The sequence below is a fragment of the Meleagris gallopavo genome, chromosome 1 (assembly GCF_905368555.1).
Source record: "Meleagris gallopavo chromosome 1, MGAL_WU_HG_1.1, whole genome shotgun sequence".
In the NCBI taxonomy this organism is placed as follows: domain Eukaryota; kingdom Metazoa; phylum Chordata; class Aves; order Galliformes; family Phasianidae; genus Meleagris; species Meleagris gallopavo.
Genome location: NC_139404.1, coordinates 73,832,486 through 74,118,758, shown reverse-complemented (window position 1 = coordinate 74,118,758; position 286,273 = coordinate 73,832,486). Strand labels below are relative to the sequence as shown.

At 39.5% G+C, this 286,273-nt stretch overlaps 4 protein-coding genes and 1 long non-coding RNA gene across 11 annotated transcripts; 3 read left to right on the top strand and 2 right to left on the bottom strand.

Annotated features, from left to right (window-relative positions):
• Window positions 1-6,629: 6,629 nt before the first annotated feature.
• On the bottom strand, window positions 6,630-18,217 carry LOC146545422 (uncharacterized). The gene is made up of 2 exons (XR_014885957.1): window positions 17,933-18,217; window positions 6,630-17,855 (listed from the first exon to the last, which is right to left on the bottom strand). It is a non-coding gene; the product is annotated as an uncharacterized LOC146545422 (long non-coding RNA).
• On the top strand, window positions 16,998-54,239 carry ARHGEF5 (Rho guanine nucleotide exchange factor 5). Of its 7 annotated transcripts, none has more exons than XM_085234167.1 (15): window positions 17,015-17,525; window positions 34,533-38,030; window positions 41,191-41,272; window positions 41,628-41,692; window positions 41,945-42,207; window positions 43,014-43,174; window positions 44,801-44,953; window positions 46,323-46,452; window positions 47,238-47,312; window positions 49,727-49,816; window positions 50,141-50,295; window positions 51,247-51,408; window positions 51,818-51,888; window positions 52,209-52,313; window positions 52,582-54,239. In XM_085234167.1, exons 2-15 carry the CDS (start codon window positions 34,640-34,642, stop codon window positions 52,734-52,736), a joined length of 5,058 nt encoding a protein of 1,685 aa, XP_085090293.1. In that variant the 5' UTR covers window positions 17,015-17,525; window positions 34,533-34,639; the 3' UTR covers window positions 52,737-54,239. The 7 variants fall into 7 exon arrangements, with proteins under 7 accessions (XP_085090327.1, XP_085090317.1, XP_085090322.1 ...); XM_031555502.2 differs by having other exon boundaries at window positions 34,530-38,030; window positions 41,212-41,272; XM_010716935.4 differs by having other exon boundaries at window positions 34,530-38,030.
• Window positions 54,240-65,632: 11,393 nt separating this feature from the next.
• On the top strand, window positions 65,633-82,048 carry NOBOX (NOBOX oogenesis homeobox). The gene is made up of 8 exons (XM_085217779.1): window positions 65,633-65,822; window positions 68,480-69,229; window positions 69,622-69,728; window positions 69,952-70,070; window positions 70,946-71,067; window positions 76,449-76,719; window positions 77,240-77,574; window positions 79,347-82,048. Exons 1-8 carry the CDS (start codon window positions 65,633-65,635, stop codon window positions 79,709-79,711), a joined length of 2,259 nt encoding a protein of 752 aa, XP_085073905.1. The 3' UTR covers window positions 79,712-82,048.
• Window positions 82,049-93,525: 11,477 nt separating this feature from the next.
• Window positions 93,526-115,409, bottom strand: CD9 (CD9 molecule). The gene is made up of 8 exons (XM_031555512.2): window positions 115,241-115,409; window positions 103,425-103,527; window positions 100,382-100,479; window positions 98,924-98,998; window positions 96,843-96,935; window positions 96,223-96,312; window positions 94,523-94,606; window positions 93,526-93,865 (listed from the first exon to the last, which is right to left on the bottom strand). Exons 1-8 carry the CDS (start codon window positions 115,304-115,306, stop codon window positions 93,800-93,802), a joined length of 675 nt encoding a protein of 224 aa, XP_031411372.2. The 5' UTR covers window positions 115,307-115,409; the 3' UTR covers window positions 93,526-93,799.
• Window positions 115,410-154,107: 38,698 nt separating this feature from the next.
• Window positions 154,108-285,723, top strand: VWF (von Willebrand factor). Its single transcript, XM_010716971.3, has 52 exons — window positions 154,108-154,260; window positions 155,792-155,843; window positions 157,075-157,233; window positions 158,834-158,936; window positions 159,026-159,234; window positions 164,975-165,099; window positions 168,283-168,499; window positions 170,231-170,353; window positions 172,603-172,714; window positions 174,779-174,825; window positions 176,102-176,238; window positions 177,598-177,736; window positions 178,281-178,381; window positions 179,886-180,081; window positions 181,025-181,240; window positions 190,587-190,827; window positions 191,989-192,083; window positions 193,577-193,737; window positions 199,773-199,876; window positions 205,301-205,439; window positions 207,134-207,268; window positions 213,934-214,080; window positions 214,730-214,870; window positions 217,297-217,416; window positions 218,014-218,170; window positions 218,706-218,864; window positions 221,050-221,185; window positions 223,902-225,226; window positions 225,805-225,924; window positions 226,076-226,219; window positions 233,005-233,148; window positions 234,056-234,220; window positions 237,380-237,423; window positions 241,278-241,455; window positions 247,665-247,885; window positions 248,856-249,048; window positions 249,681-250,025; window positions 254,478-254,683; window positions 258,548-258,650; window positions 258,755-258,829; window positions 259,325-259,429; window positions 259,917-260,122; window positions 261,531-261,680; window positions 266,216-266,326; window positions 267,673-267,856; window positions 268,775-268,815; window positions 273,668-273,784; window positions 276,846-276,944; window positions 277,734-277,862; window positions 279,210-279,249; window positions 283,398-283,495; window positions 285,380-285,723. The coding sequence occupies exons 2-52, from the start codon at window positions 155,792-155,794 to the stop codon at window positions 285,566-285,568; spliced, it is 8,403 nt and encodes a 2,800-aa protein (XP_010715273.2). The 5' UTR covers window positions 154,108-154,260; the 3' UTR covers window positions 285,569-285,723.
• Window positions 285,724-286,273: the final 550 nt, after the last annotated feature.

Here is a 286,273-nt window from a genome sequence, read left to right as displayed (position 1 = left end):
TTGGAATTTCTGACACTTTCTCCAAGAAATACTTGTTTTCTCCCAAAAACATGACATTTCCTTCCTTAAATAACAGTTTACTCACCCAAAGTGTGACATTTCCTCTCCGATATGACAGTTTTGTCAGCCCAAGTTTGATATTTTTTCCCAGAAACACGAGTTTTTTTCCAGAAAATTATGCTATTTCCTGCCAGGAATACCAGTTTTCTCACTCAAACTGGGATATTTTCTCATAGAATTTCTAATTTTGTGACTCAAAAGATGTCGTTTTCTGCCTGAAAGAACAGCTTCCTCACAAATAATATGATATTTTCTCCCAGAAATGACTGTTTTCTCCAAAAAATATGACATTTTCTCCCAGAATTACCAGTTTCTCACCCAAAGTACGGCATTTTCTTACAGAAATACCAGTTTCCTCACTCAAAAATAAGACATTTCCAGCAAGAAATATCAGTTTTCTCCAAAAAAATATGATATTTTCTCCCAAAAATATCAGGGTTTTCCTAAAAATGTGGAATTTTCTTGCAGGAATACCAGTTTTCTCCCCCCAAATATGACATTTCCTCTCAGATACGACAGTTTTGTTGACAGAAAATTTGAAAATTTCCCCCAGAAACACTAGCTTTCTCCCAGAATTAGGACATTTCCTGCCAGGAATAACACTTGTCTCACCCAAAGTATGACATTTTCTCCCAGAATTCCCAGTTTTCTCACAAAAAATATGCCGTTTCCTGTCTGAAATAACATTTTTCCCTCCCACATGACATTATCTCCTAGAAATACCTGTTTTTTCCAGAAAGTGATGACATTTTCTCCCAGGACTACCTGCTTTCTCCAAAAAATTACGACATTTTCTGGAAGAAATACCAGTTCTGTTTCAAATCATATGACATTTTCTCCCAGAAATGCATGCTTTCTCTCCCGAAAATTTGACATTTTCTCTCAGAAATACCATATTTCTCCTAAAAATATGACATTTCCTGCCTGAAATAACAGTTTCTCACCCAAAATATAACATTTTCCCCCAGAAATACCAGTTTCCTCTCCCAAAAATATGACGTTTTCTCCCATGAATAACAGTTTCCTATTAAAAAAAAAGACATTTTCTCCTAGAAATACCAGCTCTCTCCCAAATGTATGCAATTTTCTTGCAGGAATACCACTTTTCTACCCCAAAATATGACATTTTCTCCCCCCTAAAACATTTCTCCTGACAGAGTATTTGAAAATTTCTCCGTGTAATACCAGGCTTATCCCAAAAATATTACGTTTTCTCACACAAATATCATTTTTCTAGCCAAAAATACAATATTTTCTCCCACAAATACCAGTTTTCTCACCCAAAATACGATCTTTACTGCCAGAAATAGTAGTTTTCTCAAGAAAATACGACATTTTCTCCCCAAAATACCAGTTTTCTCCACAAAATGATGACATTTCCTGTGAGAAATACCAGATTTCTCCAAGAAAATATGACATTTTCTCCCAAAAATACCACTTTTCTCACACAGCATATGACATTTTCTCCCAGAAATTCCAGCTTTCTCTACCAAAAAAAGACATTTAGTGCCAGAAATACCTGTTTTCTCCAACAAATGTGACATTTTCTCCTAAAAATACCATTTTCTCCAGAAAAATCTGCCATTTTCCTCCAGAAATATCAGTTTTCCCACCCCAAAATATGACATTTTCTCCCAGGACTACCTGCTTTCTCACAAAAAATGTGACATTTCCCCCCCAAAATACTACTTTTTTCCAATAAATATCGATTTTTCTCCCAGAAATATCAGTTTTCTTTCAAAAAATATTATATTTCCTGCCAGAAATGCCAGATTTCCTCCCCGAAAATATGACATTTTCTCCCAGAAATACCAGCATTCTCCAAAAAATATGACATTTCCAGCCAGAAATACCAATTTTCTAGCCCAAAATATGTTGTTTTATCCAAAAATTACTAGTTTTCTCACAGAAAATACGATCTTTCCTGCCAGAAATATCAGATTTCTTCCCCAAAATATGACTTTTCCTGCCAGAAGTACCAGTTTTCTCAAGAAAAAGATGACATTTCCTGCCAGAAATGCAAGTTTTCTCCAAGAAAATATGACATTTCCTGCCTGAAATCACAGTTTTCCCACCAAAAATATGTCATTTTCTTTCAGAAATACCAGCTTTCTCCAAAAAGATAGGACAGTTTGTGCCAGCAATATCAGTTTTCTCCAAAAAATGGGACATTTTATTCCAGAAATACCAGTTTCTTCCCAAAAATATGACATTTTCTCCCAGAAATACCAGTTTTCTCACCACAAAATATGTCATTTCCTGCCTGAAATAACAGTTGACTCACCCAAAATATGACATTTTCTCCCACAAATCCCAGGGTTGTCCAAAAAATATGTCATTTTCTGCCTGAAATACCAGTTTTCTACCCCCAAAGTACGACATTCTAGTTTTCTCCAAATAGCATTACATTCTCTAGAGGAAACACAATTTTTTTCCAAATTATATTATATTTTCTCCCAGAAATACCAGTTTTCCCCCCAAAAATATGACAGAAGGGAGCGACATTCTCTGTGTAAAAAAGCAGATGGAATGAAGCATAGTGTGCTGAAACTGAGAAGGAAGGAAGGCATTCTGGGTTGAAAGCCAAAAGGAAGTAGCAATGCCGAGCCAAAAAGCAGGAGGAAAGGGTCTTGCTGCGGTAAAATACAGAGGAATGGAGGGTTGCTATACCGAAATCCAGAAGGAATGTTCTTGCTGAACCAAACATTGCCAGACCAGGTTTTGAGGTACCTCAACCCTGAAGGAAAGGGGCCCTTAGTAAGATAGGTGATGAACACACTGAGGAGCGCTAGGAGTTGGGCTGCCAGAGAGAACACAAGGTGAAGACCAAATTACTCCTTAGCTGGCTGTGGAGAGAAACCCCTCTCATGGGAGGAAAGCATCCGGCTGAAGTCGCATTTTCTCTGCTGCAAGCGGCCGGTCTGAACAGTGGTTCTCTGCGAATGCCGCTTTCTGTCAAGAAGGGTGGACTTGGGCAATTCCGTAGCCAAAAGAGTGTGACTTCAACTGGCTGCTTTCCTCCAAGGATGGGATTTCTCTCTGCAGCCAGGACAGGAGAAATTTTGTCTTCAGCTTGTTTGCTCGCTGAAAGCATGACACCTAGCGGTACTTCAATGCGCCTTCCCCTTTATTTAGAGTTCGTTTCTTTTCTTTCTCCATTGCAACACTCTTAGTTTCTCTGACGACAGAAAAAAGGAAAGAAAACTTGCTGTAAGACAGGTGACGAGTGCGTTGAGGAGTGCTAGGAGTTGCGCTGTCAGAAAGAAAACAAGGTGAAGTCCAAATCGCTCCTTTGGAGTTAGTCGGAGCGCACTGGGGCAGTTCCGTAGCCGAAAAAGAGCAAGGAGTGCTGGGCAGCAAATCAGAAAGAAGCTGCCTTGCTGGACTGAAACTCAGAAGAAAGGGGTCCTGCTGGTCCATACCCACAAAAAAAGCAGGTGTGCTGTGCCACAAAGCAAAAGAATGCTGCTTGCTGGATCCAAAACTAGAAGTAAGGGGGTGTGCTGGGCCACAAACCTAACAGAACGGGTCTTGCTGGGCTGAAACGCAGGAGTAGGGCTTGCTGTGTCAAAACCCAAAAGAAAGAGGGCAATGCTGGGCCACAAACAGGAAGGAAGGAGGTTTGCTGGGCCAAAATTCTGAGGAAAGGGGCTTGCTGTCCAGAAAACCATATTGGGCTGTGGAGAGAAATCCCCTCCTGAGAAGAAAGCAACCAGTTCAAGTCCTGTGGCAACATGGCACTCCAAAAAGAATTGAATCAAATAACAGGGCTCATTTCAAAAATTATCTTATAAATACTTGGGCTAAAGATCATGGCATTGAATGGATTTATCACATCCTCTATTATTCACTAGCTTCTGGTTAAATTGAACGATACAATGTGTTGTTAAAAACTATGTTGAAAGCAATGCGTGGCAGAACATTTAAGCACTGGAGGAAGCATTTGGCAGAAGCCACCTGGTTGGTCAATACCGGAGAATCTATGAATCGTGATGGTCCTACCTAATCCAGCTCCCTAATAGGGAGATAAGGTCCCTGTGGCACACGTAAAGAGCATGTTGGGAAAAGCAACTTGGGTCCTTCCAGCAAACCTCTCAGTGGTATTATTTTTGCACAGGGACCTAGGTTCTCTTGGTGGAGACAAATGTGTACCACAAGGGAATGTGATGTTGGGGGAGTGCAGTCAGTAATTATATGTATATAGACATGTGTGTGTAATGCATTTTAATTATTGTTTTTGTACCTATGTATATATATTAAGCATGACGTAGTGATGTAGGATGAGGGGTGGAATGTCATGGTTTTATAATTTTGTTATTGGTATTCCACATCATAACATCATGTAAAGCATGGATAGAGAGTTAATACTCCAGTTCTGTGGATTGACAACTTTTCGGATATCTGGTTCTCAGAAGAGAAGAACTACATATCTCAGGGAACTTCATGTTCAGAGAGGAAGATAAGCCACAGGAGTAAGTCATGAGATCTCGCTCTCTGTCTCGCTCTCTCGCTTGCTGCCTGGCAGTGTGTGTGGGTGCTCCCCAGCGATGCGCCTTCAGTTCAAAATGGGCCTTCCAGGTTCGGACACTTTCTCTCTTATTTGATTTATTAGCCCCAATTTCAATTATATTGTTTTATATTGTGTTATCTTGCATTCTGATATCATATTTAGTAAAATGAAGTTTTCCTCCTTAGATCATTGCCGCTGCTCTGTTTTTGGGCCCAGTTCTCATTTCCCTACCTTTCCCTTTTTCCCTTCTCATTTTGGGTCCGGGGACCTATGGGCCTGCTGCCCCCTGTCACGGGAACAGATTAATCTAGATAATTCCCTGATAGTTTTAGAAAACAGGAACAACCTTCTGAAGGCCTTACTGAGCAGATAAGGTGAGTTCTGTCAAGTCTTTGTATTAGGTAGATAAAGGAAGTTTTGCTCTGAAACATCTAATTTTGTACAAGCAAGTATTGTGCAGTCAAGGTATTCTGCTCACAAAAAGAAGCAAAATTGCTTTTGACAGGTTCTTGGCAGTAACAAGAAATCTCAAGTATGCCAATAGTCATAAATAAAAAGAAGAGTTGAATTCACCCAACCATTGAGGGACTGTACAGCACTCCTTCTCAGGAAACATCCTAGATATAAGAGGTGGTCTCCTTTCAGTGGCTGGCCTTTGTACGAGCCTAGGGTGGCCTCACCCTGGATCTGTACCTTCTGGTCACATGGGAAGCAAAGGTGCAAATAACTTGCCTGTGCTCCTGCCAATGGTTTCCGGGCCAGTTAGGCCCAGTTCCATGAAAAATGGGGTAGGGGGACACATGGCCCAGGAGATGGGGGAGGGGAGAAAACGGAAAAAGTAGGGAGATAGGCCTAAAAATAAAACAGCGGCAACAAGCTAATGGAGAAAAACTAATTTACTAAAATGATATTGGAATGCAAGAAAACACAATATAATACAATATAAGAATTGAAGATAATAGATCAAGTAAAATAAGGGAGAAAGTGTCCAAAACCAAAGGCCTTACTTTAATACTGACGGCAAAATGGCTAGGGAGCACACCCCACAGAAATGAGCAGTAAAAGAGAGTCTTGTTACTTGGAAGCAGTTTTATCTTTCCATCTGAATGGAAAATGGATACAGAACAGTGAAAGTCTTCTGGGATATGTATTCTTCTCTTCTGAGAGCTAGGTACTCAGAAAAATCATCAATTCATGAAACTGGAGGATTAACTCTTTAACTCCTAGTTCTCTGCATGATGTTATGGTGTAGAACACTAAGAACAAAAACCATAAAACCATGACATTCCATCACTTATTCCACATCACTACATAATATTTAATACATATGCAAACAAACAATAATTAGCATGCATTAAACACACACACAAAATATATATACATACATGGAATTACTGATTGCACTTCCCCAACATCAAATTCCCTTGTGGTACACATTGAACATCCCCATTTTTCTGCATCACCCACCAAGTGGACCCAGGTCCCTGAGTAAATACAGTTCCATGGAGAGTTTTGCCCTTTCCAGAAGCTGGAAGGACCTGAGTCGCTTTTCCTGACATGCTCTTTACGCATAATATAGTGTTTCAGAGGGTAGCATGGAGTACTGCACATGTTTGAAACCCCCCAGTGTTTGCCTCCACCATGATAAGTACATAACACTTACCTTAATGAGTTCATGGCAAGGTGATATAGTCAACCTGCTACGCCTCTCCATATTTATACTTTTGCCATGGCTGCCACAGCCCTTCCCCCAAAGAGCTTTCATGCTTTCATCCTCTTGGCTTGTTCAATTGCTGCACAAGTTTCACAGTCATGAATAGCCTGTGCAATAGCATCTAAAGTTAAGTCTAATCTTTGTTCTCTAGCCCACTTATACGCTACATCTCTTCCTTGATGGCCTGAGGTCTCATGGGCCCAGCAAGCTAGAAATGATTCACACTTGTACTGCCTGTCCAAGTCTATCTGAGCCACCTCAATTTTGGCAGCTTGATCTATGTGATGGTTATTCTGTTGCTTTTCAGCAGCCTCCCTCTTGGGTACATGAGCATCTACCTGGCGCACCTTTATGACCGTATTCTTTATTTGAGCAGCAATGTCTTTCCACACTTCAGCAGCCTAAATAGGTTTACTCCTCTATTGCCAGCTGTTCTGTTCCCACTGCTGTAACCGCCTCCATAAGGCACTTGCCACCATCCATGAGTCACAGTATAAAGTTATTAGTATTAAAGCATTGGCCACCTCACCCGTTCAGCAACATCTAAGGCCAGCTGGACAGCCTTTACCTCTGTGAACTGACCTGATTCTCCTTTTCCTTCAGTGGCCTCTGCAACTTGTCATGTCGGGCTCCACACAGCAAATTTCCATGTGTGATGCTTCCCCACAATATGACACGATCCACCTGTGAACAGGGCGAATTTCTCATTTTCTGGTAGTTCACTGTATGGTGGGGCCTCTTTAGCATGCAATACCTCTTCTCTTGGTGATGTTTCAAACTTTTTGCCTTCAGTCCAGTCCATGATCACCTCTAAGATTCCTGGACAGCTGAGGTTCCCCATCCAAGCTCATTGTGTAATCATCACAATCCACTTACTCCAAGTGACATCAGTAGCATGATGGGTGGAGGGAACCTTTCCCTTGAACATCCAGTTCCGCATTGGCAGTCGAGGTGCTAGAAGGAGCTGCACTTCAGTATCGACTACTTCAGAAGCAGCCATACGCAGCTAATATCTCCTTTTCAGATGGAGTGTAGCACTCTTCTGTCCCCCTCTATGCTCAACTCCAAAATCCCGGTGGTCAGCCTCGGCTACCTCCTGAGGCTCTTTGCTACAGACTCGAAGTGGGATCTTTCTCACCAGAAGCAGTGTGGAGGATGTTCCTTACAACCTGCCCCGTCCGTAGTGGACCCAGGGCCATGGCATGGGCTATCTCTTGTTTAATTCGCTCAAAAGCCTGCTGCTGCTCAGGACCCCATGAAAAATTATTCTTCTTCTGCATCACCTGATGAAGGGGGCTTACAATGAGGCTATAGTTTGGAACATGCATTCTCCAAAAGCCCACTACATCCAGAAAAGATTATCTCTCTCTTGCTAGTGGGTGGAGAGATAGCTGTAATTTTGTCAATCACATCTGCAGGGATGTGATGATGCCCATCTTCCCACTTTATAAGTAGGAACTGAATTTTCTGGGCAGGTCCTTTCACTCTGCTTTGCTTAATAGCAAAACCAGCTTGCAGAAGAATTTGGATTACTCACTTTCCTTTCATGAAAACTTCTGCTGTATTGCCCCACACAACAATATCATCAATGTGTTACATGTGCTCAGGAGCACCGCCCTGTTCTAATTTTCTCTTACTACCTCCCACCCAGCGACCTTCAGTGTCCTGCAGAGAAGCACAGGCCCTCTCTGGGTTCTCTGAGGCACTCCTATCCCCTATGAAATTTCATAGCAAGATTACACAGTCATCTCTCTGCTATCTGAGATTATGGTAGCATAGGAGACCTCAAGTACTGGAAAAAAGCAAACAAACAGATCATATGGTTCTTTTGAGCCACACTGTAGAGCAGAATATTCTCAACATATAGGGTGTACTGAGGCATGCAGACCTTCCCAATACATCCAAGTGTATTAAGTCCATTACTGTATTTCGATTCCAATACCAAAAGAGACAGAGAGGTGCAAGGGAGGTGTTCTTGAGCTGCTACATCAGTAAGTAATGTTAAGCATCTAACTGGGAGCTGAATACAGTCTGGCTTCTCACCATCAAATGTTCCCACAATCAGTAACTCCAATAAACTTGGCTAGCCCACTAGCTACTGCTAGTGGTACATTTGATTAGGGCAATATCCTCCCTGGGCAGCTTGCTGGCAGTCCCTTGCCAATAATAGATGTTCCTCTCTCCATCCCATGCAGGGAAATGCAAACTACCATAACATTACCAAACCTGTGCTAGGTGCTTATTGGCATGTATATGGAAACTTGAGTCGTGGCCTGAACTGCTGATTGATCACCTGGAGAAAGAACCAGGTCAGCCCTGGGAGCACAGGTGAAAGCAATTCACCTGTGTTGGAAATATCTCTGATAAAGCAGATTTTATTTGCATTGCAATGGCGGGCATCCCACAAGCAGGAGTACACCAAGAAAGCAGCGTTACATCTTTTATCCCCTACTGCCCGACGCTGATCTCTTTCTGCCTGGTTCCTCACTGGCTGAGTACTGCCGGCTCACACTCTTCCACAGCGCTTCACTAATCATACAGATACCAAGTAAGCACAAATCTTTACTGCTCAGACACAAATAATTGATTAATTGCCTTCTAACCATTGCTTTCTTGACAAACGTTTGGTCCTAACTTTCGGATGTCTGTTTTACAACATGACCATAGCCTCTTAATTGTTTAATTACCCCCCTTGACACTTGTGTCCCTTTACACTGGGTCTTTGTTCTGGTCATTTATCTGTCCTTGCATAGAGATAAGCTTGAAAGGAGGATAGAGGGGATTATCTTGGAGCCTGCACATGGCATCCTCACATTCCCACAGAGCGGGACAGCTCTGCTTTGTGTAAAGGCCCTGACTCCTTGAAAAGTCTGTTAAATATATTTCACTCTTGCCGGTCGAATGAACAACTTTACAGTATGTTTCCTAGTTCAGAACACTATACCCACATTGTTTAGAACATTTAAAATTTATTGCAGCTTTGTGAGAAAGTATTTGTTAGGTAATCCGGTAACTATGTTTCTAAAATATGCTACTAATATGTATATGCTATTCTTACATTCCACATCAGCTAATTCTAAGGATATGTTACAGCTTAATTCTTTAGATCAATTGCCCTTTTCAATGATCAATGCAGAAACAACACTTTTCACTTTTCATACCTGTGTGCCTGGCTCCACCTCTCCTAGACACCCCATTTAAGGGCTAACTGCCACCATTCCTGGTGGAATTTTTCCCTGCGAACCTGGAATCTTCTGATTTAGGTAAGCAATCTTTTTCCCTTCCAGCACCTTTCTATCGTGCTGAACCTCTCATCATATTGAACTGCCCAATTGCTACAGCCTGGGTCATAATGATCTGGGTGATTTGATGTGTCTCACTAGTGCTCTGAGATCCATGCTGCTGGGAAGCCCAAGAATATAATGTTGATTGTAAACGGTAGTAGATGAAAGAAGAGAACCTATTTCTACTTCTGTCTTTGATCCCTAAACTCATCTAAGAACCAGTTCATGACTTTCACTCTCACAAATGTTCTTCATGTGGTGTTTATCTGTTTAGGGGAGGAATAAAATCTAATGATTTTTTTTTTTCCTCTGTTATAGCTGGTGATGAGGTTTTCCCTCAGTGAAAATATGGAGAGGCATCATCTAAGAACTCACACAAAAATGAATAGGTTTTTACCTTTACATTCACCAACAGAGAGCCCAAATGGGACAGAAACCATTCAGAAGTTGTGCTTGTGGCATGGGTTTGGATGGGCATTGTGACCTGACTCAGTATCAGCTGGTTCAAGCTGGAGAAAAGCCTTATCACTGTGTGGGAAGAGTTGGAGCCACTTCAGCAAGAAATTAGCAGCTGAACAGAGCAATGTTTATAGCAACTCCTGCAGGGCATTCTTCACTCTTGCATTAGAGACGGGATAAAGGAAAGAATAATCCAAGCAGGTCTGAGAAATCCTGTAGGGAACTTGAGGCACAGCCACAGACACTACAGACAACAATGTGATATTGCTCCAGTGCATGGAGTAACAATGCCCTATTTTTATTTCTGAGAATCACTAATGACGGAGGAGGAGATATGACTCATACAGTGAAATGAAGTTATAAAAAACAGCAGGGTGTATGGAGACAGTAGGGCAGCAAAAGTGGGGCATCAGCCACATTAAGATCTTTGGAGAGTTAAAAGAAAGTATCTGGGTGCTGGGCTGGGTGTCTAGCTTGAGCATCTGGAGCAGATGCCCAAAACAGAAAGGCAATTTTACCCTTCTTCAGTTATGAGGAAGCATAGTGTTACATATTCTAAAACTGTTATAATCATTATTTGCCCTTTACTAGGCCTTGTAAGCTGTAGCTTCTAATCACTTAAGATCCAAAACCTTACACAGTTGGTTGCCTTCATCTTCTGTCCCTTGATCCCTAGATTGTCCCTTCTAGTCCCTAGATGAAATATCTAGACCTCCTATTCACCAACTTAAAATCATGACAAGCTAACATTTTAAACATTTTATCTTCATTTCTTTCTCTCTGTGATGGTCTGGGGACTGTAATTCATCCATCCTACGCAATGTGATAATTTCAGGAGAGATTCTCACTGAGAGAAATGCATGACGAGCACAGGACAGAGATGTGGTTCCTGCCTCAATCAGTTTACAACATAAGCCTCTAATGTAATGTACCATGTTTTTGTTTTCTTAAGGTAGAAAAAGCACTCTTCTATAAGGTCATTCTGCTTTTATATTTTACTTGCACTATTATTCTTGTGCTTCTATCAATTAGATGCAAAGAAAAATAAAAATATCACTGTATGAATCATAAAAAGGCTCTTTTTATGAGTTAAGGACAAAAGTTTGCTTCATGAGAACTGTGGTTTTGCTTATATGAAACAATCCCTCCTAAGTCTGCCCTTCCAACAACAGCATCATGGCTTACACACCACTGTTATGGATGGTAGCATGTTGTACAATGGAAGGTCACATGTGAGAGCTCTGCTCTGGGAAAGGATTCATTTTTGCATGACTGGGTTATGGGAGTGAGAGGCATTAAGAATCCTCTGCTGGTATACAGTGTTGGACTACAGAAAGAAGAAATAATACAGAGGAGTTAGTATACTGTTTCTATATCACAGGAATACCTTTGGTAGTTCTACTGCTGGATCTGCAATGGCCCAGGACAATGTATTTACCTACAGGGACTAAAGGACTTCCCACCTTTCCATTAAGACTAATTGTCAAAACACTGGTCCTTCGGAGATTTGGTAATACTATGGAGCTGCACATCTTACTCCCTACAAGGGACTGACTGTCAGCTGAAGTTTGAATTGGATATCTATGGCCTGTGCCAGGAATAGATCCTACAGGAGATGATGTGTGACTGAGCTTGCTTCTACCCATTGTTCATGGTAATTTTAAGGACAACAGGCCACTCTTGTGGTGGTGATTTCAGGAACATGTGATCACTTTTCTACTACTAAATGTGGGGCCTATTAAAAGATTAATATACGTATATATATTTTTTTAATTAAGGCCTTTCACAGTATGAACAGCATAGCTGTATTTTGGTCTTGTGCCACCATGGGTCAGAAAAGAATCTGTATTTTTAAGGACTAAAAAGGTCACTAATATTAAGGATCAAAACTGGATAAGAGGTGGGCTAGAGCAATTCCTGCTGAAGTCTGCAATCAGCACTGTGCTCTCAAGGTAGGTCCTACCAAGTTGTGTTACGCTGGCCAATACTGCACAGGTTCTTAGGATAAGAATAACATATACTTTGGCCTGATTTGCTAGGGAAGGGGTGGAAGAGGCAAAGCCCAAAGGAGAATTGTTTCTCTTCTTGTTGTGAAGAACAGCAGTAGGATTTGCTTCCTGTCCCCAGCAACCCCTGTTAAGGACAGCTTCTTTAGGCTAAAGCTGATTCCCTATCCACAGACAGAGCAAGCAGCTAGTTGCAGCCCCCCACACCTTGTTGTTTGTGAGAGGTAGATTGAGTTTTTGCATTAGAAAACTTCTAGCACTAAGGTATAGGCCTTTACTAAACTTAGAAAAAACTGGCTGCAGGGGTTGTTGTTCACAATGAGATGTTGAGGCAGAGCCTAATATAAGCTAGAGTGAGTCTGCCAGGTATTCTGTTTTTCAGAACATTCTGACCAGGTGGGTAAACACTGATACTACCTATGGTGGATAGGCAGGATAGCAAAAGCCTAGTATACACTGTCCTCCTGTCCCCCTTGAAAAAAGGGGAACTGCTGGTGACCCTAGTATACGTTGTCCTTCTGTCCTCTTGATGAATGGGGAACAATCTGTGGGCCTAGCATATGTCCTCCTGTCCCCTTTGAAAATGAAAAATGATAGGTGAGTGATAAACCTTATATGGAAACATACCTTAGCAACTGTGTCTAGTACGCTGTGTGCCTGAGATGCTCAGCCAATGAGTAACAGGAGAGATATACTTAGTAGGAAGGGTATAAAATAGTATAGATTTCACTAATTAAGCGCACAATTTCTTCCTCGCCACAAGGTGGCGTGCGCCCGCTATTGCAATAACGAATAAACTTCGTCACTTAACAAAGATCTGTGTCTGATCGGAAATTGATTTTGAGTATTTCTCACACTGTTGGCATGAGGCAACATGACTGTTGTACGCCAGAATGAACAAGCAGCTCTTGCCCTTTTCTGAGGCTAGAATCTCAGAGGTTTTGTTTTTAAAAAGCTGAAATATAAGAAAATAGTAGGTGTTGGCACTGTTATAGAAAGCCTTAACAATAATCCAGTGTATCTGCAGGGGTCATGCAGGACAAATTTCTAAAGCCACTTCACCAACATACAGGAACATGTGTAGAAGTATATCTGTATTAATGTTACTTCTCCTGGCTGCAGGGAGGAGGTAACACCTTCCCAATACAGGACAGCATGTTGTTATACATAGAAGCTGAGAGAGCACCTCAAGGATACCTCTCATGCAACGACAATGGGGAGGACTCAAAAAGACTTCTTGCTTATTAAAGTCCATATTTTATTAATCTTGAATAAAAAGACATTTAATTGAATTAGAATAAGCTTTAAGCTATTGCTTTCTGTCTTGTAAAACAATATATAAGAAAATAAAAGTTTGGGTTTCATTTTGCTCATTTCTGCGGGGAGTCAGTGAACAAAACCCCCTGGGAATCTGTCCTCAAGGACAAGAGAGTGGAGCAGAGCTGGCAGATCTTTAAGAAAGCTTTCCTTAGAGCACAAGAGCTCTTTATCCCTAGGCATAGGAAATCAGAAAAGGAATGCAAGACTGACATGGCTAAACTGAAACCTGCTAGTCAAACTGAAGATCAAAAAGAAAATGCACAGGCAGTGGAAGCAGGGACAAGTAACCTGGAAGAAGTACAGGGATGCTGTTAGGCTGTGCAGAGAGAGAGTCAGGAAGGCCAAAGTCCAGCTGGAACTAGACTTGGCAATGGGTGCAACGAAGAATAAGAAAGGCTTCTACAGGTACATCAGCTAGAAAGGAAAGTCAAAGAGGGCATATCCTCACTAGTAAGCAATACAGGCAAGCTAGTAACAATAAACAAGGAAAAGGGTGAAGCATTCAGGTTCAGAACTGCCTGTGGAACCTGAACAAGAATAAGTCCATGGGTCACAATAAGACGTATCCCAGAGTTCTTGAGGGAATGTGCTGACATAGCCACTCTTGTTATTTGAAAAGTCATGGAGGTCAGGTGAAATCCATGGTGACTAGAAAAAGGCAACATCACATCCATTTTTAAGAAGGGAAGAAAGGATGACTCAGGGAACTACCAACTAGTTAGCCTCACCTCTGTGCCAGGGAAGACCACAGAGCAGATCCTCCTGGAAGCTATGTGTATGGGAACTTTTGAATCACAGCCTGAACCTCTGATAGATCACCTGAGGCAAGCACTGACTCAGCCAAGGGAGAATGGGTGAAGGCAATTCACCTGTGTGACTGGAAAGGGTGGAGACTGGCTCCACCTCTCCTAGACCCCATTTAAGAGCTGACTGCCACTGAGGAAGGATCTCTTTCTGGAGACTGCTCCCTTCAGAGTTTTTTTGTGAGGCTAGGACATGGGTGAGTATTTTCATTTATTTTTTATTATCCCTTTTTACTGTGATAATCCTTCTAGTTATACAACCTGTAAAATACCAGCCTAACTACACTGCTCTGCTAATGGTGTATTTGTTGATTGTACACTATGCTAAGGCACATGGAAGAGAGGGAGGTGATATAGGATAACAAACATAATTTCACTAAGGGCAGATCCTGCCTGACTAACCTAATGGCCATTTATTATGGTGTCGCTCTGTCAGTGGACAATGGAAAAGCCACTGATATCATCTGTCTGGACTTCAGTAAGGCCTTTGACGTGGTCCCATATCATTTTCTCCAAATTTGAAAGATATGGATTTGACGAATGGACCTTTTGATGGATGAGTAACTGGTTGCAAGATCGCGCTCAAAGAGTGGTGGTCAATGGCTTGATGTTCAGATGAAGGTTGGTGTCTCTCAGGGATCTGTACAGGAATAGGTGCTGTTTAATGTCTTCATCAATGACATTAACAGTGGGATTGAGTGCTTCCTCAGTAAGATTGCGGACGATGTCAAATTGTGTAATGAGGTCAACATGCCTGAGGGATGAGATGTCATCCAGAAAGATCCAGACAGCCTTGAGCAGTGGGTCCAGGTGAACCTCATGAGGTAATCCCCACTATCAATACAAGCTGGGGTATAAACCAATAGAGCACAGCCCCGCTGAAAAGGACTTGGAGGCACTGGGGGATGGTAGGCTGGACTTGAGCCAGCAATGTGCCCTAGCAGCCTGGTTAAAGCCGAACATATTCTGGATTGCATCAAAAGAAGTGTGGTCAGCAAGTCAAGGGAGGTGATCCTGCCCTTCTCCTCTGTGCTAGTGAGACTTCATTTGGAGAACTGTATCCTGATGTGGAGTCCTCAGTACAGGAGAAATATTGACCTGCTGGAGTGCATCCAGAGGAGACCCACAAAAACCATTCAAGGGATGGAACACCTCCCCTACAAGGACAGGATGAAAGAACTGGGGCTGTTCAGCATGGAGAAGAGAACTCTCTGGGGAGACTTCAGAGCAGCCTTTCAATACCTGAATGGGGCTATAAGGAAGAAGGGTCTACTGTAATATATGACAAGGGAAATTGTCCCTAACTAAAAAGAAGGAAGATTTTGATTGGATGTAAGAAAGAAGCTTTTGAAAACAAGGTGAGGCACTGGAACAGGTTGCCCAGAGGTGTGGATGCCCAGTCCTTGAAGATATTTGAGGTCAGGCCAGACCATACTTTAAGTAACCTAATCTATCTGTCTAGATGTCCCTGTTCATTGCAGGGAAATGTGACTAGGTGATCTAAAAGGGTCCCTTTTGACTCTAACAATTCTATAATTCTATATGAAATCAAAGGTAGGAGATATGTTGTTGGTTCTTTCTTCTTTCCCTATTTTTTTTTTTTTACCTGCTGCTATGAACAGGCTTGCATGTCTGCTCAGCTGACAATATTTGCATTCTCAGCAAAGTAACCGATGGTCCATTTTGCCTGCTTTTGCTTCTAGTGGCTGGCCATTCCTTGCTTCAATGCAAGAAAAGTCAGAATAGGTCAAGGAAGCCACAAATTGCACATGTAAATCAAAAACCCTTCTGATGCCCTGGTATGAACAGTGACATCCATCTGGATTGCATTGCAAAAGCTGCAGCTGTGACTGCACCTGAAAAAATCACGGGGCCCCAGTCCATTTGCATAAAGCCAGAACCATGTTTGTGCCTTTTAAAGCAGGCAGTAGCTTATAAGTAGCTTATAACAAAGTGAACTATTGGGCAATGACAGGGCTAAATGGATGCATGCAAACAAAAATACACTTTTGCCTCCTTATGTAGCTGACATGCAGAGAGACTCTAGCTGAGCTTGGAGACTCCAGCTGAGCCCTTTCTCTTGTATTTCTAACAGTAGACTGTCTCTGGCAGAGAGTCTGAAGTCTTGTCATTTTTCTCTAAAGTTTCTCATAAGTACCTATAAGAAAGTAGTGTGTAGCAAGTAAGCCATTTAGGACAATGGCCCTGTTTGTACATCAGTCAAGACCACTGCCATTATTTTGGAAGAAATGTCTGCAACACAGTAAACAAGCCACTGGTTCTTAATATATCTTCTTAGGATATGCATGCTCTCTGACAATATAGGTTACTGTCTCAGGACTACTGTTATAAATACGTATCATTTCAGTAATCTGGTTTTATAACAAGTTTTACATAGGAAAACATATCTAGCCTTATTTCACTGGGAACTGACACACTGTCCCCTTCCGGTGCACATTTGAACATGACAACCACAGCAACCATAGAAAGCTTTTATGCAGCTAGGTTTCCTAGGGATATTTATCTGTGTACCTAGAAGGACAGGATGCCTGAGAATGGTTGCTGTGGATTCAGACTTTTGGTAGAAATTAGTTTTTCTACTCAAATTCTGCTCAATTTCAGCTTCAGTAAGCTGTTTAATTCACTTACCCCTATTTGACAATCGAGGACATAATATTAGGATCTCTGAGATCTACTGCACGGGCTGAGCTGTGTTCTATGCTGGGAGGGCAACTCTTCTAGCACCTGGTGCTTTCCCTTAAAATCCTGGCTATTCGTTGCGGGGGGAGGAAACACGGAAGAAGGGTTCACGCATGCAAAAATAACGACCTTAAGCAGCCGGAAGAGAGACTTGGGTAATGAAGGTTGTAAAAACAAATAAATGTAATAGTTCATCTTTCTAGAACCACAGACGACAAGGGGCAGGTATACTGGCTCTGCTGTCGCCTTCAAGATTGAAAAAAAAAAAAAAAAACTAAACCCAAAAAAACAGCGTTAAGTGCGTTTTCCACAGCGAGTTACGCAGAGGAACATTCCTCGTCGTGCTCCGGCCCACTGCACAGCCAGCTCCAATACCGAGATGACTCCACTGTGAGAGCTCACCAGGAAAAGGACGAAGACAACTCTCCTCGCGCCCACCCCCGCACGCACCAGCGGGGGTGCGAGCCCCGCTGTCAGTCCCGCACGCCAATCAGGCGGCCTGCCTGCCTTCCTGTAGGTGTGCCCAGCTCACCTGGGAGCCGCGGTGCTGATGACATACCTGCAGCCCTGGGGGAACCACAGAGATCTCAGTCTGTTGTCGCTCAGGGGAGGGGGGCCCCAGCCTGAGCGGTGCTAGGAGCAGCATTGGCCCAGGCCTGGCCGCCGCAGGTAAGGGCACTGTGATAGTGGCGTTGCTGTTTGCCTGGAGATGCGAGGGCCTGGCGCCCGATCCCGCACAGGCCGGGCTGGAGGGGTGCTCTTCCCGGGGCCGGTGCAGTAGGGAGAGGGCGGCCTGCCGTTTCAGGATTCGACGGAGAGGAGGCGTAGGAAGGATCTCGGGGGAAGGAACTCGGCCTCATCCCGCGGTGGGATGACGGGCCTGCTTCCCTCTGGGGACGCGGGTTTCGGCCCGATGCGCGTAGGTGTGGATGAATGTGTGGGGAATCGCCGTTCGGGGAAGCCCCGCGGAGCCAGGTGTGGGGACGTCCGCTCTGGTGCCTACAGGGAGAAGGAGAAATGAGCTTATACCCTCGGGGGGCCCTTCGCAGCCTTTTCTTGATGCTCCTGCCCCTCACAGGTAGAAACAGAAATGTGGGCCCGGCCCCGGGCCCGGCAGCCGGAGCGCTTTTCTGCACTGCTGCTGTGCCTCCCACATGAGAGTCAGGTCTTGCGCTGGTCACTGGACTGTGGACTTCAGAAACCCTGACGTCTCAGGGCTGCATTTGAACTCTGGACACCTTGCTTTTCCTCTCTGCTTTGCTCATTTGTGTCTTGTGACTTTTATGGCCTGTCATGGAGGAACGGAAGATGAGACACGCGCTTGCTGCACATTTCCCTTCTCACCACTTGGAGCTTACCCCAGAGCTGTGGTTACACCCTTCGTGCCCCAGGCAACTTGCCTAGCCTTTCAAGCTCCTGCAGCTCTTCCCTGGCCCGCCCAGTACTCTTGTTATCCTTATGCTTTGTGCATTAACTTATTTTCAGAAGTTGGATGGATCAAATCTGGCAGACAATACAGGGCAGGGGAGCACCTTTGCCAAGGGATTACAGGGTATGGATGCTGTTGCCTTGTCCTTCCCCCTCACTTGCTCACCAAACCACATCCATAACATGCTACTGAAGTTTTGTGACAGCATTTCACTGATGTTTTAGAATTTCTTGGAATCTAAAAGGCTTATTGGAGGTAACTTATATAAGGACAAAGTCCTCTTTAAAAGATCGCATGGGAGGGAGGTGGCTTGTTTTGGAATGATAACGTATGAATGACCTGGATTTCTGAAGTGCAACTGAACTGGGTGAGGAGAAGGCATTGAAAATATGATTTGAGGTTGTTCTCAATCTGAATTATTCTTAAGTCTCAGTTGTTAATATTTGGTTTCCATGCACAATCTCATTTTGCCAGCTCGTGGCTGATGAAGTATTTGTAGTGCTATCCATGCAGTAGCTGGGTGGTAGAACTAAGCCAGGTGCTCCTGGTGAAGCCCTGTCTTCTTAATGTTTGAAACTGTGAGGCCTGGGTACTTCCTTTGAGGAGCTCTTCTGAGAGCCTTTGCTGTTTATAGCTTCATTTCTGGGCCTTGTTTTATTTCATCATGTTAAACTTGGATGTTCTTGCTCTTGTCCCTTGAGCTTTCTTATTTCCTGCAGATCACTTTTTTTTTTTTCCAAGTCCCTTCTAGATGTAAAAAACAAAATTTTGCCGAGGCTTTTATTTTTTATTTACTTATTTTATATCACTGCTCCAACTAAAAATTAGCCCACATTCTTGGAAAAAAAAAATTGTTTCTACAGTCAGACAATGCTGGTGTAGAAGGGTAACTTGAAGCCAGGCATGAGTAGCCCTTGTGCTAAATTGAATAAAAGAAGGAATCATATGTTTAATTTCTATATTTCTGGGCTGAGGCAGTAGGTTGTGGTTGCACAGATCCTCTCATCTAGCACTGCCACTGGAAGATGCTGTTATGCTACCATTTGTCATCTGTGCCGGTTCCACAGCCTGGCTTGTTGCGAAGCCTTATGTGCATATGTGCCAGAAGAGAAAGAGCAATGTAGGATGCGAGTAAGGAGGATGGGACAGCTTCTGGCATTTGTGTCAGTTTTTGACAAGTTAGGGAACTTTTGAAACTAAGGCTTGAGGTACAGGAATTTTCACAAGCACACTCTACCTTAAATATTTATGGAAGATATATATATATATATATATATATAATTTTTTTTTTCTTTCAATATTTCCTTTAAAGCAAGTGTGTGAGATTAGCTGCCCTGATTCATTCATTAGCCCAAGTTTACTCAGTTGCAGGACTTGGTTGGTCAGCTGAGTTTAGGCGTGGATGTCCAATCTTTTGGTTTGCCTGAGTTGAACTGAGTAAAGAAGAATTGTCTTGGGCCACGTATAAAATACATAATATCGTTAATGTGGATAAGTAACGCAACTTATTTTTTAATGTATTTTTTATTAAAACAAAAAAGAATAACATAAACATAAAATAGTGGGAAATTTTTCCTTGCTTTTGTGAAACTAATGCACCAATGTCTGGTTCAGTGGAAGTGTTTTCAATTCTTTGTGAGTTCTCAAAGTGCTCGTCAGAGATTTTTGATGAAATATTTCTCTTCCTGCACTTCATCCTTGAAAACAGTTGTTCACAAACATATAAGCCACTGAAAGGCAATGACATGAATAAGATGTGATTGTGAAATGAGGGTTATTTTTCTCTGGTAAAATATGTCTTGCAAAAGTGTAGTAAAAAGACATAATCAAACTTTTGTTTGCAACTTCATACATTACATGTGAGAATTCACAGGTAATGTATTTTTGTCTGCTGAGAAATGAATCAAAAATATATTTAAAAATTGATATATATATTTTTTTGAATCTTCAAACCTATCTCAAATTCCTTTATCAAAATAGAAAGCATGGCTGCATATTTTGTACTGTTCACAAGAATGTGTTTAGCCAATGCATCAAAATGCTCATTTGCCATAACTTGAACTTGCTGTAATTTTGGACACTGTTATGATTTGAAATATAGCACAGATAATTTGATTTTCATCTTGAAGACACATGTTTAATTCATTTAAATGAGCAGTCAAATCCACCAAAACTGCTAGACCTTAGAGCCATTTTTCATCTTTAAGTTCTGGTGCAGAATTTCTTTTTGATTCCATAAATGACTTGGTTTCATTTTTCAAATCATGAAATATTTTTAGCATTTTACCCCAGCTTAGCCACCTCCCTTCAGAAAACTAAATGATATTCCCATAATCAGCATCCAAACTTTTAAGAAACTCCTGGAGCTGGCAATTATTGGACTTCATGAAATTCTCAGATTTGATGATCATTTGCATTACATTATCCATTTTTAAAGCTTGCACATGTAAATTTTCTTGATGTCTGATGCAGTGATGTTTCATCAAACATGAACTGCTGGTGGTAATTGCATTGTCTTCTATTAATCGTGTAGGTCCCTCTTTTTTTACCAGTCATCTCTGGGGAACCATCAGTAGCTATACTAGTTATATTGACAAAAATTGAAGAAAATTGCTTTAATGTATTTTTTACTGCTTCATACAGATCAAGAGATTTATTATGTCATTTAATGGCATCAAAGGAGTTATTTCTTCAGTGATACTATATTCACTATCAGTATCTCTAATGAAGATGACAAGTTGAGCAGTATCTGTAGCATCAGTACTTTCATCTATCACAAAAGCATAAAATTTGAAATTAGCGGCTTTACTCTCCAAGTTTCTTGTGAAAGACTTTCTGATTTTATTTTATTTTTTCCAGTTTGCCTGGCTACAGTATGGTGAGACAAACTGGTTTTAGAAAAGTCCATTTTTTAAAAATCAGGACAAATTAAATCTGTCACACTTTCCAAACATTGCTTAATAAACTCGTCACCAATAAATGATATTGTTTTTATTTTTTCCAGTTAGATTTGCTACCGCTGCACTAGCTTTTTATAATAGAGTTCTTTTGAGTTGTAGCTTTTTTAAAAAAGATTTTGTTGAGATGACAGATTTTTTTCAGTTCTGTTATTTTGTTTTTACAAAGCGTTCTGTGATCTCCATTAAATTTGTCATCATGTTTCTCCATATAATACTTTTCAAATTATAATCTTTGAAAATTGACACAGTTTCCTTGCAAATTAAGTATAGTGCCATATTATTTATCTTGACAAGAAAGAACTCATCAATCTATTTTTTGTTGAACACTCTTCCTTCATCCATAATTTTCCTTTTTTGGGGTTCTCGTTTTCTTTTGAGACACCATTAGGTATGTTGAAATATCAGTATTAGCAGTCACTGTGTTTTGTTCAACAAGTGACACAAGCACATGCTACGTATAATACATATGGGTTTTGATGTGACTGAGTGTGTGTGATGGGTGTGAGAGGAAAAGTCTGTTCTGCACTATGCCCCCCCTGTTTTGGATAGTATATGAAAAGTGAACAGGAGTAGTTGGCTGTAAATTAACTTCCTGAGACTGTATCCTGTTCACAGAAGGTCACATAGAAGTATGTGGTTACTAGAACCACAAAAATATTCAGACATCGAACTACTTTTGTAGCCTCTAATTGAATGTTTAAATTCTTATTGTGTGAGAGCTTTGTTGGAGCTCAGTTTCCACCACTGGAGTTCTTGCCACTTAATACACACAAAAATTCCTAAATCCAATTCTACTATACCAAATGGGTACAGTGGAAATACTAGGTTACACCCTGAAACAGTGGTTGAGTAACTGGTGGGAAGGCAGGACCAACCCAGGTGCATGCAATGCACCTGAGCAACCAGAAGGAGCAGAGTGAGGATCCGCTCCTTCCCAGACCTCATTTAAGGATTGGTGGTGGAGGGCATCTCTTGCTGGAGATCTCTGCCTACCTGAGGCCTTCTGAATGTAAGCAGCTCTTTTCCTTCACTTCTGCATCCGTGGCTGCTGCATTAGAGCTCATTGTCATTTGCTGTAGCCAGAGACTTTGCCACTCTGCTATTATCATCCTATTATAGCACTACACTGGGTCATGCTGCGGTGTCTGGGGGGGATTCACAATCTTAGTGGTCCCTTGCATGTGTGGGCAGGGCATAGTCTTGCTGATGAGATTAAGCCTTGCACAGTGTGTCTGAAGAGGGGAGGATGAATGCTACTTCATTGATTTATCCAGTGGTAGTTTGAGGTTTCAAAATATTCCCACATAAACCAGTGTTGAACTAATGCACACAAAGCAATGGGAGCAGGAGTGACAAGATTCTTTGCCTGCAGATGTTGCTGAGCAGCTACAAAAAAATCACAGAATGCAAGCTTATGTATGTACCCTTTATATTCACAAAAATTACAGGTCTGGTAATCAAAAGTGTCTGGAAATACTCTTTGAATAGCCTAAGTCTTAACTAGAACCTTTGTTACAAATTCCTTTCCTGCAAGGAGGTGCTAGTGGAAAATTAAGTGTATGCAAGAGTATGTCTTTGCTGGCATACTTTATTTCATAGCTGAAGGAAAGGTACAGAAGCCTTACTGATGCCTAGCAAAGCACTGATGAAGCTGCGTCTTTAGAGGATCTGGGCTATAAGCAAGATTATTTTGATATGGATTAAGCCTGTGCTGCTGTTAAGACATACAAATTGTACTGTAGGTATTCCATAGTACAAGTGTATAAGGTTAACTAGCCCTGTGAAATATAATCTAGCTGCAACATTTGAGTCAGCAGTCTTTCTAAAGTGCTCAGAGATTTCTATTCAGGTTTACAAGGTAAGAGTTGTCAGGTTGCATGACAGCAAAGATGAAAAGATGTGCTTTCCGTTATAGATTTATACAAGAACAGATGTTCCAGGCATACTGCCAGCCTTATAGGATGGGGTCAGTGTCTCACTATTAGGGGCATTTATATTTATGTAAATAATATTTACAATTTATTTATATTATACTTATAAAATATTTATTTTATTTACATTTATGTAAATAATATTTACAATATTTTGGACAGCAAGGATCACAGAATCATAGAATATAAATCATCAGGACCTACGATTCTATGTGTGGCTTGTATAAATCTTGCCACTGTCTGTTGCCTTTCTGTGTCTGTTTCTGTAACTTACTTTGCCCTGTCACTCTTCCTCATCTGTGGGCACTGCTGGGAAGAGGGGACGTTCTCTTAGTACATCTGGATGAGGGATTGAAAAGGAAAGTAAGATATTTTCATAGACACAGAGTCAGTGCTGCCCTCTGCTGCCTTGCTATAGAGCTCATTTCAGCTAGTGTTCTGTGCCATCAGGGAAGGCAGCTGCCTCTGGTGTTCATGTGGTCCACCGTATCGCTTTGTACAGTGTGTAAAACAAGCTGTTTCCTTCCAAAGAGGTGCAGAGGAAGGTGCATGAGCAGCTTGGACTGCACTAGAGCAACAGTCATGCTGTGACCAGTCACATGGTAGGGCAGTGAGAACCCACCCATACATGTCTCCATGTATAGAATAATAATAGCAACTGTATTGTCAGGCATATTGGAGCTCTTTACCTCAATTCTAAATGTTGCTTCATGCTTACCTATTTGGCTGCTGAGTGTGTAGTAACAGAGATATTAAAAGAGTAAAAGTAGGCATTGGAGTGGAAAATGTAATAACTCTAGCTCTTTGATAGTCACAGCAAAATAGCTTTAAAGAAAAAAGTATAATAAGAAAATATGGGGTTTGATGGACCCCACATGCAATGAAAAAAAATCCTGAAAATCAGGAATTTCAACTTCAGCAGAGCAGTATGAAGTCAAATCTGCCCTGAAATACATTATCTTTTACTAACGTGTTCCCTTTGATAAGTTAATTTAAAATTCAGTACTGTACAAATTTTGATCGTGACTATGGGAAACAGTGTAGTGCATTTGAATTTTTTTTCATTTTTATTCACAGAATTGCAGTATTGCAGGGGTTGGGAAGGACCTCAGGAGATCATCGAGTCCATCCCCCCTTCTAAAGCAAGTTCCTTACAATAGGTAGCACATCCAGACAGGTCTTGAATCTTCATAGATGAGACTTCACAACCATTCTGGGCAACCTGTTCTCATAAGCTCTGTCATGCTTAGCATAAAGAAGTTCTGCATGTTTGTATGGAACTTGCGATGTTCAAGCTTTAGATCATTGCTCCTTGACCTATCGCTACATACCAATGAGATGAGCCTGGCCTCATTCATTTGCCTCCAACCTCCCTTGAGATTTTTATAAACATTTATCATGTCCCTCCTCAGTCATCTTTTTCCCAGGCTGAACAGACCCAGGTTACTCAGCCTTTCCTGGTAAGGGAAATGCTCCAGGCCTTTTGGTGCTGAAAATAATGCTGAATTTCTCCAATTTGGAAGAACGGTATTATGATACATAACTCTCCAATGTGTATTATTACTTCAGTAATATATTGTCTTTCAGTAGTTGTCTGGGGACATGGTAGAACTGCAGTTTTGTGCTGAAGTGATGCAGTAATCCTGAACCAAGAGTTTAAGACCAGACTCCTGAAATTAAATACCTGGATCCATTCAAAGCAATTAGACATACTCAGTCTGCCCGAATAATTCCAATGTAACCAAAATATTCTTGATTTGTGTCTGTGGGCTTCTTAAAGCCATAGGTTCAGAATTACAGATTATAATAGTGAGAATATAATAGTGGAGGGGGGAGCGTTGGATTTTGGTGGTTTTGTTTTGTTTTGTTTTCGACAAAAGATGCCCTTTAACTGTCTTGATTGTGGGAAAGGTTTGAAGTGGGACAGAAGTGTGACATGGCTCCTGCAGCACAAGACATTTAAAAAGTAATCCAAAACTTCCTTTGTCTCTGAAACAAAAGATTTAAAAAGAAATTGCATAGGAGAGACCTGACTTGTACACCTAAGTTCAAGTTTATTTGTGAAGAGTTAGTTTTCAAGAATGGTTTGGTGGAGATACTTGTTTTATGATTAAAGATGCCAAGAAATATTTGATGCTGTATGTCTTGAGCTCATAAAATTGCTGGAATTGCAAAAGGTGGCTTATCTGAATATGGACAGAGTGAAAAATAAGCTGCTGTGAATACCTGACATTTGTGAAGTTATGGGGCAGGTACTTTCATCAAGTGGATCACTAGAATGTAAGCATGATACAAGAGTAAAACTGGTCCAGAATGAGTTGAAACAATTAATTATGAACACATATTTGTATGTATCTGTTGTTTGTGTAAAGCATCTACAGTAGAAAAGTAAAATACCTTAGGAACACCTTTCATATCTTGAAGAATTTGGAGGCAATAGACAAAGTGAGTGATCTGAATGAACAATTAATACTTTTTCTGTTGGTGAAGGGATGGTTTAAATAAGATTTTACCTATAGTTGCAATCTGTTACAGAATTTAAAACAGGGCTTTGCGTGTTGATCGCACTGAGTGGGCACTGTCTTACTAATCCTGAGAGCACATCTGTGAGGTAGGAGGGGTTGTGGTTCCCTCAGCTGCTCAGGTGGGAATTCTGTTGGGGAGAGTTGGGTGAAGTTGCAGTTTTCAATTGCCTTGAAAAATCATCCAAGCCATTTGTAGATCCTTTTTTTTTTTTTTTTTCAAAAATCAAATTTTAACTGTGGGTAATTGAAATAATGAGAGCTCCTACTATCCTAATGTGCACAGTTCCATTTTCCGTTATGTCACCCTTTGTGGACCCATAACTTGAAAGTTGTGGGTGTCCACAGCTGTTTAACTGTTCACAGGCTGTAGCTGTATATAGAAGCACTGCTTCATACAAGTTATATTAGTGCATCTTTATCACCTTTTATTAGGATAAATGCTAGCAGAGCAGGAGTACATGAACATTTGCAATGCGGGGTATTTTTCTTTTTGAAACAAAAGCATATATTAAGCATATAAAGCATATAAAAGCATTTTATAATACTGCTAATTCCTGGTGTGAGTACAGCTGTGATCATTCTTCCTCAGCTTTCTCTCTGTTTCTTGAGAGCAGGTCTAAAATCACCCTAATTGTAACTCCTGCGTAAGCCAAGATACAAAAGTGGTTTGTTATCTCATGATGTGTCACTGTGATTGTTCTCACTAGCATACTGAAATAATGAGCTTGTATTGTCCTTCAGTCCTGCAGCAGGCAATCATAGCCAGATAGAATGCGAACCTGATACTGAGGAAAGACAAAAACCCGTGAAACAGTGGCTGGATGTGGGTTGTTAAACCCTCCTGTCCTGTGGCTGTGTGGGTGAGACCTCACTTGCTGCAATGTTAGCTGTCAGCATCATGTGTGCTGTGGAGAGCAGGCGATTGCAGAAGTTGCTTGCTTCTTGCTGCTGCTTGACCACCGATATGTTATGACACAGAGGTACGGGGTTCATTAATTGTCAGCAATGATTTGTTCTTTGAGCTAGGTTCGCTAAGACTTGACTTCCCTCCCTTTCTGTCATGGTCTGTGGACTACACCAACCCTTTCTTTTGTGCCATCCTGATCCTTCCCCCTTCAGATACCTCCTGTAGTTCTTGCCTTTCCCAAGACAGAACTGCTGTACCTGACTGCATGCTGTGCTGTTGCCTGCAGTGACTGCTAAGTGCAACAAAGCGGTTTGCCATATGTCAAGTCTGATAATCTGGTGTTGGTGAGTCTGATGAGCAGTGTCAGGAGTTAGGACATCAGAGCTATCTGAAGCTTAACTCTGCTGAATTCCACTGAATCTAGGAGATTCAGAGATGTTTGTGTGTTGTTTATTTATGCCCCACTGATTGAAGTTTTTGCAGATAATGGGAAAGACAGTGAGCTGAGTCTTGGATTTCATTAGCTACTGCCTGTAACTTCCCAGGGGAAGTTACTTATGCTAAGGTATGCACAGTCCCAATTAGCATATAGTATGCGTGCTCGCATAGGTTGGTGGATCCGAATATGTCAAAGACTTTGCATTCCTTGGCTTGACATTACTGTGTGATAGTGTTGTGAAAGAGCTAAAGGAAATGATATAAACTCCCTGTTACACAATTAGTCATGATGACTGTTAAGAGGCAAATTGTCTCATGTTCCAACTTCACACTAGCATACTGAAATCGTAAGCTTGGGGGTGAATTTAAGACGCAAAGGACTGACTTCTCTGTATTTCTTTTTGGAGAGGTGTGGCCTAGGAGGAGAAGAAGAAGCAGTTCTGTGTGCTATAGGGCTGAGGACAGAGAGGCTATAGGTCAGTCCTTGGAGCTGTTTTCTTCAAAGACTGCCAAATGGCAGTCTCAGGGTTTAAATTGTTTAGTTGAAGAGCTATGGAGCTGTAAAACTGTTTTAAGAGATCTTGGTGGGTGAAGATGTGAAGCAGACTCTGCCTCCTCATTCATATGCAAAAGCATGAAAATAGGTGGAGGAAGGATTAAAATGTCTGTAATTGTTCCTTATACATTTAAACTTATTTAATTATTATTGCAGGAAAAATACTGTAATTAGTTAATGATAGAAAAGCTAGCAATATTTCTAAGCTGGTATACGTTCTGTGCATTGAAATAATACAGTCTAACTCTATCATTTTTTTCCTATTTTTTCACTTTCCTTCCCCCCGTTCTTTGCTTCCTTCCTTCCCCTGCCCTTCCTTTTCTGCTTTTTTTTTTTTTTTTTTTTGCCTTTTAATGTTCTACATTCTACATACAGTGTGTCATGTTGAGTCCTAATCTAAATTCAGTTGGACCTGTGTATCCTCTGTTCTAATTACTCAGGAATGAAGCCTTAACATTTTTTGGCTTAAAAGGCTAAGATAAACCCAGACAGTAAGATTTTGTCTTTGAGCCATATATATATAATTTTTTTTTAATATATATATATATATATATTTTTTTTTTTTTTTCCCAGACCTTTTCCAAACCGGAAGAGGCCAGGCATACATTTTTCTTGATTGTAAGCCAGAATTCTTGCATATCCACATGATTCTAGGAAGTAGGACTATATGTAAAACAAAATACTGTGATGCACACAATTAGCCTATGCTGGTTGTTACTCACAGCGCAATGCCTGTGCATCCAAGATTTCCATGTCTTTGCATTAATACCTTCCTATTCAGCACCCACACAATTCCTGTGGCTTTGGGTGTGTGATACTGTTTTTTCCATGGGGAGAGCATTGGGGTCCTCACTGGTGCTTTCCCACATTTACATTGTTTGAAACATTTCATTTATGTCTAATACTTTTTGCTTCCAAAAGCAAACTTCTCACTGTGCTTCTTTGATCTAAGTTCACCAGTTAACTGTCTAAGAAAAATCAGTTAATTCTCTGAAAAGTAACTTTAGAGAAGGATTTTATCAAAACCTGTTTTCCTCACGCATGTCACTATATCCCTTTTGGATGGACTTTTTTTTTTGGCTTCAGGTTTTGGTACAAAACAGTACCAGTGTTGCAATATTGCCAAGTATTGTTGGCTATGATATATATCTCAAAACTTTTTTCACATTTTTCACTAAGTCTAATTACTAGAGTAATAAAACAATAAAAATGCTGTGGGGAGCAAAGACTGAAAACACGTATTCTGAAAGCATGAAATGAGGACAAATGAGTTCAAGATTTAAGAAAAAATAGTTGTTATGTCAGATGTAAAAAATCAATATTTTATCTGTATTTCCATTTGATGATACTTAAAATATTGAAGCCAAATATGTGGCATGAGTTTTTTTGCTGTGGATATGATAGTTATAGCTGATGAAGTTGTGCTGGCTGAAATTGTTAGCACAGTGTGATGAAGTTTTGTTGCTATTACTAGGAATTTCTTCAGTTGTGTATATATATATGCTTCACTTATTCATATAAAAACACTGTTTTACCAGTACCTTGATGGTTGGGTGTATTTTGCTGTATAGCTTACCAGTTGTCCTTTGCTGATAAAATGTTCCAGCTTTGTATCTTCCATTCTGTTAAGGCTCTGGCAGCTATCACTACTGGAAGCAAGAAATCTAACTGTTCTCATACGGAACTTGATCCAGTTGTGAGAACTTACATTATATTTTTTCCAAGAACATCAGACAGGATAACTTAAGATGCCCTTCCTGCAAGGGAGGACAGTTTGTTCAGGTTGTTGGATATTGTTCATCCTTATCTGCCTGTAGCTTGACTGTATTCAAGACTGGTACAGGTAATGTGGCAGTAACTGTGTTTAGCAATGATTCCACTGAGCAGTTGGGGCAAGGCCATGCTTTCAAGTCTGTTTCTAAGCTCTTTGATGTTTTAATGGCATTTCTATATGTCAGAGTGGTTTAGTATAAACGTAAGCATTCTTTAATCTGAGACTCCAAAAACAGCAGCATGGGCTCATGTTTCTGTAACGTAGTAAGAGACTGTGAAATTTCGGCAGCTAGCTGGAGATCTTCTCAGATCTAGGTCCTGAAATGCTTTGTTTAAAGAGAAACTGGAACTCCTGTGATTTATAGCAAAACTTCTGTCTAGGAATGTGTGTAGCATGTAGCATTCATCATAGTATACATTTCAGAAGTCCTTGCTTCCTTCTGGGCACTAGATGTTTCTGTTGGTGGTTTTGTTGTTTGTAGAGACACCTGTATGGTGCAACTGGAAGTGACTGTACTCTGCTTTCACTGAAGGGAATGCTTCCTCTCTGAGTCCAATAGTATAAACAATCTTACTGCTAAGCTATGTCAGTGAGCACTGCTTACTGTTTCTGCTTATTCTAAAGACTGTATTAAAGATTACAAAGTGTCAAGACTTATCCAGAGCTTTTATGAATATAAAACTGAAGCTCTGCTTAAAATGAACCAATTCTCCTGATGTACAGGTGGCCTGATGGTTGTCATAAGACTGAATCATTTCACTTCGGAAGTGCAATGTGCTGTCCAAGCTGCAGGCATCACTTGCTGTTTGGATTAACATTCTGTAGCAATTTCTGAGGTGAAATTCTGTACTACTAATTTTGTTTCTTTGATATTTTTTAGAATTTATTACTTAGTCTTATAATCCAGTTAAGAGAAAACAAATATAGACTAAGTATCCTTTTTCTCCCAATTAGTGAATAATTTGATAATTAATATGCTCAGTACATCTTCAGTATGCCTGCTATGTGAAAAACAGTGAGATACAGAATGTTAAAACTCATCAAACTACACCCATATGAGAGAGGTCTTATATTTTCCTGAGGTTCAGTAGCAACTTGGATGTCTTTTCCCTTTTTTTTTTTTTTTTTTTCTGCACAAAACATTAGAGGAGGCAACTTTTTCCCAGCATGCCAATAGCACATAGGCTTTTTAGCATAGCGGAAGATGCTACATTATTTTGACTCATGCTTTTTATATGACAACTTTTTATTCTTTATGTTATTTCCTTTGGCAAGCTCCAAATGTGCTTTCCTTCACTCTAGTGCTCTGTGAAATCTCTTCCTGAGCTCAGGAGTTTTGACCCTGCTACTTCACCTTTCTCAGTGTACAGTGCAGTAGCCTGATGGTTTGCGAAGATCACAAACTGGCCCCAGCCTGGTACCCATTTTCTGGTGTTTTTTTGGTGGTGGTGGTGTGTTGGTGTGGCTTTTTTTTTTTTAAACAGTTATTTATTTATTTATTGCAGATACACATATGCAGTAGGCCTCACAGAAGAGGCATTGAGATGTGGAAATGGATTTAAGCAAGATGTTCAGTTATAGGAGTGCCCTTCTGGGGAACAGCCCACTGAAAATTAAGTTTTGTGGTGGGGTAGGTTTTGTGCTAGTACAGCCCTGGCCATTGTACTGAGTTTTTTCTTGAGTGCCTGTCCAAACCAAAGGATATGCAGCCTCCAGGTAGAAGTGGAGGTTTTCCTACATGGATCTGGATTTTGTATGGAGGAGGGTAGAGTGAGCCAGCTTCTGCCATCCTGACTCCTTTGAAGTATGCTTGAGCTGTGTGGCAGCCCACCTGGGGCCAGACATTCATTCACCACCCATCAGAGGGCTTGGCTGCCCCGTAGGAAAGGCAGCAAGGTTCCTGCAGACCTTGTTGCCTGCAGAAGGCCAGTAGGCCAGGTAGACAATCCAACTAGTAGTGCGTGTTAGTGCAGCTCCAGTTGTCAGACCTGTAATTGCAGGGCAGGGCTTTCTCAGGTGCGAGGCTGTTTACATGGGTGTATGCACCTTGTGCTTCCACCTCTCTGCCCTGGCACAGGCTAGGGAGCTGGCTGGAAGCACCTCCAGCTTCTCTGAAGAAGGAAGGCAAAGTGAGGGCACAGGAGGCGGGGTCCATCCGCAGGTTGGCAGGAGAAGGATCTCAGCACTCATCTAACTCTTGGTTTTCTTAGGATTAGTGTTCTATTTAATTCCCTGGAGTTATTGCACCTTGTTTCTTAGCTAACTGTAGAACTTGTCTGTGCTAGATAGCACTTGTTATTTCTTCTTTTTTTTGTTTGAGGGAGGAGGTGGGTGGGGGAAGAGTGAGTATTTTCTGTCTAAAAATTGAAGAGTTTGTCATCTCCATCCAGGTAATTGACACATGCTGGAAAGAGGACTGATACATTGTTTTTTGTAATCTGGGAAAACTGTGCATAAACATGTACCATCACAGAATTGCCTTGTCTGCTAGTGCTTTCTCTGCTATCTAGTTTTGAGTAGCTGGCCAACTTGCTCATCCTTCCACCCTAAAATTTATTGCCCCCTATTGCAGTAAAACCAAGTACTACCCCTTTTTTTCCATGCTGCTGTGCAGCTCACTACACCCTCTCATTTCCAGCTTGCAGCTGTTTTGCTAGCATCAGTTAGCATCACTGTGCAGTGTTGTGTGCATACAAGCTCTGAAGTCCTAGATTTTTAGGTCTTCTTGGCAAAAAAAAGTATGTTTCTGTGCTGGAGTGTCTTCCTGATGCTTGTGGAAAGGTAAAAGATGATTTATAATCACTGGCAGCAGTAAGATACAACAGAAGCCCTCTGGGAAGGTTTTGAATGGACCTATCAATTTATAATTTCAAAAAACAGTATGTTTTAAATATTTACAACTATTCTCAATTTCAAAAATCCAAATGCTGAGTTTTTATCTGATTTTTTTTTTTTTAAATTTTTATCTGATTTTGGAAAAAATAAGTTTTCAAAAAAGAAAACCCACAAAAACAAACATGGGAAAAAGGAACAAAGTTAACTGATGATTTTTTTTTTTTTGGTACATTCTTCTAAGCCTTAAAATGCTGAAAATCCCCATGAAGCTGCATCAGGAAGGGTGAGGTTGGACATTAGGAAAAGGTTCTCAACTAGGAGGGTGGTTGGCCACTGGAACAGGCTCCACAGGGCAGTGGTGATGGTACTAAGCTGATGGAGTTCAAGAAGAATTTGTACAATGCTCTCAGAAGTATGGTTTAATTTCGGAGTGGTTTTGTGTAGAGCCAGGAGTTGGACTTAGTGATCTTTAAGGGCCCCTTCCACTTCAGAATACTCTGTAACTGTATGATTAAGATAAATACATGTGTATAAATATATATGTGTATATATATAATGCGTCAGTTCTGGAATCATTATTTCAGAGCAGGTATACTGTTTCACTTGACATAAGGAAAAATATTAGTGAAACCAACTTAAAGGTCAGGTCTATCCTGGCCATGGAGCTGGATGGGGCAATTAGTCCAGATATAATCGTGCTCATAGTGCTTTTACTTACCTTCTGTGTGGAATAAGCACAATTAAATTGTCACTGATCTCAAAGACTCTTCTTTCCATGCAGAGACTTATCTTTCTCTGTGAGTCTCCCTAGTTGAAATTGTCCCCCTCCATTGCACAACAACAGTTGAAATTCTGAAGAAAAAAAAACCAAACCAACAGTGGTCTTCAAATTGGGAAAAGGGAAGGTAGAGAGCCAGAGAGAGAAAAAGTATGCTTAATAAACTCTGCAAACTCTTTGGACTCAGGCCTTAGCTATTCTGCTGCTAAACAGTTAGTAGGTTTTTATGTGAAGAAGTGTGGAATGGTTTGTTTGATCAAAAAGATGCAGGACTATGCATCTAGAAACCTTGACTGGATGAAGGAGGAGAACACTGAAGCTTTGTTCAGGGAGAAATCTTCACTGTGGTTACATGTTGCAGCAGTTTTTGGAAGCTAATTTACAAACTAGTGTGACTGTAGGTGTACCTAGTGCACGTGAAGCAGTGTCAATGGTTTACCAACTGGTTCAGCCTGGTTCTGTGACTATCCATTTCTGATAAGCAGGGAATTGAAAATAGGGAAGAAAGCATGGAACATGAGGAAGTGTATCCCTGAAGCAAAAGAAAAGAGGGGGAGCCACTCAAGTTTGTCTGTTTCTTACGTCTTTTAAATCTGAGATTTTTGATCATGCAATAGGCAGAAAAAGTGAAACAATGAATCAGATTCAACCATTATTTTCATAGACATTTCTCAGATGTGATGTCTGAACTTCAAATGCAGTAATGGATAGGAAATTCTACTATGTCCTTAGAGAAACTGTCCAGCAATCCTGTGATTTTTTTTTTTAACTAAAACTGATAATCTGAATTTTCATTTTGTTTCTCTTTGTAATCTGTAGTTATGTGTGTGTGCATCAGGAGTACTCCTCTCCACCTGTGTAGCTTATACAGCCTTCAACTATCTTATGTCATGTGCTTGTTATGTATTAATCACATTCTTACATTTCTACTTCTTAATCAATTCCTGTGATGAGATGCAGTAAGTTCTTCTATTGCACATACATACAAAGAGATCTGTGAAGAGATCCATCAGCTCCACAGTACAGGTGCTGCACTGTTGAAACCAGAGGTTTTAAGTCTGAGCTAGCCACTACAAAAGATGGTGAACATTAATCCACTCTGCCACAAAAGATTAATTGAAATTTTTATTATATTCTTATCCTGCTTTCTGGTTTTCCCTTTTGTGTTTGAAAGGAGTCACCATAGCCAATACTTTTCATAAATTGCACTTTGCCCATGTACAGAATGATCAGCATCTCTATTCCTGACCAAAGTCACTTTCTGGATTTGCATTTAAAACTTAAAAGGCACTAGTAGTTTTATTTTGGAGTTATAATCCTATACTGCAAGCTTATCTCAAGTGTTTGCCTTGAGTTTTTGCCTCAGTCATGGTGTTTTTCTCAACACGTAAATATGTATTTTGTTTTCTTTCCCCTCGTCAGCATTAGTATCTGTTTTTTAAGTCTCTTAAGCCAATTAGTTCTACTAATTCATTCTGCAGTACTAACAGAAAAATGTTTTTTCTTTTTTATCTTAATGCATCATGGATGGTCTCGTAAGAAGTCAGCAAGGGAAGTACCACTCCCTTGGAAGCTTGCAGCACTACTGGGGAAGCCTGGAATTCTGCAGTAGCTGAAAGAGAGCATCATGCCCCTCATGCATCAGTTGAAATGAGCATCAGCCTGCTGGATTCTGCAGAGGGAGCAGAGCTCAGCTCACCTGAGGACTGCCTTTCTGCTCCAGGAGAAGCAGCAGAAATGCCAGGCAGACCCTCTAACCCTGTACAAAAAGTGCCAGTAGTACTGGAAGAAGAGCATGGTGATGCAGATCCTCAGCAGAGCCTCTCAGAATGGGAGGGAGAAATCATTTTAGAGGGTGGACTGCATTGTTCATTAAAACTTAAGCAAGGGGAACTGGCTGACCTGGAAAGCAACCAGGACTTTTCATACCTCAGCCCAATCCAGGATGGACCAGTTACTGGCAACGTCATCCCACAGTCTGTGGACCTCAGTACTGAATGTTCTCAGTCCCAGACAGAACTGGCTTTTCAAGTCTCAGATCCTCAGTCCCAGTATCAAAAATCTCCTTTGGCTGATGACATTTCCTTTCAGAGAGAGGCACCTAAGTGCTTCTTGGTTTTTAAAACCATTTCAGAGGGGCACTATAAGGCTGAGCCATCTCTGTGTAAGGTAGAACCTTTGCAGGAGATTGATGCTGGTGCGGAGCAGAAGCACAGCAGCAAAAAGGTGGCACTGGCAACTAATGAACGGCCTACCTTGGAGATAACAGCAGAGGGCATGGCTAATCTTTACACTTCTGACAATGGTAAGGAAAGCAGAAGAGTGCTGCAGAGTTGGGAAGAAAATACAGAGTCTTGCTATCAATTGACTTCCACCTTAACAGATGAGAGCCAAATAAGCTCAGTACAAACAGGAGGAAATATCTCAGCTTGTGAAATAAGGAGTAGCAAGTTGTTAAAAGACCAGGGATCAGTAATGATTCATAAGGAAAACCCATCCACTTCTAAATGCATTCATATTGAAGATGATAGCAGAAAAACAGACAGCAGACCTACCTCTTCAGCATCATGTGTTTTCTACAAAAAGGATACTGCTAAAAAAGTTAAGCGAGTGAATACTTCACAACATAAGGAAACAGCACAGGAGGAAGCAGTGTCTGGACTTCAGCAGGAACAAGAGAAGAAAGAGTGCAAAGACCAGAACATGCAAGAAGAAGGAAAATTTTTGAAGCCCAAAAAACAAGAAAAAAAGGAACAAAATGAACAGGAACAGCAATTACAGAGGGAAGAGCTCAGACTGAAGTCAATGTCATCAGCTCTCCTTTCAGAGACACTTTATATGCCGAGGTATAAAGTGGACTTCTGTGGTTTGGAAAATGTTTTTTTGGCTGAGCAAACTGGAACAGCAATTCCTGGGGAATGTGATTTCATGAGAGAGCATCTTGGTGAGAGTGTGCTCCTCAAAGCTCATGTCACAGCAGTGGGTTCTAGATGTCAGATACCTTTTGCCAGCCCTTTCCCATCAGAGAGCCTGAACCTAGTGGGTGAAGTTCCAATGGCGCCTCTACATGTGTGCCGTATCTCAGACCTGGAAAACACTGTCCGCTTTTCCATCAGCAGTCAGGATAGTGTAGAAGTTGACAGGGATGACAACATAAGGCTGGGTGAGGAGGATGAGCACAGTGGTGAACCTGGAAAGGCTGCCCAGATATTTGTCGAAGGAGAAGCACCACACTGTGGAGGAGTGGCAGCACCTTCTAGCATAGAGAACCAAGAGGCTTCTGTTCCAGTATGTTCTACTGAGAAGATAGACCCAGCTGATCCTGTGGATCCTCATCCCACTGCAGAAAACTTACGAAAAGCTGAGTTTTGTGACTTTGTTTCAGATTTACCCTTAGAACTCACCTTTGTGGCTTCGATGTCTGGCTCACAGCAAGAGAACACCGGTGGAGGGGCCCTGATGAACCCTGAGGACTGTCCTAGTTCCAGCTTGAACAAATTGCCATACTCTATAAAGAAGCATGCCAACCAAGCTGTTTCTGTGTGCATGCAGGATTTGGCATCAGTGGAAACTATTGTTTTAACTGCTGATCCAGAGGAGGGCAGTGGTTCCTACAAACTGCTTGCTCCTGAGGAAGACTTTCATGAAGACCTTAGTGTCTCATCTTCTTTCTCTGTAGTATATACAAGCTCTCTTCCTGCAGAGAAGAGCCTTCCTGGGGACAGAGAAACTCTGTTTTTTGTTGCAGAGCCTCTGGAATCAACTCAGACATGGGGCAGGACTTCCACTCCCTTGAACCAACCAGAAACAATTCTACAGTACCAACATCCACCAGAAGAAAGTGCCATTATGCAAGAAAATGAAACTGGAACAAACGTGTTTCACGAAGCACAACAAGTACCTTTATTTGATCAGTCTGACTGGAATCCTAGATCTAGAATCTCAAGCATCCTGAGCACCCTAACTTGGCCCCCTGAAGGAGATATGGTCCTTGCTGTGAACCAGGGAGGACGATCTCTATCTCCTAAGCCTAACACAACCCTAACTCTGGTGTCTGAGCCTGATGCCAAACAACTTCCTTCCCATGTCCCAAGACCTGTACAAGCTCAGGCCCCTGCACCTAATGCCAATCACTGTGTCCAGCCTCTAGCCCATGAGAGTCACGAGACACTGATTCCTGTACCCGACTCCAGGCCACATCTGAACTGTAATATGGATGATCATGACTTACTAGCTCTTACTATAAGCCGTCCTTTATGGACTGCCGCTACTGTATCTTATGCTAACACTGCCAACTTTTCTCCTGATAGAAGTCTTACAGACAAAGTTGTCTTTGTTCCAGCAGCTAAAGAGCTCAATTTCTGTGACTTGGGTACCCAGGATACAGAGGCTTCTAATGATTCAGGGGTCAATTTGTTGGCCAAGGGCTTTTCCACTGTTGGAAATGAGGCATTGGCCAGTTGTTCTGACACCAGCACTGAAACAGTGATTCAGCATGTGGGTGTACAGCGTGAAAAATCCTCACCTGACCACCTTTCTTGGTCCTCATTGGAAGGTTTGGGAACATTCACAGACTCCAAGAGCAGAGACTCTTTACAGTCCCTTCCAATGCTAGCATTCACCAATCCAATTCACTTTCTCCAGCTAAGCCCTCCATCACCACCAACCACTCAAACAACCTGCCGAGAAGGTGAGGTATCAGGAGAGCTGCAGTGGGTGCAGCGGACAGACTTCTTTGGTGTGGACACACCAAACATCCAAGCTCCATCAGCAATTACAGAGAAAGCAGAAAGTGAGGGAAGAGTAAAACAAAGGCTAGAAGAACAACAAGAAAAATACCATTTGGTATCTCAATCAAAAGAAATACCCAAACATTTACCTTTGGAAAAATCATCAAGCTGGCCAGACAAAAAAACAATTGGGGTAGTTGCAAAAGAGCCAAGAGCCAGTCAAGAAAGTCTGAGTAAGTGCAGAGTGAAAAGCAAGGACTGGCACCGGCAGGGCCTAAAGAGGATATCTGTACCACCAGACGTCTTGCAGGGTGAGTCCATGCTCCATCTCCAGCTACTCTTCTTCCCTCTGCAAAACTTAATGCAGATACCAAAAGCCTGAAGTTAAATAGGCAATGTGATAGAAAGTCATGAGAGTTGAAAGTGTGGCAATGCTTTTGTTCATTTCTGGCAGTACTTGGAACTGCAGCCCCTTGTGCATCTCCAGGCTGCTATCACACAGCTCTCTCCTAAGCTCCTGTCTGCTACCCCATGATAAATTCTTCCTGCTGCAGGGGAACTAAGTCCCCGTGTGCTTGCACTAATACATGCAGCAGAGACCTTATTTCACTTTCTATTCCTTCTCTGTGTTTATTGATCTGCTGTCCTTACACAGTAACATGAGCAATTTTAGCCTACTTGATAGAGCTGGGTTTTTTGTGGGGCTGTTTGCAGCTGTTAATCACCTCTGCTGCCATCATATAGCCATTGTGTTTTGTTGCACTTAAATAACAGCCCTTTTCTAAGTAGTAAAGAAACTACTGCACACAGTAGTTGCACACTACTCATGCACACATCCTCAGCAGCCTGTACATATGATGGCATGTATTAGCTCTGTGTTTATTTCCTACCTCCTTTCATTTTGCACCTTTTGGTATCCAATCTGACCTTCTGAAAGAGATTTCTTCCTAAGAATGTAGGCTTTGAGATTATAGATAATAAAGCAAATTTGTCAACTCTAAAATCCAAACTTGAACAGAAGCCAAATCACTGGTGTTATGGATGGAAAACGTGTGTTTTCTGTGGTGGAGCTCATTCAGACAGTACTTGCTCTCAGGATGCCTGTCCGTTCCTTATACACATGTACAATATAATAAGTTACAGAATCACAGAATCACCGGGGTTGGAAAAGACCTTCAAAATCGGCCAGTCCAACCATCCACCTATCACCAATAGTGCTCACTAAACCATGTCCCTCAACACAAAAACCAAACGTTCAAGGGTCAGTGACTCCACCACCTCCTTGGGCAGCCCATTCCAATGCCTGACCACTCTTTCAGAAAAGTAGCATTTCCTAACATCCAGCCTAAATCTCCCCTGGCGCAGCTTGAAGCCATTCCCTCTAGTTCTACCACTAGTTACACGAGAGAAGAGGCTGACCCCCAGCTCACTACAACCTTCCTTCAGGTAGTTATAGGGAGCAATAAGGTCTCCCCTGAGCCTCCTCTTCTCCAAACTGAACAATCCCAGCTCCTTCAGCTGCTCCTCATAAGGCCTGTGTTCCAGACCCCTTACCAGCTTTGTCGCCTTTTTTTGAACCTGCTCCAGGGACTTTTTTTGAACCCGCTCTCACTCTTAAAGTGAGGGGCCCAAAACTGGATACAGTGCTCGAGTTGCAGCCTCACCAGAGCTGAGTACACGGGGACAATCATTTCCCTGTTCCTGCTGGCAACACTGTTCCTGATGCAAGCCAAGATGCCATTGGCCTTCTTGGTCACCTGGGCACACTGCTGGCTCTTGTTCAGCCGAGCATAATCAATACCCCCAGGTCCATTTCCTCTATGCAGTCTTCCAGCCACTCCGCCCCAAGCCTGTAGCTTTGCATGGTGTTGCTGCAGCCAAAGTGCAATAGTGAATGGAGCTAAATCCAGCTGGCGACCTGTCACAAGTGGTGTTCCCCAGGGGTCGGTGCTGGGGGCTGTCCTCTTCAATATCTTTATTGATAACCTGGATGAGGGCATTGAGAGCACCCTCAGTAAGTTTGCAGATGACACCAAGTTGCTCTGAAAGTAATGCCTCCTATTTGTTTCCATGTAAACTACAACAAAGAGCACAATTATGCTATTTGATAGAGCCAATTCTTAGCTACAAAACACTGTTTTTCAATATAGCCACCACCAATAGCTATGCATTTTTGCCAGCAATGAACAAGAGCCTGCATGATGCACTTGTAAAGACATTACTAGCAGAGGTGACCCTGTTGCCCCTGCTTCAACACGCCACCCACTGCCTCACTTTGCTAACATCCACTGTTTGATCTCCATAAGCATGAGCAAACGTCAGTGAATATCAGTGGGTGCAATTTTTTCTGTATGGAAGAATTCAGTTCCACACCTTGGCATCTGACCTGGAGGATGTGAAGCCATTTTGTCAGACTGCCCTCTGCTGCCATCTGTTACATGGCAACAAAATGTAACAGAATATTGGTGGAAAGGTTGAATCTCTATTGCCATACCATACCATCATGATTTGCCTTGGATGTCGTGGGCCAGCATAATAAAATAGAAGGCAGTACTTTTGGAGTAGCCCTCATATAATATTTTTAAACATACTTGCTTTTTTTCTTAGAAATTAATAAGTTTATTTTCCAACCTCCACAATGTGCTGGAGTTCTGTTACGGAATGGCTGAGGGGTGCAAAGAGTTTGGTGGCACACTCAAATCAAAATTTCTTCATGTATTGGACGTACATTTTTTGTTCAATATTTTAAAACATTCAAGGTAGCAGTTCTTTTCCCTGACTTATATTTACTGCTCAGTTTCTAATCTCACTTCCTTTTTCTGCTTCTGATGAATTTATATGTAATTTCTCCACTCCTTATTTAATTAAACCTCTCATGGAATGAAAGAGAAGCCCACATTTTCTTCATTTTATATAAACAGACGCTGTCTCAAACAGCAGTTTGTAAGTAATCAGGGCATGTAAATGCAAGTTTTGGATAACACCTATCATTCTCATGCAGGTGTCATCCTTTATAAGACATTAGGAATGTGTAATTTTGTTAGGTGTTTGGTATTTCTGTTCTGGATGTCACTGGGAATTTTTGGAGCTCAACATCTGCAAAAGCAAGTCTAGATCCTCAGATACTTGGCCCAAGTTGCTGAAAAGGAAAAGGAAGCTTGCAAATATACGGCCTGCAGGCAGAATCTTTGCTTAGGCAACTGAAAATCCGTGCTCTTAGAGATACTGTCACTTCTGAAAGTATCAGCCTTTCTATTGGTATGAAAAGCAAATGTGACTAATAATAGTTCTAAAGTGTAAGTAATGCCAAAGATTACAAAAACCAGAAATAAAGTTCAGGAGGGCATTTGTGCTGTAGATTTAAGACTGTTGCATAGATAGGGTATGATAAGTGGTATCTGTGTCTTTTGTGATTCTAGCTCGGCTCTACATTTGTATTTGTGTTTACCTTCTAATTATCTTATGTAACAGAAGTCTGTCCTGTTCATTCAGAGGAAGAAGTACACAAGGTGCACAGGGAACCACCAGTCAGTTCAGAAACAGTTATATTGCGGTAAGTCTCTTAGAGGCTCCATTGATTCTGGCCTCATGCCTGTGTAGCACAGATACCATTGTTTCTGAGGAGTCCAAATGAAGATAATAAGTAGAAAACTATGATAGAGTGACTTACAGCTGTGTTCCTCTCCATGTCCTGTAGGAGAGGACTCCATTGCAGCAGAAGTATTTCTGTCCAGTGGACAGTATTTCATCAAGCCAAACTTTGTTCTTTGTAATGTAAAGTATGTGGAGCTTGAGCTTGTTGGAAACAGAGGGCCTTATGCCAGATCCATTACTAAGATTTGGGTTATCCATCACTGGCACTGTGCTCTTCATTTTCTCTGTGTTTGTAAATCCTTACTCCCTGACAGAGAAAAGAAACCTGCAGATACAATGGGGACCTTCAAACGTCGGCACTCCAAACTCATCAACTCCTGTAAGTACCTTCTGCTTGAAGTGCTATGGCAGATGGCTATCTTCTGTCATCTCCCATCCTTGCTGTTGGTTTTGTCACTTGGGAGCATTACAAAGGAGCATTTAGTGGAGGCAGTGAAGCCATAGTCATGGTCACCGCTTGGCTGATAGTAGATACATATGGTTTATTGTTATCCTAACGGTTTTCTCCAGACTGAAGTAGAGGACAGATAGTTGCCATAGAAAGTATAAAAATATATGCCTCTCTTCACAGCAAAGTTGCTGTATCAGGAGTACAGTGATGTGGTTCTGAACAAGGCCATTCAAAGCCAGAAGAGAGTGGATTCTTTTGCAGAGGATACAGAATCGTGTTTGCCAAGCTCCCCAAGGCTACGAAGGAAAGTATTGTCTCCCCAGGACTCATATTTGCAACGTCTGTCAGTGTCATCAAACCCATCCCTCTGGCAGGATATCCCCATGATCCGGGGCAGCAGAATGCTACTCAGTATGTCCCGTGATGAGCAGAAGCTGCAAGAGGTAATGGATAGATGTAATAAGGTAGATCGGTGGCTTGTAGTCAAGGAGGATGGAGGACGGTGGTTAAAGTGGAAAGCAAAAATGCCTGATGTGGGAGTGCAGTGGTTGAATGCAGAGGTCACCGTCTCATGTAAGCAGTTTGGGAATGTGGTGTCAGTGCTTATGAAGTAGCACAGTGCTGAAGTTCTGCATTGTTGATAGAAGGAGCACAGAAATAAGATGAAAATTCTATCAGTAACTTCATGAAAACAGATGCTAGGAAACTGTAACAAGAGAAAACAAGGAATTTTGAACAAGTTTGAACAACAGAATTTTAAAGAGAAGACTGAGCTTTCTCCCACACTTAAGCTTATGAGAGAATTGACCCATGTGTGCTGCAGGGCTGAGGGGGAATGAGAAGATGTATGTATGTATTCAGCAATTTGGTACACGGAGGAACAGGTAAAGAAAGATGGGAGGAACCAAAAAGTGGATGGGAGAACCCTGAGAGAGAGGAAAAAAACAGCATGTGAAACACGAAGGAGAAACAGAACATAGGCAGTGGGGATGCTGGATAATTTATGGGAGCACATAAAATAGGGGACCTAGTGAAAATGGAGTCAAGGAATGAAAAGTAAAATTAGAACAGGTAACTGTTGTTTTAAGTCATACTGCAAGCTGTCTTTCACTCTGTTTCTCTTCTTTTGTAATTAATTGCACACATCGCATACTAAAAAGTTTTCTTGCTTTGTCCCATCTCCACTAATGAGATTACTTGCAGGCTTGCCTGGTCTGATGATGTTCTGCTCCTTTTTTCTTCTCTCAAGGCCAAATTTGAGTTGATAATGTCTGAGGCTTCCTATCTGCGCAGTTTAAATGTGGCAGTGGATCACTTCCAGCGATCAACAGAACTCCACGCAATTCTCAGTAATCAGGAGCGTCAGTGGCTTTTCTCACGTCTTCAGGATGTACGTGATGTCAGTGCCAGGTAAGATTATGCCCCCTTATTTCCACATCTAACACTCTCCATGAAGTGCAAATTACAGCCTTGAAACACTAGTTTCTATCAGTAACATCTCTCACTCCTGTTCTGTATGTTCACTGACTTTTGAGTTGGATGTACACGCACATATCACTTTGTGATTGCATATCAGTGTTGCCCTCAAAGGAGCCATCACCTTTTTAGGTGACAGGACAATGCAAATCTTGGTGTTAAGTCCTGGAAATGATACAACTGTGCACAGAGATCATTACAGAGCCAGAATGTTCAAAATGCTGCCATGTCTTATTGGCACTAACTACAAACAAGTAACTAGACCTCAGTCCAAACCAAATGCAGCTTTTACATAATACATGTGGAGAAGATGCAGCTGCACAATCCTGAATCAAATATAAGTAAATAAGATTACAGCCATAATATGACAGTACCTAATTTGAAATCAATTAAATGTAAGTCATAAAACATAGATCTGACCCTATGTGCAAGGAATCTTCTTCGAATTTGTTCTGTTTTTCCCTGCAAGGCTACTATGGTTTGCTCTGTGTTTTCAGTTTCTACCAATTCTTTTTGGTGATGTCCTGATTTGCTATTGTTTCCTGATTGTAATTTTAGAAGTAGCAAATATAGCTTCTCAGTAGCAAATTAGAGGGCTGAGCAGTTGCCAAATGCATGAAAGTTGCAAGATTCAGATTGTATACCTGGGACAGGGCAACCCTGGCTGTATGTACAGGCTAGGAGACAAGAAGCTGGAGAGCAACTCTGCAGAAAGTGATCTGGATGATAATTAGTTCAGTCTGAGTCAGCACTGTATCCTGGCGGCCAAAAAGGCCAACTGTACTCAGGGGTACATTACACAGCTGATCAAAGGAAGGCATTGTCCTGTTCTTCTCTGTGCTGGTGTAGCCTCACCTTGAGCACCAGGAGCAGTTTTGGGTGCCATGACTGTATGAAAATGTTATCCTCCATAACCATGAGAATAGTAGAGGGTCTAGAGGGCAAAAAGTAGGAGAAGCAGCTGGGGTTCACTGTTCAGCCTGGAGAGGAGGAGACTGAGAGTAGACCTCATGATGGCCTACAGCTCCTTCTGAGAGGGAGCAGGAGCTGAGAGCTCTGCTCTATGATGACAGCAACAGGACCAAAGAGAGTGGCTTGGAGCTGCATCAGCAGAGGGTAAGGTTCGGTATTTAGCACTTTGCTGAGGGTGGTTGGGCACTGCAACAAATTGCCCAGAAAAAAGAGAGGTCATGGCACCAAGCTTGCCTGAGTTCCAGGAGCATTTGGACAGCAACATTCTCAGACATAGGGGCTGAATTTTAGGTGGGACTGTGTGGAGCCAGGAGTTGGACTCTGTTATCCTTATTGGGTTCCTTCCAACCAGGATGTTCTATGATTCAATGAGGAGCAGTAACCCATTTTGCTTCTGCCTCTTCCTTGATGTCTAGCCCCACACTGTCATTGTACAGGCACTATGATCTCTAGAAGTAGAGCTATTTTGTGCTTATATATGAACTACCCAGATTTTAAAGAAATGAATATGTTCCTGCTAGCACTGACACTGATCACTCTGCTTTATATCTCTCTCTCCTTCTATGGCACCACAACTGCGTGCTGCAGTTTCCTTTTTGACTTGGAAGAGAAGTTTGAAGAGGACATGTTCACCTTCCATGTATGTGATGTGGCTCTGAAACATGCTCCTGAGTTCCGCAGGGTCTATCTACCATATGTAACAAACCAGACATACCAGGAGCAAACCTTCCAGCGGTTACTGTAAGTTTTTCATTTGTTGAAACCTTCTACAGCCTCCTACTTGCTTGCTGCACTTCTGATGTGCACTGTTTCAAGTGACAGGGCACACAGCAAGTATGATCTGTTTGTTGGAACATCTGTTTGCAGTACATCTCCGGAAGAAAAGGTGGAAGCCTTCTTCAATTCAGTAGCATTTGGAACAGAAGGTCTGAGATGCTGTAAGGCTCCTCTTTTGAGAGGAGAAAAAGAATAACCGAGGATAATGTAAGAGAATAACATTCAGTAGAAGTATTCTACTGAAGGCAATTGCCACAGCCTTAGGGCAAAAATGTCTGTCCTAGACAGTTGTTTTCAGTCTGTGGTTTTCAGACTATTAAGAACCTGAAAGTGATAGCTAAGAAAAGTATGGTTGCTCTCATTAAATCTAAACTAGTTATCCAAGAATCTTTGAAATGGATTGAAAATCCTAAGACCAGCGCATCATCAGTTTCCCTTGCTGTTGTCTTCGGCACTCAGTGGCATAATCAAGCACTGCTCAGGCTCAGTCATGAGCAAGGTTTCCTTAGCACTTCTGCACTAATTCCATCAGTAAAAATCCAATCCTAGTTGACAATTCTGAGAGAAGTCACTGTTCGAAACAAATCATTCAGGCACTGGGTCCTCTGGGTGTTGCTGACTGGGAGACATTTAGTCTTACAATTGGTTTCCTTCAGTGAAGGCTCAGTTCTGCACAGAAAGAACCTTCAGGATATCATCTAGGGCATTGTGGGGCCAATAGCTGTTTGTGAGATACTTCTACTGGGCATAAAAGATTCTTTTCCATCTCTTCAGGGATATAGAATTTGGCTGTTCTGGCAGTAGATGCCACTTGCATACCATTGTTCATTGTATCTGCTGCTGCCCAAGACAGAAAACTGTTCTAAAAGGTTAAGCGACACATTAGAGAGGAAGGCAGGAGTAATACTCCTCCCAGCAGTAGCAAGATTGTGGAGGCAGCTTTTCCACTCTCTGGGTAAAGCCCCTGGAGCTGGGTCATTTAGTATTAAGAAAGGATACAAACCACCACTATCTTGTGAAAGGTACCCTTTTTATAGGTGAGACTTAAACATAGATGCTACTTCTGGTTATCCCAGAGTACTATACCACAAAGAGGAAAGATTAAACAAGACCTTCGTTGTACTGCTACCCTCCTATAGCTGTTAGAAACCTATACTTATTCTGACTATGCAGAGTGGTCCAGTTTCTTGACATCTCTTGCTTCAGGGCCAAAACATGACTGCAGTGACTGGCATACCCCAGCATTCACTGAAATCTGGTACTCTTTCTCTGCTACAAAGACTATTTATTTGCTCTGATGCCTAGATATCCTTTCTCATTTACACTAACACAGGAGTGGAAATGCAGGATTTCAACAAGTCCTGGAAAGATTGGAAAGTGATCCAGTATGCCAGCGCCTCTCACTTAAATCCTTCCTCATCCTCCCTTTCCAGCGCATCACTCGACTTAAACTCCTCCTACAGGTAACTGTGCTCATTATCAGTTTTTCTACACTTTCTTTTAAGCTGATTCTTCTTCAAGTCTGAAAGTCACATGAATATGAACAAGCATCAAGCACTAGCAGGAGGGGCTGTGTTAGACCAACAGCATTAATTGGATACAGTCTCTCTGTGAGGCAATATAGTTTTGTATACTTTTTAGGACTTAGTTGTAACACTACAACAATTACATACCAATACCAATGAGTAATTCATGGAGTATCTCTGAACATGTTTTAAATTTTATTGATTTTTTTTTTCTTTTTTTTTTTTTTTTTCTTTGTCCTTCCTTCTAGAAGGCACATGTTATCTGGCTGCCCTATGGAAAGCAGTCTATCTTACTCTTTGCCTGCAACATTGTCTCTCTGGAATTCCTATTAAGTCAACATGCAAGTCCCCAGTGAATCAACCTTGAGCTCTTCCATGGAGCTTCTTTTTTATTATTTGAGCCTCTTCTGAAAAGGAGAAAAGGGATATCAGGCAAAGAATTATTCTACATTTAAGACTGTGCTCAGATTAGTGGCTGTCTCCTATATCATGTAACTTACAGAGAATACTTAACTCCATTTAAATTTTCAGGGATGCCCTGTTCAGTACAGCTTGTCAACTGCATCCTGCATCTCAAATTTCTGGCCTTGTTATCTCCACATCTCCTACCACTATTTCGGTCTCTCTTGAGGCTAGTATCTTAATGTTTCCTTGTTTCTTGAGCCCTTCTCAGAGGTCTGCTCTTCCTATCTACATTATGAAAAATGCTTTTTCTCATGCAGAATATCCTAAAGAGAACTCGGCCTGGGTCTGAGGAGGAAGTGCAAGCAACACAGGCCTACGATGCACTTGAAAAGGTAAGGGTGTCAGCCTGTTCTCCACACCCATACACAGTTGCAGAGCACCAAAGTGTCAGTATATGCTTTTTCTGTTGACCCTCACACTTGTCACCCTTGTCAATGGCCCATATTACTGATGATCACCTATGTACAATTAATGAATGTACACATGTTATGGTATAGCAGAGAGCTTGGCTACATACTTGTTACACCAAAGCAGGAAACAGAAATGATAGGTACACTCACTCATATCCTGGGCTCATATGGAAAACACCAGTGGAGTGGGTCCTTCCCCACTGGTAGTCAGCTCTTAAATGGGTCTAGGAGAGGTGGAGCCAGGTGAGCAGCACAGGTGAATTGTCTTCACCTGTGCTCCTGTGGCTGACTCATTGCTTGCCTCAGGTGATTAATCAGAGGTTCAGGCTCTGATTCAGCAGTTCCCATACACACCTATAACAAATTACTTTGTTCCTGTGAATCTTCTGCATTGAGCACTAAGACAGGACCTAGCTGGGATGCAACTGAATCTTTGCCAATAATACTTAACTCAGGATTCATCTTTCCAGTTGTCCAGTCAGTAGGTTGCAAGGGAGGTGAATCTTTGGAGACCCAAAATAGGGCACTCCCTTCTCTGCATGAGTCACCAAAGCAATGGAGTCAGATATTTACTCACAGGAGCTATGTAAGACAATTCATTGAGTTTTCCAATTACAGTCCAGGGGCAAAATTAAGCAAGTTTCTAACAAGGATAAATCAACTACTTCAAGTCAAGATTAGGCAACTTTCTAACAACAGTTAATCAATGTTATGCATAAAGGATACTTTGGCACTTACGAAGTGTTTCAAGGTAAATTTAGGCAATGGCTACTAAAGAAAGTAAGTAAAAGAAGATCAAGAAGAAAAAGAAGGGGAGAGAGAGAAGTAGAGAAAGAATGAGAGACAGACAGAAAAGACATCACTGGTCCATTTCAAGGAGTTCCAGTGCTTGCCCAGCAGTGCTGGAAAATAGATGAGGGGGAGGGGTGAACAGCAAGCTCATCCAAAGGTTGAATTCTCTAACTAGCAAATAGCGGAAAGTTAAAAGCCCCCTGTAGTTTCTCTCAGGCATCCTTTTATGCCTGCTGGGCTTGCAGATACACCATCCCAAGGTTGTAAACAAGCAAGTTTGCAACAGTAAGTTTGTAGCAAAAACTTTATTGTGGGGAAAGTAGGTCTCTTTTTTGGACAGAGACTACCCTGTTATTTTACAGGATCCCATACTTCGCTGTTATCAGTCTTTGGTTTGTAGTCATGGCCATGGCCTTGTCCTGAGGTGTTGGAAACCTACCAAGCATACTACAGGAAGCCTGAAAGCATTTTTCATTAGTTCATTATACCATCTCCTAAATGTTATCTCTCCTTTGTGTTCCTTATATTTGTCTCTCACTTTCAATTTATCCCTCACTTCTCCAAGAAAATTTTGCTCTAAAATCTGGCTCTAAAAAAAAAAAACACAAAAAAACAAAAACAAAACTCAAGGTGTTTACTCTAATACATTCATCTTTACTCTCTGTTTATTAGAGAGGCAAGACTTAAAATCTTCTGAGAGTATTTGTTACCTGCAAATTGTACTGCAAAATTGACTTGTTCCTTGGTAGCCCTTATGCCCTTGTTTTGTCTAGTCTTCATTTGACCTTCTTGGAGTGTCACTCCCTTTCTTGTAATCACTCTGCAACTCTATAACCACAAAACTAAACACCAGTTCTACATGATGCATACATCCTTAAAATCTGAAGAACTGCACTTGCCTTCTGCACAGATCCCAAAACACTACAGTCTGAGACAGGTGAGTAAAATATCATACATGGAATCCTGTAATTGTGTTTAAGCCTTCTCTGCAACACTGTCAGGTAGCTGCCTTATATCACCTCAGACAGCTATGTAGGCAGCTTTAAGACTGAAATCCTTCTGTTGTGTCAAGTCCTCACAGTTACTGCAAAAAGCTCTGGGTTGTGAAAAATCTAGGCCTGATGTTTATCTAATCATCCTCCTGTCTTTACAGTGGAGCATCAAATAAAAGCTCCATCCAAATGACTGGTAATTAAACTTCTGTCACCTGAAAGGAGAAGGAAGTCTCTACTATCCCTCCCAGTATCCCCAAGTTAAAACAATACGTGTAGAATATCCTCAGTTGGAAGGAACCCAGAAGGATCATTGAGATCACAGAGACTTCTTAAGAAATTCAGATGAAAACTTCAGTGAAAAAAAAAAACAAAACAGTCATTGTAGGTATGGATAAGTTTTAGTATGCTTGCCTGAAATTTTCTTTTTTTTTTTCCCCCTCAGGAGGATGCCCAAGAATTGTAATTTACTGATTCTTCATGGGTTCCTGGGAATAATACTGATTCCAGTAGGCAGTGCTGCACCTCACTATCACCTGTTTTCCTCTGCAGCTCATCAAGGACTGCAATGAAAATGTTCAACGCATGAAAAGTACTGAAGAGTTGATTTACCTCAGCCAGAAGATTGAATTTGAGTGCAAGGTGAGCTTGTCCATGCCCTTGGCCTTGTTCTAGCCTAATATCTTTCATCTCGTTCCTTACAAAGTCACTTGTGCTTTCTTTTGTTTTCCTCCCCTGTATACATCGATATGTTGGTTCAGCAGCTTACACAGCTCAATTCTTTATCAATGCTTCCCTTACCCAAACACTTGTGTCAGAGTTCAGTTGAAGGTCTCTAACACAAATTGTCCCGGTCCAGCTGAAGAAATGAAAGTATGCTTCCTCTGGAGAAAGATCAAAATCCAAAAGTCATGGATACTTTTTTCCTTGCATACACTTCACATAAATATTACTTCTGTCTTGTAGATATTCCCACTCGTTTCACAGTCAAGGCGACTTGTGAAGTGTGGTGAATTAACAGCACTGGACTTCAATACTCCAAGTCCAAAATGGAAAGTCACCACCCGTCCTATCTACCTACATCTCTTCAATGACTGTCTGCTCCTGTCTCGGCCAAAGGAGTGAGTGCTTCAGCCACAGTTCTTGCTGTCCCTTCTAAAATGCATCTTTCTGGGTTTGTGCTTTAGTGAGAGTCTGTTTCTTCTGGCTGTCAGCAAGTGGCAGCATTTGTCAAGTCATTTCCTAACTTTGCATTACATGAGTATCACTTAAGTGACATTCCTGATGTTTTATTAAAATATACAATAATATAACTAGGCACTTCGTTGTACAATATTTCCATTCTGCCTATCTCCACAGTATGAAATGCTTTAATAGCAATTTATTGTAGTTGTACTCTGTATGTAACTATTGAGTCATGGCCTGAACCACTGATTGAGCACCTGGGGAAAGGACTTGGTCAGCTCTGGGAGCACAGGCACAAAAGACCTAAAAGCTTGGCTCCACCTCTCTTAGACCTCATTTAAGGGCTAACTGCCACTGTGGAAGGATCTCTTTTAGAAGGTCCCTCCTTTGTGGAGTTTTCCCTTGTGAGCCTAGATCTTTGAGACAGATAAGCAGTCCTTTTTCATTGCCTTATAACATCTTTCTATTGCGTTAGTCCCTCTGTCATTATACCTCTTGTATCACCTTTCCATCATGTTAATCTTTCTGATTGTTACATACTCAAAGAATAATTTCCTCCTAAATGGTAGTATGAAGTCTCATGAACGTACAAATTAATGAAACAGAAAAAGTAGTTTGAAAAGGTGGGTGGGTGTTTTTATTATGCTGTAATCTATTACATAAAACCATGACTGGACAGAGTTTGCAAAGGTTGTATTTCTGCCCTTTTAGTTAAATCTTCTCTGGCCCTCTCAGATTTCCAGCAAAAAAAAGGTTATAGTGCCTAAAGCAGATCAATAATCATTAAAAGCTTCTTGCTTTCCTAACATCAGGGAATTACATGTACTTACTTGTTAACCTTCATCAACTTAATACTCACAGTTTTTGTTCCTCCTCTTTACCTGCAGGGGTGGACGTTTTGTTGTGTTTGATCATGCTGCTTTCTCAGATGTGCGTGGGGAAAAGTGTGAGATGAAACTGCATGGAACAAACAAAAATGTTTTCCGTCTCTTTCTACTTCAGAATTGCCAGGGAAAGAGAGTGGAGTTTCTATTTCGCACAGAGACACAGTGAGTTTGCTCAAGGTTACCTTAATATATCCCGATGCCATAACCAGTCACCTCCTATGAGTGTAGTGGTTGTCCCACTACCAATATGCTGAAATATAAAGCACAGCTGCTGAATGGAAACTCAAAAATAATCTTTTTGCCTTAACGAGCACGTAATGAATCATGTTGCTCCTCTCTCATCACAGCTGCTTGTAGAATACTACAGTGTCATTTCATACCATCAGCCTGCAAAAAAGGGAGTTTTTTCCTTTTTTCCCATCCTTTTTTCCACTCTTCACCTACTTCTGTAAGGACCCACTTCCTGACCTCTCCTGTGAGGATGGACATGTGCACACATGCACATACACACTGTTATCATACTGCTGTCCCTCATGCTGAAATCTGACACATACCTGGTGATGTTTTTCAGCAATGAGAAGCTGAGGTGGATCTCTGCTTTGGTTCCTCCACATGGGGAATTGGACCTCCTGGAATGCCCTGGTAAGACTGCTCTGCTATTATTACCAAGGAGGGTGGGCAACTTGGAATCACTGCAAGGTGGAGTATCCCAGAATGACTCCATGGCAGAATATTTGCCTTTATGTAATTAAAATATATTCATGGTTTTTTTCCCCTCAGTGCCAGGTTCTGTCAGTCATTCTACTTATTTTTTATTCCTCATTTGGTAGAAGATGTGTAATCTGCCTTCCAATTCTCTGCTCTTCAGTGATTGGGCAGTCTTTTATCCCTCATCTGGGCTGATACACAGAGGTTTACTGTTACTTTCTTGTATACCATTACGATCTTTCCTCTCCTATTAGATGCACCACAGGTTCAATGCATAAGGATGTACAAAGCTCGGGAAAATGATGAGCTAGCTTTGGAGAAAGCAGATATCATCATGGTTATGCAATACAGCAATGATGGTGAGCAGAATGAACAATATCTAAAATTATGGTTAGCAAGTTACGTAAGTAGTATAAAGCTTTTAACAGCACAATCCAGCTTCAGAAGGAGCTTCTTATTTGTGGTTGCTCATCTGAAAGAATGAAGAGACTTTTTATCTTCATTAAGGAACCTTATGTGGAAGCTGAAAGGGGCTTTAGGGCTTTGTTGGAATGAGGTTTGAGAAAAGAGTAATGGAAAAATCCTCACCTATTTTGCCTCATGTTGTGTTTGTTCCCACTCCTACAGGATGGATGGAAGGAGTGAGACTTTCAGACAGGGAGAGGGGATGGTTTCCCTCAGAATATGTGGAGCTCATCTCCAGCAAACATGCACGGCAGAAGAACCTGAAAGAAGAACAACGTGTGAAGAATGCCAAGCAGCAAGTCTTCTGCAGGAAATAATTCTACTTTGCTTGGACCTGTGTGGTCTCTGCTGCAGAAAAACCATCTTTTTTCTATTGTTCTCAGAATAAGCACCTCTGCAAAGAGTGTAATACAGATGTGTCTTTTGCCAAAGAAACTGGGAATTCAACCAGGAAAAAATATTCACTTCCTTTCTCCAGAATCACAGCAGCAGAAGGGAAAAATGTTGCATGTATTGCTTGCTTTGTGTTAGTAGGGAGTGACTTTAATCGTACAGAGCACTGGAATCTGGACTCCTGGAAATGTATTCTGGTTTTACCACTGGCAAGTTACTTCAGAATTCTGCCTTAGTTTTCCCATCTGTGAAATGGGGTTATACTTACCTACCTCACTGGATGTTGTGAGGCTAAATTGATTATTATTAGCCTACTGAGAGCTTTGAGTTCCTGAGAAGGAAGGCACTAAGCACAAAGCACAATGTAAGATGAGGAGAATTTTCCATCTGAATATCCTCTCCATGTCTTGAGAGTATTGATCTCCGTAGTATAATTTCTACTTGGAACAACTGATCTATTTGATCATACACATCTACTGTTTGTTGTCTTCTTTTCTTTTTTAAAAGGTACAGGTACAATGAAATGCTAAGTTGAACTCAGCATGCTATTAAGAATCCTCAGTAGCATTAGAATATACACACTTGAGTTTTAGATAGTTTTTGGAAGTCACTGTTATGATTTCCTGCACTTTAAGAAGTATAAAGTTGAATCACAGAATTGTAGAGGCTGGAAGGAACCTCCAGAGATTGAGTACAGTTCCCCTGCAAAGCAGGTCCCCTACTGCTGGCTACGCAGGTAGGTGTCCAGGCAGGTCTTGAATCATCTCCAGAGAAGGAGAATCCACAACCTCCCTGGACAGCTTGTTCCAGTGCTCCATCACCCTTACCATGAAGAAGGTCCTTTGCATACTGGTGCAGAACTTCCTATGCTCAAGTTTATGGCCATTTCCCCTTGTCCTGACCCCACTGACTGCTGAAGAACCTGCTTCACAGAAGTCCCCCTCTCTCGTGAACCCACTAAGCCATCTGAAATGACTCTGTTTCCCACTCTACCTCCCTCTCAAAGTAGAACAGTTACTTTTTACAAAGATCTGACGTGTAGGTACATGCCCTGCACAAAACAACCACGTCTAGGCATTTGGAATGAAGGGGCATTTTCCTGCTGCTCCTAGTCTTACAGCTGATATGATACTGCATGCACCATTTTGCACACTTATGGTAAACACTGAGATATTTTGCCACTGTAGATGAAGTCAAAATATGTGCCAGGGACTCTGTTGTATTTGTAGAACTCTCCAGTTGGAAGTCCAGTTTACATATAGTCCTGCTTTTGTGCAGACCTGTCTATTTGAGGACATACCTTAAACTATAAAATATTGTTGCTGCTGCATTTAGTTACGTCAATACAACATCAAGTATATGAATCAATACACCAAAGAAAACTCTGTATCTTTCTTGCATTTAATATATTTAAAGAATTATCTTTATATTTCCAGCTTTCCTTTTCTATAACATTCTACCTTTACAGAATCACAGAATGGCCAGGATTGGAAGGGACCTCAAGGATCATAAATCTCCACCCCCATCCCCCGCCACAAGTAGGGCCACCAACCTCCCCATTTAATACTAGACCAGGCTGCCCAGGACCCCATCCAACCTGGCCTTGAACACATCTAAGGATGGGACACCCACAACCTCTCTGGGTTTCCAGCACCTCACCACTCTCATAGTAAAGAACTTCCCCCTGACATCCAACCTAAATCTTTCCTCCTTCAACTTAAAACCATTTCCCCTAGTCCTGCTGTTATCTACTCTTTCAAAGAGTTGACTCCCCTCCTATTTGTAGACTAGTTACTGAAAGGCTGCAATGAGGTCACCTCTCAGCCTTCTTTTCTCCAGGCTGAACAAGCCCAGCTCCCTCAGCCTGTCTTCATAGGGGAGGTGCTCCAGTCCCCTGATCCTCTGGATCCTCTCCAACAGCTCTGTCTTGTACTGGGGGCTCCAGACCTGGACACAGTACTCCAGATGGGGCCTCACAAGAGCAAAGTAGAGGGGGATAATCACTTCCCTTTCACTGCTGGCTCTTTTGATGGAGCCCAGGATACCATTTGCTTTCTGAGCTGCAGAATATGCAAGAGCATACTGCTGGCTCATGTTAAGCTTTTCATTGATCAGGACCCCCAGTTCCTTTTCTGCAGGGCTGCTCTCAAGGACTACTCCTTCCAGTCTCTACAGATGACTGGAATTCCTCAGTCCCAAATGCAAAACCTTGCACTTTGCTGTGTTGAACCTCATTAGGTTTACCTGGGCCCACCTTTTGTCTGTTGAGGTCCCTCTGAATGGCATCCCTTCCTTCCACCGTGTCAACCACACCACTCAGCACTTGCTGAGAATGTACTCAATTACGTCATCGTCATTGATAAAGATGTCAAAGAGCACCAGTCCCAAGACAGCCCCTGGGGATGCCACTCATTACCAGCCTCCATCTGGACATAGAACCACTAATCACCACCCTCTGTCTATGGCCTTTCAACCAATTTCTTATCCGTCAAATAGTCCACCCATCAAATCCACATCCCTCCAATTTGGAGATGAGGATGTGGTGGGTGATCATGTCAAAGTCCAGCTAAATGACATAGGTCACATTTCCCTTGTCCACCAATGCCATCACTCCATCATAGAAGGCCACCAGATTGGTTAAGCATGACCTTCCCCTGGTGAAGCTGTGCTGGCTGTGTCGGATCACATGCTCATTCCTCATGATCAAGCATGTCGTCCAGGAGGATCTGTTCCATGATCTTCCCAAGTACAGAGGTGAGACTCACCAGCCTGTAGTTCCCCGAGTCCTCCTTGCTCCCTTTCTTGTAAATGGGAGTGATGTGACCAGTCATCCATTTTCAAATATGATAGAGAGTGGCTCGGCAACCACCTCAGCCAGCTCCTTCAGAACCCTGGGATGCATGTCATTCGGCTCCATAGACTTGTATGCATTCAGTCTCATGAAGTGGTCTCAGACTTGCTCTGCCCTTACAGTGCCCCCTCATGGAGGTTTACCACCCTGATCCCCACCTATATGTTTAGGGATGCAGGGCTCAGGGTCGTGAGAAATAATAGAATCCTGGCCACCAGTGAAGGCTGAGGCAAAGAACTCATTCAGTACCTCAGCCTTCTCTTCGTCTGTTGAAGCCAGTCCTCCTTTTACATTTACCAAAAGAGGTACACTTGCTTAGGCCTCTCTCTTCTGGTCAATGTACTTGTAGAATGTCTTCCTATTGTTTTTCACATCCCTAGCCAAGTTCAGTTCTGCCTGTGCCTTGGCTTTCCTGATCCCACATCTGCAAGTCTGGATGGCATCCCTGTATTCTTCTCAGGTGACACTCCCTTGTTTCCAGAGCTTGTACACACCTTTCTTTGCCCTCAGCATGCCCAGCAGGTCCTTGCCGAGCCATGCTGGTTTCCTACCTCCTCTGCGCACTTTCTTATTCAGAGGGACGGAGAGCTCTTGTGCTCTCAGGAAGGGATCCTTGATTCTTTATTCTTCAATTCCCATATACATTGTGGTATAGCTTATTTCAGCCTATTGATGTCAGTAATTGTAGCTGGATTAAAAAAAAAAAAAAGAGTTTTAGTCCTAGTAAATTCATGCACTTCTCCCATTAAAATAAAATTAAAAGAAAAATCTGCTTTCCTAATTTTAGATTTTCATATTAAATGAGGGTAGCTGACTATTTTCTGAGTATTTTCAGAAATATATTCAGTATTTTAGTTTATTTTTTCCATAAACACTCCTTTCTATGTTAAGTACAAATAGCTATACTTAGCAAAGGCAGTTAAGAAAACTTGCTTTACTAGCCATGGTAATGATCTCAAGAGGCTTATGGTGTAAGTTTGTGAATGCCCTGGAATAGTTGCTGCTGCAGGTTTCCTAGTGGTATTAGTCATCAGTATATAAGGGTAAGCTAAAAGAATGACCTAGATGGGATTTGGATCTACTAGTAACGCGGAATTTTTGAGCCCCTCACTACAAGAAAGATACTGAGTTACTAGAATGCTTGCAAAGAAGGGCAACAGAGCTGGTAAAGGGACTAGCAAACTAGACATACAAGGTTAGAGAACAGGGCTGTTTAGTCTGGAGAAAAGGAGACTAGGGGAAGACCTCTTAGATCTCTACAACTACCTGAAAGGAGGTTGCAGCAAGGTGGATGCTGTTTTTTTCTCAGGTGACAAATGATAGGGTGCAAGGAAATGGCCTCAAGTTGTGCCAGAAGAAAGTTAGACTTGATATCAGGAAGTTTCTTCACAGAAAGAATAGCGAAGCAGAACAAGCTGTCTGATGGAAGTGGTGGAGTCACCGTTCCTGGAGGTATCTAAGAGATGTGTGGATGAGACACTTAGGGACATGGTTTAGAGGTGGATTTGTAGTGTTAAACTGATGGTTGGACTTCAAGATCTTAAGGTTTTTTCCAACCTGGAAGATTCAAGGGTTGTCTTTTTAATTTATGTCCAGACTACAGTACACATACACTTTTCTTGCCTAGAAGAACTGAAGCTGGTACATAGCTTAGAGCAGAAGTAAAGCCCTATCTCAAACTACACAGTGACATAAGAAAAGTTATAAGCCTCATCAAGATCCACAGACGTTTAAAGATCCAAAATATATGCTCATTCAAGTCTTATGAAATATGTGAAGCGATCACAATCACTGATGTTTCAATCGTGTCTAAGGTCATCTTGTGCAAGCAGTCCCAGGTGTATCATATTTGTATCAGCTTCATCTTTGTTACCTGTATCTTGAAGAGGAATGCTATAGATATATTATATATATGTAGGCAATATATATATATTGCCAATTTCAGTTAGAAGTCATCTTGTTAACGGTGTATAAACCAAGAATTCTTTACTCTTTCAACTTCCACTCTCAAGAACAAGTGGGCATATTGTTAGTCTTCCAAGGTGGTATTTAAGTTAAACTGTGGAGACAGTATTGTTGTGAGGGATAGAATGCTTATGTTTAACTGTTTAACTATTTGTATCAAAGGTTAACTTCTCCCTTTTAAAATACATACATCCTGTTATCATGATTTTGTTTAGGAATATTTAATAATCTACTTATGCTTTTAAGTGATTGTATCTTGTTTTAATTTGACTCCTTACATTTCAGATAGTTCTCAGCTTCTCACTGTCTGTAATTAACTAATTGTTTAGCTGCAGCACCATCCTACCTCCAAAATCCATAAAAAAATCTCCACTGACTTGCTTCATGCTTTTTGAGACTAACTTTGTAAAAGCCAAGGAATTGTTAATTAAGCTACTGCAATAGCCATGTACCTGTACCTGTAAATAGGCCATGTACCTATTACTGGAAGGACTACTGAGCCTCCCACCTCCAACAATCTCCCCCAAGGTGCAAGTAAGCCACACCACTTGGGTCCTACCTGCACCTTCCAAGGCCATTTTATTCTACGGGTGCCAGGATCTAAATTCTCAGGGGCAGGGAGCAGAAGATTATTTTCATTACCAATCAGGGGTCTTACCTGATGATCAGTGCCCGTAATTTGGATCCTAAGTGGGGTGGCCCATGTTGTCTGCAACATTCTCAGGGCACTGGGTCTGCCATCTCGGGGTCTTTCATTCAGGTCCTGCAAGGTTTCATATAGTCTTTTTGTCCACCCCTGCAGGGATTGGGAATCTGTCTTCAGGGCAGCCTTAAGAATACCGTTATAACGTTCGATGAGGCCTGCCTGCGTTGGATTATATGGCAGGTGGAATCGCCATTCGATGTTACTTTCTTCTGCCCAGCGTTGTATCATTGCACCAGTTAAATGAGTTCCTTGGTTGCTCTCGATGACTTGAGGTGTCCCGTAGGCAGACATCAGTTTAGTGAGTCCCTTGATGGTATATGCCTGTTTTGCTTTTGGCACTAGATAGGCCTGCAGTAGCCCACTTGCAGTGTCGACACAGGTCAGGGCATATCTCGCCCCCTCAGACCAAGGAAGGGGCCCGATGTAATCGACCTGCCATCACTAGAGAGGACTGTGTCCGCTAGCAAGATGGGCTGTTGTTGCAGGCAACAGCCTCGGTCTCGTCTTGGAGCAAGCATCCTGTACACAGCCCAACTATCTGTACAGATATTCAAGATACCATCACTGGGTTTCTTAGTTATAACCATCCACACGGCTCGCAGTTCTGCCCACTGGCTGCTCTGACCATCCCCTTCATCAAACCAGATTGTCTCAGTGGAAGGATGGTATGCTATTGCTTTCCACTTGCTCGGGTTGCCCTTGATGGACCCATCTGTGTACCAGGCATCTTCAGGGATAGGGTATTTTCCCTCCTGAATGGGACTCTTCTCTGGTGGAGCAACCAGTGTTTCTTTCGGTGCATCACTGTGATACGTCACTGGGCCTAGGATCTTCTAAAGTTTTTTCTTTCAAGGGTGATGAAGACAGACTGCTCCTTTGGCTGAAATAGGCGACCCATCGTGCCACTGTTTGTGCTTGGGCCACCCCTGTTTTAGGAAGGTGAGTCAGATCTTTTACCCACCCCTGAATTGGCAGGGTGGTCTTGACTATAACTTCAGCTGTTTGAATTATTGGTTCTACTGCCTGCAATGCAGAATAGGCAGCCAACAACTGTTTTTCTATCATTCTGTATCTTTCTTCTGCTCCATGCCGAACCTAAGACCAGAAACCAATGGGGTTCCAAACAGAACTCTGGCGTTGCCACAGGCCCCAACCGAAGCCGTCTTGAGTGATGTGAACATCCAACTCAGCTGAGAGGATAGGATCAAATATACCCAATGCCTGGGCTTGTTTAACTGCTAGTTTCGCCTGTTGAAAAGCATCCTGTTCTGTTTTCCCCCAATCCCATAGCTGCCCCTTTTTTGTAAATCTATACAGTGGCCTTAGCAGCTGTGCTAGGTAAGGTATAAAAGAACGCCAATAACCCAATATACCTAGAAACTCTTGCAGCTGCTTCGATGTTGTAGGGACTGGGAACGCCTGAACCTTATCTATGACAGCACTGGGTAGTACTTAGGTCTTTCCTGACCAAACCACCCCCAGGAATTTTACGGATGGGCCCAGACCTTGCACCTCTTGGGGATTTATAGCCCATCCCCTCTGAAGTAAATAGGCAGGGAATGAATCTGGCGCCTGTCCTACTGCCTCCAGTGAGTCACATGTCAGCAGGAGATCATCAATATAATGATACAGGTTAACATCATCAGATTTTTTCCAATCAGTCAGGTCACACACCACTAGATTGTGACAATAAGTTAGTGAATGCACGTACCCTTGTGGCAGGACCTGAAAGGTCCACTGCCTGCCTCCCCACGTAAATGCAAACTGATCTTGCGATTCTTCAGTAATTGGGATACTGAAGAACGCATTCGCTAAATCTAGGACACAATGATAGGTTTTTATCTCCCTACTCAGTGTGTCCATTAGGGAGGCAAAATTGGGTACGGCTGCATGAATAGGCGGCGTGACCTTATTTAATTCTCTGTATCTACCATCATTCTCCATGTGCCATTCAACTTTCACGCTGGCCACATGGGGGAATTATATGGGCTGTGGGCAGGTCTTATAACGCCCATTTTTTCTAATTGCTGCACCGTTTTTGATATTTCATCCTGCCTACCTGGGAGTCTATATTGTCTTACGTTACTAATCCGGTGCGGTTTCGGCAGGCAAATAGGCCCATGTTTCGCATGGCCTCTTAATATTGCTTGCACCCCCCGGATACTAATACATCTCTGTCGAAGTCTGAACTCTCCCATGGTTGTCTGGAGAGCCAGACCGCATAGAATATCTATACCTAAGATGTATTCCTGGACTGGGGCAATAGATACTATATACTCCTGGGGTGGGAGACGCCCAACCCCCAGTCTTAACCATGTTTGGGTGACAGGAATAGTTTGTCCCCCAAAACCACCAATCATCACTCTGTCTCCATGAAGTTTGTTCGGATCTCCGTAAATAATTGATTCTGCTCCAGTATCAACTAGTGCCATAACTCTCTGGACATTTTTCGAGGACCAGTATATTGTTAACTCTACATAGGGCTTCTGGTCCCGTCTGGAGGCCCTAGGGGGACTAACATCCCTCTTCACACCATGAACTGGCCCAAGGTCAAGTCTTTTCCTTCAGTCCACAGCTGAAGGAGGATATGATTGAGCTGGCATTCGATCTTAGCAAATTGGACCCCAGCCCAAATAAGGTCATTAAACATTTGTTTTCGTGAGACCCTTATGGGCCCCGACTGAGAGTTTCGCATAAGTGGCCTCTTGGTTTTAACTACTGGGAGCACCTCTGCTTCTTCTACCACTCAGATATTGCACCTAGTGTGCACATGCTCCGTCTCCCCCAGATCAGCTACTATCTGGGCAGCCTGTTGAACGACCACTTCCGAGATCACCAGAGGGTTTAATATAGAAACTAAGGTCCCATATAGGTGGGAAGGGGCCTGTTGTAAGATTAAATCTCACATACCTGCCGAGAACTTGATCATATCTGGGCTATCAAATGGGTCTTCATATATCGCTTCTCTCATGCCTAATTCACGAATGTAATTTGTCCTCCATGGAAGAACATAGTCCTGTGTTTAATGGAATATCTGTTTTGTTTGGCCAGACCATACGGCATGCTGCCATTAACCAGTCTATTATTGAATGGTTTCCATTGCTATACTGGACAGCAGCGTATAGCCTCTGCCTGACAGCAGGGTGTACCGTTATGGTGGCCAGCTTTGCTACTTCTGTCCCATTAACCATGACACTTTCCGCCCCTGAATCCCATAACCTGAGCAACCATGTAGGTACAATCTCTCTTGGCCTCTGCCGAAATCGCTGCACCATATTCATTAATTCAGTTGGAGTATATGGCCAAGCCATTACATGTAAATGCATTTCGGCAGGGGGCCATTGGTCAGGGGTCACCCCTGCCGTCTATCTTGTACTTTCTTCATTTTTTGAGTTATAATAGGACAGAGTTCCAGGGAGTCTGCCATAAGTGGAACCTCTAGATCTGACTTAGAGTTTCTGCTGTCATGGTCAACCAGGTCCGCTACTTCAGAACTATGGTTATTACCTATTGAAATATCGTGGACCTGACCTAGAGACTGTAAAAGTGTTTTTTTTTTTTTTTTTTTTTTTTTTTTCCTGTTAATACATTAAGCTCCTGTTCCAGTTTGTCAATACGAGCTTTTCATAACTGATTTTCACTTTCTAAAGTGTCTGATCTTATCTCAGCTTGATTTAAGGTGTTTAACAGTGGCCATGCTACTGTGGATGCAGCTAACTGCCTTTCTTTTGTGGTTAGAATGTCTCTGTCTAGTCCTTGAAAATATTCTGTTATGCCTACTGGAGAAATATTCCCCATAGTATGCAGGGGACCCCATTTCTCAGTTATGGTCGCTAATTGATAATAAGGAGATCCCAGAAACCCTGGGATCTGTCCAGGGATCATTTTATCTAGGGGAATGGTGTTCTCCCCCTTGACCCATTTATATAAATTCCACAGAAAAGCCATCATATAAAGTATATTTAGCCTGCCTGGCTCACCAATTGTACAATCAATGAATATATAGATGATATAGTATATCCAGGAGTTTGGCTGATGTAATTATTATACTGGAGCAGGAAAAAAGGACACTCACCCTATCCTGGGCTTGCGTAATAGACTCCAGTGGAGCAGATCTCCAGAAGAGATCCTTTCCCACCGGTCAGCTCTTAAATGGGTCTAGGAGAGGTGGAGCCAGGCTCCACCCCTTCCAGCAGCACAGGTGAATTGCCTTCACCTGTGCTCCCATGACTAACTCATTGATCACCTCAGGTGATTAATCAGAGGTTCAGGCCATGATTCAGCAGCCCCATACAGTCAGCAAGATCTGGGACTCAAACACCAGCGCTGTCTATATCTGGTCTCCTGTGTAATTAACTTGAGGTATCTATTTGACATCACGAAGGCTACAAAAAGGAGTAGTCACGTGCATAAACAAGAACTTTATAGCCACATGTAGAGCCCATCTGAAGAGCCATAAAATACGTAGTTTTAAACACATCCCCTCCACAGAATCACAACACACATTCTAGTAAAATCTATTATTTGAACAAAAATCTATAAATGCTGCTAATGTTTTACATTATAAACCTGTATGTTGATTGCTGAAGTCTGAGAAAGAAAAATTTTTTCTATTTCTAAATGTGAATAATCTTAAGAGAATAATCTTCTTGCCTCCTTGTCATGGCTCCAAGTGCACCAACAGGCTTCTATTACCCTAAATGGTTTCCTACACCAATTAATCTATTTCTTATTGTCTCTGGAAGTATATTTGAGCTTAAGCATAAGGACAAAGGAACCACATTCCTATGTAGGCCTGTAGGCCTGTGCCTAACAGAGACAGGAATACCTGCCTCTCGCTGCAGTTCCTTCTGCTTATGACTGCAGCCTCCAGACAGACCAGGGCCATGATTCATCACCTCACCCTGCCTGAGGCTGTCAATGGGCCCTGCTATCATCACCCTGCTCTGATGCTCTAACTGCGCATTCTGGTCAGCGAAGACACCACCTCTGCCTATACTGGGGTCAACCCTGGCTCCAGATTGATCTTCACTTACAAAGCCACTCCAATCTTGCTGTTCCTGGCTTTCCCAATGTGCTCTATCAGTTGGAAAGATTCAGACAAATTCTCTCATAATCTATCCAATTAAGTATTCCTGTCAATGTAAGACATGCATTCTAAATGTCATATAAGCTAAATTTCTCCAATGAGTTTCACATTATATATATATATATATATATTTATATATATATTATAGATAGACATATATAGATTTTCATTGTCATATGGTACTCCAGCGCTTAGAAAATTTAAGGATAATCATTTAAGATCTGGACAGTAACCACATGAAAAGAAGAAAAATTTGAGACTGTAAGATTCAATTCTTAATTCCAACTGCACAGAGCCAGTGTTCACTCACTGGGAACCTAAAACCCATTTATTTGGAATAAGATGCACCTGACAACAGCAAACTAAAAGTAGTAAGGTTTACAGTAGGTAAAAGAACTTTAAACCAAACATAATGGAAGAACACTTAGAAGTATGAAAAACAAACACATTAGCATCACCTCACTAATAAAAAAAAAAAATCAAAACCTTAGGTTTTGCACATAAGCATAGTCAGTAAAGGAATAAATTTACCTCTAGAGAGGGATTCAAGACAAAAACCTAAATTCAGATTCTGACAAATTAGATTAGGATCAATTGTAATGATTCTCTCTTGCAGACATTCCCACTACTGCTACAGGAACAGCTACAGGAACACCTAGTGATGGCCATTAAAGATTGTGGCTTGAGTGAAGAAAGAAATCAAACTCAGTGCTAACTTACTTTAAAAGGTGGGCTGTAAAAAGAAGCATGAATCTTTCACAGGAACCTTTTGAGACATAAAGAGTATCTGGACAAAAAATATAAATAAGTAAACTACCATTTCCATGCTGCTATGAAGAAAAAAGAACCTTAAAGACAACCCACAGTTGAGGGCAATTGTGCTTGTTTCTTTTTGTGGTAAGAACAGCAATGAAATACAGGCATGAGCTATATTTGAAAAGTTTTGTTGAGAACCTGAGAAAATCTTGGTTTATGTCTAAAAATAAAACATTTTAAGCACTGTTTTTTGTTTTTGTTTTTGTTTTCATTTAAAAGATGTTTGAAATACATAAATATATACGTTGCTCTAAAAACTAGAGCATCACAGCCCTGGAGACCTTGTATTTGTTCCTTCTAAAGAAAGAAAGCATTCTCCATAGTTCTTTGTCTTCTTCAGAATACTAGAAAAAGCTAATATTTGAGCCAGAGTCAGCCAAACTTCATGCAGTAAGTAAACACAAACAGTAAGTGTTGATTAGAGACAAGAACCTCTAAAGCACTCTTTATTTTTTATTTTTTTTTCTTTGTTTTAATATTTAAGAGGCTCTATCCACTCTAAGATCAGATTTGTGCCTGGTCAGCTGAATGCCTCTGAGAAATTAAGCATCATTTTAGCTTCATTAACACTCCAGCCAGAATGCTTTACATTTGCTACCTGAATCAGCTGTACTATCATACCAACTGTACTTCATTTACACAATGCTGCTACACATACTTCATTTTGTACTCATTTAACACTGTAAAATTACTCTTGGATCAAAGCATCTCACCAGTACAGAGGAGAGGAGCAGGATCACTTCTTTTGACCTGCTAGCCATGCTTTTGATACAACCCAAGATATGGTTTGCTTTAACTGGGCTACAAGAGTACATTACTGCCTCTTGTCCAGCTTGTCATCTGTTAGTACTCCCAAGTCCATTTCAGCAGGGCTGCACTCTATTCTTTTATACCTCAGTTGTATTGATAGCGGGGATTACCACAACACAGGTGCAAGACTATGCACTTGGCTTTGTTGAACCTTGTAAGATTCATCTGGGTCCACTGTTTGAGTCTGAATAACATCCTATTCCTTGGGTGTGTAGATCACACCATACAGTTTGCTGTCATCCACAAATTTGCTGAGCATGGACTTGATCCCACTGTAGTTGATGATGAAGATATGAAATAGCACCAGTCAGACCAATGAGCGGCATCAGCCTTCACTCCATCCAGGTATTGAGCCACTGACCAACTCTCTCCAAACATGATTTTGCAACCAGTAGGAGCTGTGCCTCACCACTAGCTCGATATCAGGACCTTTAGTGTTGCCACCCCATTACATATGGTTCTATCGGGAGTGTTTGCTTCTGCTCAGGCGTTGCCCGCCTACTGCCACCCCCTCCTTGGCCACCCCCTCCTTGGCTGAGTGGCTGAGATAGGTCTCTGAGATAGCCACCACGGCTTCTGGGCCATGCTTTCCCCGTCACTGGCGCCGCAGCTGGCTTTGATTAGCTGGCTGGCCCCGCTGCCCGCGCAAGGCTTGCTGCTAGGCGGAGCACTAACAAGGCCGCGCCTGGCTGTGGTGGGCTGGATGCGCGGCAGCTGTCCAGCCGGCAGGGACGCGGTGGGCATGGAGGAGGAACGAATGCTGAAAGGGCCAGGTAAGGGTAGAACTTCAGGAATACAGCGCTAGCTCATGTTAATCACCGGAGAGAATGCACCCGACAATGAACCTAACGAGCAGCCCCAGGAGAAAATAACAACCCCATCATCTCCTCCTCCAGGCTGTTATCTGGGCAGTAATCCCACCAAACCTGGACCGGTACTTGCAAGATGGGTGATAAGAGCCCTTGCCCCAGGGATAGTTGCTATCTTATCCGGTGTGCTGTCTCGAGGCTATGGGCTGCTGTCAGCTCAGTGTCTGTTGTAGCCTTGGAGTCACAGGGCTTGTAAAAGCAAAGAGCAAACTGGTGAGGAGGCTGAGGCTACTGATCTTCCCTTTATAGCTCTCCAGTGTGATCCTGCTACCTCAGAGTTTACAGGCTGGTGGTGCTTATGTCCCCAGTTCTCTTCCTCTTTGTCTGAGTTGCATGGATGTTTCTGTAAAGTTTACGGTTTTCCCTGCATGTCTGGGTTGCTTTGCACCAAATGCTCAAAGCATCCTTAAAAATCTTGCTGTCACTGTGCAAATGCTTACCTTGTTCTAGGAGCTCTGAGGAGGTGATTGCAAGAAAAGGACAATTTTTCTTCTTGTTCATGCAACTTCAGACTTTCAGGACTCCACTAGTACTTAAGATCTCTTATTTCAGATTATTTATCCAAAAAATGTGATGTTCAATCAGGTCTCTTGCAGTAGTAATGATGAAAGGAGAGGGCTGGCAACTCTCTGGTTCTTATTGTGAAGATCTATCTTTTTTTTTTTTTTTTTTTTTTTCCGAAGTTTTACTTTTCATTTCAGGTATCTTCTTGTTGATACCAAGTTTTGGGTTATTAGGTCTTTGCTTTGTGTCTAAGAAATAGAGGTGGCAGACTTCCTTTTTTGATGAAAGGATTATTCCTGCAGGTGGTGCAAAAATCCCTGCTTTTGATCTGTCTCTACTAAGGATACAAGGAATTGGCATATGACTTCAAAACAGGTTTTGTGATTTAAATGCATACTAGTGCATAAATAAAAGTAAAAACTAGTTGGAAGTGTCTTTAAATCATGAAGCTGAAAGTATTATTTCTAATTTGAGGCACAGTATGACAGGATGAATGATGTGAAAATACTAGTTTTATCGTGTAATAAGCAAGAACAGGACTGAAACAAGATAAAGCAGGAAGGACAGTGGAAAAGGGAATTACATAGGATACGTATACATAGCTTTTTCCTCCCTTAGCTCTTGGCCCCTCCTGTCTGTGTATTTAATCTCATGTAACAGCAAAGGAAACTTGCTGCTTAACAAGATCATATTATAATGGGTACATAGTTTTTTGCTACTGTCTTTTTCCTGTAATACTGATTCAGTTCTCTTAATCCTGTAAAAAGGCAAATTGAGAGGTCTTGGAAGCAGTCTGTTGTCCATTTGTACTTCCATGAATGCTGACCCAATTGACTGATGCTGTGAGTTTCCTACTCAATTAACAATTGTTTAAGAAAGAGGCTTTGGATCAGAAAGCAAGTTCTTTATTTTGACATTGTGCCACTATAAGTAAAAAGTAGGATAGAGTGAAATGATTTTTTTTTTTTAAATGCTTTGCTCCCCAATTAAATTGACTTATATTCTCTGTAGACACTTACAACTGCCAGCAATCTGCTCAAATCTTCCTCTTTCCAGAAAGAAGCAGAAATACAGTTCTAATTTTTTTATTCTACTTTCTGCTCTTAAGTAATAGCCACCCCTTAAAAACAAACAAAACAGAACACCCACCTGTAAGTCACACTGAATTCTACATGCATTCTGAGACACTCAATGAGATTTTTTGGTTTGAAAATGTACATTCCAGCTGGAAAAGAACACATTTTATTTTTTGTTCTATTAAACTAATGGTTGACCATTTTATTTCTCTTGCTGTGTTGTTTCTTAACTATCTTCTACTATTTGATATCTGTTAGCATAATGCAGTCACTGCTTTTTATTAAAGTTAGTTGGACTTCATCTATCTTTGTCTTCAGGTACCTTCTTCATTGCCCATCCTTAGGTCTGTTATTCATTACTGTTGTGTCTGAAGCTGAAGAAAGTTAAGTCAGTTAATAAATGTTCATAAAATTTACAATTTGTTGTTTTGTTTTGTTTTAATTTTGATCAACTTCAGTATGATAGAAACAGAAACCTCTATAATGAAATGTGGTGCTGTTTGACAGATAATCACTGCTGACAGAATAGATCAGAGTCTGGCTTTCATTTGTCTTTAGCTTGTTTTTGCAAGGAGTCATTTGGTATCTTTATATATCATAGATTTTTTTTTATTATTTCAAAGGCTTCTGTTATTCACAGTGCTGTTTTCTTTAAAAGTACTACTGTTAGTGATATGCAGCTTTCTCTCGATTTGTGTGTGTATATATGCTTAGTATTAATTACTTCTACAGTTTGCATTTGACTGTTTTTGCAGGCATTTTTTCTCTCAAGATGAGGCTTTTCTGAGATTAGATGTTTAAATATCTCTATGTTGACCATATTGTATTCTTTTTTCTTTTTCTATCCTGGTCACAGTCTTATTTTGAACTCTCGAAGTATGTTTGTCTTTTTTTCCACTGTTAATTTTTAGTACAATGCTTCCCCTTTTCCATGACTAAAACTTATCTTGGCGCACCTGGGTAAGAAAGCATACATATGAGTCAGTCTGGGAAACACCTTTCTTTTTCTTTTTTTTTTTTTTTTTTTCTTCTTCCTTGTAGAGTGTAAGGACAGCAAGGAGGGCTTATCACTGAACACTGAGCACTTTGTGATTGATGCTGATCCTCTCGGTGGACACAGTATGGGGAGTAATGCGCTAGTTACATTCCAACTTGCAACTATAAAAGAACTTGGGGATACCCTGGGAACAGAAGATAAGACCAGCCTTGTGAAGGAGGAAGATGGCAGTTACTGCATGCTGCAGGCCACTGGGTCAACTTCTCAAGACTCAACAGCCCTTCCACTCAACCTTGCCTCAGTGTGTGGGCAGTTGTCAGATTTCCTCAGCAACATAAATTCTGTGCCTCCTCTTCCTGTGGTTATGTTTACACAGGCATCCACAGATAATTCAGGGTCACTCAAACAGCATGAAGGTTATTACTCTGATGTGACTGAAAATGTGGGGGGAAAAAAAAAAAAATGCATAAGTGGAACGTGTGCTAAGAAGGTACCTGGTGCAATCTCTGGAGATTTCTGCAAGCTAGCACTGTTAGAGGATGTATATGGCCCAACTACTTGCAGGTCAGTGATCTGTACTTCAGCCAGTATTGTAGGTCAGCAATCCTACACAGCATCTTCATTCCTGAAATCTGGAAGTAGTCATGGTGAGAACAAGCAGAAAAAAGATTTATGTGAGGATCCAGGAATTCTACTGCCAGTCAAGAAGAAGACACGCACCTTCTATAGCGCAGGTAGATAATGGGGAACCCAGTGGCAGGCAGTGATACTTGTAGCGATAATGGCACTAATGTTTCCTACATCATCCTGAAGGCACAGCATGGAGGTGCTGAACTGCTCTAAATAGTATTTGCAATGCATTTTGCAGTACTAGAGGTGTGAGAACTTCTTCAGTTAAAAGTTGCCAAGTCTTTGTGCTTGAAATGTTGCTAGCAATACTACTTGTTTTACCGTGGAAGGAGACATTTGCTTACTTCTCTGATTTGCTTTTAAGAAAACACCACCTATGTTGTTCATGTATTGCTAACTATGTAAAAAAAATTGGTTTTTTAACTGTTTTTTTTTTTTTTTATTGTTGTTTGTCTTCTCCTCACATGCTTTCCATCTCTCTGTGTGTTGTTTCTAGAGCAGCTAGAAGAGTTGGAGAAGATGTTCCAGGAAGACCATTACCCTGACAATGAAAAGAGGAGGGCAATTGCAGCTGTAGTTGGGGTGACACCACAGCGTATCATGGTAATGCCTGTGTGGGTAACACTTATGGGATCTGTGCCAGAAAAGTGTCAGGAGGAGGAACTGAAGCAGGGAGAAGTTAATCTCGCAGATGCTCTGTGGAAGAAAGGTTCTTCAAGAGTTCTGGATTCATCTGGGGAAGCATGGAGGCAGTCATTGCTATTTCTTTGCCTGTGTTCCTGTGTGTAGATCATTTTCCATCTGAATGTTTCTTTCTATTGATCAGGTGTGGTTTCAGAATCGCAGGGCAAAGTGGCGAAAAACGGAGAAGTCAAATGTCAAAGGCAGCAAAAAATACTCAACATCAGCAGCTCTGGCAGTCCACGCTGGGTCAGACATTTGTGGGTGAGGGATTTGGTCTGTTTACTCATTTCTCCACAATAGATACCTAATGAATTAAATCTTCACCTATTACTTTTGACCTTTATTTTTAAGCCATGAAGAACAGATCATTGAGATGAAGGTTTATTGCACTTTTGTTTTCTCCAGCTGGACAGGTTTCTGGCAAATTGTAGTGCGTCCTCTTAAGAGAGCTTTTGGACACAGTGTAGCACTGTTTTACTGCAGCCATGCAGAGAGCAAAGTTGAATAGAAAGGACAAACAAAATCACTCCTTCGTTTTTATTTTCTTATGTGCTGTTTAGGCCTTTATGTGCACACAGGAAGCTTTTTATCCCAGACCTCCTTCCGCCATCACTTAAAATTTTCATAAATTTGTCACTTGGTGATGGAAAAGCTGCTTGCATGTAACAATATCATGGAGATATGGGCTTCTCTGAAGAAATGAAAAACAGCATGTTTCAGAGATGAGAGGGGAACAGAGAGAAAAAGGAATAAGTGAGAAGATATGTAGTCTGTCAAGAGAATGTGGGGGTGGAAGAAATTAAGTATCCAGAGGGAGGTGTTTATGGCAATTTGGAGTGAGAATCTTGTTCTTAAGAAGACTGAATAAGAAGAGAATCGTTAAGTGACAGATAGGAGACCATCTGATGGACTTCACTGCACTGTCCTGGCTACTTGTCTTTTCCATGCAAGTAGTCTGAGACTGCTTCCCCAAATATTGGTCGATAGTGTCCCTTGCATTCATAAGTAAGACAGTGTTTACTGATCTAATGATCTAGGATCTACCTGTTGTAGGATAGTTAAAGAAGTGTGTATTTTGTGGTTATGTCTTGCATTGTGTTCCAGTTCAAGTTCATACCTTTTATGTACAACTCCAGGGTACCTCTTCTGCCAATGCCTCCATTGCCTGATCAGTCTGCCATATTAAGTGTAGATGCTACAGCTGGAAACTGCTCCAGCAGGCTCAGTGAGTGTTCTGCATTGCTTGCTTCCTCCTCAGGTGAGACCCATATCAGTGCAAACCTTATTTTTGTTATTTTTGGTGATGTTGGCAGGCTTTCAGACACTTCAGGGAGGTCATGTTAGAGTTCACAGCATCAGTACAAAAAGTAACATCAAATTTAGCAGTTCCCTTCTAATCATGTTAATGGCTATATTGTATGTTGCATCTGTACTAGCACTAGAGATAGATTTACTGTTCTTATTCATTCATCTTATATCATAGCCCATCAAGGAATTCTGAACATGAGTTCATAAGGATATGTGGTTGAGAAATTCTGCTGTTACAGCTGAATGATAACTGTTGCAACTGGAGGTTCTTCTTCACATGATGACAAAACTATTATTCTGGCTATTATGTGCTGTTTGGGGCAAAAGTACAAATCTGCCTGTGTTGAGCCATTTCTTTCCGGAGAATCTGCACACTGGAATCCAGTTCTTGATATGGAAAAAAAAATCAAGATAAAGATTTATGGATTTTTACTCCCCGATCCTTTGAACTTGATGCTGTATGTAAGTCTAGCTTTTATGCAATATGTAGTTCCTTTACTTGCCTGAAACTCCAGTATCTTTAGTATTAAGGACATGTGAAGGTGAATTCTGTTTGTTCTCTTTAAATCAAGCTAAGCAAAAAGTATTAAAGTCTGTTTGTAATCTAAAGCTGGTAAATATTTTCCAAATAAATATCTGTATGACTAAAATATTACCATTTCTAAGTTACTTTGCAGGAAAGAGGTGTATTTTGCTAGTGAGCATAAATTGTGAAGCTAAGTAATTTATTTATTTATTATTATTTTACTATTATTTATCCTGGTTTCCTGAGGAGAGGGAGGAGTGTAGTAGGTGTAATGATACGGGTTGAACTCACTGCTTATGAAACCCACCCTTCCTTCCAGTCTTAAAGTTACATTCCTACAAGTCATGGAAAAATTGTCGCCCAGGAAAAGTAGAGATCTGAGTTACTGCTCCTTCTGAGTGAAAAGATTGCTATTAAGAGAGTTCTCATAGGAGATAAATCTGCATATCCCAACTACAGGAAAGCCTTCAGTCACAGTTGTAACTTAGATGTAGGACAGTACAACCATGAAAAATGAGACTTCCTTTTTTTCCCCCTCATCTAGTTGTTGTATAGGCAGACCCATTCATCCTCATTCAGAAATAAGTTTGCTCATAAACAAAGCCATCTAGGGCTCACCATTTTTCTTAGAAGACTTCAGAAAATGAAGAAGATAAAACATGGATAGGATTACATGCCAAGTAAAAGGAGCAAAATAAGAGTGAACTCTTATTTTAAATGAATAAAAAAGGTCATAAATCCACAAGGCAAAGGCCAGGAAAAAATGGTCTTGGTGGAAACAGCTCATGGCAGATTTCAGCAGAATAATCTGTGACCTATGCAATGGTGTAGTTATGCTCAGAGACTGGCCTAATGGAGTGATTGTACAGGTATTATCCTTGGTAGCAGTGTTTCTCCACTTTCAGCTGGACAAGCAAATTATTTATGTGCATGAGAACACTACAACCTGTTAACTTCTATGAAGTGCTCAGTGCCTTTTTTTCCTTTGCTTCTTCCTTGTTCTGTAGACACTGGTTATTGTTTATCTTTTTTTTTCTTTTCTTTTTCTCCTCTCTCACAGTTTGATACAGTTATCCAAAGAAGCTGCTGTTGAGATATTTTTCCATTCTGGCAGTGATGGATAGCACAGCTAATACCAAAATCAAAAGACTCGATTGTGCTTCAGAAATTTTTATTTGAGCTTGCCTTGGTCTTAGAATGATATTATGATTTTGCTAGATAGGTAACTTGCTTTAAACAAAGTAATGTGTATGTATGTATTTGACATTTCTAATTGTTTGCAGTTTATTTGACTGAGACTTCTGACAATTATATTACTTTGATTTAGTGATTTAAAACATAAATGACCTCTTAGAGACCTGAATGTCTCTGAGTAGGACTGAACTTCCTTACTGTTATGGAAAGTTTGGATGCATGTATAATTAAATGTCTTTCACATGAAAAACAAGAACATGTTTATGCAGGTAAGCACTGGCCATGTATGTACATAAACTTCCAGTTATAGAAGTTCCTCAAGCAAAATTAGGCAGTTGTGTGTATTTTTGGATAATTTTGTGTATTTCATTAGATTTCTGGTGTTTTAGCTGTTGATGCCTACTTTTCAGAAGCTGTTTGTGAGCGTATATACAGATAAGCATTTACTCCCATAGATATAAAAGTTACTTTCTATGCTTCTGATAGTTGAAGATTTTTTTTCCCTTGGTGATTTTGCAGGAAGAGCTTGTAGCTCTTAGGGAAATAATGTGATTGATTAGCCAGAAGCAGAAATTTGAATGGGATGGAGGAGCAATTGCATGAAGTTCAACATGATCTGTCAAAGAACAGTAAATAAATCTCTTAAGTCCTAATGATTTCACTATTCTTTATTCTGGCCTTTAAACAAATTATTTAAAACTGATGATGTATATCTTAGATAGCAAAAAAGATTCACAACTTTTAAACAAGTAGTAGTTTCTGTTCTACTGAAAATCCATAAGATCAGACCAACGCACTTCTCCTAGCATTATAGTTACAAGCTGAAATTAGTTTACTCATCTTTAATTAATTAATTGAAGAATGTTTGTGCTCCTAACTTTATGATTTTTCTCTTCTTTAAAAATGCCATTTGCAAGAAAGATGTATTTTTTTTTACAGAACATATAGTAATTTTAGGAAGAGACTGTATATGAGACAAGCTTTATGATGGCCCTTAATGTTCCAGTAAGTGCTGTGATTGCTATTACACAGGCATGTTTTATTTACAAGAAACTGGATTGTTCAGTGTGTGACTGAGACTCATAACAGAGACTTTTGCTGAAATCTTGATGCTTGAGAAGGCAGTTCTAGTATAAGTACATTGAGTTTAGATTTGTTGCTCAGCATCAGCTGCGTTGTACCCAACACTGTGCTTTTTGAGCAGTTGGTCATGTTCCCCAGGCCTACTGAGCAGTCTGCAACCAATTGCTTGATTATCTGCCGGAACTGTGACAGTTGTCTTATGCCAAGGCCTTCTGGAGTCAGTATGATGAGAAAGTAATGTATAGCAGATACTGGGAGAAAGGGCTCCAAAGCAGATAGGTGTCACCCTAATACCGAAGATTTTGGAGGTGATCTGATCTATAACAACAGTGAAAGCAACTCCCTAAAACTCAGTCTCATAGTTAAAACCATGCCCAGTTTTAAATTCATGGACAGATCTGTAACATAGGAATCCTATGTTATCCCCTAAAGTTTAGTGAAAGACTGAAAACAGTCATCTTGAGAGTAGCATACACATCCTTCGCATCTTTTTCTTTTCTTTTAACTTAAGACTCTATTTCAGTCATTGGACAGTCTTGCCCTTAATGAATGGGTTTCTTAATTCTGCCAGGATGTTGAGAAAGAAGCTATACTACAGCAAAGACATTACTAATGTCACAATCCAAAAGGGCTATTTTGTATTAAATGTTTATAATTTTTTTTTAAAGAAACAGATCATATTTCTCATTACGTGTGAAAGTAGGTTTAAAATTGTTTTTCTGGGATATGTTATTAACACTGCTCACATTTGTCCTAAGCAAGGCTAAGGCCAACTTCAAAATAGCTAAGTGCACTATTATTATTTAACTGAAATTTATCTGGATGTAAACAATTTTTCAGATAAGTTATACCCAGTATGGCTATGGTTTCATAAAGTTTGTGCAAAATATTATATTCTGGGGCATTGCAAACAAAGGCTTTTGTAAATGACAGAGCTTCAGCTCTGTTTTTGGCCAAGTTACTTTGGCTTGTTATGAAACTAAAAGTTGTTTTGACTTGTTTTACAAACCTTGGACTTGTATTACAAACCTTTGCTATGTCAAAATAATTATGAACGTAACATGTACATGCAACATAAATGCTGCCTGAAACAGAGAAAGATCATATTCAAATAGCAAACTAAACCACTGGAAATTGCCTGGGAGTGTGAATGGCTTAGAGATGCCATGTCTTGATCTAGTTTTTGAAACTGTGCCAAACTTGGGGCTATTCAAGTTTTCACTGAAAGATCATGTCTCTTTCCACAGTTGCAGTTAGTTGAAAAAAAAATCATACAGGAAGATATCATAAGATAAATGCAATTGCACAGTTCACTGGGGAATCTTAGAAATGGAACTGCAAATGATTGATCTGGAATCTTATTAGCTCTCTGGACACGCATTCCAAAATTTTGTAAAGATTGCTCATTCTAGCTGCAGCGGTATTATGTTTAGGTTTTATGCCAAAGGCATACACCTGGTGGAGTGCATCTGATGTTCCTCTATGCCTGTGAGAGTGAACTACAGCTGTAAACTATTCACACTGCTACAGCATTCCCTGAGTGCTTTGCTATGTGTGGAAGTAGACCAATTGTACTTGAATGATAATATCTGAGGTATATTCTCATATCTGCTCATCCTTATTCTGGTTCGGCCTAACTAGTCTTGAAAAATCATTTCCATTGCCCTATATACCTGAAGATAGTTACATTTCTCTAAAAAGAAATAATTTGATGTTTGGCTTAATGGAAGAGCATTTTGTTCATGTACAAAGTTCTTGAAGACCACATACAAAATTCTTGAACATCTGTGCATACTTGTTCTGGATCACCAGCATATACGCTTATAAACTTTTCCTATCATATCTTCTTTCCACAGAGGTGGCTTGGTTAAGAAACTGCTCCACTCTCCTTTTCCAGCAGTGCCTGAAGAGACAGACCACCAAACAAGACTAGCTACTGAAATATGTTGTTGTGCTTTCTCATCTCCCAGCTTCCTTTTCCCAAGGCTGACATCTATGTTATCTATCCTTTTGCTTTGTTTGTTTTAGTGTTTGGCATGATTCATCAAAAGCATATCAGGAGTGAAAGTTGTGGTTTTAAAACACGGTTGAGATTGTATGTCTCCAAAGGCATGCTTTTTGTTTCTTTCAAACTAGTTGAATTTTTCAAAAGGATAATCTGTGCAGCAAATTCTTCCCAGAGGACAATAGACATGGAAGAAGGCTGGGGGATCCTGTCTTTCTTTCCATGAAGTACTTATTTTCATTTGGCTGCCTTCTTGAGAGCTGAATTAATCTACTATGTGGAGACTAAAATTCTGAAGGTAATCTTGGCTAATTAATAAACATAACTATATGTTCCAGAGAGCTTGCTACTACTTGTTTTTCTTCCCAGAAGAAATGCTGCTACTTGTTCACTTTTATTCACATCAGGTTAACCTACACTCTTTCACTGGCATCTTGTCTTTCTGTTTTGATACTTTCATTAGACCGATCCTGTGCTTACTCCTTTTAATTTTTAGTATGACAGTCTCTCTTTTTATTCACAGTCTCTCCAGTGACAGGGATGATAGCATCTTGTGAAGCAGTTCAGACAAAGGCGTTGCTGCAGCTTGACTTCAGTTCCAGCAGGGTGGAGTGCTTCCCCAGCCTTCCTAGTCCTCCACCCATTCGTAGGGCCAGCCTGCCTCTCAGTCTTTCCTTCAGCCCTTACAGTCACATTGTTCCATTGATGCTGGATGCTCCCAACAGTGAATGCAGCTTGTCCAGTCAGGAAAACAGCTCCAAGGAGGCCTTCACTTATAGCATCCAGAATCAAGGGTAGGAGTAGATGAGATTCTCATTGAGGAAGACAAAGAAAGTGAATTTTGGGAGGGCAAAGCTGGGACATAGGACAAAGAAATAGATGGGAGTGTAACTGAGAATTCAAAAGAAAACAAACCCTTTAAATGGAGTATGGAAAAGTGTATAATGGTGTTGTAGGACTATGCATTTGCCTTCAGAAAACTGATAGCCATAATAATTGCATGTACATCAAGTGGAAGTGAAGTTCAGAAGCACAGAAAGCACATCCTTGAGAGGAGATGCATTGTGTTGGTGTGTGTCACTTAAAGAGTGGGAAAAACTAAAAGGTAGTCCCCATCGATGTGCTATATTAGAGAATCCTGTTGTTAATGCTTTGTCTCTTTTTTTCCTGTGCCTGGGATTTGAAAGAAAGTGTTGGATTCAGATAAGGATTTGAATGGCTGTCAAGAGTGAATAAAACAATAATTGTATATGTTAGAAAGTGCTGTTTGGGGTTGACCCGACTTTGAATTGCTTCTCTTCTTGCTCTCCACAGATTGTGTTCAACAGTTTCTCCTGAGCAGCTGGATTTTACAGGCAGTCTAGGGACCCCAAACTGTCAGTATGGGAGTCAGGATGGAACTTACCAGCTGTTCCAACATCCCCAGCAGCATCAGTGTTCCCAGTTCCACCGTCTGCCATTTCACCGACCCAGCAATGTCTCCAGCATTCAGCTCACTTCTACAACACCAACTGAATCCAGTGCAGTTTTCCTTGCCTCACCTGGCAGCAGTGGAATGGCAACCTATGGGCCAGCAGGAGACACACAGGGCTATGTACAAAACCATGTGGGGGAACAACCTGGGTTACAGTGGCATAATGAAAATGCAGGTAAATTTCTGAAATCTTAACATCTCACTCCTCAGGAGTGTCACCTGAAAGCCTCAGGGTGATCAGTGGTTTTTACTGGTGACTGAGAGAAAGAAGGAATGTGCATATACATGCATAATATATATAAACTGTTTTTTCTCCTTTCCCCATAATCTTTTGCTCTCTTAAGTGGTTTGTGACCTATTAATTTGAATCCAAAGTTACTTTTTAGGTTATATGTTATAGAGAATGTTACTGTGTGTGTATATTAGGTACTACAGTGGTTTCATCTAGATTGGAGAGCAATTTACCTTCTTCTGAAGAATACCGAACAAACTAATGTGCATATGGTGTATATAAGGTAGTGGTCAAGAATGAAAAATGAAGAGGTGTCACAGGAAATTGAGCAGTTGGAGGGAACAAGAAAAAGAGGGTTTCAAATCTGCTGGGCTTCTGCAGAGATCATTTTGAAAGAACTTTATGTATCTTAGGGTAGTATAGTGGAAGACAGTCAGAAATAGAGGCCAAAAGAATATTGTTATGGCTTCTTTTTTTTTTTTTTTTTTTTTTTTTTAATTTTCTGGTGGGAATTTGTGATATCACTTAGAAAATTATTATGAATTACTTTATTCTAAGTAAAAAAGTAGAAATTGCAATATTGGTATCCTTTTGTATCTGTGATCTGTATTCTGAATTTGTTCAAGTCCTGGTACAATCAAAAGATAATACTACTACCATTTATTTAGTTTGTCTGTCAGGTTTGTTAAAATAAAATCACAGTCTAAAAAACAACTCTCATCAAATAAGAGAACAAAATGCTTTCAGACTACAGATGCTGCCATTTTTGTGGACTTTGTTAAGGAAAAAGTCTGACTCACAGGGTGACTGGTGCAAGCTGGCTCATTTTTCATGGCAAACATTTTCTAGAACAGGTTGGCAGCAACTCTTTCTAGCACTTGGCCTGATTCTCCTCTCTGGTTGTAAGGCAAAATTATTATTTTCTGTGGTTTTTCAGTTTAAAGTTTCAGAAGTAAGGACTGTATTCTAGCATACAAAGATAATATTTTTATAATATGATGACAGAAGAGTGTGTTGCATACCTTAGAGCACGTCATGCAAGCATAAAGATGTATGTAATGGTATAGGATTTCCTAGGACTGACGAAGGGGTATTGCTGAAGAAACAGTCTCAGAGTCTTCTGTCTGGAGCACAACAGGTAGTGAATTAAAAGTGGTGTGGCTCTTCCCTGATAAGTGGAGCCAGAGATACAGAAATGCAGTGGGGAGAGAACCAAATCAGTGTAGATACACTACAAATTCTTACTTCAGCATGTAACCAGGTGAATAATTTTGTTGTATTAATATATACGAATAAAACATTCAAGGTTCTTGAATTGCAGCTTTCAAAGTGATCAAAGTGATGATTAAGTGTCCAGCTCATGCTTGGAAAACTGGAGTGGAGGAATGAAAAACAATACTGTGGAGTCTAATATCATTACATACACCCTGTATCTGTGCCAAAATGACATCTTGTTATTTAGATTGTAGTAATGATATAGCTTGAGTTTTTTCTCTGAATATAAATGTTCTGAATAGATAGATTGCAATGTAAACAAAACTAATCTTCATATGTATGTGATGTCTACTCTACTGTAGTAAATGTTAATGAATAATCATAACATTGTTTTGCACTGCGTACACTGTCAGAAGCAAAACATGCATTTTTACATACACGTGATTTTAATCCTACTTTCCTTATTGTCATGATTTTTTCTGTTCTTGCTTTTTACTCAGTGGGCATCACTGCCAATCAGATTGTCCCCTGGAATGATTGCTACATGCAGGGAGCTCTGTTCTTGCATCAGCTGCGCTCTCAAATACTATTTTCTAGCGCAGCAGGACAGTCTTTCACAGAGCAGATTTTGTACACTCAGCTGCCTTGCCTGCCCTCTTCTCCATATTGCCTTCAAGTACTCCATGGAACAACATCAGGATCCATGACAGATACTGGAAAACAAAAGGGAGAGATAACATCAGGCCAAAGTTCATACCAGAACCACCAAAAAGAACTGGAGTTGACATCACTTGCTGAAAGAGAGGAAATAGGGAGCAGCATCAAGAAGGAAGAGAGTATTGTTGATAATGGAAATGGAGAATGAATGGTATGAATAAAATAGATAGCAAAATTCTGTGTTTTATCAGACTTACTGGGTTATAAGTTGAGCAGCTACATAGGATTGATTATTTCTACATGTCTCTTCAAGTCAGAACTTCTCGAGAAAGAAAAGAGGAAGGGATAGCTTTTTTGATTTCCCAAATGACTTTTCAGAAAAAAGACATTTCTTTTAGATATAAAATTATATTGCTCTAGATTTGCTGTAAAGAGTTGAGGGAGGATGTTTGTCTAATTTTGCAATGTGAATTATTTGGAAAAAATCCAGGCAATTCTAGGCCATGTGAGAATTGAATTTTCATAATAATCTGATTGATGATTGATTGATTGATGCTGTGTTCTGAGAAAAAACAAGAGGAAACATTACTATTCAAACTGCAAAATAAGAATAGAGAAGAGAATATCATATCATTTACTTTTTTTAAATGATAAATGATTTTTATTATTGCCATTATTGTTTTCCTGCTCAGGAAAGAAGCTGGAAAATTTAAATCAATCTAACTTCTAGTCTATATTGTGTTTTTTTTTTTTTTTTTATTTCAAAATCTGATTTTATTCTTAATAATTAATGAGCGTGCGGGGGAAAAAAGCTGATACAGGCAACAGAGTCCCTGGATAGGTGGAAATTCTCAAGAGTTTGAAAGTATGGCTAGTATCCTGGGAAGAGAGCCCATGGAGATTAAGCTGCGTACAAAACGAGGAGGAACTCCAGCAAATACAGCTAATTTTAGGAACTACAGACATTACAAGAAGTGTTGTGGGAAGCCCAATCCATCATTTGTTTCATGTTTGCCAGCTTTAAAATACAAATACTATAAAAATTCATATATTCAAACTGTAAATGTCAGTTTTAACCAAAGTTTTAACCAAAACCAAAACCATAACCAAATCTCCATTAGTTGATTTGCATCCGGTTTGAATTGCTGAGAATTATGTTGTTCAAACTTTCTTAGGAATTGGTAACTTAAATATTTGGTGGGTACCACTTTCATGAGATACTAAGATCTGACACAACACTTGAAGTGGCTCAGTTATTGCAAGATGGGTTAAGCTTTTAACTGTCTTCAGTTAACAGAAACTGTGGACTGTTCATGTGTTATGCCTTGCATTGGCACCTGCATCCTTTTAGGATGTGTTGCAATTTAATCTGATGGGATGTTTCATAGCTGTGGCTTTTCTCTCACATTCTTGCAAATCTTAATGCGGGAACACTACCTGCAGTGTTATTATGAGTAATTTAGTACAGTAAAGTGATCTTGATCCAGTAGTCTTGGCTGCTGCTTTACCTGGGGCTGTCCTCCTAGGAAACAGATAAAAACACATCTCTGAAATTAGTCATCAGTTGTAGTAGCAGAGGACTTGACTGAAGAGGCTTTGTACCCTGGTTCATAAGCAAATGATCACAATTCCTAGGAACTGTGGCTTCCTAATATGCGTTCATCTGGTTAAAGCCTAGGATGTATGAGGAGTGTCTAAAATGTCAGGATCTTGCCATGCCCTTCTGAGGACAAACCATTGTCTTACAAGAAGTTGACAGTGCATTTCCTCTGATGATTTCTGTGTTGAACTGTGAGCCTTTTCATTGTCTTTTGGACACAGGCATGGCTTAAGTAATTTTTACATTACCATGTTCTATATGCTTCTATTATACTCTATGAAATTAAGCACTGTCAGGTCTTCTGCTTCATTTTTTTTTTTTTTTCTGTACCATGAAGGATGTTGGTAGGAGTTGAATGCTGCTGGTCCACTTTTTTTTTTTTCTTCACCATTTCAATGTATTGTACAACTCCATCAGTGGCTAAAGACTAAGCAGTATAGGCAGAAACATTTATATCATGAATCTACAAAATTGCAAAGGAATTTTCTTTTTCTAGAGCAAACATTTATTATTGACTGTAGTAGGCTAGGAATGTGGCAGAGAATGAGCGTCAGTTAAGTTCATGCTTGTTTCACTCATTCACAGCTGAACAGTCTAAACCAGTATTTCTAAGAAGCATGAAAAGGAATTTTCACTGCAATTACAAGTGTGACCTGAAAACTGTTAGTGATGACTGCAGTATTCTCTTTAGCTTGTTTTGTTTATAAATATTATCTGGGTTCAAAACCAACCCTTCCAGGAGATAAAAAGTACAAGAATAACAACAGGATATTGGCTTGTTTGCTCCTACTTGCCTCTTTTCTTACCCTGAATTGTTTTTCTCTTTACTGCATATTCTTGAAAAATTTTTAGTTTCAGAAATAGGCTTTTGGCTGTCGTTTGATGTGTTGCACAGTGAACTCGCATATTCTGCCTGTGATATATCCCATAAAAATTATATGGGCGTTCAGGATCACAATGTGAAGCAATTTCAGGAATTACTGGGATTGAGTTGAGCGTAGTAAAATTTTTAAATAGAAAATCTTTTGTTTTCAAGCTTTTGAATAAAATGTAGCCATCTCCAAGTATTTTGAGTGGAAAGTGAGATTCATTTCCATGCTTGCACCTTAGATTTGCCAAGTTAATTTGGCTTGAAGTTTTGAATGTAGATTTCTTTTGCACCTGTAGAAAACAGAGTAGGTACTTGACAGTATGCAGAAGGCCAAATTCATCCCTTTTGCGGTTCCACTGACTTAGCTGGAGCTAAACCAAGCTTAATCTACTCCATAGATGCAAAGGCAATTTTTTGCCACTTGTGAAAACAATGACAGTTTGCATGAGCTGTGCTCACATAACACCAAGAGTTGGTCTGTTACATCTGCAATAGCAGGTACACTAGTAGCTTGAACTCATAATTTCTTAGGCTCCTCTTCCTATTCTCTCTGCTGCAGCTTCTCTTAGTAGAATTAGATATAAAATCATAGAATTGCTCAGGTCAGAAAAGACCTTAAAGATCATCAAGTCCAACCACAACCTAATCATACTACCCAACTCTAATAACCCTCCACTAAATCATGTCCCTGAGCACCAGATCCAAATGGTCTTTAAACACATTCAGAGATGATGACTCAACCACCTCCTTGGGGAGCCTATGTATACCAGTGCTTAACCACTGGAATTTGTTTTACAAATGCACTGTTTGTTTTCTGTTTACAAGATTCTTTGCACGCCATTTGATGAAGGCTCAAGAGAAAGCCTAATGAAATAACACCTGTTTTAATAAAAAGGAATATTCTTAGTTTCTTTGAAGAAGGGTGAATTACAAAGTATCAACATTTATTCAGCCGATCAGTTGAAATTCCAATTTTTATCACTTATAAAGACTATTTAAAAAAATATAATCTATTGTTGCATGATAAATATTAATTTTCCTCTTCCTATGTTTGTGTCTGCATGAGAATAATATATGAAAATATAGTCCATTATCTGACAGTATCATGCATCTTCACAGATAAATGCTGACAAGCATGGAAACACCTGTGATAACTCATTTAGCTTAGTGATAATCAGATCTTCAGAACTGATAATAAATCTACCAGAACAGTATGCAGAGCATAAGATGCATGGCATAAGTCGTGCATGCACTGTGGCACTTTCAGATGTGTTTCTCAGTTGTCTTGTGGGTCCTGTGTGCTCACATCTGCATGACCTGTTCAGACAAGAGCTGGTAAATTTATACCTTCTGGTTAGATGAAACATGTGGGCCATCACCTTGGGATGCTGCTTGTCTTTACTGTGCTTAAAATTTACAATGTATTGTTAGAGCACCTGGGGGGAGTTGGGGGAGCTAAGGTCCACTTGGTTTCTTCTCAAAAATGATAAGCAAAATGCGAACAAGATTCAAAACAAAGCGAAGTGTACCTGCAAAGTATACCTTTGGGGTCCATTCTGTTTTCAAGCACTTGATGGCAAGGAGGAAACGTGGCCTCTCCAAAGCTCCCTGCTGCAACGGAAGACCCCTGGCAACAGTCTCGCTTTTGTTTTTCCGTGGGAAGATCATTTCCCTACCTTTCTTCCTTCTTTTAACACTGTCACTTCTCCTCAGCCCTTTCACTTGAGGTAGCTGGTTAGGTTTTTTTTTTTTTTTTTAATTTTCTACTTCTCCCCCTTCTCCTCTGTATGCCAAAGCAAGAGACACACATAAGAAGTTGTGCTAGACTGTGCCCTGACATCCACATGGACACCAGACAACCATGTGCATTCAAGTGTTGAGTCACATCTGCCCACTCAGCAACCCAGGAAAAAGGTCTTGCTCCCAAATATTTACGACCAAACTCTTTCTTGCACTGTGCATGGCTTCAGGCACTGTCCTGAAATTAAAATGCCGTGATGTGTGGTGAGAGGTAGTAAGATTCTCTTTGAACTACTGTAGTTGTGGCTCCTAGAGGAAAGTGGAAACACTGGTGGGAGAAGGCTAGAGGGAAAAAGAGTGCCAAGAAGAGAGGATACCAGAAAGAGGGTGAGGAGAAACATATATGAAAAGATATTTTGTGACTCCCTTCACATAGTGCTGAGGATCCCTAGTTTCTAAACTGCTCCAGGGTTGGTTACAAATGTTTCTGTACAAATGGGACAACTCTGCTGCCCTGGGGCTGCTGCTCTGCATTCTGTCCCAGTAGCTCTCCTGACAGTCGAACTGTGGGTTTGAGCCACAGGGCGAGGGATGCTGGAATGGACATACTGAGGCACTGCACACACTTCCTCTCAGCTTGTCTTCTTGGAGAACTTTTTGGTACGTCTAAAGCCTTAGCAGTGTCCTGAGTTGGGTTCAGCATGAATTTTGAGCTGACATGAGCTGTGTACTACTGACACCCGTAATCCACAAACAGAAGCAAGCTGTTTGGCTGCTAGGTTGTTTTCCTTGCTCTGCTTGTGACAAGGACTGAAAATACCAGCTGTTATTTCTGTTAGCTGCTGTCCATGGAGCAGGCATGGTTTATTTTGGTATCAATCTGCCATTCTGGAAAGCCTCTTTCTGCTAATGCAGTGCCCCTCCAGTGCTGAGCCGTGAGTGCCATGTGAGCCCTGGAGTAGAGGTGAGATGTCAAGTTATCTGGAGGGTGAAGCAGTGTGTGTGTGTGTGTGTGTGTGTGTGTGTGTGTAACTCTGTAGGGCATTTTCACTGGCAAATGTGGATGAAATGGGGACAATACAACAATGTTAGGGGCAGAAAAACAGCGCTTAGCTTAGCAACTACACATAGAGTATACCTGGTGTGCAACCACTGGAAATACCAGTAATGAGTGCATGTGTGAGTGAGTAGAACAGTACTTTGAAGAGCATCAATGTTGCTTATTAAAATACAGATGAAAATTATTTGAGATAACAGAGCTGAGCACTGAAAAATTAGGAAACGTTGCTGTACAAGTGCAGCTTCTTTTGTGCCCATCTATTATAATAGTAGGTGATCGTGGAATTAATTAGTATTTTAGCTCACAGCCTCTGTCTCAGCCAGTGGATATGTAGGCAGCAATTTGGATTTTAGGGGGCTTTTCAGACAGTGTATAACTGAGATCATATTTACTTTGTGTAACAGCATAGTAAGTAACTTTATTAACAACATAGTAAGTAGTTATTCCTACACGGCATTTTGATGATGCTCACAGCATTGTTGGTAAGTGGTACAGAGACATGAACCCCATATGAATAGAAGCCACTACTACAGTTCTTTCCTGTATCTTTCCTTTACAGCTTATGAATGCAGGCACAAAAATGATAAAGATCAGAAATAGGCACTGGCATTAAACTAAGTCAATAAAGCCACAATTGCATTCACAGATGCAATCTTTTGTTGTGCATGGCTCTTACAGACTTCAGTTGCTGTCATTTGTGCCCAACACTGTAGCAAAGCTAAAGATACTTCTCCTACACACAGAAAATGAGGGATCAGCTGTGTGTCTTGTCCCGCACCACTCTCAGTCAGAAGCAGGCATTCTGTCCAGTTCTGATAACATAATTTGTCTTAATCACAAGGCCATTCTTTTCCTCATTTCCTCTCATTTCCTCTGTATTAGAATTTCCAATCTGCTGCCAAAGGGAAAAAGAGATCTTGCAGATCTACGTCAAAATGTATGAATACATGAATTAGAGTTTTCCATCATGTTTTTTTATGGTAGCATCACTTAAGATTGCAACCTTAATGTCATTTATTCTCTGTTCTCGAGTGTTGATTTTTGTTGTTGTTAAATAAGTGGTAAAAATATATGTTTCATGAGGTGGGGTCACTAGCGCACATAATGATCATCAGAAGATTGGATTCTTCAACTTCATCATTTGAGCTAATGAGCTTGCTAATAGCCCTTTTTATAGTGCCAGCATTTCAAGGCAGAAGAGGCCTTTGTATTTTTTTTGGATCTTCTGCATACCAATTTTTTTTTTTCCCAAGTATTATATGTTCCTGTCATTCCCCATACCTGTCTCTGCCTTGACACCTTACTGGTCTGTCTAGGTTTTATTCTAGACTTGTGCTCTGTATTTGTGCTCCCTGCTTTGTTTAAAGCTTGGACCTTTCTTCAATCCCTGTTTTTTCTCCCTTCCCTTGCTTTGATGCCAGAAAGGGCTGTGAGGTGCAAGAACTGCCATGGTAGATTTGAGGTACAAGGAAAATTCACTGGCTACTCTGAGGTTCTTCATTTTTCTGACACAAAACAGTGATAATAAAAGCTGTCCCAAAGCAATGATCTTAACACTTGCACTCACTTTACCATCCTGGTAATATATAGACATGTATGTTCTAAATATTTCCTTGTAAAAGAGATCAGTGTATGAAATCTGTGAATGTTCTTAGACTGGAATCTTCCTTCCCCCAGATCCAGGAAGCTAGTGAGCCGCAAAGTCATGCGTTTCTGAAAAGTCAGATTGTTCTGTGGATTGCAACACGGGATCAGCAACAAAGTCATGGGCATGAGAGGACCTGCTCTCAGTGTTACAGCCTGGCATATCATACTTGCATCTGACATGTTGCACTGTTTCGCAGTTTCTGTAGGAATTTGGCAACACAGCCCACAGCAGCAGGTTACAACCTGATTGTGCATAGTTAAGTTGTTGCGAGACTTTAAAAAATATGTTATATTATTTTTTTTTTAAGCATGGCAGAGAAACAAGTTGTGTTTCTCTAAGTTCATTGTTGAAAACATCTGAGCTCTACTTGCTGAAACTTAGGTTCATATAACAAAATTCAACTTGAGGCAGGCAGAAAATTCCTGCATAGACGTTTGAACTCTGATATGATAAGAAGCTGACAATAAGATCTGTTCATAAAAAGCATGGAGGAATCATGTGAAAAGTTACTATTAGAAGCAAGAAAAACTTTACAAATAAATATGCTGTAAAGCAAACATTTACAGAAGGAAAATTTTCCAAACATTTAACAGAATTTTTCCAAATATAAGTAAGTGAATCACTGCAGAAGCCCAGATAGAGGGCAAGTTTGCTCACAGCGTAACAAAACACTCAAAGTGGATGGATCCCTGTTATGAAAAGGACAATGGTTGCTTCCCTTTGCACAACTGAGAAAGCTTGGGAAGCAGCTTGTGAGATTCCTGACAAAATGAGGAAGGTGAACAGATGGCAGAAAAGCCTGCTTTTTATACCTGAATCAAGGATGGAGCTAAACTGGCCCTCGCAAAAAGGAGAAACTTATTCTTTCTAGTGTATCTTGACATATAGGACTAGCAATCCTGCCAAAGGGAAGCAGTTCTTGACAGGAAGAGTTTGCTAAGTGGTGCCTTCACTGTTGGTCCAGCTTTCTGTCTCATTTCTAACTCAGTGTTATTTCTTTTTCCATGATAACATTCTTGATCATGGACGCTCTATCCTTCAAAAACCCATAAGGCAGCAAAAACCTGTGTATTATTTTTCATTACCTACAGTTCTTCTCACTTTGGCTACTAACTGGATGGAGCATCACAAGGGAGAATCCAAGAGCAAAAGTCTGCAGCTCCTCAGAGAGCAGCTGAACAAGAGCTGTGTCTGTGATAACTTTTCCAGACAACTACCCAGTGTCAAAGACTTCTTAAATATCTTCCCAGAAGAGCAAAGTATTTTCCCTATTTGCTTCTGTTGGAAACAGATCCCCAGCCCAGAAGTAGTGCAAGTTTCCAAGTGCATAAAAAATCTTTTTAAAGGAGGTCAGTAACCAGTGTGCTGCATCTAAAACAAAGTGCCCAGTTTTGGGACTCAATATCCATCACTGAAAAAACAGAGTGAGCTCAGTGGAGGGCAACAAAGATGGCTAGCTTTCTGAAGCATGTTCACTGTGAGAAGATGCTGAAGTTATGAGGCTTGACCAATCTGCAGAAGAGAAGAATGGTGGGGGCTAATGACAGCTTCCTTTTTCCTGTGAGAAGGTTACCAAAAAGACAGAACCAGCAGCCTCACTGTGGTACACAATGGTAGGATAGCAGATAATTAGCATAAGTTGAACCAAGAGAAGTTCAAACTCTTGTAAGGAAAGCTTTTCCTCCAGGAAGACAGCCAAGCAGTGGATCAGGTTTCTGTAAGACATTGTGCAGTTCTCATCCTTGGAGCTTTTCAGGACTGTGTTGGATAAAGCCCTGTTTAACCTGTCCTGACCTCATGGCCAGCCCTGCTTTGAATAGATGGTTGGACATCCTGAGGTCAACACAAAATTGCCCTGAGATCCTATGGATCTCTTTAAGCTTAACAGTTCTCATACTCTAGAGAAAGTAAAGGTCTGCCCAGCCTCTGCAGTAAAACTGAAGTGACTTTCCACTGTTTAATTACTATTTGCTTCCTTGCACTACCAGTGGGCTGGCAGCTGATAGGTTGAATGGCAGAATCCCAGACATTTTCCCCTCATAATTTGCAAAAAAAAAAAAAAAAAAACCCAAGCCGTTGTTGCCCTGTTGGAGGACAGCAGGCACACAGTATGTCATCCTTTCTGCTTCTGAGAATAGACCTCAGCAATTCACCTCATCTATTACCCATTAAAGCATGATTTACACTAATGGAGAATGGTTTGGATTTGACTGTCTGCTGTCTTCTATCCATTTACACCATATTTGCCATGTTGCTTTCTTTTCAAGAGCATTCTTTGATGTGCATAGAATGCAAAAACCTTCAGCTATGGTGCAGGATGTAGGCTGAAGATGTGGACTGTGCAAAAGAGATTGGAGAAGGAGCAAAATCCCCTTCTGTCCCACAAGTACAGTCTGCATGCTTACATAGCCCCCGACAAAAATTTAAAAAGAAAAAAACAAAAGCACAATCATTTTCCTTAGAGGAGACTGAAAGGAGTCCTCATTGCAGTGTACAGCTTCTTCAGAAGGGGTACAGATGGGTAGGTGCTGATTTCTTCTCTCTTTTGACAGTGACAGGATCTGAGGAAATGGCACAGATTTATGTCTTGGGAAGGTTGGACTGGGTGTAAGGAAAAGGTTTTTCAGCAGAAGGTGGTCAGGCACTGGAACAGGCTCCCCCTGGCAGTGGTCACAGGCCCAGGTAACTGGAGCTCAAGAAGCGGTTGAACATATCTCTCAGACACTGGGTTTGAATTTTGAATGGTCCTACGTAGAACCAGGAGTTGGACTCACTGGCCTTTGTAAGTCCCTTCCAATTTGAGATATGCTATGTTAGTGTTTGAGGGTCTACCATCTTACTCAGAGTCTTACTCAGAGTAAAGTCACAGAGATTTTCGAAGAATTAATGAGTGCCAGAAAAGCAGAAACCAGTAAATTCTATTGAACATTCACAGCCACTTTTAACATCTGCCTGACTGAACAGTCTCCCAGGAACATGAATCATGACCTGCTGACAAGGAACCACATCTCTCCTCCTATTTTGTGTCTAAGGATGGGATGTAACCTGTAATTTGGAGGTGTTAGCTGCCCTACTCAGAATCTCTGATGCAAGAGGAACCATGCCAGAATGTACAGCAAAGCACTTAAGCACAGCAGCAGAGGAGTGTAAAGGATAACAATTAAGAAGGATTCTTCTAATTACCATCCTCAAATGATTGCAGCACTGAGGTGAGGTGTGGCTTTAGAAAAGGCTGCTGAGCACTGTCCCAGCTCTCCAGGAGCAGCAGTGTATGCATAAGCTGATGGTGCAGTTTGCATGCTGTTTCACTCCTACAAAGCCAAAAAAACCTCTCTCTCCTCTACCCCCGTTCTTTTCTCACACCAACCCCCAGAGCAGAAGCTCAAACCTAAAATTCTTGTCATAAGAAGGGCATGCCATGCTAAGGTTGATGCTTCATGTTGACACTGCGTGAGCCATTTCTTCAGTGGGACAAAGCAGAAGTGCAAGCACTCAGCACATAGTAAGTTAGCAATTAAATGTCAACATGGAGGACAAAGCAAAAAATAGTTTTCAGCCTGAATAGCTATTGAATGTCAAATAGGCAGCTAGAGAACAGAAGCATTCAAACAGCCATGAAAGGCTGCCTTGTAGATTCATTTTTGTAGGAGACGCATGTGTGAAAGCCTGTATCCAGCAGTGGAAAATCTCACTGATTATTATTGGCAGTGAAGTCTGGAAGCTGTCTACATGTTCTAGGCTCATTTGAAAGTGACTTTTGGTAGGAATCAAGGTTCTCAATGCTGACAGTTTGAATTAGGTCAGTTCAAATTAGGTCATTTCCTCAAATTTGGTCATTTCTGCCAAGAAGCAGAAACTGAAGAGGTTACTATTTTATAATCATCCTAATTATATAGTGGCTGTAGGCAAAAGCCACTCTCTTAACATAGTAACACAGAAGAGTCCAGGCTGGGTTTTACTTAGCTAGTGCTTGTGCTCTGTTGGACCAGCAGCTTTCCCCTGAGGGACAGAAATCTGCTCACCAGGCCCTCTTGGGGTCCCAACTAGACATTCCCCACAAACAGGAATTTGACTCACATTTAGCACTATGATTTCAGTCTCTATCACTCTTTTCTTTTTTATCTACCTCCCCTCCCAGTTACTCCTAGCCAGATCCTGTGACTTGAACTGCAGATCCAACAGGAAAAGTGGAATAGGGCAGATGTACAACCAGTTCATAAGAACTGTCTGCAAATGCTCTACACAGTACTTGGGCTGATAGGTGAAAGGGATACAGAATCATCCTGATCCAGACAGCCCAGACATGAACGTAAGTTCATGGTGTTGCTGCTGAAGCATTTCTTTTTTCAGATCACACTGTAGCTAACAACAGTATCCCACTGTCAGACATTTTCTACCCCCTTTAGAAATAAACCTATTAATTGCTGAACTATTCTTCAGCAAATTGTCAGAATACAATCTGACAATTCTTCCCATACTGAGTCTGTTAGGCTCACACCTTTCTTTTACTGACAGCTTCTTCCAACATCTCTCACTGTTTCCACAGTTCAGGGATCTGCTGTTTTTTCCTTGCACTTGACTCAATTGCTAATATGCTAGGACTCCCTTACAATGACAATATGCTGTACCACAGTTGTCCTTCCTAGCTCCACTATAAAAAGGAACCTCTTCTGTAGTGACAAGTGTTGCTCCTGTGCAAAACCAAAGTTCTCCCATGTTAGTGCACTTTCTGCCAACATTGCCAATCATGTGGCTAGCTTGATACCTCCCTTAATTTCTGAGGCAGGCTGGGTCTGACTTTTTGAAAGTGGTCTAAAATATTTTTTTTCTAGCATAAATACCTCATGAAAAGCCTCAATAGTTCAAGAACTTTGTAAGGTTTGGCCAAGTGGCAAGGACGTATTTTGAGTTCACAGCAGCAGATATGTTGTTTGTTTCTTGGAGCAAATGTCCATATTTTATGTACTCCTTTTCCCAGTTGTCCTTGGCTAGCTTACAACAAATAAATAGCCGTATCCTCTAGTGCCTTGACTTCATTTTCCTTTGATTTTCCTCATAGCAGTGGATAGCAGGCACAACTTGCAGCAGCTTCAGAGCAATGCAGTGCAAAGCTTATCAATGTTTTCTCATGAACACAGCAAAAACTAGCAGCAAGCTATGCTCTGCCACATGCATTTCAACAGCTCATGCTATCTTTGCCCATCATTCATCTGCCAGTTCAACAGTCAGTGTTATGTTAGTGCCTTACCCAGGATTTACCCCCATTATCAGTTATCATCTCTTCTGATATGCCATTCCAAGCAAGTATCCTTCAGATACATCTGATCTGATTTCAAGATGGGAAACTCACCCTCTGCTCAGAGGGACAGTACAAGAAAGCCTTTTTTTAATTAAAAAAGTGGTATTGCTTTTAATTAGAAGCAAATTCTTCAGGAAATCTGTCCCAGTTGCTGCCTGAAAAGCCAGCTGCCTCAGAAGCAGTTGTTTGAGATGTACTGATTTGACATCAACTTTAAGATCTTAGGAGGACTGCAACCAGATATTACACCTATAATTCAGGTTTTTGGTAAAAGGAAAATAATATTCAAGTAACCATCAGTAACTATAATCAGCTCTCCTTGAAAAGATTTACAGAAAACTCCAACCAACACATATAGAATGTTCAAGAAGGGGTGAAGGTTGGGTTGTAGTACTTCCAGAAAGAGTTTGATGGCAGACAATCATGAAATGTTACCATAAACACTGTAAGAAGGCAGTGTTGTAACAAAGACTAGTGTGTACAGAAAATGCTCATTTAGCTTCTTTAGAAAACAGATGCAAACTTATCCTTCCAGCTATTCAGTTGAATTCTACATCAGTTTGAGAGCTACCACCACAGATGATGCTATTCACCTGCACTCCTGCTATCAACAACATTCTTTCATGAGCTTACAACTGAGTTAATTTAAGTCTAAACTAAATGCATGCTTCCCACTTCCTTCAGATTGATCTTTTTTAAGAAGGCACTATGAAATAGAGAATAGATTACAGAGGAAAGCTTAGTATTTGCATAAAGCTCTGAATTTATCAACAAGACAAGACATCCAAGTATTAATCTATTGCTACAGTTAGAGCCCCAACCCTCCACTTCTCATGTCAAAAGAGAACCTCCTTACAAGAGAAAAGTGGGAAGTGCTGAAAAATTTAAAATACACAGATGACAAACACCAGAAAGTCTAAGAACATATATGATGTGCTACAGCAGAACATAGTATGCAGGTATAGCATAGCAACTGGCAAAGCTCTGAGGTTTGTATCCCACCAAGAGGTATTTTAAACACTATTAAAGGTCATTTAGATTGTAAGGATAGGAAAACTAGTAACTTTTTAGCTAGGGTTTCCACAGTAACACAGCTGCTCTCTCCCATTTTTTTACTTCTAGTCTGAAACACAATAGCCACAGTACTAGTTGCTGCTATGAGGAGCGACTGCAGAGCAGTACATTAACTTCTAGCAGAACTTGTGTTTCCTCCCCAGAATTTGAGATTTGGCCCTTAAAACTGTGTACATCACTAGTTTTGGATGACAAAGCACAAAGTCAGCTACTGAGAAAAATTGTGTGAGTGCATGCTACAGGAATTTGCCTTATCAAGACACTGAGGCCATGTCAGATGCCAGGGAACAGAGTTATGCCAGGACAAAAGCTAAGAAAGCCCACCTGGCATCAGAGTAGAGCCTAGCATAGCAGGGTACCACTGCCTGTGTATTATCAGTATGACAGTTACCCTTTAACATCCTATATGAAGATGATGTTGCTGCAGCAGTAAGAAAAATATAATTAATAACTGGTTTTGTTCATGCACTGAAAAAGGGAGAAATTACGAGACCTTCCACAATATGTACTAATAAAGCAAATCATGAAAGATCTTTGCATTCTTTGGAATTGTCTTTACATTACATCAACATAAACATAAAATCACTAAATGGTTTGGGTTGGAAAAGACCTTTAAAGAACATATACTTCCACCAACCCCCTGCCATGGTCAGGGACATCTCCCACTAGACCAGATTGCTGAGAGCCCCATACAATCAGGCTCTGCCCCACCAATGATTTTCCCCAAATATAAAATACATCTTACTCTTTATTAAGTATCAAATTGCCTTAACATAAATATATCCAAATTATTTAAGTTTCAAGAAAAACAGATGCTTTGTGTACAGTATTCATCTCGAGTCAAATATAACTTTATCATTTTAACCTATAACATAAAAAGCAAACCTACATCAGTACCAAATAAAGCATTAAAAAGGTAACATACAATTTTCTTTTAGAAATGCTTTGAGAACACTAGAGTTAATGACAGATTTTATACTGCAGACACCTTGGATTTACAGCTCTTAGACCATTTCTCTGTTTCTGCGGATAGCACAGCAAAGAACCATACTGAATATCATGCCAAAAATCTGTAAAGAAAACAAACTCATTAGAAATCAGAATGGGGAAAAAAAACATTCTTATCAAGATGCAAAAAAGCATAGATACTTCCTGGCTCAAAATGCATGCTAACAATTTATTTTGCAGTTTATGTCCCCAAGGCTCCTTTCCCTCTGATCCCCAAATTCCAGCTAATTCTCACCAATCCCCCTTACCCTCAGTACTTCAAAACAGATCAACTGCAAATTCAAGTCAATTCCTTAAATATCGAATCTTCCCAACATACATTATTGCATTTGCATCATATTTGCCTCTCAAGAAAGGAAACAAGTGCAAGTTTTCTTATTAGCGCTGTTATTTCAGTCTCCTAGTCAATTCCAGAGGAAATAAACTGTTCATGTTGCCAAGCCCATGTTTTCAACCTGCACACCCTACACTCACTCAATACAACTTAGCCAATGCTAAAGCTACAAGGAGGCAGATTCAAATCCAAAGTAGAAGCATAAAGTCCCCAGGCACCCCACCCACCAAGTTGTTTCAAGGACCCACAGCATACAACTTTATCTTACAAGTACTCATGATTAGTGGAACAGGCTCACAGACTGTAGTTAATGTCTGCACTATTCAATAAACTTGTACTCTAAGCAGCCTTGACCAGGCAGCAATCCCATAATCTGCAAACTCACCATTATCGCAGCAATACCAAGGCCAACTGCTCCAATGACATTCAGTTTTGATTTAAAGACATCATCAATGGCATTATGGCATGGCTGAAAGGAAACCATATTTGTTAGTGTTTCATGCATACTGAAACACTGATTTGTTTGCTTGATGAGCTTATCTGCTCAACCTGTCACGAGTAGTGCTCCCCAGGGGTCGGTGCTGGGGCCTGTCCTTTTCAGTATCATAATGGATGAGGGCATTGAGCGCACCCTCGGTAAGTTTGCAGATGACGGCCAAATCGGCTGGAAGTGTCGATCTGCCTGGGAGTAGTGAGGCCCCACAGAAGGATCCAAACAGGCTGGATAGCTGGGCTGAAGCCAGTGGGATGAGTTTCAACAAGGCCAAATGCCAGGTCCTGCACTTTGGCCACAACCCCAGGCAATGCTACAGGCTTAGGGCAGAATGGCTGGAAGACTGCATAGAGGAAATGGACCTGGGGGTATTGATTGATGCTCGGCTGAACATGAGCCAGCAGTGTGCCCAGGTGGCCAAGAAGGCCAATGGCATCTTGGCTTGCATCAGGAACAGTGTTGCCAGCAGGAACAGGGAAATGATTGTCCACGTGTACTCAGCTCTGGTGAGGGCGCATTTCAAGTACTGTGCCCAGTTTTGGGCCCTCACTTTAAGAAAGACACTGAGGCCCTGCAGTGGGTTCAAAGAAAGGCAACAAAGCTGGTGAGGGGTCTGGAACACAGGCCTTATGAGGAGCAGCTGAAGGAGCTGGGATTGTTCAGTTTGGAGAAGAGGAGGCTCAGGGGAGACCTTATTGCTCCCTATAACTACCTGAAGGGAGGTTGTAGTGAGCTGGGGGTCAGCCTCTTCTCTCGTGTAACTAGTGGTAGAACTAGAGGGAATGGCTTCAAGCTGCGCCAGGGGAGATTTAGGCTGGACGTTAGGAAATGCTACTTTTCTGAAAGAGTGGTCAGGCATTGGAATGGGCTGCCCAAGGAGGTGGTGGAGTCACTGACCCTGGAGGCATTCAAGGAACATTTGGTTTTTGTGTCTAGGGACATCGTTTAGCGAGTACTATTGGTGATAGGTGGATGGTTGGACTGGATGATCTTGTAGGTCTTTTCCAACCTTGGTGATCCTGTGAATTATAAAAGTGCCTCTCCTGTCTGTGGCATAGAAGCATCACTGCAGCACTATTTCAACACTGGAATCTGATTCAGAGAATTTGGTTATGATATAACCACCCAAACAAGACACCAGTGCACTATCTACCTTATCTCATATTTTCAAAACTGGCAAATTTCTCACTAAAATTTCAGACTTGCTCCCTTCTCATGTTCTCCTCCCAAAGGAAGAGAGGCAACAGCTTTAGTGCATATCAGGAAGGCACTTTATGGTAGCAGCAGTCCAGACAGAACTCTGGAGTGTGTTATGTGAAGTTTTTGCATTAATTTGTTCATCGTGCCCCTGAATTTAATGACATAGGCTACAGCACCATGCATCTGCATGTATCTACAGAGTACTGATTTCCCACTGATCTCACTTGTTCCTTCTACAGGGAAACTGTAGATTTTCTACAAGTGGATTGACTGTGTGGATAGGCTGCCTATTGAGAATGACAGGCATTTTTCATGGACTGGAAGGTTTTATTCAAAGAACTGTTTCTCATTGTCATTCGGTAGAATAACTGAAGAGTTAGGTCATGAATTACCATTGTAGTAAATGACTCAGGCGAGGTCTTCTTTGGACAGGTGTCCATCAACTGCTGCTCAAGACCTTCAATAATACCACAGCAGTTCAGCTACAACAGAAGACAGGAAAAGAAAACCAAGTTATATTTTTTTCCCCTCTCTGTACTTGCTTAAAGAAAGAGCTAGATTACATTAGCTATTTTTTACAGATCTTTTGCAGTTTGCTTAGAAATAATTTTAAAACAAGGTTTGTAGTAAAATATAAGATTCCAAAAGTAAGAGCTTAGTGTCATTAAATATACACATGCACACACTTTGGAGGCAGCTTGGTACTTCTTATAGGTGAAATATGAACAACTTAAACACATGCAACTACACATACTGTGGTACCTTCAGATCAATGCTAGAGCTCTAGAGTTTCTCAGCTTGCTTTTAAATTTATTTAGGAAAAGAACTAGTCCTACTAGGGAAAAAAGTATACTGAATTCACTAATGGAATACAAGAGCTGGAGTTTGTTACCAATTCTCCTTTGGTTTCTTCTAGTTAGTAAGGTACTAGATGTGTACAGGATTCTGGATGTGTTAGAGAACAGTGTCAAACAGTAATAACTACCTAGTTTAATACTAACTATGTACTTACAGCAAAATGGAATACTTTCAAAGTTTCTCTGGCAGCTGGTTGAGATCTCTTTTCATAGGTTTCTCTGTAGAAATCCTTTAGCTCTTCAACAACCTACAAGATAGATAGTTGTATTCTATTTATGTTTTACCTTGATTAATAACTTGTTTTGGATAGAGTAATCATTAAAATTTCTACAATCTACAATACATGGCCTTTTAACATACAGAAATATGGAGTGGAAACAGGGTGGACAGCACTACTCACCTGGAACTAGTAAGCCTAAAATGGTGTACTCACATTAAAACCTTGACCCAAACAGATAAACTTTACAGATTCCCTTCAGAACTATGAGCTCCTAAGAGGATTGAGAAAACTAAGTTTTCCCCATTAGTTACACAGAATTATTTCCAACTCATTGCTAACTTCAGAAGTTACTACATTTCCCCAGCTGCACAATATAAGCAGCAAAACAATCCTGAACCAAGTACTCAGTTTGGAAACAAAAAAAATCTGACCGTTAAAAAGCAAAACTGAATTCTATTCTACAAAGTATATCCAAAGAGTTTCAATTATTTTTGCTATTTTCAAATGTTTGCCAAAAAGTCTAAATCCAAACCTACATTACAGTTTCTCTGGGATAGGAGGCCAATACATCTACCAACATTTCTATTCTTGAGGCCTGCAGCACCTTCACATTGACTAGTTTTGCTCACATGACTCTGGTGATTAAGCATAAAGCCCTCCTATTCCTGAACTGTTAGAGCAGCAATAATCTGTGGTACTCCCAGCCTGACTGGTATGGAAGGCCTCACCACAGGATCTGCATCAAAAGCGCAACCAGCTTGGTGCCTTATTTTTACGTAAACTCATACACAGTGACAAGGCAATATTCAGAGCATGTGAACATCCACAGTGGTAAAGGAGATATCTGAGGAGTATATCAACTTGAGGCAAGAATACAGAACAGTCATGGCTTAGATATGATATTCAGCCTTTAACAGCAAATTCCTTCCTAGAAATTGTAAGACCTTACTGAAGGCTTGGTTCACTTCACAGTGCAGACACTCAGAAGGCACCTGTAAGGGACAACAGCACCTTGGATTCTGGCCTCTCTGCTAGTCTTTTTAATTCAGTAATTAGTTTCTCATATTTGGCTGCAACAAAGCCTTCTCCCTCCTCCTCCAAATTAAACAGATAAACAATATTTGATTATTACTGGTACATTTTTCACTAGTCATATACATTCGCACAGGCACACAGTCCTCAAATTTAAAAGGAAGCCCAAAGCCAGTAGGAACAGCACTTGATACGCTTAAACCAGATGGATAGGGGCTTGCTAGGCTCCATGCCAGATGGAAATGGAATAGCTGGGGCGAAACGTAGAAGGAAGTGTGCTTGTTGGGCTAAAACCCAGAAGAAAGAGAGCTTGATGGGCCAGAAGTAAAAAGGAATTGGGCTCTCTGGTCCAAAATGCAGAAGGAAGGAGACTTTCTGGACAAAGACACAGGATGTAGGGGGCTTGATGCTCTGATACGCAGAAGGTAGGGAGCTTGCTGTCCACATACTCAAATGGAAGGGGGCTTACTTGGTCCTTACCCAGAAGAAAGGGGGCTTACTAGGCCTCAAGCAAGAAGGAAGCAGATTTGCTGTGTAGAAAACCAGAAAGAATGAAGCACAGCGTGCTGAAACCCAGAAAGAAGGCATTCTGGGTTAAAAGCCAATAGGAAGTTGTCTTGCTGAGCCAAAAAGCAGAATGGAGGCTAGCTATACTGAAAGCTAGAAGGAACAGGCTTGCTGAGTCCAAACGCTGTAGGACTGGAATTTACTGTGCCCAAATGCTGAAGGAAGTTGCTTGCTGGGCAAAAATCTACAGGGGAGAGATTTTCTGCACAGAAACCCCAGAAGGACAGTATTAAAGGTTAAGAAACTACAATATAGTTTAAGACTTGCAACTTTGGGAAAAATCTTTGCATTTAGAAGCTGTGACATTGAAAGAATAAGAAACTAACATACATGGTCTTTCAAGTGAAGAACACTCACTCTGAGGTCTCAGATAGGGTTTTGTTGATCTCTTTGGTTGTTACTTAACAGCAACCTACCTTTTCTTTATTTGCAAATCCCCAGCTGGCAGTAGCAATTTCAAGGGCAAAAATCACAAAGAGGAAGACGAAGAACTAGAAGAGCAAGATCACATCATTAACCAACCAAACAACAACCAAACAACAACCAAACAACAACCAAACAACAACCAAACAACAACCAAACAACAACCAAACAACAACCAAACAACAACCAAACAACAACCAAACAACAACCAAACAACAACCAAACAACAACCAAACAACAACCAAACAACAACCAAACAACAACCAAACAACAACCAAACAACAACCAAACAACAACCAAACAACAACCAAACAACAACCAAACAACAACCAAACAACAGTAGCTGACATCCTTGAAAGCTTGTTTGGTCCGCAGTGTTAAGCCTTGTGGGAATTATCACTCAACCTGTTTTTAGCTGAAGGTCTGAAACTCTGGTTGAAAATAGGGAATAGGACATACATTCAACACTTCCTTCTGACAGCATCAGTAAGCTTGGCAATGTTTTCCAAGCAGGAGTCCTGCTTTTTTGATCAGTGTTATTTAAAGCCAGTTATTTGTTAATTCAGACTTGAAGTTACACAGGTCACACAGACATCGTATAGTTAACATGCTTTCTCTGGTTTGTCACCCTTATTGCTCTACGAGTCATAACTTAATACATGCCACCTGAGAGCGTTCCTTCAGAGCTGATAGTAACTTGTTTCTAACACAAATAGAAGTAACACCATATTCAATTGACTATCAGTTCCAGAACACTGACCACTTAAAGGCACTTTAAAAAGAGGTGTTCAGAATTACAATAATGGATTAGAGGCATAATTTTGCAAGGAAGGTAAAGCTTTATAAAGCATTATACAGGAAGTGAATTATTTTTCCTCCAGCTATAGTAGTCTTATTAACCATATCTGGTTATTTGAATTAATAGTTCAATAGGTACAGACATGCTTGAACTCAGTAAGTCCCAGCAGTCTGAAAACAATGGGGTTACTCTCCGACAACTGACTTGAAGCACACTTGTCAACTAGACTAGTTCACACAGTGATTATGAAGTTTGCTACTTTGAGGATCTTACAATACTCCAGTACTGGTCTCAAATATCTCAACAAAGCATTCAGAGTTTAGGACAAATTGTTTAATAAACAGCATTAATCTTACAAAAATTTTAGTTCCGCATTCACACATTCTCCCATTCTCTTGATACACCTCAGTGTCTGAATGTTATTAACTTGGCCATTTTGCATTCAAATGTAACATACATTTTGATTTAGTGCCAGAAATGGAAGCAAAATATAATTATTTAAACATTTTATCATTATGTAAATGACTATAAATTAAAACATTGTGAGACCCATCCAATTAGCATCTGTTCCCTTTTACTCCACAGCCAATATTATCCTTCCTTTCTGATCAGATTGCTAAGTTTAAACATTACTTTAAGCACTCATGCTTACCAGCCCAAGCATACACTGTGATTCCTGCAATGCACCACAGCATCCCAAGAAGCCAACCAGCATCATGAGTGCACCAGCTCCAATTAGGATGTAAACTCCTAGGAAGGAGACGAAACAAAGATTCATACAGACTAGTTGAATCTTCAGCAGCAAGTTAGTTGCTCTATAAATAGCTTTTAAAAAATTTGTTGTTTTCAGCAAAAAGGGAGATGAGCTTAATTTTCAAAGTAAACTTCCCCACAAGCTTTGAGATGCTATTAATACAAGAACTTCAACTTACAACAGGTGATGTGCATCACTGCTGCAGTTTCACAAAATTTAGAAGAAGTACAAGATAAAGCCATCAAAATAAAAATATAAACACACTTAAAAATTCTTAAAAATTGGCTCAGAGACCAAATAATATACTTATTTTTGGATAAAAGTAGTTGCAGTTAGTTGGAACTAGTGATTTATCAAGAACTCAAAATTCTTTCAGTATCTGTTCTCCTGATGGAAGCAGACAATACAATCATCTGTCAAAGCTTTAAATGCTTTTGTACCCTACTTGTCCATCAAGAATTACCAAATTATTTTACCAGCCACAGTGTCATATTCATGCCTAACTAGACAGCCTTTCTAACTAAAAGAAATTCAAAATCTTCTGCCTTTTTGAAAGCAGATACTTCATTAAGTCAAGTGGTTAAATCTATAGACCATTTTGCCCAGAATTTAAGTAGCAAGTGATAAAGAGGAGAGAGCAAACAGTTCTGGACTAAGTACTCCTATGCCCAAATATCTCCTAATCTTGGGAACTATCAAGTTAAGAATTACAGCTCTTCAGCTGCTAGCCATTAAAAGCAATAAAAGATAGCTAGGAAAACAGGAGTCCCATAGGACGGCTGGCAAGTATCACTTAGGTGGTGAAAAATGGTAGAAACATTCACACAACACATGTAAAATTACTTCAACATTCCATAGAATCATAGAATGGCCTAGGTTGAAAAGGACTGCAATGATCATCTAGTTTCAACCCCCCTGCTATGTGCAAAGTCACCAACCACTAGACAAGGCTGTCTACACCCTGTCCATAGCCTGCCTGGCCTTGAATGGGCTCCAGGGATGAGGCACCCACAACCTCCTTGGGCAACACAAGTGTGTCACCAGCCTCTGTGTGAAAAGCCTCCTAATATTAACCTAAATCTCCCCTGTCTTAGTTTAAAACCATTCCCCCTTGTCCTATCACTATCCACCCTTGTAAGCAGACGTAACCCTTCCTGTTTATATGCTCCCTTCAAATATTGGAAGGCCACAATGAGATCTCCCTGGAGCCTTCTTTTCTCCAAGCTAAACAAGCCCATTCCTTCAATCCTTCTTCATAGGAGACGTGCTCCAGCCCTCTGATCATCTTAGTGGCCCTCCTCTGGACCTGTTCCAAGTGCTCCACTTCCTTCTTGCGCTGGGGGCTCCAGACCTGGACACAGTACTCCAGATAGGACCTCACAAGAGCTTAGTAGAGGGGGACAATCACCTCCCTCTCCCTGCTAACCACTCCTCTTTTAATGTAGTCCAAAACATAGTCGGCCTTCCAGGCTGCAAGTGTACACTGCTGGCTCACGTCCAGCTTCTCTTTCTATCAATACAGACAAGAAGTACAGTTCTTGTATTCAGAGACTCAATCAAACACTAGTTTAAGAAAGGCTTTCTTTAACAAACCAGTAAGTATTACCTGCCAAAATAAACATCAAACTTGATTAAGCCTATGTAAATGATTATTCTTATCAACAATTACAGCACTTTCTAAACTCAGTTGAAATTTTTCCCATTGTGGGGGGAAAGAAGTTCATAAGAACCTCTTATTTTAAATTTGACTTATAGTAGAATAGAAGGCCTTTGAGGTAACTTCATAGAAACATAGAATGCCTTGGGTTGGAAGGGATCTTGGAGTTCCTATCCTCCTGCTATGGACATGAGTCATCTTCAATACCTGTAGGAATGAGCTACCCACAACTTCTTTGGCCAGCCTGTTCCAGTGCCTCACCACTCTGACAGTTTCCTTCTAACATCTAACATAGATCTTCCTTATTTTAGTTTAAAAAACTAAAATTATTAAATTTATTATTAAATTAAAAAATTCTATCACTCAGATGGTGAAAACCAGATCCCTTTGCTTTCTTATTACCTGCAAGCTGGCATATAAACTCCTACTGAAAACTACCACCAGACATTAGCCCTGTTAAAAAGTCAAACCATTAATTCGTATTAACCTCTTTCTAAACTCAGTTTAACCTACAGACTTTAAATAGGTTTGTTTCACTGTATTCAGCCATAGGCTCAAATACAACGTTACAAAACTGCCATAAATTTTAGGAGGTGAAAGGGTTGTTTCAGACTACTCAAAATTCAGCTCAGCTATGTTTAGCTCTCTTCTCCTCCTGAAGTCCAGTTAAAAGCATCTGGAAATCTGGGCAGTTGCAGGAAGAAACCACTCTATACCACATCAGTGGAATACAGGTTTTCTTGCCAGTTTGCATGCTTGTGAACTGCAGCTGATTCATGGTGATGCACAAGTATAGATTGTTTATCCTAGCTACTGTCTCTAAAAAACTCAACTCAGTATTAACAGTATTCTCTGCAAGACTACCTGATACCCAAAAGCTACAGTGCGAAGAGCACATACCAGGATGGCTTATACTGTCTTCACTGACCCCACAGATATCTGTTTGGATGCTGAAAACAGTTCAAGTAGCTAAATCACAAGAAAAAGTACTTATTAATGTCACTAATAACTTATTTTAGAGTGAAATCTGGCTGACTTATCTGAGAGAAGCATCAGCAGGACACATTTCCTATGCTTATCAGGAGTTCCCAAGTGCTTACCGACAGCATGCAGAGTCAACCACTGCTGCTCTTAGCACAACGGCTCAGAGCACCAACAAAAGCAAGCTACTCTCAGCCCAACAGATGTTGATTAGGACTGCTTTGTCTTTAGCCTTGAAGAAAGTAGCCAGGGACTCTATGAGCAAAACAGTGATCTATCCCATTGAGTTACTGCACAGCTTACCTGTATAGAATGTCGTGTTGTTGGATTCCAGTTCAAAGATGCTTTTGGTCTGCACATCAAACCGAAGCCATAATCCAATTGCAAGAACTGCTGTTCCTGCGAGCTGTAGGAACAAGTAAATAAAACCAACTAATACATTCACTCTACCAACACCAGAATGAATCACAGAATTTGGTGCTGTTATTTAACAAGGTGTGACAGAACCAGCATGAAGACAAGGATATAAAAATAAGACTAAAGTCAATTCCTGATGTAAGGCATCTTGTTGACAGTTCTGTTTGCATATTAAAGCACAACAAGAGAACAATGCCTTTTTTTTTTTTAATTTTTTTTTTAATACTGAAAATAAGTTTACAGAAGTGTCAAATATCAGATTTTCCACTGACTACTCCACCCATGTTTTATCCCAGCTAACTAATGATACTGCATGGCTAACAGATTTTGCATACTCATTATGAAGGACATGCATAATGTAAAGAAAAGCACTTTACTATGTATTATAGTACCAGCAAAAATTGTTAGCACATTAAACACTGATGATAGTTCAGTGTACCGCAGTGCTGAGTATAGAAAGAATGATCTCATTTGCAAAGCAGGAGCAAAGATACAACAACTTATCACTCCAACAGAAAGTAGAAAATAAAGGCTGCTAAAACAGCAACATTGCTGTGTGCTGATGTGCTGTGAGAAGAACACAGTTAAGCTTTAGGCAATATTTAGCTTTGTGACATATCATTTTTTTGCCTGTGTGCCTGCAGGCTCCTTTTAACACAGGGCTTGTGTTTGTGGTAAGCATGCACTTTTCAGGTTTTCTTTTATCTGAATAGCATTTAACTATCAGAAGAAAAGCTCAAAAGAAGGAATATGATACATATAACAATACACAATACAAAAAAGTTTTATGAAGACCAATAAGCTTAAAGCTTAGCAAGTACAGAACTCCATTTAGGCTGAGCATGCATGAAAATAAAAAAAAAAAAGCCTTATCTTTGAGAAGTCCCTTCTAGAAGGCAACACATTCCTGAATTGCTTCCAAAAAATGCGGAGGTGTTTACTTTAAACAAGAATATGGAAAGAATTCCCACAGAAGGCATTTGAACACACTCAGACACCAAGCCTAACCCTTGGCCCTATGTTGTCTCTAAAGAATGAGAACTTGTTCTCTTACAGGAATATTCATATTTAATGAAGGTGGGCATACCTTGGTTGCCTATAGCTATCTATTCTAACCTCTTAATCTTTATCAAGAGGAAAAAAAAGCTTTCAAGACTGATATGGGATAAAGGATCAAGCTAAGAAAGGGTTCAATGGGAAGGTATCATCCTTGTAAATTCTCACAAGAAAACATCCTAACTGAAGTCTTCAAGGGCTCAGGTACCAGTGAGGAAAAGTGAGACAGGCAGCTCTCAGAGAAGCCAAATTTGTTGGAAAAAGAAAACCAGCACCATCTGTACAGCAGACACACACTTGCCAAGCCTGCCTCTGAGAGAAGCTACAGGGTTGAGGCTGGGAAAAAGATGAATTGATACATAATGCACAGAACTAAACCCACACAAAGGTTTCCAAACCTATGCAAATGATATTTAGTGCCATGCGCATAGGTACAGGCTTAGTCATAATATGTAATAATACATAATATAGCAAGAACAAAGCCTGCATGGAGCCAGAGCCTCCCTTGTTAGAAGTATGCTGACACAAAAACTAAATAGTACCATTGATGCAACAACTAAATGTAATAAGACTGTGTCACGTCTACATACTGTACAGTTGCACCATCCCAAGGGAAAAGAAGCTGCCAAGGGAACTGCAGGGAGAGAAGTTCCTGCTCTACATGGCACTCCCTGCAACAGTATTGCTTGGGAAAATCCTTGGCAATCTCAAACACCAGAAAGGCTTGGTGATAAAAAAAACCTATACTTACATCTTACTTTCCAGTCACCCAACACTTAATTCCCTGATAGAGCCCTGCTTTCTGGGGTCATTCAGTCTTCAGCTTTTATAGGTATCCAGTTCTGAAGTATTAGGAGAAAAACCTGCTGCCTCTTCATGGCTTCCTGAGAACTCATGAACTGCAGAGTTCAAGAGTGCCTGGCTGTGTGCATCTATATATTTCTGCTGTTTGACAAGCTCCAGTGTCCAAGCAGAGAGTTCAAGGACTATGCTGCAAACAGAACAGGACATAGTGAAGGTTTGCACAACTTAAACAGCTTTTATAATCCAGCAGATCTTTATTTGTGAAGGAAGAACATTGCATCAAGTAGATAATCTTGCAACTCTAAGCTAAGTGGAATGTTCTGCTAATACTTCAGAGAAAGAAACTGCTTGATTAATATTAGGAAGTCTTGACATATTTGATATGGATCATTTTGAAGAAGCTTAATACACACCTGAAGCACTATAAACAAATGGGCACTGTGGTGTTTTTTCCTTTGGAATGTAACTATCTTGAAAGAAAAAAAATAACAGGATAATCACAGGGCATCAGTGAACAGCTCAGTATCACTGAGAACTGCAGGATTAAAAGTGATCTCCCTCATCATGATATACATGCAAAAGTGACTTCTTCCTCCATTTCTTAAGGGAAGTGAATTTGTTTTTCCAGTTTGTGATCTTCCTATCCACAATGACCAAACTAAAAACGGAAATTTTAAAGTCAAAGGTTAAAAGAAAAAAAAAAAAAAAAGAAGAGTTAAATCTGGAATTACTTTCATTGAAACAAGTTTAATAAGATAGGGCACTAACTTGTGTCTCAGAGGAAAAAGCAGTTATTCTTCCACCGCACCGCAGGCAGCAGCAACTGCTCAGACTCCAGCTTACCACTTGGCACTTAAGAAGCTTTTCTGCTCCCTGGCACTACTTCAAGTAGCTGTCAAGTGGCTTTGTAGTTAGTTCTATTTCTCCTCCCTGACAAAGGTATTCAAGCTCCCCCGCCCAGGATACCAGGAAGCTGAACTCTCCAATGGTAGATCATCTGCTAAAAGGTTTTTTTTTTTTTTAATGTTTTCTGAGTTTAACAGGTGAATTTTTGCATTGTTATGCGAGTTCAGTAATTCCAGATATTTCTAAGTACAAATAACCTGTACTGAAACAGGAAATTTAACAGAGAGAATAGAACTCTCTCTTCCTGAAGCTAGCATTCTGTGTTCACAAAATCTACAAAAGTGAACTTGTTTGTGCTTATGAAAGATACTGTAGTAAAATATATTGGCAAGAGTATCTGGGAGACAATTTTGCCAGCCTGAACAAAGTCTGTCATTAAAAGAGAAATTATTTACTTACTGTATTAGAAATAAGTTTGAGACAGCAAAACTCCAGTAGTAAGTTCAGGTGTACTAATAAACACAAGCATACTACCGACGTTCCTGCAAGCTCCTCTTGTTTTCTATAACCACTATTAAGCATCTTAAAGTTCCCAGCTTATTTCTTCTCAACTCATCTCTATAGCGACAAAGGACAAGGATAAAAATCTCTGATCATTCCACCTCTACTTTAATGGAGGCTTCTTGCTTGCATGTAATATCAAAAGTGGCATCTCCATTGCTCTAAACATTCTGCTCCTACATGCATCCTTCTGCCTGCTGCAAGAGGAGAAAAAAAAAAGCAGCCTTTCCAGCCTTTTCCTACCCCCTTCCCTTTGCAGTTCTGTGGCTCCCATAGCACAGTCTCCCACTAAAACTTCTCTCAAGCCAGCCTATTACTAAGGGCTTATCTATCTATGGGTGTGACACAGCCTTGCATCTCCAAAACAATGCTTTTAGCCTTCAGTGTCACAAGACATAGCTGACAAAGTATCTATGTCATGATAGAGATTCGCTCTGTAGTTAAGATGAGTAACAGCTGATCTATTCTGGAGGCAGAAGCGGCAATACTTCTCCCCACCGTAGTTGGGTTGGCATCAGTATTGCCTTAGAGTTTAGCCACTGAATGAAATTATCAAGCCACTTCCACTATGATTTCCCTCTCCCTCACAAAGCCATCTGAGGTTTCACAGTGTGCTAGTAGAAAGTTTTCAAAGGGAGACATTAGAGTTAATGACACTGATGGGAAAACATCAGAAGTTACTATTTGAGCTACTCGGGTTCGAAATTTTATTAATAGTAGTGTCAGAACACCATGACCCTATTTCAGGAAGCTGGAAAGCTTATTTTAGACTTAACTACTCTTTCTCAAAGATCATTTTGTTCAGTCCCTTCTGACCTCGTTATCCTGACCCACCTTGGAAAAGCACAACCCTGCAGCCACAGAGCTGTATGTGCTGTAGACATCTTCCAATAAACTGCTTTTTTATGCACAAAGCCTGCTTGAGGTCCAAAAGGTTAGCAAGTCCTTATAGTTGGCTGATGCAGCTTAGATGGCAGACCCCTTCAAAGCACCTTTATACAGAAAAAGCCTCTGTTATGCAATTTTAGTGCATTTAGGCCAAAGCTATAGACAACTTCTATCAAGTACATGGCACTACCTTGAGCAGAAGGTAAATTAGTATGTGGAAATACTCAGTCCAAAAAAAAAAAAAATAAATAAAATCAAAGCTGCTTTCAGTGCTGTCTGCTTGGCATTTCATCTAACAGAAGACTTTTAGTAAAAAAGTATGCCAGGATCTATATGGCAGTTATGCTGGTTTTACATAGGGCATGCCAACAGTACACTGCCAGTAATCTCTAAACAAACACTCACAAGCAGTAAGTACAGGTGAGACTCAACATAACTAAACCCTTAATTGCAATATTAGTGTTATCCACAACAGAACTTCTACTTCAAGATCTGAGGAAAAAAAACAGAACACCCAAACCTTCCTAAAAGATGTGAAGTGATTGCTAGCAGTTATATATGAAGCTACAGATATTTCCAGCCTCTGAGAAGGGAAAGAAAATAGACTGGAAAGGAAGTACTTCCATTCTGCTTAAGAAAGTTCTCAAGAAGGCCGTGGGCTAAATTAAAGTCACAACATTTACTGCAATAAAATGGTACTCCAGTATAGTAGCAACAGCACTATAGAATTCCTGAGCCACAGCCAAGATCAGTGCCCATTTCACAGAAGCTCCAATTCAGAAGAAACCCTACTGTACTCGTAACTTAAACTGTAAAGGCAACATCCTCTAGTTCCATTCTTGACTTACCAGCATCTGCTTGAGTTAAAAGCTGTTAAGCTGAACCAAAGCAGCATTTGACTTATACACTCAGCAACTAGATTACTTGATTAGAGCAGACAAAACCTACTTCTGTTGCTCTTGTATGTACACATGCATACATGTCTGCATATATGTATATTCCCTGTTCATCAATTCTGCTTCTTGCCTTGAACAACAAAATCAGAGCACTGCTCTGGCTGTCTCAAGTGCAATATAAACAGCAAGATCATGGCCCAGAATAAAGTCACAGATAAACTCCAAATTAATCAAAGAAGAGCTCTCCAAGCCTGATCCAACTAATCTTGCTTTAGCAGGAGCTCTCCTAGACTAAAGGAATTGTTTATAAACGAAAGATTAAAAAAAAAAAAGGAAAAAAAGGACAGGACAATTGCCTTATTGTATAAAGGAGCAAAAAAGTAAATCCTTGCAAAGACTCTGCATGAACTCTGAGCATATGCTGTAAAACTTCCTTGGTTATAAACACATTAAGTTGTAAACATTAGCAGAAGACATCTTTATATGTCAGGCAATTCACCAGGGAAAAAAGTGCATTTAAGCTTAATGATGCAAGGAAGGGAAAGCCAGTGGGATAGCATGCAGGTGCAAGACCATACACACAGTCACACTAGGAGCTGTCACATTTATTTGCCACCTAGCTCAAGTCAGCCCAGCAAGCTATGGGAGCTCAGTGAGAATCAATAATTCATAACAGATTGAGGCCATCAGGCATATGCTCAGACTAAGGTTGTTCAGAGCAAAGTGAACACCACTCAGGTTTAAGGCACATTATGGGAAGTTTTCACCATTTTCTTGCCAGACTCAAGCTGTCATGTCAAAATCTATTAGTTGTAGAGGTTCATAAACATCTCCCTTCCTCACACCATCTCAAACTTAAATAAAAAAAAAAGTAACCAGTATGGTTTTTACTAATGAGTATAATACAGCCAGTGTTGATAGCATTTTGACAGAATAGCAGTGAGCAAGTCCAGGTAGGAGTACATTGACCAAAACAGCAAGAAAAAAGAAAAGAATAAATAAAAGTTATCAGATTGGCTATGCTCAGAATCTAGCCGAGTATCCCCATGGGTGTGCTTTCTGGGAAGGGCATCAGAACAAAGCAGGGCAGGCAGTGGTATTTCCCCGGAATGATCTCCCAATTCACATGTTGAACAGTAGAGGCTATGCAAAGATGGAGATAGTACAATTGGAAAAGAATAACAGAATCATTAAGGTTGGAAAGACCTCCAAGATGATGTAGTACAACAGTCAGCCCATCACCACCACGTCCACTAAATCATGTCCTTAAGTGCCACATCTATCCTTTTCTTGAAAACCTCCAGGGATGGTTACTCTACCACTTACTTGGGCAGCCTGTTCCAACACCTCACCACACTTTAAGAAATTTTTCCAAATACTGAACTTGAATCTTCACTGGTGTATTACCACTTACCCTATCACTAGTAACCTGGGAAGTGGCCCACTCCCATGTTATTACAACTTTCTTTCAGGTAGTTGTAGAAAGCAAAAATACCTTCCCTGATCCTCTTCTTCTCCAGAAGAAACAATCTCTTGTGCTCCACACCCTTTATCAACTTTGTTGACCTTCTTTGGGCAAGCTCCTGGGTCTCAATGTCTTTCTTGTAGTGAGCGGCCCAAAACTGAATGCAGTACTAGAGGCACAGCCTCACCGGTGCTTGAGTATAGACAGACATCACCTCCCTGGTTTTACTAATTGTGCTGTGTTTAACACAAGCCACGATGCCACTGACCTTGTTGACAACCTGGGCCCACTGCTGACTCACGTTCAGCCACCTGTTGAGTAGCACTCTCAGGTACTTTTTCTCCGTGCAGCTTCCCAGGCACTCCGCAGCATTGTGTTGTTGTGATTGAAGTGCAGGACCCAGAACTTGGTCTAGTTGAAGCAACTGATCTCAGACCATCAATATTCAGGCACCTCCACAGGACCTTCCTATGCCAGATAAACACTTCCTCCCACCTTGGTGCCATCTGCAATCTTACTGAAGGTGCACTCAATCTCCTTATCCAGATCATCAATAAAGATATTAAACAGGACTAGCCCCAGTACTGATTCTTTGGGGAACACTACTAGTGATCAGACACCAACTGATTTAACTCCACCCCATTCTGGGCTCAGCTGGTATTCTTTTTTTTTTTTTTAAAAAAAAAAAAAAACAGCAAAGAATACCCCTATCTAATCCACAGGCAGACAGCTTCTCCAAGGGAATGCTGCCGGAGACAGTCAAAAGCTGTACTAAAGTCTAGGTAGACTAAATCTACAACCTTTCCCTCATCTGCTAGGTGGATCACAGAAGGAGATCCGGTTGGTCAAGCAGGATCTGTCTTTCACAAATTTGTGACCAAACTCCCCAGTTGTCTGCACTTGCCATGAGAACACACATGACAATCTGCTCCATGACCTTACCCAATACTAAAATCATACTGACAGGCTTGCAAGTTCCCCAGATCCTCCTTCTGACAGTTCTTGTCAATAGGCATCATACTGGTAAGTCACTCCAGGACTGCTTAGCAAAGAGCCCTTAAACTTCTAGGGGATATACAAAAAGTAAACTAGTAGTAATAATCATTCACTCCTCCTCCAGCATTCAGGCTTTTGAAGGCTTCAAAACGAGCCATTCTTTCTTGCATAATGTCACATCTCCACGTGTACACCAACTTTATAAAGAGAATCTTCTCAGCCTATTCCAGAGGCACCATATATGCCACTATTCTATTTTTATAGGAGCTGTAAATAATGTCTACTGCACTCCAGTTCCCTGGCCCTAAGGTGAGCAGTAAGCCAGAGGTTTTACCTAAGCACAGCACATTTATTTATAGTCCTGAAGTAACTGTTGTGACTCTGGCAAGTTTTTAGTCAGCATTTTTTATTGTTATTTCACTACTTTTCCATCAAGAAATTAATTCCAAGATGGATATGGTGTCATGGACCAGTTATTCCATAGGACATCCAAGGTGTTCCTCAAACATGCCAAGCAAAGTCAAGTTTTGCTTTTCCTACTAACACGCTTACACCTGGATTGACTACTGCATTTAGGGACTCTGGAAGGCCTCTGGCCCTAGTGTCTCTAAAGAGGGAGTATATTATTTGGATTTTTTTTTTTTTTTTTTTTGCAAGTTACTGTAAAGCTCAACTCCAGCTTGCCTTACTACATTTTTTATTTGGCTTGCCAGCATCTATGGACATTCATCTTCTTGGAACACAGCTTCAACTCTGTTTCCCACTTCTGGTCTTAGTAACCCCTGACACCCTTCCTGTCTCCTCTTGCTCTCTCTCAAGTCTCTTATGAAGAGAGATAATATGTCACCTAATACACCATCTGTACGTCTGTTGCAGGCCATTTAAATTCCTCACTTGTCCTTTTGAGGACAACTGTTTTAAAAATAAATATGAACTTCATCACACTTCATGCAATCTGCACTTTCTGCTGATTCAGGAGGCACACTGGCTCTAACTACAGCAATGGAGACAATGTTAAGTAGCTCTTGGACAATAGAATGCCAGAACTTTGGGCTATGTAGAATAAAGCAAAGGTTTTTTTTACTCCTCTTGGGGATCACAGAATGGTTCGGCTTGGAAGGGACCTCAAGGATCATGAATCTCCAACCCCCCTGCCACAACAAGGCCACCAATACTAGACCAGGCTGCCCTGGGCCCCATCCAATCTGGCCTTGAACACCTCCAGAGGCTGGGCATCCACAACCTCTCTGGGCAGCCTGTTCCAGCACCTCACCACTCTCATAGTAAAGTATTTCCCCCTGACATCCAACCTCAATCTTCCCTCCTTCAACTTAAAACCATTTCCCCTTGTCCTGCTGTTATCTACTCTTTCAAAAAGTTGACTCCCCTCCTGTTTATAGGCTCCCTTTAGGTACTGAAAGGCTGCAACTAGATCACCCCGCTGCCGCCTTCTCTTCAGGCTGAACAAGCCCAGCTCCCTCAGCCTGTCTTTGAAGGCGAGGTGCTCCAGCCCCAATCATCTTGTGGCTCTCCTCTGGACCCCCTCCAACAGCCGTCTTTCTGGTACTGGAGGCTCTGGACCTGGACATAGTACTCCAGATGGGGCCTCACAAGGGCAGAATAGGGAGGGACAGTCACTTCCCTGTCCCTGCTGGCCACCCCTCTTCTGATGGAACCAAGGATACCATTTGCTTTCTGAGCTGCAAGAGCACACTGTTGGCTCATGTTAAGTTTTTCATTGATCAGGACCCCCGGGTCCTTTTCTGCAGGGCTGCTCTCAAGGACTGCTCCTTCCAGTCTGTATATATGCCAGGCATTCCTCAGTCCCAAGTGCAAAACCTTGCACTTTGCTGTGTTGAACCTCATCAGATTCATCTGGGCCCATCTTTTGTGTCTGTTGAGGTCCCAATAAATGGCATCCCTTCCTCCCTCGGTGTCTCACAGCCAAACAGTTGTTGATCAGACTTTCAGGTTTGGTATTAGAATTGCACTTAATTTATGCACAGTCAGACTTTTCACCTCCAGAAAGATAAGATGACTATGGAAAGACATCAAAACTTTCTTAAATGTTGCCCAGAAAATGAATGCCCCATTCCAGGAGGTACTCAAGGCCGAGTTGGATGGAGCCCCAGGATGCCTAATCTTGTGGGTGGCAGAGTTGCCTACAGTAGGGAGTATTGGAACTAGATGATCTTTAAGGTCCCTTCCAACTCATGACATTCTAAGATCTCCCTCAAATTCTTCTCTTACAGGACCTTTACCCATCCTTTTCCCATATTTGGGTCATTGTTACCCTTGGAAAGACCATTCTCCCTTTTGGGGTTGCAGATGCTTCATTGCAAGAGTTCCCTAAGAATATGCAGTATTAGCACATGACTCTACAGGCCAGAAGCATTTCCTTCACCCACCACTCCTGTACTGCGAACTCCACATCTGGATGCAGTATTCCAGGTGAGACTTCACCAGCACAGAGTAGAGGGGCAGGATCATCTCCACTGACCTACTGGCCCAGGGTACAGTTAGTTTCCTGGGCTGCAAGGGCACATTGCTAGTGCATACTAAGCTTTCCATCCACCAATACTCCCAGATATTTTTCAGCAGGGCTGCACTAGACAAAGAAGGCATAAAAAAAAAAATTCCTGTTGAGACCTGAAAAAAAAGTTTTTTTTCCCCATATCTCAACAGAAAGTTTAGCAGCTCATTGATTCAGAGGCTTCAGTTAATATGCAGTTCAGCTCCTTTCTTAGCAATTATATGCTTCCAAACTAAACTCCCTCCTCATGGCCCTAAACAGTCTAGGATTTTCTTTATCTTGCAACTGTAACCTTCTTCTGCATAAATTCCCTTGATTTTCCCTTAATTGCAGCCTCTGAACGCTGTTTTAAGCTTTACTGAAACCTGTTTTTAAGAGATCAGAACTGTTACGGTATTAACATTGGATTTATAGTTATTCTATGTCTACTACTTAAGTTGATCATAGAATTGCTTTCTTTATAAAATTCTAATTTATTTTCTCTTCATCAGAGGATGATAAGCATAAAAATGTCACATATGCAATTCTCTGCAGCAGCAGATAGCAGAGAAAATTTGTTTTTTATTTGAAATAAGGAAGAATTGTTCCTCAAACAAATTCCCTTTACCCTCACACTTATACATCCAGCACACAGGAAGCCACACTGTGTTCCCTCTATACTTTTCCAGAAGGCAAACAACACTAAATTCAGATGTCCTTTCAGCAGCCTGAACATAAGTTACATCATACTTCTCAATAGTGCTGTACACATGAGGTATTTGTAACCAAAGCCATGCTAAAGATACAACTACCACTTGTTCTGTGCTACTACATATTGAATCATTTTAGGCTTCTCTTTAGGAGGCACTGCCTAAAAGATCTGATGCAGAAGCTTTGGCTTTAGTTGAGGGTCCCTCCAAGAAAAGTTAATGCAGAAGACTTCAAATGCTACCTTGCAAGGATTTAATTCAGTACCCCCTAATAGTCTGCACATCAAAACAGCCTCCATACTGCCAAGAAGGGCAACTTTGTGGTACACAGTGTTGGGAAAGCTGCCTTCCCATCCAGCTGAATCACATGTTAACAAGTAGGATATGTAGCCTGTCTTTTCCAACTGAAGCTCTAAAAAAAAAAAAATTAAATTAAAAAAACATTTTCTAAAAAGAAAACATGAGCTGGCTATGAATTCTACTCAGGCTCCTCCTGACAGCACAAGAAATTTCTGAAAGCCGCACCCGACTCTGCTCCGCTGCCGAGCACGGACGGCCCTAGCCCTTCCTCAGCACCTCGTTGCGGGGCTCTCATGAACGCTGCCGGCCGTTTCCAGACCGGCTAATCAGGTCCGGCTGCAGGGAGAGCAGCGCGGCTGCGGGCCCTACTTCGGGAGCCCTGTAATACCGGCTCGACGAGGGCGGGGCAGACGCGCCCGACCCTTGGAGGCTTCGACGGGACAGGATTGCCGGCAGCTTGAGGGAGAGGAGAGAGCACAGCGTGTCTCCTCCTATGGGCAGGGGGAAAAGAACTAGGAAGAAACAAATCCCAAAACAGGTAAACTGCAACAACAGCTGCCGCTCCCACTCCGAGCAGTCAGAGCAGATCTCAGCTCTCTCCCGGGGGAGGCCCCGTCGGGGAAGCGCTAGAGAAGGTCCCCTCCCGGATCCAGGCACGGGTCTCTTACCCAGAATATGAAGTTGAAGCCAAAGAGCAAGTATTTGATGCACTTAGTGCCTCCTTTGACAGGCATTCTGCTAACGGATAGCAACGAGTAGAAGCAATAAGGATAAGTACACAAAGGACAGCTTTGGTACGCGCCACTCCTTAAGTACTGCCCCGCCAAATCCCTACCCGCCTACCGTCTCCAGCCCAGCCCTCTCTCCTCCCTTGTCCACGCCCAGGCTCAACGTCTCCTGCTGCCCGCACCTGCCGCAGCTCCGGACCTCCCTCCTCCCCTGAATCCTCTGGATCCCCGGGGATGCACGGGCGCGGCTTTCCCGGGACGGGCAGAGGGGAGGGAGTGCTACTGCCTGGCTGCCTTTGTGAAGGGAATTTCACACTACCTCGATGTGTCGAGAACCTTGTTTTGCAAGCAGGTGTCCCACTTGGGCTCTGTATCATGCGTTGGCCATGTGAGTACACTGTGCAAGTGGAAAAAGCCTTACAGATCCTGGGGAGAATAAAAACAGGAGAGAGGCTGCGGTGGGAGAGAGTAAAAAAGCGCTTTGAAGCAGTGGACGCCCTGCTGGCACTACCTATAGGATCCACGGCCAGCATGTTCCTTCTTTCTGCTTTTTGGGAGTTTGCCATCTCAAGGGTCCATAAGTTACAGTGCACTTGCTTAGGGAGTTTCTGCTTCTCGCTTATCTAAAATGGATGCCCATGTGTTTGTATGTATGTTAAATAAAATTCATACGAGCCTGTGCTACTCTGAATGCATAGTTTGCTTGCCTCTGCTCCTGAGACATCCTGTCTCTCAGATAGAAATGTATCTTGAAACACTGTTTGATAAAACTGTACCTAGCAGCAAGTGGAGAGGCTCTCAGTGAACAGAACAACACACTGTCTGCTTAGCATAGTACGGGTTTAGTTGTATTTATGTGTCAGCCTAGCTGAGGTGGATGTCACTTCTGCCTTACTTTTACAATTATGTCTATATAAAGTTATAAGCACACAATTAAAAAAAAATCAGGTAGGATAAGTGCATGCCTATCAACTGATCCATACTGACTTGTATACATGCTCTTATTTCACCCTAGTTGCTATACAAATCTTACTGAATTTCAGGGATGTTCCAATTGATTTTAATGGGAAGTTCAACACTCAGCTTCTGAATCTGATAAGAAAGAAAACTGAGGTCTTCCAATATTAATTTCTTTCTAATAGAACACAATTAGAAGTTCAGCAGTTATCAAGATTCAAAATCAAAGTAGAACAGAAAGCACAGAAAAGACTTAGTGGTGAACCAAGTTAAATCCAGCTGGTTACCAGTCATGAGTGGTGTTCCCCAGGAGTGCGTATTGGTTGACTCTTGGCTGAACATGAGCCAGCAGTGTGCTCAGCTGGCCAAGAAATTTTGCTGCTAGCAGGAGCAGGGAAGTGATCATTCCTCTATACTCAGCACTGGTGAGGCTGCACTGTGAGTACTGTGTCCAGTTTTGGACCCCTCAGTGTAAGAAAGACATTGAGGCCCTGGAATGTGTTCAGAGAAGGGCAACAAAACTGGTGAGGGGTCTGGAGCACAAGTCTTATGAAGAGTGGCTGAGGAAGCTGGGATTGTACAGTCTGGAAAAGGAGAGGCTCAGCGGAGACTTTATTGCTCTCTATAACTACCTGAAGAAGGTTATAGCAAGCTGGGTATCAGCCTCTTCTCTCGTGTAACTGGTAATAGAACTAGAGGGAACAGCCTCAAGTTGCACCAGGAGTGATTCAGACTGAACTTTAGGAAATACTTTTCTGAAAGACTGGTCAAATGCTGGAGTAGGCTGCCCAGGGAGGTGGTGGAATCACCAACCCTGGTAGTGTTCAAGGGACATTTTAGACACTGTGTTGTATGTGGTTTAGTGAGAACTATTGGTGATAGGTGGATGGTTGGACTGGATGATCTTGTAGATCTTCTCCAACCTTGTTGATTTTATGATTCAGCTTGGAGAAGAGAAAGCTCTGAGGTGACCTGATAGCAGCCTTCCAGTGTCTAAAAGGGAGTTACCTAAGGAAGGAGCAGACTCTTCAGCAGAGTCTGGGTGATAGAACAAGCAGAAATGGCTTCAAGCTTAAAGAGAGTAGATTTAGATTAGATGTAAGAAAAAAAAAATCTATTACAGTGAGGGTGGTGAGGGGAACTGGTTGCCCAGAGACGTGGTTGATGTCCTGTCCCTGGATACTTTCAAAAGGTGAGTCTGGATATAAGGCCCTGGGAAACCTAATCTAGCAGTGGATGTCCCTGTTCATTGAAGGGGAGCTTGACTTGACCTTTGAAGGTCCCTTTCAACTCTAAGGATTCTATAATTCTACAGCACATGGAGCTTCGCTTATACCTTGGGATTTCTTTCCCCCAGCAGATTTGCTATTTCCTCCAGCAGATCAGTTCCCTTGACAGCATTATTTTCCTCAGATTCTGCTGACTATGCCAATTGTAACAAAAAGCACTAGCACTTCTGCGTAAGGTTTATGATACTGAAGAAAGGATGCAGAGGCAAGTTAGTATTCATCAGTTTAACAGAAAGGTTCTCATGTTACTGGGAGTGGCTGACCAGTGGTACATCCACACTGAGGTTTCTCCCTGCCAGTGGTGTTTGACCAACAAGATGCCTACACTATTCCCTTAGAACTGTGGCCACGTATAACAGCAGAAGACAATAATATATCAGGATAAGGAAGGTCATTCACAGAAAGCAAAGGTACTTAGCTACAGCTTGTCATAGTTTGGCCTAGTTTGGCTTAATTCCAGGGCAGGAGATGATGGGACCCACGGGCCCATGCCTCAGGAAAAGGGGGGAAAGGGAAAAAGGCAAGGAAATGGGCCTAATGAGAAAAAAGAAAAGTGTCAACAGTCTAAGGGAAACAGCTAATTTACTAAATATGATAGCAGTATGAGATATAATACAATATAATTGGAACTGAAGCTAATAAATCAAATAAAATGAGAGAATGTCTGAAACCAAAGGCTTTACTCTAATGATGTATGTGAGACAGGCAGGGCACATACAAAGCAAAGGTGGGCAAAAAATAAGACAGTCTTGTGACTCCCAGTCAGTTTTATATTTCCCTCAGAACAGAGAATGGAAATTAAATAATTAAGTCTTCTGGGAACTGTAGTTCATTCTTCTCTTCTGAATGCAGGATACCAGAGCTATTGATAGTCCACAGAACTGCAGCATTAACTCTTTAACTTCCAGTAGATTACATGAAGATATGATGTGGAATGCCAATCACAAGTCATAAAATCACAACACAGCCTCAGAGCAGTTTATCACCAACAAATTTTTTCTAGCTACATGCAGAAGCTAGAGCCAACGTATTCATGCTTCCAAGCTAACAATGATACTGTAAATCAGTCTGTCAGGAAACTCTCTGAGACTCAAGTTAGATTGTTAGAAAGCAGGCGTTCTTTGTTATGGCTTGAAGTTGTGCCAAGGGGAGATTCAGGAAACGTTAGGAAATACTTCTCCAAAAGAATGGTTAGGTGCTAGTACAGGCTGCCCAGGATAGCAATGGAGTCGCTATCCTTATGTACAATTAATGAATATACCAGTGTTATGGTATAGAGTGTACAATTAAAAAACATACAGATGTTAAGATATAACTGAGAGCTTGGCTATAATGCTATTACACCAAAGCAGGAAACAGAAATGATAGGCACACTCACCTGTAACCTAGGCTCACATGGGAAACTCCAGGGGAGTGGATCTCCAGAAGAGATCCTTCCCCACTGGTGGTCAGCTCTTAAATGGGTCTAGGAGAGGTGGAGCCAGGCTCCACCCCTTCTGACAGCACAGGCGAATTGCCTTCATCTGTGCTCACATGGCTGACTCACTGTTCACCTCAGGTGATTAATCAGAGGTTCAGGCCATGATTCAGCAGTTCCCATACACCCTAGAGGTGTTAAAGAAACATTTAGATGTTGTACTGGAGGACATGGTTTAGTGGTAAAATATTGATGATAGGAGGACAGTTGGACTGGATGATCTCGGAGGTCTTTTCCTACCTTGCTGATTTGATGATTATCAGGTCTTGATGCATGGGGGTTGGGCTCCTCCTCTCATGTATACTTTGCACATAATATCTTCAGCTTATATATATGACTTGTGTGACATATACAGAAGTTTTACCAGCCGTATGTTGCATCTTTGCTTCTGCTTGGAAACAGATTTCTCCTTATTTTCTTGGTACAAAAACTCAGTAGAACTTCCTTCTACTTCTGTCTTCTAAGTAGATAATTTGGTCCAGAGACAAATTTATTCAACCAAATTGCAGGCTATCAACTAACACTAGCAAACTTAATAATAACATTATAGCTTGTATCAACATGAGTCCTTTCTCATAGACTGGTCTCCTGTTCAGGCCATAATCTGTATTTTTCCACACAGAGGTCCATTCTGCCTTCTGGGATGGCAGATGCTTCACTGCAAGAGCTGCTACTCCAAGGCTCCCTAGGCATATGCAGTATCAGCACATGATAAAGCTTGTCCTGCAGGCCAGAAGCATCTCCTTCACACACCTCTCCTCCTTCCTATCCTGCTAGCAGAGCAGGCTTCATGCTTACTGGGCACTGAGTTAAACTCCTGGACTTGATCACTAGGAAATTCCCAAGAAGCAGGTTAAATGAAGAGATACTTGCTATTTTAAGTCCTAGCTCCCATCTAGGCATATAGTGATGCTCATTCTAGGGTTGTCTTTGAGGCAGTGCCTTTTCCAGCACAACTGTGTCACTATAATGGCCTCTAGAAACATTGTATCATGAAAAAGAATAAAAGACATCAATATTTTTTTCCAGTTTCAACAGGAAATTTAGCAGCTCACTGATACAAAGGCTTTGGTCAGTATGCAGTTCAGTTTCTTTTTAGCAAGTACGTGCCTCCAAACATAAACTCCTTCCTCACAATCCTAAATCCAGTCAAATTCTTTGATTCTGTGATATAGAAAACATTGAAAGGCTCAAGGTCTATGCTTCACAGACAAGAAAACAGAGGTCATATGCTTTCTCATTATTGCGTTGCACAGTGCAAATATCCCCGAAAGGCAATTGATTGTAAATCTGACCCCTTGACAGGAAGCCTGGCAAGGTATGCTTAGTTTTAATTAAGCTCTGAAGAGTGATGATTCTCCTGGTGCTAGTGGCTGTTATAAGCTAGTGACTTACACTTTCATTTAGCGCTACATGCTAAGCTGACATTGAATTTCATCTGTGTGCTCAGTGGAATAAATAAGTCACTCACATACAGCTTTCAAAATACTCAAGACCTGGGGCTTGTTTCTAGCACTTTAACCGCTGGTAGTTCTCCCAGGCTCTGACTGTGTGTACCATGTGAGAATGCCACTAGCATGCTGTGATGTCAACAGACAGCCAGGAATAGATTTCCAGGAGTTTTCCCCCAGATTCCCCATGCTGTCCCAGCATCCCTCTGTCATACATCCCAGCTAATGAAGAGCCATACAACACAGGTTAGGAGACACTTACGATTTTCCTTTTCTGCTAGAAAGTGGATGAAAAATTTTCATGAAATTATTTAATTATTTTTTGTTCGAGATTATTGCTTTACAAAATTCCTTTTTTTTTTTTTTTTTTCCCCTATAAGTGGATTAGGAACACTGTAGTTACAGGACTGAGCTTTAAAATGCTTATTTTTTATTTTTTATTTTTAAATTCAATTTAAGAAAGCTGGAGAAGTAATGTTTTACAATGAAGAATGTAGAATGCTTTTCCCTGATTTTTCAGCTAAGCAGAACTGATCCAGAAGATTGTTACCTGAGAAAGAAAATAAATACAATAACAATATAAACATAATAAATATGTATAAATATGAAGATAGTAAATAATATAAATTAACCTTACTTATTTCAGTGCCAAGAACAAAAAAGTGATAGCCAACACTATCAACACAGAACAACAACAACAAAAAGAGTACATGAAAAGAATAAAAAATATCAAAAGATATTTTGGTGATAGAAATGTGCTGTTGGGAACCGCTACTGTGAACAAAATGCTCCATAAGCTCTATCCTCACTGAAAATTATCATGACTTAATTTTCATGTGACTGTTCAAGACTGGCTGCTGGAGAGTAACTTCCTATTTAAGCACTTTATTTAGAAGGAAGAAGGTTTCATTTCTGGATAACCACGTAGCACTTCCTGGAGAAGTTAGGCCTTTGATGTTAGTGGTGAAATAGCACTCTTCTGAGGGAGATGATCTAATGAGCTGTTCTGGTATATGTTTAACTCATGAAGGACCAAATAAACATAACCTTGTTTTCCAGTACTGTTCTCTTTAAAATCTTGGAAATCTTTATTTTTCAGATATATGGTTCTGAGTTTAAGCTTAAAAACAGCTCTTAGGAAATTAAAGCAACTACTCACATCTTGAATAATGCTGATAAAAAATGCTGTTTATAGTACTGAAATTTATGTCTTATTTCATTAATTGCCTTTCTCTCAGTTCTCATCCCCTCTCCAACTCAATTGTCAGTTTCTTACTGTATTTTTCTTTGGAACGAGTCTTATGTCATGTAGAGGTGATGAAGGAGTAGATGACTTCAGTTTGAAATCACTATGAGTGAGCCTAGTTCTTAGAGTAAACAAGTGTTTCAAAAGCAGCTGTCATGTATTTATGATTTTTTGTTATCAATATTCTACATCAGGTAGTGCACCGCAAGTTAAAGAGTTAAGGCTCCAGTTCCATGGACTGCCAGTGTTTCCGGGTACCTGGTTCAGAGAAGAACTATATACCCCAGAGAACTTTGCATTTCCATCTACTTTTCAGAGGGAAAGATAAAACCTTTGCAGATCATGATATTCTTCTTTTCCACTTTCTGCTTATCCTGGCAGTGTGTGTGCTCGCTGGTCATCTCCCCTTCAGCATTAGAGTAAGGCCTATAGTTTTTGGACACTCTCTTTCTCATTTTATTTGATTTATTAGCATTAATTCCAATTATATTGTATTATATTGTGTTATCTTGCATTCCTGTATCTTATTTAGTAAATTAACTTTCCTCCTCAGATCATTGCCGCTGTTTTGTTTTTCGACCCATCTCCCATCTCCCTTCCCCCTTTCTCAGGGCATGGGTCAGTGGGTCTCCCTCCCCCATTAGTCACAGAACCAGGCCAAACCAGCTCATAAGCCATTGACAGCAGCTCTAATTTTTCTAAGGTGCTTCAAGGTGAGTGTTGCAAAGCTAAGCTTTCTGTGTAAGAAACACATAACTCTGGAGGAGTCTCTTAAGGCCATTGATTTTGATTCCAAACAAAGAGAAAAACTACTAATAAACAGCATAGTTAAATTAGAAGAAAAACATTTGCTCCTCACAGATTTTTTGGGATACCTGAAGGCATTACCTCAGAACAGATTAAGCATTATTTACATAGAATCATAGTCTTGGAATCATAGAATGGCTTAGGTTTAAAAGAACCTTAAATGTTATCAAAGTCCAAATCCCCTGCTGTGAGCAGGGTTGCCAACTACTACATCAGGCTGCCCAAGGCTCCATCCAACCAAGCCTTGAATACTTCCAGGTATGGGGCATATACAGCCTCTCTGGGCAATCTGTGTCGGGGGGGTATGGAGTGGGGGGAAGATGCAATAGAAATTTTAGAGCATACTGGAAGATTAGTAGATTTTTTAACAACCAGTCTTTGAATGTCAGGAGGCAAGGGTATGTCTTAAAATTGAGACAGGAGTCTAGTCTACTGATGATGTTGAAACTTCAAGAAATCAATATCCTAATAGGGAACCACAGTCTTGCTTACATATATGCTTTATATGAATTTTTGATAGTTGCATTTACATTAAAATTTTATTTTACTAAGTCAATTGTTACTAAAAATTGTTCATCCATTATATATCCAAATCTGAAATCATCTAAGTATGATGAGTTCTGTCTATCCAAATATTTTCTTAATATGAAATAAAATTAACAAATTTGCTGATTTTAAATTGAGATACTAAAGGTGGATACAAATCTTACTTACAAAATACTACAGCTTTACTTTTTCATTTTTTACTGTTCTTTTTTTTTAAAACAAAACAAAACAAAACAAACCTTCCATTACGCACATGCAAAATTATTTCTGTGAAGCCAAGCAATGTTAGGTATGACTCGTCAAAGACATCTGAGGAAATGTTTACCTGAAATTTCTAACTGGTCAGCTATATGTAGAACAAGAAAAGTGGTTTTGGTCTATCTAGTCTGGTATTGAATCAAGGTGTAATTCTCAGATGTTTTGAGTATTCTTAAATGCAAGGGCCTTATTCTCATAGACAATAAGTCTATGTTTATTGTTTAAATGCTCATTGAATCAGGCATCTGAATACCTTTATTTATAAAGTCTCTAAACTTGGTATTAAATATTTAATTTAAATTACTAAGATTGAAGATACTGATTGGTATCTTAATTCTGAAGTGTCATAGAAAATAGAAGGATGTACTTGATTTCCTGTAAAATTACGTCAGTGTCTTCAATAGGCTGCTAGGTAGATAGAAGTGGCAACTGATTTGCTCATGGGTGAAGTGCAATGTGAGCAGTAATCATGGAATTACCATAATTCAGCCTTGAGCTAAGGGAGTACCTAAAAGTGTTTGCCTTACAGAAAGGCACTCTTTGTCCTTACACAAGCAGATGCAGCCCCATCTGCTCCAGCAGAGTTGCTCTTGACTTAACTTGAAGGATGTGATGAGTGATTTTCTTTGGTGTTAACATGAATGCCTGAGAAGAATTGTACTAGCAGATAGCTACCAGGTATTTTTTGAGATTCTGTTGATCCCAAACTGTTAATGTTTTGAGATTGAATTTTGAATTTAGCAAGTATCTCCTCAGCTCAGAGGCAGCACTGTGGTAAACGTCTATCTGATTGATGATCCATTTGATTAGCCTGGTTGTGAACATATGCTCACCTCGAGTTCTTTTGGTTACTCCAAGACTTGTTCTCTTCTTGTGCATCTTGTGTCTTTGTAAATTTCTGCTCTCCCTGCTTTGTACTCAGCTTAGCTAAAACACAAACTTGGATGTGCCACAGAGGGGCTTAAGTCACCTCTTTAATTTTCTAAGCAGAGGAAATAAGCTTTTTGAAAATAATACAGGAACACAATGTGCAAAGGGCTCGGTTCATAATTTACCATTAACCTGGAGCACGCACAAGGGTAATCAGCAAGTATGCAGTACTTTGCCAGATATTTGCCAGGTACCATAACTGGGTGCTGTGAGAGCCGAGTACACAGCTTTTATTGCTGACTGGAGAGGTAACAATTGCGTGAAAGGCTGTGATGTTTTTATTTTTTCCCTTCTTCCTGTTTTCATTGCCACTTGGCAGTCCCTCATCTGATTTGAGTACGTAGGTTACAAATGCATATTTAATCATGCTTCAGTTTGAGGTTGTTCATTTTGGTAACTAAGGAGAAGCTGACATCTGCAAATATCTGTTGTTTGGGGGCTGAATTCTATCTAGACTGTGCAGAAAGTGGTTTCAAGACAAAAAAAAAAGAAAAAGATATTTGTGATGGGAACTATTGCTCTTTTGTTTGCTATTTAACATATTCTAATTAAATATATTTGTTTAAGGAGTGAGGACTTCAGTAGAGGTAGAGGAAGAGTGGCCCTAAGTGTCCCTGAGGACATGGCAGCATCAGCTACAGGATGCCCAGAGATGGGATGAATGCAAACCTGTGAAACAGCACTGGCATTGTTCTTTGTCCTTCAGTGTCAAGGGGAGATAAACTCCTCTTATTTATCCTCTGTCACAACTCTGGCTCTTTTGATAGTTTCACTGTCAGGCAGTTGGAACAAACAACTGCATTTAGGAGACAAGTTTTATACCCTTCTACACCCTTATACTCTTATTTCCACAGCACTTGATATTCTTACATCTCCTTTCTTTTTTATTCATTAAAACAAACAAAAAACAATACTTGCTGATTAGTTTTAGTATGTTTCAAGTGTCCAGACAGAGACATACAATAACTTCCTGAAACAGTGGGCAAAGGAGCCAACAAGGGGAAGCAAACTCCTGGACCTGCTGTTTGTTAACAGAGAAGGTGGGGGATGTAAAGGTTGGAGGCCGTCTGGGGCAAACTGATTATGAAACGATAGATTTTTTGATCCTTGCTGAAGTACAAAGGGGAGTCAACAGAACTGCCACCTTCGACTTCTGGAGGGCAGACTTTGGTCTCTTTTGGACCATGTTTGAGAGATTCCCTGGAAGTTCTGGAGAGCATGGGAGCCTAGGAAGGCTGGGAATACTTTAAAGCAGTTATTTTAGAGGTGCAGGAGCTGACCATCACAATGTCACAAAAGATGAGCTGACCGGTCTGACTGAAAAGAGACTTTTGGCTGGTACTCAGGAATAAAAGGAAAGTTTATGGTCTTTGGAAGAAGAGGCAAGCAACTTATGAGGATTACAAATATGTAGTGAAGCTGTGCAGGGAGAAAATTGGAAAGGCCAAAGCACAGCTAGAACTGAACTTGGCCACTAAGGTGAAAGACAGCAATAAATATTTCTATAAATTCATCAACAGTAAGAGGAGGGCTAGGGAGAATATCCATCCCTTGTTGGATGCAGAGGGGAACATGGTGACCAAGGATCAGGATAAGGCTGTGGTACTTAATGCCTTTTTAACTTCAGTCTTTAATAGTTAGACTAGTTGCTCCCTGGGCATGCAACCCCTTGCACTGGAAGACAGGGATGGAGAACAGAATAGGCCCTGCATAATCTATGATAAGATTTGGACCTGCTCCAAAAGTTGGACACTCACAAGCCCATGGGCCAGATAGACTGCACCCTAGATTGCTGAAGGAGTTGGCGGATGTGGTTGCTAAGCCACACTCCATCATCCTGTGACAGTCCTGGCTAACCAAGGATGTCCCGGTGGACTGGAGACTGGCAAATATGACACCCATCTTCAAAAAGGGCCAGAAAGATGATCCTACAGATCTATCAGTCTTACCTTGGTACCTGGGAAGGTTATGGAACAGATAATCTCAGGAGCCATCATGGATCAATTGAAGGTCAACCAGGGGATCAGGCCCAGTCAGCATGGGTTCATGAATGGTCCTGCTTAGCAAACTTGATTTCATTCTATAACAAGGTGACCTGTTCAGTGGATGAAGGGAAGGCTGTCAATGTGGTCATGATTTAGCAGAGGGTTGTTAGAGATAGGATAGGGGATAGGGTTGGGTTGCTGTTGGACTTGATGACCTAAAAGGTCTTCTCCAACCTGAGCAATTCTATGATTTTATGATTCTATTTTTATGCCAGGTCAGGAAATTGAGAATATTTCAGTCCTGAAACCTTAAGTGTATATTTAATCTCTCAAAATAGTTACTATATAGAAAACAAATTAAAGGTTTCTTCAAAGAACCTGTGGAAACTTAAGGCAGAACTGATATTCCTGGTACTGCTGAGATTACATTTAAATTTTGTACATAATTTTTTAATATGTTTAATAGATATATATAACCTCATATGCACTAGTTTCTGTATACTCATTTCTATTGGTATGATATTTGGTTTAGGATGAAGAGAATACATATGTAACAGTTTGATAACTTTCTGTGTTTGGAAATAAAGTCAGTATTTATTTTCCCCTAATATATTTCATTCTTGTGGTTGAACAGAAAGTGACAACCCTTCTACTACAGAGAGTTGTGGCTTATTTGCTTTCACTTCAAGGGATCCATAACACAGATAGCAGCAGCCAAACAGGTGCTTAACTGCTGGATGCAAATCCTGGCACTGTACCATCTTACTTTTGTAAAGAGAAAAAAAAAGTATTTACTTTCTCTTGTAAAGCTGTTCTTCAAGAGATTGCATTTTTCCTTTTTTAATAGTCAGAATGTACTGGCTCTTTATTAAGTCCACCACTCTGCTCTATGGAGATATATGTATATATGATAAATCAAAAACACTGATGGAAATACCTATTCGGTGTTTGCATACAGTGTGTCATGAATTGGACATTGAAAATTACATCCCAGAAGGACTTGCTAATTTTATAGAACATGTGATTTTTAAACAGGCTTCCAGTCTCTCACTTTAGTCCCTTATGCATTTTTTGAATGCTCACCTGATGCTCATGTTGTCAGTCTCTGTGACTGTACTCATCATCATTTCATTCAGTATCTGTATTTATAATATTTTGAGGAAGTCTTCCACAAAGCCAGAGAATAGTGAGTGGCTGGGAGTGTGGAAGGACTTGGGAGGGACTTCAGAGAGTCTCATGATGCCAAAATTGAGGTGTCTCAAATACACTTGGACTGGCAACACAAAGGTGAATTATTTCTAGCTTGGTGGGCCCATGAGACCTCGGGCCATCAAGAAAGAGGTACAACAAAGAAGTGGGCCAGAAATCAAGAGGTGGACTTAACTATGGAGGCTATTGCACAGGTTATTCATGACTGTGAAAAGGCATAGCAATTAAACAAGCCAAGAGGATGAAAGCACTCTGGGGGAAAGGCCATAGCAAAAGTATAAATATGGGGAGGCGTGGCAGGCTGATTATATCATCTTGCCACAAACCCGTGATGGTAAATGCTTACCATGGTGGAGGCAACCACTGGGTGGCTTGAAACATATGCAGTTTCCCATACTACCACCTGGAACAGCTTACTAGGTCTTGAGAAACAAGTCTTGTGGTGACATAGCACTCCGGAAAGATCTGAGTCAGATAATGGGATTCATTTCAAAAATTCACTTGTAAATACTTAGGCCAAAGATCATGACATTGAATGGATTTATCATATCCTCTGTCATGCACCAGCTTCAGGTAAAATTGAATGGTACAATGTGTTGTTTAAAAACTGTGTTGCAAGCAATGCATGGCGGAACACTAAAGCAGTGCTGGAGGCATTTGGGAGAAGACACCTGGTTGGTCAACACTCAGGGATCTATCAATCACAATGTTCCTACCCAATCCAGCTCCCTTCATACTGAAGAGGGAGATAATCTCCATGTAGTACATGTAAAGAGCACGTTGGGAAAAGTGGTTTGGGTCTTTCCAGCTTCTGGAAAGGCCAAATCTCTCCGTGGAACTGTGTTTGCTCAGGAACCTGGGTCTACTTTGTGGGCGATGCAGAAAAAGGGGGATGTTCAATGTGTACCACAAGGGAATTTGATGTTGGAGGAGTGCAATCAGTAATTCCATGTATGTATATATATGTGTGTGTTTAATGCATGTTAATTATTGTTTGTTTGCATAAGTAATAAGTATTATGTAGTGATGTGGAATAAAGGGTGGAATGTCATGTTTTTATTTTTTTTGTTATTGGTATTCTATATCATAACATCACGCAGAGCACTGAGCGTTAAAGAGTTAATCCTCCAGTTTCATTCATTGACGATTTTTCTGGGTACCTGGCTCTCAGAAGAGAAGAACTGCATATCCCAGAAGACTTTCACTGTTCTGTGTTTGTTTTCCATTTAGATGGAAAGATAAGACTACTCCCAAGTCACGAGACTCTCCCTTCTTTTACTGGTCATCTCTGTGATGTTTGCTCCCTAGCTGTCTCATCTTCAACATTAGAGTAAGGCCTTTAGTTTTGGACACCCTCTCTCTCATTTGGTTTATTAGCCTCAATTCCAATTATATTGTATTATGTTGTGTTATCTTGCATTCCGATATCATGTTTAGAATATTATTTTTTCTCACTTAGCTCATTACCACTGTTTTGTTTTTAGGCCCATTTCCCTACCTTTATCCCTTTTTCCCCCTTCACCCTCTCCTGAGACTTGGGTCCATCGGTCCCTCCACCCCATTAGTCATGGAACCAGGCTGAACCAGCCCATAAACAGTTGACATATATATATTTGCTTAACAGAGAAGGTTTTGGTATTTTTGACACTGTCTTACAAAAAGTATTTGATTGTTCTTTATCTTAAAAGAATCAATTAATTTATTTAGCTTGCAATGTTAATTAAGATAGTGAATGTTTACCCATTACAAATGAGAATGAGCTCCTTGGAGTCGGTTTTGGCACTATTATCAGCTTCTGCCATCATTGTAATTGCTATAAAGTTGTCTCTAAGCAATTATTAATGATATCTGTTATAATGATACCTACTTATTTTTGTCTTGGAAGACTCCCTGTCTTCCAAGAATCTGAAAGTGATGATATGTCCTGTTACATATGTAGTGCATCAGGGGTAGTAGGAAAGGAAAAATAAAATAGAGTAGTGAATGAGGGTGAACACAGACCCCAGACTGGACAGATGAGTTGGGGACTGTTGCAAAAGGGTAGGAGTATGTGATCATCTGGCAGCTCTCTAGCACATTCCAGGCAGTGATGAAGTAGGATGATAAGAAGTGAGCCAGGTTTGCTATTTAAATATGTCTGTGTATGGATGCATTAACCAAGGTTGTTTTTGGTATACTGAATTTGGCTGCAGTAATGGTGAAGTGTTTTGCTATTCTAGAAGATGAAGTACGTCATGGCATGTTAATGAAACAGTTTATATTAAAGTAAAATGGCTGATGGTAACCTTTGGCTTTTATTTTTCTATTAATGTTGAGGGAAGCTGTTTTCATTCTGTGCTGAAAGGTGAAACAGAAAAGAGTATGAAAAATGTTGTCAATTAACCTGAGCACCAGGACAGAAAGATATTATATTCTGCCAGTCTAATTTGCTGTGTTATATATTTTGCTCATTTCCCATAAACTGGTAAATCTGCTTGAATATTCCAAAGATCTCTATAATTGAAAATCCATGCTTGATTTTCATCTTCCAGAAAACATAAAGGACTGCTGGGAGTCTAATATGAGATTGAAAGATCAGTTTTGCGTGTGTGTATGTACATGAGTATTTTCAGAACTGTTTCTACAAACTTGAAAACCTTCAAGAGCAGCAAAGAGGACGTGTCATGTAGCTCAATATAGGAAGAAAAAATAGGAGGTAGAGACAACATTTTTTTGCCTCCCTCTCCTCTGTTTATAGTAGACGGCTGCAGAATAGAAAGAGGGGCAGAGTGTGTCTAAGACACAGATTTGTTGATCACATAATGGTGCCAGTTGTTCTGTGTTAGCCTTGAATGTTTCTTCGACTTAATTGTCCCCTACAGTGAGTAACATTCTCTGTCTTGTACTGGAGTAAATCAGCATTTCAGAACAAGAAACATGTGACTTAGTCTAACGATAAAAAGATTGTTAAGATAATGTTGATTCTCAGAAAAAAAAGAAAAGAAAAAAAAAGTGAATTAACTATGAAGGGTATGAATGGGTGAAGCTTCTTTCTAAAAAGTGATTTAAAAAATTGAATAAACATTTCAAGTGAAATCCTAGCTTCCCTTGATCAGATGTAAGAGATCTCCATGGGCTGGGACTTCAGTCTTTGGGATTTCTCTTTCTGTGGGAGATCTTCAGAAACTCAGTCTGAAGAAAAAGGGAACTGGCATGGGTATGTACTCTGCTCTAAACATTCTTAATTTTATACAGCTCTTGTTTTTGTGCAGAATTTTTGTGACTCTATAAATCTTTCTAGAGCCAGAAATATAATAGCATTTTAGAAAAAAAATCCTTTTTGTAACCCTAGCCCATATTTTGTAAGACAATCAAGTCATTGAGTCTGGGAGCACTTATAAATATTTTGTTAGAAGACCAGAGTGAAAACTGTGATTAAATTTCCAATAGAGATATGAGAATTGAAGTTCCAGCAAAGTTGAAGTTGTCAGACAGTTCTACAGGGATCAGCAGCTCCTACTGCCTCTGGCCGCTTTCTCTGTTGGGCAGTGGGGATGCATTTTACAGCTACAGCTCTGGATGTAAAAATGTTCCTGCAGAAGCACTTCAGTGTGGGAAATGACATATTGTTTTTGCACAAGTAATAGAACGTTGTACTAAAGGGGCATACCTCAAGACCCTTGATAAAAGATAAGTTTTTGTCTGTGGTTAAAGAATACATTATATGCATTCTTGAGAGATAAAAAGAGACTCTGGCTGGCATGTTAGTTTGTGTACTCTCCTCTCTTGGGGATATTGCTGGACGAAGAGTGGGCTACTGAAGGTAAAGGCTAGAAGACATATCTCTGCACCCAGAGCTGCATCAGAATAAACAAACATAATCAAAAGACATACAGTGGAGATACTGGCTTTGCGACTGCTTGTGGATTCTGCTTACTTGGAGAAACAAAGAGAAACTGACTTTGTCAACTACTTAGCGGATGTACATGTGTGTGCAAAGAATGCGAACCTGGCAGCAGGAAGGGAGTCAGCATTGGGAACTAGGAGTTATAAGAACTTGTTTCACAAGCAGGCACCTCTGCTTGTGAAAGGCCTGCCGCTGCAATAGTGAAATAAAGAACTGTTCACTGAGATCCTTGGCTTGACCTAAGTTATTGGCTTATGCGTGTTTCTTACATCAGGAAGTCTGTAATAATTAACTCTATTGTCGATAATACTGAAATCTCAGAAGAAAACTCTCTAACTCCAATGTGGTGTTAGAAAGTGGCATTCCTTTATTCCTGACGATACATGCTGGATGATTTGACAAGAAAGCGCACCTTCTCAGAGTTCAGGTTCTACATTTGAACAGTTAAGTTCACTGGCATACATCTTCATTGTTTTTCAGTGACTCATAGATAAGTGTTAATGTTTTTTGTGCTTTGGGCATGCTCAGTTGTATCTAGAGTGGTCAAGTGCCCACCAACTTCTTCCCCTTTTTTCACCATCAGCTTAATCACTGAAGCCTTTGACCCACTTCCATCCACTTTTCCCCAGTTTGGAAGTGAATCAAGGAGACAAAGTATAGCCTTATTTAAACTAGGCCTCATACCTTGCACAAAAGGAAGGAATACAGAAACCATGGGAATGCAGTGTCCCATGGAGACAAGCAGAGTTGCTGTTTACAACACAATGGGAGGTCTGGTGTAGATAAGGAGGCAGTTGCTATTGCAACACAATACCAGCAGAAACCGGTCTGGCTATGACTTCCCAGAAAGGTTAAAAGTTCACAGTGAGGAAGACTTAGAGCCTTCACGAGGATGACTGCTGGTCTTCATTCAACAACCATGAGATGGAGCCCAGAGATCCCTCCCATCATTTTAATGCCCATGTGTATGAGGGCAGAAGAGTATGTTAATGAGTTTCCAATAGTTTGATGCACACTTAACCCATTTTGGGGAAACCTGATGAATATGTATGTACTTGCCTTTGTATGGATGGATGTGTGCCACCTTGGTGGGCATGATCATGTTCGCTGGAGTGATCCCCTGTGCACCCAGCGCTGTGTTAAAGGTATACCTGCTTGACATAACTCACTGGTGTGTCAAGTTACTCTATCAGATTTCTCATTTTCAGAAGACTTCAGTTGCTTATTAGGACATAGTGAGCACTTTAAAAAAACAAAACAAAAACAAAAGCAGCAATGTATGTGGAACCCAAGGAAAATGTCCTTGCATGTTTTGAAGCAAAAGATAAAAGTATTTTATTGTGACTACTTCAAAATCATTGAAGCAGAAGATAAATGTATTCTATTATGTCCCCAGTGCAAAATTATTGAGGAAAAACAAGGCTGTTCACCCACTAAAGCTGAAATGGAAATTTTACAGATATCACTTATGGATTCCTTTTGCCAAACTAATATACTGGTTCTTAAACTAATCTTCTAATCCCTACTGCTAAACAAACTAACCAATATCGCTAAAGAAGGGAATGTAATTGCTTCTCAAACTGAGACCAGCAGCTTAGTGTCTGTCATTGCTCCCTCCTGTGAAGGAAATGCCTAGTTCTGCAAAATAACAACCTGTGGTATTGAAATATTATTGTACAATCTGTGTTACGTGGGCTGCTATTTCTATTATCACAGTCACTGAAATAAGTGGGTTTATACTGGCAGATTTTTTGTTTTAGGAGCAAAAGCACGAGTAGGTGATTCATAATCGAGACATCAGTTGCAAGAATCTTCTGTAAGTATTCAAGTACTTTAAAACTTCTGATTTTTCATGTGGGAACGTAAGAAAAAAAGAACTGTTCAGAGCAGAAGCTGTGGAGCAAGATAAGCTGCATGAGAACCAAGGATACCTTTAGAAGAAGAAAGAACATCTCATGGCTCTGATTGGCTAAGTGCCAATGGTTGAAGAGTGTTTTGCAGAATGCTCTTTTAACATGTATAAATAGAGTAGTGCTTAACAATAAAGCAGACTAATAGCTTTTAACCACATTGGTGTGCTGTTATGTCTCTAGCGCATCCTGAGAGTTCAGAGACTTCCCCACATTGGTGTCCGAACAGGGACACTTCGTGGGACGATTCGGGGAAGTGGACAATGGCAGGACGGTCGCGACAGAGGTTGGCACCATCTTGCAATAGCTGGATTAGGCGCCGATGTAAGTGTTGAGGTTAGCTGGAAGCAGGGTCGCGACCCACCTTCTATATCTACGATGGAGTGGGAAGCTGCGGAGAAACTGCTGTTAAATATTCTCTCTAAGAGAGGGGAGCAGTCATCTCCTAGAGGCACGACTGAGACCCTGGTGCACTGCACTCGGAAGAAGGGACATTTGTCAGAAGTGGTGCTGATATTCAGCGTCGAGAAATGGCGTGATATTGGGGACTGCATGTGGAACTCAGTCATTAATGGTGGAAAGGAAGAAAAACTATTGCGGACCCTTGACCCCTTGTGGAGGTCTATTATTAACTCTTTGAAAGCTATGCAAGCTGAGCGACAGGTAGCTGCTGCAGCTATACCGGCACTGGCCGGTACAACAACTAGTTCAGCTTCGGAGTTTGATGTGCTTGTTCGGGGTATCACACACCCTGTGCGTTCCTTGGCAGGTCAGGTAAAAGCACTGGTAGAGGCAGCAGCTCCTGATCTTTCAAATGACACTGCTAATGAGTCATCTGCAGTACTGCAGTATGTAAAAGAGGCTATACCTGACATTGCCCCTGATGGACACTGCCAGGAGCAGTCTCCTGCAGAATCAGAGAGCAACGATCAGGATGAGGGGTTGGAAACACTGGATTGTGAGGTTAAAATATTAACAGAGTGGTTACGTAATCTGGAAACCTGTATGCGGCAAAAAAGGGATACGGGCCTGACCGAGGCTCTCAACCAGTGCCTTCTACGGGTCCTGTCCTACCGATAGCGCCTGTTGCTCCACCGACTCATCCAGCAGCGCCGCCCGACTGAACTACGGAAAGACTGTTTCACGCGCCCGCACCATTCTGCGGGACGGGGGGCGAGCGGTCGGGAACTATGGGGAGTTCACTAACGAAGGAGCAGCAAGTAAATCTTGAAGCCTTACAGTTAGTTTTAACGTTTCAGAATCAGCCTGTATTTATCTTAGCATTAGTTACTTTTCTCAAATGGTTAAGCAAAAATGTCCCCGAGTTTCTGAAAACTGGATTCTCTTTTTATGGAGAACTTTGGAACAAAATTGGCGCAAAACTCCGGGAGGCTTCTATTACTAAAGACAGAATGGCTGTTAAACTTTTATCTGTTTGGCACTAAATAATGGAAAGGCTTAAACAAAATTCGACAAGAATTTCTTCAGACTATTCCCCATCGCCCTCCTCTCCACCCCCGCCGCTGCCCCTTCGTGCAGCAAGCAGCCCTGGTCCGGATTCGATCCGCAGCTCCGACCACACCCCTGACCGTGGGGAAGAGAAATCGCGGCCCTCTCACTATCGCTGCTGCCCTCCGCTCCGCCCCTGACGCTCGCCGCGCCGCTCCCACCCTCCGCCCCGCCGCCGTTGCTCGCCGTGACGCTGCTTTCCTCATCTCCGCCTACGTTGCTTCTTGCTGCGTTTCTGCAGCCTGCATGTAACTTACTTAGAGCCAATAATGGACCTGCTTATACTTCTAAAACCATTCGAACTTTCCAAGAATAGGGTGTTAGACATGTTAGTTTACTCTTTACCTCACCGTGGGAAGAGTGGGTGTACTATAACTCCCTCTCTTTACAGTTGGCTTTAGAAGGGTGTCCTGGCCATCTGCATACAGAATCTGATTCCCTCTACATGGCTGGTGTATGTCAAAGAATTGAGGATGCCCACATTAGAGACAACAAGAATGTGTGCCTTATCTGTCTGTTTTTATGTCTTAGACACACTTTACAGCAAAAAAAGGAACCATATTGTGTCATCCACATTTATAGCTATCTAAATACCCTTGGTTTAAGGGAGGGTAATGCTGTTGCTGATAAATTGGTTATGGTGACCCCTGTTAATCTGTTTGATGCTGCTCATAGCTCTCATGAGATGTTTCATCAAAATGCCCGTGGTTTACATGGACAGTTTAATATTGGCGTGAATGATGCAAGGTTGATAGTTCAGACATGTCCACAATGCAGTCACCATAATGGTGGCCTTGGGCTGGGGACTAATCCCCGAGGCTTGCAAGCATTGGAAGTGTGGCAACGTCACCCATATTGCAGAGTTTGGTCGATTGCAATTTGTTCATGTTGCTATCGACACTTTGGGTTTATATGGGCTTCTCCTTTAGCAGGTGAATTTGCTAAATATGTCATTAAACATGGGATTCCATGTTTTGCTATCCTGGGAGTTCCAAAACAAATTAAAATGGATAAAGGGCCGGCCTATAAGTCACAGTCAGTACAGTCTTTTTTGCAAATGTGGGGAGTTCAGCATAAGTTCGGAATCCCACATACTCCTACAGGTCAGGCTATTATAGAGCGTACACATGCTATGCTAAAAGCACAACTAAAGCGAATGGGCGAGATACATGATGTGCCAGATTGCCTCATAAGCGCTCTTTTCTCCCTTAATTTCCTTTCTGTACCAGAAGACTCATCAGTACCTGCTATAACCTTGCATCATTCAGGCACTAGTATGAGAGTACTATCTGAGTCTGCAAAAGTATCTTACAAAGATCCTTTGATTGGAGATTGGAAGGGCCCTAGTTCTATCATATTTGTAGGAAGAGGTGTCATGGTTTCATGATTTTTCATTATCGGTATTCCACATCATAACATCATGCAATGCACTGGGGGTTTGACTGCTGATGCTCAAGTTCCGGGTGCCTGTCCAGAGGAGAAGAGCAGCTACGTTTCCCCAGGGGGCTTTGTGGTCAGCGAGGAGATATAACTCCCGGCAAGGTCACCTGATGCTCTCTTCTTTGCCTGCACTGCTTCGCTTGCGCTTCTCTGCCTGCGCTTCTCGCCTGCGCTTCTCTGCCTGCGCTTCTCATCTCAGCGTTGTGGTAAGGCCTATCCACCATCAATTTCACATTCTCTCTCCTTATAAAATTCTGTTGATACCATATTTAGTAAATTACTTTGTTTTACCTCAGATTGTTGCCACTGTTTTCAATTATTTCGGGGTCCCTTATTTTCTTTTTTTCCGGGGGCACGGATCCGCGGATCCCTCTGCCCTTCTAGTCACGGAACCGGGCCGAACCAGCCCGTAAACCGTTGACAAGAGGTTATTTTTGTCTTTCCACAGATGATGGCCCTATTTGGATTCCTGCTCACAGTGTTCGCCCTTGGCGCGGAAGCACTACCTGAACTGCACCAAATCAACCCGTGGCAAAACATGTGGGTCACCTGGGCTCAATCAACAGGCCGGACCAACTTCTGCTTAGTGCTTGTTTCTGCCACTGATCCCTTCCAGCCTTGTTTTATAGGGATGCTGTTTCTCAATGATTCTGACTTTTCTGCTTACTCCACAGGTAGTTGCAATGTATTGGACATTCCAGGTGATTGTTCTTTCAAGCTTCTTAGGAGTCTCAATACCACAATACCCTGGGACCCACAGGAATTAAATCTTCTTGGAGCTCAATAGATCGGTAACACATCCACGGAATGGAAGAAAACATGTTTTATGTTTGGAAATTCCAGGAAATGCTTTTGGGGGTCCATGTTACATTAGTAAACTCACTACATTTTCTCTCACTTTTCAGGACATGCGTGACATCCACTCTAAATGCACGGGTAGCTTTAGTTGTCCTTATACCAGAGGCTGTTGCTGGGAATAGATATTATAACTATTAGTATAGTATAGTTATTGGTATTGTAAAACGCTTACTTGGAAAAAAAAAAAAAAGGAAAAAAAAAGGAAAGAAAAAAAAAAAGGGAAAGGAAAATCACAGAATCACAGAATTGTAGGGGTTGGAAAGGACCTCTAGAGATCATCAAGATCAACCCCCCTGCCAAAGCAGGTTCCCTACACCAGGTCGCACAGGTAGGCGTCCAGGCGAGACTTGAATATCTCCAGAGAAGGAAACTCCACAACCTCCCTGGGCAGCCTGTTCCAGTGCTCCGTCACCCTCACCGTGAAGAAGTTCTTACGCACATTCGTGCGAAACTTCCTGTGCTGCAGCTTATGTCCGTTTCCCCTCGTCCTGTCTCCACGTACCACTGTCCTGTCTCCACGTACCACTGAAAAGAGACTGGCCTCACCGCTATGGCCGCCACATCTCAGATATTTATAAACCTGGATCAGGTCCCCTCTCAGTCTTCTTTTCTCAAGGCTAACCAGACCCAGTTCACTTAGCCTTTCTTCACAGGGGAGATGCTCCAGGCCCTTCACCATCTTTGTGGCCCTCCGCTGGACTCTTTCCAAGAACTCCCTGTCTTTTTTGTACTGGGGAGCCCAGAACTGGACACAGTACTCCAGATGAGGCCTTACCAGGGCAGTGTAGAGGGGGAGGATCACCTCCCTCGACCTGCTGGACACGCTCTTTTTAATGCACCCCAAAATGCCATTGGCCTTTTTGGCCACGAGGGCACACTGCTGGCTCATGGCCAACCTGTCGTCCAACAGAACGCCCAGGTCCCTCTCTGCAGAGCTCCTCTCCAGCAGCTCATCCCCCAGCCTGTATTGGTGCATGCAATTATTCCTCCCTAGGTGTAAGACCCTACACTTGCTTTTGTTGAACCTCATCCGGTTTCTTACTGCCCAGCTCTCCATCCTGTCCAGGTCTCACTGAATGGCAGCACAGCCTTCAGGTGTGTCAGCCAATCCTCCCAACTTCGTATCATCAGCAAACTTGCTGAGGGTGGCCACTATCCCCTCATCAAGATCACTGATGAAGATGTTGAACAAGACCGGACCCAGCACAGACCCCTGGGGGACACCACTGAAAAACTATTTCAGAATAGTTTATTTTACTTACAGCAGACTTTCATGCAGTAGCTTTCTCAGTGCTGATCTGTGAGACATGCTGGCCACAGACGTGCAAGTTTCTTCTGAATAGAACTTCTCATCAGAAGGGCTGTGCTGCCCTCCTGCACTGTCTTACCAGTAGCATTTGAAATGAGAAAATAAGAAATTTCAAAGCACTTTGGTTGCTATTTCCTGGTGATTCAGGAGGTCTGTTTGCAACTGCCTACCCACTCTTACAGGTTATTTGGTTACTCCTTGTTACTTCTGCTCCTTTCTTGGCATGTTAATGTTTCCCTGTCAGAATGGATGTAGGATGTAATTCACTGATACAGAAGTGTGTATGATATATATGATATATATATATATATATAAATCATAGAATCATAGAATGGTTTGGGTTGGATGAGACCACAGGGATCATCAATTTCCAACCTCCCTGCCACAGTCAGGGCCACCAACCCCCAGATCTTGTACTAGAACATGTTGCCCTGGGCCCCATCCAACCTAGTCTTGAACACCTCCAGGGATGGAGCACCCACAGGGATGGGCAGCCTGTTCCAGCACCTTATCACACTCTCTGTAAAGAATTTTTCCCTGACACCCTATCTAAACCTTCCCTCCTTGAGCTTAAAACCATTCCCCCCTTGTCCTATCCTCTACCCAAGAATAAAGTTGTTTCCCCTCTTTTTTATAACCCCCTTTTAAATACTGGAAAGCTGCAATGAGGTCTCCTTGCGGACTTGTTTTCTCCAGACTGAACAAGCTCAGCTCCCTCAACCTGGTTTCATAGAGGAGGTGCTCCAGACCTCTGATCATCTTTTTGGTCCTCCCCTGGAGCTGCTCCAACAGCTCCACATCTTTCTGTATTGGAGTCCACAGACCAGTACTCCAGATGGGGCCTCATAACAGCGGAGTGAAGGAGGACAATCACCTCCCTGCTCCTGCTGGCCGGCCCCCTTCTGATGGAGCACAGCATACCATTGGCCTTCTGAGCTGCAGGAGCATGCTGCGGGCTCATGTTCAGTTTCTCATCCACCAGGACCCCCCAGGTCCTTCTCACTGGGCTACTCTCAAGGAATTCTTCTCCTAGTCTGTATAAACATCAGGGATTACTCCAATCCGAGTGCAACACCTTGCACTTTGCTATGTTGAACTCATTAGGTTCAAACAGGCCACCTTCTGAGTTTGTTGAAATGCCTCTGAATGGCATCCTTTCCTTATAGGAAAGGATCCTATATATATATAGGATATATAGCCTATATATATGCACCTACATATATACGTGCATATTTCAGTAAGCATACATTTATGGTTCTTATTGATCTCCTCCTCCATCCTAGAACAGGAACCCAGTGTATAGGCTGGTTTGTTTAGCAATAGGGATCAGTATATTAGTTTAAGGATCAATACATTAGTTTAGCAAAAGGAATTAGTGAGTGCTAGTTCTAAAACTTTCAATTTCAACTTTGCTTGGTGCGTGAATAGCCTTGTTTTCTCTTAATTCTGATTCATAAGAAGCACTGGAGTCATAATAGACTAGTGTTATCTTTTGCACCCAGCAGATGCAAGGACATCTTCATCAGGTTTCACATACATGGCTATTTGCAAGTTGCTCATTTTGCCCTAACAAACAAGAAGTTAGAAGTTTGTCAAATTGGGAAAAGCAGCTAAAGGTCTCTGTGATGAAGCTGATGGTGGAAAAATGGGGATAATGTAAGTGAGCGTGTGACCAACCTAGAAGCTATCGTGCATGCCCAGAGGGACACTAGAATATATTAATGATTTCTTGGAAAAGAAAATATGTATGCCAATGTACTACATGTGTATGTCTTAACTGTTTGAACGTAGAACCTGAACTCCGAGAGTGCATGCTCAAGTTGCCTGGTACGTATTGTGAAGAATAAAGGAATGCTGCTTTCTAACACCACATTGGAGCTAGACAATTTTCTTCCCAAATTTTGGATCCAGTAGCAGGGATGTTTTGTCTGATGTTCACTCAATGCCATGTTTTGATTCTGTTGGTCTCCTCCTGCGTTTACAGAACAGCTGCTTCCTGGCTACAGAATCATCATTTAAGAGTGATTTTTACTGTAAATCTTAAAAAGCTTATCAAAACACAGATACTTCAGTTAAAAGAGTAACTGAGGATTTTTCCATATAAATGGGATTTGGTGATCTTGGTATGTATCTGAGCATGACTTTGGCTATTTTAGTACTGAATTACTCTCTGTATAATGTTACATGGTAAATTTTTACTTCAACTGTTTTTAAGGTCTGCAGCCCAGAATTGTTACCAAGATATACTTTTCGTTGTTTCCTTTGGAGGCGTTTGTAACTGAGTATTAGTACAAATTCAATCAGTGAGGAAAAATCATTGTAAAGTACATTGAAAACTGACATGACTTCATGAAGAATTCATATTCTTATTTTCTATTATTATCTTAATGGAGAAAGTATCTTGCATTGTGTAATTTTTTCTCCAGTAGCCGTAAAGGTGACATTGTGGTAGATGACTGGCCAGTGTCTGATGACAGTACTGGTGTTAAGAAATGACTGGGATGTTTAAAAGTTTGGTTTCTCTGGTGCAGGCTAGTGCAGTGTCTAATGCATAGACTTAGGTGCGAATGATCCAAATCATTTATTACAATTCTCACATCACTTATATACCTTCACAAGTTTTCTTTTTCTAGCTTTCCCATCCACCCCTACAACTTTCCCATCCACCTTTACATGTCAACAGAGCATTCTACAAAACACTCTTCAACCGTTCACACAGGCACTTATCCAATCAGAGTCATGAGACATTCTTTCTTCTTCTAGAGGTGTCCTTGGTTCTCATGTGGTTTATCTTGCTCCACAGCTTCTGCTCTGAACAGTTTTTCTTGTATTCCCACAATTCCCCCTTTTTTGTTTATTCTCAAACTTCTACCATACTATAAAATAATAACACTGATTATATTAATAACATAATCATTATAACTCAATCAAGGCCTTGATTGATAATACCCTAAATGTGAGAAAGACAACATAGCATCATGACAAGAAATACTGTTAACCTACTAAAAGGAACGTGTTTGGTCTGCAACTCAAGTTTTCTGCAATCTGGAAATAAATCCCTGAAGGTCCCGTTCTGTGTTAATCTCTAACTGGTAAAAAGAGGTCTTCAACTTTCGTATATTCTGATATATTGATTTTGAACGATCACTAAAATTTGTACAACAGATGCTTTTAGAATGCTCATGATCATGCCTTTGGGCTAATAGAAAATTAATGGTTGTATAGTTTTTTGCATGTCAGATAGAATCAATATTAGTGGGCAAATGTGCTAGAGTATCGCTAGGGGCATTATTACTTACTGACCCTCGAGAAACAACAATCTGCAGAAAAAGAGAGAGAAAGAACATGATGGTGGTGAATGCAACAGGCAGTGCCAGCAGGGCGTCCCCTGCTTCACGGTGCACTTTTCCTCTCTCACCCACCCCAGATTCTCTCTTGCTTTTATTCTTCTCAGGGTCCAAAGGGTATTTTCCATTTGCACACTGCATCCGCATGGCCAGTGCATGATACACAGGCCAAATGGAACACCTGCTTGCAAAACAGAATAAACTATCAAGGTTAGCTCTCTTAGTGTGCGCCTTTGCCTCAAGTGCTCTGTGGTCATATTTTAAAAACCCTGATTATTGGATGAAAGAGAGCTAACCATTCTATAATACAGGGTTATCCCTTTGCCTGGGATTCCTTTCCAGGTTTTGTCTTTGGAAATCAAGAAAAAGCTGATTGATAGGCTGATAGCATCATAACCGAGCAATGCTAATACATTAAAACAGCTATTCCCATAGATACCAGCATTGGTAACATTAAATTCTGCTTAATTCACATTCAATCTGCTACTAAAATAAAAGAAGCACACAACAACCTACATAACGCCTACTAACTCTAATTCTTGAGACTATATTGATAACTCAGGAAAATCACCCACTGTATCATACCACTACTACTGATGCTATTTGCAATATAACAAGTTACAAAGCAATACCAATAAATAAGAGGCACACAATCCCAGTCATTATCCAAACGCTGGATGCTATTTTCTGCCTTGAGATGAGGCTGAACGTGTTGTGCTGGAACCCATGTAGGGCCAGTCCCTGTAGAAACACAAGCATATCCATGACCCCATGTTATCAGCGGTAAGGGACCTTCCCAATGCCATATTCCGAACACTGACAATTGGCTGTTGCTTGAGCACTGGGAAGGCCCCAAAATGACAATCCATGCAAGTTGTATCTGTATGATCACGATTCAAAAAATTCAGCACAAGCAAAGCCTTACATAATCTTTCTTGTGGCATATCTCCCGTATTCCCCCTTTTTTGTTTATTAAGAACAGACTTCAATGTTAGATGAGTATGCTCAGTGATAGCTTGTTCAGTGGGAGAATGAGGAATGCCTGTAAAATGTCTAACCCCACATTCTTGGAGGAAAGTACGAGTGGCTTTAGAATTATAAGCAGGTCCATTATCTGTTTTCATAGTATGTGGGATCCCCATAGCAGCATAAGCAGGTAACGAGTGTTTACAGACATCACGACTGCGTTCACCTGTATGTGCAGTGGCAGATATGTGGGAAGAATGAGTATCTATTATTACTTGTACAAATCTTAGATGCCCAAATTCAGGAACATGAGTAACATCTGTCTGCCATAGTTGAAGAGGTTCTGTGCCATGGGGATTTGTCCCTATTTGAGGCAAGGGGGCAATTGCCTGGCAGTCTGGGCACATTAGAATAATGTTGTGGGCTTGATCCACTATCAGTTGGAATTACTTTTGTAAGGCTCTCCTATTCTGATGAAAAATTGATGAGAGAGTCAGGCTTGCTGAAATAATCGAGGGGTAGCAAAGGCGACTGTGGCTTGATCAGCCTTACGGTTGCCCTCAGTTAAAGGACCAGGCAACATAGTGTGTGATCGAACATGTATAATGAAATAAGGAAGAGTTTGGTGAGAGACATAATATAAAACTCGCTTGAGCTGTGCAAACAAAGCAGGGTTGTTAACTTCCTTGAGAAAAGATCCTTCAATCTGCTGAATGATACCTGTAACATACAAAGAGTCTGTTATTATATTAAGCTTTTGTTCTGAAAAAGTTTGGAAAGCTCGCTACTGCAGCAAGTTCTACAATTTGAGGTGATCCATCGACAACATGTACATCTGACTGCCATCATGTAGCAGTCGCACACCAGAGAACCACTGCTCGGTGTGTCTTGCTGGAGCCATCAGTAAATACAGTAACAGCATTAGGAATTGGAACATGTGAAAGTAAAATATTAGTAGTAAGAGACAAATCACTCAAATTATGCAGTAACTGATGTTTAGGGGGATGGGTGGAGATTTGTCTAGTATAGTCTGCCATAGCAGTTTGTAAGTTTGTAAAGCGAGCGACCGTGCAAGCATCCAATCTACATCTTTCTTAGTAGCAGGTATGTAGATCCAATCAGGGTCAAGAGCTCGTAAAATTTGTAGACGATGTTGACCTCGCTGTATTAGCAGTGCAAACATTTCCACTCATGATGTAATCGTTTTTGAGAATGCGTGCGGTAAGAATATTCATTCGAGGATAATAAGAGGATCTTTTCTCGAGGTATCCCATTGACATAACAGACTATATGGCTGATATGAATTTGATATTATTATAAGAGATACTGGGAGTGATAAACAAACACGATGGCTATATTGATGTTGTAATGATGTTATTACAGAGTCTAAGCATTGTAGCGCTTCTGGTGTTAATTGTCTTTTAGAGGTTAGAGCTGGGTCTCCTTTGAGTAGCTGGAATAGAGGATGCAGTTCTTGAGTAGTAATACCCAAAAGTGGTTGCAGGCAATTGATGGTCCCTAATAATTTTTGCAGATCATTTAATGTCTGTACATGAGGTACTATTTTGAGGATTTGCAGCTGAATGGTGTGAGATGTGATTTTCCATCCTAAATATTTCCATGGAGAACTAAGCAGTACCTTTTCTTCTGCTATTTGTAAACCGACAGATTGGAGTGCCTGCCGGACGAGCAGTAAAGCATCCTTTAGATCCTCTTCTTGTTCTGCTGCTATTAACATACCGTCCATGTAATGATACATAAGGACGTGAGGTCTAGCTTTTCGTACTGGTTGTGATGCATTTGCTACAGTCAATTGACATATTGTTGGACTATTAAGCATTCCTTGTGGTAACACAGTCCAATGATACAGCTGAGCAGGGCTTTGTTGGTTAATGGAGGGCACTGAGAAAGCAAATTGTGGTGTGTCTTTTGGATGAAGTTGAATGGTAAAAAAATAGTCTTTTAAATCAATAACTGCTATGCTATAGGCCAATTTGACGGTAACACTGAAGGTGAAGGAAGACCAGGCTGCAACACCCCCATGAGCTCAATTACTGCATTGACAGCACGTAGGTCCCGTAAAAGCCTCCATTTTCCACTCTTCTTGAGGATAACAAAGACTGAAGTATTGCAAGGGCTGATAGTAGGCACTATGTGACCAGCAGCTAGCTGTTCTTGAACTAGCTCATGTAAATGCAGCAACTTTTCCTCTGTTAAGGGCCACTTATCTGCCCAAATAGGTTGTTCTGTTTTGTCTGCAAATTCATGCCCCATTGACTTAAAAGATTGCGACCCCACAAAGTACAAGAAACTGGCAAAATGTAAGGAGCAGTGTGAGCAATGTGACCATCAGGCCTTTCAAAACATAAAATTCAGGGACTTTGTTTGGGCTGTTGCAAACCTCCAACTCCTACAATAGCAGAATTAGGGTCCTTTAGTGGCCATTCAGAGGGCCATTCACTTGACTTAATGATAGTAACATCCGCTCCAGTGTCCACTAGGCCTAATATCTGTCGGCCATTTACTAAGCACGTTAATAATGGTTTGTCTTTTAACATTTATGTGGTCCACAGCATGGCAAGTTTGTCCGTGCTTCCAAATCCACCAGTTCGGTCCCTGGTTCAGCCATAGAACCTGGGAAAAGGGACTAATTGTGCTATTTTTGGGCCTTTGGGAATAAAGCAGGGATGTGAAGGCATCCATGCCATTATCTTAATTTCCCCAGTGTGGTCAGCATCTATGACTCCTGGTAAAACAAAAAGTCCCATCTATGTAACAGAAGAACGTCCTAATAAGAGGGCACTACACCCGTCCCCAAGGAGGCCCATGACACCTGTTGGAATGGGAGTCACGGTGCTGTCAGTCAGCGTCACCGACTGGGTGGTGTCCAAATCCACTTCTGCGCTGCCGGCAGTTGCTGGTCTGAGTGAGCTGGCCAGGCAGTGGCCGGTGGATACAGGACCATATTTGCTGTCATGGCGCGCGGTCTTCCCGTTTCCTGGTGGATCGCAGTGCCGCGCAGCAACAGGGAGTTTAGCTCAGCATTCTCTTGCCCAGTGTAACCCCCTCCTGCACCAGGGACAGGGTCGAGTTGGAACAGCACAAGCATTTTTATTTGCTCACTTAGGCTTTTTGCAGTCCCTTTGTACATGACCGGGTTCCCCACAATTGTAACATTTCATTCTTTCAGCTGACCTTGCATCAAGTCCAGCTGCCAGCGTGTCTACTAACAAGTCCATTTTAAGACTTTCTGTGTCAATATCTTGACAGGCTTTAATCATGTCAGTAATGGATGGATCTGCATTCTTTAAGGATTGTAAAACCTTTCGACAGTCTGCATTTGTGTTTTCTATTGTTAATTGCTTAAACAAAACATCCCGGGTGGTTTGATTTTCTACTTGTCTCTCTAGCGTATTTTGTAAACAGTCAAGAAATTTAATGTAGGGCTCGGCAGTCTCCTGCTTAATTGCTGTAAATGAGGAATTAGGCAAAGTAGTATCAGGTATCTGACAGATAGCACGCAGCACCAAAGTGTTCACTTGTTCAAAGCATTGCCTATCCATCTGTGCCTGGGCCTAAGGTGTTGCCCGGATCCCCTCCCCCATGAGTTCCTCCATGTCGATTTAAGTTATTCAGATTATTCATAGCTTGAATGGTAGCCTGTTCTCGAGATCCAGTCATAAACACATCAAATTGCATGGGAGACAGGATCATTTGTAACAGAATTTCCCAGTCGTAAGGGGTCATAATATAACTGTCACCAACTGCAACAAAAAGGTTATATGTAAAGGAAGACTGAACTCCATAATCTCTCACGGACTTCCTTAGCTCCTTTACTGCCTGGTATGGCAGGGAATCCCACTGGGGGAGCTGATTTGGATGACTCACAAGCCTATGGTGACAGACAGAGGCAGCAGAGGGAGCCTTGTGACTGGTGTCTACTACAGGCCACCAGCTCAGACAGATCCTGTCCATGAGATCTTCTACCTCCACCTACAGGAGGCAATGCAATTGTAAGTACTCTTCCTGCCTGGGGAACTTTAATCACCCTGGTGGTTCACATGGTGGTTAAAGTCCACATCTGCTGGAAAAGTAGCACAGTGAACTGTAGGCAATCCATGAGGCTCCTGGAATGCACTGAGGATAACTTCCTGGGTCAAGTAATTGATGGCCTCACCATGGGGGATTAAACAATGGACCTTTTGCTCACCAATATTAATGAACTGATCAGTGACATTAGGATTGGAGGCTGCCTGGGCTGTAGTTGAGTTCACACTTCAGAGGGACATGAGACAGGTGAAGAGTAAAACTAGGAAGGTTTTTTTTTTTTTTACTAAGAAAAGTCAAACTTTAGGAAAACTAACTTCCAGCTCTTCAAGGAGTTAATCAACAAAACACCTGGGAAACTGTCCTCAAGGACAAGGGTGCAGGGCAGAGCTGACAGATCTTTAAGGAAGCTTTCTTTAGGGTGCAAGTGCTTATCATCTTCAAGTGTAGCAAAGTCAGAAAAAGAAGGCAAGAGACCAGCATGACTGAAACAGAACATGCTGGTAAAACCGAAGAGTAAGAACAAAATGCACAGGCAGTGGAAATGGACTGGTAGGAAAGACTATGGGAAGACTATAAAGAGTTGCTAGGCTGTCTAGGGATGGGTCAGAAAAGCCAAGGGTTCTGAAATGGAAAGTCCAGGAGAGCATACCCTCCTAGTGAGTGACATAGGCATCTGGTAATGACAGAAAAGGAGAAGGCTAAGGTACTTAACAATTTTTTTTGCCTCAGTCTTCTCTGATAACTGCTTATCACACAGCCCTCAAATGTTTGGTTTGTTAGGAGGGGTTTGGGGAAGTAATATCCCCTCCCCTCCTGTATGGGGCTGCTGAATCACGGCCTGAACCTCTGATTAATCACCTGAGGCAAGCAATGAGTCAGCCATGGGAGCACAGGTGAAGGCAATTCACCTGTGCTGTCAGAAGGGGTGGAGCCTGGCTCCACCTCTCCTAGTCCCATTTAAGAGCTGAATGCCAGTGGGGAAGGATCTCTCTGGAGATCTGCTCCACTGGAGTCCATGTTGTGAGCCTAGGATAGGGTGAGTGACTTCCTTTCCTTACTCCAATATAACGATTACATTAGCCAAGCTCCTGGATATACCATACCATCTGTGTATCCATTGATTGTACACCCCCTGTAAGCAAAGATCAGGTTTGTGACTACCTGAGTTACCTGAACATCCACGAGTCTATGGGTCCTAATGAGATGCATCCAGAGTCCTGAAGGAATTAGCTGATGTAGTGGCCAAGCCATTCTCAATGGCATTTGTATAGTTCTGGCAACCAGATGAAGTCCCTGGTGATTGGAAAAAAGGCAGCATCACATCCAAAAGGGTAAGAAGGATGACCCTGGAAACTACCAACCTATAAGTTTCACCTCTGTGCTCGGGATGATCATGGAACAGATTCTCTTGGAAGCTATGCTAAGGCACATGGAAGGCAGGGAGTTGATATGGGACAACCAGCATGTCTTCACCAACGGCAAATCTTGTTCGACCAACCTGGTGGCCTTTTATGATGGTGTGACTGCATCACTGGACAAGGGAAGAGCCACTGATGTCATCTGTGTTGACTTCAGTAAGGCCTTTGACATGGTACCCCACAACATCCTTCTCTCCAAATTGGAAAGATATGGATTTGATGAGTGAATTGTTCAATGGATGAAGAACTGGCTGCAGGATTGAGTTCAGAGAGTGGTGGTCAATGTCTGGATGGAGAATGGTGCTGAGTGATGTCTTCCAGGGGTCTATGCTAAGGCTGATACTCTTTAATATCTTCATCAGACACCCTGACAGTGGGGCTGAGAGCACCTCCGGTTGATGATACCAAGCTATGGGATGCGATCGATGCACTGGAGGGATGGGATGCCATTCAGACCTAGACAGGCTTAAGCAGTGGGCCCAAGTGTACCTCCTGTACCTCCTGAGATTGAACAAATCCAAGTGCAAGAGGGAACCCCCCCATTAAAAGATACAAATTTGGGGGATGAAAGGATTGAGTGCAGCCCTGTTGAAAAAGGCCTGGGGGTAATGGTGGATGGCAAGCAATGGACCAGCAATGTACCCTCACAGTCCAGAAAGCCAACCATATCCTGGGCTGCATCAGAAGACATGACCAGCAGGTTGAGGGAGGTGATTCTGCCCCTCTACTCTGTGCTGGTGAGGTCTCATCTGGAGTATTGTGCCTAGATGTAGGGTCTTCATTACGGGAGAGATGTAGACCTGTTGGAGCACATCCAGAGAAGGGCCACAAAAATGATGCCAGGTCTTGCACACTGCCCACAATAACCCCATGCAGTGTTATAGGCTTGGGGCTGAGTGGCTGGATGACTGGAAAGGGACCTGGGGGTGATGGTTGATGCTTGGCTGAACGTGATCCAACAGTGTGCCCAGATGGCCAACAGGGCAATGTCATCCTGGCCTGCATTAGAAACAGTGTGGTCAGCAGGAGCAGGGAGGTAATCACCCCCCTGTACTCAGCAGTAGTGAGACCACACCTTGAGTTCAGTTGTGGGTCCCTCTCTACAAGAAAGACATTGAGGTCCTGGAATGCAACAAAACTGGTGAGAGGTCTGGAGCTCCTCAAGTCTTATGAGGAGTGACTGAGGGAGCTGGGATTGTTGAGTCTAGAGAAGAGGAGGCTCAGAGGAGGCCTTATTGTACTGTACAACTTCCTGAAGGGAGGTTGTGATGAAGAAGGGTTTGGCCTCTTCTCCCAGCCAACAAACAGGAAATGGCCGCAGGTTGTGTCAGAGGAGGGTTAGATTAGACATAGGGAAAAACTTTTTCTCTGAGAGAGTGGTGAGGCACTGGAATGGCCTGCCCAGGGAAGTAGTGGAGTTATCATCCCTGGTGGTGTTCAAGAGGTGTCTAAATGAGGAACTATGAGATATGATTTAGTAGCTTGTGGTAACAATGGTACTGGGTGGACGGTTGGACTACATGATCTTGTAGGTGCTTTTCAACCTTGTGATTCTATGACCCTCAAGATAACCCCATGCAGTGCCATGCCTTTGTCTGGGATCTGCAATGTTCTCCTTTGCCTCCTAGTCTGAAACTGGGAATCGTATGAGCTTGCTGCCAGAAAAGGAGTAGTAAGAAGGATTATCTTTAATGATGTATACTTACAAGGGAGAACATTTATTTTATCTTGTGAACTTCCCAATGTGTGTATCATAAACTGTGTCAAGGAAAGGAATTGGTCATCACTGGCCCAAAAGTACATCGAAGCCCCTGTAATCCATACCAGACCAGGACAGATATCGATGTTTGTTATTTCAAGCAAAATTTCTGGTCATTTCAAAAAATCTATTCCGCTAGTTCTTGCTTAAATTTGTTTTACTCTCTTGTGTGCTACAAATTCAGTTCTGCTAGGGCAGCTGCCACAAGAACTGATCAAGGCTTTAGCTTTTTTGTAGTGTTCTGACATTAATGAAGCAGCCCTACATGGCACGAGACTGGCAGAGGTGACTTGCAGCCTCTCACTGTGGTTGCTCCAAGGACAAGCAGACACCATTGCTGCTACTTGGCAGCCTTCTAGCCAGCACTGCTGAGAATTCCTTACTTTTGGCATGTACTGTGCTGCTAATTCATGGTTCATTTGTTGTTTCAGCCATTATAGTGATCTTCTTTCTCTTGAAAAACTGTAATTAATTTATTTTCCCTACACTTACTTATGCCCTTAACATGTGTTACTAAGTACCTATGCAGTATAAATCTCATTCAGTGCTTTTCTGCATTGGGAGAATTTTGCCACCTATACTGACTTTAGTGATGGTCATCCCAAAGTCAATACCCTGCTTTAAGACTAGCACATTTAGTTGGTCTAGCTCAGACTTTTCCTAGGAGTACACTAGCCTAGATACTCCAAAGGGAAGAGATTAAATACAGAGCTATGACTTTTCCAGGTGATATTTGTTTGTTGGTTTAATTCAGCATAGAGAGGGCAGGAGGCAATGCAGAAAGAACTTTACAAATCATGCAACCTGTGTTATTTCTGGCCTTCTGCTCTGGACTTTCATGTTCTGTCATAGGATGCACTTATCTCTGGAACTATTTCAGTCATTGTTTTGGCTTATTTGATGTTATTTTTTCTGATTTTCACTGCTGGGTCACTAATGGAACAATTAATGTGGATCTCAATTGTGCAAAAACCACGGAGACATTCCTTCTTTCAGTTTGGGATGAGAAAAACTGTCTTGTTTTGGACCAGAAGTTAGGATTTTAGAGGCTAACCACTGTTGCTTAGGAATAGTTGAAAGAAATGAAGGAAAACATTAAAGGATGGGATTTCTGCTTCCACCACGCAATGGGTTAAGCCAAATGCTGTGTCTGATTCATTCAATAGCTTGTGATGGTCCAACCCTTTCTCAGGCTCCTTTTTCATATAGTGACATGTCCTAACATGCTGTGTAGAAGCAGTAGATCCTTTTGCCCATTTAAAGGCAAATCCCTGGGAATTTCATTCATTCATTGTTTATTGTCTTTGCATTGAGAGGAACAACAAATACTAATTTCTTGCTTACCTTCTCTGGGTCCTTTGTGACATAGCAGATCCTACTCATATTTGCTTTCTTTGCCTGTTTTTCTAAGGCTGAAAATTTCCACTCTACCAAGAAGCTAATCCCTATATCTAATCAATGTTATATCTTTTGTATTCCTATATTTAAGTATTACACTGTTTTTGAGACAGATTGGCTGACAGCACAGACATTACTCAAGATGAAAATACACTTTGTTTTTATAGGATTGCATAATGAGGTGGGTTTTTTTTTTCCTTACCTCTTACCTTTCTGACTTTGTTGCTGAGCAACAAAGCAACATAAGTTCCTTTCCCAAGAGTCACTGCTTAAGAACTTTGTACAGACTCACAAGGCATGTCTTCCATTCTAACTATTGTATTTTAATGGAAACTGTCCTTCATTTGTCCTTCATTTTTGTGTGGGATTTGGGATTTGAGTGTACTCAAGATGCTTAGAGCACTTTTAGAGCTCGGAAAATCAACCAATGCCTTTGCATGTGGAAATGATCTTTACAGATTCTTTTTTTTTTAAGAATAAAATACTTCAGCTCAACATACAGCAGGGCCAGAATCAGGCTGAAATTTTCCATTTAGTTGGCTATATTAAGGTCTATATGCTGACATCCTAGATTGGATTGTTTCCTTCTTACACATAATTTTAAAGAACATTTCATTATTGAAGATAGTTGGAATTACTTGTTTTATTTTCCTTGAATAAGAAGAATTCCTCGTACAGGATAAGAGACACTTGTTCTTTATACTGACTGTTGCTCCATTTCTGCCTGTCATTCAGCTACAACTTAGCCTTGAGTGCTGTTTCGCATGAGGGATCTTCAACTCTCTATGTGAAGTCTTGATGAATTTAGACTGAGTAAAGCCTTGCACTGCAATGTTTAGCAGTCAGAGACTCTGTGCTTACTGGTTCTTTTATTAAGCAATTCCTGGCTTTTACTGTTGTGACAACTAATGATTTTTTGTATTTATTTGCAAAAATATTAAAAAAAGTTTTAAAAAGCCTCAACTTGCATTTTTTTTTCTCATAGATTTTTCTTCCTTGCAGAGGAGCATTTCAGGAGGAAACCAGGGGAAGATTTATTAACCTTTTGTGATACTTTATCAAAGCAATAGCATTGCTAAGAACCCAAAATGGAAGGATGTCTCTGAGCCATGGCTGCAGTGGATGCCAAGTTTCTGTGCACACAAGGCACTTCCTTAGATGTTCCATGGTACCTCCTCAAGTGCTGTTAGGTATGTCCTTGCATTAGTGTGGGGAGATGCTAAGTCACAGCTTGAAACAATGATTGAGCACCTAATAGGAAGACAGGTCCAAACCAGGGGAGCCCAGTGCATGCAATACACCTGAGTGACCAGAAGGGGGTGGAGCCAGGATCCACCCCTTCCCAGATCTCATTTAAGGGTTGGCAGTGGGGGTGAGGCTATGCTACCTCTCTGGAGATCCTTATGTACCTGAGTGTACCCGAGGCCTTCTGAAAGTAAGGAGTTTCTCCCCCCCCCGTGTGTGTGTGTGTACGCGTGAATCCTCGCTCATTTTAGTGTGGGATCTTGCTGCTTTGCAGTCGTAGTGCTTTCCACTGTGTTATTATTGCCATGAATGTGTTTGAGACAAACTTAGTGCTACTGTGAGAAATGTGAAAGCATCGGACTGAAAAAATCTCAATAGGAAACATTCATTTCTAAATCTTTTTCAGTGATTTGTCACATGGGAAGACAATTTGTCTGTATTTTTTTTTCTGTCTGATGCTATATGGGATTTTTACATAGTAATGTGATGAAGAGTTTTTTTTTTTACAAGAGAAAAGTATGACTAACAGGACTTCTAACTCTTCAACCTTAGTGGACTCATCTAAATTGGCTTAAGTTTTTATTTAAATAATATACTTAAATAATTCATTGCTATTTTGCAAGGATCAGCCTAGTTGCCTGAAGAAACAATAGGGAAAATTGTTTTGGGGAAGGAATGATTATAGTATGAAGTATCATGATGATTTTTTGTTTGTTTGTTCTTGGCTTTTCTATTATTTTTTTATGCTATACTTTTTCTAAGAACTGCATATTGTGACTAACAAGAGATTATCATTTTCAGAATTACTGATAAGACACCTACGTGTTCTAGGGCTCTCAAGAAGTGTGTTTTTATTGTTCTGCTTTGTTTATCTGTGTTTGAAGTAAGGAGCTGATTCTCTGGCAGGATGTGACTTACAGGGAAACATTTGCCTGCTAAACCCTTTGTTATTGCCATTAGCTATTGGAGAATATGCAGCATGGGACATTAACAATAAAGTAAGGTATCATCTGCTCTGCACTTCTTGCTCAGTGTATATTTGCAATGAAGCTTGTGCTTATCTCTGTTGATGACTATATGCATGATTAACTTTTTACTACATTATTTCAGTATATCTCTCTGAAGATGCGAATCCAAGGACTGAATGTGTTGATCTAAAAGAATGAAACATTTTGTATCTGTTTCGTGTGTGTTTTGTAATAAGAGAACAAAAGATGTCATTACAAGCTGGTGTTCTGTGTTTTTTTTTTTTTAACCTTTAAAGCAGTTCACTGGAGAAAATGCTACATGGCACTGTCGTCTTTGAGTCATAGAGCATCCTATTCTTTTTAACAACAGTTCTTCAAACAAGTGTGCTATTGGCTCAGCCTGTGAGATTTGTCACAATGAAAAATATATTTTGAAGACTTATCTACCATGTAAGTTTTTAATACTACTTCCCCCCATTGTAATTTTCTGGCATTGAAGGCTACATGCTTTATACAATAACAGCTTTTAAACTATTGTCTTGAGAATCAGACGGATGTGACGTTTGGTCTTTATCTTTCCTTTTAAATAAATAAAGAGGTCCTGACTTGTACAAAAACCAAGAAATTTCATTCCAAAGTCACTTCAGTCCCCTCTGCTGAGGGAACTATGGTGGTGTAAGCTAAAGGTGGCAACTGGAGGAGCTTCTTTTTCATGTACAAGAGGAGTTTCACATAGAAGAAGGTGCGTTTATTACCATGAAAATTATAGAGGACAGTATACTGGCAGATCTTATTGATTGCATCTGGATTTGTTAGTAGTGCCTGCTCCACAGGCGAAAACTTCAAGCAGGCAGCTTAGAACTGACTGGGACATAAAAAGGGACTGAAGATAGGTTTTGTATCTTGTATTCTATCTTTCCCTCCTTTGTTGAAAATTGAGGGGCTAAAAACCTAATACAGTATTGGATTCAGTTACAATTATGCGGTGCATGTATTAAAAATATACCTGACACAAGTTGTAATTATATTATAAGTTTGCTAGTGTTTGTTGATTGGATAGCCCTGTAATTGGTTTAGATAACAGAGAGAACTGTGTCTCTGGACCTAATAGATAAGCAAGTTCTGCTGAGACTCTGTATTGAGAAAACAATGAGGTTCTGCTTGGAATCAGTTACTGAATATGTAACATACATCTGGGAAAACATCTACACATGTAATATGGGTAATGTATATAAGCTCAAGATCTTTTGTGCAAGGCATGTATGATAGGAGGAGCTCAACCCCCATGCATCTAGTGCTGATAATAAAGAATGCCTGCTTTCTAATGCTCCAGTTTGTGACTTAGTGAGTTTCCTGATCAATTGATTTATGCTATCATACCAGCAAGTGTGTGATCTGAGAATAATGCTTATTGTTAAATATTATTCCCATGTAGTTGCTAGTTCTTAGCTATCTTTCAGAATTATGTCAGATTGGCACTTGCACTGTTATATAACTGGTGTTTATAACATGGTTTCCTTTCTATTATAAATAAGGCAAGTTGCAGTTTTATTTAGGTGACTGTGACCTGGATCTGCATAATTGACATTAATAAGATCTGTGTACCTGCAAGCAGATATCATGCATGCAAACTTGTGTAAAACAGAATGCATCTGTTAGGCTGAATTTCTCGTGGAAACTATCTTTTTCTTGCAGTGATAAGTGAAAATAGAAACTAATAAGAGTTCATCTCCTAATTACTTTCTTTTAAGAGGCAGGATGTATAACCAAGTTAAGGTGAAAGTTTACGTAAACTAGATTAAAGCTTTCTGAAATGGTGTAGATCATCAAAAATAACTTTACAGGAAAAAAAAAATTAGAAAATGATGGGTTGTTGTGAAACAGACTACACCCCAGACTAATATTTGTATGGGAACTGTTGAATCATGGCCTGAACCTCTGATTATCATGTGAGGCAAACACTGAGTCAGCTGTGGGAGCACAGGTGAAGGCAATTCACCTGTGTGACTGGAAGGGGTGGAGCCTGGCTCCACCTGTCCTAGACACCATTTAAGGGCTGACTGCCACTAAGGAAGGATTTCTTTCTGAAGATTGCTCCATTTGGAGTTTTCCTGCAAGCCCAGGAACCAGGTGAGCATTTTCATTTATTTTTGATTATCCCTTTCCACTGTGATAATATTTCTAGCTACGTGATCTGTAGATACCAGCCTAAATGCAACGCTCTATATATTTGTTGATTATACAGTATTCTAACTGCTCTTGATTTTTGACAGATGCTCCTCTTGGCAGTGCTAACAGAGCTACTGCTGGTCACTGTAGCAACAGGTAGGAAAACATGTTTGATGCCTTGAAACTATGTAGGTTGCTCTGAAAGTAGTTCCTCCTATCTATAGCCGTAGGAACTACAATGGATACAAGAGCACAACAACTGTTGTGGTTATGACTATGTACATAACAAGTGATGCACAAACAATTGCTCACCACCTGCTTATCAATGCCCACCTAGACTCTAAACAGCAAAAGGAAAGATCAGAGGCTTCCCATACCTTTCATAACTTCTGCATGATGTCATATCGTATGGAATATCTTTTTAGCTAATTTGTCCGCTATCCTTTTCCATGTAGTCATCACCACCAAAGCCATGCATTTTTGTCAGTAATAAATAAGAGCCTTCATGTTGTTGTTGGAGGAAAAAAAAAAAAACAACAACCAAGAACTGTGTGGCTGTCTGAAATGTGCCTATTCTTTCAAATCACTCTTACTGCTGCTGCAACAAATCACCCGCCCTCTCACATGCTAATGTCTACTGTTTGGTCTTCATAAACGTTGAGCAAGTGTTGATAAATGTCAGTGGATGCAATTTTTTTCCTTGTGGAGGAATTCAGTTCCAGCCTTTGCCTCATACACACTTCCATGTCAGAAACCATTTTGCCAGGTTGCCCATCTGTCTGTCAGGTTCTGCTGTCTGTCACGTGGTCACAAAATTTAATGAATTGCTATTGGGAAGATTCAATCTGCTTCTGATGTTGCAGGCCAACATAGTAAGATAGGAGGTGTTACTTTCAGAGCAGCTGTCATATAATGTATTTTCATTGTTTCTTCTGCAAGACATTTTCCCTTCTTTTACACATCTAATACTGCAGTCCTTGATCAGGCAATGTTCTCCTGATACTAGAGACATCAGTAAGGTTGTTCTTTTGACTCTTCAACTTTCAACAATCAGTGTAGTCTGGCTTTCCATACTAAGATGCTTCGCTATTATTACTGAGGCACAAATATGAGTGCATGGCATTTTTTAAAATACTGAAATTAGCCATGCAAGGCTTAGATTAGCAGAAATGCAGATAAAATGCCTTTTGTTGATGCATGTAATGAAAAAATCTATTCCTGATCATATGGGCTGTCATGTCAGGTATGCAGTCTGCCTAGAAGGTAGAGGTTAAGGTCCAGGACAGATTATATTCAAGGTTTAAAACACACACAAAAAAGCAGATAAGTTCTTAAATTATGAGATGTTTGTTTTACTTTGCAAGTTATATTGTGTTTTGATATTCAGGATCCTCAGGTTCTTTGCTTCAGGAGTCACCAGTTTCCCGTTGCAGCCTTTTTGGGAATGATCACATCAAAACCTTTGATGGTTCTTTCTACAGTTTTGCTGGGGACTGCAGTTACCTCCTTGCTGGTGACTGTCACAAACACTCCTTCACACTCTTGGGTGAGTCTGAGCAAGATATAAAATAGTAACACTTGCAGAACAGTGTAAGCATGTGACATTACCCTGTGCTGAGTTCTGTCATTGAGAAGGAAAATAATATTTCCCTTTGAGATAGGCTAAGCTGCTGCATTTAAAAAAAAAAAAAAAAATTTCTTCTGAAATTAGGAAATTTTGTCACTTTGGCTTCTATTTTTGTTTAGTAATACAGCTTGTTAAACTGCCAAGAAAGATTTTTCTTAACTGATTCTTCTAATAAAAGAAGGTGAGATTTCTTTTAATTCTGAATTTCCTAGAGGAATGTGATTTTTTTTTTTAAGAGTTCAGTACAGAAATAGGAGCCACATTCCACTATAAAACCGACACTTATTTTTATGCTCAATCACTACATTAAGAAAAATCCCATATTGCAGGACAAAACGCTTTTGAAGTAGCGTGACTCTTCGCAATATTATTCTTAAAGACATACAATAGATGAAAAGAGAACCAAAACACTATGTTGCATTTTCACTGACCTCTTTTGATAGGTGTTCTTATTTGCTAAGAACTCTTCTCTATTAATTGTAGTTTAAGATGACTTTATGCTGATAAGGAAATTAAACTCATCCCACTAGTCTGAGAAACCATTTTGTTCCTCAGCTTAAGAAATTCTGTATAATTTTCCTCTTTCCTCTCTGGAAGAATTCACCAGTATATGTGAAGTATGGATTCACGGATGTGTTTTATGTGATTAGTTAGACCTTAAAGCCTCTGAGCATTATTTGTCCGTTTATACTAGGAACGTAAGTGTAATACAATCTGTTTTTGGTTCCTTTCTCAGCACTTGGATTTCTTTTTATTTTGGATATCTGGCTGCAAATTGCAATGTGCATTGCTGAGTAAAGCATCCCAATCTGGGCAGAACTGGCTGCCTCAGAGCAGTCTGACCTCCTGTCTAGCATGGGTGCTGCACTGTGCAAGTAACTGCAATAAAGTCAGAGCTAGGCAATGGACAAAAGCAGAGGAAGAATGTCTCAGCTCTCCTTATCTCTTCTGTCTTGGAATATGATCACTTTGTCTCCATATCTGTGCTTTACTTTTGAAAAACTGGGATTGAAATAGCTCTGCTCAGTTGGACAACCAATATTGGTATCAAGCCCTTAAAGACCAACTGAGATGGTTAGAGGGCTTATCAAGAACAAAGTTATCCAGGCGTAGTTCTTCTCTCAATTCAGTAGATTCCACCCCCTCTTCTTACTGTTGAGCTATGGGTGTTTTGGTTGTTTTGGGGAGGAAACTAGGAAGGGAAAGATCAGGGATCAGAGCGGGTAACTGATTCATCTTGGGAACTCTTCTAGTATGCACGGTGAGATGGAGAATTCACTGACTAGAGACAGTAAAGGGAAAAGCATGAGTCCACAGCTAGAGGCTGGGCATCTCAGAGTTGACAGTACCTACCCTTATCTTGAGATTACCTATGTATTTCACATTATCTATTTCATCTTAGAATTGCAAGTCGCTTGAAAATGATAGACAGTACGCTTCCAGCACTGCAACAAATTCTTACAAGTTACTCTCCTCAGCCTCAGAGCTAACAGTGTTTGCTTATAACACATCTCTTCAGGTAACTACAAGGATGGGGAGAAAACTGGTTTCTCTGTGTATCTTGGAGAATATTTCAACCTTCGTTTCTTGTTGGATGGAAGTGTAACACAGGAAGACAAAAGGTACTAGTACTACTGGAACAGCAAATATTCCAGCAGGAAAAAACAATATGCTTAATGTCATTCTGAGAAATTCTTATTTTTCATCACAGGGTTTCCATACCTTTTGCTTCCAATGGCATATTTATAGAGAAGGAGGTGGGTTATTATAAAATATCCAGCAGTGATTATGGTTTTGTGGTGAAGATTGATATCAGTGGGAATATTCAGATATTCCTTCAAGAAAAGTACAATAATAAGACCTGTGGGCTGTGTGGAAACTTCAATAAATTTGCTGAAGATGACTTCAGAACTCAGGAAGGTAAGACTGAGACTGTGCTTGTACTGTGATGTATTCTGCACTTTTCTTAATGGGTGACTCAACAATTTTGCTGATAAAGGAAATTTTTCTCTACATTCATGTCAGATACTCATTTTGATGAAATAAAAAGCTGTCCAAGTTCTTTCATCTTCCTTTCCTTGTAAAGGGAAACGATGTAATCTCAGAACCATAGAATCTCATTCCTGAGCAAAACCCAATGCTCTGAATTTAATGCTGGGAAACATTAAATGATGAAATACAGAGATGAAGCTCTGGGCTAAATTATGTGTAATGCAGTGGTGCTGGGGAACAGATGAGAAAATCCAGCAAAAATTATATGAGAAATGCTCACTGATTCAACTTTTTAAAATCAGTTAGACAGGTGGAAAATGGGTAGTGTTTCAATTGCAGAATATTTAAATCCAGGGTGTTGCTTCTGGCAGAGTTATACATGGATTAGGCACAGTATGCTGCTATAAAGTGCTTACTTCTTGCTTCTGAGACAGGTTGCTGTGTTAAAAGTGCACTTCTTATTTCAGTAGCTCCTAGCAAGAGGGAGAGACAAGATAGCTTTTGCTGCTCTCTGCACCATTATGGGAAGTCTATCAGTACGAGTGAAGACTAAGTGTTTTGGAGAAGTTATGAACATAACTTTCAAGGACCATCTTGATTTAACGTATTTCAGAATGTTTGATAATTATTAGCATGCATTTGAATATATTTAGAGTAAACTAAGTTTAATTACTATGTTAAATTGATAATGTAAAGTATGTCTTAAAAATAGAAGATATATAAAATGAGACAAAACAACACAGAAGAACCTGATGCTGTCCTGAGGATGTGTATTACTGATGCCTAGGATTCATAAGCATGGCTTCAATGTACAGATGAAACTGTCTTCGCATATCGTAAAGTGATTGATTAGCCTTTCAGCAATGCCAGTAATAGTATCTTACACAATATCTCAGCTGGGCTTAGTGACTTTGTGCTGAGATCTGAAGCTTAAGATAATAACAGGAAGTGAGACTACTATAAATGAGAAGAGCAGCAAAGGAGACTGTACTGCCTAGCACTGTTCAAATATAGCATATGCTCTTCTGCTGCTTGTGTTTACACCTTTAGTGCTGTATTTGTTTAACGTTCTTGAATGTATCCTCCCCCTTAGAAAAAGGAACACTTTCCCAGCTCTAGATTTCTGATGTGGTGAAGTACATGGCAGGGTTGCTTCTTGGAAGAACTGAAAAACAGTGGAGAAGGTGATGAGAGAGTAAACGACTCTTGTATGATGAAGCCATTAATTTCCGTAAAATGTATGGATGTGCAGATCTTAACCTGAAAAATTACTGTATTACCCCAATTCTGACCATTTTCTACTCTGATACAATCAATCTTTCATGTAATTTGATCTAGAATTATGTTAGAAGTTATCTCATTGACAGCTCTGCTAGCAGGGTGGCTCGTGCACTCTTCCTGATGTGCTCCAAGTAAAATCAGCTTTGGATTTGTTTAGACCATTCCTTAAAATGCCAGAGTTAAGTTTCAGGTGAGGGGGAGCACAAACAGCTAGTAAAGGTGATACTCTTTAGAAGGAGATCTAAGCAGATCATGCTATAAAACCATTTATTCTTTTCTTCAACTGCAGTCTTTACCTTTTAGCCTTATTAGATCTTGTGAAGGTCAGTGCAACCCAGGATATGAGCTTGGTATGATGTCTTAGAGATCTGAAGGCACAGAGGAGTTGACTTAATGTTGGCTGCAGACTGAGTCTGGCTATTCTGTGTACCCATAGCTTCCTGTTAAAATCTAGGTATGTTTTCCCTATTAGTTCAGGTTTTAAGTTCTTATCTATTAAATGTATTCATATTAAATACAGTATGATTTGTGAGCTCCATACTTGAAAATATTGGAAGTACAACAGGTTTTTGAGTTGAGCAAACAACTCAAGATATTTTAGTCTTCAAATGGCTTTGATTTAAACTGATATGGCAAACTGTCTGGGATCTAATAGTCCTCTAAGTAAGATTCACTGTCTGTGAGTATGGTGAAAGGAGTGCTGCTGCTGAAGTGTTTCTCTACCTCTCACAGATTGTAGCTCACTTTTTTTTTTAAAAGCCAGCGCAGAGTTTTGTCATTCCTGTACAGAAAGGAAATCATGTGATTAACTCGTGTAATTTAATGGCCTGTTTCCAGGGATTAGTTGTGGCACCATATGATCACATCCCAAATTTCTTTTAGTCTCAATCACTATGGACTGAATCTAAGCTATAATCTTGCTGTTCCTGAAATATCCTGCTTTTTGTCACAGTTGCAACAAAATGAAAATGCTTATGTTGAAAAACAAATGAGAAAACAGTTTTTCCACTTTCTTTAAAAAAAAACATACTTCTAATTTAATAATACTCGTCACTTTTGCTCAGAAAAATGGTTAGTTTGATTTGATGTAACTTGCTCTTTAAAAAGTGGATAATGACAAAATTTCACTAATTTTATTTGAATTATGGTGAATTTAATGGTGGGTAAGAGAAGGGGATTTTCTGTTTTTGGACATTTATTTACTTGCTGTAAAAAGTTATGATTCAATTTGATATCTTTCTACTCATTGCAGTAGTTTTCATCCTGCTAAATGGTTTTGGGCCAGTTTAGCCCAGTTCCATGACTAATGAGGCAGGGAAGACCCATGGGCCCCCTCCCCAGGAAATGGGGAAGGGGCATAGGGAAGAAGCAGGGAGACAGGCCTTAAAAACAAAAGTGTGTACAATTAATGAATATACTGATGTTATGGTATAGCAGTGTACAATTAACAAATATACAGATGTTAAGGTATAACAGAGCTTGGCTATGATGTTACTACACCAAAGCAGAAAACAGAAATGATAGGTACGCTCACCCATAACCTAGGCTTACATGGGAAACTCTGGCAGAGTGGATCTCCAGAAGAGATCCTTCTCCACTGGTGGTCAGCTCTTAAATGGGTCTAGGAGAGGTGGAGCCAGGCTCCACCCCTTCCAGCAGCACAGGTGAATTGCCTTCACCTGTGCTCCCACAGCTGACTCATTGCTTGCCTCAGGTGATCAATCAGAGGTTCAGGCCATGATTCAGCAGTCCTCATACACAGTGATAACAAGTTAAGAGAGAAAAACTAATTTAGTAAATATGATAGCATAATGGGAAATAATATAATACAACTTAATTAGCAATGAAGCTAATAAATGAGTGTCCAAAACCAAAGGTCTTACTCTAATGCTGAAGGCTAGGGAGCACGCATAGCAGAGAAGAGCAGTAAAAGAAGGAAAAAAGGGACAGTCTTGTTATTTCTCAGCAGTTTTCTCTCTAAATGGGAAATGGAACAGTGAAGTCTTCTGGGATTTGTAGTTCTTCTCTTCTGGGAAGTAGGTATCTGGAAATATCAACAATCCGTGGAACTGTAGCACTGACTCTTTAAATCCCTTTGCACTATGTGATGTTATGATGTGGAATACTGATACCAAAAAAAAAAAAAAATCATAAAACCGTGACAATCCTTAGTCTGATCTTTGCTATCTGTGGTAAATTTAAGAGTTTCCTTCTTGCTGTTTTTTAAGTGCCTAACCTATCTATTGTTTGAGTCCATAATATCTAGGTTAAAAGAAAAAGTCGTCTGCTGTCTTTATTACACCCACCCTTAACATTTTCTGTATACTTCTAATGACAACCCTTCAGGAATGGGCATAGTGTTTAGTAAATTGTTTTTGTACTATGCTTACAGCACATCACTCAAATTCAGATTAAGAATGTAAATATATATATATTATTTTATACAACAAAGTATAAGAATAGATAGTATTTCACCCTTTCTCTAGGTACAGTGGGGATCATGTTTCAAGATATTTTCAGTGTGATGTCTTGGGAATGTGGTAGCAGCAAGAACTAATATTCTCATATGAAAAACATTTGTAGTCACAGAATAGAGAAAAAGTTAGAAAATATACAAGATTTTTTTTTCCAGAAATCTCAACCTATTCTCAGCTTTCTTTATCAAAATGGAAAGAATGTCTGCATTTTTTTTCTTTGCTACTTGCAGTACTGTGTTTAGCCAGTATATAAAAATGCATGAAATCATGTGACATAACTTTAGCTTGCCATTTCAAATGCTGCTATTGTTTGCAATATGGCACAGATAAGGTGATTTTCACTTTGAAGGTAGATGTTTAACTCATTTAAATGAGCAGTCAAATCCACCAAAAATGCAAATCTGTGAGCCGTTTTTAATCTTCACATTCTGGCACAAAGTTTCCTTTTAATTCTATGAAGGACTTGATTTTACTTTGTGGAGATTTTTAGCATTTTTCCCTAGTTATGTTCTTTCCTTCTGAAAAGTAAATGGTGACTCTGAGAAAACTGCTTTAATGTACTTTTTACTGCTTCATGCAAATCGAGAGATTTAGCTGTGTCTTTTCAATTGCAACAGTAAGCCTTTTTTACAGTGACATTATATTTGTTATCAATACCTCTAATGAAAACGGCAAGTTAGCCGTATCTATAGCATACGTATCTTCATCTACAGCTAAAGCACAAAATTTGAAATTAGCAGCTTTACCCTCCAATTTTTTTTCAATAGATTTTCCAATTTCTTCAGTTTACCTATCTATAGTCTGGTAAGACAAGCTGATTTTTAGAAAAAGCTGTTTTTTATCAAGGCACACTTTATGTGTTGTGCTCTCTGTACACTGCTTAACAAACTCACCATCAGGAAAAACTTTTTTTTTTTTGCAATCATATTTATCACATTAACTAGCTTTTTATAAAAGAATCTGTTCGAGTTTTAATTTCTTTAAATATTTTTTGAGATGACAGACTTTCAGTTCTGCTGTTTTGTCTTTACGAAGCATTCCTTAGTATGCAATAAACTTGACAGCATGTTTCTGTATATAATGTCTTCTCAAATTGTGGTCTTTGAATACAGACACAATTTACTTGCAAATTAAGCTTGGTGCCATATTATTTGTCAGCACCGTGCTGAGCCCTCCTTGCGTCCTGGTACCAGGCCTGGCCACTTGGTGGGGTGAAGCTGTTGTAATAATGATGGAACAGGAAGGAGTGCTGGCTGCAGTATTGAGATGATCTGGGCAGCATGTGATGCACAGCCTGCAGTTTAAACATGCCTGCATTAAGTCCTTCAGATTGGCTCCTACACAAAACAGGTGCAAATCTAGCTATGCGCCAAGAGCTGCTTATAATACTGCAGAGAAGCATGATTAGTTATGGTGTATGTTACGTTTCTTTCAAATGAGATTTCCTTTCAGAAATCAAGAAAATGAAGATTAACTGTGATCAGGAATGCTAATACTTCCACTGGTTCATGAGAGCAGCTTTGTTTTTTTTCCCTTTCTAATCTCTATTGTTTTGTGACAACTTCAAAATAGTATGAAAATGTCTAGATTTGCCTAGGTTTCTGCAGAGTATGTTTGACCAGCAAATAACTTCCAGCATGTTCATACAGAGGTGGGGAATGCTGGGAGCTGCCTTCTGCAGGCTTTGGTCTGCCCTACTGTACAGGGATGGATTTTAGAAATCTGTCACTGTGTAGGTCCCGAGGAAGTTGGTTTTCATACTGTCAGGCTATTTGGAATTGAAATTCTTTTAGTGCTACAGATTTTTAAAATAGCTTTCACCTGCCTATGGCATTTATAATAGCCAGTAATGACCGCTTGTTACTCAACTCCTTGAAAAACTACGTGTTTCTTCTCTTGTTGGTTCACAGGGAGCCTTGTGGGAAACAGCTATGATTTTGCAAACTCTTGGGCATTGCGCAGTGAAAATAAGTTGTGCAAGAGAGTGCAGACTCCAAGCAGCATGTGCAACGTTTCATCTGATATTGCAGAGAAGGTTTGTGCCATAAGATACCATTTGAGTTTTCAACCTTACCTACCTGAAGACAGCTTGTCTGCTCTTTGGCAGGGGAATATAGATATTTTGAGTCCTACAGCTGATGTATTCCTCCATCAGCAAGTGGCAGGTGCAGGAGATGCTTGCTTGGGATTTCAGAGGTGCAGAGTGACCTGCAATAGCTATATAAAGCACTGTTTGTGCTGCCACATGGCAGCTATGTGGCAAATTGTGATTCCCATGAAGATTGTGGGAATTAGTGCTTAGTCTGGCAGGAAGCATATTATACAGTGGTCAGGCAGGCATGTGTTGGAGGTGGCAGTGATGCAGCATGCCATGCTGTGGTGTGGGTACTCCCAACACTCTTGAGGCTTGGCACAGGATGCAGCTATGCTTCCTTGTTACTGAATGCAGTTTGCATCCTATCTGGCTGAATTATTTTTACAAATCTAGTACATATTGCCACCCCTCCACCCTCTGAGGAAAAAAATCCCAAACTCCAAACAGATAAACAAACAACTCACTTGAGCCTGAAGTATGAGTTGTTTCCAAAAGTACTCCAACATTATTTGGGAAAAAGTGTGTTTAATGGATGTCTTTAGAGTTAGGTGAGCAACTCCTCCTATTATTCTGTGAGCAGGAAAGCGTTGTGTAACATCTGTTGCCACCACCACTGCAAACAGTATTTGTGTGTGCGTAGCAGTTGATACCCCTGTGCATCACCAGAGCAGGGAGATGCCTTAAGTAAGGCTTTCTGACAGAGATGATCTTCTCTGCAGATGTGCACACTTCATGCACCCCTGCTGTTTCCCCTGCCAGGAGGAAGACTTTAGTTACTTGTACTATACTAGCTCTAACTAGTTAAAGAAACACAGAACAGCTAATTCTGTGATTCTTTTATTATACAAACCATAAACAGGCCAGGCAGATACGAACTGATGGTTGCCAGATCAGTCTTTTCCAGGCTGAACAGTCTCAGGTCTCTCACTTTCCTCGTAATGGAAATGCTCCACAACCCTAATAATCTTTATGGCCTTCTGCTGGACTCCCTCCAGTAGTTCCCTGTCTTTCTTGAACTGGGGAGCCCAGTACTGGACATAGTACTCCAGATTTGGCCTTACCAAGGCAGAGTAGAATGGGAGGATACATCCCTTGACTTGCTGGCCATGCTCTTCTTAATGTACCTCAGGATACCATTGATCTTCCTGACCACAGAGGCACACTGCTGGCTCACGGTCAATCTGCCATCCTTCAGGATGGCCAGCTCCTTTCCAATAGGTCAACTCCTAACTCATATTGATGCATGTGGTTCCTTCCCAGGTATAGGACCCTATAGTTGTCTTCATTGAACCTTGTATGGCTCCTGTCTGCCCAGTTCTCTAGCTTGTCCAGATCTCACTGAATGGAAGCAAAACCTTACTCTGCTAGCCACTTCTCCCAGTTTTGTATCATTTGCAAGCTTGCTGAAGGTGCATCCTATCCCTTAACTAAAGTGAATATGCAAGATGAAATCCAACCTGAGGAATAGACTGCAATTAATGTGGTGTTTTGGTTTTTTTTTCTAACAGATCACATTAAATATTGTTCCTTTATTGGACAAAATTTGCTTGCCCACAAGAATATTAGCTGGATGAAATAATCTTTTCTCTGTGAGTTCATGAGCTCACGGTATTTAATGTTGGCTAGATTTATTCATTATACAAGAATGAACACAGTGCTATTAGCAGAAGTCCAGCCGAATTAGTGCTTGCTAAAGAATACTGAGCTTTTGAATTGCTTGCTTTATTTTCTTGCTCTGATCTTAGAATGTACAACTTCTGTCTCTTTGCCTCCCTCCCTGCAGCTTCTGCTTCAGCCTTTTTCTCTTTTCTTGCCTCATATTGCAAAGTCGCAGTTCTCTCTGTCCTTGCATCACAGATACTCAGCCAGCATACTTAGGGAAATGGCTTTAGATTCCTTATCTGGATCCTAAAGTGTTGCACTGTTTTATAACTAAGTTTAGAAGAATTTGGAGGTGGTGAACTTTGTGTTGTGCCTCATTCAATTTTATTTTGTGAGCCTCTTAAGTTGCAGAATTGGTGACTGACTAGATGAAACTTGATCAAGGAACTGGTGAGTTGGGGAGAAGGTGGCTCTCCAGCTGGAAGCCAGGGTTGGCAGAGCAGAGATCTCAGTGCTACCTATTGCCATGGGTGGGTGCCCATTGTGGCCAGAAAAGGCTTATGCACCAAGAACTCCCAGCTGGGCTACTGGTAGAAATTCTGATTGTACTTCGCCATGTAGAAGTCTGCTGGAGCTGCTGGTTGTTCCAGCTGTTGGTCAGGAATGTTTCATCTCCTTCACAGCTTTTGTCCTCCTGTTCTACCAAACAATAGATGTTAACACAGTGAGCGGGTGACTGGTGCATTTCAGCAGTGGTGACAATGAAAAACAAGCTATGTTTCAGACATTAGTGCTGCACAAATTTTAAGAATGTATGAAATACCACCTACAATTCTAGGCTGTGTTCTGTGTACAGCTAATTCACAACTTAGCTTGCTTCTATTTCTATCTTAAAGAACAAATTTCAGCACACTTCTCCCCATTTTACTATGCAGACTTGTCCTTGCACTGTCAGCAAGCAGTTTAACTTGCTAGAAAAGCAGAAAAAATTGCTTTCCTTCTTGGGTTATTTTCATGCCATTTATGTGAGTTAGGTTGACCTATCACATATTAGACAAGCCAGCAGGAGTGACAGAAACATGAAACCAGAAATAGAAAACAAATTTAATTCCTCAGATCCCAGTCAGAATTGATCTTTCAATCTGAAACTTCCTCTATTCCCCATTTTTCTCTTCCCCTTGTTGTGCATCTCTTCTTGGTACTCCAGACACCATATGGTTCTTCACTGGATAGTAAGCAGTTCCTTGCTTTCCTGCATTTGATGACTGATCAACTGACATAACAGTAACTGTTTTGTATTAATTGCTGTGTTAATGTACCTCTGTGTATATATGGATGTGGTGATAATTAGCTATTGACTGTGATGTTATTTAACAACATCATCTTGTTAAATAGTAACCTTGACATTATTGTTTAACAACTATAGTGACAAAGTGTTTGGAATTTTTTTTTTCTTCTTATGATTACAGTAATTAAATTATTTTGTCCCTTCTGCCTCCTTGCTCTTTACTTGCCATGAAGGATGTCATGGAAACTTGTGAGCTGCTAAGAACATCTTTGACCTTTGCACGGTGCCATCATCTAGTGGATCCAGAGCCATACATCCATCTCTGTGAAAAAGACATCTGTTCTTCTACGTACAGCATGAATTGTCATTGCTTAGTGTTTCTTGATTACGCAAGGAACTGTGCTCATGAAGGAGTGATTTTGGATGGGTGGCCTGAAGAGAGCTCATGCAGTAAGTTGACAGGATTGTTCCCAAGTTACTTATCCTATGGAGATCATGCCTGTCTTGAAGATTTGTGTTGTAGCTAAGAACAACTGATACTTTTTTAGGGTGTTGATTAAAACAGGCAGGTTAAACTGTGCAGTGCCTTTGCTTGCTCTCCATTCCAGCCCCCCATCATGCACCCCTTTAAGTTTTCCCTAAGTAAGGATTGTTTGAACCACATACAAAGATCCTAAACTTCTTACAGATTTATCTGATCACACTAACTACAACATCTAGAATGTTCTATTTTACATGCAGCTCATATGTGCGATCTTATCAGTATCATCATGATACTGATACTCTCTACTGTTTAATAAAGACAATTATTTTTATCTTTGATTTACCTAAAACATCAGAATTAAGATGTTGATTTGCTTAGACAATTTTTTTTTCTAGGTAAGAGATCCTGATTGGATCTTGAAATATTGCGTTTATTAACTCAGTTTTCTGAGGTCTTCATTGCAATACCTACTGAAATTTTAAAAAGAAGTGCTTAAATTGACTAAGATGATTTTATAGAGGAAAGATCATGTTTGCCCCAACCTGCTGGAATTCATATAGGTACATAGCTCTACCAAAGAACCTCAGCGTAGCACAAAACAACAGAGCAGTAAAGCCTCAGGCTACAGTGAGTGAGGAGCTACTCAGAAATAAGAGAAAGAAACTGCTTACCTTCATAAGACCCGTAAGGCTCTTAAGTAAGCAGATATCTTTAGATGAGAGATCCTTAACTCCACTGCCAAACCTTAAATGAAGTCAGGGAAGGGATGGATCCTGGCTCCACCCCTTCTCTTTCTGCACCTGAGCTCTCCTGGACTGGCCCTGCTTTCCTATCAGGTTTTCAATCACTAGTTCAAGCCATGACTTAGCATTTCCACTACACCCAGTTAATATTTATATGCACAAATGAGTAATATTAAAAATCATTCTATATGTATTCAATGATATTTTTTTTCACGCTTCTTATGTTACCTAGAAAGACCAGTTTTTTCAGTGCATTTGTAGTTATTTAGCATGATTTGTACTGACAGCCCCACAAGTCAAATTTCTTCTCTAGTAAACAACTGGAAAACACTGCCTTCAGATGATGGTTATGACTGGAAGATATTGCTTTTGAAAGGGATTGTACACCACAACTTAATTCTTGAAGTAATTTATTACCTTACCATTGAGATATAAAGAGGATCTAACTAATCTCTTTGCTCAGGATGCAAGCCAGAGTACCTGCTTAAGCTAAGGCTTTATATAAACCTTGCTAAAGCCATGAGAGAATATCTGTTCCCAGAGCTCATTTCTTATCCATGACTTCACAAAACTTTTTTCCAAGTCAGAAATACTACCCATGTCTGCTGCCACAGCAAGAGCTTTATTTTATATGACTCTTCATCTGTGCTATTACACTGTCTTAGATGGTGGTGATAATTTTATGTATTGGAGGCACAACATTCACAGAAGGACAGTGGTGCTGGGCACGCTTAATTTCTTAATAACAACACCTTAATAAGAGGGTGCCTGAGCCCTGGTGCCATAGAAGACAAGGCTGTTCCTTCATTATTCTTCCATCTCCATCAGTGGAGGATTTTTTGGGAAAGGGCTAACTCTAGTCTGTCCTTTTTGTTTTAGCCTTTGGTAATTAAGAAAACTTATTTAAGAACTGTTGAGGAATTTGCACTTCTAACTTTTCTTTCATTATTTCAGAGCCAAGATGTCCAGTTGGCATGGAGTATAAGGCATGTATATCTCCTTGTGCTAAAACCTGCCAGAGCCTGAATATCAATGAAGTGTGTCATGGGCAATGTGTTGATGGCTGCAGCTGCCCTGGTAATTTATTTACTGGGTTGTTTACAGGGAAATTTTTGGCAATGCTACTACATACTTTGTTAGAAGAAAGAAAGCTGTCTCTTCTATTAAGTATTACCGAAATCAGAAACACTTCTCTTTTCTGGGACCAAGCCCTAGAGTTCAATTCCAATACTGCCTGAATATTCCATAGAAGAGCCATTTTTTAAGACTCAACTATAATGTCATGTGAACATCAGTGCTATCTAATCATCTTAAGATTGCCTTTCATTCTTGGTGATCAACTGCATACTACTGCAATGTCTAGATTTCTTCTGGACTGTTTTTCTCTGGAAATTAGAGGAAGGAAAAAGAACAGAACATACTGAATATGTTTCATTAAAAAACATCACATACAGAACTTGCTTTGCATTTCTAAAAGTTGTCAGGGTTCTAGATAAATGATTTTACTTACTACTAAATTCTTTGTGGAGGAGCTTTGATTAACTTAAAGGTGTCATCTCAATGATTGCTTTTGTGTTTGTGTGGTTTTTTTTTTGTTTGTTTGTTTTTTCCAGTTTTCCTTCTCTGTTTACTGTACTTAACATAACTGCAGGAGGAGAATCCTGGCTCCCTTTACTATCTTCTTCATTGTCAATGCTACCTCTTCATTTCAAACCTCAAATGTGGAGTCTATATGAATGTGCAGATGTATTTACTGTCCTGTGCTAAGATATAAAATATGACTGAAGTTTACAGAGTGTGTAATTTGATTTCCAAAACAAGGCAGTGATGATGAGTAAACCTTGTCGGAGGAGAAATTAATGCATTCTAAAAAGCTACTATTCAGAGCTCTCATTTAGCTGCTTATCTCTTGTGCATTGTAGATTTAAAGCTGTCACTCCATGGCAGGACCTGAAGAGGTGCATGGGGAAGTTGACAGGAAATAGGCAGAGGATTGTATTTTGTTGCATAGGAGCTAGGTATAATACTATATACCTATATAATAATATTATATTCCCTGGAAGTGTTGGGAGAAACTGAAGGAATTGAGTCTACCAGCTGTGAAGGTCTCTGGCTATTCTCCCTTCTGTAGCTGCTCTGATCAGTCCGGCACATAAAAGGTGTAAATGGATAGAAACTGAAGAGCAGAGAGACAGAAGCTCAACAGAAAAGAGTACTGCATGAGAAATAAGTAAATTACTAGAAGAAACTATATGACAGGAAGTAGGAATTGAAGTACATGTGTGTCACTGTCATTGGTGACTTCAGAGAAAAGGGTCAAAGTCTCTAGAGGCATTTGCAATGATTCTCTCATAGAAGAGGGAAAGGAATTTCTAGCAATCAGATTTTTTTTTTTAAACAGCTGCTGTTCTTAAAATAGAGGAATATCAGCTACCTATCAACATGGGGATCTGAGAGAAAGAAACTTGTCCTTTCTCCTACTGCTAGCTTATGTTGCAATCCCAGACAAGTCTTTCTAACTGCCCAGCGACTCCAATTATCTTTGTAAGATGTATAGAATATGTAATTACAGTTGTGTAATGTGGAGAATTTTAGAAACTGAATTCAAGTTGGGAAGTTAGCCCTCTCACTTCCTTGTTTCTGCAGCAGTTGAGAAGAGAAACTGCATCTCTAGATCATAATGTATGTTTATTTCAGACCCTGTCTTGTGGAACAGTACCTTCCCTGTATTCCAAGACAGCTAAAAGTACACTGTCTGCAAAGGGTTCTTCTATTGCTTACTCCTTCTGATAGATGTTTTTGTTGTTCAACTTTGTTCCTTTGTTCTCTACTTTGTTTTTTTCTTCTTCTGTCCTTTCACAACAAATACAAAACCTGTCTGGACTCTCTTAGACAGGTCTGTTAGCTCACACGCTTATCCTTAGAACTTAATCTATGTATGTATATAATCCAGAACTTTTTTTTTTTTCAAATAAATTCCTAGATTAGCTCAGGTCATACTTGATCATGCTCCCCATTTTTGACTCCTATGTGTTGCAGTATTTGTTTTGAACTCATGAATTGGCTGAACAGAGCTTCTTTGGGAGCACCAGAAATGTACCATTCTGCATATCTGTGGTAGAGGCAACACTGTAAGGAAAGCAGAGATCTGCCCCCATGAGGCTTTTTGGCAAGCCACATTCTTTTTAATTGCTATTCATGTCTAATTACAGATGATAATGTTTTGAAGTCTTGCCAAAATATATGAAGAACTAGAAAATCTAATCCTGTTTATGTTTGTGTCCCTGTGTGTGTTGTGTGTATGTGCTGTTACCTGATGCATCCAGAGGGGAAGCTCCTTGATGGTGAACATTGTGTTGAAAGCTCTGACTGTTCTTGCATCCACTCTGGAAGACATTATCCTCCCGGCTTCACCATCTTTCAGGACTGTAATTCATGGTAAATTCAGTGTTGCTCTGATATGGTTACTATTGCTCCAGAGTACTGGATACATTTTTGGTGACTGTTTTAGATGATCAGGGTCTCTCTATATGTGATGCTGATTTTTTTTCAAAGTATTTATTTTCATTGGCATAGAGCCTTGTCTCTTATTGGAAATGCTACTCCCTTCTAAGAAGTGAGCTGTTCACAAATACAAAATCAGCCCTGCTTTTTGAGGGATGTGTGTGCTCGTATAACAATGTGAGGGTCATACTCCAAATAGTAGAGAACTATCTGTTTCCTGTGGATAAGACAGACTGGCGGGCTCCCGTGTCTAATTGGTGTCAGTGGTGGTGTCTTTGTTTTGACTTCCTACATTTATTTAACCTCTAAACTTATTTTCTTTCAAAGAGGTGCTAGCTCAGGCACGTCTTTTGAAACCTCTAGCAAAGCTGGATTTTCCCAGCTGCACAGCTCACAATTTTTCTTTCACTTGTGTGAATACAAGTCTGAAGGGGAAGGCTGGCTGCCTGAAGAAAGAAAGGAAAATGAGTAATGTATTCCTGATCTGATATGTGTAAGTGTGAACTTGTTTCTGAATGGAGTTCAGACAACAGTGTGCTCAGATATTTACAGTTAAACTAAAGAAGGACTCAGTTAAGGCCACCATATTGAGAAGAAAGACTGTCTATATGCAGCTTTCCATTATCAGCACCATGTGTCACAGAATATGAACCATAATAATAACATTAGCATTCCATCTTTTTTTCTTGCAGCTGTCTGCAGCTTTGAGGTTGGCCAATATAGTATTCCATACATCTATAGTATTCTTGAGAGGTTAATGCTGCCTAATAGATTATATTGTTAGAAAACGTTTCCTGTTATTCAGAATTGATAAAGCTGTTGTCCTATTGGATCTGTGTTCACCATCCTAAGTAAATTGACTTCCCACAACTGCTTTTCAAGGGCTGGAATAATTAAAGGAATAAAAAAATTGGCATCTACTTAAACCCACTTTTTATTTTATTTTTATTTTTATTTTTATTTTATTTTAGATTCTGGGCTCATAGGCTTGTTGTCTCAGAGATCCAAGAATGACAGAAATCTCAGAGTCTGAGTGCCTGTTGCTGGTTACTAGTAGCTGCTCTGGGAGGGTTGCACTAAATTAACCACCCAAAGACATTAAAACAGACAGATGTTCTTGCAACTTGCACAAACAGGGCAACTAAGTGAAGGAAGCTTAAGTAAACAGTGTGCAAAGTGATAAAGGTCTTGGTTTGCAGAAATCAAGCCAGCTGGTGAAAGACAGGGCTTCTTGCCCTCAGTGTTGAACTCAAGAGGTTACACCTGGAGTAGCAGCATAGCTGGTGCTGGGCCCTATTGCAAGAGGCAGAATGATGAACTAGAGAGTGTCTGGGGAGGAGAACTGGATTTGCTAAAGGCTAATGGTGAAACATTCAATACATAAAGGAGAATGGAAGGGAAGACACAAGCAAATGGCAAAGGTAATTTTGACAAATTGTCTAAATGGAATTCCCCTTAGCACATGTGGAAAAAAATTATCTTCTGAGATGGTACAGCACTAGGGCAGCTGTCCTGAAGGTCTATGGGATCTCATCCTAGAGATTTCTAAATTCAAAGGGGTCCTGAGCCACCTTTGACCTAGCTTTAGAGTTTCACTCTGAACTGAGTGTTGTAGATAAAATTTCCAGAGGTCAAAGTATTTTTCCCTCCATGATTCAGTCATATCAGTAGACATATCTTGAGAATTGGTTTTAAAACTCATTCTGCATCAGTAGAATATGAAAACTCTATTATATGTGTAACTATGGGAGTTGGAAAAAGTTAAGCTACTTAAGTTTTGTAAATATTCCAGTCCATATTACCAGCTGTTGCTGTCAAATGATTGTAGAAGAGATCAGGGGAATGGATATATTATACTAGGAAACAAGATCATGGCAGATGGAAAGGATGCTGAAGACTGGTCTAATTTCCATAAAATGAGAGTATGTGTTTCAATTATTTGTGGGGAAAAAAATTTTATTTGCAAATTACTGCATAACTGGTAACTCTGTTTTGTAGCATTTGTCGGCATGGCATCTGGATCTGCAGTAATGGGGAATGTCCAGGTATGTTCTTAGATTTTAGCAAGTGAGTAAATGTTATCCACATCCTTTCCACTTACATTCTACTTTCTTTTTTTTCCATGTGAAGGATGACTTTGTCTTTGCTCTTACCTGCTTGTTTCCATGCAATCCAGATGGGGTTGTATTTCAGTTTTGCTTGCAAGTCTAAGCAGATGTTGTACTGTATGTGTAGGAATAAATATTCCTGTTTGGTGGAAAAAAAAAAAAAAAGGATCTGTGTCATCCTGAGGATGACATCCAGAGGAACACTGCTGTTCCTGTCAGCAAATAGGCAGTACAAGCCCAGTACCTGAACTTCTTCCCACCTTGCTTGCAATAGGAATATCTCTGTGTAATACTCATATGAAATAATTTGTTTGCAAGCTCTTTGCAAGCAGAGACTGTGGCATATCAAGATACTACATCCCAGTTTTGTTAGGTAGCTTTTTGTTTAGGTAGCTTCTTTTTGTAGTGGGAATGCGGGAACATCAATTTTCTGTATTACTCAGTTAGTACTTATAGATATTGTAAATATGTATTGCTGGCCCAGTTTTGGGATGCAGATGTATCACACTGGACTAAGTAAAAATGTTTTTCAAGTGTTCTGGTTCAAGGTATTGCAAGGCCCTGTATCAGTTTAAGGGGCTATGTGGTCCAGTGCACACTAGTGATGCTGGGGAATCCCAGTTTCCACAATGGGGTGTAGCCACATTAGGCACTAGCACTGTCACTTATACAGAAGGAAATTTGGGTGCTACATAAAAGTGAATGCCATCAGCATCATGTTGGGTTCAAACAAAAATACTTTAAGAGAAATTTCAATTAAAGTCTATAGTTCAATAAACTAGTTTACTTAAACTAGTGTAATCTGTATATGATCTAGCTGGCAGAAACCTTGAGAAACTGTGCTGATTTCCCAGGGCCACAATGACACGCTAAAGAAGAATCAAATTCACTTCAGAACCGAGAGCTAAGCTGTCCTCTGATATTATTATAAGCTACCCTTTGAAGCATTATACAGGATTTTCCATGAACAGGATTTCAGTTCCTGAGTGTGACTAATGCCATATTTCCCTGCTTTTGTTGGTGCTATTGTTGCTACTACTAATGACTTACAGGAATAAACAGTGAGATAAGTATCTTATCCATACTCTCTGGCCTTCAGGGGATGTGGGCTCTGTGCAGTCATCCAGCTACTGTTCCCCTTGTGTGACAAAGTGGGCAGGATTTGGCTTACAGCCACCACTAGGGTCATTAACTGCTCTATGCAATTTTCTAGGGGAGTGCTCCATCACTGGCCAATCTCATTTCAAAAGCTTCGACAACAAGCACTTCACCTTCAGTGGGATTTGCCAGTACTTATTTGCCAAAGACTGTGTGAAAAACTCATTTTCTGTTATCATCGAGACTGTCCAGGTAACAACAACTTTGGCTCATGCCTGTGTGCACACTCTTGAGTGAGCAGGAAGGGCTGTGGGAGTATGATAGGAATTGCATATGCACAGGACAACAGAAGTAATTTTCCTATGAAATAGTTCAAATAACAGATGAAGTCTTTCTCCTTGATTAATAAAGACTTTGCCTTTTCTCAGTACCATTTCCAATAGCCTACCAGGAGACACAAATTAACAATGTAATTTGGAGGATCAGCTTCCTCTTCCTCTGCCAACTAAGCAAGTACAAGTAGAAGAGGCTGTGCCCTTTCCTGAGCACTCTGGAGGCTGCTGCTCACTAGTGCCTATGGAAAACAAGTTTCCACAGACACTGAGTAGGGTGGATTGACTGAGTAGTTATGTGGTCATAATAGCTTCTGGTCATGCTACTGAGTCATTCCTGTTGCTCAGTGATCTACTGTCATCTTCTGACTTTTTTTAAGTGTCTCCCTGGATGCGGGAGAGAAAACCAAGACAGCTGAAGATCAGTGAGTGGAGATGACTGGAGTGAGGCAGGAAGGGCAGCCTGACAAGGATAGGGAGGGAAGGAGACCTGTGCAGCCTGTCACAGAGAGATGAGGTCTGCCTGTAAGATGTGTGGGATGAGGTAAACTAGCCTGCAGACTGTAGAAAGTCCTGAACTGGCAGAAGGGACAGACCAGAGGATCTGTGGACAGGGAGGGGTGTGGGTGAGTCAGAGAACTTATGCAAGTAAAGGGAGTATTGGGCCACCATGAAGGAGAAGAGGATAGAGGTATGGGAGGCATGAGCAGCAGTGGGGCTACAATGGAATTGGGGCGTGATGGATGAATGCATATGTGTCTGTATCCTTGCATTAGAGAGCTCTGATAATGTAGCTCTAAGTCATCTGTGTTTAGAAACTCCCAAAATGGGTTTCACTGAAACTCCTTTTGAAACCAGGGAGGAAAGCTGGGGCCTTGTTCTTCACCTGTATAACCTACCACTAGTGGAAGAAATACTCTGACAGTCTAGGTAGTGTGAGCTGCAGGAATGTCTTGTGGCATGATGTGTTCTATGGGGCAGTGCCTCCCATTCCTGCCCCTACAGCAACTCTGGGCCTGGCATTCTAGGAATAGACGTTACTGCAGTGTATTTGCCAGGACAGGAGCTGCAGAGAGCTCTCCCATATGCAGTTAGCAGCATAATGAAGGAAAGGCTGCAGGACAGCCTGATGTCTATAGGAGGCAGTGTCCTTCAAGAAAACTGTCAAGATGCTTAATGCCTCCTGAATTACAGGCTGATATTCCTTTTGTGGGCCCAAGGTGAAGTCATGAATAAAGCAAAATCTTGAGGTTCAAAGCAAATTTTTTCTTCTCTGTAGTGTGCAGATGATCCTGATGCAGTGTGCACTCGCTCTGCTTCTGTCCGAATCCAAGATATGGACAACAGCCTCATAAAAATGAAACATGGAGGAGGAATTTCACTGAATGGACAAGACATACAAACACCTTTCCTACAAGGTGTGTGTGTGCAAGGGGGTAACTGGCGAGCTATTGAAGGGATCCCCTTTATTAGTTGTCTTAGGCATAGTTCAATCAGAAAGTGTTTTCCACATCAAATTCTCACTTGCAGCCTCTATTTCTGTGTATTGAAAGTTCCAGCTTCTTTCTGTGAAGCTGACACATCTTGGGTCAGCAGTTCTAAAATTAGGAGGGTTAAGATGGTTTCGATTTGGGAGATGTGATGTTGAAAACTGCCATTGGTTTATATTTAAAAGTTATTTTTTTAACCCGGAAGCTTGAAATCCCACAAGTTATCTAGCAAAATGTCATAATTAATACCTATTTTTTTTCAGAATGTGCATACATCTTTCTCTAGGGCTCCTGAGCAGGTATTAAGGATGCATGTGAACTGATTAGCAGGCACAAAACTTGGGAATTAGAAAGGGGGCTAGCTGGTGCTCCTTCTCTCTGGCAGCCACCCTGTTGTCAGGTTCAGAGAACCTCAGAACCATGGATTGAGTGCTGCATCTGGTCTTGACTGATACTTTGTGGTTGCCTTGAGGTGCCCTTCGGATCCAGCGTGTGGTGAAGACTTCAGTTCGCCTTACCTATGGGGAAGATTTGCAGATTGACTGGGACGGCCGTGGTGAACTGCTGGTGAAGGTACTCTTTCATTCTGTCTCGTTTATTTCTGCCTTCCCTCCACCTCTCTCAATCCACCCAAACATATACAGTGGCTTGCTTTGTGCCATGAGAAATTGCTTTTCATTGCATGCTAGAAATACCATTCTCCTTTATGCTCCTTGAGCAATATACAGGTCCTTTTGTATTCCAGAAAATATTTTTATCCCACGGCAAAATTTTTTTTCTTTCCCTTTTTTGCCATGGCAGCCATTATTAACAAGGAATACTCGTGTTTTGTTCAGCAGATGCCCTTCAAACTGTTTGTTTTCATTGAATTTAACTGTCTTGCCTTATAGCAATAGATTCATATGACTTTATAATAATGGAAGAAGGTGACTCCAGGGACATAGTTATTCCTGGAATTATTTTGCTAGTTATAACATATTACTATGGATATATGACATATAACTATGGATATATATATCCATAATTATTTCCAGGAAAGATCAGTTAACTCACACAATATATGTTGCATGCTCCTTCTACTACAAGGAATGTTTAAGGTCAGTCTTGATTAACCACAAGGATTTGCCTGTGCTGCAGACAGCAATAGTATGGAAATGCTCAATCCAGGTTTAAAATAAGTGAACTGTAAGGGAAGCTATCAAGCAGAAAGAACAGAAAGCTTCACGTAACATGCTTTATATACAAATGTGTGTATATTTTTGGTCTGTTGTTAGTTGCAGAATAAGTTAGAATGCAGAAGAGCCTGTGAGGGAGGGGAAGAAGGCTGTTTACTGTGGTATGTTCTCCTGATAGCTGACCAGCCAACACACACCTCACTCTTACAGTGGCTTTTGGAATTGCTGGAATGTTTAACTTGTGAAACACCATGCCAAGACATAGTGCAGCTCGAACAAATGAAACAGGATCTGGGCTGAGTTATGCAGGAGGTCAGGTTACATAGCTAGAGTGATCTCTGCTTGTCTTTGCTTCTGCCAAGAAGGTAAATGACAAACTAATTTCATGATTCCTTTCCCTGGCCAAGCTGTCCATCATCCACTAGCTCTTACATGAGTCTGTTTTTCTTTGGAGTGGTAGAGTCTTGAGGACTACAGACTTTGTCTTTGAGGATCTATTTTCTCCTTCAGAGCTGCACTCTGCCTGTGGTGTTTCTTTCTGGTGTACTGATCCCTAGGTGTTAAGCCAGATGGGCTGGCTTGTCAGACCTGCATCCTCATGCTCTGTTTGTGTGGAGAATCTTAACTACAAGCCTGGCTTGAGCCCTCTTGTAGCTAGGGTTCTGCAGTCACCTTCAGTTACTATCTTAATTTGTTTTGTATTCAAAAGTTGTCCTGCAGCTATTAATAACACTTTTGTGAGCAGTTAAAAAATGTAGTACAATGGTTGTATGTTTATAGTGCTGTGTGATATATTCTAGAGTTTCCTTAGTTAATTGCACATGATTAATTCCTTAGAAAATCTTGCCCTACAGTGATTACCTATTCTGGAGGATGACTGGGCTAACATTTGTGTTCCTTAGGTATCTCTAACATATACCGAAAGGATGTGCGGCCTGTGTGGAAATTACAATGGTAACCAAGGGGATGATTTTCTTACTCCTTCTGGCTTGGTGGAAGTTCTTCTGGAAGATTTTGGAAACTCTTGGAAGCTTAATGCAGACTGTCAAGACTTGTTAAGACAAGACAATGACCCCTGCAATCTCAATCCTCGTTTAGGTATTGAATTCCCTCCAATATTAATGTATGCTGTTGTTCCATCTTAAATGGAAGAGGAGGAAAAAAAAAAAGAGGAGGGGAACCCCAAATACTGATTGATGCAGGTTTCTTTTGGGTAATGTACTGTTTTCTGAAAATAGAAAACAAAAATCAGTAATGTGAGGTCATGCTGCCATTTAATTTGGATGACAGTGTTAGACCATTACATCTGCTGCACAAGTGTATGTCACTAAAACTAATCATACAACTGATAGCGATGCTGTTGTTATCTGTAGGTGGACAGAACACTTATTCTCTTCACCCCTCTGCCCTTACAAGTCATATGCTTTCCCTGATCTCTTGACTTCTGGCTCTTACCCAATCTGAACTAACAGGCTCCCTCTTTCCCTACGTAGTGCCTAATTGTTCTGTTTGGACAGTGGGTGTACACTCAGACATTTTTTTCATGCCATATATTACAGCAGCCTCTGATTTCTGGGATGAGCAAGAACACTGAGAACTTCATTGTCATAGACCAGAGCAAGCACTGTTGATTCAAGAGTGTAGTATAGTGTAGTGGGTTTAATTCTGCAAATATAAAAATCAGTATAAGGCAGGGACCCTGCAAAAGGAACTACAGTGCTACAGATAGTGGTAACAGAGTATGAGAGTATTGCTTTTCCTTGTTTTGTTTTATTAATGGAACATTATTCTTTTAGTGGAACTCGTGATCTATGAGCTATCTATGCCTACTTGATCTGATATTATTCTTCTGTTTTTTTTGTTGTTGCTTTTTTCCTATGAAAGCAAAAAAAAAAAAAACGAAAAAACAAAAAAAAAGCAAAAAAAAAAAAAAAAAAACAAAAAACCCAACAACACAATTACTGTGGCTCTCCTATTTTTTTTTTTTCCTTGAAGGCCACTGATTTCATGCTTTCACATCATTTTTCTCTTTTCTTCTTAGCCAAATACGCGGAGGAATCCTGCTCAATTTTGATATCTTCTGTTTTTGAACCCTGTCACCATGAAGTCAGTCCTACTCCCTATGTGAAGAACTGCCATTTTGATGTTTGCTCTTGCTTCAGTGGCAAGGATTGCTTGTGCTCCTCTATTACTAATTATGCAACAGCATGTGCTAGGAAGAATGTTGTGGTCCAGTGGAGAGCACCTGATTTTTGCCGTAAGTGAAATACTCCTAAAAGTTATTGTTTTTGTTTTCTCAGTAGAATTTCTTAGCAATATTGAATGGTAAATAGAACACAATTGTAACAATTGAAGGTATTCTTAATTAGATGGGATGTCTACAGCCTTCTGCTTACAACAAGGCAAGCTTACAGGAGATTTTCTGAGGCCTTGTCTATGCACATTTTGAATATTTTAAGAACAGACATTCTGGAACTTGTCTCAGTGTTTGAAGAATTGCCTAGGAGATTGATTATCACGCTGCCAGTGCAGAGGTCTGAGATCTTATTTTCATGCACACCATTCACCAGCAGTTTCTTGGTAAATGTCATTTTGCTAACCACCCTTCTAAGTTCTAGTATGATTTGGAAGCTGGTTCAGGATGACAGCCTGAGTCTGTGAATGTCATCACTTTACACAACAAAAAAGAGCTTTGACTATGACACTCTGTTAGAAGTTTCTCTTCCATGAGAATCAGAAAGAACTGAGTATTAAAGATGACTTGCAGCATTCCACCCTTTCATAAGTGGCAATCCTGGTTCAAAGGCAAACAACCTATAAGACAAGATGCTGGCAGAGTATAAAACAATTCAGAGTTGGGGAAATGGAACAACAGGATATTTTCACACAGATCAAAAAAGATTAGAAAGCCTTGGTTGTAAGGTGAAGTCTTCAATGACTGGAGAAAGGAAAACATCACTCTCTCATACTTAAAAATGGAAAGCCTGGGGAATTACAGGCCAGTGAGCCTTATCTCTGTACTAAGGAAGGTCATTGGAAGTTCTTGGAAACTATGTCAAGACACATGCAAGATGAGGAAGTGAGCTGTGACAGCCAGCATGGCTTCACTGTGGGCAGATCATGCTTGACTGACCTGGTGGCCTTCTGTGATAGAGTGATTGTTTCAGTGAATAAAGGAAGGGCAACTATTGTAGTTTACTTGGACTTCTGAGGGCCTTTGGCATGGTGCTGTACTACATTCTTATCTCTAAATTGGAATGATAATGATTTGAAAGGTGGATTATTCAGTGGATAAGGAATTGTTTGAAATGTCGCAGCTGGAGTGTGTGATGAACAGCAATATGTCCGTATGGAGACCAGTGATGAGTGGTGTCCCCCAGGGGTTTGTCTTGAGACTGGTGCTCTTCAGTGTCTTTACCAATGACCTAGACAGTGGAATGGAGTGAACCCTCAGCAAGTTTTATGACTAATCTGAGTGGTGCACACAGAAGAAAGGGATGCCATACAGAGAGACATGGAGAAGCTTGAGAAGTGGGTCCATGTGAACTTAATGAGATTCAACAAGGTCAAGTGCATGGTGTTGCACTTGGGTCAGAGCGATGTTAGAGATGTGTATGGACTGGGAGAAGAACTCCTTCAGAGCAGCCTTGTGGAGATGTATTTGAAAGTTCTGGTGGATGAAAAGCTTGACGTGAGCCAGTGTTGAGTTCTTGCAGCCCAGAAATTCAACCACATACTGGGCTTTGGCAACCGCAATGGAAAGATGGTCAGCAGATGAGGCAGGTGATCATCTCCCTCTGCCATTGTGAGGCCTTGTCTAGAGTACTGCACCCAGGCCTGGAGCACAAGAAAGTTGTGGAGATGCTGAAGTGGGCTCAGAGGTGGGGCATGAAGATGCTGGATGCACTTTTGCTTTGAAGAAAGATGGAAGGAGCTGGTCTCATTTAGATTGGAGAAGAGAAGATTGCAGTAATTAAAGACTGCACATAAGCAGGAGAGAAACTAGTTTTTACACAATCTGATAATGACAGGACAAGAGGGAATGGTTTTAAACCAAAAGAGGGGAGGCTTAAGTTAAATGCTAGGAGGAAATTATTTACTTGGATAGCGAGGCACTGGTACAGGTCATTCAGAGAAGTTGTGAATGCTTCATCCTTAGAGGTGTTGAATGAATTGGAATTAGACTGAATGTATTGGAATTAGATAGTCTTTAATATCCTTCCATGCACAAGACATTCTATGGTTCTATGATGAGTTCAGTGCAAGATTAATTAGGAAACTACTAACAAACTGGAACAGAAAGAATGCATTTTTTTTATTTCTTGCTTTTCTCTTTGGACAGTATTGTAGACAAAAATCCATTGCAATGAAATTTTCTTGGGCATGGAAACACTTTTTCCCATAAGTATTTGTGAAATTATTATTATTATTATTATTATTTTTCCATTTTCCATAGTGATCTTTCTTTTAAGAAATGGGGGCAGATGAGAATTTTTGTGAAAAACATGTAGGCTTGTCGTTCTTCAAGTTCTATTCCATTACTTCTTCCTGAAGGGAGAGTGGGAAAAACATTCATAAACTGAGTACGTAAAAGCTATGGGGGAGAGAAAGAAAGAGGTCACTGGTGTTCCACTTGGTAGGAGCTGTATCTGTAGGGTTACTGGCTACAGCTTCTGCAGGCTGGATAGCCTTTATTGCAAGTGAGAATGAAATGGATTTATGTATTGCATTATTTCATAATATTTTATCTAATTTAGGGAAATGTTCAGCTAGTGGAACTGCAATGTAATAAAAAATATTTTAAAAATGTGCAGATTTGGAGGCTGAAAGAAGGAGCAGCAATAATGCACCATTATCCTTTCTGCAATTGAACAAGTGGAGTTTCACAAATCTTTAATAGTGCAGCAGTGCTTCCTTTTCTCTGTGCATTGCATAGTGCTTTATGTTATCATCAAATGATGTTTTCCCTGATTACAGATCCATCAGCAGTCCCCATTAAACAATTCTGATGCCGCAGGCATCTCCTGTCTTATGAAGGAGAACAGCCCCCCTGCTAATGGCTCAAGATGTGAATGTGCAGATTGTACATACATTTGTAATTTGTGTTAAAGGACTGCTGCACAGAACACCAGTTCTGTTCTTGTGCTGGTGAACTGTGATTCAGTTTCTTGGGAAATGGCTGGACAGTACTAGTTTACCAAGAGAGCTGGCTCCTGCCTTTACAGTCTTCTGTGAATAAGCAATAGAGCCAATGTCTTTGTGATGTGTGGAAGGAATATTTAGGCCATAACTTCAAGGTCTGTGTCTCTGATGCATGTGTATGTTTCATGCATGTATGTATGTGTGTGTTTGGTGGCAAAAGATCCCTATGTCTTCAGATTTTAAGGTCCTGTTGATCAAACTGTCTTCCCTCACGTAGCAGAGGCACATTAGTTGCTGGTTGTCTTTGCATGGATTCTGTGAGAGGGATTTGTAAGGACTCAGCAGGAGCAGTATCTGTGAAAATCCCATTGTAGTAATAACTTACTTACTCTCCTCTTCTGAAATGTATTGTCATAGCTGCCACCTAATGCTTATGCTGTTTTACACAGAGGCACTTCTCAAAACTGAGTTAGTCTTCTACAAAGAATCTAATACAGTTTTGAAGGACAAAACTAGGTCTTCAAATAATTAAATTCATAATAAAAAACTGTTAGAATACAAGGTTTGGCTCCACAATCGCTAAGTGGATCGTTATTCAGACCTATTTCCATGAATAATTCTGACAGCAGCTGGGTTGTGAGGATTTAGACTGTTGTAGCAGTACAAAGGCACAGACATACATTCTAATTTTTTTGACTAAGTTGTCCTTGACTGTACTGAAAAGAAAGTGTGAATGTGAACTTGGTAGCAGAAATTGAACAGAAACTGTTTTTCATTATGGATGAAATTTTGTTGTTGAATTACACTGCAGGCTTTGCAATCAAGCCCAAAAATTTATTCCCAACTGCACTTTGAAAGGTTTTGCTCATTTACGTAAAACAATGCACTAGGCTTAAGGAAAGCTGCTGTAATTCAGTGTCATGGTCTTATGATTTTTTGTTATCAATATTCCACATCGTCACATCATGTAGTGCACTGAGAAGAGAAGAAATGTACTACAGGTTCCAGAAAACTTTGGTGTTCCGTTTCCATTTTCCAGTCTGTGGGAAAGATAAAACTGACTGCAAAGTTGTGAGACTTTGTGTTTTTGCTCTGTTGGAACAGAGTAATAATTTTCATTTTCAGAAACTCTAATTTACTTGATTTACTAGTTTCAATCCCAATTAACTTGTATTTCTGCTATATTATGTTTATATTATAATTAGTAAATTAACTTTCCTCCTCAGATCATTGCTGCTATTTGTGTTTTTTTTTTTTCTTTCCCTTTTTGTTCTCTTTCCCTTTCTCCCTCTCTTTTTTGGGCTAGTGGGCCTGCTATCCCCCTGTACAGTTATCTTTAGACATGTGGGGCATTGGCTGGGAAATACAAATTGAATTTTTAATGTTAGCAGAAGAGTGATTTTCTTAGAATGCCATACAAAGAATTTCAGAGTTCTGTAGCTAGCTTTGACCTTCTTAGATTAGATTGTAGGTCTGCCAGACTCTGGATGCTGTACTGAGTTTTTTCTTTTGGCATCATGCCGACTATGAAACTGTTCTTTATTTTAGAAGTGCTTTTTAAAGGATTAAATACTATTATGTTCAGAACTTTAATTCTTAGAATGTACTGGTTTCTTATGAAGTTTGCCACTTTCTGCTTTAGGTGTGTGTATGTGTGTGTAAAACCAACAGGAGCATTGATGGAAACACCTACCTGGTACCTGTATGCTATGTTGTATGATAGGAGTATTGACAGTTATATCCCAGAGGAAGTAGCTAATTTTACAAACAAGACAATGTTTATTCAGGTTTCCAGGTTTTTCTCTCAGTTCCATGTGTTTTTTGGAATGCTAAATCGATTCTCAGCCTCCCCGAACATATTCTTCATTTACTTTGTCTGGAGGAAGCCTTCCCCATACCTGGAGAATATGGAGTGGCAGGGAATATGGAGGGGCTTAAGAAAAATTTTAGGGGAAAGGGGACCTCTGGTGTCATGGGATTTCACTCTTGAACACCTGTGTCATCCCAAGAGCCTATGCAAGTATTTTAAGTCAAGGATGTTGTGGCTTAGGTAGATCTGAGGAGGTAGAACTTATTTGGGGCTTGGCTTGTGCTTACTGGGCTCTATATAATTTCAGAGAGAGAATTTCTGAGCTGAGATTGAAGTCAAAAGGGGAAGTTTCAGAGTCAAAACTACAGAGAACGAGCATTGGAACTGTGCAACCTGATCAATCACAGGGGGCACCAGTATCAGTGTCAGTTGCCCCTGTGGAAGGACAGAAATGGAAATGGGTGCCATTGCATCTAGAATAGAAAGAAGCAGCAGCAGAGGAGGAAGTAGAGGAAGACCTGGGTGTGGGACCATTTCCAAAACCACTATTATTGAGAAAGGCAACAGAAATAACTAAAAGGCAAGGAGATGAGACCTTGGAGGAGGAGAAGGTCACTATTACCACTACTTGTCGACCTCTGAAGATGACTGAAATCCAAGGTTCAAGAAAGGAGTTTGCACAGCACCTGAATGAGACTGGTTGCATCACCTGGTTGCTTCAGTGTTGGACACCTGAGCCAATAGCATGTTTTTAGATGGTAATGAAGCTTGACAAATAGGAAGCATTGCTAAAGATTAACCTTTTGACAGAGGAATTACTAGATGTTTGGTTTCGGACACTGTCTGAGAATGAGTGTTATTTTCCATAGGGGAAAAACAATCTTTAAAAGACTACCTGGAGCCTGAGATGAAAAAATGGACTACTATTGAAAAAGGTATCCAGTATTTGAGGGAAATAGCTGTAGTGGAAATGTTATATGACCCCATGTTTGTTCCTAACAATCTACACCAAGACTGTGATCCTGAGGGAGTTACGAGCATGTCAGAAATTCACAAGAAAAGCACTAGAAAAGTATGCTGGTACACTAACAGCAATGTTTGAAAGATAGGAGGAAGAATGGAAAAGACTCCTAGTCTTTGAACTGATTATTACATCTTGAAACTTCAAATACCTCCATCTCATGCTTATATTTCAACCATCTCAAGAGTAACAGATAAAATGGAGAAGCAGGATGGTATACTGGAGGAACTGTCTCTTGATTGTGATGAACATGTGGTGGTATCAGAAACACCTGTTCAAGATCAGGATGATTAAAACAGTCTACTGAAGGAGCTCATCACTGATTAAAGGTGGTGAATCCTGCTCCCCAGGTGTATCATCAAAAGTCTCAGCTATTAAAGACATATCTTCCTGCTCAAGTAAATGACTGCAGTAAATCTGTTACATGCTGCCTTGTGGAGTTACTTAAGTGAGCATGGGGAATGTATGAAGAAGTGGCACAAAAAAATTACTCCTGTGATACAAGCTCAGGTGAGAGAATTACAAAGCAGCTCAACCACCAGTGCAATTGGTCCAGTTACTGTAGATTCTGATCGTGACTCACAAGAGAACAATTGCAGGTAACAAATAGAGGGGCCCTGCCCTCAGCCATAGGGGTGAGAGAGGTAATAAAGTGTATTGGACTGTGTGGATTAGATGGCTGGCACGTCATACCCACAGAAATATGAGGCAATGGTAGACACTGGTGTGCAGTGCACTCCAATGCCTTTGAGTCACGAAGGAACAGAATCAATTAATATTTCTGTGGTGATGGGGAGGTTCCCAAGAGTTGACTGTGTTGGAGGCTGAAATAAGCATGGCTGGTAAAAGCATCCTATTGTGACTGGTCCAGGGGCTCCATATATACTTGGTATTGATTACCTCAGAAGGGGCTATTTTAAGGATCTCAAACAGTATTGATGAGCCTTTGGAATAGCTGCTGTAGACACAGAAGGTGTTAAGCAGCTGTCTGTTATGCCTGGCCTATAAGAAATCCATCTGTTGTGGGGTTGCAACTAATGCAAGAACAAAAGTTGCCAATTGCTACAAAAAAATGGTGTACAGAGAGCAGTACTATGCTAACAGGGATTCCTTGCTCCCCATTCATAAGTTGATTTGTCAACTAGGGAGTCAGATGCTGATAAGCAAAACTCACTCACCTTTTTACAGCCCCATACAGCCAGTGGCGCAAAGCCGGTGGAGAATGGAGGCTGATGATAGACTATAGTGGACTGAATGAAGTCACCGTGCTGAGTGCTGCTGTACCAGACATTCTGGAGCTCCAGTATGAATAGGAGTCAAAAGCAGCCAAGTAGTTTGCCACCACCGACATTGCTAATGCATTCTTCTCAATGTTTTTGGCCACAGAATGTAGGCCACAGTTGGCTTTCACCTGGAGGGATGTTCAGTATACCTGGAATCTTTTCTCCAAAGGGTTGAAACATAGCCTGACCATTTGCCACAGATTAGTTCAGACTGTACTGGAACAGGGTGGTGCTTCTGAGTACCTGCAGTATATTGATTATTGATAGTGTTGTGTGGGGCAATACAGCAGAGGAAGTTTTGGAGAGAGTTTTGCTACTAAGCAAAACAAGTGAAAAGACCTGCGCAGGAAATTAAGTTCTGGGGAGTAATGTGGCAAGATCTATGTTGTCGTATCCCAGGCATGGGATAAATTACTGCCATGTTTCTGTCCACTAGTAAGAAAGAGAGACAATCTTTTCTGGGTGTAGTGGGCTTTTAGAGAATGCATGTTCCAAACTCGTTGTTAGCCCCCTTTATCAGGTGATGCATAAGAAGAACAATTTTTCGTGGGGCCCTGAGCAGCAGCATGCTTTTGAGCAGATAAAGCAGGAGATAGCCTGTTGAGTTACAGTGAGCTGTAAGAGACTATTCTTTTGCACCATTGTCTCAAAGCTTGCTGAAGAACACTGATGGACATGTCCTAGGCAGGGGTTGAGAAATCCTTTGACTGAGGAACAGAGATGGACAAGTTCAAGCAAGTCCTGGTCGAAGTTGGTAAAATCTTTTGTGTGAAAATTTGCAAGACGAGGGCAGCGAGAGAGAGAGAGAGAGAAGCCATAGATTATGTCAGGAAGCAGACTTTTATATGGATTTATCTCGAGGAAGATGGCCATCTCAGGGGCTCTTACCGAAGCACCCAGGAAAGTCATGCTGGCAGAAGAAGGATAAAAAGGGGATCAATAACTATGAAGTAGAGGTTTTCTAACATCAGATTCCTCATCACATGATGCCAAAATTGAGGTGGCTCAAATAGACTTGGACTGGCAACACAAGGGTGAATTATTTCTAGCTTGCTGTGCCCGTGAGACTCGGGCCGTCAAGGAAGAGATGCAACATAAGTGGGCCAGAGATCAAGAGGTGGACTTAACTATGGAGGCTATTGCACAGGTTATTCTTGATTGTGACTCATGTGCCACAATTAAACAAGTCAAGAGGATGAAACCTCTCTGGAGAGAAGAGCTATGGCAAAAGGTATAAATATGGGAAGGCTTGGCAGGCTGATCATATCATCTTGCCATGGTGATGGTAAGTATTATGTGCTTACCATGGTGGAGGCAACTACTGGGTGGCTTGAAACATATCCAGTATCCCATGCCACCATCCCATGCTACCACCCAAAATAGCATACTCAATCTCAAGAAACAAGTCCTGTGGTGACACGGCACTCCAGAAAGAATTGAGTCAGATAATGGGACTCATTACAAAAATTCTCTTGTAGATACTTGGGCCAAAGATCATGGCATTGAGTGTATTTATCATATCCTCTGTCATTCACCAGCTTCAGGTAAAATTGAATGATATAATGAGTTGTTTAAAACTATGTTGCATGCAATGTATAGTGGAACACTAAAGCAGTAGGAGAAGCATTTGGGAGAAGACACCTGGTTGGTCAACACTCAGGGATCTATCAGTCACAATGTTCCTACCCAATCCAGCTCCCTTCATACTGTAGAGGGAGATAAGCTCCACGTAGTACATGTAAAGAGCATGTTGGGAAAAGTGGTTTGGGTCTTTCCAGCTTCTGGAAAGGCCAAATCTCTCTGTGGAACTGCATTTGCTCAGGGACCTGTGTCCACTTGGTGGGCGATGCAGAAAAAGGGGGATGTTCAATGTGTACCACAAGGGAATTTGATGTTGGAGGAGTGCAGTCAGTAATTCCATGTATGCACATATTTGTGTGTGTGTTTAATGCATTAATGTTAATTATTGTTTGTTTATGTGTATATCAAGCATGATGTAGTGATGTTGAGTAAGGGGTGGAAGGTCGTAGTTTTATGATGTTTGTTATTGGTATCCCACATCATTACATTATATAGTGCACTGAGAATATCTGAAGAAATGTACTACCGGTTCCAGAAAACTTTGCTGTTCTGGCTGATGGATAAGAGAAAACTGATTGAAAGTCATGGGACTTTCTCTTTTTGCTCCCTGGTGGATCAGAGTAATAACCTTGGTTTTCAGAAACTCTCTCATTTATTCGATTTATTAGCTTCTGCCCTAATTAACTTGTATTTCTGTTATTATAATTTGTTAATTTCTTCCCTCAGTTCAAGACCTGGTCTTCCTGATGTACATATCTTTCCACAGCAATGACCTGTCCTGAAGGCCAAATTTACCAGCAGTGTGGGACACTGTGCAACCAGACGTGCCGATCTCTGTCCTTCCCAGATGAAAACTGTGATGAATTCTGCATGGAAGGCTGTTACTGCCCACCTGGGCACTACCTAGATGAGAATGAGGAGTGTGTACTAAAGTCCCGGTGCTCTTGTTACTATGATGGTGAGATCTTCCAGCCAGAGGATATCTTCTCGGATCATTATACTATGTGGTAAGTACAGGATTTATTGCTACATGCTGTGATTCAGAAATTTTTGGATGGTTTGACTAAGTGGTTTAGTTCTGCAGTTTGATTATCTCCTCTGAAAGCAGTTTAAAAGAGAGCAATTTTTTTGCCTTCAACTAAACAAATTTTGCTGTTGCATCTCTTCATATCATTTCAAATGGCATCTTAATTAAAACAAACAAACAAAAAACCCCAGGTTATTAAGCCTTATTCTGTGAGCAGTTTCTGACAGTTTGGAGTTTATTTACTGACAATGGCTACTTCGTAGGCTTTCAAAATTACGTTTGTATACTGCAGTACCTTTAATGTTTAAACCTTATTACTTACAGAAGATACAAATATTAAATAGCATTTCTAGTTGTTAAATTGGGTAGTGGTACACTGAGAGTAGGGATGTGTAAAGTAAAGGCAATGACAGAGCCTTTATTTGAGATGCAGATGTTATAGAACGAGATATCAAAGAAGGAGGAATTAACTCACTCCTCTCAGCAACAGTTTAGAAAAAGAGGATGAGCTGAGGAATGTAGCCTTCACCAGTTTGAACTCAGATGCACCAGAAAGGGAGGGGGGAGAGAGGAACTGCTCTGGCTCTGAGTACATATGTGCTTCCAGTAGCATGGCTGGAAGTACTGCTGAGAACAGGGAGTGAGAGAAAGTGTGGATCTAGGGCCCCCCCCGAAGGCACCCACGTGCTCACATAGTGGTTCAGGCTTTGACCTGGCAATTCCACTGCAGGATGTAATTGATATATGCTCATGACATGCTTAGATTTGGGAACAGTGTCTTCTGCTTTTCTATTCTACCACTAATGCAGGCACTTTGTGGTCCATTACCTCCACAGCAAACTTGATTATAATTATGCTCAAATTTATGCCCGTGCATAAAAATAACTATGCTTTGGATTCAGTGGGACAGGGACAAGAGTAAAGCTCGGCTACCATGCTAATGCATCACTGATTGTCTCAAAGAAGTTTGGCCTTTAATGTTGGTAAGCTCATTGGATGGAGAGCAGCAGATCAGTCCAAATTAGAGGTATATTTTTGTTACTCTTGCTGGTTTCCTGTAGGCCCATCTGGAAAAAGCATCGTAAGCTGGAGAAAAAACAACAAATGTCACTTTGTTAAGTATAAACTCTGTTTTTCTTAGCTATTGTGAAGATGGTTTCATGCACTGCAGTAAAAGTAGAGCTCCTGGTGCCTTATTACCAGATGTTTTCGCTGATGAGAAGCCTTCTGCCAGAAGTTAGTATACATTAATTAATATTTCCTGTTTTTTCTTCTTTTTTTTTCATCTTTCGTCTTCTGGTAATACAACATAGGGAAGAGAGGGGGTTGTGTGTGTATTTTGTTATAGGATACAAATGTTTGCATGGCAGGTGCAGTGCTCATTGCATCCCACCTCTCAAAATCACATCTAGTCACTGTAATTTCTTTGTACTTATAGAAGTTAAGAAATTCTTTAGTGATCTGAGGCTTCCAATTACAATTCTAGGATCATACGACATCAGTAACTAGGCTACTTTATACCTCTTTCTTCTGGCAAACAAGCTCTCATTTCCAGTACTTTTTTTTTTTTTTTTTTGCTTGAAAACTAGCCTGCTGCTGGACACTGACTGTGCCTTCCAGCCAGCAGGCATTTCAACTTTAAATTTCCTGGAGTCTGAAAATTGCCTTAAGAGAAATCCACTGCATTGAAAAACATCACTCCAGTGGTCTGGGACTTTGTGATTTTTCCATTGATACCCAGATGGAGATCTGTAGAATTGTGATAGGAGAGGGCAATCTGAGACTGAATGTCTCTGAGAGGACAGGGATACTGGGGATTTGGTGAGGCCTGGGAATAACCCTGCACAATCAGTGGGAGTAACCACAAATATAGCATTTCCATTGCATTCAACCAAAGGATATTATGAGAAATTTTTTGGTTGATGAGTTTGAGACGAGTTTATCGATTGACTTTGATTGTTTGAATTAACTGTCAAGCATCCGTACTGCCAAGCTTCTAGTGGAAAATACTGCAAATCTGACTGACTGGTAACAGCATGACAGCCTACTAAATATGTCTTCATAGACCACCAGTAACAGTAACTCCTTCAAGTTAAGACTTTTAGAGTACATCAATATTGACTTCTCACCACATTCATGCTTTACTGCTTCAAAGACATAATTTTCCTGGAAATAGTTCATTAAGACAAACAAACAACAACAACAACAAAAACAAAGAAAACACCACAGATCCTCACATGTATATAGTTCATTTGCTTGAAAGAATAACCAAGAGTTCATTAGGAAATTATCTCAGAAATTGAAGTTTCACTTGAAGTTTCAGAATTTGAAAGCATTTTATTTACACTGTGTGCATTTTTATTAACAGTTGTTAATGGAGTTATGCTTGTTTTGGAGGTGAACCTAAATGCAGTATGCTGCTGATGCATCTGAGAACATCTTTGTGATGATGCTTGTGTACAGTGCCTACACAGATTTAAATATGTTTCAAAATAAAGTGTACTTGCAACTTTAGTGCAATTTGGAGTCTGTTTATATTGGTAGGATGGTATTTACTGTAGTGCAATCATTTTGCTTCTGTGTTAGAATTCATTCTTATGTGCTAGTTTAACTGTAGTGGTGTTGCTCTATTATATATCCTAACTTAATTATCTAACAGCCTTTAGAAAAATACTATGCTAACAATACTTGAGTTCTAAAAGAAATTTCTGTAAACTTATTTTTTCAAGTCAAAAGGAGCTTGACATGCAGATCACCCATGGTAACATTTATCTGTCCTGAAAATAACCCAAGAGCTGAAGGGTTGGAGTGTGCCAAAACTTGCCAGAATTTTGACCTGGAATGCATCAGCCATGGCTGTGTGTCTGGATGCCTATGTCCGAAAGGGATGGTAAGGAGGCTTAATTGCACAAAATTGAAGCATACCACATTTGATTTCTTGCTATCGTTATTTCCATCAGAGTCATCTTGCAGCTTGGAAACGTCGTTGTGAATAATTTCACAATGACTATAAAGTTATGGCTGGTTTGAAGTGTCTATATATGTTGCTCTGGAGCTAATGTCTCTTGTTTCCATGGAAATTACAACAAATACTAAGAGCACAATAACACTATTTTATAGAACAAATTCTCAGCCACAGAAAGCTATTTCTCAACATTTTTACTGCTACTAACTATGCATCTTCACCAGTGATGAACAAGAACTTGCGAGCCACAATTGTAAAATTCCACACCTGCAGAGGTGACACAGTGTCTTCATTGCCATTGCTGAAACACAGCACCCACTGCTTCACTGTGCTCCCCTTCACTGTTTGGTCTCCGTAAATATTCAGCAAGTGTTGATGAATGTCAGTGAGTGCAATTTTTTCCCTGATGGAGGAAATCAATTCCATACTTTTAGTTCAGTCTGTATCAGCTGCCATTTTGTCAGACTGCCCCTTTGGTGCCATCTGTCACATGGCAACAAAATGTAATGGAAAATTTGTGGGGAAAGTCCAACCTCTACTGCTATAGCACTAGTGTCCACCTCTGATGTCACAGGCCAACATAATGAATTAAGAGGCATTATTTTCAATGGAGCCCTTTTTATTAGCCTGTCCTAATATACAAGCGCTCATTCTTTCTAACTAATACACTTGCATAGAAGATAACAATTGATAACCAAGTAGCCAAACATTTCTTTTTTTTTTCTTTTTTTTTTTTTTAAGATCAATTTATTCTTTCTTCATCTGTCCTCCCAAATGCTTCCTCCATCTTGCTTAATTTCCCTGATGGGAGAGAGTGAAACATGCAGAAATACATAATTAAACTACCCACTCATCATCCAGCCAAGTTTTTCTAGGTATCTCTGTGTCAACTCTCTCCCTCTGCTGTTACCTTTGCTACAAGATGGGAGCTCCCCATGGGATGGAAAGTGGAACGTGATACTTTCTAAGATGATGCCAGAGATATATTGGAATTGTAGATGGTGTGTTGAACATGCTTTCTTGAGTTCAGGACTATGTACCCCCCGCAACCCTTAAATTTAATTGTTAAGTAATCTTTTAATTGAAGAAATACTTATTTGCAAAAACAGACTGTGAACTCAGTATCAGCTTAGAGCCCTAATACAAAGCATCCAGTGTAGAAGGGAAAGCAAATTACTGCTATTTTTCTTTGAGTGAAAGAAAAACAATGTTCAGAGCTGTACAACAGTAACTGGGCAGGTGAAGTGTTGTGTGTAGGATCTCACTCGGCAGTTGGGGATTGAGTGCTATATGAAGACTTATGTCATTGTCTGAACCAATGATTGAGCATCTGGTGAAGAGATGGGCTAGCACTGGGAGAACAGGTGCAAGCAATTCATCTGTGTGACTGGAAGAGATGGACTTGGGTTCCCCCCCCATCCTTATGTAAGTGCTAGCAACTGAGAGAAAAATATCTTGATTCAGAGTTTACTTCTCTCTGGAATGTTCCAGTGTGCTCTTGCCTTTGAGATGGAGTAAGCTACTCTTTCATAGTACTGGCCTTGTGATTAATACCTTTCACACGTCCTCCTAAACTGGTTAGAGGCAGTTTGTTACCTCTTTGCCTGTTATGTTTGCATAGCCCCAAGAATTCCATGAGAAGGATAGAGGTGAAGAACATGGTATGCTTTTTATGAAGTAGAGGCCAGTCTTGAATTGTCTACCCAGGAGAACTGTTGGGACGAAATTTATGATGCTTGGTGTATGAAATGTAGATGGAAATATTTGATACGTGTTGGAAAAAGAGAATTTATTTTGTTGGAGGACTAAAATATCCTACAGTTGTTTGCTACTTGTGGTACTTACAGATATGCAGGTACTATTTTCTCGTGACATGAGATACAAAGCAAGAGGTTTTCAAATGTTGCAACTCAAGCTGTATAAAAATGCAGAAGATCATTTATTGCTCTTTTATGCCTGTTCAGAGTCATATATGCTGGATATTACTATTTGCAAGTGAAGATGTGAGTTCTTGCAGGGCTGAGGTGTATGTTTATTTTTAGGTTTCAGGTCTCAGGAATTGACTTCAACAGGACAAAAACAAACTTGTTAGTATTTAATCTTCCCCTTTGTTATATAATTTATTTTATTTTCAGTTGGTTGGAGTTATTATTCAAACATTCAAACTACTTAACATTTTTGCTAGGCAATACAGTCCTGAACACTCTGGAATGAGAAATTCCATTTAATTCTGTAGTGGTGTGATGTGTGCCACTGAATTCAACTGAGGAGTTAGGCCACCTTTAAAATAACACACACACACACACACACACACACACACACACACACACACACACACACACACACAAAAAATCCCCACTCAACTTGTAAAACAAGCTCTTCTATCCACCAGATGACAGTATGGTTCAGTCTTCCAATAGACTCATATATAATTGCATCACAATGCATCTGGCAGAGAATAAATATATGAAACTGAGATTCACATTTCTCAAAACCACAATGGGACAAGCTAATGTATAGACTACTTTGCTGTAACCATAGCCATGGGAGACAAGATCAAATTGGTGATTTCTAATGAAACCTGGTTGTGTATTGCTGTAACCTTAAACTCTTGAAGCATGCCTTTATGGGACAATGCCAACTTGCTTTCTCATCACCAATAGGTACCTAATTGCTTAGGGGAGGCTTTTCTCTGGTTTTTGCATTCTGCAGTGAGCCATTCTGTTCCCAGCAGTACTTGATAAAGAAAGAATAATTTGAGCTGATGACCACATTTCTCTTTCTATCTTCCTTGTCTGTACCTTTACCAAGGAAAAACACTGCAAAGTCATGAAGCCTGTGTTTTTCAGAGTTGTACTGGCAGGACTGAGTAATAAAAGGACCAGGAGAAGGTGAACTCTATAAAATTACAATACCAGACTACTGAATATTTATGGGAATAAATATATGCATGTAGTACATGTCCTGGAAATACCTGTGCCATTTTACAGAAGATCTTTCTTCTGCTGTAAGTAGCATTTGAAAATCATGAATTCTTTCCAGTAACTTATTGATCTTCTTGCTTCTGTAAAATGGCAAGCACATCAGAAATATCCAGTATGCTTAAAAAATTCTTCAGTACAATTTGCTAATATATGTAGCAGTTAATACTTAAGTATGTTATATCCCTATGCTTTTAGAGGTATTTATAGATCCATTAGTTATTTGTGTTAAATAGGTCCGTAGTCTAAAATCTTTAACCAAAATTGGCTGCCAATTTTGAATTACATACTTGAAAAATAAATCAATATAATCAAGGGTTGTTAATGAAGTTGATGCTGGAGTTGTCTAGATATGAATTGGAACATTTTCTTGAGAGAGAAATTGCTGATCAGTCTATTACTTTCTTACTTAGAAAATGCAGGAGAAAATTTATTACTTACAGCTGATTGTTATTCCAGTTGAAAAGTTCTCTAATTCGTTGTATGGAACTTCTACATTGTTTTGATTTCTTGAAAATAAAAATGTTCAGGGTGTTGTGATGTATCATGAAAAGTAATTCTTTCTTTTTTTTTTTTTCTGGAGAGTGGGAAAATTTCACTGCTTCTGTCTTTGGAATGAAAAATTACTTCACAAAAATATATGCAGAAATAAGAGGAAAAATATACTTCTGTGTATTAGCTTACTGCACTCTAGGTTTTTCTCATTGGAAGTTATTAATAAATATACAAGTGCTGTGTTAACCATTTACCTGGGGAAAAAAAGAGGACGGAAGATTCTGAAACTACAAAATTCAGAAACTCCAAAACTGGAAAGTGAGAATTTTTCAATTTCCAATTGCAGCAAAATGAGGGTCTAAATTTGAAATGAAAATTTCTATTGTATTGTCTGCTGTGAGATAAATCTATTTCTAACTATGATATGTTACTCAAAAAATAATAAAACTAAACCATCTTTGAGGGTTTGTTTTAAAAACTTCAATCATTTTTCACCAGAAACTTAATAGACTTTTTTTTTTTTGCTTGCTTGCTTGCTTTCCTTATATTCCTTAGTGTAGATTTGTCTTATATAATGATATGACATTCTTCAAAAGGAGTCAGTATCAGCTTTCTGGTATGCGCATCTACCGAAGGATAAAGCTTTGTAAAACAAACATAACATGCAGGTAACAAAGTTAAATTCAGGTCTAAAACACTACATTTTGAATGCTTAATCTTAACGTTTTTTGTCTGCATGGAGTCAATGGCAGGCTGTTTCACTTACATCAGCTATTGGGTTCTAACTTCCTTTAATTAATCCCTTACTCCTTCATAACTTTGGCTGACTTTCTCCTGAGATTGTCAGGTTTATGAGGAAAAACAGTGAAAATCTGAGTTAACCTTGTAGTGAGATACATATTGAAAGTGTATTGATTAAAAGAGCTTCAGATGCATCCTCAGCAAGAGTTCAGAGTAGAAGAATCTTAAAGATTCTGTGGTCTATAAAGGTGTCCTCACTTTTGCAAAATTTATTAATAATTTAACAATTAGGTAGATGGTAAGAAAGTGGTGGACATTTCTTTCAGGTCCCTAGCTGAGGAGAGATTCAGCATCCAGTCAACCATCTATAATCTCATGGATGCACTCTTAGGAGTACCAATGTAAGAATGTGAGGTAGAGCAAAAAGCAGCTGTAGTCATTGCAGTGGTTGCTTCCCATGAGCTGAGGCACTGTTTGATCTTCTGTATTAAATGCTGTATATTAATGGAATGAGAGGATGCCATAGAAAATCCAGCTCTTTATTAATGATTCTGGCCTAGTAGATAATGACTGGTTTAAGGCAGAACCCCAGCTCTATCATCTAGAAAAGTATTTATTCCCATTTGCTTCTATTGACATAAGTTTATTTGGCATGATAACTCCCCATAATCCAAAATGCTATTTGTGAATGAATGGTCTCTGGGATTTGAAATCCTTTTTATTTGAATTCCCTGTGGTGATTCTAGGTCCCCACAGGAGAAGACATTCTACTCGGAGAGCTATTCTACTTAATAAAGTATTCAGACTACATTGATCTCATTGGCTCAGATTTAATGGTAAAAAAAGAAAACTATTTTAATGATTTTACAGAAAGAATTTAAATTGAGAAGGTGATATTTTGTGACTTCTGAGTGAGAGGGAGAGGAAGCACTTTCAATTTCAGTATTCCAAGAAGCAAGAGCCAAACTTCTCCCTAGTTTTACAGAACCACACTGAAGTAACAAAATAAAAAATAAAATAAAAAAAATCATAGCCAGTCTTGATTTTTATCTTCTCTAAAACTGAATGCCTTCAGAATGGAAGGGGAGTTAAAAATAAAACAACAACAAACCTGACGAAAAATGAAGTGTGTAAACCCTTTTTTTTTTTTTTGTAGTAAGCAGAATGTATTATTTGTTGTTATATAAGGATGAACTAATCCTTAGTTTATCCTTAGTCCTAAACTGAAAAAGCAAATGCTAGAATATAACACCATATTTCTCTGCAACAGAGCCTACGAGGGTGGAATAATATTTTGAATGGACTTATAGTTATTTTAGTTATCTGGTCGTCTTGGTAGTAAGGAGTCATTTGAAAGAAATGGAATGACTGCTGCAAATTTTTGAGTCAGGTTGGCTTTTGAGGGGAACAGGCTGTCTGTGATCACAAAATCTTAACCTGCTTCACATGTTGTTCCTGGTCAAGTTGAAATTTTCATTGTGATTGTACTCAAATTTGTTCTTTTAGCAGTTTATGCTGGTGTTTAACCAGTGAACCAAGGAAGTGATTTTACATATCCTTAGCTCTACTTCATGTGGGGAAAAAAAAAAATTAAAAAATTAGAAATGCTGTATCTTTCTTACATCAAATATCTTGGAATGATTTTGTTGATCTTTTCTTTTATCTACATTTTCTTGTGCTTACTATTCTGAGTTCTTGTACATACTGCTGGGTCTGCATGCTAAAAGACTGTGTTTTGTTTAGGTGCGACATGAGAACAAATGTGTTGCTCCTGACAGATGCCCGTGTTTTCACAATGGAAGAGAATATGCCAAGGGAGAGACAGTGACTAAGGACTGCAACACTTGGTGAGTCAATGGAACTGTGTTTTTCTGCAGGAAGCCTAATGTATTTCTAAATATGAGGGCTGCTCTGAAAGTAATGCCTCCTGTTCTATTACGTTGTTCCATCATGTCAGAAGTGGTTGTTGGTGGTATGGCAATAGAACTTGAACCTTCCATTACATTTTATTGCTGTGTTGCAGATGGTAGCAAGGAGCAGTCTGACAAAATGGCATCTGACATGGAAGTGTGTATGAAGCAAAGGGGTGTCACTGAAAGTGGAAAAAATTGCATTGACATTCATCAATACTTGCTGAATGCATATGGAGACCCAACAGTGGATGTTAGTACAAGAAGGTAGTGAGTGGTGTGTATCAGCAGAGGCAACAGTAACGTAAAAGACTAGTCACGTTCTTGACAGCTGTGTAAATTTTTATGAGCATGGCATGCAGACTATTGTTCATTGCCGGCAAAAATACATAACTAATGATGGTGACTGCTGAAAAACAGTATTTTGTAGCTGCGAGTTTGCTGTATCAAATAGTGTTACTGTGTTTTTTATATCTGCTGTAGTTTCCATGGAAATAAATATGATGCATTACTTTCAGAACAACCCATATGCATGAATATATAAAACATATGCATATCTAGTTTTTCCATTAATGGATCAATTTTGTATGGAGGCAGGATATGTAGTGCAATAATACATGTTAATCAGATCAACATCTTCCTTTTCCATGTGGCATAAAGATCAGTGCCATATCTGCCAAGTTGCACGTGATGATTTACAAATACGTAAAGGCCTACATACCTGTGTAGGTCCTCTATAGGCAGTAGGTAGGGGATTTGATGCTTCATCTTGCAACGCAATAATCAATACAGGAATTGCTCTGTAGTGAAAGGAACGAAGACTGCGTTTTGTTGTTAAGCTCTTTTGCCATGCTTTGCATGGAATCCCACAAATCATTCCTTTTTAGCCAGAAGAACTTATCAGCAGAAAGGCCACAATATGCCAACTGTAATATGACAGAAACTCTTCAGGTAAACATTAGAGATGTAAATGGTGAAGAAGAGCCTCAGGAAAGGTATACTTTATTTGCCTACTGGTCATCTTTTGGCTTCTGCCTGGATGGCACACTCACTGTTTTGTATAGGTGTTTTTGGCTTCCATGAGTACTTGTGAAAAAGAATAGTACCACTCCATGCAGAAATCCAAGATACCCAAGTGTACAAGGTGCACAGCATCCAGCCACCAGTGGCATGGAAAGTGTTCTCTTTGGATTTCAGTTGTTCACATGCATTTTACAAAGTGATACAGGAAATTACTATTGCTTTGAGAATTAAGAAGAATTGAAAGTCTGCAATTTAGAGCTCAGATCTTCCTTTTTTTCTTTTTTTTCTTTTTGTACTGCTGTTGCAGGAGTTCTTATTCTCACTTGTTCTTAGCCAGATGTGAACACCTGCAAATGCAATATATAAGACGGAGGTGTCAGATTTGGCATTTATGTTTGACTTGACATATGGGAGACCTTAGTTCATGAAGAATGTAATGTTTTCAAGTCTCAACTAGTGGCAAAATTTGTCATTCTAAGAATCGTGGATAAATAAATTTGGAATAATGTTTATGAAGCACTACACAGAAGAAATTAGCAAATTTCTTCTAATTGAATTTTGAAAAGCCATATACTTCATAATCTGGCTTTTTACATACATACAGAATCTTGGTCTTACTCTACCTATTAGATTTAATAACAGAGGATGTAATAGGCTTCACATTACTGAAATTTCATTCTTTAAAGAAAATCTACTGCACAGTTTTTATTATGCTGTGAAATGTTTTCAAGATTAAACAATTCCTCCCAGATTAATGCAATAGACAATGCAGTTCTGTAACTGTTATTGCTTTTGTTAGCAATTTGATTTTGGGAAAGTACCTTAGAATTTTTATCCCACAGCTTTTACATTGTGAAGAAGGGATAGAATTCCCTTTTCCCCACCCTTACAGAGCTTGATTAATCCTCAGTGTCTATCTGTCATCATATATGAGGGATACTCTGAAAATAATGCCTTCTATTTTATTAAGTTGGCCCTAGATGTCAGAGGTGGATGTTGGCAGTATTGCAGTAAAGCTTGAACTTTTCTGCCAGTATTCTACTACATTTTGTTGCTATGTGACAGATGGCAGAAGAAGGACATTTTGACAAAATGGCATCCGTCTGTGTGTCTGGAAAGGCATACAAAGCAATGTTGTGGAATTGAATTCCTCCATGAGGCAAAAATTGCACCCGTCGACATTCATCGACAAGTGCAGAATATACAGAGACCAAACTATGGATGTTAGCACAGTGAAGTGGCTGCTGGGCTTACTGATTTTATTATTATTATTTTTGCTCAGTCTCCTGCTAGCTAGCAAATCAATTTATTGATTTGGAATGAATCCCTTCATACTTGCAGATTCAGCAGTAAGGCTTGTGAATCTCCATAATATCTCCAGAAAAGGCAGGAGGCTTGGGTGAATGCCCTGAAGAAATATCTTCTTATCTGTATTTCTCAATTTCCCTTATTTTAATGTGAGGGTTATGGTATTTACTTTCTTGAAGCTTATTTGTAAAGGTACTGTGCAAAACTTAGATTATTAGGTGCCACAGCAACAAAAGTCTTGCTGTCTTTGTGAATAATAAGAATCTTGATTTATTTTTTCTGTTACACTATTATAATTATATGTTTCAATATAATTGAGTTTATACTAAGGTGTTTGTTTCCTTTAAGAAAGGAGGAGCAAGAAGAAAGAGAATACCACACACACACACACACACACACACACACACACACACACACACACACAAAAAGAATGCAGTCAGTTTCATCATGACATCACTGTTTCTGTAGTTCAGCCACTACAGCAAAATAGGTATAATAATATGAAAACTTAGCCTCCTACCTGATTTATCTTCAGAATTCCCCACGCTGTGAAAACATGAGACATCTTGCTTTGCTCTGCATGTCAGGCAGTCCCATCTTTTCTTCCATATTCTTCCATGTTTAGCTTGTGAGGAATCTAGCAGGTGTTCAATAAAATATCACTGGCAAGATAATAGGCAAGAAACCACTGGTATATCTCCTTTCAGGATTAGGCATACTCTTATTGCAGCTTATGTCACATAAGTGGAGGTTTGGGTTGGAGTTCTATTTGTTTGTAGCCAAATGTGAATTCTCTTATACAGAAGATGTTCGGATTTCACCACCACAGGAGACCTTGAAAGATGTCATCACACTGACATTCCTCAGAGAGTATATGAACGTAGCTATTGAGGTACAGAAATAAATATTTCTATCCATATGTGTGCTCTTATCAGATCATGAAGTAATGCCTCCAATTACTAGGTCAATAAACTATCCAGAAGAACGAACTTCATTTAAAAATAGATACACCTCTTTAGAAAAGGATGTTATTAAACTTAACTATAGACTCTGAACAAAAGCCACAGGGCAAACTGTTATAGTCCTGGTTACTTAGTCTCCAAAGTTGATCACTAGAGTAAACACATTCTTTGTCATCATCAAATATTAAATTTACTAATATTTTAGCTTTCAGTGAGGAAAAATTGACAGTGCTGCAAACAAAAACAGGCTTGCTGATATTAAATTTTATATTTAACCTGTAATCTTCCTTAGAACTGAATCAAACTGCTTTTCTAAGAGGATACTGTAAGAAGAGCAGGATATCTAAAATGAAGTGCTAACAGTATTATGAAATATTCCAACAGGGTCTGTTCGGGCCTCTTTTTGTAATGAAGAAATTCAAAAAGCATGTATTCCTATGTGCAGCTTGTAAAAACAAAACAAACAAAACCCCACATATTCTTTAAGTGTTGAATGTGTTAATGTGCTGTTTCTGCACTTAATGTTACTGAATGTTACATTATGCTGATGAGTGAGGTGCTCATTTGGTTCATAATAGCATAATTAAAGTCCGTCTGGGTAAGGATGCCAATAGCCCAGGAACAGAGCCTTCTCAAGGCTGAAGCCAAAGTGGATCTGCTGGAGATGCATCTGAGGATGGACAGCAGAGAAAAGTGTGTAAGTTCCTCAGAGCTGCATTAAAGACATGTAAGGAGACTTCACTCCCATGTGGTCTGCAGTAGGATCCTCTCTGACCTGTGCCCAGCGAAAAGAAGGGAATGTTGAGATCAAATCTCACCCTGGGGAATTTCGTGATTAACCACAAGTGAAAAACTGAAACAGCTTCCTTCTCCCCAAACGACAACCAACAAATCCTAAAATGGCAAGAAAAATTTACAGAGATATTTTTATACTTGTATTTCCAGTTCTGAGTACTGGGGATATTATATACTCATTTTTCAAAAAATGTGCTACTTTGATGTATTAGGCAAAAGATTTCTTGGTGTCAATTTAATTCAGATCAAGAAAAACATTAGACATAGTAACTCAGCATGTGAAATAGACAAAACAGTAGAAAATTCTGTTGTATGGGAACATGAATAATACAGTACAGTATACAGCTGAAGAACGTACAGAGAGTTAATAATGTACAGTTGTGCACCTTCTGTCCAAGACTGTTTCCTGCAGGGGAGCTTGAGAGATGAGTTAGGTTTTAACATCATTACTTCCACTGTGAGATGACAAACTAGCAGAGAAAGTTGTTCTGTTCATAAAGCCTTGTTGCATGTGCTTCTTACTGTGGATGGATCATAGACACCTCAGTTTATTTCAGATTTAAAGAAAGCTGATTGCAAAGAAAGTCAAACTGAACTATTAGCTTTTTGCATTTATAATCAACCCATTTTCAGCACAGAATCTGCATCCCTAATTATGTTTGTGCTTACTACTTATTGCAGAATTTAATCACTGACACTTGCTTGTAAAACTTGGACCCCAATCTTCTTTTCAAGTATCTTGATGAGAAACATACTTCAGTCATTAACAAAGTTTTGGGCTCTGAGCAGAGGTGCCACCTTTTTCATACGAAAGTAGATTAGACAGTATGTCCTGCTTTACAGATGTACAAAGGCTCAAAATCCATTTTCCTTCCTTAATTATTTGTCACCTATGTTTCTTTATTTTCAAGTGCTTTATTTTGAAAACTCGAAAAATACCTAACTGTGAAAAAGTTCTGAACACACTTTATGCTGAAGAACCACCCCTTTCTAAAATACATTGAACTTAAGGGCCCCCAAAATCTTTGTGTACTGTTCAACACATACTGGTGTATGGCAAGTAAGAGTAAAAGCTCTTTCAGATGGTGAAAGGTCATTATTTTGTATCACTGCTTGTTGTGTGTCCCTTGGAGAATCATCAGCTCATGAGCTCCTGGAGGGAGATACTTTCACTGTCTCACTTTTCCTCAAGCACTTTACATTCTTTTACTTGTTTATATCATTACTTGCAATGTATAAAATACTAAAGATCACTCATTTTCCTCTGTTGCAGTGTATGTCATGGTCGAAAGTGGGAATGCACCAAAAATATCTGCGATGGTACCTGCACTGTTATTGGTACAGCTCATTATTTGACATTTGATGGAATGAAATACAAGTTTCCAGGAGAATGTCAGTATGTATTAGTTCAGGTAAGAATATGTCAAGTGCGTAACCCATCATGCCTGTGTATTACACCAGGAAATCTAGCATTTGCATAAGTCACCGTATCACTGTCTTGATCACTAAGCCAGACTCATGGCAGAGGAGAGCAGAGTTTATCAATGGCTTCAAAAATACCTTGAGAAATTAGAAGACTACATCACATTATAGAGAAGTGAATTAGGATCGTGGTGTGTCTAGCTGGCAGTCATAAAATGTGTGTCTGTAGAATGTTATGGAGGAACAATCCAAATTTCATTTCTAGTGATGAATTTTAGATGCCCATTAGTCAGTCCTTTCTCCCTTTCTGCTAACCTTTTCATCCTCTAGTACTGACTTACTGGGTCAGACTTCTTCAGAATGCATTAGAAAAGTACTTAGTGAACGCTTTCTAAATGCTTCCAAAGCACAGTCTCTGCTTGGTCACTTTGGCAATATCACTGTTTCATGCACAAAACTGGAGTAAACTACTTGTTTTCCTCACAGCAAAGTGGAGGGGTGAATAAATACACACCACACTAACTTTAGTCTGTGATTTACAGGAGCTGTCAGAAATTTGGAGAGTTAAATGAAATTAAGGCAATTACAAATGCAAATCATTATGTATTTAAAAGTCTGTGTTCAAAAGAAGAATTTATTTTAAAATTTGGTCTAAAGATAGACGGATCTGCTGTTAATTTATATAATAGCCTTCTGCAGTTAAAAACTATCCTGTTTCATTGATTTCTCCCGAAGAGCCTTGAAATTCTTGGACAGAAAAGTATCATCATTGCGTCTTTGGCTGGATCTTTGAAATGTGTTTCCACTTTGATACCAGCTGTATTACCATAGAAGGCTGGTCCTTATGCTAGTGAGAGCTCAGTAGTATTATCATCTTAGGGACAATAAGAATATACACTACTACAAGACTATTTTAAATATCACTGACTGAGTGCACCTCATTCTTGAATAGGTGAACCAAAACCTCTATTAATGCTAATAGATAAATTAATCGAGGTAGGAAAAATGGACATGCCAGCATATATTTAATTTTCAATATAGATTTTGAGTATTATGTAGGTCACTCTGAAAGTTATGCCTCCAATTTATCTCTATGTAAACTATAACAGATACAAAGCACAATAATACTTCATAGAACAAATTCTCAGCCACAGAAAGCTATTTCTCAACATTTTTACTGCTACTAACTATGCATCTTCACCAGTGATGAACAAGAACTTGCGAGCCACAATTGTAAAATTCCGCACCTGCAGAGGTGAAACAGTGTCTTCATTGCCATTGCTGAAACACAGCACCCATTGCTTCACTGTGCTCCCCTCCACTGTTTGGACTCTGTAAATGTTCAGCAGGTGTTGATGAATGTCGATGGGTGCAGTTTTTCCCTAATGGAGAAATTCAGTTTCACACCTTTACTTCAGTCCATGTCAGCTGCCATTTTGTCAGGCTACCATCTGTCACTAACAAAACTATCTGTCCATCAACAAAATGTAATGGAAAATTTGTGGGGAAAGTCCAACCTCTGCTGCTGTGCCACTAACATCGACCTTTGACATTGTAATAATATACTGGAGGCATTACTTTCAGAGTAGCTCTCATATTTGAGATTTCCTTTTTCTCCAGACATCTGCATGTGTTTCTAAAATGTCCATAACAATGATTTACTAATTTATTTTTTGTCTGATAGGATTTCTGCAAGAATAACTCTGGGACATTCCGGATACTGATTTCAAATGAAGGGTGCAGCTTCACTGGTGAAAAGTGCACCAAAAGGGTTATCATTTTGTATAAAGGTGGAGAAATAGAGTTGCTTAATGGAAATGTACGTAAGTTTCTCTTTCTTTCCCTTTTTTAAAGAGTTCATTATAATTTTGGAATGTTTTGTAACTTTAGATATGAATAATCTCAGTGGTTCTTGAAAACTGTATCACCAAGGAAACAGATTAGTAGGATTATAATCATTGTATTACTATAGTTAGCCTTTTTGCTTACTGTTACAATCAGAAAGGTCAATATAGTGGAAGGGTGATACAGGAGCATAGTAGCAAAGGGACTAGCATGAATGGAATAGTGTTACAAGGGAAAAGGAAAGGTGCTCACCCCTCTTTGAAGATCTAGGCTCACAGGGAAAACTACACAAAGGAGGGATCTCCAATCAGTTATCCTTCCCCAGTGGCAGTCAGCCCTTAAATGAGGTCTAAGAGAGGTGGAGCCAGGCTCCACCCATTCTAGTTGCACAGGTGAATTACTTTCACCTGTGCTCCCAAGGCTGACTGGATCCTTTCCCCAGATGCTCAATCAGTGGTTCAGGCCATGACTCAACAGTTACCTTAGACTTAAAATTTTGGCATTTCTGCTTGATGCCGATAAGATCTCAGTTTAAAATAATATTCAATGAGGAAAGCTCTTTTTAAATATGAGAGATCTAAGATTATTTTAAGCATGCTTAAATGTAAGGAAGAGCTAAGTAGTGACTGTTCTGTGACTACTAAAACTGCAGACCAAATATAGCTGTCTTCATGTCTAACACATGAAGAAAAGAAATCATGGCTGAAACATTTATGCTGTGAAACTATCTTTCCCCTTGTTAAACTGTCAGATGGAAAATTGAAAGAACTGCAGTTCTCTCCCCACCCTCCCTTTTCCAACTAGCAGTGAAGAATTGACAAGGAGTCACTTCTACCTCTCATGCCACTCCATGAGAGGAAACAAGCTTTCTAAAAGGTTGATTTCAGCTCTTTGTCTCTATAGCTATTAAGATTGTCTGCATGCTAACAGGACTACAGTGGATTACAATGTTTCAATTGCTCAGTTTTCAGAATTACTGTCTCTGAAATGGCATCTGCACCAGAAAACTGCAAAAATGTTCTCTGTGAAATATGAAACCACTCTACCTTTTGTTTGTTTTGAGTAAGCAGACAAAGTTGATCCAAATTTTGCACAGTCTGCAAATAACCTATAAATTGAGTGTCACTGGTACTTGGTAGAAACATAGAAAACACAATCATATTTAAGAATGTCTTTGCAGTGTCCCTTGACAGCAGGTGATCTGCATAGACTTTTGGATGCTGGAGGAATGAACACATATTTTGTTTGCCCAACCAATTCTTTATTTCTGCTGCCTAAAGAATCTTCTACCTTAATGAGAACAAAAGTAGTGCAGGGCTCAGTCTGTAAAATCAGATGTAGTCCAAATGGTCCTCTAGGAGGTAAATTCTTCAGAAGACATCTAAATAAGGGCCAAAGAATATAAGAAGTGGAAATTGTCCATGGTATATATGGTATACATTGTAGGCATGTATGTTCTATGACTAACCACATTTCATATATCTAGCCACATGTCTTGGCCCCAGATTGGTTGAGCATGGATAGTCCAGTCCTGAGTAGCCCACTGTGTGATTCAAAGTTGAAGTCCTTGGTAGACTACCCAGCTATCCATGCAGATGTTCAACGCAGTATTACCCAGCTTTTGGGGGTCCACACTGCTCATAATTCAGCCCGCTGGCTACTTTGTCCATCCCCTTTTTCAAACCAGATTGTCTTGGTTGAGGGATAACATGCAACTGCACACCATTTACTTGAATTTCCTCTTCTGGACCCACATATGTATCAGGCACTCTCTTGAATTGAATATTTTCCCTCTTGTATGAGACTCTTCTCTGGTGGAGAGATGGGAACCTCATGGGGTGCATTGCTGTGGTATTTCACTGAGCCAAATATTTTTTGCATTTCTTCCTTCAGTGGCAAAGACGACAAACAACTGCATTGCCCCATATATGCAACCCAGAGCAAAAACTTTTGAGTTTGGACCATCTCATCTTAGGAATATGGGCCAGATCTTTCACTGACACCTGAACAGGCAACATTGTTTTTACTCTGCTGTCTGTGTTACTGGTTCTACCACCTGCAATGCAGAACAGGTAGCCAGTAACTGCTGCCACAATCCCCAGTCAAACCCTTCCTGAGTCACATGTACATCCAGTTTGGTGGGGAGAGTGGGATCAAATATACTAAGCACCTGTGCTTATTTAGCAGCTAACTTTGTCTGTTGAAGAGCATCTTGTTCCCAGTCCCACAATTAGCATTTCTTAGTTAATCGATATAGGAATCATGATCAAGTCCAACCACAACCTAACCATACTACCCTAACACCTCACCACTAAATCATGTCCCTGAGCATATAGAGTTCTTAAGATCTGCACGAGATGGGGTATATGAAGGTATATGAATGTCCCAGTATGCCCAGAAATTCCTGTGTTTTGCCATGGTTGGTACTAGGAATGCTTGAATTTTATTAATAATAGCTCCCAAGAATTTTACTGACAGTCCAGACCCTTAGACTTCCTGTGGGCTCATAACACATCCTGTCTCCTACAAGTAAGCTGGTAATGAGCCTACCATTTTCTCCAGAGCTTCCAAAGAGGAAGAGGTTAACGTAAAATCATCAGTATGTTATACATTATTATGTATAATGTATTTATATTAACTGTAATCAAATATATCTAGGTAGTACATGTGATACTTTGGAGAAGATGAAAATGCTTCCAGTTCCTAAATAATCTATTTTTAGCATATTTTTTCCTAAAAAATATTAAAAACCCTTTTCATGAGATCCTTCAAGATTGTAAACTGTCTTCTCTGTGTATAAAGGCTTTTGATCATGCTGCACTGATGAAGAAAATTGAATTGTATTGTTTTTTTTTTTTTTTTACTGAATTGAGCAGGAAAAAATAATGAGATAAGGAAGAAATTTTTTCTTTCAGAGTAGTTCTCATATTTGAGACTTCCTTTTTCTCCAGACATCTGCATGTGTTTCTAAAATGTCCATATCAATGGACATTTTATTTTTTCTTATACCGCGAAGAGGATGAATGGTTTGTGGGCTCCTCTTTCTCCCATGCTTATATCATGATTTCATTGTATTCATTGAAATGTTTCATCTACCTCTTTCACAAGCAAGCATTTCTCAGTCCCTGCACTAACAGTGTAGATCACAGTTGTCCAAGCTTCTGGCTTGTCTGGGCTGCGCTGAGTGAAGAGGATTTGTCTTGGACTTCATATAATAGGTTGCTCTGAAAATAATTTCCTCCTATTTGTTTCAACAACAGATAGAAAAGGCACAGTAACACTATATGACAGAGCAAACTCTCAGCTACAAAACACCATTTTTCAACATGCTTACCACCATTAGCATTTTCACCAGTGATGTATAAGAGCCTGCATACCATGCTTGTAAAGATCTGCACCTGCAGAAGTGACCTACAGTTACTGTTGCCACTGCTGAAAAACGCACCAACTGGATGTACTAACATCCACTGTTTGGGTCTCCATAAACATTCAGAAAGTGATGATGAAAGCGTAGTGATATGGAGGAATTCAATTCCACGTCTTTGGTTCATATGTACTTACATATCAGCCTCCATTTTGTCAGACTGCCCCTCTGTTCCCTCTTGTTGCATGGCAATAGACTGTAATGGAATATTGTTGGGAAGCTTCCACCTCTACTGCCATACTACCAACATCTGCCTCTGAGATCATCGGCCAACATAAAACAATAGGAGGCATTAGTTTTAGGGTAGCCCTTGCATAATATACAATACAGTTAATACATAAGTATCAAAACATTTTGACTTTTAATATTCTTATTAAAACACTAAAATAAAAAAGCAACAAAAACATAATATTATTGGAATATTTGACCACGTTTTGTGAAACTAATCTGTCTGGTTTGATGGCAATGGTTACAATTCTTAATGAGATCTCAAGGTGTTCATCAGAAATTTTTGAAGAAGTGTTACTATTCACTGCTTCATCATTGAAAATTGTTATTCATAAATGTACATGTTGCCAAAAAGAGATGACATGAATGAGGTGTGATTATGAAGCAAAATATATTTTTCTCTGATATGTCTCATGAAAGTATGGCAAAGAGACATGAACAGATTTTAGAGTTCAACATCTGATTGCAACTTGTACAATTAACAAATGCACAGTTAGAAGAATGGCATGGATAGTGTTAGGATAGTGTTTTACAGGTTTATAGTTAGAAAGATTATCATGTTGGAAAGAGACAATAAAAAATGAAGTGCTCATCCATGTCCTAGGCTCGCAGTAGAAACCTCCAAAGGGAAGAACTTCCAGTCAGCCCTTAAATGGCTCTACCCCTTCTCATCACACAGATGAATTGCCTTTATCTGTGCTCCCATGGCTGACACAGTCCTTGCCTCAGGTGATCAATCAGTGGTTCAGGCCATGACTCAACAGTTCCCATGCACTCCACCCCTTCACAGCATGAACCCATGATTGAGTTAGCTAGAGAGTGAGCCTTCCCTAATACAGAAATCTGACACATTGTGATGCTTATGCAATTGCCCGTCGTGATGCAGGTTGACACAATTTAAGATGAGTGATGATTGGTGTATGGTGGAGGTTCATATTCTTTCATGGACCAGTGTTTGATGGTGTTACTGGAGGCATGCAGTCATGTGGTGCAGGTCCATCCTATGCTCTGTCAGTCCCATGTAGACCATCACTAGGTGTCACGATCTCACAGCAACACTGGAACTCTTCACTGGCATTTTGTTCCTTCTGTTGATCCTAGAGGCTCAAAGACTCACAGGGAGTAATACAGATATTTCAGGAGTACCAGGAGGGGAAGGCCTGTCCCCGTTGGATTATGTGGCAGGTGGAATTGCCATTTGAGGCTGTTTTCTTCTGCCCAGCGTCATATCATCACTCCAGTAAAATGAGTCCCTTGGTTGCTTTCCATGACATGAGGTGCCCCATAGGCAGACATTAGCTTAGTAAGTACCTTGCTCTTGCTGGGTTTGCTCTCGGCACTGGATAAACCTGCATTAACCCACTTGCCCTGTTGATGCAGGTCAGGACATGTCTTGCCCCCTCAGACTGAGGGAGGGGCCCAGTGTAATCAACCTGCTATTGCTGAAGAGGATTGTGTCTAGCAAGATGGGCTGTTGTTTTGGGCAACAATCTTGGTCACATCTTGGAGCAAGCGTCACAGTCACTGCATGCCTGTGCAAGGTCAGATAGTTGTATGGACAGCTGCCTGTATTGTCTTTTGTCCAGCATGCCGTAGTTTCTGATGTAACAGGTGATGTTTTCAGATGGAGAATTCTCAATCCATTGAACTTGGGCCAGTGAGTCCACTTCGTCGTTTCCCAGTGATTGTAGGGGTTCGTGACCAGTAACACGGTAGACACAGCAGACTGGCAGTGAGCCCTTAAATGGGGTTTAGGAGAGGTGGAGCCAGGCTCCACCCCTTCTGGTCACACAGGTGAATTGCCTTCACTTGTGCTCCCAGTCCTTGCCTCAGGTGATCAATCAGAGGTTCAGGACATGACTCAACAGTTCCCATACACAACTCAATACATTTAAAAAAAAAAATCAGGTATTATATTTATATTCACTGAAAATGAAGTTGCAAGTTATTTATTTTGGCAGTCTTGAAACCTATCCTCAAATTCCATTATCAAAACAGAAAGCACAGTTGCATATTTTTTGCTGTTCAGAGTAGGAAGGTAGGAGAAGCGAGCAGATGACTGTGTGGTTCTCCACTACCTGCCGGGTTAAATCACAATCTATCAGGAAAAGGGAAACCTATTATGACCACAACCATTGAAAAGGCATTGAAAGAAAGTATTTTAAATTCATGGTTCAAGTTCCCATTAGCTTCAGGCTGTAAATCGGCGGCTAGATGAAAAGATGGTGGAAAGGCACACACAGAAAGTAGAAGGGGTGGAAAATTGAAAAGACATCAAAAGGAACCTGTCAGGGCTTTTCCTGTTGGAATAACTGGTCAGAGAAAAACCAACTTCCTGACTTAGGAATCAGGCTCTGGTTCTTCAGCATACCCATGCACATGGATGTCTGTTTGCTTTACACCTATACCAATCCAGCCTTTTTTTTGCTACCTGTCTCAGGAGCACAAAATTTTTCTTTCCCTTTTTTTTTTTTTTTTTAGAGAGAAAAAAATAATATAATGTTATAAAATAGGAGTATTCAATGAACAACTACAAAATATTTAACTGTTCATGAACTGTATATACCTGGCCTTCTTTATAAACCCCAGTTCAGTTTTGCAATTTTTTGGGGGATGTTTCAGCTTTCAACTTTCTCTTAGTAATGTATGAGACAATACCTCATTCAAAGGTGCAGAAATGTGATGAGATTGAAAGACTGTACTTTCATCCTGATTTGCTCTTCAGAAGCTTTACTTTTAAGGAATTAACTTATCCACAGCAGCTTTTCCACGTAGAGCCAGGCATGTAATTAGTCTTGTATACATTTGTTTGCAGTTTTGCAAACCCTCTTGGATTATCTGTGTGGTGTCTATAAGCTGTCTGTTCTCTGGCAAACAGCATGGTTGAACATAACCTCTGTTATATGAGTTCATGTTATGTCCTACTGGGAAAATGATATACATGATAAAGAAAATCATTGGTAAAACAATATGTTTTTCTTGTTCAGGTAAACATTAAGGTATCTCCTAAAGACAGCCGTGACTTAGAAGTCATGAAGTCTGGCCGTTATTACATCATTTTACTGAGCAAAAGCATCACTGTGACATGGGATCTTGCCATGGGAGTCTCAGTTATCTTAAAAGCTGATTTCAATGTAAGTATTTTTTGCTTTAATTATTACTCTCACTAAGGAATGCACTTGCATCCTCCCTTGTTGATAGCACTTTTTATTGCAGGCATGCAGACAGATTCCCTTGAATCTGCTTGAAAATGAAGAGATTTTTTTTTGTAATACACAAGGGTTGCTTACTTTACCTGGTGCTTCAATTGTAAAGGCTAAATTCTCTGTCTTTGGAGATGAACTATGATAATGAATGCTATGGTGCCTAACAGTAACTCTGTTTTGAAAGACTGAGAAAATTTCTTTTATGTACAAGAGGAGCTGTGTAGGGAGCCAGGTTCACTAGTGATGGTGACTGGACAGTCATCTTGAGGAATGAAATGGGGTCATATGTAAACTTCCTGGTCCTGGCCCAAACAGACCCAACAGGCACCACTAGTCAGAGTTGTCTTCTCACCTCCCTGAAGACACTGGGGACAGGCTAGTCCTACTTTCAGCTTAGCAGAATGGGAACTAAACATCCTGCATGTCAGATTGTGTATGCTTTAAGGAATAGAACAGGGATAATTCAGTTTTTAAGACTTGTGCCTTTAATGCACTAGGTTAAAAAGACTTTTAAACAAAACTCTGAGCCAGCCTATTAGGGTATCATTTATTTATTTTGTGTTTCTTTCCCTGTGAGGATCGGGTGTGTGGTCTATGTGGAAATTTTGATGGAATCCAAAACAATGATTTGACCAGCAGCAATGAACATCTTGAAGTGGATCCAGTTGACTTTGGAAACTCTTGGAAAGTTAATACATACTGTGCTGATGTCAAAAAGGTGATTGTGAATGAACTGAGAACTAATTAATACTGCTTACAGTATCACTTAAGAGTGCTTAAAGAGCTCTGAAGGAGTAGAAATAAAAAATGAACTCCTATAATTTTTTCCAATAAAATTCTTTTTTGAAATCTGATAAAAGATCAATAAAGTATTTTAATGCCTCTAGGCGTCTTGGCTTTAGATGAATGTTAACATAGCTGGTCTGAAAGGTAAGGACTTCATAGAGTTTGCCAGTCTAGATGCTAGAAATCCAGGTATAACTGGAAATCTCATTGCAAAACTTAATTAAAAAAAAAAAAAAAACTCGACCAGATGTAATTTCCAGACAGAAAGAATTCAGATAAACGTTTCTTATTTTTCCATCCAAAGTTCTGTATCCCACATCTTAGTTCATCCATTTATGAACAGCTCAATGCATAGACTAATTTCTTTCTGTATGATTTTTGATGTTATTTAGAGAGCATTCTGTTATTATTTTCAGATTAGAGAGGCATGAATAGAATAGGCAAGGTATAGGAGTGAATGTAAGACCTTTTTGCCATGTTATTGTCTCATTCCAATTTATAGGAGGGAGAGGAGGTTCGTTTTAATATGTATATACCCAGTGGGAGATTAAGAAGCAATGGTTCAAATGTTGGTCTGACCAGTTTATTATAAATCTTAATCAGGGAGACAGGGAAGGGAAGGATGGTGACAATTATGAATTTGGGTGACGGGGAAGGGGAGGAGAGTGATAGAAAAGATAGGAAATAAGCAAGAACTGTATGAAGCAGGGATAGTCACCACCAGAATCCAGCAGTGGTCCTGTTGCATGCAGTTTCAAAGGTTTGAGTCAAAAGCACAAGGGGAGAGCAGCAACAGTGTGGCTGGCCTTCCGCAGCAAACAGGTAGCAGGAAGACGTTGCAGAGCCAGTCCGGGAGGAAGCAGCAGGACTCAGGTAGCAGGCCCAGGAGAGTCTGTAGCATGCAGAAATTCTGTAGTGAGGAATCTGATGGCAGACACCTTTGTTCTTCTTCAGCATGCAGGTAGAGCGCAGAGCAAGTCCAGGAGGGCGAGAGGCAGGTCATAAGGCTTCTCATGTCAGAAACCTCTTCTTCATGAGGAATCTGTTGCCAGAAAACCTCAACCTCTTGGTTGTATCTCCCCTTTTTATCCTTCTTCTTCTGCCATCATGGCATTCCTGGGCGCTTGGGTAAGAGTCATGTGCAGCACCTCCTGAGATGGCCATCTTCCTCGAGATAAGCACGCACAAAAGACTGCTTCCTGGCCATTAATCTGTGGCTTATCTCTCTCTCATTGCCCCTGGCCTTGTCTATCTATGTCCCTCAGACAAAGGATTTCTCAACCCTTGCCCAGGATTTGCTTGGACTTGTCCATCTGTGTCCCCAGCAAGCTTTGAGACAATGATGTAAAAGAATAATCTCTTACAGTTATTACTGCTTCTGAATTTTGAGAAGTTTAACTGCTATCTGAAAGTGTTACCTAAGTCCTTGTCCTGGAGATAATGTGATTTCACAATGTACTAGTTATGCTTCATGTGAGAGTGCACTTCTTTTCCAAATGCTTAGTTTTGAAAAATAAATTTGTCTCAAGCTCACAAATAGTATGTCAAAAAGTATTTCCAAACCCAAAATTTTGGAAACAATTCGAAGACAACTTGATATTTAAAAAATGGAATTTTTAATTCATATGATGCCTTTAAGGCTGAAAACTTTGTCTCAAAACTGGCCTATATTTTCAATGGGAGGAAGAAAAGGCCTTTTTTTAGATTTTTCCTCAAAATATTTAAATAATTAGAAAACAAAATTAAATATTTGTTTTTGATCACATGGCATTTTGAGTTGGTTTACTTATGTACAGTGACATAACTTCAGTGTTATCTTCCTTTCTATTCATTTATATAAATACATACATGTATATAAATAAATATACATAAATATGAATAAATATGTTTATTACTTGACTGGAGAACAGGAGAAATTATGGCAATGAGTAGTGAGATGTGCAGGGTAGAATCTACAGTATATCACAGTGATAAATACCATGTTAGTATCTGTGTTCTTAGCTAAATTAAAATGGAGACTTCTGAGCCTTTTTGTATTCAGCAGTGACCTTGGCTATTGTCTTTTGAAGAGTGGTTGTATTTGTGAGTCTCTCTCATGCCTTCTAAAGAGCTGTGAATGATTGTTTTTCAGGATAGAGGTTTGGTACAGCAACACTTAGCATTAAGATTATATCTATGTTAAGACTGTAGCATGCCGGAGTTGGAGTAAATGTGGGAGTGACCTGCTCTGCTTTGCATTCTGCAAATTTCTTTTGTTATGAAAAATGTCTAAAGTGAGTGAATCTGTTCAGTTTGAAGAGTCCTGAGGTTCTGAAAGCAAGGCTAATGCAATGTGTACATGTCTCTTATAATATTAAGTTCAACTGGGAACAGGCCCTGGTGTCTCCACTGTGTAATGACAACGTATTGAAGCAGGTGATGGTAGAAACATCATGCAACATTCTGTCTGGAGGTCTCTTTGAAGAATGCAAAAAGCTTGTAAGTATCATGTCCTGTGTTTCTCATTTCTCAGTTCTTCATGAACTGTGCTGATAGTTATTACAGCTGAGGGAAATAGTGCAGTTATTCTGACAGCACACGGAACGTGTACTGCCTAATTGGTATTCTCCTCTCTGACTCTGTCTTTAGCTGACAGCTACAGCAGCTGGGAAAATGCAAGATTCCCCTAGTGGAAAACCACAGAAAAACTTCTGCTTGAGGAAAATTTCACTTTAAGCTATAGACAGATGCATGAAGTCAAGTAAAAGGGTTGGCATTTTGGGAGGGAAGGGTAGAGGAAAAGTTGACCTAATATAATGCCATTCAAGCTTCTTTCTACTCAAACTGCACAAGACAGTTTGGTAATAGGGCTCAAAATTTATAAAGCTGATCCACATAAGGAGTAGTAAGGTGGACAATAAACTACAGTGCCTGTAACTCGGAATGTGGCCCCATTTGAGTTCTTGCTGGCATCAGCAAAAGGATCTGCGCTGATTTACATAACATCTCAGCTCTTGGTGAGTGGAGCATCTGAATGTTAAATAAGACTAGGTTAAGGTGGTCTAGTGTACTGTATCCTAAATTTATCTTTTTCAGGTGAATCCTGAGCCCTATATAGATATTTGCATGTATGACACTTGTGCCTGTGAATCTATTGGAGACTGTGCTTGTTTCTGTGATGCTATAGCAGCCTATGCACATGTCTGTGCACAAAAAGGTGTCATTGTTCACTGGAGATCACGAGATCTGTGCCGTAAGTATGATGTCAATGGGGAAGAACTGTAAATGATTTTGAAATACAAGTAAATGGAAAAGGTTCAAGTTCTTTATCAAGAAGCCATTGGCTCAGCTAGACTATTCTTATGTAGTTCTGTTCCCTCTGATGTCCAGAGAAATTCACTGTAATGAGACAAAGATTGCAACTCATGGTGACTTTTCACCTCCCTTTTCTATTTATTTTGAAAAACCATTCCCTCAACAGGGGGATAGAATGGATTGTAGACCAGTCAAATCCAGATTTTTTTTTTAATAGGTGTAGAGTATGTTCTTAGTAATCATTTTTGTCAAGAACAACTCTCCCTCATCTACACCAAGTATTTCATTATGTGAAAAAAATAGATGTATTTGAAGGAGTAGCCTGCCCTGGATGGACTGGAGGAAGTTATTTTAAGTTGTAAATCTTTCTCAATACATATGTGGTGCACCTTGTATTCAGTTTGGTGTCTTAGTTCTGAAAGACATGATGACTTCAGTGTTGATTTTTTGCCTTCAATTCTTTTATTGTATAGCACAAAGCTGTGAGGACCTAAATAAACAAGAATTAGATAATCAATGTGAATGGAGATACAATAGCTGTGGACCTGCTTGTCCTATAACATGCCAACACGCACAACCTTTGAAGTGCCCTTTACAGTGTGTAGAAGGATGCCACGTTCACTGTCCTGCAGGTAAGTCCATCTTTTGCTGTAGTCAGTTAATTACAGTCTTACATTCCAGAAACATTCACAGATTTCTAAGGATGGAAATTGCTTAGTGTTTAGATACCGCAATTAATTCCTCAACTATTTTATTGATGTATTTTCACCACAGTTTCTTGCAACGTAAGTTGGAATTTGGTTAGGAATCCTAGTTTGTATCTGTGAAATGAGGACAATGTGTGGAGAGACTAAATGGTTCTAGGAAGTGGAGAATGGAACCTTGTCACTAAGAATGATGAGACGGGAGCAGTGTAATCAGAGAGATAGGGGGATTAGGGGCTATTTAATGACAGAGGCTGTTCCCTGTGTAGGTTATGATTTTGTGCTGGATGCAGTTATCTGAAATCCAGGGAGGAAATTCTAACTTCAATGTGGAGTTAGAAAGCCAATGTTCCCTTATTTCTCATGACACATATAAGGCAACTTGATAAACCAAGCATACACATTGGGAGTTCTGGTTCTACATTTAAACAGTTAAGACATACATATGCAATACATTGGCATACATATTCATTCTTTTCCAAGAACTCCTTAATATGTGCTAATGTCCCTTTGGGCATGCATGGCCCAGAGGTGGTCTTAAACCACTTATTTTCTCCTCATTTTTCCATCATCATATTCTTCCCAGTGCCCTATGGATGATCTTTTAGCTGTTTTTCCCCAATGAACAGCTTTCTATCTTGGTGCACTGTAACTCAAAACAATTTGAGTGAAACTCAAGAAAAGTTCTTGCATCTGGTGGATGCAAAGATGAAAGTAGTCTTACTGTGTCTTCAGTGCTTCTGTGAAGCAGAATTGTTGAGAAAAACAAAGCTGTTCGCACACCAAGCAAAGCTAAACTGAAAAATGTTTTAACTAGCATGTGTTGATTCTTTTTAATAAATTAATATATTGGTCATTAAGCTACTATATTGATCCCAGTAGCTAAACCAGCCTATTTCAATACTCATAAAATGCTTGCCTTCAAAGCAGTTACTGTGGTGGAGGAAACTCATCAACTTCACCTGCTCACTGCTCTGAAGTCTCCGATGCTTCTGAAGCTGCCCAGCAGCTTTCAGCTTAACTATACCCATCAGCTTTCTTAGAAATGGGAAAACGAAAAAAGTGCAGGAGAAAAGGAAAGTACGAAAGATAAGGAAGATCCAAAAGAAGAGTGAAAACTCAGGTGAATATATGGCTCATAAGATCAGAGAAAATGTTGAAGGAAGTGGGATTGTTTAGCTTGGAGAAGAGAAGGCTCCAGGGAGACCTCGTTGTGGCCTTCCAGTACTTGAAGGGAGCATATAAACAGGAAGGGAGATGGCTATTTACAAGGGTTGGATACTGATAGGACAAGGGGAAATGGTCTTAAACTGAGACAGGGGAGTTTTAGTTTAGATATTAGGAGGAAGTTTTTCACAGAGAGTAGTGTAACACACTGGAAGAGATTGCCTAAAGAGGTTGTGGATGCCCCACCCCGGAGGCATTCAAGGCCAGGCTGGATGTGGATCTGGGCAGCCTGGTCTAGTAGTAGGCAACCCTACACATAGCAGGAGAGGTTGAAACTAGATGATCACTATGGTCCTTTTCAACCCAGGCCATTCTATGATTCTATGTGGGTTTATGATTCTATGGTTCATATCATGTGAAAGCACAAAAAGAAATTTTTTTAAGACCGAAAATAGCTATTTTGGGTCTCGGTATTTCTATTTACACTTTTACAGAAAGGTGAGAGCTTTCTTGGATATAACTTTATGTAAGTGTTAAATATGATACTCAAGCCTTCAGTATTCAGGTAATAGACATTTAAATAGTGCTCCGGTATGATCAGTACCAGGAGGTAGGAAATAAGGGGACAAATCAGTAATATACATGTGAAAAGGAAATTGTTTCTTTCTCATGGTATTTTTAATACTTTATTCTGAACTATGTTCACCTTCTGCATGGCCCTGGCTGTTGCAGGTTCTACACTGAGTAACGTATTTCCAATATCCCACTAAAACAAAAACTGTTTGTGAAGTCAAATTTGCAGTGACAGTAACACTAGTGGAGTATTCAGAGCTTGAACCTGACTCAGAAAACTAGTCATTATTTTTTAAGCAGTATAAATGCAATGGATTGAGTTTGAAATTCAAGAATACTGGCATTCTTATACTACTGTTCTATTTCAAAACAGGGAAAATACTTGATGAACTATCCCTGGATTGTGTCAGTCCAGAAGACTGTCCAGTGTGTGCAGTTGGAGATGTCAAGATCCCACATGGAAGGAGAGTAGTTTTGAGCAGAGATCATCCGCAGCACTGTCAATCTTGGTATGATGGAAGAGTTTATGCAGTGAAATAACATGTCTGTTGAGGAGGATGAAAAGAGAGAGATGAAATGCATAAATAAGCTGTTGGATTTAACTTAAATACATTACTGAAGATGAGGCTTAGAAACCCTCTTTTGTGTCAATACTCTTTCTTAAGTATCCTGAAAATGAACTTTTTTGATGGGTGGGATAATTGGATGACAATTGAATTTAAGAAAGGGAAATCCATTTATTCCTTTCAACAGTGTCTTTTCCCGTATGTGGTGGCCCCACTAATTTAAGTCATTCTATTTTGTAAGGTGTGATTCAACATCAGTAAAGCCATCAAAACTCTTTCTTCCTACTGGTACTAAACAAAATTATGTATGTATAGTGTAAGATCCAAAAATGCACTCCATCTTGAACTTTCTAGATACTGAGCATTTGGAAGTGTGCAGCATAATTGAAAAAATAATTTCCCCGAGATTTTAAGATGATATACTGCCGTCTGATCCTTCATGCATGCATTTCCAACCATTACAAAATTAATGCAAGGGTGCACTATGCTGTGCACTATGTGGGATTAGGCCCTTCAACTGCAAAGTGGCAGAGATAGATTTTCATATTGTATGCTAAATGGCATATTACACAAAGTTCTTTATTACCTGAAAGCTTGGCCTGCTTCAATGGTCTAGTCTCTTGAGAGATACTTTAGCTAGTAACTCCTAATGCTGTGAATACAAAACTCTTTTCCATTGTGTAATTTGATCTTATTTAACAGAAACTGAGTTGTTAAACTGCAGCAGCTATTAGCCCAGAGTAACACCTTAGCTGCAAACAGTCTGAACCTCACAGATACTCCTAATGGGTACAAAACTGGAATTTTTGGCCTTTTGCTGGAGCTAGTGTACATCTGCCTTATAAACCCAAGACATTAGACTGTTAGGCTGATCAGTAACTGAAAAAAAAAACACAAAACACCATCAATAAAACAATTGCATTCATGAAGAGCCTTGAATTCCATCAAGAGGTCAAGAAAGAGTCTTTGCAAATGAGTATATGTTTCCTAATCCTCGAAATTTTTAATAATAGTTTTTCTTAAATGTTGATCCATTGGCTGCAGCTCACAAAAGATTACAGAGTATTAGGATAACTTATATCACTAGGGAAACATCTTTTTACATAGCTGTCACCTAATTTAGAATGCCTACACCATCTGTACAAACAATAAAAGATATTGTGCAAAAATGAACTTCATAGCAAATACCCAAAGGAAATTGGCAACTAGAAAAGTCTTGTTCATATTAGGATTAAAATAATAAATCTTCTGCTGCTTTGCATTAATGCCAAAAATATCTGAGTATTCTTCAATTAAAAAGACACTCAAAGCAGCTTGAAAATAATATAGCCCTGGGAGTACTTAAAACTAAGAATCCATATGCAAAACAACACATTTTCCTGAAAAAAATGATACCTTCTTCTAGCATTTACTTGTTCAGTCTGTACATCTTTGGTCTTCTCTGGCAGTGAGAATTAGTACTTTTTGATCCTTACTCCTTCATATACTTTCCATATTCTCTCCCTTATACTCTCCAGTAATACAAGTAAAATGTCTTTACTGATTCTGAGCCACGTTGTTCATGAGTACAGATGAGTACAGATTTTTGGTCAAATATGTGAAGTAAAGAGAATGATACAAACAAGAATTAGCAGAGTAGAATTGTTTAAGCTTTGGTAAAGTTAGAACTTAATGAATTATAAACAAGTTCCTAAAACGTGGAGAGTGACGGAAGTGAAAAATCTTATGGGATTAAGAAAGGATTAACAGTGGATAATGTAGAGATGCACTGGGTAGTAAAGTACACTCAAACTTGAGATGGGAGAAGGGAAAAATGAACTAAGGGAGGTGAGCAGAAATTGTGAGTGAGGTAAGAAGAATAAGAGACAACAGATAAAATAAATAGGGACTGGAAAATAGAACACAGTATGGGGAAGACAATGAAACGGACATTAGAAAACATTGGGGGTGAATATACGTGGTTAGTGAAGGAGATGACTGTGAGCCTAGGCTCTTTTTCTCCCAACAGATGAACATGTACCAGAGCTATTCAAAACAAAATGAAGTCAGAAAAAAAATCAAAGCAAACTAGTACAATTTAGATGTGGATAGAAAGCTGGTTACGTTTTTCTTTTGCTAGATTAAAACCTGAGTAAGCTAAGCCTCCTCACAAATTCTGCTAAATCTTATTAGAGCCAACTCTAGTATTTTTCTTTGCATTAGCTGCCTCCAGTTTGCCTCATAGCTTTCTTCCTTGTGAAGCAAACCATGTTTTCCAGTTAAGTTCACCAGTTGTTGCATTGCTCGAGCTCAGAGTGTTTCCATGCTGTTCCTAGACACAGATTTTACATGTTCTACCAAAAGCTTTTATAAGAAGAGCACTGTCTGACAAATACAGCATATATTTTCAATTGCTTCCTGTATTTAAACAAACATGCATGAACAGTTCCTCCTCTGAGTGGGTTTAATAGGGTTTGGCTATACAGTACAGGGGAAGGGGAAGAAAAAAAATCACTCTCCTGATTTTGTTCTGATTTTGCTTTGTTTTCTTTTTGTTTGTTTTGTTTTGATTTTGTTTGTATATAGCCAGTGGACTTTCTTTTGTAAGATGTGGGCAGTATGTTATTAGAAGCATTGATTTTTATTTTTTTTAATAGTTACTTTTGATGATTTTTTGTAGTCTGTGTGAAGGGAAGAATTTATCCTGTGTGCCCTGTGAACCAGTGAAGGAAATCCTAACACTAACACCTGCTCCAGAGGAGGACAGAGAACTTGCACCTAGTGAATATTCATGCAGCAAGATGATGGACTTGGCCTTTCTAGTGGATGGCTCCAATAAACTGTCAGAGGAAGACTTTGAACAGCTGAAGACTTTCATAATTGGAATGATGAACAAACTCCACATCTCTCAAAAGAAAATCCGAGTGTCAATTCTGGTATATAGGGCTGGGCCTACAATCTATCTTGGCCTTAAAGATATCAAAACACAGTCCCAGATGAAAAAAATTGTCCAAAGCATAAAATACACAGGTGATGAAGTAGCATCTGTTGCTGAAGTCCTTAAATACATTGTGTTTCAAGTGTTTGGAAAAGCAGAAAGGACTAATGCTGCCCAAATTGCGATGCTATTTCTAGCAAGCAAGTCTCCAGGAAAAGTCCGCACCATCATTCCAGCCTTGAAGAATAAAAAAATTACAGTTATACCTGTGGGAATTGGACCGTATGTTAATGTGGAACAAATCAGATTCATTGAAAAGCAGTTACATACTAGAGCTTTTCAAATGAACAATGTGTTGGAGCTAATGGATAACAGAGATCTTCTAATCGATTATCTGTGTGATCTCGGGCCTGCAGAAAGTTCTCCTGTACCCACTCCAACAATGTCTAATGACGTATTTACCCAGAGGGTGCTTACAGTACCACCACACTTCACAGAAAATCCCACTACAAAAAGTCTGGATATTGCTTTTGTTGTTGAAGGATCTGACAATGTCGGACAGGAAAATTTCAATATCATCAAGAAGTTCCTTGAGAAGGTGCTCATAGAAATGAATATAGGACAAGAAAATATTCATGTTACTGTCATGCAGTATTCAGACACTATCACTCTGGAGTATTCCTTTAGGGAAATACAGTCTAAAGAAAGTATTATTGAGAAAGTGAGGAGTATACCCTACCAAGGAGGGAAGGCCACCAACACTGGGCATGCCCTTGACTATATTTCCAAACATACATTTACATCAGCAAATGGGGGCAGGCAGAATGTGCCTCACTTGGTATACATGGTGTCATCCAATCCTTCCACTGATGTTATAACACGACATCCTATGAGCATAAATGTTATTCCCATAGGCATATCTCCCAGTGCAAATGTCCAAGAGCTCAGAATGATTAGTCAGCCTAATAGACCAATAATCTTACAAAGTTACAGCACACTTATTGAAGAAGCACCTGAATTAGTGTTGCAGTCATGCTGCTCTCATAAAGCTTGGACAGAAATACCAGGTAAAGTTGGATGTACTTTTTTTGTGTAATTTCCTGTTTTCTCTATCCTGTCTTCTTTGTTTTTACTTCACATATCTGAAATTTATCGTATCTCAATTGATATTTTGTCCAAATGCCAAGGAAGGAACATTTATCCTTATTAGAATCAGGTGATTCCACCCCAGTTTGGCAGTGCCATCCACTGACCTGCAGCCAGCCTTCTGTAGTCTGAGCAGTCCTTGGCTGTGTTTGTCAGTAGTGTACAGTAGCTTTCAGATAGGATGGAATGTAAGAGCAGAAAAAGAGTATTCTCATCTATCTACCTCAAGTAAGTAACAAAATTCCTCTTATCTAAAGTGACTAAATCATTTGTTTGTTTTTCTGGTTTATTATTTTTAGTCCTTTGAGAGCAAAATAACATTAGCAGAAAAGACGGAATTGAAATATAAATCTTGAGCCCTTCATTAAATACGCTTACTGTTTCAGCTTTGTTTTCTCCAACTGCAGCTATCTGCCCTTTCTACTCCTATCAATAGATTAATAAATGTTAGTTCTGGTTATCATGCTTAATGCTCTTTGTTTTTTTCCTCCCAACTCAGAGTTGTGCAACAAACCTATGGATGTCATGTTTCTTCTGGATGGAAGTCCCAATATTGGAGTATCAGAGTTTGAGGAAATGAAAAACTTTGTACAGGCATTTATTGAAAGTGCTGATATCAGTATGTGCCTGTCTTTTAACTCAAAAAAGACAATTACTTTCAAATTCTTTTGATTTTTATTAATTTTTATTTTTATTAAAGTCCTTAGATTTTTATTGTAAGACATTCATATGCATTGCTTAAAGTGTTTGTTTTCTGCCTTTCACTTCAGGCAATACATCAGTTCATGTGTCTGTTCTCCAGTATGCCAGGGAAAATAATCTAGAAATTTCATTGAACAAGCCTCAGGAGACTGAAAATCTCATCAAGATGGTGCACTCAATTAAACAGAGGGAACAAGGTCCTACCAGACTGGGTGAGTGAAAAAGGAAAGAAGTCCTGTGAATATAGTCTGATCTTGATTACCAATTTCTGTTCGTGTTTTCCACTAGTGTGCTCAGGTTACTAATTCAGTTATTATCTTTACTATATGTATATTGCTTGGTAAAGTTTCAACTTTCATTAAAATGTAACTTTAAATGACTTGAATTGGGTTTTATCTTAATGTATTCTGGAAAGAAGAGCAGCAGTTACTTTTTAGCTCTGAAATAATTCTAAGAATTTTAATTCATTATCTTTCAAGCAAGCAAAACTTGATCAGAAAGTGAAAACTCAATCATAAACTTTTCAGTATCAATTATTGAGGTATTTAGCAGCAGAGCTGCTTATGCAGGATTTGATAGCTGCCCTCTCCAGCTGTTGTTCTTTGCTGGGCCAGTGCTTGTTTTGAAACAGCTTAGAACATAACTACTGTGTTATTGGGTAGTTTTGTTCCTTGTCAAATTGTCATGCTGGTCCCACAAGGACTCAGGTTGACACAAAGCTGGGAATGCTGCCAGGAAGCAGTGATCACCTACCAAAAATTACTTGTGAAACAGTGTATTTGCTGGAAATCTGCATCCTGAAACATGTCTGCTTCAAATTTTTATGTGTTAAAACATAACACAGATTTCCCACTGAATCGGTGGAAATTCAATACACACATGTATCAGTTGTAGGGTTCAGCAAACAGTGATTCTCCTACAGTGTATCTGATCTTTCACTGGATACCCTGAGAATTTTATTCTTTTGGACTAGAACTACATTTACTCTGGCAACAGCCTAGCATTAGGGTCCTATAATAGTTGAGGAGTATACAGATTTCTAGAGTCTTTGGCTTACACTAGGTTGTAAAGAGTTGTTGGTACAGAAAAGTGAGAAAAAAAAACTGATTTCCATAGTTTGCAGAAGGGTTAGCCATGATTGTTTTCTCAGCCTGGAGAAATAGAAATACCAGATGGCTGATGAGACTTCTATAGGCTCATTTTAGGATAAACCGTTACATACAAATAGACAAGTTTCATGAAATCTTATATGGTAATGGGTATAGTAAACAACGCTGCAGAATAAATAGAGAAAATATGATCTTCGGAAAATGAAAAGGGAGAGGCAGCCATATGACATACTTGTTAGTGATTTGTTTACGTCTCATTGGAAAATACTTAGAGATCATGATTGGGGTATAGTATAATAAGCCTAAGAGGAATAGGGTATAAGTAATTCCTGCCAGTGTAATGAAAATAAGTCACTGTGGTCCTGTTCTGCACTTTGCAGTGTGTGAATGTGGCTGGCTGAGTAGAAGGATTGATGTCCTTCGGAAATGCATGGTCATTCATTTCACTCTGTCTGTGCTTAAGCCTCTGGAAACACAGAGGCTGCTTAAAAAGTTTAGAGAGCTCTATTTGGTTTCTGCACTTCCCTAGGAAGTTTTTCTAGCTTATAGAGAACTTGATCAGATTTGCCTATCAAAAAATATCATTCTCATCTGTTTCTTGTCATCTGTGCTGGCTTCCCTGTTGCAGAAACATGATCCTATAATTCTTACGCAACCTTTGCTGACTAAAATAATCATGTTTCACTCAAAGCTATACATGGAGAGAACAACTATAGGTTTGAGCCACATGACTGACTACCTTTCCTTAAGTCATGGGTGTCTAACATTTTGGCTTGGACTGCACTGAGTGAAGAAGCATTGACTTGGGCTGCATGTACATAGGTTTATTTGAAAATAATTCCTCCTATTTTTTCCGTGAAAACTACATCAGATGCAAAGAGCACAATAAAACTCATTGATTGAACAAATTCTCAGCTACAAACCCTATTTTTTTTTTAACATAGTGACAGCCATTAGCTATTCATGTTTTGCAGTGATGATCAAGAGCCTGCATGCTGTGCTTGTGAAAATCTGTACTAGTGGAGGTGACTCACTGTTGCTGCTATCACTGCACCACCCACCATCTTACTGTGCTCACATCCACTAAGTGTCAATAAATGTCAGTGGGTGCCATTTTTTTGCACATGGAAGAATTCAGTTCTACACCTTTGCTTCATAATCATTTCCATGTCAAATGCCAACTTGTCAGACTGCTCCTCTGGTGCCATTTGTCACACAGCAACAAAATGTAACAGAATCTTGATGGGAAGTTTCCATCTCTAATGTCATGCCAGAAACAGCCATCCGCCTCTGATGTTGTAAGCCAACATAAAATAGGAGGCATTACTTTTGGAGCAACCCTCATTAAATACATAATAGAGTTAATGTATATGAAGTAACAAATATTATTCTACTTTTAATTTTTTTTTAGTTAAAACATACGCAAAAAAGCATAAAACTAGTGTGATATGTGGCTTTGTTTTTGTGAAACTAACACAATTGTCTGGTTTGATGGCAGGTGGTTGCAATTCTTAATGAGATCTCAATATATTCATCAGAGGCTTTTGTTTTCTCTTTCTGTACTTCATCCGTCAAAATATTTGTTCACAAATGTACATACTGCCAAAAAGCTATGACATAAGGCGTAGTTTTGAAGTGAGGGATATTTCTTTCTGGTAAGAGAGGTCTTACAAGAGTCTGGTAAAGGGACATGATCAAATTTTTAATTGCAACTCTATACATTCTATTTGAAAATTCACAAGTAATGTATTTATGTTGACTGAAAATGGAGTCACAAATAAACAAAAAAATTAATGAATTTTTGCCCAGGCTAAACCATGGCAATTTTTTCAGCAATCTTTAAACTTATTTCCAAATTCCTTTATGAAAACAGAAAGCATGGATGCATTTTCTTTGCTGTTTACAGGACTGTGTTTAGCCAATGTATCAAAACTAATGATCTTCTTCACCATAACTTGTACTGGCACTACACTGCACCTCATGCTCTGGTTTCAGCTCAGATAGAGTTAATAGCACGCTAAAGTTTAGTTGCTGCTCAGGGGCCTGGCGGAGCTGCTGGTCAGGAAGAGCCCCAGCAATGATAGTGTGGGGCAGATGTGGGGAGTGACAGTGAGCTGTGCTGGGCTGCATGTGGGCTGTGGGTTGGCTATGACTGCTTTAAGTTATGGCTCTATATAATCAATGGATATACAGATTTTATATATATATATATATATATATATATATATATATATATATATATATATATAAATTCCATCCAGGAGCTTGGCTAATATAATTTATATTAGAGTAAAGAGAGAAAATCACTCACCCTATCCTAGGCTCGCAAGATGAACTCCAATGGAGTGAATCTCCAGAGAGATCCTTCCCCACTGGCAGTCAGTTCTTAAATGGGTCTAGGAGAGGTGGAGCCAGGCTCCACCCCTTCCTGCAGCACAGATGATTTGCCTTCACCTGTGCTTCCATGGCTGACTCATTGCTTGCCTCAGGTGATCAATCAGAGGTTCGGGCTGTGATTCAGCCGCCCCATACAGGCTCTAACATGGCTCTAACAAGTGGCTTGTCTCCTAGGGTGTTTTCTTGCACTCGCATGCACAGCATGTAAGAGAGCTAGTCTGTGTGCAATACTGAAGAGATAATACCCATTTTAAAAGCTGATGGGTGGGGATATGACAGAACTGTACACCTCTAAGACCTGAGATATGCTACAGGTGTGCTTGCTGAGCTGCAAGCGCACCCGTATCAGCTGAACTGCTGATACGAGGATATAGTTGAGTTAAAGAAAATAAGTGTCTGTCACCTCTCTGTATGCATTTATTCAATGGAGAATGTTCCAGATCTGTTCCCCCTGATCTAAGGGCTCTCATCCAGTAAAAAATGGGTCTTAATGTCTTGCTTCATGCCCTCCCTACTCCCTCCCATAAACACATTTTAACATTAATAGCAGAATATTGAAGTCTTATAAACGGATCTTTTCAAACATCCACATGTGGGATCAGTTTGCAAAACCTAATTTGCTTTGAAATAAAAAATAATCTGATATTTTCAGTAAAAATAAATTAGTAAATAAATTAATGTTCAGTTAAAATTCTGAATTAAGATATAAAGGCCAGTTTCTGATTTATTGTCAAAGAAGGCTGTTTCTGACAGGTTCTTGGTTACCGGGTGCAATCTGGACTATCCACAGGCTTCATAGCCTTTGGCTGTTTCTGAACCTTTTCAAGTGCTAAGGAGCTACATCTTTTTGCTTCTTTCCCAGGCAACTTTCAGTGCTTGTGGGACACTGACTTCTCCTTTTTGGTTAAGTAGTTGCAGAAGTGTTAGCAAGATCATTGAGGCCACTGAAGACATGGATGCATAAGCTCCCAGTAGGAACCTCCACCTATTTGGAGTTCCCTGTCACAGCTCCACAGGCCCACACAAGGGCTTTACATTTTACTCCTCATTTCAGACAAAAATGAATAAAATAACTACGAAACTGTTTTAAACAGTTTCTGCTTTCCCCAAGTTACTGACAAAACCATAAAATGTTGCTGTGTTGGTTTATGTTTCTCTGTATTCATTCCTTTCTGGAATGAATCTTGTTTGTTAGTTCTTGGATGCATGTCCAATATTATAGAGCAAATTGTGCTCTTTCAGTTCATTCCATGATATTCACAATTATTTGCAATCTAATATCTGTAATTCAGATTAGCATATCTTTTTTTTTTTTTTTTTTCATATTTTTCTTCCTTTATCCAAAACATTAATTATATTATTCAGTTAAGGAAGAATCTAAGGTATCTAAGAATCTCCATAGACTTCCAGTAAACATTTCCAAACTTACTCAGCAGATATTTTTGTCCTTAAAATCTACTCTGACTGTGCAGAAGATGATTTCCACAAAAAACAAACAAACAAGAATAACTAATTATTGAATGATCTTCTTCAAAACAATAAGAAAAAGATTTTAGAAAGGCCTGATTCTATTTGTCAAAGTTAAACATCAGTTGTTCATAAATGTAGATAAGAGGAGAAGACTTAAGCAGTGATATAATACCTTCTCTCTTGGTTTTTTTTCGTTTGTTTGTTTGTTTTTCCCCTCTTCTCAAATATCTTTGTAGGATATTTTCTATTCTTTTCACTTTAATCTTCATTCCATGCATGACTTTTGCTATGTATTCTACAGTATAGCAAGGAATATTAGGGCCAAAATGACTGAAAACTTTGCAGTATGTTAGAACTGATTTAGAGACCTGGTAAACTTGTATGGGCTGAGACCTGTTCATTTTACAGTTATGTCTAAAATGCTGCACACTCTCCTTTCAGTCTTAATATATCTTTGTCCTTTATGAAATTTATTTGAATGTAAACATTTTACATTTCCTCTGTAAGTATGAAAATATCAGATTACTGCTATGATGCAGTCTAGTAGTAAGAAAATGTTCAAATGTCAACTGTGGGCCAGGCTGTTTATTAGTATACTGAGCAGTTTGCTATTACTGGATGTAAAAACTAATGGTTGAGAAGTGACATCTTCCTGCTTGGTATAGCAAATTTCTGAATGCCTCCAAGTGTTCATTTGATCACATCTTTATACACCTGGCTCTTTTCTCTTGAGGCTTCATAGAGGTTGTCCTTGCAGTAGCTTGGTGAAATTATCTTTGCTTCTGTCAGTTAAGAGGGATGGGTAACAAAATAAATTGCAAAATGTTTAGGTGTGCAAAGCTATTCTGCACACCTAAACATTTTGCAATTTATTTTGTTGTTAGAGTGGATTGCTGGTGAACTATGTATGATCTGATTTACAAATGTTTTTATTATTCAAAGTTTGTCAGTGAATTCCTTATGCAAGCATATTTCTGCTCGGTAGTTCTTTGAAGATGATTACTCAGAGGAACTAGTATCTCAAGCACTTATTTTTCATCACTCAGTGTTTTCCCTGAGCATCACATCAGTCATATAGTATCATTTCTGCTTCCTGACCTGATGATTTCCAAATCCAAAGGAGCTTTTAAGATTTTGAACAAAATTTTCTCTGAGTATTCATTTTATTCACAATTAAAGAACAGTGGGTACCCATTTTAGCTGGTCTGTGGTTTTTCCTGAGATTGAATTCTCTGGGAACTGAACAACTTCAGTGTACCAGTAATGTAGTATGAAATTGTAGTGTTCATTGAGGGCAGATCATATAGCCGCTAGATGTCATTGTTATTCTGCAACTGGGAAACAAATACATTCTCATAAAGTCATAGAAACATATAATCACCCAGGTTGGAAAAGACCTTAAAGATCATCGAGTCCAACTACAACCTAACTTCAGGAAAAAGTCATTACTAAAACAAGAATCATAACTTTATCCTTGTGGCTATGGGAAGGCAGTAAGATTTTCAGTACATCAGAGATTGGGGATATAAGGAAGAATCTTTTGTGTTGGAGTGTATTAGTAATGCTGCTAGGGACTTAGTAGATTTCTCATGTGGCAGCAATAAAGAAGACACTAAATATCCTTTGAAAAGAAATCCTCTAATATTCTAGTACTTATAACCTACTAATAAAACAATTTAGTTTTATATCCCTTTCTATGATTCTATGAAAACTCATAATGGTTTCTGTTGGGGAGGGGGGAAGACACACTTCCAAGATCATCTAGTTCCAACTGCCCTGCCATTGGCTAGGTCAACTCCCACTAGACTAGGCTGCTCAGAACATCATCCAGCCTTGTCTTGAATGTGTTCAGGGGTGGGACATTAACAGCTTCTCTAAGTAATCTGTTTTACCACCCTCTTTTCTGCCTTACCACCCTCTGAGTAAAGAATTTCTTCAATTTACCCTCTTTATTTTAAAACTTCTTGTCCTGTCACTACAGGTCTCTTCAATCATATCTTTCATTTATCTTTTATTCTTAGGCAAAGCCATTGACTTTGTAGTTCAGAATGCGTTGTCAGAATCCTATGGAGGGAGACCTGGCGCATCAAAGGTGATAATAGTCATTGTGTCAGGGAAATCAGAAGACACCATGGAGACTGCTGCACTCATTGCAAGAATGAACAGTAAATCTCATTTCACTGACATTATTTTTAAGCAGAGTTGTTGTTTTTTTAATGTAATTTGCTAGAACAAAAGATGAAAAAATCAGGCATTTGTGTGTAAATTTACTGATACAATCTTACTATGTCTAAAGTTCTGGTAAGAAACAGGTCTGAAGAAAACCTTCAGGATGCAGGTTCCTTTGAATTACTGGTAAGATCAGGACTAATCTGCAGTTTAAGCTGCACAGTTTATATAGACTTCTCAGTCTAATGGCATTTCATTTTCTGGTTTGTATGAACGGACAGGCACGACTGAAATGTAATTTAATGCTATGAATTCAACATGGCTGCAATATAGTGAATCTTGAAAGATTCATAAATAAATGAAGGATTTGGTCAGATTCTGTACTGACTCGTGTGGGAACTTGGTTTTGGTATCAATATTTTTTCTAGTTTTCTGGCTGTAGCTTCTGTACCTCAGTTTCTTCAGGTACTGAAGAACAGTGACTCCATTTGTTGATTGCTTTGGGAGTTCTTGAATAAGGCATGGGCTAAATAACAACTGTTATATTTTAGCTAAATAAATTGGAAACAATCCAATTGCAATCTAACTACAGAATTAAAAATTGCAATATGTTGTTTTCTTATCTGAAAAAAGTGAGAATGTTGCCAGTAAATCTGTATCTGCATTCTATTTACCTTACATAATATTATAATGTTTGTGATTTCATTTTAGCTAACACTAATTAGAACATCACAATTTCTACCTTAGATTGCATTTAGTTTATGTGGAGGGAGTGATACAAGTAATATGTGGAAAATTAACTGTTGAAAGAAAATGTTCCTAGTAAATTTTTTAGGGGGGGGGGGGGGGGGGGAAAGAGAAATCTGCATTATCCACTGAAAATCTTTTATTATCTTATCTTAGAGGTGTCCCTGTTTCCTATTGGAATTGGTAATGGGTATGATGAACAACAACTCAGGACTTTGACTGGGCCATCAGCTGTTAATAGAATCACGAAACTCCAGAATTTTGAAGACTTATCCACTATGGTCACATTAAATAGTGAATTTATCAATAAAGTGTGCATGGGTAAGTCCAGTATAATTGTGGCTTTGTAATTTGAGCAAAAACAGAAGTCAAAACACAATAAGCAACAAAAGAGCTACAATGTGCTGAAATGTTTCTACCTATTTCAATGAGTGTAACTTTCACTTAATTTCAGGCAAGAATCCAATGATTTTTCCTGAGAGAGAACACAGACTAGATCTCCTTTGATAATGTTTCAATGACAGTCTTAAAAAATGCTAACCTATGTCACCACCATCACTTAAGTGGAAAACTGAATTTGAGGCCTTTCAGCATGTATCCAACTTCTATTCCAGTTAATGAATTCTCTGCAAGTTTTTGTATCATCTCCTTAATAACGATGACTGATCTCTAACTGAAGGACACCAAAAAAACTCAACTGGTCTTAAATGAATGGGACATGCTTCAAAGTGTTGTATCCAGTTCTGGGCTCCCCAGTACAAAAAAAAAAAAAAAAAAAAAAAAAGAGAGGGATCTCCTGGAAAAGGTCCAGCGGAGGGCAATGAAGACAAAAAAAGGGCCTGGAGCACCTCTCCTATGAGGAATGGCTGAGCAACCTGGGTCTGTTCAGCCTTGAGAAAAAAAGACTGAGAGGGGATCTGATAGATGTCTATAAATATCTAAAGTGTGGGAGATAAAAGAACACGGTCAGACTCTTTTCAGCAATGTGTGGCGACAGAACAAGGGGAAATGGCCACAAATAGGAACATAGGAAGTTCCACACAAATGTGTGTAAGAACCTCTTCTCGGTAAGGGTGATGGATCACTGGAACAGGCTACCGAGGGGGGTTGTGGATTCTCCTTCTCTGAAGATATTCATGACTCACCTGGATGCCTACCTGCACAACCTGGTCTAAGGAGCCTGCTTTGGCAGCAGGGTTAGACTAGATGATCTCTAGAGGTCCCTTCCAGCCCCTACAAGTCTGATTCTGTGACTCAAAATGTTAAAAGCTAGTTGTGAGTAAAGATTTCAAATAACATTCTTTTCTGCACAGATCTAAGCTTTGGTATCTGTCTGTCTACAAAGAATTTAAGCAATGTGTAAGAAAAGGAAGAGTAAGAAAGACTTAACTGTTTCTGGAGAAAAACAAACAAACTACTACTGTAGTGTACGGAAAAGGAAAGAAGTGTAAAATATTTTGAAATATTAAAATATTAATATATTATAAATTAATTCATGTATTTGTAGATAGTTCTGCTAAGAAAATTCACCTAACAAATTTCATTTCAACTCTTGCCGTTATTTTACTTGTTTTGCCTCCTTGGTCTGTGTATATATAGGTATTTATTTCTCCTGTTTTATTATTACATCCATCACAATAGCATCTATGTAACCTCTCTGCAAGCCAGTGTCTCATTGTGTTAGTCATTGCAGAGGTTTTTACCAGCTTTAGTAGTGCTTATGTCTCCATTAAAATAACAGAGCCAAATACTTCCAGGAGGAAGTTGCAGGTTATGCACAGTTCAGCTTTGAGATATCCAATTAATCTCCACTGGGATAACTTCTGGCATTTTAAAACCTCTCCAGAGCATCAAACAGCTGCCATTTTCTCTATTTTCTTTTAAATAAGCTTTTGAAGAACCGCTTCCTCTCCTCACAGTTTAAAATATCTGATGTTCTTACCCTAAATTACATTGATACAGGATGAGGAGCAGGAATTTGAAACCAGTAGCTATTTTCTTATTACAATATGGACTATAATCTACATGTGGAAGCTTCATTTAATTATAAAAGCACATCCAGCTTTTCTAACAAACAAATTGTATGATAAAAAAATTTGGATATAAATCTGAGAAATCTGGCTCTTTCTGTTGATAGTAAAACCATCTTTATTGAGTGTGAAATGATTACCTTTTTTTTCCTTCTTTTTTTTTTTTTTTTTTTTTCCCTTTATTTAATCTTATTTAATTTTCTTATAGTCCATAAAGTAATACTGTCCCTTCTGGACTCATATAGTCAAATTTCTTGTACAGAGAGTCCTGTTTTTTTGTTGTTGTTGTTGTTGTTTTTTGTTTGTAATGGAAGCGTACCAAGAATAATACCATTAAAATATTGAAAAGACTTCCCAAATGCTTTCAAAATGTATTAGTTGTCCTGGAAAAGCGTATATAAGGTATATATGCTAGCATAATTCAGTAATGCATAAAGAATTTTCTAGTCAGTGCTTTAATTTCCTGTTGCATGCTCATCCCATAGCACTTATGTATCATTCCACTTAACTTCAGGTGTGTTATGAAAGCACATAAGCATGGAAACTATAATTTGGAAGCAAGTTTGTGAACATCTAAATGGCTATAGAAAAAAATTACACATAACAGTATTATCTGAATGTAATAAAACTGAAAGTATTCTTAGTACAGTTATTCTCATATTTATACTAGTTGCACATTTATACTAGTTGTTGACACTTCGCTTCAGGTTACTCTCTGTATTTTTCTTTCTGCACTGAATAAATGTGCCTGTGTGGAAATTCTTATTACCTATTAATTAGTAGAAATACTTTTGATTCAGCAAAAAATAAGGCTGGAGCCTTCCTTAGAGTTTAAGCTATGATCTTTAAAGTACCATATAGGCAGAAATCTATGTCAATACAAGGAAAAATTACAGTCTAAGTGGTTCAATACCTGTTGTTCACAGGCTATTTTCAGGACCAACGCCATTAAGGTAAAGCTAGCAGTAGGAAAGTATACTCATTCTTTGACTTTCTCTTGTACATTTTGGGCAAATGCCTGTGATCTTCAGATGGGAAACTCAGACAGAGATTTCACAGCTGAGTTCAGAAATACTTCCTACAGTCTGTAGGGGAACTGTTAGGCCACAACTTGAACAGGTTGATTGAGCACCTGGTGAAGGGGGTGTGGCTGGCCTAGTGAGCACATACAAATTGTTTGCACCTGTGGCTGCTTGTTGAAAAGTAGTGGTGCATAACCAAAGAGCTCTTTCACCTGTTGGTGAATTCTACTCTTTTTTTCTGTATGTGACTGTTGACCTACCTGTGAATGCTTTGCCTGGTATCACATAGAACCTGTCACAAGCAATTCTGCTGCTTTGTGATCAGAATGTATTCTAATTCACACTTTAATTAAATAGTCTATGTTTTGACCTTTATTAAGCTTTGATAAGGGAGTAAGATTGATAAAAGATGTTTGTTTCTTTTTCAGACCTTGTCAGAGAATGTATAGATGAGGATGGAAACAAAAAGAAAGTAAGTTTATTGCTTGTGGCATCCACGTGGTTTTCAAGTTACACAGTTCATGCAGGATGATGAATACCTGAATAGGTGTTCTGAAACAAGAAGTATTGGCTAATATTAAGGTTTTCTTTCTGAGAATAATTTTTGAGGAAGAAAATGGTGGCTTTTGAACTGACAGGAGGTTTTTATACACACTAAGGAGAGTTAATCCAAGAACACCTGATCTTGCAGTATGTTGAATGTGATTGAAGGCAGTGTAGAGCCAAAGTATTATGTCTGCCTTCCCTGAAAAAATAAAAATGTATCTCTATCACCTGGTAAGAACTTCTAGGAAAACTATATGTGCCCAAAAAGTATTTGTATAGGGGAAGGTAACATTACTGTCCAGACTTCTAGAAAGTGCAAGTACTTCCTCCCTATGGAAATTTCATTGGAAGATAATTATTATGAGATAATTTTCTCTCTAGAAAAATCCATGCCTTCTTAAGGCATTTCTGAATTGAAATCAGAGTTCTTCATATTTGTTTATGTAAAATCTTCTATTAATCCTGAGAAAATTATCAGAAATTTTAGAAAAATTGCCTGCTCTTTTGAAAGTGATCCTCTACAGGAAATGATGTAATATTACAAATGATTCAGATCTCAGGTGAGATACCAAAGTTATTGAGTCTAGATTTTGCTTCAGACATTCTAAAATGTAATCGTGAGCTTGTTACAACCTTGTATATTTTAGTAAGGGTCAGTTATGAGTTCTACTCTGATTTATTTTGAAATTTCAATACATTAGAAGTATCTTGATTTTTTTTTTTTTTTCTCCTTTAAATGACTGTAAGGAGGGGTGTGGCTAATAAGGAAATGCTTTTGAACTACTTATACACAGGAAATATGTCAGTTGCTCCAAAAGCAATGCCTCCTATTTATTTCCATGGAAACTACAACACATACAAAGAGCATGATTATACTATATGATAGAGCAAATTCTTAGCCATAGAATGCTATTTCTCAACGTAGTCACCACCGTTAGCTATGCATTTTCACCAGCAATGAACAGAAGCCTGCATGTTGAGCTTGTAAAAATCCGTACCGGCAGAGCTGACCAACTGCTGCTGTCACTGCTGTTAAAACATGTCATCGATACCTCACTGTACTAACATCCACTGTTAGATCTCCATAAAATGTTCAGCAAGTGTTGATGAATGTCAGTAGGTGCAATTTTTACCACATGGAGGAATTCAATTTCATACCTTTGCATCATATTCTTCATATGCCAGACACTATTTGTCAGTTTGTCCTGCTGCCATTTGTCACACGGCAACAAAATTTAATGAAATATTGTCATGAAAATTCAACCTGCACTGCCATACCACTGACATCTGCCTCCGATACCGTGGGCCAACGTAATAAAATCAGAGGCATTACTTTGAATCTATTTAAGTTTTTGGTATTCATGCCCTGTGGTGAGTTCAAATAGCTCTAAATACAAGATGTATAGAGAGCCACTCTTTTAATATGATTTGAACTTGGTGCATGACCGAATATGAGAATGATTATGATTTTTTAAAATGTAGTTTATTCTTTTTGGTACTCTTCCTTTGATGCTTTTAAATAGGATTGCAAGTGGCAACTGAAGCATTAATGTTTGTCTTGTAGTATCTCAAAATATTGTCTTGTAGTATCTTATTATGAAGAATCTGTTTAGCTATCTTCTGATGGATTAGCAGTTAAGATTAGATGGTTCTAGTGGTCTTTCCAACTGTAATGATTCTGATTCTATGCTTTCTAGCAATAGTAATCGCGTTCCTAAACTAGTGATTGCCAAAACAAAACTTTTCTAGTATTACTCAGTATTTAGTTTAAGAGAAAAACAACCAACCAGCAAAAACCTTGACTTAATCAAAAGCTGGCAAATGATAAATCCAGTGAAGGCACATGACTCTTTTCTATGGATCTGCAGCAATAGAAAGAGTGTGCACATCTATATTCATATGTTCAGAGCTCCTTCAAAGAGGAAGTCTGAGTCTTCCTCTGGCCCATCTGTTTCAGCAGATTTCTACTTACCTAGTCAGGTTTTGCTTTCCTTCTATTCTACTTCTACTTCTATGATTTCATACTGATTGGGATTTAGGACCTTTTTCTCTTCAAAACCCCTAAGTTTTCGTCTGCACTAGAACTCTTGATTTTGTTTGGATCCCTCAATTGATATTTTCATTTTAATGTGGTGTGCTTTGCTGGACGAGAAGTCCAGCACTTAGATGTTTTTCAGTTGATGTACTATAAAAGTCTGAAATAAGAAAAAAGAAATTAAATACATATGGAAGCCAGATAATCCTTTGCCAGTCTTGCACACCTGTATATGTAACCTTCCAGGTGCCCTACTTTCACTGAGTTGTAGGCAAAGCCATAATAATTTAAAAAAGCATTCAGTTTCTTCCTATATAAATATTTTTTTTCCATACTTAAAGTTCCTTACATTTCTTTTTCACAGCACCCTCTAGGTTCACAAGCCTGAAAAGTATTAAGTCACTTTCAGGCCAACTTCCCTTCCCAAATCCTGAAACATAAGAAGCCTTCGCAGTCATTCAAGTCATATTTAATGTGTGGTGTTATGGATGCAAATCTGACAGTTATCTTTTAGACCTGATGGTATGGAGTAGCTCAAAGATACAGAGCATGACTTTTATGCCACTGTTCTTGGTTTGTGCAACAGTGAAGAATTGATTGTCTGCAAAATTGTGAAGAACCTATTAATTATGGTTTATCTACCTAGGTACTGCATCACTTTGTTCTTCTCTTTAATGGGAAGGGGAAATAAACTCGAGGAAAGAATGGTTGATAACTTGATTCATTAGCAATCATTTTTTACTTACAGACGTATTTCTGCTTGTGTTTATCAAGAAATGCACAGAACTATTGTCTCACTTTTAACTTTTGAACTCATCTCTGTAGAGATTGGGTAGGTCTGGAAAGGGCTGTTTCCCATACTTGATGGTGCTTTTGGGAGTGCAAACCACAAGAACGAACGAACAATTTAATTTAAAATTTGTTGAGGTTGTTTATAGCCTTTTGAGGCCTGTGAGACCTCAGCCTTTTGCAAATATGAGTCTTGAGCTAGTTCAGGTTGTGATTACATCTATTTCTCTGTCATTTAGTAGTAAGTAATCCCACTGCCTTAAAATTTACACTATTCTAAAGGACAGTCTTCTAAAGAAGATGAGGATGTGTTGTTAATTGTTTTTAATTTTATAATAATGTATATGTATCTAATAGCATTAGTCTAGTAAATAAACAATTTCTCTATGGGAAGGAATTTCTTTAAAGTTTGGGAGCTGTGGATAAAATCACTAGAATATTCCATGCCTCCATGTGCTAAATACTGTTAATTCTTGCTGTGCCATGAGCAACCTGTTCTCAGAGCTCTAAAGTAATTTTGCAACATATGAAAACTAGAGGCATTGGCATTTAAAGAAGTGCCAAAGGGAATTATTTATTGATTATATTATCCGTGAATGCTATAGGGTGGTTAAACTAAAAATAGATGTAGTACCAGATAATTCATTCTGTTATGGCAAAACACCTCCTCTTCTAGACTATTATCTTTTGCTTGGAATTTCAAAAGTCTGTTTCCTATAGTGGTGCTACATTTAACTCTCTCTTGCTCATAAAGTCCTTAATACACTTTATTCTATTATTTAGTTATTCAAAGCTTATTTGAGTAGCACTACTATAGCTGTTATTTTTTGTGCTAGCTGGAGATTGTAGATTGCAGTGTGGTAGAAGGCAAATTTTGTATTTTTCTCCCTTCAACACCCCTCAAGCCCCCAGTGATGTTCTTTTCAATAGTTAAATATTAATGTCTCTTTATCCAGCCTGGTGACAAATGGACATTACTAGATCAGTGCCACACTGTGACGTGCTTCCCAGGTGATTACACAGTTTTGGAGAGTCACCAAATCAATTGTGAGAGGATGCCAAAACCTGCGTGTCACAGCAATCTTCCAGCTGTTAAGGTTGAAGAGACTTGTGGCTGCCGATGGGTGTGTCCGTGTGAGTATCTATTTTTGCATGCATGTCTCCCCTTGTCATCACTTGAAATATTTATCAGAAAGGTAATGCTGAATTCACTGAGGATAAGGTTGCATTTCTACAGTCCAGTCATACACGCTATTATAGCTAAAATTTGTAAAAATATCAGAATGGAACCTCGAGGTGTTTCCTATAGCATTTTCAACCTGTTCAGAGCCTGAATTTGTCCAGTTTGTTGAATTTCACTGGCCTTGAGGTGGTAAGAGAAGTGCATAATTCAACATAATTCTTAAAACTGGGTTTGTATTTCAAGTCATAGGATTACTTTTTAAAGTAAATCAGAACCCTCAGAATGTATCAGAATATATACACCTTCTCTTTATAATGCATGACCTCAATTTAAAATATCCGCTGCAGAACTGAGTGTTTTAAGAACAATTCCTAGTTCATTGTCTTATTCAGAAATAACATAGTTGTTTTGATATAAATACTTGAAAAGAAAATATTTTAGTTGAAACATCTTAATTATAGAGTTTTAAAGACAGTCCTAGCGATACCTACCTATAGAAACTGCATCTTTCCTGATCTTCTTGATCCCGAGTGTGTTAATACCAATATGAAAACATTACTCTTGGCATTGAAATCATGTATTCTTAAAGAATTTCTGATGGTTTGAAATTAAAATTGACATTTGTGTCATTAGTCAGTTGTTATGTAGAGGTCTGTAGTTCACTTGAGATTGCTGCTGCTTAACAGAAGCTAATGTTTGTGTAGCTCTTTATTAATTTAATGGACCACAATTTAATTTCCCAAGATGATACACCTTCTGATACTACTTAGTGCAACTAGGTTGATGATACTGTGTCATTAATGCCAACATCTGCAATAGATCAAAAACTCACAACAATTTGTAAGATTTACAGATGAGATAGCAGGGAGATTACTGGGACGTCAGAATTTCAGAATTTCTTCGTTGTTACTGGTGGAGTTTGGCTAGGCAGTCTGTTCTGCAGGAGCATAGCAATGTGTGTTTTGTTGACTGGAATTGAGTGAGGTAGTTATTTAGACAGTTAGTGCCATTTCAACCAGTTGTTTGACAGTGCAGCAACAGAAGTTGTTTCTTCTACTTTAATTGTGTAAAAATTGCTGTTAATGTAGTCTCATATAATTATGTAATGATTTGGTTTGGAAAGGACCTTAAGGACCTTCTAGTTCCAACCTTCTGCTAGATCAGGTTGCCCAGGTTGCTATCCAAGCACCTTAACACTTGCAGGGATCAGGCATCCTCAGTTTCTCTGGGCGACTTGATCCAGTGCTTCACCACCCTTATGGTGAAGAATTTCTTCTTAACTTCTACCATTTTTTAGTTTAAAACTGATATTCCTTGTCCCATCACTCCCTAATCAAGAATTTTGTTCCCATCTTTCTTATAGTATCCATTTAGGTACTGAAAGGCCACAATAAGGTCTTCCCAGAGCCTTTTCCTCTCTAGACTAAATAATACCAACTTTCTCTGCCTGTCTTCACAGGAGAGATGCAACAATTTGAGGAGGAAAGTTAATTTACTACATATGATATTAGAATGGAAGACAACACAATATAGTACAGTATAATTGGAATTGAAGCTAATAAATCAATGAGAGAGTGTCCAAAAAACTTAAGGCCTTGCTCTAATGCTGAAACTGAGATGGATAGGGAACACAAACAGCAGATGACCAGAAAGAAAAGAGGAATATCTATGAATTGCATGACAAAATGAATGACAAAACATTTGTGTCTTTCCCTCTAAATGGAAAATGGAAACAGAACAGTGAAAGTCTTCTGTAATATGTAGTTCTTCTTGTCTTCTGAGAACCAGGTACTTGGAAATGTCAACAGTCCATGGAACTGGAGCATTAACTCTTTAGCTTCCAGTGTGCTATATGTTATTATGTACAATAACAATAACAAACGTCATAAAGCTATGACATTCCACCCCTTACTCAACATCACTAAATTATACTTGATATACACATAAATAAACAATAACTAACATGCATTAAACACACACACACATATATATACATACATGGAATTACTGACTGCACTCCTCCAACATCAAATTCCCTTGTGGTACACATTCAACATCCTCATTTTTCTGTATCACCCATCAAGTGGACACAGGTCCCTGAGCAAACACAGTTCCATGGAGAGATTTGGCCTTTCCAGAAGCTGGAAAGACCCAAACCACTTTTCCCAACATGCTCTTTACATTATCTCCCTCTACAGTATGTAGGGAGCTGGATTGGGTAGGAACATTGTGATTGATAGATCCGTGAGTGTTGACCAACCAGGTGTCTTCTCCCAAATGCTTCTTCTACTGCTTTAGTGTTCCACTATACATTGCTTGAAACATAGTTTTAAACAACTCATTGTATCATTCAATTCTACCTGAAGATAGTGAATGACAAGGATATGATAAATACACTCAATGCCATGATCTTTGGCCCACGTATCTACAAGAGAATTTTTGTAATGAGTCCCATTATCTGACTCAATTCTTTCTGGAGTGCCGTGTCACCACAGGACTTGTTTCTTGAGATTGAGTATGCTATTTTGGGTGGTAGCATGGGATACTGGATATGTTTCAAGCCACCCAGTGGTTACCTGCATGGTGGTAAGCACATCAAAGGTTTGTGGCAAGATGATATAATCAACCTTATCTATCAGTTTAAAGCCTGTCTGTCCCTGAAGAAACCATAGCTTGAGAAATTGAAATGCCCCATTTTTAATCACCATTCTTTTTCTTATTTCTTCTTCTTCTCTTCTTATTTAATTATTTTCATATATTTCGGGGGAAAAAAAAAAAAAACGGAAAATTTATTGCAAAAATATCTGATGTATCTGTATCTGATCCCTGGAATATTGGCAAATGCTATTGCAAATAAGTATTTGGAAATCTGTTTTTATTATGTCATAAAAGTGAACAGAAAGAATTAGGAACAGGAGTTACACCATAAAGCTGCTTGCTTGCTGAACTAGTTCAAGATATTACAGCAACATGATGTGCAATGTGTGATTCATATCTCTTGGATATTTGTGGACTATGTTTAAATGGATTGCATACTTTTGTGCTATAGAATACTTATGAGAAGTTTGAAAGGATTCCTCTTATCCCTAGAATTATTTTTAGATGTTCAAGAGTAAAAAAGATTGAGAAATCTTTTTTATTGCCAACTTGTTTACTTGTTTTACTATTGTTTATTCAAGAATATTTATAAGTTCAGAGCTGTTTTTCCTGGGAAATTGTCATGGTTTTGGCTGGGATAGAGTTAATTTTCTTCAGAGAGGTTTATATGTTTCTGTGTTTTGAGTTTAGGGTGAAAACAGTGGTTGTAACACCGATGTTTTTAATTACAATAGAGCACTGCTTATACAGAGCAAAGGATGTTTCAGCTTTTTTGTACTGCCCTGCAATTGAGGAGGAAGAGGATAGGATGGGTAGGCTGCTTTTGCTTCTGCCCTTTGCATTGCTCCAGAAGCTGAGAGGATACAAAGCTAGAAGAGCTGAACCAGACTGGACAAGAGAATGTCACATGGTGTCATGCTCAGCAATAAAAGCTGGGGTCAAGAAGGAGGAAGAGGGAGGGCATCTGCAGTGATGATGTTTGTGTTCCTAAAAAAATATTATGGATGGTGAGCACCTAGCATGGGGCACTAAGGTTTCAAGATGATAACAGATTTATCTAATTGTAGCGTGGAGTTGCTAGACCAAATTTATAAATGTTATAGATGTTCAGATGATAATTGTTAGGCTCCTGTGGTTGTCATGGGGCTTTCTTGCCTTCTTGTATGTTAGAGTTCTGTGTTTATTAGTGGCTGCTTTTGCTTCTGCCCTTTGCTTTGCTCTTTACCATCTTGCTTTGTTGTGCCTGTGAACATTCTTATAACAGCTGTCACCATCAACCTGGGCTGGCAGATGGCTAAGGCATTGTTGCTGTCTCTGTGCTGCTTTTCTGGACAGACTGGAACTCCAGACTGGACTTGAGTCAGAGGACATTGACCTATGGATGAGTCCACGTCGAGCATGTACACCTTAAAGCATCTGTAGCCACAGATAAATTCATTCCAGAGCAAGCACATCTTGAAGCATCTGTGGCCAGGGAGTAGTCTGTGTCACAGCAAGTACATCTTGCAGTGTCCATGTCCATGCCCATTGATAAGGCCATGCCAGAATACCTCAAAACAATTGTATTTGTGGATAAAACCAAGACATAGAAGGTGTCTGAGGGGACATCTGGAGGGACCACTGAGGGGACTGTGACCAATGGAAAAGGCCATGCCAGAGCAGGTACACCTCAAAGTGTCCATAGGTAAATCCTTGCTGCAGCAGAGCATATCTCTGAACAGACTGTTCATATATGATATGAATATAATATAATATAGTAATGATATATAATATAATATGAATATAATATAATAATAAATAAACCCACACCAGAACAAGTAGGCATCAAAGCAACTGTGACAGTGCGTAAGTCCATGGTACTGTAGGTAGGACCTCTGAAGAAATTATGGCTCATGGATAAAGATGTACTGGAGCAGTTAGACCTCTTCAGGGCTGTGGCCAATGGATAAAAGGCTAGAGCAGGGGCAAGTGGAGGAGTTCATTGCAAAGTGAAACCCTATGGCCTTGTCCAAGAGGACAAGAAGAGGACAAGTAGAGACTGTAATGGATATGTCTTTAAACTGTAATCCATGGTTGAATTGCATGTTATAGCAAGTACTATAGCAGGAAGTCTTTGCCACTGGCCAGGCCAGGGGCAAGGGTAGGAATTGTTATGTTATGATCTGTACCCTGGTCCAAAGGAGCTGGGGGTAGACATTGTGATGGATATAATGTTGAATTTTTGTAAGTCATGATCTGAGTTGCACATTATAGGAAGTCCTATAGCAGGAACCACTTTAACCAAGAGAGGATGAGCCTCGCAACGAGCTGTATAAGTGCAGCAGTGACCTGACCTTTGCTGGCTTTGATTTCCTGTAATGCCAAAGAACATCACCTTTCCTACCCTAGATGACCTTCATTATAGATAGAAGCTAAATTATGGACTTAAAGAACTCAGTGGACACTTTATAGACTTAGCCCATAAATTATGGGAAAGATATCTGTGTATTAAGTGAAGAGTGCTGATTAATAAAGATGTACAAGCAATGACCAAAGTGCTATGGAGTCACTTTCAGAGTGATGCTATCTGTCTTCCAAAGAAAGTACTACATGTGATGAGCCTTGAAAGGGGCTGAACACTTGCATGCTGATGGAAAGTAGTGAATGAATTCCTCGTCTTGCTTTGTTTGTATGTATGGCTTTTTTCTTTATGTAGTAAACTGTCTTTATATATCAATTCATGTGTTGTCTCATTTTTACCTTTCCAATTTTCTCCCTATCCTTCCTGAGGAGAGTGAAAGAGCAGCTGGGTGGTTCTTGGCCTTCTGTTGGGATTAAACAAAACAGAAATCAAGTTTGAAGGTCAAGGAACACAAAACAGATTGCTCTCAGCTGACAATACCAAAAAAAACTTTGAGTTCTTAACGGTAGCTTTTTCCTACATACTTAGTAGTGATGACTTTTCCTGCCCTTGTAGTCTTTAAGCAAAAGAACTGAGTTTGAATCATTCTTTTGTTTGGGTCTTGTTTAGATGCTTGTGGTATTATAATCTTTATTCTTCAGTCTGTGAAGAAAGAGTGTTTCTAACCTAATATCTACAACACTAGCCCATCAGTTGGCCATTAGTTGATCCTGTGTGCATTGTTTCTCCTCTCTTTTCCTCTGTTTTCCATCTGAAAAAAAAAATATATATATCCTTTTGAGTCCTTTTATGACATGCTTGATGAAATGAAATAGTATGTTTGAAACAAACAGTTTACTGAATAAAATGCAATGTCATAATAATGACACAGTTAAATTAGTCAAATATGATTGCAGCCTTTCTAAAAATAGGAGATGCATTTTCCTTGCTTTTATTTTTCAAATTAAATTTATTAGCAGATCGCATTCAATGTGAGGGAGCTTCATTCTATTTTTGTTGTACTAATTTGTGCGGGTGATACTTTATAAATAATTTATTATAGGTTAATAGCTATTATGATTAAAGTGATTTATTAAATTTATATGCTTATAATGATTGTGAAGAAATAGTCTAATTTGAAAGAAAATGCATGCTTACGTGTCGTTATTTGTTGATTTACAGGTGTCTGTATGGGAAGTTCATCTCGACATATTGTGACTTTTGATGGGCTTAATTTTAAGCTCACCAGCAATTGCTCCTACACCTTGTTTCAGGATATACAACATGATGTTGAAGTTCTTCTCCATGAAGGACCATGCAGAGCTATACCAAAGATGAACTGTATGGATGCTATTGAAGTGAAACATCGTGGTGTATCCATTCAGCTCTTCAGTAATATGACAGTAAGCAAAAGTCAATTAAGTTATCTGTGCATTCTCTGCTCATACTGTGGAGTTTTAGGTTAGGAGAACAGATTTATTTCCTCTATCCAGTTTCTGCTCCCCTTGCAACCTGTTCTTAGTTGTCTTAGCAAATGCCTCATTTAAACTTCCTAATGTATTCTAAATTCACATAATAAACCTGTCATTGTTTCTCCTCTTGTTTTCCCCATTGTGCTGGGGTGACAGTGTTTTCCAGATACTTCTGTCAGATAGGCAGTAATTAGGACATACTACACTCTGATTTTCCGTTGTTGGTAGAGGTCCTCTATGCAATTTTATCAATTAGTGAGTGGGAGAGCAGTCCCATTTTTTAAAACCTACACAAGTTTGTGGCTACCTGAAGAATTAAGGAGTCAGTTCTTACCTTGCTTGCTGGTGTTCCCAGTCTCAGAAGAAAGGCCAGCTAAGAGTTATGTATTGCATTTCTTTTATAGGTAATTCAAATACTGTATTCAATAATGTATTCAAATTATGTATGAAACATTTGCAGTCTCTGAGTTCCTCAGACATACAGGAATCAACTAACCTGAAAAGGTGACCTCATCTAACTCATGCAATAAAATAAGATTGACCAAAACACTTTTAGTCAGTCTAGTATGGTACTGAATAGCCTTGACTTTCACTAATGTCACAACAGTGCTCAGGATCTCAATGCAGCATTTTAGCTTCATGGCATTAGGACACTGGTCTGTGTATCTGTTATGCTGTAGGAATGCACTCATATGGAAAAATGCTGAAGAAGTTGTCCATGTAATGCACAAAATGTAAGACAAGTATTTCTGTGCGTTCTTAGATTCAGTGGAAAGTTTCAGCATGCAAAATTAACTCTTGTGACCAGATTCAGTCAAAATGTGATTCAACTATGATTAGGTTGGATTGATCTTAAGTGCTTGTCACAATTGATGTGATCATTTTGCCTTTTTAAAAACAGGTGACTGTTGATGGTGAAAGCATTCATATTCCCTACTCTAGCAGTTTGTTTGAAGTCACTGTCTATGGAGCAATCATGCATGAAATCAAGTTCTCCCATCTTTGCCATAATCTCACATTTACTCCAAGAAATAATGAATTTATTCTTAAACTTAATCCAAAGAGCTTTTCTTCAGAAACACAAGGGCTTTGTGGTAAGTTAGAAAGTTAGTGACTTTAACAGCTTTCTAATCAGATTTGAGCTATTATTAATGCTGAAATTTGTACAGTCCTGAGCCTTGCAAACTATCTCATCCAGGCAGTCCACTGTTGGCACATTGTTAATCTGTATTGTTTTTTCTACTATGACTATTAGTGTAATAGCTCACTGATTCCCAGTAAGACCTTAAAAAGATCAAGACTAGGAATCTGTCATGTTTTACTTTTATCTTACGTTATCTGTTCCAGATTTTTTTTTAAATGAGGTTTTAAATATAGCTTTTTGTGTATATGCAAGAGCACACTGTGATGTGAGTCCCATCCTGTGCTTGGAGGTAAGGTGAAGGGCTTGTGGGGAATATTTCTGCCTGGGAAAGTCAATTCTGGAGTATCTTCTACAACAAGTTAGACATCTATGGCATAATCTGTGCCTCTTGTATTTCAGAAACAAAAATCAGGATAATTAAGGTTACTCTGATAACTGCTATAACTAATATCACTGATTCATCTTCTCCTTGGAGTTTATTGAGCAGCCCCAACAAGCTCAGTCCTCAGCCTGTTTTCTCTAGGTTTGTTTTACTGCTGACTATATTCAGACTGTTTATTTTCCTTTTACTCGCCCTCCTAGGAGTATGTGACCAGAACCATGCCAATGACTTCATGTTACGTGATGGCACAGTTACTGCTAACAGTGAGGCATTTATTCGAGAATGGACAGTGAAAGAGATGGGGAAGGTCTGTGAAATCCAGAGAGAAGATGACGAGTGCTCTGAGCGTGCCATCAGTCATTGCCACCTTCTGCTCTCTGATCAGTTTTCAGCATGCCACAGGATAATACCCCCAGACATGTTCTATGATGCCTGTGAAGAGAGCAGCTGCTATGAGGAAGAAGCCTGTGAGATGATAACTTCTTATGCTCACATCTGCAGAGAAAATGGGATCTGCATAGACTGGAGAACACCTGAGTTCTGTCGTAAGGGGTTTTCCATATACTAAAACTGGTACAGAAACTGCCTGATTTAGTGCAACATTACTTTTTGAATATCATGTAATGAGGCAGATCAAGTTTTCATGTATAAGTGGTATTAAAGATCTGTAGCTGGCTCATCATCTACTAAGTTGCATGTTATGGAAAAAGTGTTTCTTATAACATGCTAACTAGTGAAATACAGGGCACTTATGCAAGGCTGGACGAATAACCTATGAAAAAAATGCAGCCATGTGATAGTATCTGACTTCACAGCACACTGTCATGGGGTCATGTTTGAATTGCCCTCATTTTCCTGGTTACTTGCAGATATAATTGATTTGATACAGACATTACAGGATCTGAGCAAGACAGGCAGGGAAGCTAATAATTTGTGCTGGTGGAATTCCTTCCCAGCCTGTAACCTTTTTTTTTTTTTTTTTTTTTTGTGCCGATTGCACAAAATTAGACTTTTCCGAATTTTGTTTTTGAACATATTTGTATGAGCAATAGTCTTTGGGAATTCCCCATGTTTCAACCAAAGCCTGAGGCTTTCAGGCTTTCAGGCTTTGGTGGATTTTTAAGCTTCCACTGTACTTAAAAAATGGGGAAATAGCTATGAACTGTGGTGTCTTCTATCTACACTGCCCAAGCTATCTTTAAGTTGCTTTGCAAATCTGGTTCTCCTTCTCTCTGTGTTTTACTTCTCTATTGAAGGAGAAGAGTTTAAATGTTATGAGAAAACAGTGTAGCAGGATGCTGGCCTTGCAAATGCCCAGAGCCTAATAGAGGTAGTAGTAGTAAACTCATCCAGTTGTTGTTTCATATACTTACTTCTCAAAATTCTTATAGGCCCAAGAAATTCTGCCCTGTTTTCTGTTTTTTTTTTTTTCTTTTCTTTCCTGAAAGCCCTATTATGAAGGATCTGCCAAAAAAGTACCCTGTATATTAAATGACTCTTGAGGTGGCATATTCTATGCTCATAGAATTATGCTGTTAATCTGTAGCAATTATTGCTGGCATTTAGATATTCACTTGCAGCATTTCTGGCATTTAATGGACCTGGAATGCATATATGTCTAGATTGAGAGACATTTTCTCTCCCAGCTAGTCCAGCATACAGTGTCTTCATATCCCATTTGTTTTTTGCATCTGATTTTTGTAGGTATGTGTAATCATTTTTTTTTTTTTTATGGCCTTGTTTCCCTTCCTTTTTGTTCCCAGATGTTTTTTACTTCAGAATTAGAAAGCTAGCACCTTGAATGCATGATACCACAAAATCTCAGTACATATTTTGGTTTGGTTTGAGATCAGATTGAGGGAATTATGGAATATATTGTCAAGAATGTGAAATTGGCCCGTACATCCAATTAATTTCTCTAATCTCTTTCTAGAATAGGTTATTGAACAACATATTACTGTTTCATACTGGTTCTTTTAAGAAACAAAACTCTGTTTGAAATATCGACCAAGTAGAATATTGCCTGTAATTTTCCAAACTTAGTGCTTTGTAAGATTTTACAAATTGTGATGTCCAAGTACTTTAATAGCTCTGTAACCTTCAAATTTCCATCTTTCTTATACAGCATATACCAGAATAGACAAAGAATTGCCAATTTTAATGATACTTGTGTAAAGAAGATGTTAGTGGCCTAAGAATAGTATCATCTTTTTACTTCAAGTAAAATTAAAATTGCTAATTACAAGGATGTTGTACAGGGTACATTAATGATTAAACAGTGCAACCTAAATTCTCAAACACTACATATTTAATAAAAATGGCATGGTTCTGGAGAAGCTTGGTTTATTTCTTTTTCACCTTCCAGAGAATCCCTGTCATTTTTGTAGTCTCTAGATTTTTCACTATGGACTTATAATTGTTTATTTTATTCTGATGAGCTTGAACTTTCTGTAGAGCCTCACAGATTATTTGACCTCTGTGAAGGAATATCTACTAGGAATGGCTACTGTAATTCAAAGATAAAATAGCCATGTCTCTTTGAAATGTGATTTCATGGGTTTATAGAAAACTGGCGACTTTTCACAGATGTTTTTTTTTTTTTTCTTTTAACTGTTCTTTTCCCTGTTTGAAGGAAGAAATTATGTTTTAATGGAGTCAGCTCAGAATACAGTATCGAAGCATGATTATAATATCCTCACATAGGTTATAATTTGAGTTGAATGAAATGATTTGAAGCTCATTTGGCAGAAGAATTACTCTTCTAATCATTAGATTTTCAGCCTTATTTTTCCTTTCTTCTAGTATCCAGTCTTTTTTTTTTTTTTTTTTTTTTTTTTTTTTTTTTTTTTTTTTACACAGAATCAAGAAACACTGAAATAGCTTGCTGGAGTGAGTGGCTTGTTGAAATACAATTTTATGAGGTTGTCAGTGGGCAATGCTTAACTTCTCCTCACTTTACTTGTCTATAGCAGAATTTTCCATACAAAATGCACAGCAACATGTGAGTCATGCAGGACCTGACCAGATTTCCAGAACAGAAGCACAGTGATGTCTGAGATGACCTTCTACAATCATCTGGTTATTACTGTGCCATTAGGATGAAAGAATGTTTACAAATGATTTTCCAGATATTGATGATTTTTATCCCATGTCTTGACGCTACTTACGTGCACTGTACTCCCATGTGCCCCAAGGCTAGAGGTCAGTTCAGCACAGGAGCTCTCAAGAACTAGCTTTATTTGTTTGCAAAACACAACTACATGCTAAGTTGCATAAAGTATGTTAGAGGTTATATAGCATTGACACTAGTTTTGCTTTTGAGCTGTCCAGGTTCTACACTGATGAGTATCAACATTAAACTTTAAAATAAATTAATCTGATTTTGTGCAGAGGTTTATTAGTTTTGCTCTAGGGCTACTGGTAGGTAAGCAAGATGAAAGCCTGTGTGTTGACACAAATAAATATGTAGATGGTGTGCTACTCTAACAGGTGCTGTGGATGTACTTTGATATGTATTTATTAGACCTGAAGTGAGACTATTGCAGGCAGCATCCATCACTGCTTACAGTTGATATGAGGATGTATTTTTCTTACCATAAGTATAGTGAAGTACTGGAACAGATTGCCCAGGGAGGTGGTGGATGCCCCATCCCTGAATATATTTAAGGATGGGGCTCCGATCTAGCTGTAGATGTCCCTGTTCACTGCAGAAGCGTTGGAATAGATGATCTTTAAAGGTCACTTCCAACACAAACAATTCTATGATTCTTACTGTAGTTGCCTTTGCAGAACTTTTTGGAATCTTTTTTTTTTTTTTTTTAATGCAGAATAGTTTCTGTAGCTAGTACTACCAGTTTTTAAGCAGGCAATTTTTCCTATTTTACGTGAACAGACTTCTTATATTTTATGCAGAATCCAACCAAAACATTTAGTAATGGAATTGAACTCTTCAACAACTGTGGTTTCCAAGTTCCTCTGTGCATGCTGGACTGTTGTGCCTGGTAAAGTAAAACCATATACTCCAACGCACCAGAAATAATTGAATTTAGCATTTTTTGTAACAGAAAAGCTTCATTTTTAAAGGCTTTTTTTTTTTTTTTTTTTTTTTTTTGCTTAAGGTAAGAGATGTACATGTATATATACAGTGTATCTGATGAATGCTTGCTGAGTTGGGACTCAGGCCTTTGTTCAGTAATTTTATTTCAGCATTTTTTGCTAGAGGAATTTTAAAAAGGTTTTATAAATATTTGGAAAGTAACAAACTAGGAAATAAGGAATAAGAACATTTTTCTTAATTGAAGATGTAGAGAAAAATAAACCAGACAAAGGAGTACACAGTATGCAAGCAATATCCATATGTTTCTCAAATTGCTATCAATTATCTTAGTTTTATGATTTTGAGAAATTAACTCTTCTGAATTCATCAGCCAAATTTTTATGAAGTGGCTTCAGCAAGAGGAGTGCAACTTTCCTTCATTTAGGGCAGTTCAGTTCATGAGATGCAGGTATCCAACAGATTCGGTACTGTAGTACCAAACAATTCTGTTCACTAGCTTTCTTTACTTTCTTGGGGGCACTACTGCTGATCAAGTTGTCAAAATCTATTCAGTGCTGTTGTCTGTCCTGGTTATGTCCTAACCCTGAGCTGTTATCAGCATTTCTCTAATGCGTGTAAAGATGGTCCAGTGTTGAAAACAAAGTTACACAATATGTTCAGCTCATGCAAACTGTTGTATCATTACTGGGGTAAGTTGTGCTGTGTTGATTCATGCAGTCTAAAATAGTGGCTTCATGATTTTTCTGTGGGCTGCAACTTAAGCATATGCCTTTAAACACTTTATATTGCAGGTTCTGTTATTCCAAAAATGTGTTTTCAAAGATGTTATTGGCTGCAGAGGATATTGGCTTTCAAAAATCTCAACAGAATTCTAAAGAAAGTGGGAGTAGGAAATCTGCATTTTAGATATCTAAGAATTTTTTTTTTTTGTCTTCCCCAGCAATGAAGTGTCCTGCATATTTGATATATGATCACTGTCACAAAGCTTGCATAAAGACCTGTGAGAATAGTACCAGTCTCAGTGTCTGCAAAGATTATCCCACAGAGGGCTGCTTCTGTCCAAACGGGCAGGTGGTTTTCAATGAGAGCTGTGTTGATGAAGAAGTTTGCACACAATGCATCAGTGAAGATGGCACACACCATCAGGTAACTGTATACTTTGCATGTTGCCTTCACAAGTGATTGTGGTTTGTACTTTTGCAAATAAATCTGTCCTCTAAGTGTAACTACTTTTCCCTTTGGACAATTTATTTACTAGCTCTGCTCATCATAATCAGACAGCTATCAGACCCATGAGCTTTCCTCATGTGAAATTGGCTGGTATGGATATAAAACTCACAGCTGGGACTGTACACATCCAGAAACATATCTATGTGAAGGGATGGCTACAGGGAAAAGAGGAGGAATTGCATAAGCCAGCTTCTAGAAAGATGAACTCTTCATTCAGCAGGCTGTTAATGAAGACTGTTAATTTCTCTTGCTGTATCATGCAAGTGGGTGCACAAGCACCTGCCTACATCCCTGTTGAGAGTATGGTGCTCTTCCTATTCACCCAAGCTACTCCACTCAGAGTTTTCATCAAAATCAGCCAGGTTAAATCTTCAGGTTTTTTATGGGACTTTAAGAAGGCCTTAGTTTCACTATTTTATGGATTATACGTTCTTACAATTTTATCACTACCTCTTATCATGCTCACAGAGCATACTGTTGAAGACATTTGTTTTTGTTAGATAGATTTTCTGGTGTAGAAGTCTCTCTGTGTGTTTATAGTCTATTTCCTCCTGGAAGAGATGTTAAGGAACACAAAACAAAGATGTGATCCATGCAAGCCAGCATAGCTTCACCTGAAAATGTGCCTGATCAATTGGGTGGCCTTCTACAATTCAGTGTGGTCATTGGTGGACCAATGAAGGTCAAATGAAGTTGTCTACGTGGACTTGTGCAAAGCCTTTGACATAGTCCCACTTGATATCCTTATTTCTGAATTGGAGAGATGTGAATTTGAAGGGTGGACTCTTTAGTGGATAAGAAATTCGTGGGAAAGTCACAGCCAGAGGATTGTGGTGAATGGCTCTAAACTCAGGTGGAGGCTGGTGATAATCAGTGTCTCCCAGGGGTCCATGCCAGGACCTGTGCTCTTTAACATCTTTATCAGTGACAGAGACAGTGGGATCAAGTGAAACAAATTTAGACATTGGGAATATGTTCTTTACTTAGTGAGCGGTGAGGCATTTGAACAGATTGCCTGAAGAAGTTAGGGATGCCCATCCTTGGAGGCATTCAAAGCCAGGTTGGATGTGGCCCTGCACAACTAATCTAGTGGTTGGAAATACTGTCCTTAAAGGGAAGGTTGAAACTAGATGGCCTTTAAAGTCCCTTTCAACCTAAGCCATTCAATGAGTTTATGTTTTGTGTAATTGCCTTTCATAGGTGCTGGGGCAGTGGTAAACAGTGCACTTAGTGAAAGATATGTGCTGGCATCCCTGTACTGGTCAGGACCTCTGTGCATTGGGAAATCCAGTTGTGCCTGCCCAGCTCTGTGCCTCAGTATCAACTGCTGGTGCTGTTGCAACACAGCCTGGGAGCGAGCATTTCCAAAACAGAGATTTTGAGGCTTTCCACCTGATGGACAAGGGACCTAAAAGCCTTAAACTTCTCTCAGGCCTTAGACACTGATTTTGTCTGCAAAGAAAAGTATGATTATTTTTTTTTTAAATTCCACAACTGTGTTATCCAAATAACATTTTCCAAAATAAAAAGTATGTTTTAATTTTTTTTTTTCTTTCTGAAGGATTCAACACGTAGCTTATATTAGCTTTTATTTTAAAATTACAGTATCTCTGTACACGTAGCTGTAATCGTGGTAGGTCTTTTGTTGATCTTTCTCTTATATACAGTATCTTTGTATCTGTATACTGCATATAAAGCTGGTAAAAATTGAAGAAAATAGTTTGTTTTATTTTTGTAATAAGAGGAACTAAAATTCATCATATTATTTGTTGAAGGAAAAAAATAATAGATTTCAGTGTATATTACAACCTACCCTAAACATAGATCAGTTGTTCACAACTCCCACTAAGATTGTGGAGTTTTCTTTAATATTCTTTAATATTATGATTCTCTATGTTATATGTATAGATTCAAATCTTTATGGTATACTTTAAGCCCCCAAATCCTCAGGCAATTAGGTGTATTTTCTGTTTAAGTAATTGTTTCAAGCTCTCATGGAGAAAAGCTCATAGCACATTTTGAGAATAATGACTGTGGTGATATCTGCTTGTTCATGTGCAAGTTCTGAAACTCATATGAATTGTTGCATACCCCTTAATGGGGTCTTAACTCTCCAAACCTCTAGTCTGTACCCAAATAGCAAGATTTAGCTTCAGTTACTACGTTGGGAAAGGAGGATCAGCTCTCAGCTTTTTTGCATCTCCACCATTGCAGGGCTAACCATGTGAGCAACACCTCAGGCAGTGAAACCGTTGTTAGGTTGTGATCTTCTTAGTCCCTTTCTTTTCCCCTGATGCTCTTTTCCTCTGTTCGTTTCTCTATCCAAAGTAGTGTTTGGGCTTATGGGATTCTCAGTACCAATACCCTTTAAGAAGAGCTCTACTAACACCATGCTATCTCTTGTCATCTCATCTAGTATTAGAAAGAGACTCACTTATGTTGAGAAAATTGAGGCTGATAAAAAAAGTTAGAGTACAAGTTGTGATTCTATTTTTCTGTCATGAAATATCCAAGTGCTTTCCACATTACCATCTGTAAATGTAGATTTTCTCTGTCAGCTGCCTTCTCAGGGCTTTCTAACTCAGTCCATTGAAATCTATGGCAGAAGGCTTTTCCAGTAGATCTTTTCTAGCAGACATCAATGCAAGCTTTCCTTGACTAAAATAGATTTCTTATGTATTAATTTGCAATTTGGTGCCTAATCTTAGGAAAATCTCCAGTCGTCTTGTTCTGGCATGCCTCCTCTTATCTTGCTGTGCTTTCAACATTTGAAGATAAAATACCATTTGACTTGTCTTTACAGATTCCTGTAATTGCTTAAATCACATAGATATTGCGAGGTACAGATGACAGTATGTTTCCTTTCTTTATTACTGAGGGTTTCAGCAAGCTGGTTTTTTAAAATGCACTTTGGAGTTCTCTGGATGACGCCTTTTCCCTTAATGGCATCCTAGCTGATTCTACATGTTATCACCCAGAACCCTGATTGAGTGTATGAAGTAACTTTATTTTCCTATAGCCCATCTTTTCATTCATACCTACCTATTGTCATAGGTTTTAAATGTAGGTAACCCTTTATAAGTCTCTACATCTTTAAAATCAATGATTTCCTCTCTCTAATGAGAGAGACGAGTAGTTGAATAATTATATACTTCACTGGTAGTTTCTTAGTATGCTTATTACCTGCTGGTGGTCATTACAGGAGTGATTCTTTCAGGTTTGGGCTTGCTATATAGTGTTTTTCCAACCTGCAAATGAATGGGAAATCAGGTGATGAGACACCACAGATTCTTAAACAAAAATATATACTGTTTATTTCTTTATATATAAGTACAACTAATTTGGGAAAGAAGCCACTTCCATGTATTTCCGAAAATATCATTTCTTCTATTATTATCACTGAACATCCACCATGGCATATAGTTCCAAAGAGTCCACTGTTACTTTCACAACAGCTTGAGATTGCATTTATAACATCTGAGCATTTTTTGTGCATAAAAAAATAGTAATTCCTTATCTCATCCACACATTCTTTACATGTTTAGCTAAACTCATACACTACAATTATTTCAGAATGATGCATCTCCTCAGTTTCCTACTGTTAACAGAGCAACCAACTAAATCCTCGTGTAGTCTTCTGGTTTTCCTCATTAATTTTGCTCACCCTTATCCACTCCCATTGCTAATATACTAGTATGCTAGTCATCATAATACTACGTTTCATTCTAACAATGCAGTTTTTTTGTTTGGTTGGGTTTTTAATTTTTTTTTTTCCTGCAGCACATGGAAATATGGATTCCCTCCAGTGAGCCTTGCAAGATCTGTACATGTCTTGACAACAGAGAAGTAAACTGCACTCTTCAACCTTGCACTACTACTAAAAGTTAGTTTAGCTCCGAGTACGACTGGTCTCAAACAGATTTTTGTTAACCTAGTGCTTTAGTTCTTATCTAAACTTAATTTGTGGATGTTTCATTCTCACTCCAGCTGTGCAGTGTGGCCCCTGTGAAGTTCCTCGTCTGCGCAGGGACCTTAACCAGTGCTGCCCTGTGTATGAGTGTGGTAGGTTCTCATAAGCTGTTGGAATCTTCTTGGTACGTGTTTTTACTAGATCATTCAAAACTATACAGTACAGTGTTTTTTTTTTTAAACCACTGAATGACTGAATTATCATCTATATGAAAAAAAAAAAAGTCCTGAGGAAACTTCAAACTTGACTTTGCCATTCTATAAGAGCAAAGTTTTTTTTTTTGCTAAGTGACATTAGAAATGTTTTTTTTTTTTCAAGTATGCATTTCTTTGTGATCTGTTTTTTTTTTTTTTTTAACACGAAGTATGTTAGAACTTCAATCCTCATAACCCAAACTTGAACTGTTCCCTAAACTATTTTTGAAAATGATCACTGACCTGCTGAACACTAACTTGCATGAGATTTTAGGATAGCAATTGAGTGTAGGGAACAAGCATAATGGGAATGTACCTGAATATGCGTATACCTTTTCTAGAAGATCAACTAGTCAGGCATATTTTTAAAACACTCTCAATTTCTCTTCTCAGTCTGTGATCTAGTTTCTTGTGATTTGCCTCCTGTCCCTGACTGTGAGTTTGGCCTACAGCTTGCTCTGACCAACCCTGGAGAATGCAGACCAAATTATACATGTGGTAAGATGTGTGTGTATATATATATATATATATATATAGCACTGAATAATGTTGGAGCACTGCATTTAAATAACACTGACAGTGACTTTTATTCGCAGCATTTTCCCTGTGAAAAGTTTTATTTGGGAGCCATTGGCCATGTAATGATTTCACAGACTTGGAAAAAAGTTATTGTTGACACTTTCAAAAGTGTACTCACATTTGAATTAAGGAAACTGTGAACACCATATATGTGCTCTGAAATTTGTGTATGTTTAATAAATCTTTTTGTATATATGAGAAGCTACATATATATTTGGCAAGATAGGAGCTGCTTCTGAATCTACAGTACAATCTCTGACCTGGGTCTTCCGTATTTGTTTTATTTATTATTATTTTAAGGAGGTGTATAATAATCTGCGGTAGCAATTAGTGCCCTACTGTCTAAGAACTGTCCTGTTCATTTGCAATGATCTGAAATTGTATTTGCTTAATCTTTTTTTGCTAGCTTGTAACAGAGAAGCATGTGGTTTAGTTCAAAGACCTTTTTGCCCATCCCATCGGGAGCTGACTGTTAAGAAGACAGAGTGCTGTGACAAATATGAGTGTACCTGCAGCTGCAGTAACTCAACAGTGAGCTGTCCTCTTGGATATTTATCCAGATCTCTCACCAATGACTGTGGCTGCATATCTACTACTTGTATTCCAGACATGGTAAGGGAGATGAACTAGAAGTCCATAGATGAGATTATATTTTGTGTGTGAGGTGAAAGCACCAAAGGCAGTGGGTAGATAGATATAAACAAAACCCCGAACAGACTACTGGAAAGTGATACATAGGCATTTTTCATTTGTGTGTGTGAGAAAAATGCACCCTTGGAACCTACTGTAGATGTTTATTACAGTAATTTTATTCAGATGTAATCACTTCATTTTTGTGATTATGAGAAATTCAGATGATAATACGTGCTCAAATATATTTATACATATATATAATCCATAAATATAATATATATAAATGTTATATCCATGTATATATGAATCAAATCCATATATACTATGTATGATGTCTTAGAGGTCTTTCTGAAATTTTTGGTTTGTTTCTGGATAATAGGTGTGTACTTTTGGCTCAGTACAATTACTGAATTTTAGAATATTATATTTTCAATCATATACTAACTTTATTGACATATTTACATCACCACAGACCCAGACTTTTTCTGCTCTTTGATTACCTTTGTCTGAGGAGGCATTGTATCTTATGGGAACTATATTGCTAATTTTATTTTATTTTTCTAAATTAGTATCTGGCTTGGTTAAAGTTTCATTCATTCAAATACTTTTTTTTCCCTAATGTTGCCAATCATTTATTAAGTTATTATGGTATATTAATATTTAAGATAAGGTTGCTTAGAATAGAGATTTCAGGGCAGTGAAACCTGTTCACTGGAGCAACCTTACATACCAGCTTAACATAGGGCTAGAGTGTCTTGCAGCTCAGGAGAAGCAGGCTTTATTTTCTGCTCATACGTAGTTCAACACCTTACATAAGTCATTTTGTTCCTTCTTTAATCAATTTCTATCTATAAAATTAACAGACACATCTCTTTAATAGTACACTATAAAATTTACTAAGAGAGAGTGCAATATAAAAGATGATGTTACTTTTATGGTTTCTGTGATGATTTAAGGATGATAAAAGAGAACGACTACATGTAGCTTGCCATAGTATCTTTTTATATCAGATGAGATAGCTGGCAAAAGTTTTGTGTGTGTGAGAGACATCTTCTACAGGATTCATTGTTTACCATTTCTAAATATTGGGTCCCATTATAATTCCAGTGAAACCTAGTCAGGCCTTGAACTGCGTTTATATTTGCCTCTGAATGCAAATAAAAATCTCCAATTCATTCATTTTAAAATAGCAGCTTTGGCTGCACTTATATTTCTTTCCTCAACAGAATGATCTCATTTTTGAGATTTGTAGCATATCTAGTGGCTTTAAAATATGACATAAAACTTATGGTAAGTTTCATGTGTTAATAAACAGCCTTTTAGAACTAAGTGTATCTTTACACAATAGCAGTGTGTTCTTTCATGTATAAATTGTTGCATTCAATAGGTGTGTGTGCACAACAACATTGTCTACCCCATCGGGAAAACCTGGAAAAATGGTTGTAAGGAATGTTCTTGTACTAGTATGAGAGATGATATTACAGGATTTCAGATGATGGAATGTCATGACAAAATATGTAACACATTCTGCTCTCGGGTGAGTAACATTTCAATCAGTGCTCTACACTGATAGAGTACTGATGGCAACTAAAGTGCTTTTAAACCTGTGATCTTAGAGAAACTAAAAACAAAAAAAAAAAATAGGAAGTAAGTGTAGCAATGAATTATCTTGGAAGTGGAACTTAGGAGTTCTGAGTATTACTGACTATATTTTAGCATTATTGCTTCAGGATCAGATTCTGCTGACAAGAAAATCAGAATTAACCTAATTTTATCTTTCAGGTATAGAAATGCACCCTGAAGTGTCTATAATTTACTTCACTTGCACAATAAGTATTCACAATGCCCAAAGTTTGAGATGATTTAATTATAGGTGTAGTTCATTTTTTGAGAATGTTTTAGATCTGTCTATTGTTAAGCTCTGTCAATTATAGCAGTAATAACAGACATGCTGTTGCCTTTCTTATGCTCAGACATCTGCCACATGCCTTAAAATGATGTGATCTATTTTTGAAAGCCCTCAAAATTGTGAGTTGCTTTGTTAATCAGGAGGAGACAGATATTCAGTAAACAAAGTTGGCAGAGGAATTCTAGAAGAGTCAAAGGAATTGGTTAGAAGCCAGCAATACTTGCCAGTATCGTAGACTAGGAAACTTTGGCCCTGACATGGTTAGTGCAAAGAAAAGTTCAAAATGTTTTTCATACTGCCTTTAAATAACCCAATTTATATCCTTAACATTCCATACCTTTAAATAATGTGGAGAATAAGGAATTAAAAAAGCACTGTAAAATTTAACATGATGTCTTAGAGTGATGTTTAACATTTTATCCATAATTCATAAGCATTTCCGTGTCCTTGCATGTGATTAGCATGTAAGGGGACAGACTGTGAGGACAGTGGGAATATACAGCTCAGGTATGCATAAAATGCAATAATAAAATAAAATCAGTAATAGAAATGGCTGCCTAGCCACACAGTGACAACCTACACCCGATACCCACTGACATTTGGTCAGAAGAGTAGTTAAGCTGCGAATGCTGGAGACCACAAATACATTTTGCCTTTTTCTAAAACTTTCAGAATATATGTAGATTAATTAAGATTAATTCATTAATCTTAATTAGATAAAAGAATTAGTTAATTCTTGATGGCAGTGGCCGATTTCATTCAGGTCATATCTGACCTGAAGAATCTCCTTCCAACTTGATGATTAAGTGTTCACGATCTGTGAGTTCACAAGGGTTGTGCAGTACCCATGTGGATTGGCAAGGACTGGGACATGTGAGAGGCAGAGTATTCTCTGCAAATCTTTTCCTGCCCAGAGTTTTCCTCACATAAGTTTTCTCTTCTGAGCTATGAAGTGAAGCCCAGAAGAGGTGATAACTTCTTTTCCTAAGAGCAGAAGTAAAGATGAGCTAAGTACTGAAGCAAAGATGAGCTAGCTAATGCTATGCAAACATTCAAGTTGTTTTTAAAATCTTTATTTTGGATATATGTTTTATTAGCCCAGTAAAATTTGATGAGTTGACCAAGCAGCAGATGTTCCAGCTGTGATTTGCATCATCAGTGCTTTCAGTGATCTGGTGTCTGATAGGTCACTGTTTCTCTTTGCAGTGTCTTGAATGCTGTTCAACTGCCTAGGATCAGAGCAGAAAATGAACTCATTTAAAAAAACAAACAAAATAAATAAACAAAAAAATCTCCCAAAATTACCGCTCTTCCTGTAGATGTAGAGTTTGATCAGAAAACTTCAGGATGCTGAGTGCAGTGAAAACCATGATTTGTGACAGTTTTCAGCTTTTGCAAGAGAATCCTTTTAATTTTCATTTTAGAAGAGACCCATTTCTACTATTGCAATGTTTATAATTACTAGATTTTAAATATCTGGCTTTATTTTGGCTTCTATCAGTAACTTTATTAGTAAATTGTTATTCTAATAAAATATAATTAATACAGAGCTACAGTCTTGAGCATTGCAATCTCAAAAAAAGCTTATCTTAAATAAGCAATCAACATCAAGAAACCATCTTTATAAGATTATTAAAATGGTAAGACCAAAATCATCTATTTTGGAAAAACTGTAAAACTCAGATTTTTTCTCCCTTAACTTATTCCTAATTCAGTGAATATACATATCAAAGACCACAGGATTTCTGCAACCCAATAAGAATTAACCCTAAGGCTTATTTTTCATTTCAGATTAGATGACATTGAATGTTGTCTTTGCATTAAAGACAATGTTATTGTCTTTAATTTAATTAAGGATCATTGCTGGGTTGATATTCAAACTGCTTGCTGCTTCCTGTTATTAATTCCATTACCAGCTTTTTAAGGCTGTGAAATGTCATTTTTGTCCATATCATGACTTATGTGAAAACAGCTTACAGATTTTTACTTATGAATTAAAAAAAAAAACTAACCCACAAACAAACATACTCTAAAAACAGCAATAAAAAATCCATAACAACATAATACATAATAATCCATCATTGTGATAAATGAATGGTGCTGCTGTTCTCCTGAATATGACCAGATTAAATGCAAATCTGATCTATTCTTTTAGCACATACAGAAACACTATAGAAGGAGGTGCTTAGATTAACAGTGAATATAGCCTTCTCATTTGCAAATAAAATGTGGTTTTGCTTTAATATGTATCACAGTCCTGTCACTTTTTCTACTATCTCCTATCATTCTCACAAAATTTTGATAAAGCAAGTAGGTAACTGTCATAATTATTGCATCTGTCACTAGGAGAAGTGATATCTGTACCTTGCTATTCTCCTGGAGCATCTTAGATAAACATTTCTTTTGAGAACATCAAAATAAAATGGCTGGTGATAAGTGGTGTCCCCCAAGGCTCTGTGCTCTTTAACCAGTGTTCTTTAACATCTTTATCAGTGACAGTGAGATCGAGTGCACCCTTAGCAAGTTTGCAGATGACACTGAGCTGAGTGGTGTGGACAAAACGAAGGGATGGCATCCAGGGAGGCCTGGACAGGTTTGAGAAGTGGGCCCATGAGAACCTGATCATGCTCATCAAAGCCAAGTGCAAGGTGTTGCTCTGGGGTTGTGGCAATCTCGGGTATGTGTACAGACTGAGAAAAGAGCTACTTGAGAGAAGCAGCCATGTGGAGAAGGACTTAAAGGTCCTGGTAGATGAAAAACTTAACATGAGCTAGCAGTGTGCACTAGCAGCCTGGAAGGCCAACTGTATCCTGGGCCGCATCAAAAGAAGGGTTGCCAGCAGGGTGAGGGAAATGTTGTCCCTCTTTTTTCTGCCCTTGTGAGGCACCATCTGGAGTACTACATCCAGGCTTGGGATACCCAGTATAAGAAGGATGCAGAGCTTTTTGGAACAGGTCCAGAGGAGGGCCATGAGAGTGATCAAAGTGCTGTAGCACCTCTCCTATGAAGACAGACTGAGAGATCTGGACTTCGTCAGCTTGGAGAAGAGAAGGCTCGTTGTGGCCTTCCAGTGCTTAAAGGGAACTTACAAGAGGAGGGAAATCAACTTTTTACACAGGTAGATAGTGACAGGACAAGGTGGAATTTTTTTAAACTAAAAGAGGATAGATTTTTCACTGAGAAGGTAGAGAGGTGCTGGAACCAACTGCCCAAAGATGTTGGGGTTGCCCCACTGCTGGAGTTGTTCTGCAACCACATACATATTTAGCCATTAAAATGTTGTATAAAACAGAATGATCAACAGCAAAACATTACCCACAAATCTACTTCAAACTCTGACCTTATTACAGAAGAAAGGTAGTGCTTGGGAATACTTAAGTAATTTCAGCTCAAAGTTGTTGACCACAATTGGAATGATTCTTATTTTCTTTGACATTTTTCCCATGAACTCTATTTTCACTGTCAGAACATTTTCACATCTGTATGGAAATCAGCATTGTTATATTTTGCCCCATGGAGGTTGTCTAGTTGTTAATTATATTTTTTCTAATTAGAATAATTTTCCTTGCTTAATTTCACTGGCATACTCCCATCTTTGAATACTTGGCTAGTTGTTCAAGAGATGAAATGGTGCAGTGCTCAGTCAGAATTGATCCCCAGACTTCATATCTGACCTACCCCTTCTCTCTGCTTCAGCATGTTAAAAACCATCTGAATGCACTCAGACCTCAGACTGAATTCTAACCTTGAAGTCTCAGAGCTGGAGAACTGTGGATGCTAATTCATGCCCAAAATGCCACTAGAACAATTTTCATCTTGTATTTTCTTTTGTATAATATTAATGCTATATTCATATATGTATATGTATACAAATAAAGACTTTTAAAAACATAATTCTCACATTTTTTTGTATCAGTTATGTGTAAAAGCAGATATTTTCATGTAGTGATTCTCAGACATTTTTTTTTCTTCCAAACTGGATTATTTGTATTCATATAGTTTTCTGAGTGGTGGATTTCTTATTTGTAATATCAGTGTACAGTTCTGCTTTTAAAATACTTTCCTTAAAAAGTTGCTAACATTAAACCTTTAGCTCTGTGTTTTCATTTTCTCTTCTCATTTTCTCTTCATTGATCAGTCACTGTTTTTCTTTTTTCCCACAGGGATATAAGTATATTGTTCAAGACGGAGAGTGCTGTGGGCGCTGCCAGAAAACTGCCTGTGAAGAGCAACCATTCTGGTCTCGGGGTGATGCAGATCCTCGTTTATATGAGGTGAAATGATAGTTGGGATAGTTTTCCTCTTCTAAAACAAATTCCCTGGCATTATTTTGTGTTCCACAGAAGGAAACAAAGTTATTTTTCTTGTAAGGTTGGCAATGCTGAAAGCCAGCAGGTACTGGGCTTGTTGCTTACTCACTTTATTCCCTTAATAAGCAATCCCTCCCACTATCCCATTTCAGGCTCTAAGGAAGAAATCTCTTTTTTTTTTTTTTTTCAAATAGTATATCCCATTTCATGTGAGTTGAAATATCAGAATATCAGGAACTGAATGTGGATAGAAATATTAATTGCATCTGTTTACTGAAGATGAAGGCTGAATGTCAGGTCTGACTGCAGTTGTCTAGGCACACTTCTTTGTTCAAAATAACAGCTTATTTTCAAGTGTTTCTTCCTTTAGTATTTATTTGTATCCTTTCCAAAAAGACCAATAATGGGAAATAAATACATGCAACTAGCCATTGAGAATATTCTGCAGACAATCCGTCACTAAATAACTAGGCCAATATTTTTTCTCTTTTTTCTCTTCATTTATGTTTAAATTCCTTCAGTTTATTCAGTTTATTCTGTCCTTTTCAAAATGTAAATGTATCATTTTGCTGTCTGCTTCTTCCCTGATTTCACCAGACATTTCATAATGTGAATCAGTATTATTTTCTGCTTCATAAATCAAACCCTCAGAAGACCTTTTTTTTTTTTTTTTTTTCCCCACATCCTGCTGTGTATTACTGGGTTCTGTTGTGTTAGTGGAGTTATAGATACTTATACTCTGTTGTCTTGTTCTTGCTGCGTACTCCTTCATCTCCTCTGTTGTCAGCAAGGAATGAACTGTCTAACAAACAGGAGAAGGAAGAATATTCAGGAACTTTCTGAGCAGTGATGTTTGACTGCTTGGAGGTGTCTGATTCTCACAGAATGGCTTGACTTGAAAGTGATCTTAAAGGTCACCTAGTTCCAACCTCTCACATCACTATTCTTGAAGTGAAATGAAAAGTGGAGGCATCCTGCCTCAAAGCAGTAATCAACTCTGCATGGCACTGAACTAGGGGGCATTTTCTTTCTGGTGTTGCTATCTCTTCCCGTGACCTGCTTTATCTGACTCATGGATGATAATAACCAGCAGGAGACATCAACACGATACAGTCTCTCCTATATTTGCAAGTTTTTTCTCCTCAACAGTTTATTGTCAAAGCCTTTTTTGGTCTTAGTGAAGATGGGGTTGTTACCAAAGCAGTGGATATATATTCTGCAAACTAGTGCTTTGACTGGGGTGCCCTTCGCTTTGTTTAGTGACACAAAAACTGCTGACTATATTTAATCCTTTTATACTTTCCTGTCAGGTTGGCACAGAGTGGCAATCCCCCTTCAATAGGTGCATAATTAATGAGTGTGTCCGAGTGAATGATGAGGTTTTTGTGCAGAAAAAGAATCTGTCCTGCTCTCAGATGGATGTACCTGACTGTCCAGATGGAACTGAATTACGCTGTGACCAAGTAATAGACTGCTGTCCTTCATGCAGATGTGGTAAGGCATTATGTATGACAAATGATAAATGAAATCAGTGAAAAGTTAATCATCTCATGTGCCAATCTCTGTTTTACAGCTGCAATTTCAAAAGTGTATCCTATGCAAGTGTAATGTCATTTCAAGCTATCCTGCATGATTTAAACATTGACTATAGTAGCTTCTGCTGCTATTATTTTCTCTTTCTAAGCAATGTTCCTTTTGAATTAATTATTATTGTTACTACTTAGAGAGACGTGCCAGGCTATGTCTCAACAGCAAATTACAGCACTAGCTTGTGTCGTTAAGCAGTTATTACAAGGTCTTGACACGCTTTTGACCTAGAAAGGTACTAGGCAGTTGTTACTCATTATGAACAGGGAGTTTCCATGTAGTCATTAAGCCTTCTGGACATCTCTGAGTGTTGTAGTGGTGGCCACTTACTAGCATATACTTACATCAAAAATAGATATCAAAAGATTTGGCTGTTTGGACACAGTCACATGTTGGACTCTCAGTCACATGTAATTGACAGGTATTTGGGACAACCTCATGGGAAAGAACTTCAGTGGAAGAAGGAAGAGAAATAAGTGTTGTGACTTGCTGAAAACATTTGAGTGTGTTTTCTGAGAATGTGAGGATAGAAACAGAGGGGAAAATCTGCATAATAAATAAACTTAAGAAAAGGGTAGGGAAAGAAAAAGCAAGAAGCTCAGCAAGGGATATTAGGAGGCAAGGGATGTTTGGATGTGGAGATCGGTATAACTGACAGATTATTACTTTTCAAATTATAATGTAAGAGGGTAAAATTGTATTTATTTTCACTGAATCTGGATTTAGATGTTCTCAGTTGGAACTTTAATGAATAAAGAATATATACTTCTGCTTTATTAAGTCCAAGTAACAGCACTTTAAATGCAATATTATCATCTCTTTCAGTACCCGTGAATGGTTGTCCTTTGAATGGCACTGTTATTGGGGTAAGGCAAGCTTCCTTTTATTTGCTGTAGTGATAAGACGTTTAGCTCATTTGAACGAGCTTTTGAAGAAAACAGAGTTGCTCAAATACATGTAAGTGTACAGGCAGCTTTTCTCAGTCAGAATCCCTTCCAGTGAGACACTGTACTAAAAGCAGTCATAGGAGTTCCACATGTGCACATCCGGATCATGACCCTGCCACATACTTTCTTGTATGACAGTGAGCATCTCTGCAAAATAGGGAAAGTCGTGTGTTCTTATCTTGAAAGGAAAAAAAATGCTTAGAAACTGTGCTAATTTGCATTGTGTAACGACTTGCAGGTTACCATACACACAGGAAATTGCCTGTGATGGACTATCTCTAAGGTGGTTCTTACAAACCTCAGGGAATGGAATGCTTCCTGTATTCGACCTAGAGAATTAAGAAAGGGTAGAGACTCTTGTTCCACCTGTGTGGAAGGAGGACTCTCTCTTCTTGGCTAGTAGCAGAAATATGAAAGCTAAGCTCCTGCTTGTCTTCTGTGCCATTTTAAAATCTCTGCTGATCTCAGCACAGAGGAAGTTTTTGTCTCAACTGCATACTTAGTGGATAGCTAAAGATGTGTTTTATCAGTCCATGACAGTGGGAAGGATCGTAGTTAAGCGTCTGATCTCATTTATGCTGAATTTATCTTTGGAGAACACTATCAATAGGCCATTATTTCCCTAAATCCATGTTCTGGCATCACCTCTGGTGTCAGATAGCTCTCTCAGCATCCCCGGGGGAAACAGGTGCCCTTTATTCATTTAACCTAACTTTTAACCTATTCATTCTTTTTTTTTCATTTATTGATAAAGTATATTGATAAAGTCCAAATCTCTTTGGACTCTCGAGGAGCAAAACTCTTTGCTTTTTTGAGCAGAGAGCACTTCTCTCCATTTATTGCTTCCATTTTGGATTTTTTAAAAATATTTAGTAGGTATAAGTTCTTCATTTTGTTAGAACTTAAGCCATTAAACCTCCATCATTCTATATAAAGATAACTTCCATGTAGAATTAGATTCAAGGAATAACTATGGCCTTTCTACCTGAATGCTGGAAGAAAGGCTTTAGAGTTGTTAAATCTGAAATAGACTGTTTTCTCTTTGATTCCTCTATTTGTCTCCTCTACAATATATTGAGAGACAAAGTAACTGCTTTTCATAAAAAACTTTCTTGTAGAGAGTATTATTCAGTACAATTGTCAGCTCCTGACATCTGCTGTCATAGATTGTGTAGATATAAATTTATAAATAAAATTCTATGTTGCAAAAAGAAGGTATCTTTTCAATTGCGTGCTGTTATTTGATGAACAGATAATTTTTTCTCTTCCAACAAAATGTTGACTGGATTTGTCAGAGTCCTGATTCTGTTTTCAAGTATTTAAAAATATTTTAAGTACAAAATTAGACATTTTTGAGAAAGCTCTTATTAAGAGCTCTTATTAAGTATTTTGAAGATAAAAAATAAAATCTTTAAATTTGCCAAATACTGAAAAAAATTCCTATCTTGATAAAATTTCACAGATTATCATGAATTCATGATGTGACACAATTGCATTATGATTTGTTTTTGTTTGCTATTTGGACTTCTATAGAAACTTTTTTTTTTAAATCCAGATTTTAAAATGTTTTATTTGACTTGTTGAAATTAGCCATTTTATCAAACACAGTCTGTGAAAGATTTTGAGGGTATAAGTAGGCCCCAGCTGCTGTATTACTTCTGTGCTTTTCTTTTGCACTGTATCAGGCACCTAACATTCAGCAACACAGTTACTAACATTTTTTCAGAGTGGAGAGAAGAGTGTGAAATTTGAGTGGAGATTTTAATTTTGGAAGCTATCTAGACAAAATGGGCATTTTAATGGAAAAAAAAAGGCTAAAACTATTTTGTGGATCTTAAATTAAACTTGTTTAATGCGTATTTTCATTTTTTTTTTTCATTCAATTACTTATTTTAAGCTAATTAGCTGTATATCTGAAATTTTTTGAGCAGCTGGGGTTACCACAACTTTATCTTAGTCTATTTCTTACTTCAGTGACTGTTTTAGAGCTCTGGTCAGGAAGGAAGATGTGTTGTTCACAGAAGTTTATACTTCCAGGATTTCGAACCCTTTATTCTGTGTCCTTTAATAATAGGTTTCAGATTTCATTTTATATCAGGGAAAAACTTTGCTCTATTAACTCATTCATTGAATAGTTCAAAGTTTTGAGTCACTTACTGCAGTTGTTATCTGTGTAATTCAGTGTATCATATTCACTCCACTGTTCTTAAAAATGTGGTGGGCTTTACTGCAGAATTACAAGCAGGTGTTTGTAGTTACTGGAAGGATTATCTGCATCACTCATCTGTTTTCTCAGGCATTTATTGAGTTGTAGTTTTGTAGGAGATCTGAATAGATCTTGGCTTTATGCATGTTATTTTATTTGCACTGACAAGCACTGGGTTAGCAGATGTTGACATTTTATTCTATACTAGCCAAGAAAACATATTATAGATGTATATTATATGAAGGGAAAAAGTCACATCAATCTACTGTTTCACTCAGTTCTGTCATACTAAGCTACATTTGCTCACAAAATATCATTATTAAAGTCCATTTGCATGCTGATTGCTAAACACTCTAAAAATTATAAAACTAAGCTGTGATAGAAACTTTGAATCAAAGTAAATCCTTCCTCCATTTTTATGTGTTTTGTTTTAACATGTTTCTAGTATGCACTTCATTTCTGCCCATAACAGTGATTTTTGGATAGCTCACCTTTACTTATCTTTTTCTATAAAACTGGAATTTTGAAACTATCCAATGAGCATAGCAATTGTTATATCAGTTGTGGTTTTGTAGATCCTTTCTTCATGATATGAAAGCCTCGTGTTGCTAAGGAATTTTGTGTAAACATTCACATCTAGAGGAATTGAATTAAGTACGTTTAGAGCCAAAAAGATGATCCAAGGGCTGGAACACCTCTCCTATGAAGAAAGGTTGAGGGATTTGGGCTTTTTTAGCTTGGAGAAGAGATGGCTCTGGGGAGACCTCACTGTTGCCTTCCAATAATTGAAGGGAGCTTGCAAACAGGAGGAAGATCGACATTTTACATGGTCTGATAGTGACAGGACAAGGGGTAATGGCTTTACAGTAAAAGAGAGGAGATTTAGGTTAGACATTAGGAAGAAATTTTTTACTCAGAGGGTGGAACAAGTTGCCGAGAGAAGGATGCTTTATCCCTGGAAGTGCTCGGTGACAGTGCTCAGCAGTGCTATTATCAGTGAACCAAATTACCTTTAGGGGCCATAAATTCTGTACCAGAACTGTCATTCTGATATCCAAACCCTTTCCAATGTTAAGAGTAGACAAAACAATGTGTTTTGTACATTTGCTTGCCATTCCGCACCTGCGTGTCTTCATGTATGAATCTATTCAGTTCTTTCAACCCTCTAGATATTCGTAATAGAAGGTTAAATTGGTAGAAGTGAAGGATCTTATACTGAAATTTCAAGCTAAATTATTAAAATACTGGTATCTTCTCATCAGAATTACAACCTCCATGATAATGTTCATGGAGGATCTTTTTCCTAGACCTCTACAAAACAAAAATAAGTCATTTCTTTTGTTGGTGCTCTATTAAAAACCACTGAGCTCTAAAGACAGCTGTTGTGCTGAGGTCTAGCGAAAGAATGTAATTAATATTCTTTATTCGAAACATTTGTTCTTCAGTGGGTATGTGGCTCAGAACTACCCCTAAATCCATTACCTTTACACAGTTGCTCTAACTTCTTAATTTTGTTCCATTTGTTCCAGAAATGTTTACTTGTGTGTAATAAAAAAATGAAATTATGGTTACGTGTAGTATGAGACGAAGGAAATTCCTGTTCTCTGAAAAGTCAGCAGTGAAATTTCATTTTGAAGCCTACTCAAAGCTTTTGTCATGCAATATTCGGTGTCTATTTATTAGTTTTCAGATGTTCTTTATGTAGTCTTTCATGCATTCCACCAATTTTGTCCATTTAGCCAAAGCAGTTTATTATTTTGAGGTTAAAATGAAAAGCAGAAAGAATTTGGATTTAGAATTTCTTTAATCCAGTTGTTAATTCCATATTTATTCTTTCCTATCTAGTAGTGTAGCATTTTCCACTCTGTTTTAACATCATTTTTGCTTGCTTTCAAAAAGGTGATAGGATTAAGAAAACAGTGCTGCAAAAAAAGTTCTCTGCCAGTTCAGTCACTGATTTTCTAGTAACTGTGAGGGAGTCCAGTGCATCATTCAGTAATTGCTTTTTGTTTGTTTGTTTTTCTCCTTCTACTCTTGCCAATTTTAAAACTTTAAGCCTCCAGGGTTTCTAAGTAGGTTTTTTTTTTTTTTTTTTTTAATGTATAGAAACAATAACAAGTAATTTTCTTTCATAAATGGTTATCTGTGATGGCTCAAGAACAAAATATTGTTGGTGAACTGATTCACAGCACTTGAGAAAAATGAACTGGTGGGAACCACCTAACATATAGTAAGGACAACTCATGACAAAATTTTTCTTACTGTTTTCAGAGATACCTTTCTTCCTTGCTAGCTCTATAATTAAGGAAGTAATAACAATGTGTTTTGGAAGTTACAGAATTCTAAATGATTTACTAGAAAAATAGGCTTCTGCTTTGCTGCTTGTTGGGGGATTATAGATGTAAAATTTGGATCTCTGGAAAGTGAGGGCATAAATTTTGCTTTCTCTTGCAAACAATTGAAGAACTTTGCTTAATGAAAGATAGTTAACACAGATAAAATTGCTCATTTGAGTTTTGCTCAAGAGACAGATTCTGACTTTACAAGCCATTCCTAATGTTTCAGCCATGGCAACGCATGATGGTGGATCAATGCACAACATGCATCTGCTCTCTCCAGTCAGTGTCTTCTCGGAGGTACAGTCTCACATGTACAAAATTCAGCTGTGAACCATGCCCAACAGTAAGTGCAAGTATTCCGGATGTCTGATTAAGAGTGTCTGATGATGAGATCTTTACTGTATATACCAGTTTGTTTTGTACAACTGAGGCTATTTACCTTTTGGGCAAAATGAGATATTAGTAATCACTGTTACAGGAAGTGCTATAACTACTATAGTGTCCTTTCCTATATTATCTCTGTCCATCTAGGAACTGACAGCTCAGATAATCTTCCTCCTTCGGGACTTTCCTGTGACTATTTCCAAATTGTCTAATAGCTGAACCCAGTAGTAATTTGAAGTGAATATCCCTATTAGTTTCATTGGCCTTTTTGAAGTCTGCTGCTGCTTCCATCATTAGCAATGAATAAACTTGGCAAACAGCTCTCATTTGTACTCTGCTGACCAACAGTGTGACTGGAGTGCTTAAGTAGTTTGCTGAATCATATATATATTTTTTTATCATATATATATATTTTTTTCTTTTAGTGTTAACAATTCAAAATGAGGGAGATCTAAGCAAATTGCAGAGTCTGCTTCTGTCTCCCCCTGTCCAAAGAACACAGATCAGCAACTAACTTCCACAGAAAAATGTTTAAATGCCCTCTTCTCTTCTGCCTTTCCCTGGGCGGTGAATGGAGTCCAGCGGGCCCACACAAACCCACAGCCTGTGCAAGCAATGGCCATTGCATCAAAAACACATCTCTGACATAATCATATGGGATTCCTGGCTGATGTCTAGGAGAAGAATAGATCAACAGAGACCTTGCAAAAGGAGGGGGCAGAGTTATGGGGAAGGCTGGTAGAAGTTGGAAGGAAAAAGTAGTAAATCAAATTTCTACTATGCCAGCTGCCCTAGTAAACAAAGCAGAACACAACTATAGGCTCAAGTTATGACCTGCAACTCCTGATATTGATTAATTGCTAGCAGTGTCCCAGCTAGCTTGTCTTACAAATAATTAAATAGGCAGAGGTTATTTGTTGACCTCTGTTTCCTATACAAACTAGAAACAGACAGTCTCTTTTATGGGGAGAAGGCAATTTAGACATACACATATGTGCTCAATTAGTCTGTTGGGTGAGAAAACAGGCCTTGACTCTGTTTATTTGCACCAAGTGACAAAGGGATGAATCTGGAATACTTAAATGTTGTTCTGGATCCTAATATTGCCACTCGTATAAGGTACGATTTTAGACACACACTCCTGAAGAGAAAATAAATGACAAACCTTGTTGCTGAACATCTTTCTTTCACAAAATGTAACCTGGCAGATAAATGACATAAATGAATGATAAATGAAAAGATATACTAAAATGAATCTGTGATCAGTAGTATGTGTGCACGTCTATGTTCCCACACAGACATGCACAAACAGGAATTCTTCCTTTTCAGTGCTAGCTGTAAAAATTAAAGGCAGGAGAATCAATAAAATACATGGTAAAAACAGGAGGGGAAACATTCCACTCTTGCCCCTTTCAATATCCGTATAATTCCCAGACAGCCTTCCTACAACCTGACTCAAAAATTCAGACTAAACAAACAACAAAAATAAAAACAAAAAAAAAGAATCCAGTTAGAATTATTAAACACCATGAAATTGTGTTTTGGAGATGCACAGCTATCCAAGGGAGCTTACAGGTCTAGATGTATGTGTCCCATTGTAGCCATAGTAATGATACTGGAACTCGAAGGAAACCAAATTCAAATAAATCAAATTAATGGAATTCATCACTCTAAGGCCAGTGGAATTTACACACTCACTTTGGATCCTTTCTGTCTCAGTCACTGACTTTGTAATATACCTAGATTAAAAGCAATTCCTCCATAATGGACAAAATCATGGGGTAGAATATGTACTGACTCAGGAGCACTTGCTTTCTACTGTATCTTGAATCTTTGAAAGTTAGTGCACTGGTCATTGAAATGCAGACAACTGCAGTATATTCTGTTCTTCAGGGTCCATGCGTTTTCTGTTTTTTGACCTACTATAGGTGCTTACATTTTCAGTAGTAGAGCAAATTTACCTAATTAGTTTTCTTCCAGTGGTTTAATATTAACACCCCACTCACCCCAAATTATTTTTTATAATAATATGTATGGATAACATGCATGCCTTCATTTAACCGGAAGTGTTTGCTGTCTTAAAGAAAATTAGGCTCATCATAAGCAGCTGTTTGTTATGTGTAGCAGCTGGAGACATTTTTGTGGGACAGTTCATGTCTTAAGTTAGTTTCTTTCTGTTGTTTTATTTTTCACTTACCATTATATTCATTCTATCCTCACCATCAAGTTCTACTCGTTTTTCCATACTCCTTCCCTTGCCACTGTTTTTTTCCTTTTTTATGCCATTTTTCAGGCTCCATTATTCCTTTCTTCTTTTCTGCTTTTTCATTTTATGATACTGTATCCTCACCGTTACTCTCTTTCTTTTCATAGTTCATAATTTCCATCTTAGCCTTATTCTTCCATTTCCCTGTCCAATGTTTATTGGTTTTCTAGCCTTCTTAGTTTATGGAGAAAAATGGCCTTACCAAGACACATATTTATTAGCTTATGGGAAAGTTCCTATCCACCACAAATGTGAATTGCACGCCTCTCAGAATATTTTAATGAATTTGTTTCCTCCTACTGTCACTTCTTTTGGTGAACCTTATCTTGCAACAGTTATAGTCACAGAATATTGAATTTAGTGGACACAGGACATTTTGTAATTGGAAATAAACTTATTTCCATATTTATTATAAATCAGTACAAGCATTAATGCCAGCCTTTATAAAAGAAAAGCATGCAATTAGTTAGATTAAGCTAGTTTAGACCTACTTTAAAAACAAACAAACAAACAAAAACCTCAAAAATATTTGCTTACTATTTCTTTCAGCTATTGAATTCTTCCCCTATTCTCTCCTCCCTGGAAAACACCTTCTATAAAAAAGCATAGGAAACATGCTTAGGAAAAAACAAAACAAAAGAAAACAAAAACAAAAAAAGACACCAAAACAAACAAACAAAAAAGCCCAAGCAAATAAACAGGGGGGAAAAAAAAAAAAGAGAAACAATTCCATGTGAAGTTCTTTGCCTTCTAGAATTATGGAAGGCAGGAAATTTCTGGTTCTTGCTGTGGAAAATGTGTGCCAACTTCATGTGGCATCAGATTGAGAGATGGAAGGTTTCAGTACCTTCAGGTAAGTTCAAAGCACTGTTTCTTTTACTAAAGAGTTAACATGTATGTAGCACAGACTTCTGGTAGCTACAAGGAAAGCTTATTTTTTTTCTCTTTTTTGTTAATCAGTAAGGCATTGTTACTACCTTTTCTTTTATATCCCAGAATGTTTTCTAAAGGAAGTTTTTTTGTTGTTTATTGAAGAAAATGAAGAGTTCACAGCAGTGAATTAGACAAAGACAACCTTGATGTCTAGAAGTTTGAATATTATTAAATAACTTTAACTTGAATAGGAACTCATCAGATACCTAGCAGAAATCTAAAGCCTCCTTTGAAATGATATGGATAATTTAAGTTGAAAATGTGAATCTCAAAAAAAATTTCCCAGCTTGATAGTTTCTTAAACAGGAGTTCCTTGTGTGTGATTGTGTTATTTCATTGAGGAAGCTCCTCACTCTGCTAGCTATTAAATATGCATGTATATGTCTCTTTAAAAGACGTTTTGTTTCTTGTTTAGACAAGTTTCTTCTTTAAGTTAATGGAAGTTCCTTCCCTGGTAAGAATTAAAAAGGTCAGATTTGGCAGTCTTCACTGAGCTGTATTCAGTACTACTATGAGAGTAAATAATTATTTTTAGAAAAGTACAGTTTATTGGAGATTGCCACATTTTATAAGCTTCCCCACAATGGTATATTTACTTGAATATGGTATATTACTAGAATATTAATAAAGGAATATCAGGTTGTACAGTACCCTGAAAACTTACTGTCCTGTGCTTTTTAAAAAGCTAACAGTTCTTAAATCTTTCCAGCCAAATGAATCACTTCAGGATGGCTGCGAAAGTCACTACTGTAAAATAAATGAGAAAGGGGAATTTATTTGGGAAAGGAGAATCACTGGCTGTCCTCCATTTGATCCCAGAAGATGTTTGGCTGAAGGTGTAAGTAGTGAAATGGGTCCTGTTACTATGTTTCCCAGTAGCCTTTGTCATGTTTATTGTTCTGTATGTAAGTACCTTAAGTGTATTAGGGATAGGAAACTCCAGTTCTCTCACCACACCTTGGCTAAACTGAATTTGAACTTACTTTGAAATTCAGAAAACCATAAGTTTGCTTTATTTTAGAATAAATGCAAGTTGCATGTGAGAGTCTACTGCTGGAGAGATACAGTAATTCCATGAGATTTCATATGAAGCAGTAAAACCAAGAAAATTATTGTTCTCACAGTATTTTCAGTTCATATCCTGAGCAAAGCTGCGTGAATAATTATGCATACTGAGAAAACAGTCAAATTGGACTCTTTTTTTGCTTATGATAATATACATTAAATACCAAGGCATTTTTTCTCTATTCTCTTAAAAGATTAGAGAAAGGAAGTTTTACTCATGCTCATGGAAGAGCTCAAGCCTCTGCATTTGCAGTGGTTTGGTATAATGTTGTAATAAAAACCCTACTTGTGCAGTCCAGGAAGGGGTGTTGGACATGGTATTCTATTTTTACTTAGCTAACATCACTCAGATACTACATCCACCTGGTCCCCTTTTTTCAGCATGACAGGAAGTAGGAAACCTTAAATAAAGCTCATGCCCAAACCTTGCTCAACATACACATCAAGCAAATGGAGAAAGAATTGATGTGTTAAATACACAAAGAATAAAACCATTTTGGGAAGTCACTGCAACACAAACAAAATTTTTGAATAATGCTGGATTATGTTGCAGGCATGTTATTATCACAACATTCAGAATGCCCTAATTGTAAATCAATGGGGAATAATTTTTAACACCAAAATTCCCAAATTACATTTATTCTCCTCCCCTGCAAAACAACAACAAAGCCCCACTACATCATCTGTAAAATTGGTGTTTTTTTTCTCTTGTTACAGTAAATTTAGAAAAAAAAATCAGGAGGGACATTTAACTATGTTTCTTTGAGAGAATATTTGAATACGCTATGTTTTGTCACTTTGATTCCTAGGAGTTGATCTGTATTCAGCATCTTTACTTTAAAAAACTTCTATTAGCTAAAGTGAAAGCAATATTTTGAAGTACTGAACATGTTAAAACAGTAAATTATTTCCAGTCTTTTATCAACAAATGTAATCACATGTTTAACTCCTTTAAGCAGATTAAAATGAGATTGGTAACTATTATAGATTTATATTTTTATATATTTATAGCAATACAATTCTCTTGCCTAACACGCTGTTTCAAACATCCTTTTGTAGACTTTCAGCAGAACAAATGTGTATCAGTAGAGTCAAAATATTTGTATTTTTGTTGTTTTAGGGGAGAATTGCAAAGCTAGGCAATACCTGCTGTGACACATGTAAGTAAATAAGCCAAAAGTCTTGTTTGGAAATTGCAAAGAACATAAGCTAATGGATAAGGAGAGCTAAGAAATGTAGTCACCCCAGTACCTCCATGGATAAGGCTGTCATGTTTTTTCCTCTATAATACGTGTTTTGACAGTATTCATAGGCACTTTGAAAGAAACAGATACTCTCTACGTTTCAATACGTACCATTATGCACTTGTTAATTATGAATGTTATATTTTATTGTTTATCTGAAGAGAAAAAGAACAGTTACAAATGTGCAGGTTGACATGTCACATAAACTGAGACTGAGTCAAACACTTATTGAATAATCAATGGACTGAAAATAGATTTAGCAGAATGAGCTGGTGTAATAACAAAAAAAAAAAATTGGAAACAGATGCTTGTCAAAGGTTTATGCCTACTGAACAACCTGCCTGCATGTTAAGTTCTGCCATTAAGGAGTCAGTCCTGCAACTCTTAATTTAATGCATTAAATGGCAGTCAAACTTCCAGAAAGGGCTTCCGTACATGAGGGTGGGCTCTCAGTGAATCTCTGAGCGCTCGCCAGCACTCGTTCTTGTGGGAGACTTCAATTTCCCAGGTATATGTTGGAAATATAATACAGCACAGAAGAAGAAGTCCAAGAGGTTTCTAGAGTGTGTGGGAGATAGCTTCCTTATGCAGCTGGTAGGAGAGCCTACCAGTTGTGGTGCCCTGCTAGACCTGCTCTTCACTAACAGAGAAGGACTGGTGGGTGATGTGAAGGTTGGGGACTGTCTTGGGCAGAACAACCATGAAATTGTAGAATTCTCTATTCTTGGAGATGTCAGAAGGATGACCAGCAAAACTGCTATCTTGAGCTTCAAGAGGGCGGACTTTGTCCTGTTCAGGATGCTTGTCGCATGGGACCCTTGCGAGTCACTACTTAAGGGTAAGGGGTCCAGGAATGCTGGATGCTCCTCAAGATGAAAATCTTAAAGGCACAAGAACAGGCTATCCCTGAATGCTGTAAGGCGAGCTGTAGGGGAAGAAGACCATTGTGGATGAGAGTCTATGTCCTCTGGAAGAATAACCCCGTGCAGTGCTATAGGCCTGGGGCTGAGTGCAGATGACTGTGAAGAGGAAAGGGACCTGGGGATGCTGGTTGATGGTCGGATGAACATGAGCCGACAGTGTGCTCAGGTGGCCAAGAGGGCTAATGCCATGCTGGCCTGCATTAGAAATAGTGTGATCAGCAGGAGCAGGGAGGTAATCATCTCCCTGTACTCTGCACTGGTGAGGCCACACCTCAAGTACTGTGTCCAATTTTGGGCCCCTCACTACAGAAAAAACATTGAGGCCCTGGAACATGTCCAGAGAAAGGCATTGAAACTGGTGAGGGGTCTGGAGCGGCTGAGGGAGCTGGGATTGTTCAGTGTGGAGAAGAGGAGGCTCAGGGGAGACCTCATTGCTCCTCATGACTCTACAACTTCCTGAAATGAGGTTGTGATGAGGAGGGGCTCAGCTTCTTCTCCCAGACAACAGACAGGACCTGAGGAAATGGCCACAAGTTGTACCAGAGGAGGTTTAGGTTAGACATAAGGAAGAACTTTCTCTCAGAGAGTGGTCAGGCACTGGAGGAGTGGTCCACCACTGCCCTAGAAGATGGTGGAGTCACCATCCCTGGCAGTGTTCAAGAGGCGTCTGGATGAGGAGCTACGAGATATAGTTTAGTGCTTATGGTAACAGTGGTAGTGGGAGGATGGTTGGACTCAATGATCTTGCAGGTCGTTTCCAACCCTGCAATTCTGATTCTATGATTCTATGATTCTTTTTTTTTTTTATAAGACAATCTCTCAGTTTTCTCCTTTTTAAGTAAAAATAATAATAATAATAAACACAAAACTTGCAATTCATAAAAAAAAAAAAAAAGGAATATAAATATCTTGCCTGTCCTCCATTAACTCTCATTTTTTTGCTCTATGCATGTGCTAATAAATAAAAGATTAGCAATGTAATAACACCCCTGGTGAAAGAAGTAAACTCTACAGAGTTTGAAGCCATTGCTTGTCTGTATAAACACTGAGTTTTGGCTTTAGAAATAGAAGTCAAAAAGCTATTGAGATAGATTGTCATCAAATGGCATAAACAGGTAATTTAGTGATGAGAGCTTTAGTCTACCAGGCTTCATGAATGCTGAAAATCACCTATTCACAAAAATACCTTAAGGTTTAAAAGATGTGTGGGGTGAGTGGGCTTTACTGAGAATTCCTATTACTGCAATTTTGTAGAGAAGAAAGCCTCTTCTGAATGATCATAGCTCAATAAATATGTTTATTTAATGGTTATAGTAATTTAAAGCTCCTTGCAATAGTAAAATTAAGTTAAATGAAATATTGCATACCGAAAAAAAAAAAAAAAGCATGTTAAGAATTGGACAAATAATTAACTTGTTCTCTCATGTTCAAATAATAGTGGTTTGAGCAAAGGTTATTTAAGGACCAGTTTCTCATTGTATGGTATGATTTGGCAGTTTTAGTGTGCCAAATGCATTGTTCCAGGTTTAAAATACTTAGGAGTACATAATTGAACAGGCTTATTTTCTCATTACATTTTTGTGTCAAAGGATTTTATTATTTGCAAAGGATATTCCTTGTTTTCCTCTTAAGAAATGAGTTGTATCTCTGCTTTCTACCTCTTTTCTCAGCTGATCCCAATTGAATATGTCTTTGTAAGTTACAAGCAGCAGCCTTTGCAAAGGAGAAAGTCTATGAAAAAGTAAATAAGAAAACTGAATTAATTTGGGAACAGGTCAATAAGTCAAGATTAGAAAGTCAGTGAAGCTACTGTTGAATCTAACAATTATTTTCAGCTATGCGCACACAAGTGTGTGTTTCTCCTATGTGGAGAAGTTTTATCAAGTGAAGTGATTAAACATTAAAAGAGAATTTGAAACTCCAGCAGCCCTGGAACTAGGGAGGTTTTTTTCGTTTTTTTTTTGTTTGTTTGTTTGTTTGTTTTGCTTGGCTGTTTTTTTGTTTTGCTACTCCCCACATAACAAACATTGACTTTTGTCTAATTTCTTTTTGATAGAAGCATAAAACTAAACATGAGGACTTAGTTATCATTAACAGTGAAAAGTACCAAAAAAACCTGTATTAGATTATTTCATGGCTCAATGAGGACAGTGACAAAATTCCTGTTGACCAAAACTTAGATACTTTCAGAAATAGTTCTGTAATTTTTTTTTCCCACCTCACATTGGTTTTCTGCAAAATACACCTCACATGCAAAAACTATGAAGTATTGTAAAATCTAGCAGCCTGAAATAGGCAAGGCTGCTAGAGCTCCACGTCCTCAGCTCTAGGCAATAGTGAGGCTGAACATATATCCTAAAAGGCACATATGCACAAACACATGCACATTCTTAGTACCCTGGCAAACATGAGCAAGACCCAGAGTCTCATCCTGTTTCCCTCTCTGGTTGATCAGTATGAAGGTCCTGAGTGGCCATAGATACTCACTATCTGGTAACAGTCATGACAACCCTGCAAACCTAGACTCAGACACTGTGACCTATGGTCCAAGTGCTGATGCTTAAGCCTCCGTACCAACCACAATGCACAGACTGGAGAGTCTGTCATCCAAGACATCCCTAAAAATATCCTACTGAGTCTTATAGAACCCCAGGCTGTACTTCCTTAGCATACCGTATTGAGTCCTACACTCTTGTAGTCAGTGACTCACTTCAGTCTATAATGTGATCTGGAGACTTGCTCCCACTGACTCATCTTAAAGGGCATCATGTCAAGTGAATGAAATATCACTCTTGGGACAGTTCCAGGTGTAGCCAAGCCAGAGTGCTATTTTTTCTCTGGTTGAGTTATTGGGTTTCCTGGATGTGTCATTGCTCCTTTACATCAGCTTGCCCAATGTAGTGCTGAATCATCTTTTAAAATTGAGGCACCTAATAGAAGCCACCAGAGAAAAAGCAAATATTAGTTGGTAAGAGAGTTTAAAAACAAAGCAATTAATTGAGAAGAAACATAAGAGAAACCCTGTTCTTCTGTGGAATTTTAGGAATCACTGTTACAACACTGTAGTGCAATACATTCACACAGAAAAAATTGCCAGCCAGCATTGTCAGACACTACTGATATTTTTTTTTAACTTGGTAGGTGTGGAAGAGGAATGTCGACCAGTAAGTACCAGACTGCAGTATAAGAACATCAATGGATGTGTGGGTGAAAAGGAAGTGCCTATTTCTCATTGTGAGGTAAAAAATAAAATCACCTCCCTCATTTGCTAATGCATACACCTTACCTTGCCTACTTTTTCTCTTACACAAAGGGAACTTTTGGCTCACTTTGCAGAGTATTGGTTTTTTTCGTCCTCACTGATTCACTCACAATGAAAACATCTTTGACATTTCCTAAAGTAATTTGATGATGTTGAGTTTTCCTTGTTTGAGCCAGCATTAAAAAGAGGAACATAATCTAAGGTACAAAGGTGCAGTACACAATCCTTTGCTTCCAAATGAATGGCTCTGATGAGGTTTAGTTAGGACTTAGAAGAGAATTTTCATCTTAATATTACTGAGGCTGATTTTCAGATTTGTGTCTAAAATTAAGAACAAGTATCCTTCTTTAGGTACTGGATTTGTCTTATAAGAGCAGAAATAGATATTTAGATGCATGATAATTTAAACAGGCATTTAAATTTAAGTGCTATGATTTGACTTTTGGGCTCTGTAAGCTCTGTGATTTTTCTGTTATCCTGAACACTAGTGACTGTTATGTACTACATGTCTTGCATGTTACCACAATTGGATTAGAAGATTATTATTATTATTAGAATTGTTTCTGCCCATCACTCCTTGCAACTTGTAGAGCAACTTCCATTTCATACAGGAGCATAGCATCCTTTCCAGATATTTCTATCTCTCTGAGATTGGGAACAAAAGAAGGCATTCTCTTCCCTGACTGATTTGTAGCAGAACAATTGCTCAGTTTGATAAAGATGTTTCATATAAGAACTACATGCGACAAAACTGTGATGTACAAGGATGGATGCCAAGAAGTTGGTTTGCATCCAGCCTTTAAGTTTTATCTTTAGCTGATGTAGTAGGCAAAATGAGTCTTCAAGTTGCCCATGACTACTTGGAAAAAACGGGAACGTTTTATATTTAACGGGATTATAAGCACACGTAGCCAGGCTTTTCACGTAGATAAGTGGTGAAGGACCTCAACTTGCTGCACAAATCCTAATACAAATGGAAGCTTTAAAAACAGCAGTTACCTTTCATTAAAAACAAGAACAACAAAATGAACAACAACAACAACAACAACAACAACAAAAACCAACCAACCAACCAAAGAAAACCTTGCTTTATCTCTTTTCCTGTCCATAACAAATCAGTAGTAATTAAGTTTTTGGCCTGTGAAAGTACGGATTTTATTTTGTTTCTGGCACATATTGAGTAAATACTCATGCTATAGATTATAGTTTTTCTAAGCACTTCTCTCATAATGCTGTGCATATTTTTTTTAATTAATCTCAGAAATAAGAGTACAGAGACACACAAAAAAATGGACTCTAGCAGAGCTTGACAGGGGTATTTGTTTTTACATCATGAAAATGTAAGTCAAAATCATTGACACCTAAGTACAAGTTAGAAAAGTGATGAGATAGGAAGAACAATGGAAAATAGCAACCAGAAAGACAACAGTGTATTTACATAGCATGAAGAACAGCAAGAAATATGGCAGAAGCAGTTGGACTAAGTCATTTTCTGAATGTGGTTCTCATACATACAGATGAGATAATAATAGAAAAGTATTTCTTAACTACCACTTTTGGTCTACTTAGAAGTCAAATCCACAATCCTGGAAATCATCTTTTTTTTCTTTTTCTTTTTTTTTTTTTTTTCCTCCGTAACTGGTTCCTTTACCTTTTCTTTGCTGTGCTTATGGTTGAGAGACATTATTCTTTGACTAGCATCCTACACTCTGGAACAAAATACCCATTTCTGAGTTCATGCTTTGCAGCAGGGTGCTGAACTTGAGGCAAAGAAATCATGTATGTTTTGAAGGAAGAACCTGGATTCTGATCTCACTGAGGTCTGGCACTGTTCAACCTTGCTATCTCTTTTTCTGCTTAGGGTAAATGTAGAAGCAATACAAGATATTCCATTCAGACAGAGAAATGGGAAGACATGTGCAGCTGCTGTACAGCCATACGAACAACCACAGTTACCATCCCACTCCACTGTCCCAATGGCACAGTGGTGCAGCATTACATCCCTTCTGCCTCTCAGTGTGAATGCAGCTTGAGGAAGTGTACAGAGTGAATATTTTGAAGAAGCTCAATGGTTTAATCTTGAGTTTTATGATGAAGAACTTTACAAAGCAAATCTCATTTCCTCTCTGTAACCAATCTTATCCAGTAGATTTCTAATTAATTGTATCAACATAGCAAACAATAAAACTTACTAGCACAACAGAATAGTATTTTCTGTCTGTTATTGCTAAAGAAATAATAAAGGTTACATTGTTCCTTCATATTCATATAGAAAGTTATTCTCATTAATACAAGAAAATACTACAGTAACTGAAATAGTTGTTCCTACCCAAAGAACGTATCACAAAGTATTTAGTGTTGTCTTTGAAAACATTACACTTGCCTTCTCCACTTTAGACTTTAGCCATAAATAGAGCAAAAAAATGAAATGTCTACTTAATTCTCCCATCCTGTCAGTGAGTACAGAGATTATATTGTGAGACTTCACAGTAAGAGGGAGGTGTTCTTGATTCAAAAACAATATTGATTATGTCTCAGGCAATCAGTTATGTCTGCAATGCAAATATATTTTTCTCCTTTATCTGAATGCAAAGAAATTAGGTGCTAAGGACTTGTGTACCGTATACAAATCCTCAGTACCTGTGAATGGGGCTGAGGGACAGCTCTTAACTATTTACTTCAGTATTTCTACAGACCAGCTTGAAGAAAAATCTCATCAGTTATCTCCCTTTATTCCAAATACTAGAATCTCATC

Coding starts and splice junctions, on each gene's coding strand:
- ARHGEF5 (XM_085234167.1), top strand. CDS start 34,640: ATGAGCATCAGCCTGCTGGATTCTGCAGAGGGAGCAGAGCTCAGCTCA. Junction 41,273..41,627: donor TCAGAAACAGTTATATTGCG/GTAAGTCTCTTA, acceptor ACTCCCTGACAG/AGAAAAGAAACCTGCAGATA. Junction 42,208..43,013: donor ATGAGCAGAAGCTGCAAGAG/GTAATGGATAGA, acceptor TCTTCTCTCAAG/GCCAAATTTGAGTTGATAAT.
- NOBOX (XM_085217779.1), top strand. CDS start 65,633: ATGCTTTCCCCGTCACTGGCGCCGCAGCTGGCTTTGATTAGCTGGCTG. Junction 70,071..70,945: donor GCTGGGTCAGACATTTGTGG/GTGAGGGATTTG, acceptor GTACAACTCCAG/GGTACCTCTTCTGCCAATGC. Junction 77,575..79,346: donor GTGGCATAATGAAAATGCAG/GTAAATTTCTGA, acceptor CTTTTTACTCAG/TGGGCATCACTGCCAATCAG.
- CD9 (XM_031555512.2), bottom strand. CDS start 115,306: ATGCCTGTCAAAGGAGGCACTAAGTGCATCAAATACTTGCTCTTTGGC. Junction 100,480..103,424: donor CAACACGACATTCTATACAG/GTAAGCTGTGCA, acceptor TCTCCTTCCTAG/GAGTTTACATCCTAATTGGA. Junction 93,866..94,522: donor TTGGTATTGCTGCGATAATG/GTGAGTTTGCAG, acceptor TTTTCTTTACAG/ATTTTTGGCATGATATTCAG.
- VWF (XM_010716971.3), top strand. CDS start 155,792: ATGCTCCTCTTGGCAGTGCTAACAGAGCTACTGCTGGTCACTGTAGCA. Junction 192,084..193,576: donor TGAGAAGCCTTCTGCCAGAA/GTTAGTATACAT, acceptor TATTTTTTCAAG/TCAAAAGGAGCTTGACATGC. Junction 258,651..258,754: donor ACCTTGCACTACTACTAAAA/GTTAGTTTAGCT, acceptor TTCTCACTCCAG/CTGTGCAGTGTGGCCCCTGT.